Raw genomic sequence first — 215033 nt, 5'->3', positions numbered from 1 at the left:
AGTTCTCCTCCTAACTAGGACAACTCCACAGCACTCCAAAATTAGCCAACTTCCAAGCAGAAGGAAGACCATTCCGTCTGTGTTCAGCGCCCCAGATGAGAGAAATGCAAAAAAGTGAACAAGAGAAAATAATAAGAAGTAAATGCAATTAAAAGTAACGATGCAGATTTAATTAAAGGGCCCTATTCTCCCAACCCTTCATTCTTCAGAGATGCCTCATAAGCAAGAATTCATAGCTTGGGACCTGCACTTTTATACTTTTGTACCAGAAGTTGGGACATTTAGTTTTAGAAACACATGGTTTTTAACCTGGTGGTGTCTCTCCAGCATACAAACTCAAGAAGTTTGGTCTTCTTATTTTCAGCAGTTTATAAATACTTGCCACAGTTGTTATAACAGTCTCACACAGTCCTATTTACTTTAATTATCCCATTTTCATCCCCATTTTCCTGATTTCTTTATTGTGAGCAGGTAAAAATAAATACCTACAGAATGATGAACACCAAACAATATTCAAATAAACAAACCCCCAGATTCTGCAGAGACACAGACACTTTAAACACTCAGAGTATTTCCACAGAAATATATCTCTCCACTGTAAATTCGGCCTGGTTAGTAAAAGTCTAGTCTTTACAGGGACCTAAATATTTAACTCAACAGATGTACATTGCTAAACTTGTCCATTCAAAATTCATGAGTCAGACTCCCCCCCTCCCTGAGCTGCTAAATCACAGGATTTTCTCAAAAGCTATTAAAAATCCATTTCTTTGGAAGTTTCTTATTTGTCCTCTGGCTTTGGAGGCTTTTGGGAGCACTAGGCCACATTTCCAAGCTTCCTTCTCTAAACACAAGTGCTAGAAACATGTCATTCCAGGAGCTGGGGATCAAAGGAGAACACCAAATATTGGAAGACTCACAATAAAAGCTCAAGAGCTGGCAGCGGTCCTGCAAACACTCATGTATGTGAGTCACTTTTACTCACATGAGTAGTCACATCAAAATCAGAGGAATTAGTCTATTATTATTAATTATTGTTATTATTTATGTGTGTGGCAATAGCACGTAGGAGCTGTGATCATGGAGCAGGGCCCCATTGTGCAAGGCACTGACAAATCCAGAGCAAAACCCCGGTTTCTGCCCCAAAGACCTTACAGTGTAAGCATCATCGGACAAGAGGCAACAGGTGGAGACAGACACAGACAGGGAAGCGCACGGGAAGAGCGAGACGCTCCTGCAAGGGGTTCTGTGTGGGTGTGCTGACGCAGAGCTCCCTGCTCCGAATGAGTAAAGTTATTCAAGAGTTTACAGGTTTGCATAGCTTGGGCCTAGGGCCCAAACCCTGCAAGCCCTGTGATGGAGGCAGACACCTCCACCAGTGCGCAGTCCCACAGACTGAATTCATGCAAGGACTGGGGGGCGGTCAGGCGTTCCCCAAGCCCCAGAGTGGAGTGCAGGGGTGCCGGTGAGCTGAGAGGGAACTGGGGGCGAAGGAAAGGGTCTCTGTGGACGGTTTTGCACCACAAATCATGCACACATAACTATAACGTATACTAACTGCCTCAGTAAGATGAGAGAGCTGAGAAAGAAAAGGTAGAGCTGAAGAAAGTAGTTTCTTAACACAGAACTGGGATGCCTGCCTGCTGGAAATTCGGGTGCATGCAAATGTAGGGGAACCCTCACTCTGATCCTGCAGACATCCCCCAAACCCAGCCCAGTCCACGAGGCTGCCCGTGGCTTGCATGCCTGTTCCTTGATGTTTTCTCTGGGATCCAGACCTGCAAAAGTTAGTCCTGTGCATAACTGCCAGCAAAGCGAGCACTGCAGACCACCAAACCAAGACATAGTACAGTTGTAGATGCAACGAGCCAGTGGTTAGTCCTAAACTTGAGTGAAATCCAGACTAAGAACATAAGCAGAAGAAAAGTACCAAAGTTTGAAAGTTTCTAAAATAGAAACTGAACATTATGCCTAGGAAAACCAGCTGGAGAATAAAGAGATACACGCAGCCTAGGTATTCGTGATCTCCACGGAGTTTAGTCGTAGGGAACTAAGGTGAGCAGAAGTCACCAGGCTGCAAAATAAAAAATTTTACAAAACTTGCAGTGCGTCGCTGGGAAGGAGGACGGGCGGTGGGGAGGAACCGCCTGGTGCGGGGACAGGGCAGGAGAGAGGAAGCGGGCGGCGCGGGCTGGGAAATGGGGACACTTTCTCGCCTTTTCCCTTGCCAGGGGAGGGGGATCCGGTCCGGGTTTTGCAGGCGCCCCTCCCTTGCCTGCCTGCCCTGCCTGCCTGGAGATCGAGTCCGCTCCGTGCCCGCTCCCTCCCCGCCGCTCCCCCCTTCCCCTCCCCGGGCGGGCCGGGGCAGACGGCGGGCGGATCCAGGCCGGGTTTTGCGCACCGCTCGCCCTCCTGTTAGAAATAGGAAAATTCAATAATCAAAGCAAAGGGGAGCGCGAGGAGGAAAAATCCGGGATCAGGGCAAGTTTGATGGCGCATGCGCGCTGCAGCCTCCATCCCAAACACACACACATTTCCCTTGACTTGGAAAGTCACCCAAAGCAGCCCCAAGTGCAGGTAAGCCCGTCCGCTCCCGCCCGGCCCCGGCCCCGGCCCCGCCGCCGGCAGCCCTGGCTCGGTGGCGCCGGGGCCGGGGCGCTGCGCGGGCGGGCGGCCGGCGGCGCTGCCCGGCAGGTGGGCACCGCGCTCCGCTCCGCGTCCGGCTCCCGCGGGGCAGCGCCCAGCCTCCGCGGGCACCGGCCGGCAGCGGGGCCGCCGGCGGCCGCCCGGCTCCGCGGCAGGCGGGCAGCGGCGGAGGGTGCCGCGGCGGCGGCGGGAGAAGGGGCGGGGGGGTGGGGGGGGGGTTGCTGGCGGTGGGGCAGCACCGTGCCCGCTCGGCGGCGGAGCCGGGGCCGCGGCGGCGCCCGTGAATTCCAGGACTTTGGCAGGAGCCCGGGCAGGGGACGGGGGAACACGTGTTCCCGCTCCGCGCCCGGCGCAGGTAACCGCAGCCCCACACCGCCCGGGGGGTCCCGGCGCGGCCGGGCGCAGGCACCGGGGTGGGGGGTGGGGGGAACGACGGTGGCAAGAAAGTTGGGCGAGCGGCGGCGGGAGCACTCGGCGGGGAGGGCCGGGTGCCGGTGGGGCGAACCGTGCCGGGGAACTTTCTGCAAAGTGGCCGGGCCGGGGCCGGCAGCGCTTTGCCCGGCGCCCGCAGCGGGACGGCCGCAGCCCCCCGGCGGGGACGGGACGGGGTGGGCAGGGGCCGCGGCGGCTGGGAGCGCGGCGCGGGGCAGCCGGTGCCCGGCCCCCCGGGCGAAGCAGCAGGTTATTTTTACCCGGTGGCATTTGCAGAATGCGCAGCTGATTTGCCATCCGGAGCCAGGAAGTTTCCCCCCCCCCACCCCTCCGCCTCCTTCTCCTTCTCGCCCCCTTTCCCCCTTTCCCCCCGTGAGCGGCGGGGCAGCGGCGGGCGGGGGGCGGCCGCCCGGGGCCGGGGTGGCGGCGGCGGGTGGAGGGGGGGGGGGGCGCGGGCCGGGGCTCCCGGGGGAGCCGCTGCCCGCGTCGGAGGCTCCGGGCACCGGGAACAGGTGTCCGAGCCGTCACTCAGGGCCAAGCCGGCGGGGCGGGGGGTGCCGCGGACGGAGAAGGCGAGGAGCGGTCCCGGGCCGAGAGCCCTAGCGCTGCCGGCCGCGGAGCGGCGGTCCCGGCGGAGCGGCGGCCTGGGGTTGGGGTTGGGGTTGGGGCGGGGGGGGGGAGCAGCCCGGGGCGCAGAGGAGGAGCGGGGCTCGGCGGCGGGCCCGGGCGGCGAGCGAGCTGTCAAGAGGCTCGGGCGGGCGTGGGGCTGGCGCGGCCGCTCGCCTCGGTGCCGGCGCCGGGGCCGCCCGGCTGCGCGGCGGGCAACTTCTTCGGCAAACTTTTAGGGGTGGGTTGCGGCTGGAGGCTGCTCTGAATCACGGCGGTTTTGATCGATCGACCCGAGCCCTCCTGCCCTTTCGGGCTGGAAAGGTGAAACTTTTCAGGAGCTGCACGTCCACCTTCTGTGTGCCCCCTCCTGTCCGCGCCGCACTGCACAGCGGGTCCTCGCAGCCGGCTCCCTGGAAGAGTAGCTGTCTCTCCCAAAACTTCATTGATGAATTTATTTCCTCTATTGATTTGCTGACTCTTAGTGTGGAATAATTTCTTGCGAAGGTTTTGGACTTCTCATTTCCAGAAGTCCTGCCTGCTTCCCACCTCCCCTTTATCTATGTGTCGCTGCCACCTTGTTAACTACCCTAAAGGTGGTTTGGAAGAGTTTATGGGGGAATATTGTTGAACTTCAGTAATCAAGTTTCCAGATCTTATGCCTCCTGTTTAATTTATTAGACTAGTTATTTATTCTGTTGATGATAATCTGTTGCTGGTTTCTATGGAGATGTTAAACTGATCTCTTTCAGAAATCAAACTCCATATGCACTAAAACGTTTAAAGGAGCAGCGTCCCCTTTTGTTTTCAGACTTTGTACCTTTTCAGTGCTTTTATTGGGCTCCTGTATATTTTATATATTAAAGCCTGAAGTTGAAGCTTTGTGCAAGACAGAGCTTATTATGGCTAACAGAAAGTCAGGGCTTTGATCCTTTTTTTGCATCATCATTTAAAACAGATCATTTTTCCCCCCTCATCACACAAGATAGCAGAACCCTTTCAAGATCAAAGAGTCCAGCTAAAAACTATTGTTTAAAAAAAAATAGAAAAAGAGCCAGTTAAATTAGGGGGATGTTTCCTTAATCTGCTTATTTTGTTCTAAAGATTTTTTTTTTTAGCAGAGAAAACAACAACAACAACAGAAACTTGTGGCAACTATATTGTTATTTTTATACCTCCCAAGTCTTTTTAATGTTAAAATAAGTTCAAAGTCAAATATCTCTAAAGATGAAGTGCTTGTTAGGGTGTTTTTATTACTTGACTTCTAAATGTGGAAGGTCAGAATCCAGAAAGCTACCGCATTAGAGAAGGTTTTAATAGTCTTTGTCTCATCTTGATGAGAGAGAAATCTAAAAAACGTTTCCCCCGCAACATTTATAAATTATTTCAAAGAAGTCTCTCTGCATGTAACTCAGTTTTCATTATTTCTTAACTTATCCATTGCATTATTACATGTGATTCAGTGTAATATCACTTTATAAGAAGTAATCGAGGTGAGAGAAGAAAATTTTTTTTATGCTTAAAATTTGAGAACTCAGGGTAAGCTGGTGTGTTGATCAGGCTGACGCACAGTGCACACCAACTGTGGTTTTTTGCTCATCTTCTGGAGAAAAGTTAAAAGGTTTGCAAAGAAAATACTACCAGCACAATGCATGTTTAATACAGCAAAAAAAAAAAAAACCCTGTTGTACTTTCTCTTAGTGTATCTTCAAAATGTTTCCACTCCCTAAAACAGAAATGTTTTTCCTGTCGGTATGCTTCCATACTAATCTTAAAAATAAAAGAATAATCCTAGAGGAAATAGTGCATGTAACCCCTGTAACTCATGTATGTTTGTGTGTGTATGTGCATATACATTTATATTTCACATAGATATATATATACACACACATGTATATGGAAGACAGTTAGGTGATTTATGATCTGTCCATACTAGACTTTATCTTTTTTCCTTGTTAATTTTTCTCCTTTTTTTTTTTTTTTTGTGATTCGTAATGTGGTGGAGCATTTAAATTTTTTTTTTGGTAAATATTCTGTTTATTTGTTTGATTTGAATTGCAAACAGAATTGACTCTGACAAGTAAAAAGAGGAGGGGGGAAAAAAGGAAACACTATGGCTTTAAACTCAGGAGTTTGCATATTCTCCTTGTATCTTTCCCCTTTGCTAATTATTGTGTTGTTTTCAGAGCAAATATGTCATATCCATGGCGACCAGGCAGGTTTATTGTCTTTCAGAAGCAATAGCTCACATAAGTAATTAATGACTTCTTTTTTTTTCCTCTGGCTTAGGTTAAACAGATCATTCAAGGAAAGTCATATCTCTCTCTCCCTCTCTCTCTCTTTTTTTTTTTTTTTTTAGCCCAGTGACATAAGAACATGAGTTAGAACAAGAAAATACTTTAACCAAGAAGTCAACAGCTTATTTTTCCTCATTTCTTTTTAAAAGCTCCAAGTGTCAGCTTTCCACACACATGACGTTGTCATTCTTGCAGTTTCAGAGCGAAGCCTTGGTACAGGGAAAAGCCACTGAAAGCTGGAGTTCAGTTGGTGGTTGTACAGCTGAGCAAAGTGTGTGTGTCTCTGTGTGTATATGTGTGGGGAGGTATTATTCTTGCTTAAGGGTTTTGCTGTGTACTGGGAAAAAACGTTTCCCTCACTATCCCCCCCCCCCCCCCCCATTCTATCTGTATTAAAATCAGTGTTAAAATAAAGGTGTGTTTTTGTATCTTGCAGATTGTAATTCAAACAGTTTCCAGGAAAGAATTAGTAATTCATTTTTATATACAGCGTATATACACACACGCTTGAGCTCCACCCAAAACAATCAAGCTAGCTGGAAAAAAAAAAACTTATTTCCTTTTTCTTTTCAAGCCCAAGCAAACTTGCACAGTGACTTTCAAAAGCTTATTAAAAATAGCCCCCCATTTTTGCAGGGAGTTTGCTGCAGGTATGAATCTTATCCTTTGCCTTTCCAACTCTGTTTCTTCCCATTAAAGCTGAATTTGCTATCTGTCCAAGCCAGGGGCTGGTTATCCACTATGATTTACTGAGGTGGTGATTTTCTCTTCCCCCCCCCCCCCCCCCCCCCCCCCCCCCCAGCACCTTCACCCCTGTTTTGTTTTTACTAATTTCATTTTCAGAAGGATTTATACACAGTCCAGCTATATAAATTCCTTGGGAGATAAAAGCGCCGCACACTTCCATAAACAAAAGCTTTTACTTGCATCCTGTCTTCCTTTTTTTCTTAAAGTAAAAAGGAAAAAACCCTAAAAACAAAACCCCAAGCCATCTGATTGAAGCAGGTATCATAAATGTATGCTGGTAATGATTCTGTATTCCACAATGCTGCTACTTTAACTTTTAAAATCTGTTTCCTTTCTGGTTTGTAACATTAATCAAAGAGCCGCTTCCTTCCAATTTTTCCACAGACTGGGGCTAATTAGAACCACTCGAATCATATTTTGTAAATTCCATGTGGATGTTACTTTAGGTTTCAAGATCGTGAATGCTTCAGGTTCAGTCTGACTAGGCACTCTTAGGGTTATTTTTATTAATGTTTCTGTCTCCCAAACCAATTCACGGTTTCTCTCCGTTTACCCCAAATAGATTTGTGGGTTCACGAATAGGGGTGTGTCAGAAATAGGCATTACAAGTTAGGAAAAAGAAAAGCCGAGAAGGAAGGAGATTTTGCAGTGTAGTTTCCGAAGAGCAACAGAGAACCCCCTAAGTAACGTGAAGCTGAGGATTCAAGAGACTTGATAATTGAGCCCTTAACCTCCTGATGTCTATATCAGAAAAACAGAGTCTAGCTGAAGGAGACAAAGAATAAAGCAAATACTGGGTAGGAGCAAGCTGGGGAGATGACTGAAATATTGAAGTATAGTTCAGGATATGTATAAATCTGTATATTACGTTTCCTTAGGTTCAGGTTTTCCCTCTGGTGAAACGTAGCTGGTTTAAAGGTGGCTTTGGGAGAACCTGATGTTTCTAATGCAGCCGAGAGCCTGGCGTTTCTGTGGCGTGAGCAGATGTAACTTGGAGAGACTTCTCTTGGAATTGGTGTTTATGTTTCCCCGTTTCCTTTTGTTTTTGAAGGACTGACTAGTGATTTTTTTTAAAAATCTTTATGGGAAGTTAAATAGCTAGAAGTTGGGAGTTTTCAGGTTGTGATTATTAGTCTGTGCTAAAGGGATTTGAATTGAACCACTTTGAGCACCCGGCAGGGCGACAGCTTCCATGCTCTGCTACAGTATTTCTCTCCTGTATATTTGTGTACCTAAACAGGGCATCCAAGAATTAGGGGGCAGTGGGCTCACAAGAGGGATCTTAAAGTTAACTTGCTTTTGGTATATAAGACTGCAGCTTCAAAGAAAAGCAAGAGCGCATCGTAAATTTTGCTAAAATTAATCAACCGTTTAAGAGCTCCACATTAACGAGGTTTTCCAGGCAAGCAGCTTTCTTCTCTTCTTCTTCTTCTTCTTTCTCATTCAAAGTCCGAGAGGGTTGGGGTAGAGGGGGGAGAATATGAGTAAGAAGAGTAAAGGGTGGAATTTGAGTAGAAATAATAAAAACAAAAAAGGCTGGATTTGTAGAATATAAATCCTCATGTGTCCTTGATCCATATTGTCAGGGTTTTTTTTTTTGGTCGGATTTGTCCTGTGTGCCTTTGACGGAAAAGGCACGTAGAGAGAGAGAGAGAGAGCGCGCGCGACAGAGGGGGAGAGAGAGAGAGACGTGTCACTGCTTTGGAGCTCATTATCATTCTTAATAAGTCTTAAGGAATAAAGAGGAGCATTGAGTGTAAATGCTGGGTAATCCTAACACTCCTCAAGGTGAGAGGAGTCTCGAGGACACAGAGAAAGAGAGCGAGGAGGAGGGGGCTACTGCGGGGGCAGGAGAGGAGATGTGGATGAAAGTGGTTTCTAAGGGAGTGGGCATGGGTTAGTAGGGCTTGCGGCTCCGGGGCGCTTCGGTTCTGTTCCACAGGCCTGTGCCGGGGAAAGTTGTCTCCAAGTTTGCATCCCAGCGATGGTAAGCAACCCAGCTGGACCTTGGGGCTGAAATATTGGCCTCTAAGGATGGTGTTGTCTGACAGAGTTGGGTTTGAGGAACAAGTCTGCTGTCCGCCCTTCTTTGGCCTGTGCTAAAGGGTCTCGCTCCCCGAGGGGGAACAGTGCCCCGGGGCGGGTACTGGGCTGGGTGCTTTGCCCTGCCTCCGGCTTGGCGCCTGCTCCCTCAGCGCGGGGTGAGACCTCGCTCACTTCTCAACCTGTGCACCCTGTTCTTAGCTCCTTTCCGTTGCAGTCTGGTTGGATGTCACAACTCCTTCTCTTTGCCTGGATTGCCTCAAGCATCTGCCTCCCCGCACCTTTCCTCGCCGGGGAGGCTGCACCGGCGCGCAGCTCGGACACTAGGTGGCTTAAAGTACAGGCAAGGCGGTAAGGCAGAGATCTTCATTCACTCCTTCTGGTGGGCTCCTTTATTCAAACTTCAGGCTGACAGCAAAACATGGAGATGTCTTTGAATCCGTTGTGGATTCAGATATCGCGCGACCTCCTTGGCGGTGTGTTTGCAGTCGCGTTGAAGGGTTGGAGCCTGTGGAGCAGTAAGAAAGAGGACACCGATGAAGTGAATTCAGGGGCTGGGCTGCTTGCTCTGATGACAAAGAGTCAGGAACCTGCCTGCATTGCTGGGTCCTTCCCTCTCCAGGCAGATTTCACCATACCCATTTTAAAGGGTGTGCGTGTTCCTTTTGGAAAAAAACATTTCAGGGTTGGCAGAGCCCTTCTTACTGCGTTGATGTGTCATGGAAGATGCTGAGCCTTCAGCGATGCCCACTGGCCCTTCCTCCTGGTCTCTTATCTCAAGTCCAGTTGCAGGCAGAAGCAACTGCTGTAATTGGGAATTTGCCTAATGCATCCAAAGCCTAAAGAGGGGGGTGGAATAGCACTTGAATTATTATTTTTTTTTTCCCTCCTGCAGTCTGTGTTGTCTCTCCGGTTCAGCCCATAGCTTCTGGCTGAAGCAGAAGCTTTACCTTTTTTTTAAACAACTGCAAGTACCTTGGAGCAGGTGGGAAGGAGTTGTGGATGCTGAGTTTTGATCAGTTGGCAGGAGAAGCCAAATACAATGAGGCGGAAGTCTTGCTAAATGCTGATTTTTCTGGGTCCAGGTGCTTGGCTTCAAGGTTAAGTGTTACACTGGTAATATTATTAGGTATTAAGTTATTAGTAATGGCACTGTGGGACTTGCCTGTACTTGGTAGAGAACCGCTAAGAAACTGTATTAGGACTGAGTTCATCCTGGTTTCTCTGGTAGTGTCCTTCCCACATGCCTCAACCCTGAGCTGGAGGGAGCAGTAGAAAATATGAATGCAGTTTTTGTGCATCGTCTGTCTTTTGAACTCTTTCCTGAGATGACTAATGAGTTGTAGCAAGGAGGCATGGGCTCTTGTACTGAGGGATCTGCCTGCAACCCCCCACTCGCTCTGTCCAATGGCTGTTGATGAGGTGTCAGCTAATACCTTTCACGCGTGATTGAGCTGGTCTAGAATAGGACCCGGAGGTACAAGAGTCTGTACTCCCGGGGCGAGCTCTAGAGCCGTCCAGCTGCGGAGGCCTCGCGTGTAATAAGCGCTGTAGGAAAAGGGTCTGCGTTTGTGGAACTGTCAGTTGTTTGGGGCCTTTGGCTCCTTGCCCGCCATGGCATTTTGGGGTAGTTTTCTCTCCACAAGGTACGTTATTTTTGTTCTGCCATCAGTGACGCTGTTTTGAAACAAATAGGTTGCTTCTAAATTCTGAGCCATAGGGCTTGTCATTTCAACGACAATACAAGAAGTCACCTCCGAGTTGGTCTCTGAGGCTGGTCCTCATCCTTCTCCCTGCAAAGGCAGCAGGCAAGGCTGGTCCCAGTGCTGGCAGGGCAGCACAGTGTCGTGCATACCAGCATCCATCAGACTTGGGAAGGAAGGAGGTAGATGAACTCTACAGATTTTTCAGGGGCTTTTTAGTTTTGGGTACTATCCTTTAAAAGAACAGTGTGAACTGGAAATCTTAGAAAGAGAATCCTTGCATCCCTTTGATGGGGAAGGACTATTTGCAACTGCGAAAGGGGTCTTAGTCATGTACTAAAATGCGTTGTGTAATGTCACTTGAGGAGACTGCAGTAGTCCTTGTGGAACAAGTGTTGAGAGTGTGACCCTAGCACAAGGTTGTCTGGTGAGCTGGGAGAAAAGTTGACTGGCCAGTGTTTCCTGAAAGTATGAAATAGTCTTTCTCTGGTCCTGACTTGGACTTGAAGGTGGTTGACACTTGCTTGTAAGCTAGTTCTTTTCTGTCCTCGTTTTGCTTCTGCTTCCAGTAGGGCTTTTTGTTCCTAAGCAGTATGACTCCCAGCCTTACACCTTTCCCAGTGTGGCTAGGTAGAGCCTTCTAAATAACAAGACATCAACATAGGTGTCAGAAATGCAAACTGAGCTATATGATCGCAGCCTGTGGCTTTGAGGTATCTCCCTCCTGCCCTGCTCAGCCCATCCCCATGCCAGTGAGAGCAAGGGCTGCACAGAGTCATGCTTGTCTGTGTGTTGCATGATGAGGCTGGCAAAACAGCTCTGAGGCTGGCAACCAGCTCCCAGCCTGGCTGCCTCCCCATGGTGGCTGTGTCTGCAGAACATCCTCTCTGTAGGGCTGCTGGTGACGAGCCCCTCCCTCCACCAGTGCCTCGGGCTGGTCCAGCTTTATACCAGGGGAGCAGTGTCCTTTCACACTGGTGAGCCAGCAAAATCTCTCCCAGGGGTTATTGTAACCTCTCAGCAGCGATTTGCAAACAGGCATTCGGAGATAAAGTCTTGGTGCCGAGCTAAGGGCCAGTAGGGCAGATATGAAACGCGGCAGGTTTATGAAAGGGAAGGTGTATGAAATGCAGCCTGCATCTCCCATTTCACTGCACTATGCCAAAACACACAGTTTCTTATTTCAGTCACTGTGATCTTTCAAGGAGGTTAATTTCCATGACGAACTCCGGGCCACGTGCTTGGAGGATTTATCTAATTAGACTGACACTTTTCTTTTTTAAAAAAGAAAATTAAGCTGCACCTTGGAGGACTTAAGTATTTTAAACTGTGGGAGCGGCAGCAGGCGGTGTGATCCCTGCTCACAGAGCAGGGAGAGAGGAAATTTCCCCTTTTTCAGTCTCCTGTTTAAGACTTCACCAAAGGTCCCCATTTACTTAATTTTCTTACATGGTGGCTGGATGCTAAAGAGTGTTTTATCCTGCCTGAGTGAGTTCCTAAAGCCTCAGCTGGCTCTTTAACTCATGTAAACTATTGATGTTCTGGGCTGTTACGTATTCAGGATGGAGTGGAGGGTAAAGGGGAGACCTGTTAATGCTACTTAGCCATGTCCTAGAAAAATTGCATCCTCCCAGGGCAGTGAATGGAGTGCCTGCAACTGTGTAATGACTGAGGTAGGTGTGTGTCCCTCTCATCATGCTTGAGCACCTCATGCTCATGAATGTATCGTCGAAGCTGGTGTGCCTGTCCTTGGCTTGTCTGTGGTCGCACAGAAAAGTGAGTCCCAGGAGAGACCCCAGCCCTTCATCCAGCCTTGTCGCAGTTGGGTTGTGTTTGGGCTTCCTGCTGAAAATGCCGTTTGGAGAAGAGCTGGGACCATGCTGTAATAAAAATAGAGGATTTTAGGTTGAGGCTGTTACGTGCGGGCCAGCTCTATGTCTCCCTCGGACTGGATGGCTTTCATGCTTGCAGGCACAGTGAATGTTGCTGATTTTGTTCCCATCAGAGGGCTCCTGGAGTCCTGCTTTACACTCACTGCCTGCTGCCTGCCCGTTACTTGGCACACTCCTTGTGTTGCTGTTTGTGAATCCAGGTTCAGATCACTTCAGGTCTGATACTGCTCCAGCTGTTCATCCTTGCAAAGAAGATGGAATGAAGGTCTTTGCAGGGCACTGTATTTGCTGCACTAAACTCAGAAAACATTTTCTTCAGCCCAGGCTGGAGCAGAGTAGTGTTTGTGGGGTCTGGTACAAGTGGGGTCGGAAGTGTCCACACGGAAGGGGCCAGCTAACTCTGGTGATAATACATTGAATCCTGTGGAGCTATTCACATTGCAAGACTCTGCACAGAGTGAGAAAAATACGGCATCCTTGTCCAGGGAGATGGTCACTGGGTGTGCTACAGTCCCTACCTGATACGCTGAGGAATCCACAGTGGATTGAACCTAGGGTTTAATTTTAATTTGTCTTTGGTGAGGAAGGGAACAAAAATAGATGTTTCCTTTTCTACACCCCCCCCCCCCACCCCCCCCCCACCCCCCAATACAAAAGAAGAAGAGAAAGAAAAATAATAAAATCTACCAGGCGCTCAAAGGTCTAACCAATAAGAGCCCTGTCGGCTGGGGAACGATCGTTCTGGCTTGGTCAGCCATCCCTAACAAGTTACGGGTTGTATAAACTCCCAGCTTACAGCTGTAAATTTACTCAATTTTGAATACAGCCACAAGCTGGCTCAGCAGGATCTGAAACCGTCTGCTCCAGTAGTCGTGGTATGCTTGAAATTCCCAACTTCTGGGGGCCCCAGCTTTGGACACATGTAACTGTGGAGGGCCAGATCCTGGACCGCACCACCCATAGCCCTACTGCACCCTGAATTGTAAGGGATCCCACTAATATAAGCTGCTGTGTTAATTTATCCTTTCTTAGCTTTTAGCTTCCCTGCCTTGGGTGGATGCCTCTTGATCTCCATAGCAGCAGGTCCACTGCCCCTGTGCCTGTTTCTGTCCCTCACCTCAAGACAGGGAGCTTGGCTGGGGGGAGACTCCCTTGCAGAAAGCTTCCAAAATGCTGCCTGCCGCAGCAGCGCCGTCTCTGCTGGATTGTGTAGCAGGAGGGCAGGATTTAGTCCATAGGCAGTCTGGGGCCCTCTCCTGCAGCATCTGCTCAGTCCTGTGCTGAGGTGGAGTCAGTGGGTGTTAATGCTGGAGTGACTGAGGGCAAAAGCAGAGTTCTGACTTCAGGGTTCATTACTGTGGAAGGGACCGATCTCTCTGAATACCTGTAATGTTGCAATGTTTGGTACTCCTAGAAAGCTGAATGTTTGGCTCGTTGGTGTTGAATCCTGCTGCAAACAGGAGCATGTTATTTGCATTGAAAGGGAATTTAGCCCAAGTATGCAGTTAAATTTTGATCACCTCTTATATGTTCAGAAATTGGACAATTAACAGCAGCTAGGCAGAGGCAGTCTAGGGGAAGCGAGGCATACCTGCCTGATCCTGATCCCTCTTACTGCTCACTACATTTCATCATGTTTCTGATGGGGAAGCATTTTGTCTGAGACAAATGCTTGGAATGAGGCATCAAGTACTGCCATGTTACTCTCATTGACACCTTAGCCTTCAGCAAAACTGATGTGATATTTTCTGGTTGCTGGAATGGACTTGGAAGGTAGAGATGGCTTGAGGGGTGGCAGGTTGAAGACCTCTTCAGTGTGCACCTGGCAGCCGCTGCCCTGGGCTGCTCTTCTGGCTCTCTGAACCAGCTCGCGGCCACCTTCACTGGGGCGGGCGCGCTGTCCGGTTCAGGCTCCTCCAGGTATGAGAATGACAAGGGCAGAGGTTATGGGGATAATACGGCTCCAGACACAGCGAGTCTTCACTCCTAAATTCAACTTCCTACAAATAAATGAAAATGAGTGGATGAAAATGAAAGGTTTGTGAGAGGTTTCCTCTCCCGTCTTCCTCTCCCCTGAGGAGTTGTGCTGGCTCTGGCTCCCAAAGGGTTAAGGTGACTCATGCCCCTCTCACCAGATCTGCTGGCAGGAGCGCTTCATCCCAGCCTCTAATTGGTGGTGTTTGCTCTGCACTTTCTCCCTCTGGTTTTGATGAAAACATTTAACCAGGAGCTTAGTGTGCAGAGGCTCCCAGCTGACAGCCACTGCACTGTCTTTACCAAGTTGTCCTTGCTGTGTAAATTCAGCATCCTGTCTTAGGGGTGGCAGGGGAGGACGAACGTACACAGCATCACAGCCCCTGGCCCCTTGGCTCCACTCCTCCGGCACCTCTTACCTACAGTAATCTTTAGGGTCCAGGCCCATATCTGCTCTAGGCTGCAGGTGCCTTCTTGTCCCTGGACAGCCAGTGGCATTGGAAGCCAGTTCAGAGCCTTGGGACTAGGCTGCAGAGGTGGGAAGAGCAGCCCTGGCAGGTCCTGTAGGGCCTGGTCTTACCTGAGAGCAGAGGGACAGCTTGGTAGGGCTTGGGAGATCTGTTCCCAGGCCATCTGGCTGCCATCCCGGGGGATTCTTCCCCAGAGAACAGGCTCTGACAGGCCCTGTGCCACAGCAGTGAGGTGAAGCTACTGGTTCTGTTACGTGGAGACGACCTACTCATTCCTTCCTATGCCGTTTGGGAGCTTGTGCAGGATTTTCCCAACACAGTCTTTCATTGCAGCTGTTTCAAGTAATAACCTGCTCGTCTATAGGCTCTTCTAATGGGCTTCACCCTAAGAAGTATCAGCTGATTTTAATTTTTGCCATGCAAGTGGCAGAGAAGTTACCATGTCCTTATGGAGACAGTCTTGAGAGCGGGCATGTCCAAGCTCCTCAGTTCCTACATCACAGAACCCTTAGGCAGCACTAGAACTGAAACAGCCCCTGGGGGAGATGCCAGTTTATCTGTGTTGCTGCTGGAAAATGCATTCAAATTTCTGCCCAAACAGGAGATTGTGACATGCAAGAAATTCATCTGAGCCCGTTGGGGCTGCCACTGCTCTGATATTTCTTTACTTTTCTTTCCTTATCTCTGGTGATCTACCCTATGAACAGCAAAACAAATCCAGATGGGAAAATTTATAAACCAGAAAATCTGGATTCCCCGTTCCTGGAAAAGCATGATTCCTTGTTCTCAGCCGCCTCCGTGTGTCATGGGGTCTGCCATGAAAAGATGCCAGAACTGTTGAAAGAGGCCAGGCCTATGTCTGCATTAAAGAAACTTAGCAGCAGTGTAACACCCTGTGTGAGTGTGGGTTCCGAAAGGAGATGTGCTGCACTGGGGAAGCAGGATTTGCCCTGGGAGGGCTGATCCACAAGGACATTTGTCCTCTTTGGATCCATTTGAGGACCTTGTTCCACATCATTCGGCTGAACTGATTATGCCTATTGAGGGACATTTTCTGCCTCTTCCCTGACCCTGAGTATTGATAGTCTGGAACTAAATACACGTGTCTCATTAAAAACAAAAAGAGCTGGGCCAGGCCCCCACTCTGCACAACGTACTGTCTGTTATCAGCCCAGAGAAAGGGGAGCGAACAGGTGTAGGATAACAGTGCAACTGAGAGACCAAAGTGCATCATAAAATAAGCAAACAGCCAGTGCTGCGGCTCCCCCAAATGCACCATTGAGTTGCAGGGTCTACAGTGGGCTTTTGAATGTGCAGCGAGCAAGTGCCCGCTTGGGGCACCATTTAATTTGCATCCAGAAATGCGTTGATGATTATCTGCATCGTGGTGGTGCTGGGAAGCCCCCTGCACATTTGGTTGTGCTCAGGGCTGCAAGAGCAATGTGAGCTCCCTGCCTCGAAGAGCTTACAGTTGGGGGGAAAGGAGGCCTTGTATAGGATTGACCAGCTGTAGGTCTGACTTGTGTCATGAAATCAGAAAAAGTAGGCCTGGATGGAGAACCGAAGAAGGCATCTTAGCCTTCTCTTATCGTAAGTAAGGATCATAACTGTCTTTTCTATGACCTTCACAACCTTTACAGTCTTCAGGGAGGAGCCCATCCAGCCTCTTTTTTGTGACGGTGAAATCTCCTGAGTTTTCTTAGGTGAAGATATTTGTACCAGCATTTGATTTCATTTCTTTACACTTTTTCTTACTGTGAGAATCTTCTATTGCCCCTTGTGCTTTGGGGCTGGCAGAGCTTGCCGTGGTGCTGCTGGCATTTTCATTGCATTTAGCGAAGCAGCAGCTTGGCTTACTTTACCCCATCAGCAGCCAGTGCTTTAGTGTCTTAGCGTGACTCAGCCACTGGAATTATGCTTACCCAACAATACCTTTTGTCCTTTGCCCAAAACTTCTGGCCAAGAAAAAGGGAAAAAGGAGGAGGGAGAAAAGAAATAAAAGATAAAATTCTGCATTTAGTTGTCCTTTCATTGCAGGTGGTGCCAGTTGGTTTTTGCTTTATTTGTACAGGGTGGGGAGAAGAGAAAAAGAAAACAAGGTGGAACGCTAACAAGGCCCAGGAAATGTTTGAGCCTGACAACAAACTTCCTTTGTTCAGGGGAGCAGGGGAAAGAGAAGAGAAAAAAGGGGCAGAAGACCAGCTGAAACCAACCTCAGCCCTATGCTCTTGGGCAGGTTTCTTTTTCCTACTCTTTATTGTTTGGGGTTTTTTGTTTTGCTCAAGTGTCTTGTGATAATTTTGTTTGCACTAGGGCCTTTGTGTGCTGCCTTCTAGAAGGTGGACAGATGAAAGGTTTCCTGGGGACACATTTATTATTTGGATGGGGAGGATTTGTCATTTATTCTAGAGGTATCCTATAGACTGATGCTTTGCATGAACCTTCCCCTCTCACCATCTTGATCTTCCCCTCTGGCCATGAAGATCAAGATGGCAAGAGGGGAAGGATGAAGGACCATGCTTTTCAGGTGGAGAGCAGTTTAGGAGATGGGCATGGAAGTCATGGATTAAAATGCAGAAACCAGGGGGTTTTATTGATGAGGAAAGGAAGAGGACCTTGGAGGCAGCTGTCAGGGATACTGCCCAGGGGACTCCTGAGTGTCACCAGGTTCTAGGACATAGACCTCCCTGTCAGAGGCAAACTCTCTGATCAGCAGGTTCTTTTTGGCCCAAAACCTCTTGCTGAATCACCTGCAATGTTCTTCTTTCAAAAGAAGAATTGGGAGTTGTGGGATAGCTGCCCAAGGGGCACTAGAAATTAGAGGGACCTTGTGCTATGTGGGACAAAATGGATTCTGGTGGGGTTGGGTTTCAGCAGGATCGTTACAGCCAGCTCGTTGGTGCTTACTCTAGGTACGATCAGGGCCATGCAGCACCCTGGGGCTGCCTGGAGCTTGGTTAGAGCAGTTAGAACTGTTTTCCCATCCAAACAGGTGGTGGTGGCTTTCTCTGTCAGGCCCTTGTGTGCAGTCCATGTCTTGTGCATTCAGCACAGCTGGGCTGGGCTTGAGTGACACTCAAGCGATCTGTTTCTCTCAGGATGCTGGCTGGTACCTTCCCAAATTGCCCTTTACTTCTCCTTAGCTCTTGACTCTGTGTGTTGTAGTGGTCCTGTAATGTTGGGATAGTTGGGTAGTGAGCAGGCTGGGTTGAAAGGCTGTTGAGTCTTTTCTTGGCCAGGTTAGAAAGATATTACACAGTGCTTAATTAACCTCTGTTATCTCATCTGGGTATCACAAAGCGTTGTATCAAAATTAGTGAACAAAGTTGTGGATATCACCTGGAAGGCAGGTGCTGGTCATGCTCTCCAAAAAAAGGTTAAATGTTTTGACTTGGCTTGTAAGAGGGGTGTGCAACATTCAGTACATGAAAAGGAAGAAAGAAGAACAGAGAATCAAAGTCACTGCGTGGAGCTGGACCAATGCGACACTTTCCTGTGGTGTCTTACCGAAGGCTTGCCGTTCCTCTGATAATGGCCAAAATCACTGACATGCCTAGTATATTAAAAGAAAGCATCCAAAGATGCTGCCAGTTAAAACTTTTCCCCTGATACTGGGGAAATAGATTCCCTGTATTGCATTTACTGGGATTTGTGTCCTTAGCGTCCTTTCTTTTCAGGGGATGTTCTCTCTGAATTTCATCAGACAGTCCTGGAGCTGCTCTTTTCTGGAATGTAGCGCTAAGCCTGTGGATCTGGGACCCCTGGGTTGCAGGACATGATCCCAGTTAAATAACTCCAGAGCAGAGTCTGAATTCAGTGAGTCCCAGGCGAAAGCTGGAATACTTCCCCTACAAAATAAGCTATTCCAGATTTACACTGGGAGCTGCTGCATTCAGACTTTGGTCTTCAGTCGTTGCCTTAGTTTTTGTGTCTGTAGAATGGAGATAATAAAACTTGCCTGCAACACGGCTTGTAGCTGAGAATTAAGGAACGGTTTCCAGAGCCAGATGGAAGGCAACTACGGAACATGGGCTGTATATTTACTGCTAGTGTATTTGTCTGGAGTTTAGAAATTAAGGCCTGAGTGAGACTAACAGAGGAAGGTGAATGCACTTGCTGTTGAGGCTCTCAGGAGATGCTCTGGGGAAACTTGCCTAGGGGTCTTGAGGGAAGAGGCTGGCACCGGGGTGCTGGCAGCAGGAGCGGTGGTGGCGAGCGAGCGGCTTTCCTGCCGTCCATTCCAAACGCAGGAATGACTGTGGGGAACGATTTCAAAGCCACCACTATGGAGATTAAGGGGATGAGAATGTAAATCTCAAGTAAAAAGGTAATTGAATGTAATAGCAAACACTGCTCGGTCTATGTTAATTTTAGCTCTTCCCCTGGATACAAGGCGCTGTATTAGTGTTTTATTACCATTTTGTTTGCACTAATAAAATAGTAAAATTTATTTCAAGGAAGTTGAAGGATGGTTTTACAATGCAAATTTGAAGAAATTGGACTTTTCATTTACGCCACTGCTATTTTAAACCCTGAAGGGTGTAAATTAGCCTCCTGTGCCTGGGTGAAATCCACTGCTTCCACAAGCAGGGGGAGGATTTGATGTGGGGGAGAAGAGAACAAAACCAAATCATCTGAATATTTCAGAGAGACGGAGATATCTGATGAGGAGAGAGAAAAAACTGACTGCCTGGGCCCATGGAGAGGAAGGCCTGGAGCAGAGTGGGGAGAGCTGTTTGAAAAGCAGGTTTCTGCTGATGAGCTGCTTCAGCTGTTGTGAGTATTGAGAAGGGGCGGAACAGGGCAGCAGATGTGCCAGTGGGCACTGTGCATTGTGCCCTGTGCTGGCTATAAGGTTCTTGCTGGTGAAGGAGGTGCTGGTAATTGGGGCTCAACTGATGATTAAGAGATGCTCTCAATGACAGAGAGTTCCTAGAAGTGTGGAAGCCTTGGGCAGGTTTTGCTTTCTGGCCCAGGGGACTCCCTCTTCCCATGTTGCCTATACTTCTTTCTTTTTCTTGCTTTGCTGTCTCCATCTTCCTGCCGTAGCCCGGCCCATCCGGCAGCCAGGCACAGCCTGCCTCTGATTCACCGCTGAGTCACGGTGCTGCCAGCGAAGGTGCCTCCAGCCTGAGAGGCTGGTTCAGCGACCTCCTCCTTCACTCAGGACTCCTCTTCAGAATAAAATGGAAAGGGATGGGCACATTATCTGGTCCCTTTTACCTTTGTAAAGTTGTTTATAACAGTGCTGTTCTGATCACGCTGTTTTGCCACTGCTTGGCCTTGACATAAATGATGCTGTAAAGGCCAAGCCACACAGAATCGGGTCCAGAGAGCCGTGTTTGGTTCCAAAGGTCCTGTGCTGAGCTGGCTGCATGCCTCTTGGAGGCAGGTGTCTCAGGGTGTAGAAGCAATCCAAAGCTTAGCACCTTTCTTGGACTTTTCTGAGTTTCTGCAACAGGTCTGAAAATCTCACAGGGTAACTTTGAGGGCTTCATTCTCCTTGTGCAAATGGAGGTGTGAAACAGGAGTTGTAACATCACTCTTTTCAAATCCCAGAGGTCCCATTCCTCTGCTGGGGAAGGCTTTGAGTTACTATTTTATAATCGTGTTCACCTTGCACATACCTCGGTCTTCAAGCAATACTAGCATGAAGGCAACCATGCTGAGTTTCTCCTTCTGAAGATTTTTTTTTTGAATCTTGAGTGAAATTGTACCTTCTTTCATTGTCCTGAGATGATCTCGCTCCCCCTCATAGGACGGGTTGCTTTTTTGGAGCAAGTCTATGTATTACATACCTCCCCAACCCACATCGGGTTTATGTACAGTGACTGAGGTACTGATTTGTGTATGAAGTTCCCAGAGAATCCTTTTCCTTCTGCTATCCAGTGGACTAATGGGCACCTGAAACATTGCTTATTCCTAGGCAGTTTCTGTCCACAAGTATTAGTGATTTTGCTGTGAGCCCAGTCACACTGCTGTGGGCTGCTCCTTCTGTGGGATGTAATTGCTAATGTACTCGTTTGGTGTCTGGCCTACTCGTCTAGCTGTTGCCCTGCATTCTTGGCCAAGTGGTACAGAGTGAGCTGGAGAGGAAAAACCAGCTCTGGTGATCTGATTTTACAGAGAGGTAGATCTCCCAGCTCTCCTTTGGATTATGTATATCATCTATTCGTTTTACTCTTAAGAGGCCTTTCAAGACAGAAATCACTGTTTACCCCACATGAAGGCACGATGGAGCCTTGGCTTGTTACTATTTATGGTTCGGATAGCAGCAGATCCACTGGGAAAGTGGAGACCAGGCTTCAGGTCCTGTGATCTTACCGCTGTGCAACGTCTCCTAGTGTTCTGGTATTAAAGAAAGCCTTCAAACTTTTTGAAACCCTCTTGCAGGTTCAACTTCTAGCACAAAGCTACTAGCCCATGTGTGATATCAGGCAACCCACTTAAACTCCCTGCCTTTCTCCTTTGGTGGGTGTAGCAGAGGCTGAGCCAAGACTGAGGGCGTTACCAAAGAAAGCAAAGACTTATTTTTGGCATTGAAATGGTTTCCTATTCCAGGCGAGTCTGGGGAGCAGCGTGGTTGTGTACCCAAGGATTTAAGCAGTACATTAAGCAGAGGGGTTACACTCCGGGTGGATTTCAATCAAAAACTATAATTACATCAAATAGCAAACGGAAATGGAAAAAGAGGATTACTAACTCGACCCTGAACGCTGTTGGCTGCTGAACCTGCTCCATTATTCACACCCCCTCTATTGCCTGAGGTGGGGTGTGTGTATGTGTGTGTAGGCAGTAAGGCCCCCCCTCCTTTTTCCATTTCCTTCATCCATCTGATGAAGTCAGAGTCCCTGTGTTGGTATCAGTGCTTGGAGGAAGGCTGGAATTTGCATGACTTGGATTTGGGACTTTGCAGGGCAGGTTTGATCTCCCTGTACAACTCTTCCTGGCTCCAGGCAGGAAGAGCTGCTCAGTTAAGGCAGTCGTGGGAACCCCCAGGCCCACAAGCTTTCTCTTTTTCTGTTTCGTTATCAGACTAGTGTTTTGGACTCATCACTGTTCATCCTCAAGGAAGCTGGAAAGCTCTGGACTGCAAACAGGAAATGTGTTCTAACCTAGAGAACTAGCTTAGTGTTTAAAACTGGCTGTGTTTGGTCTCTGAAAGAGACTGTTTTGCTTGTACGACTCCTAGCCAGTCCTTCCCAGGTGAAGACTTACCACACACCTGCACCCAGAGTTTGGGGCTCCCAGGTTTGCTCTCTGGTTCAAGGTGGAATGTGGCTTCCTGCAGTACTTTGAGATACTTTGTTGAGTCCAATTTGCCGCTTCTGCCATCTGGCATTGCTGTACCTGTCCCCTGCCTTCTGGTCTCAGTCTGCCTTGTTTCATTTGTCCTGCTCTCCCAGTCCCTCCTCGTGTCTCTCTCCCTTCCTGTCATCAACAGGTTGGGTCTTTACATGCCTGATGCACACCTGAGGTTGGGAGGATGCGTAGTGAGTGCACTGAGATGGCTGGAAGTGTTTACCTGACAGGGAGGATAAGTGGCATCCCCCACTGCATTCCCAAGCCTGCTTTCTCAGATGGTTTTCCAGATGTCTAATCCCAGATTTCATAGCCCATCCCAGCTCCTGTTTGATGGGATCTCTTCTTCTCCCTTTGTGCTAAATGGGTGAGATGGTGTGCTGGAGCTAGGTCTTAATTTAAACTACAGAAGAACACTGCTTGGTGCTTTGCTGTTACGGCAGTCTGCTACACCCTGACCAAATATGTTCCCCTTTTTTACCTGTGGCAGGTTTGAAGCTGGGGGACTCAGTCTGGTGCACAGAAGAGAAACCCCAATACATTCAGTGGTGTGGGGGAGGCAAGAGGTTCCTGCCTGGTCTGGGGAGAAGCACAGGAAAAGGACAATAGTCTTTCTGAGCTCTGGCTAGTGGCAAATCTGTAGAGGGTGAGACTTTGCCATGCTCCAGCCTCTGAATCAAAAACATTTTAAAAGCCAGCATCTGTATAATTTTGCTGTGCTTCATTGTCTTGTGCTAAGGGATGGCATGGAGATGTGGGCAGAGTGGCAGGCTGGAATTCTTCATCCTCTGGTAACTATTATTTTGATTCTTGCTTGGGCTTTCTCATTTGTTTTAAAAACCAGGAGCTACCCTGTAGTCTTCTTGCAGCTCTTCCTTGGGACACTTTTGAGAATGAAAGATCTGACTGCCTTCTCACATAAATTGCTGTTTATTCTAATGACTAAAGAGGGTTACTCATCTTTCTTTCCTATAGGACAAGCCCCTAGATTCTGCCCCAAACTGTAAAGTCGTTACATGGCACTGGCAGTTGTCTGCAGATAGTCACATGAGATTTTAGGGCTTCTCTTTTTTTATTATTTTATAATTTATGAGTGTTCCTGAACTGGTGTCTCTAAGGATAAGCCGGCTCCCTGCACAGGAGGGAGCTTCACTCAGCAGTGAATCTGTCCCTTTGCCTTTGACCAAAGCTGTGTTCCCACCTCCCGCTGACCAGACCGGGCTGTCTTCTCCCGCCTGTTCAGAGGTGGCTGGCTGCATTTCCATGGCACGGACCTTACCTTATCATGAAGCACTACGGAGGAAAGGTGCCTTGTAACTGTGAGATAATATTCTTTTCTTATAGACAGACCTTTGATTTTGTAATACAATACAATGAACTGTTAAAAAAAAAATTCTATCCAAATGTAGGTTTCACTGGACATCATTTAAATACATTAAGGAAACTCAGCTTTAGTTAAAAACTGAAATCCCTTTTAGTGGGGAAGGGCAAGAATAACGTTACCGATTAGACCAAACTTTTTTACACAGACAGGGAAAAAATTCTCAAAGATAAGAATATGACCAAGACACTTTCCCAATTTGTTTTTTTTCCTTGTGCATTTTACTGACTTTAATTTTAAATTTATTTCAGGCTCCCTCTGCAGTATCTAGAGTCCAGATATAATGGTTTAGGGGACTAGTTCAAGAAAATGAAACCTTAAACAAGCTGATTATGTCACTGTCCTAAAGAGCTACAGTGGGAAAAATAAATGGTGACAAACTATATCAAACATTCTAAAATTAATCTTGATTTCAGATTTGGTTTTGTTACATACTGTAGAAAATACAAAAATCCAAACATTAGGAAAAAAATTGTAAGAGATGGAGGAAGGCTGGAGTTGTCCTACTTTGTATGAGCTTGAATTTATTACTTCTTGTTGTGCTAAGTCCTCTTTCTGTAGCTGTGAATGAACTGGAGCCAGTGGAACTGCTCAAGTGTTCGTGTGTGTGTGTGTGTGTGTGTGTCTCTTCTAGGCCAGGGTCTTAGTGGCTTTCATGGTCCAACTGTGACCCCTGTTCTGCTTCCTTTTTGTCTTTCCTAACAATATTTTGGAAATGACAACCTCTTTCTGTTCTCTCGTCCTTGTGTAAACCACAGTTACCTTTCATCGAATGATACGATCTCAGCAGACGCAAAATAAAAGGTTTGATTTTAAAGGGATATCATTTGCAGGTGTGGAAAAATGTAAGCAGAGGGTGAGGTTATAAAAGAGGAGCAGAGTGTCGAGGTTCGGGCACCCATTTTGGAGAGGCGTTTAAGACTTACAACTCTAGCTGAAACCTTCCAAAGCTGTGGGTGCTTAGAAATTTGGAATATCTGGGTCTGTAGTTTTTCTAAGAGAAATATGCATGTGCATGAACATTTCTAGTTGCCATAAGACATATTCTGTTATTCCTGCCTGCACCAGCTCTCACGTTACAATACCGAAGGTCCTGCTGGTTTCAAGGGGCCAGCTCAGAGAATGAGGCCCTGCATCTCTGGGAGGAGGAAGGGTGTTAGACTATAACCCCCTGAGAGCAGAAATGCTGGCAGGAGGCATCTCACCTCGGGGAAGTGATCTTCATGGGTTACTAGTTTTATCAGCAGTACATCCTTTTATACAGAGAGAAGGAAGAGAGGAGAGAAATTCCATCCGGCTCTGCTGATTCAGTGGAGTAAAGAGGTGGAATTCATTAGGAAAAAATTGTTTACGGCACAGCTTTAGTCAGAGGTTCTTCCATTTTAACGTCCTGCTTTTTTATGATAGATTGTTTGAAAGACAAAGCAAGCACTAGGGGCTGCTTGGTGTTTTTGTTTTTATTTTTTCATTAAAGTTTAATTGCATGACTTGTTATGTGATGTAACTTCTGGAAATGCCTGTTGTAGTTGCTTGCAAAATTATTTTTGATTTGTTATGTTTGAATCTTGGGTGCAGGAGTGTTAAACCTCAAAGAGGTATTCAGACATGCATGTAGAGAGAAAACATATATATATATATATAGGATAGGTTTTGATTAATGAAAGAAAAGAACTGAAACTGCTGTGAGAGAAGAATCTCCTTTATTCGAAAGCTCTTCTGCTACATCACTAGGACAGAGACTAAAGGCCTTAAAATTAGTGTAACTATAATTTATATCCACCTTAAGGACACTCTTTGCCTCCTGATCAGTAATGGAGCCTTAAATATAAATGGATCCTCATCTTGCAAACACTCAAATATTTTCTTTACTCACATGAGGTGTCAAAGGAAGGGTTTCTGTAAGGAAAATAGGGTATTTGCATAAGTACTCACAGCATCAAACAACAGAGGATTTGTATTGCATAAACAACAACAATCACATTAAAATCATACTGCTTTAATAGTTTAGAAAAAATACAACAAAAACATTGAAACTGTAATAGATGTTGCTGTCTGTATTGGTATCGATTTCATAATTTGCGTTGCCTTAATCTTGGGTGGGTGAAGATTAAGAACCTCCATGTAGAGGTATGTGTGTGCAATAAACGGGTAACATCTTAAGCAGTTTTTCTTTGCCCGGAGATGATGATTTGAGGGCAGAATGTTTCCCCCATAAAACCTAGGTTTTGGAAAACAGAAGAGAATCTTTATAAACAAAAATCTTGAAAGGAAAACATCCATTAAACAATGAACTGGGGGAGAAAGTGTTTCCTTTAAGCAAGTTTTCCAAACTTTATGTCCGTTGTAAACATGACAGCAGAGACACCTCCAAGTGCACAAGTGAAACCGGCTTTTCTCCCACTGTCCAACACATCAATTCCCAAAGGATCTGGAGCAGAAGTGCTGAAAAAAGGGAGAAGGTAGAAGATGTGTTTGTATTATATAATCTAAAGCCTTTTATGTATAAAACATTTATACCTGTTTAACTTGAGATGCGTGGTAGTTAAACTGATAGCCTCCATGGAAACAATTATTTTGGCTCACACCAAATTAATTAGTAACAAATTTCTACAAAATCCAAAAATAAGAGAGGTAGCTCTGCATTAAACCAGTACTAGTTTGTATCAGGTAACTTCTTATACACATATTTAAAAATCCATGTCTTTGAAATGCTGTTAATCAAGTATGAAAAGTGAAATGTAAGGAAATTCACTCTGTAGAGCATTTGTGAATTAAGGTTAACACATTCATAAAATGATGATAAAAAAATTAGCAATGGTCACCTTCAGCTGTGGTTCCTTTGAAAGAGAGCTGAGCTTCATCAAAGTAAAAAGCAATTCACTTGGAGTTGGGAAAAGCAATCTTACCTACAACTTTCCCAGCAAATGATGGGACTGAACTGCTTTTCCCTAGAAAGAAGTAGGGATTTCTTGCTTCCCATGGGTTTTCTGCTCAACAGTGAGGACTGGTTTTCACAAGAACTCTGTGATGAGCATGTCCCAGGATGTGCTTCTGCACCCAGAATGTATGGTTGCTTCCTGCTACAGGTAAGTACAGGTCTCTGAAAAGACATAACGCTTTTTTTCCTCTAGTTATCATCCCGGAAAAGTTTGTTCCTCTAATTTTATTTTTATCTGGGATTTTTCAGATTTTGTTACTATACATATTTTGTACATATTTTGTGTATTGTCTGTAAATAGTTTGTTCTGGACTGTAAATGACTATCCAGCCCTTACACCAGAGCAGGTAGGTCTAGAACTGGACTCTGAGCAATTTTGTCCACATGGGCATCTGAACTTGTGGGTGTGTGTTTGCCGGGGTGGTACACTCAGACTGCCTTGCTATTTCAGGATGCAGAAAAATGTCTCTGTTCTTGCTGGGCATCTTTCTAGTGAGTCCTTCTCTGAACCAGATAGTAACCTAGGCATGGTCCTGGACTGATCCCCTGCTGAGTAGTTTCCCTGTTGTAGGGTGTCATCTTTAAAAAAAATAAGTAAAATTTAAAAAAAAAAAAGGCAATTAAAAAACACAAAACAAACACCAGTCTTTAAGTGGAAATAGCAGTCTCCCCTTAGACTGAGAAGTTTATTTAGCAAAGAAGGGGATAACCTAGTGGTTAGAGCACAGACAGAAATCTTATCTTCTCCTAGCTCTGACTAAATTGCTGTTTGAGTTTGGTCAGGTTACTTTAACTCCTTGTTTTCCCACCTTCCCTGTGAAGTGAAGAATTCCCCTGTGGCATGTCATGCAGTAAAGCTGCAAGTTTGACTGACTGGGCAGCAAATACATCTGCGTACATGGTGATTTTGCGTCAGAAATCTGAGGATGTCTCTGAGTTCCCATGCACTTGCTCATTTTTTTCAGTGAAATAACTCTGGCTTTTAAAACTAGCAAAAGCAATTAGTTCACTCTGGGGACCAATAGGTGGAAACATGTCATTTTAAAAAATGGATTTGGTTGTGGGGATCTCTGAAGCTTTATATTAGGTTTAGAATATTTCTGCTGCAAGTGATGTCTGTGGACACTGAGTATACTCTGCTCTGAGAAAGCCAGGGCTTGCTCAGCCCCGTGATCCTCGTGCAGTTGGTCTGATGGCATAATAACAGTCTTAAAGTACTGCACATCACTTCAGCATAAGCATATGTATGAAATGGACCTATAATGCATAATTGTAACAAGTAACTAGAATACTGCGTATGCACTTCTAAAATTGGCTGGGTTAATAAAATGTGCTGATTGCTCCCTGAGGATATCAAGGGACTGGATGATATTAGTAAGGGTCACCAGTTCAAATCTGGGGCAAGTTAGCAGTGACTGCAACAGCCATGTTACATCCCTGCGTGCTTTTCCTTAAGTTTCTCTTAGGCAGGTATCTGTATCAGTACAAGACCTACTTTGTTGGCAGCTGGATTAAAAAAGTAGGATGGCTGGATGTGATGCTGACATGGGGCTTCAGAGACCACAGTGCTTTCCCAGTTCTGCTTGGGATTTCAGTCCCCTTCCCAGTATAAGTTTAAAGCACAAAGCTGCTCACCGTGTCCTCTGGATTCACAGTCCTTCTGTCACAGATCTTGCAAATCTGTCACCTTATTTACGTATTGGAAGCAACAATTAATTTGAATATTGTGTTGTATTTTTTAAACAAAGATGGTTGATTTCTAAGTTTCCAAGAGAAAAGAAAGGTGAAAATATTTGGTTATTGGTCTTGCTGACCACTGGTTACAGGGATTCAGGCTGCCAGTCCAGGACAGAGCATTTTCTTCCTTGGGAGGTAGAGTATCACCAATATACCTGCACAATGCTGCTACATCAGTTTTCTAAAGGAAAGGCAACAGTCTCAAGCAGGAAGATAATACGAGATCACCACCTGCACCTCTGGGTGAGCAGAGGCTTCTTGGCTTTCCAGGTTATGCCTCAGGGCTGAGTGCTGTTTAGCAGGGGTCTCGTGAGGGTGTCAGTATGCTCGTGTGTGTAGGAAATTGGTGGTTTCTGGCTGTGCTCTCTGCAACATCCTGCCCCTCCAAGACACATGGGAAGCTGAACAACATGACATGCTGAGCAGGAGGGCAGCTTCTGGTCAGGCGCTTGTATTTTTGCTGCCTTAGCTGCTGTTATAAATTCCTCACTCTGGCCTTTCACTTCTGATATTTTTCCCTTGGCCAAATCAAAGACGGTTTTGTTACCTCCGGCTCCCTGCGGACGTGGCAGCTTCAGGCAATGAAATACGCTCCAGCCTTTAGAGGGAGGACAGGGGACCCGCTGCTGGGAATCCGAGGTGGAGAAGGGTTCCGGGAACAGGACTGAGGCTTTTGCCTTCGTTTCAGCCCTGGCTGCGTTCGTGTGCATGTGCAAAAACAACAAACCTGCTAGTTGTGTGCTGGGAGAATAGATGAAGGTGCTTGAAAGTGCTGTGGGATTTGTAATGCGGAATGAAAAACACACAGCAGCGTGTGGAGGCTGGCACTGAGATGTGGTTGCTCCTCCTTGCCATTACCCACCTGGGGAAGTAAGGTCAGCACAGCTCCTAAATGAATATATAATATAGTAAAATGGATTAATTGGGGAGCAGTTGTAATATTTGTGCCTAAAGGAATAGAGGGAGGTGGGATTGCCTGAGGTTCCCCTTGGACTAGATGTGGGGGAGCACAGTCCTAGTGACTGGATGTAGGTATTTAAGCTAGAAGTGAAAATGTGCTTTAGGCTCCTGGAACTTTTTCCCCCTTGTTTTTCCAGTGGTGCTGAACAAAACTGGGATTGCAGATCCCTCTTTTCAAACTGTTGAAAAGCTCGAATGTACCTGTAGGACTAATACCGAGACCCAGCTGACAGTCCCTGGTGCACAGGAGGGAGAAGAGATGAGCGTTTTGCTGGAGTCTGAGTGGAGCTAATGAGTTTGCTCCTGTGGCTGCTAATGTTCAGTGTTTGGAAATGGAGAATGCTGAGCCCATCCTGATCTCTTGTATGTAACTGCTCGTGTTACTGCTCGTGAACCTGGGAGCTCAAAAATGCTTTTTTGGTCTTTGCTGTCAATGGTAGGAGCCCTGAAAGACTGCAGTGCAGCACGGCAGGTTCTAAAGCCCTCTTCTTCCCCCATGAGTGACTGCCCTTGGGTGCTGTTTGGGAGAAGAGGAGTGTGAAGCTCAGATTGACTGAAAGGCAGTGCCAAGGATTAGGGAATTACTGTGAAAGGTAGAAATAACTTCAGATCCTGCAACGTAATCATTGTATTCCCCCCAGGGTCTGGTTGAGGGCCATAGGATTTGTTTCAGAGCTGAGAAGTTGAGGGATGCTCGGGAGGATCCCTGAGGCTGCTGGGTCAGGGCCCTTCGCACTCTGTAGGAACTTTCCTTTTCCCCACATGTACATCTTCAACTGTGGCTTGAGCAGCTACTGTTTGAAGTCGGAGGGAAGGGCGGGAGTTTCTCCTGGAGGGGCTGCCCCTGTCAGCAGCCTCAAATGGGTGGAGGGGGGAATCTGGCCAGCGAGCAGGCGAACGCACACAGAAATGATGCTGGAAGCCAAGGCTAGTCCTGCTGATGTGGCCCTTTCTCCTGCAGCGGATCATAAAATATGGCTCAAATTTTCATTACGGCCTCTATTGATTATCTTTTGGGACAGATGAATTATAGGGAACATTAAATTAAAAAAAAAGGGAAATATTTGAATGAGTTTGGGAGGTCGATGCCAGAAAGGCTGACGCACCAAGCCTTACCGGCACTTGCCTGCTCCGTGGGCCTGCTGGGCCCTTCCTGTAGTCCCCCTTGGGGGCGTGCCTGTCCAGGGAGCTCCCCTTGTCTCTGTCAGCTGCCCTTGGGGAGCAGCAGGCTCTGCAGTGGCCATGGGCTATGCCTGGGGACAGCCCAGATGTGGAGGCAGTGGCTGGAGCACCTGGGTGCTGTTCACCCAATGTCACATGCTCTGCCTTCGCTGGGAGGTGGCCCTGGGGACTCTCCAGTTAAACAGTACTCGACGGGTGTCTGGCTGGCACCTACCTTGGGATTCTCTAAGAAAAGGGGAAAACGAGGGGCTGTGAATGGGCAAAGGCCAGGTCATTGCATTTGGAGACAAATTCAGATCTGGTGTAAACGTATGTGTGGAAACCAATAGTGAATCATAAAAGTAGAGATGGGCTTTCAAAGGCTTCCCTCCTTTCCTTCACCAAGAGAAACATCGCTGACCTCATCTCTCCTACGTTGAGGGGTCTGCACTCCTCTCTCCAGGGTTCATCGAGTGCAGGAGCTGATTCTTGATGTGGTTTGTGGTCAGGCACCTTTGACTCCAGGTAAGAGAAGTGCCAGGATCGAATCATCCCACTGTTAATGTGGCAGACTGAAGTCAAACCAGGGGAGGAGAGATCTGGCTTCTTGCTGGCTCTGATTTTGAGGATCATCCTGGAACTTTGTTCCTGTGGACTCTCTGTGCCTGGTCAGCTTTTCCAGGCTGTACCGTATGCCACAAGGTGCTGCAGGAGGCGGCCTGGTAAGGTTTTATCCTCTGCGCACTTCTCTGACTGTATTCCCACAGAGTGGGTGAAATCCTGTAACCTGAAGTGTCGTCAGCACGCTTTCAGCAGCTGAAATCGGGAATAATTGATGTTACCTCTTTCAAAAGAGCCGCAGTTCAGAGCACTCTTTCCTTTCCTGGTGGTAGCAGGAGAGACCTGGACCAGACACTCACAGGATCTGGGTGGCTTTAAAATCCCTTCTCTGTGCTTTGTTCCTGGGTTGTTTTCTGTCACTCAGGCCAGCAGCCAGTGCTTCTGAGGAATTCTCTGTTTTCTTTTCTAAGATTGAGAGGAATGCAGCCAGGGTCCCTCTCTAGCCACCCGCCTTCACACACCAGCTCACAAGACAAACATCCCCCTCCAAATACTTGCCTGCATCCCGACCCGGGGTCCTGCATAGCATGGTCCTCGCGCCCCGCTGCTGCAGACTGACCCGGGGAGGCACCCCTTCTGCCCTCACCAATCCCCCCGCCTGCCGTCGCCAGCTTTCCTTCTGCAGGTCAGAACGAACACCCAAGGCATGATCTCTGCTTTTGAGACATTTGCATGTGTTGTGGTGGTGCCTTTTATTCACACATGTGTGAAGATTCCCATTTGCCTGGTCAGGCGGCCATTTGGCAGGGAGTTTTGCCAGCCTGTGTGTGTGCTGCGGGGGCAGAACTGTCTGTGCCTGTGCCATTGCCCACACTGCCGACCCAGAGGAGTACAAGCGCTCTGGGTGTGTGCACTGTTTGTCTGTGTGCAAAACACCTCGTGCATTCACTGGTGTGTTTCTGGGACCTTTCAAATAAAACCAGTGTTACTAACGTGGGAGCATTCACCCTTGCTTATGGGAGATTCAAGTGCCGGTGGTCGGGGCCACCTTTCTGAGTGCTTAATGCACACTTGCATGTACGTGTTTCACTTCTTGCAGATCTCTGCTGATTTCACAAGCCATCCACAAAGCTTTGGCTTCACCTGGGCAAATGCAAAAGGTGGTGGTTTCCATGGCTCCACGGCCTCGCTCGAGCGACACACCCTTTTTGTGTAAGCTGGCTCCCTGGAGTCGATTGTTTTTTGGCAAACAGCTTCATAAACTCCTCCAACAATTAAACTGAAAAGAAAAAAAAAAACACAACAAAACCCATATATTATGGAGTGAGACAGCAAACAGGTTGGAGCAACTCCCCCAGCCAGCTTGGTCCCCACCAGCTCTGGAGCCCCAAGCCCCCGGTGCCGGGCGGGGAGGAGAGAAGCCCCGGCTGCACTTGCTGGACTTCGTTTTGGGAGGTGCCTGGGCTGCTCCAACCCACCAAACTGCAGCGAGCTAACAAACATGAAGGAAAAGGTCATGTTATTCACTTTTATTTTTTCAAAGCTGCAAACATCCCTCTCTCTGGGAGGGGAGGCTGCACAGATGCCAGCTCTGATTAATTTAAATATTTACCAATCCCATTTTTTTTTAATTGTGTATGTTTGCGCTCTGTTTGTGTCCCATAAAATACCTGGTGTTTTGGGCGTACCCCGTTTGCAGGGTGCATGAGATCACACTGAAAAAATGCAGTGAAAAACATTTTCATGCCACGACACATCAAATAGGATTTTGAATTAAGATGAAGATTTTTTCCCCCTTTTTTATCTCTGAAGTTTGGGTGAAAGGGTTTTCTTTCTCTATTTTTTTTAAAATTCTTTTATTTAACTAGGAAGAAAAATTGCCATGGAAATCCTTTAAAAGTTACTTTTGCCTCATCTCACCGTGTCAGACAATGAAGGCAACTGTTTGTGCTGGTCAAAGCACCCATTAGTGTGTATTTCTGTGCTATTATCCCGGTGGTGGTTTGTTCCAGTGGGCAGGCAGTGAGCAGGGGAGAAGTCTTGAGTTTGAAAGCGAGTGCCAGCTCTGAGCTCCTGGGTGAGCGACGGCAGCTCCGCTTCTTTCCCTGCCCGTCACTTGTCTGTCTGTCAGACTTGCTCTGAGGCAAGTGCTGTCTTTGGCTGTCTGTGCATCCCTGGCACGGGGGTCTCATCTTGTTTGGAGCTTTTGGGGTGCTGCTGTAAGACTCACAGGCAGCTTGCCCGCAGTGCTTTTCAGGGAAGGTGGCTGAGTGACCCTTTGATGGGCCTCCTGGCACCCGCCAGCCACAGACTCGTGGGTTTGTGTGCCCCAGAGCCGAGCACAGTACAGGAGCCAGTTTGGGCACAGGCACATCATGGCACATTGTCCTCTGGTATGGGATTTTCTGTATGCTTTTGCCCATAGAGGCTTGCGCTCCTCTGGGAGGGAAGTTTTATTTGTGTGTTCAAGCAATGAAAGTGCTACTGACATTCACCTCACATCCTTTTAATTCTTTTCCATGCCCATTGGGTCATAGCCTGATCCCAGCTACATCTGGGAAAGTACAGAGCTGTTCCTTGGAAACTGAGAGTAGCACTGCTGGGATCAGAATCCAGCCACCTCCGCTCTCTACTGTGTGGCTAGCAAGCCAAGCAGTTTGGCCCAAAGCACAAGTCTTTTGCAGGGGCTTTTTTGTTTTATTGCGCCTATAAAGTACCACAGCTTGAGCCTTCCCGCTGTGAACAGCAGGTCTTGAAGCTCTACGTTGGGAGAGGCTTAGGGGGACAGGGGGCAGATGTGGTAACGCTTCTGTAAGTGGGACTCACGGACAGCTGGACGTTGGCACACGAGCGAGATGTTGGTGCTGAGGCGCCAGGGGCACAGCTGCCTTGTGAAAGGCCTTAAGGCCATCATTGGGGCAGGGTAGGATGTACATACGGGTGTATCTGCTGGAGCAGGGGATTTGCACTGCTAGAATTTCAATCCTCTGTTCCTGCTCTGCTGTGGAGAAAGGAGAAGGGGAAAAATCAGGGTGGGTGTGCAGGGAGGGCAGCAGTTGTCTCATCTGAACCATTAGCCAGAATTTGAAATTGGACCTGTTACTTTTGAGGAATGTAGGGCAGTGGAGGAGAGATGTGTGAATGTGCACGCGGCTCTTGCTTCAGTGTCCTAGGAAAATGCCAGTGCGTAGGATGGCAAGGAGTAGTAATTACCCCACAGCTTCAGCTCCACCACTGCACTCTTTGATCACTTATTACTTTTCTATTCCTTCTGCTTCTTGCTGTAATTGTTACAAAATCTCTCTGCTTTGGGAGGGGTCCAGGACTCCAGGGCCCAATTGCATCTGCCCTGATTCAGAAAGTGGGTCATGCTGCTTGGTCTGGGAAGAAGATACTCATCTTGCTTAGCATGATATTTATTAGGAGATAGGGAAGGGAATGCAACCGCGCTGTTGCCTAGAAAATTGCTCTGGGGGGATAGCGAAGGACTTGTGAGGGCAGAGCACAGAAAGTTCTTGCGCACCCGGTGCCTGCTGAAGCTGTGCCACGTTCCCCGCGCCTGTGTTGCCTGCTTCCCTCACAGTGAGATGTGGTGCGGAGAGATGGCAGGATGATAGCAGAACTGGGGACAAGGACGGGATTTGTAGTGCTCACTCAGCAGCTGCTGGGCAGTGATGGGCTCTTTACCTTCCTTGGAGTAGTGGCTGGTAGGAGCAGCGGGAGGGGAAGACCTGATCTGGTTTGTTCATCGAGATGTGCTGTTTTCACATGAAGATCTAACCTGGTTGGGTTTTGCTTCTGGACAAGTGACCAACTCTGCTCCTGCACCGTCTCCGAATCATGGGAAGCCTGGACTCGGTGTGCTGAAAGTGCCCTGAAAGGCAAGAGCTCCCCTGCTAAGAGCAATTAGAAAACCTGGATCCAAAGCCTAGAGTAATTTACTCTGTGCTGTATCTATCGTTAAACAACAGAGAGAAGGAAACCTGGTAAAAGAAGCAGATGATGATACGCCCAGTGTTGCTCCAGCAGGGTCTCACAGTAGGGCCTCTGCCACAGACCGCCCCACTCGTGGGGGGTAGAAAAGTGCAGCTGATCCTGCCAGTCTGGCTGGGCCTGTGCTGCTGCTTGCTGTGAAATCACCCTCAGGATTATCCAAAGGAAGAACTGGCAACTCCAGTAACTTGGAGGGCCGGATCCTCAACTCGTTTAAATTGGCATGACTTCACTGAAGCCACCGAAACTGCACTGATTTTACACCAGGTGAGGATCTGGTCCAGAATCTTCTGAAAGAAGATGACAAAGAGGGCACGAAACAGAGGTTTGATAGAGCCCACTTCCAAGCATGGGGACTCCTGAGCTGTCCTGAGCGGAGAATAGATCAGCAGGTCATTTCCTTATGTCTTGGAGAGCTTCGAAGGGCTCTGAATTCTTGTGGCTATGGCAAATGCCAAAGCACAGCTCCTTTGGGAGGATGGGGGACCCCCATCTTTGCCTGCACTTTGAAATGCATGTTGGCAGGGTTTGGTGAGAACATCCAGCGTTGCCCCGCCGGTGTTTCCTGCTCATGGCTTTTTCGTGGCAGCGTGGCGAGAGGGGTTGAAGACACAGTGAAGACCCTCACCTTTTGATTTGGCCTGTCGTGTACCCTGCTACGCTTGTTCTCATGGGTGCTCTGAGCCTGGCCAGTCTTTTCCCCTACATTCCACACCACTAGTATCCCTTGTGGCATGTGATGCCGTTGGCTGAGGCGGACCGGCAGCTGTGGCTTTGGCCTTACACCACTGCCACCACAAGTTTTAATTTCTCCCAAGCCTGTGAGATGATGGGAGGAGAGTTTCCACTTCAGGGAAGGCGAGTAGCCAGTGTCCATGTCCCACATGGCTGCTCCATTGGGCAGCGTTAAGCACATGCCTCCAGAAATCGTTGGTTCCTGGTGTGGCTGGCCAATTTTGTTTTTGCAGCTCTGCATCTCATTCTTGGGTGGGGGTATTATGGGATGTATATAAGAAGGTACATCATCACGTGTTGTTAGAAGAGGTTGTTTGCTGTAGCACCAGGCTCTTGGGACCTGCAGGGATGAACAGAATTCCCTCCAGCCCCCGGCATGCACTCACATCCGGGGTGGATCTGGACAGGGTTTTAGCAACTCCCAGTGCAGTAGCTGAGGGCCGGAAGTGAAGAAGGGATAAAATATCCAGCTGAAACTCCTGTAGGATGTAATTACCTGAGCTGGAAGCTGGCCAGGACAGCAGGTATCGTGCATCATCTGCTGGTGGTATCAGAAGCACCCAGCATTGCGGGAGAGGTGGTCAGGACCAAGGAGTGACATTGTTCCTGCGAGAGACAGGACCGCTCCCTCAAGGCTGCCTCTGTGGGCATTCAGCGTAACGGCTTTTGAAGTCACTTGGTGTTTGTTTCCATGGTTGTTCTGTGCACGTACCATGGTGCCTATAAAATACTCTTGGGAAACTACAGCCCATGGATGGATGGCCCTGTCCTGACGCTCATTCAAATGCTTCTACTTTTCCATTTAAAAGAAAAGAGGAAAAAAGCTTAAACAAAAGAAAAAAAACAAGGAAAAAAAAAAAAACAAAGGAAATTGACTTCCCAAAAATTACACTAAGCTAACATTTGAGGCCTGGCACAAATCCATCACAGCCAGGAAACTCAGAATTAACCAGTGCACTCCCATGGCTGCCGGGAGGGGCTGCACTCTGGCAGCACAGGCCAAAGCTTTCGAAGTTGGGGGCTTGGGGATGAAAGTCCTCAGCGTATCTCTGAAGCCCAGCAGAAGGTGTTTTCGTGCACCTCCATGCATGCAAAAAAGCAGCGTTAGGTGCAGGGGCAGCTTTATGCTTTGGGGAGAGGGTTAACACCAGGCTCCCGGTGCTCAGATCTGACTCCCATATCAGCACCTGACCGGGACTTGTTGTACCCAGACTTTCCCGCGAGCTCTGTCTTGGTGGAGCGGGGCAGAGATACAGCAGGTACCCGCAAGCTGCTGCTGAGGAAGCTTGAGAATTTCCACCCTAGCCCAGGTTGCAAGTGAGGACAAAGTTGACTCTTCTTCGTTCCCACTTGCAGATGACGCAGCATAACATAAATCATTGTGATTGACAGCTTCGGTTCAGCTCAGGTTAGAGGGGAAGGGAGGGAGGCGCAGGTCAGGCCGGGGGGCAGTGCTGGGGCTGTGTGAGCAGCCGGCCCCGAGCAGGTCACAGGAAGAGGCTCCGAGCAGAAATCGTGGCTGGTGCAGCAGGTCAGAGGTGGCCTGGGCTGGCAGAGCGGGATGGAGTGAGGCTTGCAAAACACCTGCTGCGTGCTCCTCGCCTTGGGCTGATGCTGTCAGTGCTGTGTGTTTGCGAGGACTTGTTTCACTCATGAGTTTTGAAAAAGAAAGAAGCGGGTGCCTGTACCTACTGCTGCAAAGAGGCTGGCACTGTGCTGAGAGTGGGACAAAGGTCCAGCCGTGCTTCTGCTATCCCCAGCCGTGGTGGTTTGCCAACCTGCTTTTGCTGTGAATTTTCACAGCTTTGGGGTACTGCAGACAGAAGACTTCATGTCAGAGCTTTGATAGTATCTCATTTCAGAGGCTGGGGGAGGTCAGGTTGTGTTAAGGCTGAAAATATTTACAGGTTTTGAAGTTGAAACGCAAACAGGAAAAGCCCTTTAAAAAGTGAGTGTAGTGGATATTCAAAACAGGGATTGCCATGGAAACGCCACAATATTTGCTTAAATTGACACAAAGGTTGCTGGTTGCAGGGTTCTGACTTCTTTGGCTCCATTTTCTTTGGCCCGGCACCTATCACAAATTGATCTCAACAACCCTCTTTTGTTTTGCTTCTTTTATTTTTGTCTGATGGAAATTAAAAAAAACCACCACCAACAAAACTCTCCAGTCTACAAATCCCACCTCACAGAATAGTCTGAAGCTTTTGAGCTTCTGTCAAATGTTGGAGCTGGGACATTTTTTAATTTTCTAAGTAAGGTAAAAGTTCTTGTTCTTTTAATCTGTGTATTTATTCATTTCCTCCAATGCAGGAAATGGAAGGGAATTGCATTAACTGTCTAGGGAGAGTGGGGAGAAGGGTGAAACCTGTTGCAAAGGTAGCAGTGTACATCCAAGGAGCACAGGAAGGGAAGTGGGGGACTTTTGTTGTCCACCTCTTGGACCAAAATTTGAGAGATTCAGTTCTGCCTCAGAGGTACCAAGTGACCTTTGACAAGTCACTTAATTACTGTGTGCCTCACTAAACTAGAAATAATAATTCTTCCTTTGTCTCATCTGGTTATATTTGTAACGTCTTCGGGGCTGAGAAATTACACTTGATGTGGGGGTGTACAAGACTGACGATAGAGCTCTGTTCTACCAGTACTTGTAAGATGAACACAAGTGAACGATTCCCCCACAAAGGAGGGACGGCACCATGATCTCATGTGCGCAGAAGCGCTCAGCCGGCTATGGGGGGAAGCTCTTTGCAGTAAGTGGCTTAGTACTGTAGGCTTCTTCTGCAACTGATTGACCTGGATTTTTTTCTGGGGAAAGTTGGAGTGCGTGGCCGACCGGATGGTCACCAGGGCGGTTCGTACCTTGACTTTGAGTTGCTAGCACCACATGTGGCAGAGAACGAGGTTGGGATGCAGTGTGTTTGGCAGGGACTGAAATGCTTTGCCTTGCTGGACTGTTGTGTGTGACCAAGGGCTGAGGTCTGTGGGTGGCTGTGGCATTTGAGGCAGGCGTCATTGCTTGTGCTTGTGATTCACCTGAGCTCTCGTACTGCTCAGTAGGGAATATTCATTTCCTTTTGAAACTCTTCTCAGGGCAAAGAGACTTCACCAAGTGAAGGGAGGCCATCAAATTCACACTGTCTTCATCTGAGACCACCTCCAAAACAAAGAACCTGACTTCTCTCCTGGCTTTGTACACTGGAATGGACCTTGAAGCCTGTGACTTCTCAATACAAGGTACTGGCTTTTGTTCTGTGATCAAACTGTCTGCTCTGAAGTAGGACTGGAGAGAGTGATTTTGGCTCTCCAGAGCCTCCATTCCAGTTCCTGGGATATCTCTAGCATATAAAGTTTAGAAGAGCTCCTGAAAGTCATTGGTTTGGGTGGTAAGTGCATGGTAGGGAGTTGGTTTCTTTTGGGCTGGCTTACCCCTGACATCACTGCCTGTTTCTGCACAGATGTAGGCACCGAGCTGACACAGCAAAGCGCTGGTTTGAAGAGCTCCCTCTCTTAGCTGCCTCCTTCCTAATGAGCTGGTGTGCAGTATTAACAATTAGCTAAAACAGTATGCCAGAACAGGCTAGCATGGGAGTCCCCTGGGTAAGTATTGTGTGGGACAGTTTCTGATTGACTTGCTTCACAAAAGAAGAGGAGTTTGAGGATGTCTGTGGTCATGGTGGGAAACTCAGAAAGGTTGTGAGGGGGTGGAACTCTGTGTTTCTAAAAGCCATTTTACTTTCTTCACCGCTTGGCTTCTGTCACAGCTTCTCTACAAAGAAAGGTATGGCACAACATGGCCTAGAAGAATGCAGCTGTAGGATAACAACAGTGGGATAATGCATTTCTTCTCGGTGGTTTGGGGATTTGGGAGGTACCTGATGGCACCGCCATACCGCTGCATATAGAAGGGGCTGAGGATCCTTGCTGTGTCTGGGCTTTGTGTGATGTTGTGGCTGCTCTGTAGGGGGCAGAGATTTTCTCAGGAGGTGTCTTCATACTGTGTTGGCACCATTAAATGGTAATGATGCCTGAATGAAGATCAGCAACCTGAAGTGCCTGTGGGGATTGTGTATCACCATGTTCCTCTGTCTTTTGCTGCTGTACCAGAAATGATACCTGGGCAAAGCAGTGTATCCAAAGCTGTTGTGAGTCACAGGTACACCTGAGAGCTGAACTAGAAGGGTCAGGGTGGAGGGACTGTATTGGCTTAGCAAGAGGGAAGATGAGAAAAGTCACAGGGCTGAGATGTTGCTCTTGGGGCTTCAGCTATCCCTGTCCATCCTTGGCTGTGTGTGGCACAGGGGAATTTACTCATGTTCTGAGTGCCCTACCTTAAAGAGCAACAGCCGTGATCCTCTAAGGCTCAGTGGGGCTTAGTGCTTGCCACGTGCTAAGAGCCTACAGACCTGAGTGCTTTCAGTAACCCTGCCAGTAAATACAGTATGCTACAGGATGGGATATGGGTGAACTGTGCCTTCCCACACCTTCCTAGTGCTGAAACTCCTCCAGGGTCTGGCATGCTTTATTTGGAAAGCTTGGTTTTGAACTACCTATGTAGGGAACTCTGGCCTTTATCCCTGTATGAGCTGCTCTGGTGCCTGTGTCCCCTTTTAGAGCAGTGACACACGCCTTCCCAGGCCTCCAGAGGCGAGCGAGCTTCCCAAATTGGAGCTCTGCCCAAGGGAATAGGGTAGTGGAACATGAAGAGCCTTCAGGTTTTACCAAATAAAATACGAATTCTCATGTTTGACTGCAGCAGGTGAATTTTCTGCCAAACATCCTTATGTGCCTCTCCAGAGAGACCCAACATCCAGGGGGAAAAGCTCTGCTGAGACAGCTGCTGCATAGGTTCTGGGTCCATTTTTCCATCAGAGGGAGCTTTTCCTGTGACCCTTCTCACAGGTTTCTGCTGGTGTGGCCCCTGGTTTTGAAAGCTCTGCATGTCCATCTGACATGGACCTGGGATGAGCAGGACCTCTGAGACAAGAAGGCAAGAGAAGGAGACTGATTAAGTACCAAAGTGAACCTTAAGGTTCAGGTTCTTGCAGATCCATAATCCTTTTCGATGTTTGCCTTCTCCTCCTAGTGCCTACTGGGTGCATTGCCTGTACAATGTCCTTCAGGGGCTGTTTTCTGAGGGACAAAAGCTCATTAGAGACAATAGAAATATTTCCCTTGACTCCAGCTGTTTTGTGAGGTTCCCCTAGTTCTACAGGCATCACTTCAGTGCAGGAGATGCGTTTAGCCTTTCAGGCATGTGGCTTTGTGATCGCTCATGCTCTGGACTAGAAATCCCCATGTTCCAGTCTTCAGCCCTGGAGCAAGTTGTATGGCTTCTACTTTCAAAACAAGCTCAGTTTTACTTTGGGCTACAGAGGCTGTTTGCACATTCTCCAGAGCCCATCCCTAGGCTGTGATTGCTTTTTCACTCTGTTTATAAGCACAAGCTGGCTGTTTAGTCCTAGAGCTATAAGGGTTGGAGGGAGTTCTCTTGTTCAGTTGATGAAGGGATGCCTTTTACATGAGGGAAAAAAGCTAAAAAAAATGTGGGAAAAGGATTAGAAATACCTGCTCTGTCTGTGTTTGACTTTGCAAAATATTTCCCCCTTGCTTCAATCCTAAAGTAAACCTAAATTCAGGGGTTAACTTGGGCTGACTGCGTTATTTTTGCTAGGATCCTTGGGATCACCCCATAGGCACAACTGCTGAGGGAGCGAGGTGGGAACCCTGCCTTCTGCAGAACTGCAGCTGGCCCAGCCCAGCCAGCCCTGACGGCTCAGATCCTGAGCTGGGCTGGGGAATATGAAACAGCCTTGCAAAATCATTGTGGAAATTTACCCGCCTGTGTATGAAATCAACTTGCCTGCCTTTGCCAGGAGGAGTTTAACTTGCCCATTAAAATATACATCTATTTATGTATTACTTGTTCTGTGAGAGAAAATTTTCCCAGGCAGTTACAAAACTCAGTCTAGACTGTAACGTGTGGCATCTGGTGGTAACATGCCATATACATATATCTGAATACAGTATCTACTGTATCACCCTGGTTGGGAGTTAATAGCACGTATCTGGATTCTAGCGAGGTCTTTCCGTTTACAGCACGCTCTCACTGAATAAAAGTTTGGCCCGGTTCCTGCCTGCACTGGTCTGAATGGGGCTCTACTCTGCCTGCTTCCATCCAGCTAAAGCAAGGCAGGCATTTCCATACTGCCTGTTCTGACCTGTGGCCCCTTGGTCCACCTAGGCTGGAGGCAACAGTTCTTGGGCAGAGCTCTTCCGGTAGGGCTGAGTTGAGGAGAGGGAAGATGTTAAAAGCCTGTCTGGGATAAGAGCAGGGTTGTCACATCCATCTGCTCAGGCCCTGATGAGCAGCTGATCCATATTGTTAACATATTGCCTGCCATATGGGCTAGCTCAGCTCTCCAGGAACGCTTGGGAGACCTGACCTCTAGTGTGACAAGATGTGAGCATGAAGGACGGGTTGACAACAGCCCTTGGGTCTCAGAGTGTGAAACCGTGTTGCAGCCACTTCCGCTGCCTTCCCCTGCGCTCACTCGTGCACTGTCTCTGCCTGCCTCTCTCCCTCTCTTCTCTCTCTCTGAGGGTTTTTTCCTGCCTCCCCTGTTTTCCGCATCCCTGGTCTGCGCTAGATCAATGACCTTCACTCATAACCAGACTGGACAGTTCTGACTCCCTCCCCCGGGCCTTCGATCAGATGTTTGGTTGGCGGCCGTGGAAAGCTGAATGGGGGGAAGTCAAAGCAGGGGAGAGAGGATCATGTGCTCGTCAGGCCTTATAGCTGTCCTTACCATGTCTGGTGGGGGAATGGGACTGAAGCCTGACCCACTAAGGTCCTTGGCATCTCCTGCTCACTTGGATAGTGGCAGATGCTAATACAGCCTCCTCGTAGTGGGCCGAGTCCAGCAGTGGGACCTAAGCAGGTTGAAAATGCTCAGAGATTCAGGGAAGGGCCCTGATGTGAGTTTGAGGAGGCTCTTGAGAGACACAGAATGATTTAGTTTCAAACTAAAGGTAGGCACAGCCCAAAGCCCTTTCAGAAGCCCTGCTATGCCCAGCAGCTAGTGATTTGGCACCTACAGCTGTCCACGTGAGGGGGAATAGTTGTCTGAGGTGCAAAAACTGAAGAGGTTTTCTGGCAATGAGGAAGTCAGCTGAGCAGGATCCCTCCCAGGTGTTGAAGAAGCCCTGAGTACAGAGTCTGTGGTGCAGTGAGGTGCAGGCACAGAGCTCACGTGTATGGGTATGTGGAGCGGCTTAGCCCTAAAGAAGCCCAGGGCTTATGTGAGGGCCAACAGTTGCCTGGGTGACTGTCACACAGGAGACCAGCCTGCCCCAAAAACTCAGATGGAAAAAGGATGTTCAGACTGGAGGAGACCGGACTGGGCCCAGGCCTTCATGGGTTCAGACTTTGCTTTCCTTGCCTTGCCAGTTGTTCTTCTGACTTGATGGTATTCTCAGTCTCCTAGTGCCATTGCCGATGAAGGTGGCCTTCTCTTTCCTAAGGCTTCTGTCTTCACACTTGAACTTTATGGAGGTTAAATCCTGGCACTATTAAAGCAAGCACGAGTTTTGCCGTAAACCTCAGTGGAGTCAGGATTTCAGCCTTGACTCCTCAGAAGAGGATCAGGATGTTTCCCAATCTTTCTTACCCATCAGCTCTGTCAGACCTGCAGGCATGACTTACTTGTCTTTTAGTCTCCCCAAGTAAGGGCTGCCTTTTCTTAAAATGCGTGTCCTGTGAAAGTCAATATCCTCAAAAAAGCTGTGATTTCACCCTACTGCTCTTCATAAATGTTTTAGACCAGTTGAGGTGTTTTTATCGCTCTCCTTCCCCATATACCTGCAGTTTCAATGAGCATTAGTAGTGTTTATTTGTAGAGAGGAGCCCACTGAGGTATTGCAAAATAAAACACAGTGATGAGTCGTGGTTTATTTACTCAAGCTTCACTGATGTAACAAACCTGATTTTATGCTAATAATGACTCAGAAGCAGAGTTGGGAGGAGAAGCCAGATCTCTTGATTCCTTTAACCATCTGACAGTATTTCTTCCTGTCCTTACTAGATCGAACAGCAGTTCTCTCAGCTGGGATGCAGGCAGCAATTCTGTGGCACCCCGATGAAACAGCTAGCTAAAAGAAAAGATCAATAGTGCTCTGCCAGTTCTCAGGGTTCCACTGAACATTTAGGAATGCATTCAGCTCTGGTAGGCACTGGATGTGGGGCCGTCTGTCTGTCCGTCAGGCAGCTGTTCAGCGGGAGCCGATCAGGACGCTGACCTGCTGGAGTTCCTCAAGGAAAACCGGCTAGAAAGCACTTGGAACAATCAGTGCTAAGTATGCACATGAGTGTTGAAGAGAAATGTATGTTCAAAATGTAGTTCTTAGAAATCTGTTGATAAAAACAAAAAATGTGAAAAATGAACAAATACTGTAAAGTGAATGTGATCCGTTCTCTGATGTCTTCTAATGGGGGCTCATTCCAGAGCTGGTGCTCAGCGCATGGGGCAGTACTGGAGGTGAGGCTTATCTCACTACTTGAGCTGAATATGGAAAGACTGTTTTAGCATATTGCCTCTGACAAATTATGTATTAATGCTGGGGCTTTTTTTTTGTTATTACTGCAGTTATATATTAACCGTTAAGAGCCACAGGTAAGCCATCTGCTGATGTGAAGCAGCAGAGCTGCATTTTCAGCCAACAGAACTACCCTGATTTTTGCCAGGGCAGTTTACGATCTGTCCCAGTGTCTTTCGTGTGATTCTTGCTGAGTTTGTCTTAGCTGTACATTAATAGAACATACAAGAGAAAAGAGGAGAGGACAAACTAAGGTGAGTTTGAAAGTAAAATGAGCAAACAATATTGCTAGCCTTGTCCTTTCAGAAGTCAAAAGGTACTCCCCTCCTCCCCCCAATTATAAGACTTAATAATACCGAGGTTTCTATGTGTTTAGGATGCACACAGATCACATTTCAGGTTGCTGTGCCCCGCTAGTGGGAGAGCAGAGGGATCAGAGGGAGGGATAGCACTATACACACATTGTTGTATGAAACAAAATTCTTATGTAACTTGCAAGATTTCAGGCTTTAAGAAAAGCATGAAGCATTGCAAGGTTGACAAGATTTGGAACATGGGAGCAATTCCTGCTTGATTACCATGTCCCTGAAGTGTGCTGACCTAGAGAACAGCCTACTCAGGAACCTGGTTGCCATCCTCCCTTGTCAGGGCTAGCTACAACAGGAGCTGAAGTCAGTTGCCCCGAAGGCCAGGAATGTTTTGGTAGACTTGTTTGATAGACCCAGGGCCATTTAGCAGTGGAGTAGTGCAGATCCTACCTGAGCTGGTCACATATGGCGTGGGGTAGAGGGGGTTTGTCCTCTCTGCCATCTGACCTTCGAGGAACCTTTGAGGAACTGGACATCCTCGATCCCTGAAGCAGTTGGGGGTTGAAGGTAGAGAGGTGTCCTGGGGATGGAGTGAGGAGAGCTTCTTGACATCTTCTACTGTAGCAGCACAGCGCTGCTGCCTGCTCTGCCTCTTCCCTGAGGCAGCTGGGCTCTGGCTTTCCCTGCAAGAAGCTCCTTCCTTTGCACATGAGACTGCTGTCTCCCTGGCTTTCCCAGCCCAGAGGGAGCTGCTGGACATGAGGGGTGCTTCCCCCGCCTCTCCCTGACTTCCCAGCACTCCTACCCTGGGGGTGCCCAGCCAGGGGGAAGGTGCAGTTACCCTCCCCCAGAAGCGACTGTCCAGGCAGGGCCTGAACAAGGGTCAGGGACCGTTCCAGGTGCGTGTGGAGAGCACTGAGCTCCCAGGCTTTTGGCCCAAACTTTGAAAATCCACACAACGTTCCCCTGACAGAGCTGCCTCTCGCCCCTTTCCTGGCTTCAGAAAGAGGTGAAGGTGCTTCCCAGGACCCCACCAAATCAGTCACCTAGCAACTTCTGGGCTTGCTCTTTGAACCCTGCCACACTAGCTATTCTCCCTTTATCCTGTTCTCTTCTACCCACTTCTTGCTCATTCCTCTGTGCTGCTTTTTACGGGTTTGCCAGAAAGGAGACGAGATTTTTCTTTCCCTTGTTTGCTCCACTCCATTACTCCCATCTGTTCAGCCAGGCCCTTAGTCCCTTTGTTTTTCAGAGTTGCGTGAATTTGGGCTCTCTGCTCTCTGGGACGCTCTTCTGGACAAGGCTGGTGTGGGAAGGAGGTCTGGTTCATAGGCCAGCACAAGGGGTGGGGGAAATGTGCCTCTTCAAATTAATCAGAATTTTCTCCTCCAGAAATGCTAATGGGGGAAAAGCAATTAAAGCAGCCTGTTTTTTATTAAGTAATCTGTGTTAAGAGCTTGTAATGAAGTTTAGTGCCGTTGTGACTCGATATTTCAGCTTCATCGGTTTGAGTCAAAACAATCCAAAGTGGGATGGGAGCGTGGAGGTGAGCTGCTCCCCAGCATTGCTTGTGCTGACTCTCATTCCAGCTCGCTCTTGCAGGCTTGCCACTATAATGCGTATGAGACCACTCACTCTTTATCCTGCCCAGAAAGGCAGCACTGCATAAGAAAGGGGGCTTTAAAATCTGCACGCACAAACTGGATGGTTTCTTCTCATTTAGAGTACCTGTTCTCAAAGTGGGGATGACCGTGGCCCCTTGGAACAGCCCTTGCCTTGTTCCTTGGGGTAGTTGCAAATAACCAAGTTTTCTGCAGGGAGCAGTGAGTGGACAAGGGACGGCAGAGGGGATGTGGCAGTAAGGGGCGGAGAGACCCTCCAGCCAAGTGCTTCATGCCTCTGAACAGGTTCCTAAAGCTTTTCCAACATCTGGAAAAGTTTTATCTGCCACAGGGCAAGGGTGGGGATGGTGCCTGCCATTCCTGTTCTTTGTGCTCCCCTCTGAGCAGCACAGCCCTGTGACCAGGGTGGCAAACTGCTGGGGGTTGCGAGCAGCTGTGGAAGTAGCCTGTCTCCTCCTCCTCTCCTTCCTCCCACCCCAAGAGAAGGCAAGAGAAAAAAGGGACAATGTCCCTTTAAACAACTACATGCCAAGCCTCTGCCGTCCTGTTTTATCTGAAGTCCAACCGCATGTTGTTCCAGGGCCGATCCGCTTTAGCTAATTAATAATCTGACAGGAGCCACCCAAGGGATTAGCTGCTGAGACGAGCTAGACCAAACCCCCAGCAAATGAGCCCCGCACTCCCTGGGGACTCGGAGGTGACTTTGGGGGGCAGGGGGCTGCACCACATGCAGAAGGGTGTTGAGGCCCTGAAGGGGATTTATGGCATCTGGGGGGGTGAAGGGGGAGGCGAGGGGTTACAATTTATGAGATGTAAACTAATAAATCAGTTAGTTGAGGAGGGGAAAGGGGGAGCACCAAATTAAAAGATAACGCCTTAAAGGAGCAGTGTAAATTGATGGCGCTCCTTGTGACAGGGAATACCAGGAGAGTTCCCAGTGCAGACCAGTTGTAGCTTCCTTGGCACTGGCTGCCTGGGAGAGAGGAAGAGGGAGACTGCAGAGCAAAATTAAAAAAGGTGTTGATGGGGATTGAGAGGAAGAGAGATGCATCTTTGCACAGTTTATGCAAACAGATGATGGGTTGGCTTTTGTGGCAGAAGCAGCAACATGAAGGAGGGCACGAGGCCACCTCTTGATCACAGACAGGGGCTCTGGGTGGTTGTAGTACCCCTGGCCTGGGAGGGGTTGGTGGGTAAGGGGGTGCATGGTGGGTAAGGGGGTGCATGGTCATCCTCTGCACTTAGTCCTTCCTTCCCTTTGATTAGTCTTCCAGCCTTGTAGGGAACTCTTTGGTTCCTTACTTGTCAAACGAGATTAGTGGAGTGGATCAACTTGGAGCAAGATAAGTTACTATTAGGAGAGCTGTCTGAAGACAGAGTGTGATATATTTTCTTCTCCAAATTTGCCTCTTCAGTGACTCTTCAGGCTGTGACAGAGTTTGGAGTTTGCTCCTGAGGGAAGTGTTTGGTTTTGTTCTGGAGGCTTGCAGAGGTCTGGAATTTCCTGGTGGTGAAGGTCCATCTCAGATTCTCTTCCGATTTTGGGAGCTGTGTGCCAGCTGGGTAGGGTAGTGGCCTTGGGTGTAGGTTTTCCCCTGCCTCGTCCACTGACCAGTCCCAAAGCTGTTCTGCCTGTTGCCTTTCCATATCAGTCTCTTCTTGTGCCTTGAAACCTCTCCTGGCCTGAAGTTCGTTCTGAGAGCCTGATGCCCAGGCCTCAGCTCTCTCTAGGGGCTTCTCTAATGCAAATGGTAATGCAAGACGGGATTTCCAAAAGCCTTCTTAGGGAGATTTGTAATCCCTGCCCCATGTCGGTGCTAGACACAACCTAATGGAGAGGGACCTGTGCAAGCTCTCTCTGCAGACCCAGAGCAAGCCTCTAAACCCTTGCCAAAGGCCAAGCTTTTGATGTTGTTGCCTGCAAGGGCAGGAGACTCCTTTGTTTTCTCCATCCCCACCAACCTGCAGCAGACCCAGGGCGGCATGGCCCCTTCCCTATGCAGGGCTGGGGAGTGAGGCCATGGCTGTGGAACAGCAGGTGGTCCCAGGAGCCAGGCGAGCTCCTGCTGCCCCACCCGTGGCCTGAAGCAAGCCCGAGCCCCTGCGGCCAGCCCGGCATGAGCCACAAGCAGCTCTGAGGGGGTCACTGGGGAACGCCTCTTTGCTGAAGGGGTCTTGGGCTCATGTGGGAGCTGCCCTGGGGGAGCTTAACGCAGAGCCTGCAGATCACTATTCCAGTGGGGCAACTGCATTAAGCAAACAAAACTCATCTGACTTCTTCTACGTATTTCCATCTAGAGAGCTACCTTGCAGCTTGCAGGGTCCCCAGCACAGACATGTTGGGCTGGGGCTGCTTCCTGTTGTGATCTCAAAAGGCAGGGAGTTAAGAGGGAGCAGTCCCGTGCCTTGCTGGAGCTGAACTGTGATGCTGAGCCACCTTCCTTTCTGGGCAGCTTTGGTGGGCACTAGCTTGGGCCTGGGCTGCCAGAGTGGTCTGGAGCCGCTGGAAACCTCTCTCTGCCCTCCTGCCAGCACTGCACCATCCCATCCCATCCCATCCCATGGCACCCCTCCTCATCCCCTTGTGCTTATGCAGTCTTGTGGTGGGAGTGTGTGGGGAGGCTCTTCCGGAGGCTGGGCTGGCAGTCGCGCCGTCGCAGCCTCTCACACACACAGCCGTGGTTTGGCCTCCCTCCTGCAAAGCTGCCAGTGGCCCACGCTGCCTCCTGACCAACATCATTAGTGCGGGTATTTATATTTCATTAACAACATTAAGCCAAAATGGTATTAAAAGCAACACCAATGATAAATAGCTTATTAATAAACAGGGAACCGGCTGCACCATGCGCAAATTCAATCCCTTCCTAAACGTGTCTCTACCACTAAAACCAGCCATTTAACTCCTGCTATCCTGGAGAAAATTAAAGAATGCTTTGGGGGAGGATGGGAATCAGATAAAAGCAGGGGCTGGGGGGATGCAGTGTCATGCAGTTTGGTTCTTACTAAGGCAGCTGACTGGGGTGGTAAGAAGGTGTATATCTCTCAAAGTGCCACTATATTTCCACTACTGGGTGGGACGCATTTGGTTTTGTGTTTCTAGTGTAATTTTGATTATGTTAAAGCAGCAGTAGTATAGAGAGCATGAAACAAAAAGGCAGAGAGATTCAAGATCCAAGTGAGTTTCTACCTTTGATTTTACCGTCCTCTGCCATGTTTCCCCCACACACTCTCACACACCTCTCCCTGGCTTGTACAGTACCATCCGCAACAGCCACCAGCACAAAATCTGTTGTCTGCACTGAGCCCAGGCTCTGCCAGTGATCTCTGAGGACAGCCAGCCCTGTCCTCATTCCTTCCTGTGTGTTTATTCTAGGGATTAAGAATGTTAAAAATGTGGCTTTTCTTGTAAGCTTGTCAATCAGTTTATTATTTTTATTTTTTGTTTTTGTTTGCCCCCAACTCCTTATTCTCTGAAATGACTTCCCATGCTCCTGCCCCACCCTAAGTACAAAGGCTCTTTTATTGCTCTTCCTGCTCCTTCTTTCAGCACTAAATTAATTGCCTCAGAAACTTGGATGACTTTGGAGTCGGAGGCCCCCCCTCAAACCACCTCTGAGTTTCTCAGAGGAGAGGTTCCCCTCTCCAAACACAGCTCGTGCACTTTCCCAGCGGGGAGGACGTGGTGCAGGGCTTTGCCTTGCTTGATCACGCTCCTGCCACACAGCACAAGCTGCTGCCTCCTTTGCCTCCAAACACACTCCGCTGCTCCCAGGGCATGTGGGTCCCCCTGCTCTCCCACATCCAGTGTATGGGCAGCAGCACGTGCAACCTGCACCCAGCACCCCATGTGCGTTGTCTCCAGAGGCAGCAGCGGCAGGTCCTGGGCATGCTTCTGGCCCCCACTGCCTGCGTAGGCATGCTTTGCATGCAGCTCCCCAAAACTGGGCAGCTCTCCAGTTGGTTATGCTCATCTGTATTGCTGTGCCTGCATGCACCTTGCTGGCTTAGGCTGCAGCGATTGCAGGTTTAAGACAGTAACTTTGTGGTCTCCCTGCTGTGGATGGATTTGCTCATCTTTCAGCTTGCATCATGCAAGGGCTTTACATGAAGAACGAGATCTCTTCCCTAGCCTGATCGTGCCTGAATGTCAGATCTCACTTGTAAACAGTGCAGCATTAAGCATAATTTTCTGCACTGCTGTTCCTAGGCACAGTGGTGGTCCTTAATTTAGGATTTGGGGTGCAATTGGAATCTTTCTGCTTTCTCCTCTCCTAGTTCTTAGGTCTTCCTGTTACAGGCCGGGCACAGATTGGATGGGAGGGGAGCTCAAGAAGATTCCAGAGCTGGCTGGACTCATCTCCATGACCTGTGTCTTGCATGTGATGGAGAGCAACTTCACCAGAAAGGGTGTTTTATCATTTGTTTGCATGCCAGTGTGGGCGGTATCATGGATCGCACGTCTCCTGGTTACCTGAACTGCGAATTGTGTGTCTTGACAGAGTCATGTAAGAGAGGAAACTCATCAGAACCTGCCTGTTCCAGGCCCAGCTGATTCTCACAGCATCTGTCCCTTACTCACATGAGCATTAAGATACTCAGATATTCAGAGCAGGGAGGGGAGGGGGAGAGAAGGGAGAGAAACCAGGCATCAAGATAATCATGATTTCCCCAGAGCCGTGTAGGGAACTCAGAGGCTGATATCCAGCAGCATCTCTTCCGTCTCACTCTTGCCACAGCATTGAGGATAAACAAAAAAACCCTGGTGCTGCTTTACCTTCTCTGGTCCTCAGTCCTCATCCTGGGGCATCCCTTCCTGCAGGGAGCTTGGCAGGAGGGACAATTGGCCGTACTCACACCCTTTCTTCTGGGGGCTTGGAAGAGCTCAGGGAGTGGGAGATGCAGCCTGGGAGTTGGCCGTAGCACTGGATGAATGTTTTGTCTGTAGATGGACAGAGAACACAGAGGGGACCCAGCAGCTTGGGAGCTGCCTAACTGTAGGCAGTAGAGGTTCCTACAGCTGGCAGAAAGAGGGAATGGATCGGACAGCAATACCCTGCAAGCTAGTAACTGTGAGTTGGTGAGGGGAGGGTTTCTGAGGAAATCCTGAAGCCATTCCTGGAAATATTCCTGAGGGAGCTCTGTTAAACTCTCCTGTCCACTGGGAAGACCACCCCTGCCCCGTGACAGCTGGTATCGTATGAGAATGATGCCCAGACTTCTTAGGACTGAAGGTGATAAAAGTGGCTTCCCCCTTAGTCCTTCTCTATTACCGTGCTTCCTTTTCATACTTTTAAAAGAATCTCTGTTACACGTAAATTACTTTTGCCTGCCAGAGCTCAGGCTTTCTCTTCTTTGAATAACCAAACAAGGATGGAAGGTCTTGAGCCCTGCTTTTCACTGTGGAGAAGACTAGCTCCTGTGTAAGAGACTCTTAGGTGGAAGGGAGCATAAGCTTCCCCCATCTGCTAAGGCATATGTTTCATAGGAAGTTCTTACATGCTCCTGGGAGGACCCTCCCTGCCAGTTAGGAAGGAGATTATTGTGGAAGCTGTCTCATATCAGCTCTGTGTCAGAGGGATGGGAGCCGTGTCCTATTTTGTACCCTGACAGTATGGGAACAGGTAAACCTGACCTGGTGTTGTGTGTCAGAAGGGTGGCTTCTCACAGGACATGCAGCCGTGTTGCAGGGGAGGAGATGATGTGTACCTAGCTCCCAAAATACTGCACTTAGCACCTACCCCTAGCAATTCTGCAAACTCCATGAGCTGCCTGTTCCACTGCAGCTCTCTCTATGGAGCGTCTTCCCTCGAAAGGAATTTTAATCAAACTTGACTGAGGAGTGCTGAAAAACATGAGGAAGTAATTAGAAATATGAATTTACAGCCTGCTGGAGTACCTCCCTCTCTTTCTTTCTCTCTCCGTAACGCCTGTGTTCACCCGTGTTTCCTACGGTTACCAGTCTCATTCTTCAAGCCCTCCTCCACTTCACCACCTTTGTCCAAACTCGGTGTGTCAGATTTGTGACCCTCAGTGCTGCCTCAGATAGAAGAGAAAAGGTAGAGCCAGTTCTGGGGAAGACTGTGGCCCTCACTTTCTTCTGCAAGGCAGTAATAAGCCAGCGGGAGGACAGTCCCAGGAGGAAGTTGCAGGTTCCCTGAAGGAAATTGGCTGGAACAGCCTCCCTGATTGTGATTTCCCAGCTAGATAGGCCCCAGGGGAGGGGGTAGGCTGGAGCAGGGTGGAATCAGCCTGGAAATTGGGATGGGCTGGATGCTTCTTCCATAAGGTGTTATTTTCTCATATATGCAGTTCTTGAGGGTCTTTTATTTGTTTTTCATGCATGAAACCGTTAGTCTAGGAAGGCTCTGGGCTTGGATGACTGCAGGATCCATAACTAGCTCCTAGGGATGGTCACATACTCCAGTGCCATTCACAGGTCACATATTCCAGTGCCGTTGGCTCTTGCTCCCTGATTCCAACTTGTGTGTCCTTCTCCTTTTGTCCCATGTGCACACACGGTGAGTTTGTGCATTGCCTGTACACAATGGAGAGCTGTCGGCTGTTCTGCTCAATGCACACCAGAGATTTTAAGCCCTCCACAGAAGGGAGAGTGAGGAGAATTGCGTGGGTGAGACTCCAAACCCAGTCCAGTTGCCTTGGGCAGGAATTAAGGGGCAAGGTGTGAACTGTGTGTGTGGGTAGCAGAAGAGCTAAAACACTCAGGCACTTCTCCTCTTGTCTTTGCTTTCTTCTTGAAGCAGTAGAAGGAATGGCTGGCAAGTTACTGGGCACTTGGGAATGTGACTGTTTAGACAGTTGCCAGCCTGTGTGGGGATTAGAAGGAGCTCTGAATTTGGTGGAATTTAGCAGAACTGGGTAAATTTGTCTGGATGGTCCTTCAGCACATTAAAGAACAAGCTCCTTCTAACCTATAGCTTTTTTCTTTTTTTTTTTTTCTCTTTTTTTTCCTTTTTGAGGGTTAGGCCTTAGGGGCAATTTATTTTCCTTGGCCCTAAAGGGGCCAGAGAGCCAGCTGTCTCAATGCAAATAGGAGAAGGCATTCCCTGCGTCTCCGGCAGGCATCTGGTGTGGGGTTGAACGGAAGGGTCTGAAGTCCCTGGGGTTAGTAGGTGCCTGACTTATATCTGAGTTTCACTGGCTGGGGCTCTCATCTTCTGGACAGTAAAAAGAAACCAACCCCAAATGCTTTTCCCAAATCTGCTATCAAAGAGGCTGCTACCGTGGCCTTACCCTGGGCTGTTCGGTGATGAAGGAGAGAAGGGGGAGTAGCATAAGTACTCCCTCGGGATCCCCTCTTACACTCTCATTTTCCTGTAACCACTTTGGGTTTTTGGCTAATTAAAGACTCTGAGCAGTTTTCAGCCTGTGGGGTTTCTTTTATTTGGTTCCTCAGCAATTAACTTTTTTACTGAACAAAGTTTTGATTGAGCTGGGTAGGATCTGGGGCCCATGTCTTGGTTTAAACATTCAGGTTCTTTCTCTGTAGTCATGTGAATCCATGCCCTTTCCTATCCCATCCGTGGCCCAGCACCACCTTCTCTTCCTCCACTGATAATTCCTCTCAGTGCTGTTGACTGCTTTTGTGCTTTCTTCTCTGCCTTCACTCTCACCAAGCCCCTTCTTCTGAGGAGAAAAAGACAACCCAGGAGCCTTTTTGCCCCATCTTCAGTGGGCCAGGAGCCCTCTTTGTTCCAAGTTGCAGAGGCCTTCCTCTGTGCAGCGGTTTTCTCATGACCTAGTCCCAACAGGCTGGGAAGAACCAGAGCTGCAGGACAAGCCTGTCTGTGAGCAGCCGTGCCCGTTCTGCTCCGGGGTCTCAGGGTGTTTCTGGGTTTAGTTCCCTCCATGCCTGGTGCCTCAGCCCTTTCCTCAGTGCATCCCTCGCTTTCCTCACGTTGAGAAGGGCCCTGGGCTCCTGTCTTCCCCTCGTGGTCCATGGGGCTGTGGCTGCCCAGACGGGAGGTTGGATGTCCACATGCCTGAATCAGCTGGCCCAGGTCCCATCTGCAGCAGGGGCCCCGCAGCGCCTCCGTGTTAGCTGAGAGCCTGTGCTCTGCGCTTAGAGCTGGTGCTTGCCCTCGCCTCTCAGGGACTCCTCTTTGGATGACCAAGGTCATAAACCTCCCCACCCAGCGGGAGGCATTGGCCTCCCCTCCTGAAGGGCCTGAGCCTCTCTCGAGTTCTTTGCCGACTGTCTTGGCACAGCTGAAAGCACCTGACTTGCACCACGCTCTGCACTGGCTCCTCCATCCCCTTCCCCACAGAGTGAAGGGACGGCCTTCTCCCACTCGGCTTGGAAATGCTTTGCCCAGCTGTTTTGGAGTCCTGCAACCCGCTGAGCTCCTGCCAGACATTTGCACGAGGTAACAAGTGTTGGATGTATTTGTTGTTCTGAGGGTTGGGGCGCTTTTTTGTTGTTGTTTTCCCCGAGAGCTGTTTCCTTTGCTGTTGTGTGGCGGTGTAGGCAGCTGTCCCTTTCAATAAGGAGCGTCGGCACCAAAGTGCCGCCCCATCCTCGGGCTGGTTTCACCCTCCCTCGCCCCCCCCCAGCCCATTCCCTGTGGTGAGTGTGCCCACGCCGCTGGGGCGGGCAGGCGCACACGAGCTTTGGCTTGCTGGGCGAGCGCACCTGCAGCGCGGGCACACGCACACGCAGGCGCTGGCGGGGTGTGCCGGCCCCGCCGTGCACGCTCCCCTTGGCACCAGCTGAGCCGTGGGTGTGCGTGCCACCCTGCTTCCCGTCCGTCCACCCGTCCGTCCTCTCCCATCCGTCATGTCTGCGCGCACACATGCTCGTGTGCCTGCACGCTCTGCGCGAGGCACTCTTACCCTCCACATCCAGCAGCAGCTCTTCAGCATGCAGGAATCTGTACAAACTTTTTTTTTTAAAGGGAAAATGACAGCTGTTTGCTCCCCCCCCCCCCCCAAAAAAAAAGGCAAATGAAACACAAATTAAACTCCCAACCTACCCTGTGTGCATACACCAAACTTTCTGTCATCTGTAGAAAATACCCAACCTCATCCCCAAATGCTGCAGGTCTGAGACAGTTGGAGTGCAGGAGGGAGAAAAACCGTGGTTTCCAAGGACTGATTAGATGGCATGCCAAGTGTATTAAATTTTGCAGACATTTTAACAGCAATATGCTAGATAGTTGGGTGTCCCCTGAGGCTGCTGGATTTTTTATATCCTTCACAGAAGGTCAAAGCCCTCTTCTGCCTGCCCCCCTCCCTCTCTCTCTGCTCTCTCTCTCTCTCTCATTCGGTGTCCCTTTCTCTCTCTGTCACCATCCCTCTTTCCCTTTTTCTCTCTCTCTCTTTTTGGTGCACTTTATCCTTCTCTTTTGCTCTGTGCGTATAAAATAAAAGATCAGTCATTTGTGAGTTCCCCGGTGAGTGGAAACTCTCGCATTCCCTGTGGTCTCCTCACACAGAGATGGGTATGCTGGGGCTTTCCCCTCTCTTTTCTGCACTTTGTTTTGGGGAAAATATGTTTTCCTCCCTTCACTCCCCAAACATCAGTGCTCTCCCCCCTTTTTTATTTTTGTAGCAAAAAAAAAAAAAAAGGGCAGGAAAAGAATCCATCTGGCATATGAATAATTGAAATGGCTCAACTCTGTTCCTGTTGCTGTTGTTTGCTCTCAGTTCTTCCTCCCCCGCCCCAACCATAGCATCCCCCCCGGGGTATGGGAGTCAGAGGTAAGGATGTATTGATTCATTTGAGGGAGGAGGTATGGGGGGGTCAGCATGCAGCTTGTACCATTTCTCCAGAGTTTTGTCCTGAGGACAGTGTGTGCTTTGAGGGGCGCAGGGGCTGTGTGAAGGGTGCTCTTCCCGGTGTCCGTGTGAGGCCTCTCCTGTGCGGTGTTCTGGCCCCAGGAGCCATTCCCCAGGCGACTCGCAGCATTTGCCAGCGATACCGCCGGCCTCTCTTGCAGGCTTGGGCTGCCAGAACATGCCCCTCAGTGGTGAGAGGTTTTGCTCTCCCCACAGCATCTTCCTCTCTGCCTGCTCACTCCTGTGCCTCGGAGACTTCCCGTCTGATCCCCACTCTGTGGCAGAGCTGCACAGGATGGGGGCCTGCAGTGCTGGCCCTCCGCGCGGCGTTCTGCCGCTCTCTCCACCTGCCCAGCAGAGCCAGCGTGTTCCCGTTGGTCGGTGCAGGGGATCCCAGCGCTGATCCCTCTCCCACAGCACTAGGACGGAACTGCTGATGGAGTAGTGTATGGCTGTGCTTGCCTCGCACCTTGCTCCCTGTTGGGTGAGCACTGTGAGTGAGCTCACAGGTTAAACTTTTTAGGACACGTGTAGCAGTTTAAAAAAAATACCTCCTTCCTTCTGACTTAGTCCAGGCTCTCCAGTGCGTGCACAGTTTCTCCGGCTTGGCCCCAAAATGCACAACCTCCTGCCTTTTCAGTTTCAAAGTGCCTGAGCCAGCCAAGGTACCCATGCACCTGGCATCCAGAGTGCAGCTTTTGCTGTCTCTTTAAAACCGTTTAGAGTAAAAACAAAGAACTTTAGTGCATTAATTCTGGATGAAGATGGGTCTCCAGATGACAGCCTGATCCATATTCTTCCCCACAAGGCAACTTCCATTTTCCTCCTCCCTATCGCCTCCTGCCCAGTCTCTCCTTCCCCTCCCTGTCCGTCTGTCTGTCGTTTTCCCCACTCTTTAGAAAGGAAAAGCTGACATAAGGTGTTGAACCTTTAAATATATCCATTGAACTCCTTTTTTTCTGTAGTTAGGCTGCCTCTGATGAGTTGTATGTTTTGAAGAAGGTATTTGCTGTGTGTATTTGTGATTATACTTGGCAGGCATTTGGTGTGCGTGGTGTGTTTTTGGGGGATGTTTGTGTATTGTTGGGGAGGAGTTTATATTTAGGCTCTGTTTTTTGTGGTTTGGGTAGGTAATGTATGTATAGGTGAGATGTGTGTGTTTATCAAGCTGTTTGTGTGTGTTTTTATTCTGTCTTGGTGTTTGTGGTGTGGGCATATGCCTGTATAGTGTGTGTGGATGCAGATTTGTGTATGTTTTTCCTTGTGTGAGGCCAGTGTAGGAGTTTGGGCTTGAGTCATAAGGATTTTGTGTGTGTTTTTAGGATACATACTCTGTGTATTACGTGTGAGTTTTGTATGTAGTGTTTGTGATGTTTACTAATTTTATTAATTCTGGTGTTTGGAGGGATGGGCTTTGGTGAGTCTTGAGTGTGTTTGGAGTGTGTTTTTCATGAATCTGCATTTACAAAATTACAAGAACTGCACTGAAGAGATGTTAGAAAAGCGATTGAGGAAGAGAGCCTGCTGGAAAATTCAGAGGTGCAAGCATCTCATTAATAGCATTACTGGAGTGGTAGGTGTTCAAGGCCGGGAAAATTCCTACAAGCTGAGAGAGAATTTCTTCTTCTTTTTTAAAAATCTTTATTTTAAAAATCCAGGAAAAAGGATAAAAACCAAAAATATTTCAGATGGCATTCAAGTTAGGTTCATTTATATATATGTAGATACATAGGTCTTTTTATATAAAGACTCCTACTCATGATATAAAAGTTGCATGTAAAATCTTTGGTAAGCCAGCACTTGGTACAAATAATGAGATATTTATATCTAATAAAACTGGTTTGATGGGGAAATCACTCTCTTCTGTGCAGATTTCCATTTGAAGACAAGTTTCGGTGCCTGTGTTTGTTTTTTCTGACAGCAAAACCTGGGGTTTGGCACCAACAAAACATATTCCTTGTAAATATCTAAATATCTGTTGTCTGCCATAAACATTCAGAGATGTGCCCAATCATGTCAGAGGAGCCTATTTATCCACTTTGTGCTTTCATGTTACTTACAGTACGCTTTGTGGAGAGGAGAAACATGCAGCAAACTGTAAGCAAACAGACAATTACTGTCCCTGGGACAAAGCAGCAGCGTCTGTCGTACAGGCTGTGTATCACAGGGACTAGATGGGGGCTCTCGGGCAGACTGTGCTCAGTGAGCCCCGTGCTGAGGGCAGCTGGAGACCCTGCAACATGCAGGCAAACACCGACGATGGGCAGAGACCGGTGGGCTGGGATGCACGGGGTGCATCCGGTGTCTCTGTGTCCAGCCTCGTGCAAGGCGGACTGTCGGCCGCTTTGCTGTAGCTCCTGGAGGTGATGAGTCCCCGATTAGCTTGTTGCTGTCCAGGTTAGATAAAGAAATGTGTTTTACTGGAGCTGCCAGGTGAGCTGCCACCTTGGCACGGCAGCAGAAGGGGATGGCGAGTGGTTTGGCAGCAGGGTCCCTGTCGGTAGAGCAGCCGCCTGGCTGGCATGGTGAGAGCTGGAGCAGACGGGTTGATTTTCCCCAGTCTCATCCAGGAAGAACTGCGTCATGCAGCCAGTTGCTTGTTCTGTCTATCGATCATTGTTAACACAGTTTTCACTTGAAAGTGCTGTGCTCTGGGCAGTTGGAAGGACGTTCAGCAAGGACCTGAATGGTAGGGGCTCCTGCTCTGTGTGGGGACAGGATTCTCATCCTTGCCCAAGCTGTATAAATCCCTGAGTAACAGTACCATTATCCTGGGGGGGAGGCTTTGATCTTGATTTACTCTAGTGTTGCTGCAGAAAGAGTCTGGCCCACTGCCTTGTGGAGGAGGTAAAATTACCACAGATAAAACCCAGTCAGCAGAGTGGAGTCTGGCTGCTTTTGTTCTCCGAACAGGCCTTGTGGCACTAGTTGTGCAAAGCTGGGGGAAGGGGCCGTGCAGCAGGTACGGCTGGGTGAAGAGCAATTTCCTGCTTCTCAATTAAAATACGTGTATAAATAGGTTTAAAGTTGCTTTGGGTTAAATGGAGGCAACCGTTTAGATTTTGCACTATTTTGAACCTTAGATTTTAAAATAAAATGAAATGACGGTTGTAGGTGAAAAGTTGATAAGTGCAAAAACTTTTCATTTAGAAAAACAGTCAAATTAAATACTTGAAGAAAAATGGTGTTTCTGTAAATGAACAACTATCTAGAATTACTTTGGATTTGTGAAAAGTCTGACCGTTACTTCATTTACATTTTTCATCTCAAAAAGTTTTGGTAAAAAACATGATTCTGCTTGAGTGGAAAGATTTGTATTTAAAATATTTTAAAAAAGATGAGTCATAGTTTATTTTCCTGTAGACTTTCACAGCATTGCTAGCATAATCTAACATTGCATCTGTTGGTTTTTGGAGGTTTTTGTTCATTTAACTAAGCTAGGCATATTTTGAAAAGGCTGGGAAGACTAACACTAGAATTGGAGACTTCTCAGGCACCGGGAGGCCTGGAGATCCCATGGCAGTAGTGTCAGTTTTTAGCGCCATTACAGCCCCACCATGTACCAGGCTTTAATTACAGCTCCCACAGCCCCCGGTCAGGATGTGTCCCTCCCGTCGAGTCAGGATGATGTGTGCATCGCTCCCTAGTGCTTTTCCACACCTGTCCCTCAGAAAAGTGTGTGTAACCCAACACTCAATAACATCTTTATGGATGTGATGGGCTTCGTTCTCCACCGGGTTTATTCTGTTTGAGGTGTGGGGGAGACTATGAGTGAGAACAGGGTAGCTGTACCATCAGTTTTAATAGCTCCTTTTAAAAAATAGAAGAAATTAATTCACAGTCCTCCCAGAAGAAGAACAAGATCTTAGTAATTGGCACCTGGAAATGTCAGTCAGATTTCCCCTCCTTGTCTCTAGCACTTTGATGGTGTGTTTGCTGCTGGATGTGACTTTAACAAAAAGTTAAAAAAATTAAAAAATAAATAAAATAAATTTAAAAAAGCCCTTCCTTCATGCATATGGAGTTTTTGGGGGAAAAAAAAAAAGGTATTTTAATGCTTTCTATTAAATTGGGACTAAAAGTGGTGTCTTAATTTGCATTCATTAGCATATTTGCATATAGATCACTGAAATGGTGGAAGAGGAGAAGAGCCTATAAATGAAAATTCTTTTAAAGGCACAGGCATCCTTTTATTTATTTTCAGTCTCTCTTTCCTTTGCAAACCTCTGCTTGACCACTAGCTGCATGGAGTTTGCTGCGTGGAGCAGGACGCAGATGGGAAGGAAGGCTCTACGGGCAAAGGTGCCTGGGCTTCGTGGTGGACAAGTTCAGGTTTGGGTGCCTGTGGCCAGCTCCAGGCGTCGAGGCCAGGCTGCGGGGAGGAAGCTGCGGTCCCTGCGTGGCAGCGATAGGGCAGGCACCAGCATGCAGGGAGCTACGGGTCTCTGTTGCCAAACCCTCCGCTTTTATCTCCACATCTGCCAGGGGCCTCCTGCCTGAGGAGAGCAGAGTGCCCGCCTGGGGATTTTGGAGGGTGAAGGGTTGGGCCGTGCAGGTCCAGTGGGTTTTTAAAGAGAATGTGTGGTTTCCTTAGTCAGACAGAAAAGATGCGCTCATGATTCAGACCCGTCCCCTGGAAATCTGTCACCTGGGCTTTAATTCTTTGCTCTGCTCTCACGTACTTTCCCATATAGTCTCTCCTGCAAAAAGATCACTTTTCCCATCCTAAAACAGGGGGAAAAGCATTTATAATTTTCCCCAGGCTTTGCACTGATTTGCTTGTAGTCAATTATAATAATAATAGGAACAGTTATTCTTTTTTTAATAAATTTCCCAATTGTATTTCTTTGTGATACAAGGTACCTTACAACTACGTACTTTCACACTGCGGTTCTTGTCTTATGGGATGTGCTGTCTGGCTGTTACAAAAAGTAGTTTGAGTGGTTCCCAAGTGTTTGTTCCAGGCTCCAGGTGTTTGTAAGTTACCCTATAGATGGATCAGCTAATTGGGATAAAGACTGTAGTAAAGATAGATAAATCAATAATGAGAAACATTCCTTCCTATGGAGTTGAAAACTGGGATGGAAAGGGGGACTAGAAACATTCAGTGCGGTTTGGCATGCCCAAGGTGTGTAACAGGTCAGAAATCGAGAGTAGAAGAGCTCTTCCCAAGACAAAGGTACGGTGGGGCAGTTGGATGTTCAAGTCAAATTCCCAAGCATGGAGGAGAAATGAAGGCGCAGAGAAGACACAGCATCACAGAATCACAGAAGACAGTCCACTGGGAGAGAAATGGGAATTCAGGCCACAGTTTACACTGACCCAAGCTGTTCTTAGCAGCTGCAGTTTGATCCTGGCTACAAAGCCCACTTAATAAGATTCTCGGCCATGTCACAGGAGGTAATTCAGCTGGGCAGAAGCATGCCAGGGCGCTGGGCTTGGCTCAGAGGGCTCTGGGCTTGGCTCTGGGGGCAGGAGCTCTCCTCCATGGCGAGAACCCCCCAGGGGACTTGCCACATGTGCTCCCCCTCTTGCCCACTCACAACTATCCCATACAACAGAGTGAAGCCGATGGGATGATGGAGTTAAGCTGGAGTGGAGAAACAGCACGGCCAAAGGACTGAGGGTGTTTGGTCCGTCCTGTTGCCCAGTGCTGGCATTCAAGCCTTGGCTTTGGGTTACCTGTGTTTGGGGAAGGGAAGGAGAAGGCGGAGTGAGAGTAGACAGGAGTGTCTGTGACCCGGGTGGGTCTCTGCTCTGTCCCCACCGCTGCTCCCATCGCCTCTCGCAGCACCCTTGGGCAGACAAAATCCCACTCAGCTGTTGAAAGGAAGGGGGTGCCTGAGAGCGCTCTGAGGTGTCCTTTAGGCTCGAGGCAGTTTTGCTTGTGCTGGGCAGCCCCAGCATCCCAACACTTGCGGCTCGGGAAGCCTATTGACACAAAAAGGGGAGGGCAGGCGGGGAGAGGCTCCCCCCAACGGGCCAGGCGCCTGTTGGCCGCGGGTGCGGTTCCCTGGCCCACGTGGAGGTGAATGGGATCGGTGCGGGGAGGGCTGGGGGACGGGGGAGCCGGCGCTCCACCGCTAATGAAAATCGGAAACCGATTGAACAGCACAAGGTGCCCAGGCAGCAGGTTGTGGAAATGAGGAAGGGAAGGGGGGTGGGTGGGGGGGGCTAATGGAAGCTTCTGCGAAGCGGATGTCGTATTGATTGCTGTGTGTCTATATTTATATATTATCAAGTATATAAACTTCAGCAGATGTATGGCGCATAGATAAATAAAATGCATGCTGAAAAATTAATGAAATGTACATGCAAATCCACCACCATCGATCACACTGGCTGCCAGGACCAGAGGGCTTTTTACTTTTAGGCTTTTTCCTTCCTTTCTTTCATATGCTCTCCCTCCTTCCCCTCAAAAAAAAAAAAAAAAACAAAACCAAACCCCAAATTCCCCCACTTGAGAAATTCCTCAGCCTGGGCTCAGATGAAATGTGGCAGGATTTCATGAGAATCTCAGTGTTTCGTCTGAGTGCTGCCAGTGCTGCCTGCGAGTTGTGTGGGCAGGAGGCAAGGCAGTGCGGCAGCAGGGGTGACTGGCTGGTAACTGGGAGGGTACCTGGGAGGTGGCAGAGTGTTGTGTTACCTTGAGCAGCTGGCCTGTGTGAGGGTAAAGGAGTCTGGGCAGATGCAAGCTAAGTAATTTTGAAGTGGGAGGGAACTGTTATTTTAGGGAAGTCCCCAAAGAGCCTTATGCCTCCCATCGCTCTTCTGGTTGTGGCTGGCAGGAGGGTTGTTACAGGCATAGTTAGTGGGACTGGGATGGGAACACAAACCTGCAGCGTAAGGTTTTGGGCTGAGTAGCCTCTAGGAGGTTTGTTACTGAGTTCTGCAAGAGTGACACAGTGGGAAAGGTTCCTGGATGCTTTTCTTCAGGGACAGTAGATGTCTAAGGAGTTAAACATGGGAATGTCCCTTTGTACTGGGGACTGGAGCGAGTCCTGCAGGGCTGTGGAAGGCCTTGTAGGTGCATGGAGCTGGGAGGGCAACTCACTCGGCTCCTTCTGATGGCAGTCCTGTCTGTCTGTGCTGCAGGTATGCCCCGTCTGCCCTTTGCAGACTTTCTCCTGAGATTTCTCTCACTCTGCTTAGAGAGGCAGGAAGCAGGGGACTGTGTTTGGAGGGTCTGGCTCCTGTGTGTGCTTTCCCAACAGATATGTCCCCTCCTCCCTGGAGCAGACACTTACCATGTCCCCTCTCCTCCCCAGCGCCGTGCTGCAGCTGACAGGGGCTGGTTGGGTGCAGCACCGGGGCCCTGTGCAGAGCTGGATGGTGCCCGTTGTCACCCAGCCTGGAAACAGAAGCCAGGGCCTGTGAGGAGAGTGGCGCCTGGCTTTTTAACATCATCCCCTTCTTGGGACAGGGCTGGTTGGCACCCAGACTGCAAAATTGTTTCACATCCCTGCAGTGGCCTGAATGGTTCAGGCTGTGACCATCTTCTGTGAGCCCCTGGGAAGCCGAGAGGAGACTGGCCTCGGGAGGAGCGACTGGAGCTCCTGCAAGCACCCAGCTCCCAGGGGCTGCTGGGCTGCGCAGGGCAGGCGGGGACCGGGTATTTTTAGCCACTCTTTCTGTAGTTGTTTGTTGTTAGCTGTGTCCCATTGTGAGTGGCAGTGCTCTGCGCTCGCTGAGGGTCACCAAGAGTTTAATAGAGCAACTACACGGCTCCTTGGTGGTGCAGCTGGCGACCTGCTCCCAGCTTTGCTTCAGTCTCTCCCGGTACCCGTCCCACTGCCCCAGAGCTGAGCTGCTGCCTGTGCCAGAGTCCCACGCCGGCAGGGCATGGGGCTGGTATCCGGGCGTGAGTGGGGCTTTGCTCTGCATGTATTGGGCAAGGTGCTGTTTTGAGACGTCTGAACTGCAGCTGGGTGCTTAATGCCCTCCGTTTACCTGCTGTTATTTCCTAGCAGCGTCACATGCTTTCTCTTGCTCCCTTCAGACTCTGATTTCAGCACTTGGTTTGACCTGCTTTTCGGGGCGTGCTCCGAACAGAAACTGCGGGTGAGAGCCCGTCAGAGATCGCCTTCCTCTCCCTGTCCTGTGTCAGGTCGGTCTGTGCCACTCCTCCAGCCAGAGACTCTGCCAAGAATGGATTTCCTCAGTTTGGCAGACCACATTTCATGTTGTTGCTGTGATCCAGGCGAGAAATTAGAGGTTAGGGATGTGTTAGAGCCTGGACAGCTGCCGTGTGACTCCAGAGGTGTAAGATGGCATGTGGTGACCTGCACCAAGGGAGCTGGGCTGGCCTCGAGGCTACTTTCCTGGGCGCAGAGATCACAAGCAGTTCTGGTGTGAGCTGACCCCTCCTTTTGTCCCATGAAGAGGCCAGAGAGGTGCTGAGGGCAGGCAGCCCACACGCTGCTCAGCTCAGCTTCCCCCGGTTCCGAGCTGCGGTGCTGGGGCGGGACGGGGAGCTGCAGTGCCTCGCAGCGTGTGGGCCTGGCTCCTCGCCCCGCTTCCTCCAACAGCCGCGAGGGGAAACTGAGGGAGAGTTCAGATGACAATTAAAAAGCCAAAGAAAACCTCACAGAAGATGAGCAGCAAGGCAGTGAGGTTTTTTCTTTGACACTTTTTCATTCCCCCCCTACTCCGTCTTCCCGGTGTTTCCAGGAGACTCTCTCGTCGGCTCAGAAAGCTGCGTAGGCCCATGGCGGCTCAACCTTTCCCTCTCCCCGAGCCCCGGTCTAATCAACCCCTATAATTTATGCAGAAAATATGATTTATATTTAATTTCACCACACTTGCATTGTTAATTTGAGATGTAATTAACCCGTCGCTATGACAACTAATTTCGTGATGCCGTAAATTACCGCCGTCTTTTCATCAAAATTCAGTTACTTTGGCTCCTGTGTGCAATGTACTGATGCAATTAGGTTGCTAAGGGCAACCCAAAAGTGTTCAATTTCTTTTGTGTATCTGCAGTGGGGTAGAAGCTCTGGTGTGTTATCCCAAAGTCCTGTTTTCTTTGGTAAAGAGCAGGGCAGACGAGTCCATGGAGGAATGTGCGTGAGGGAGACGGAGCGGAAGAGTGTCCTGCGCTGGGGTTTCCCTGCGCGAGCCTCTCCACCTCTCGGTGTGTTTATTTCTCTAATTGTTTTAGAAGAGCCGGGCTCCTGGTCACGCATGACCCTGTTTGTCTTAAGCCAGCACTCTCTGTCTTCTCCCTTCCTTTCTCCCAAGCTTTCCTCCTTGATGGTTTGGGAGAAACTAGGCAATGAGGGAAGGCTTTCACTGCTGCTTTCATCCTAAACACCAGCAGCGCGCCTCAGTCCTTCCCTAAGAGTTTGTGTCCCTCTGAATTTGTGTGTGTGCGCAGAGAGAACTTGTTTATATAGATCTCCCCCCCCTTCTTTATTTAAAACAAAAACCCTCTGTGTTGCTTTTGTCACGTTAATTCCCATTTTGCCAACACCAGGGGCCCAGGCAGACGAGTTACCAAGGAACACAAAATTTTAATTAGTGTATTTTAATCATTCAGGCTTTCCGAGCTAATCCACATACCCTAGAGAATTCCCGAGATGCAGCACTGCTCTGCTTTACCATTTATTGTTGAGTCTATTATAATTACTGTTAGCAGGTGGGGACTGGGAGATGTTTATTATGAGTTTTTCATCTTTAGTATAATTACCGAAAAAAACAAAATAAAAAGATGTCGGTGCATTTTGTTTTCCTAGAGGTTTTTTTTGGAGGGGGGGGGTGTGTATTTTTCCCATTCCTTGCAGGCAGGTGCTCACCAATTAGTGCCTTTTTCTCAGTTTTTATTTATTTTGTTGATCACTGACTCACCTTTACTTTTTCAGGATGGAAGCTATAAACCACTGACTCCTGGATGGAGTGAGTTTTCCTAATTTAAGACAAGAGATTAAGCTGGGACAGAACTAGACATGCTCAGGATCCCAACCGCTGTGGGTGGGTAGAGTGTGCTAAGGAGGGACGTCTCCATTTGGGGCGAGTTTGTTTGTGTTTTGCTGTCTTGCTGCTGTTTCTTAAGTGGTAGAGTTTCATCAGCATGAGTGATAGGAGTCATGAGCAGGTAGAAAAGAGTGCCTGTGTGCAGCTGTGTGTGCACAACTGCCAGTGCTATGTGTGCAAAAGTGTAGGTGTGCCCCTTTGAATGTGTTTCTACCAGGATGCAATCGTGATTGCATGGACATTCAGAACCCTTCAGTGAGTAGAGTGTGGTGAGGTACTAAATCTTTGGTGCACAGGGAGTGTTCAGCGTAGCGAAGGAAGGAGGGTGATTCCCTGAGCTCTGAAGTATGATACTTTCATCAGGTGAGCCTTTTATTCATCCTGGCCACCGCAGAAAAATCTGCTACTGCCTTGTGAAGCCAAACTTTTCTTGGTGATCCTTGTAACAAGATTCTGGCCTCTTCTTCTGCAGCTGTAGCTTGTAGTAGGGTGGGGAATCTGTGCCTGCCCTCCAAGACCAGCTTCTAGGCAGGCAAGTACCTCCTCTGAGTACAAATGCCTGGGAAAGGAGAAAGGGGGGATGCAGAGGCTGCAGGCACTACTGTTCCGCTCTTCTCTGTAATGGCCTGATAAAAGTTGGGAAAGGTGAGGGCATTATTCCCCCATTATATATCATGACATTAGCTAACATTTTAAATTTTATCATCTATTGAGTTCTCCAGGTTTCATCTCATTTTGGAGTTCAAACAAACTCTCATATCCCTAAGCAAAAGCCCTTCAGAGAGGCTGAGCATCAGCTGTGCCCATCTCTGCCTGGTGACTTCTGCCTCGTTCGATGTCTGCTCCTGTATCATTTGAGGAATAAGCTTGGTTTAGACCATCCAAATGCTAATCAGGCACCCTTCACCTCTGTACTACGGGCTCTTTGGGTTGAATATTGGACTGTGATAGCTTAATTGAGAGCTTGGGTGGAGTTTACAGCTGTGCGTGTGTTTAAACCTCTCTTTATCCATATCCAAGTCTGCAATTAGGAATCCCCAAACCAAATTTCCCATGTTCAGGGGCTTCTCTGGGAAAATGCCATGCTGATTCCAGACAGCTGTGCTCAGGGACACCCCAGAGCCGTACCGTGCATTCACTGCCTCTCCCCACCTCGCAGCTGAATCAGAGAAATGAGCCCCTTCTCCACCCTACACTTTAAAGGCTGAGTGCAAACATTTTCTTTTCCTTGATGACGATTTTCAAGTTTTCCTGGAAAATTCCACATCTCTGCATGAGGCCACGGCCCTGGCTGGGGTGAGACCAAGCAGGATTAATTAATAAAGCTCAGTAGCTTACACAGGAACTCTGTAATATAATTATAGCTTCTGTAAGAAAAGGCCCTGGAGTCGGAGAAGTCTGTGAGAATCACATGGGGTTGGGAAGAGGGCCCTTTCAGCCCCGCACACTTCCCCGCGTCCCTGGCCTGTTCTTCCCTTGCTTTCCAGTTCAGGAGGAGTTTCTGCACCCCGAAGTGCCCTAGTGCTCTTTGCTACTGAACCGTCTTCGGTCTGTGCTGCCAGCTTGCACCCCGCAACTGCTGCTGGGGCTCTTCCCATTGAAAGGGGCACCTGCTCCCCGGCTGGAACCTGCTGGCTTTGGGGGCCCTTCTGGCTTCTGGCTTTGGCACAGCCCGGGTCAGGGTCCAGCTGTCGGCAGGGACGTGGGAGGTGTGGGAATCTCCATCTCCTCCTCCTCCTCCTCCTCCTCCTCTTCCGTTTTCTCCCTTCCAGCTCTTTGAGCTGTCTTCCTCCTGCTCCAAAGCAGCTCCAGCTCCCAGGAAAACCCTTTGTGTCCTCTCCTGCACCTTCCTGCATCTTCCCCAGACTCTGCCATCCTGCTCAGCTGGGCAGCACCAGCCCTGGGCGAGACGTAGGAAAGTGCCCGGAGCAAGCTCCATTGAAAGGGCCAGGGCCAGCTGGGGACGGATCCGTCCCCCAGGGAGACAGCACTTTGAGCCCGGGCCGCGGGGGGAGGCTTTTCTTCTGATTCCTCCAAACTTTCCCACCCCAGCCGCGGCTCTACAAAGAGGCCCTGGCCCCGTGCGCGGGGCCTTCCGCACGGAGGGGTCTCGCCAGCTCCTCTTTATTGAGTCTTCAAGCGCTGGCAGGACACTCCATTAAAAAGCCATTCGCTTTTGTGTCCCCAGGCCCCCAGCCGGCTCCCGCTCATGTGACACTGGCCACAGTTGTAAAACAACAACACAAATAGTTGGCAACTACTGAGGGTTTTTTCAAATCAGGGTCGTCATAGCAACTTTCCCCAGTCAATCACTGGTGAGGCGGCCTGCCGAGGGGTGCTCTGAGTGGCAGGGCAGCCCAGCTCCGCAGAGGAGCCCCGATGAGGGAGCTCGCAGGGATCCCTGTCACAGAGACTCACCAGCCTGCTTTCCTCCTCCTACATTAGTGAAATCCAGGTGCCTTCCTGCAGAACGGGAAGGAGAGAAGTCCGGCCCTTGATCCCAGAACTTCCCTGAGCTTGGACCCAGGCTGCAGGGTCCCCGTTCCTGCTGGCAGGGTGCCACAGGGAGAATCCCTCAGCACCTGGCATCATGCCAAAGGGGGGCATCCAAACGCCCCCCCCCCCCCCCTCCCCCCAGCTTGGCACAGTGCCGGAGGGGCATCTGAATCCCCCCCACGCCTGGCACGGTGCCGGGGGGCATCTGAGTCCCTCTGCCCATGGCACTGTGCCCGGTGGATCGGAACGTGGCACATTGTCCTTGCGTGTGGCTCCATGCCAGGTTTGATCAGCAATATCAGCCACTGTTGCGTCTTGCAGGATGTAGGACCAGGAAATGACTTGGCGCTCCTGTAAACTCCTCGGTTTGCAGGAGGGTGCGTGAATCCCACAGGTTCTTGCATGAACGAAGGAGGCGACGCGGCTGGGAAGAGACAGCTCTGCTTAGGAAACGAGCTAGAAGTCACACCTTTGTGGCATGGGGCAAGGGCCAAATTAGGGGAGCAGGATGGCATCCCCCACCATGGTGTGGGGTCCAGCTGCTACTGGGAGCAAAGGGAGCATCTCCTCTCCTCCTCCCATCCCTTGCATTTGCCCCTTTCTCCTGGTGAGTCTGCGGGACCGATCAGGTATGAGTGCCTCTCCTGTCATCAGTTCTGGTCTTTGGAGCACCTCAGCACTGCTGGGCTTTTATGACTCTGATTTATTTGCCTTTTCCTGTAAATCCTGAACATTTCCGAGTCTTGTGAGACACTAGCCTGGTACAGGACTTACCCCAGAGCCCGTAGCCGGGCTGTGCATGCAGCCAGCTCTCTTGGCTGGGCTGCTCCCACCTGTGCAGGTAGCTGCCGTGGCCTGTGCTCCAGAAGACGTTGCTTGTTGTCACTTCTGTCCCATGGCAGGGTTTCTAAGCAGAGCAGACCTCAGGCTGCCGTTGTTGTCTTCACATCTTTCTGCTTGAGGTTCCCTGGCTGCCTCGAGTGACTCCTGGAGGGGAGGAATGTTAAAAATCCGCTCTTGTAGTAAGTTGGCACTGTATCCAGCCACCGTCTGCTCTGTGCCAGAGCTTAGTAAAATGTTGGCGAGGGCTGTGGCTCCGTACTCAGGCCCCCCCTTCCCCTTTTGTCTCGGTTGGTTTGGCAATTGCACGGTGGTAACACAGCTCAGGGTGGCACAGGAGCTTTGCTGCCCATATGCAGCTGGAAAGTGGAAAGGGATTTCCAGGCAGAGCAAATGATAAAGGGAAATGGGATGCGAGGGTCTGTGGCAGCAAGCCAGGGTCATGCCAGGCGTTTTGCAAACCCTGGCACCTTTGCAGTGGCTAGAGAGATGCTGAGGACGCATGTGCCCCAAACAGCTCCAGGGGAAGGTGCCGGGAGCATGTTGCACCACAGGCAGCCGGGGTCCCTTGGCTGCTAATAAAGTCAGGCTCTGCAGAGGGCTCTCAGAGGAAGGCAGGGCTGCTGCCAGGCTTCGGGTGTTGCAAATCCGATTTGTTGGCACTGTGGTTACACGCACGGGAACTGTTGGCCTGGGCAGGGGAGGAATGATGCCTTCTCCTTCACTTTGTTGCTTTGCATCTTCGTCACTCTGTCTCAGTTCTCTCATTCATTTGTTCTTAATTATTTGTTAATTTCCTTCCCTTCTTCCTCAATTTGTTCTCTCAGTTGTTTGCTCTCTCATTTGCTTTTTCTTTCTTTTGCTGCTCGTTTGCTGATGAATTTTCTTCTTTCATTCCTCTCCCTCTTAGTTGTTCTTTTTCTCATTCCTTCTGCCTTTTTCTCTTCTTCCCTCTCCCCTCCCCTGGGCATTTTCAGTATCTGTGGCTTTTTTCTTGTGTTGTTTCTAATCCCAGGTGTGTTGCTTTCCTTCGGAGAAAGGAAACCTCACTCTTCCATACAGAGCTGCGAGGGCTGCTGCCCCTTTCGTGCTGCACTTGGCAGAGGGTCCCTTACCTTTGGGCTTTGGCTTTAAACTTCGAGAGTGGCCCCACTGATGGGGGCTGACATTGAGAAGGGAAGGAGGGAACAGCACTTGCGTCCTGCCCTGAGTTCATGGCCAAGGAGCGGCAGTGGCTGGCTCCCAGCCCCGCTGGCTGGCCCTGCTCCTCGCCCGTGGTGCTAAACAGGACACGGCACTCGGCAGAGGAAGGATGACGAGGTGGCGGGGCCGGGTCTGTGACCTGCACCTGGGCCATGTGTGTGCACCCACGAGTGTGGGGAGGCCTCCCACGTGTGGTGGGTGGGCGCTGGCTGCAGGCGCACCCGCACGTGCCGGTGCACTCGTGGGTGCTGGTGCCAAGGTGCCAGCACCTGCCTCCCGCCCGCCTCCGCTCGTGTTTCCCTTCGCCTGCCTTTGCGCCGAGGCTTTTCTCCCGGACCGTGGAGCTTTCAGACATGGGTTTGCCTCCCCTCGCATCCGCACGCGCCTGTGTGTGCCAGTGCCTGTGCGGAGGTGTGCGCTGCTGGCCTGCGGGCACGGGGTTCCTCTGGGTGTCCGGCTCCCCGGCCTCTGGCAGTACCCCCCCCCCTCCCCGCGTTTGCTGTCCTTGGCACGCATTTCGGTAACGCACATGCCTGTGCACATCTGTGCTCACATGTCGCCGGCGCACACGCTGCTGCCGACATGCACCAGGGCTGCCTCCCCCGTGCATGGGCTGCCATGTGCTTTCCCATGCGCTGCCATGCAGTAAATTACGTCCCCCCTTCACCCCACCGCAGCCCCCCTCCCCAATACCCAGGCCAACTAAAGTGCTGTAACATAGTAGCTGCCTGAACTCCGATTCAAAGGTTAATATCAAAATCTGGAGCGGATTACCTAAAAATTACTTACAACACCATTAAAATTCTGAACTCTTTTTGTTGTGGCTGTAAATTAATTTAAAATGTCAGTTTTTTTGAGAAATCCAATAAGAAATTGAGCCAACGGAGCAATCTGTAAACTGTCTGGCACAGAGGAAAGTGTGTCTTTTCAATCGACAAGAAAAAATATGGGGCTTAACTGGAACCATATGGCAGCGCACTTGAGAGAAATCTGCTGAAGAGGAGGGAGGGGAGGGGGAGCCCATGCAGGCAGGAGCAGCGGGAGAGCTGGCGGCTCGTGTGGGAGAGGAGCTGGGGCCGCCCGGCACAGGGACCGGTGAGGCAGGTGCATGGAGGTGGCCGTGCGGGAGAGGGCAGGCCCCAAGGAAGTGAGAGAGCTCTTTCTGCTCTGCGGAGACCCCCACGGCTTCCCCGTGACAAGGCATCCTGTGCAGAAAGTGGTGGAGGTGTTCCCAAGGTCCCTGCAGGATGCTGGTGTGAAGGGGCATCTTGTCTGGGGATAGGGCTCTGTGGGTTGTGCAGGGGACGCTGACAGGCTGAGCAGTGAGGGCAAGTGGAAACAAGGTGTTAAAGTGGATTTTCTTTGACATCTGCGCCCCTTGCTAGCCCACCAGCATCCTGCCACCCAGCTCCTTCAGCAGCCTCCCAGCACGGCCCCTCTGGCCGGTGTCCTCTTTTCCAGGAGGTGAGGATGGCATGGCCCAGGGGTGGCTTCTTCGCTCTGACCCAAAGGCAAGGTGGGCACTGGGAGACTGGTGGGGAAGGGCTGCGACTCCACATCCCCCGCCCCAGCCCCCTCTCCTTTGGCTCACATCCCCACAGCATTCCTCGTGCTGGTGAGAAACCCTGCTTCCCCTCTGTGTCTCCTGCCTGCCGACATGTGTTACCCATTAGGCCTTAATTTCAGAAGATTTACAACACATTAAGTAATTTGTAGGTTATTTCAACTTTAATCTGCTGAAGTCGAGAAAATCAAAATTAAATTCAAAACACACGGATCTTCAAAGTACTGGGATTGGGGACGGGAGGGGGTTGTTTACCAGCCCTTGCTTGTCTCTTCTCCCATGCCACTGCCTCTGTGTCTCTTGCCCCCTCCTACGATGCTGCCCTTCCTGCCACCTTTGCTGGTAGCAGGGGTGATGAGGGCTGTACAGATGGGATTCAGGGACCTCCTGGTTTTGGTTGAGGGGTGTCAGTGATCATAGGATGATGCCTCTCAGAGGTCCTCAGACTGATTGACCACCTCCATGGTACAAGAGGGAAGGCACTGGGCCTGGCAGTTTCTTCACTCTCTGTGATCTTGTCTGGCATTAACTCGAGTGACAGATGCGCCAATGCTCCTTGGGCTCTGGAGACAGTGATTTTGCCTTTCTGTGCCTCGCTTCCCTGCCTCTGTGTTGAGAAGAGTATCATGCCTTGTAAGACTGGGTGTGCTGAAGCTGGAAGGCATTCCAGATGCTATGGAAAGGGAGGCTGTCAGCCCAAAGGAGCTAAAATAGGGCTGGGGACCTGGGGACAACTGTTACAGACTTTCCTGTTGCTCTTCCACATCTACAGGCCAAGGACATTTGTGCGACTCTGTCCCTCTCAGGAACGTTCCTCTTACTGAAAAGGGACTGCCATGATCCCCTTCGCCTATTCTTCTTCCATCTGCAAGTAAGATCACAGGAATGTTGTCCACATTGTGGATCTGTGGTTGGAGATATCCCCGTGGGGTTTATCTAGCATTGCCATCAGCGTACTGAGCATACCTCCTGCCCATAGCAGGATCTCATCATCGACAGCTTTCAGAACTGGTCTGAAACTGGTCTAATCATTCATTTTAATGATCAGAAAAGCCAGAACCGAGATCTTCCTTAAACTCTTGGGGTAGGATAATGAACTAGTTGAATCACATAACTTGGAGTCTTTTCTGATGAACAGAGGCTGTTAAGGCATTATCTTGGGGCTCAGGAGATCTGAGATTTGTCTCAACTCTCTACTGTGCCAAGTTTTGTGTTGATCTAAAGCAAATCACTTACCCCATTTATGCCTCAGTTCCCTGCCTGTGTAGCTGAGATAACACGCTTGGAGGAGAGTTGTGAGGATGGATGTGATGGGTGTTGAACTCTGTGGTACTGAGAGGCTGGGCCTTGTGTGGCTCCTAGAGTGGAGTCCCCAGGTGGTCTCAGTGCCTCAGTTCCCCATGTGCGTAGGAAAAATAGCTTTTTTCTCTCCCCGGAGTTTGATGAATGGAAAGTGTATGTGTCACAGCTCTGCTATTTCGCACTGATCTCTCCACCCACATCCCAGACGGTTTCCGGGTTCCCAGCCCACCAAATCCCTCAGGCATCTCTTCAGGGGCCCTTTCCTCTTCCAGTTTAGTGCCGCCTTATCCCAGAGCTGGGTGGCGGGGTGCAGCAGACATCCCATTTGGGAGCAATCCAGAACTGCTGAAAGGTTGAGCGTGCTGACTAGTTGGTTTTTGTGCGTCCCTGCATTGCAAGGGTGCTCAACCCAGAGCTGACTCTTGTTGTCTTGACTGTCTGTGAGCCAGATCCCCTGGAAGTCAGCTTTATCAGGAAATGTGTCATTGAATTACACTTAGGGATACAAGCACTTTTGAGGGCGATGTCCCCAGTTCTGCTCCAGCAAGGAATCTGGAGGTGCAGGAAGTCTTCAAGCATGTTACGCTTCATCTACATCTGTAGGTTTTCCTGCTTCAGGCCTGAATACCTGGCTCTGTCCATCTCATATTCTTGCCTGTGCTGGGAAATTTTTATCAGTACCATCACAGATTTGTATTTTCTCTAAGATTACTTCACACGCCTTACACAGCTGCTCTGACCTGTTTAAGGGGGTAGATGTGGATACAGATGTGGAGTACTACTCCTGTATTTTATACAGACCACTGGGCAGCCATCAGAGTAGTAACTTTCAGTCCCTTTTGGCCCGGGTTGGTTTTAAACCAGATGTCAAAGCATGTGTGGTTTAAAACAGAAATTGTTTTTCTAGTCTCTGCAGAGTTCATCTCCTGGGTCTTCTCTTTGCAAGGAAGAAAGAAAAGGATTTGTGTAGAGCAGTTGTTTGCTAACCCTTATGAAAACTCTTGTGCAGAAAAGGTAAAAATTAATTTTGATATGTATTAGCTGGTCAAGCTAACCTCTAGAGACCACCTCAGATTCACACTAATAAGCTAAAACACGTTAAAGCTACAACCTGCCTTATCCACATGAAGTATGTCTGTGTTGAAGTGGATGGCAAAACTCCCAGTGACTTCATTAAGACCCACATTTCACTTCAGTTTTAATGGTGTCAGGAATGTGCCGTCTTTCTTGGTCCAGAGCTGTCCTAAGACCCTGAAAAGTAAATTACATACTTCTGCCCACCACTCACTCAGCTGCGGGTGGTGGTGCGAATCTGTGTTTCTGTTTCGGTAGGGAGTGCTGGACGTGGAGGGGTACAGAGAGATCTCCTCCCAGCACAGGAACGCCATTTAGCAATTAGTCCAGACTACGGGGCTGTGACGTACTCCTGTTACTACCCAGCCCTTCCAGCTTTCTCCCACCTCCTGCCCATGAGTGTATAGGATGATGATACCCCTTGCCTTGCCGGGGCTGATGTGCTGAGTTAATGGAGATTTCCAGAAAATTTAAGGATCCTGTGGTGGAAGGCAGTATAATGGAACATTAGCACACACTCTGGCAGTCATGGTGCCGTTTAGTTCGTGTCTAGTACCCTTGATCCTCTTGTGAAGATCAGTGAAAGTTCAGACTTCATGCAAGGCGAAGGAGCATTATTGCCCTCTTCAAGCAAAGGGGAAATCAAGTCACAGGAAAAGTTAAATGAATAATTTACAGGTGTTCATGAGCCTTTGGCAGAGCAGGGAGTGGTGCTTGAGCACCCGCCTCTCAGTCCTGTGCTCTAACTTCTAGATCAAACGTTCCCAGACTTCTTTCAATGGATGAGAGGCAGCTGAATAGAGAGTTGGCCTGATTGATGCCCTTTCTGTACATAATCACAGAATCTCCCTGTGGCAATTCCAGCAATTGCTTACGTGGGAGGTAATGGCAGGAAAATACTCACAGTAGGATTTGTATGTGCTTTGTGTTTGCCTAAACCTGATCTCCTTGAACTCCCAGAAGTTTGACTAGCCACTTCAATGCCAGCAGAATTGACCCTAGTGCTGGGCATTTTTGCGAATCCATGTCTTCTCAATTGCTTTGAAAGCAGGTAGGTAGCTGGGGGAAGGAGGAGGAACCATCCATATGTGAGTAGTCAGCTCTCTATCAGGTGATTTTCTAGGGCAAGTATCAAGAAAAACACCCAGCAGCTGAGAATCTCTGCTTTTAAACCCTGCTGCCTTTGGGATATGTCATCCCCAGTGTCCTTAGGTATCTTGGACTCTAAAACACATTAATCTTTGGGTCTTCTGCTCACCAAATGGTGCAGGGGAGGGGGCTGTGCACGCTTGGTCTCCAGAGGAAGTGCAGCCTGTGCAGCCCTGGGTGAGCGGTGCAGTTTGGCAGCCTCTCACCTCTCCTGTGGGCTTTTGCCTCACCTCTCCTGCGGGTGTGCTCAGCAGTGGCTTTAAACTGGCTAGCCACAGTGTGGGCAGTACAGGATCTGGTACAGGCTAATTGCCCAGGTCTCAATTCAGCTTCTCTGGAAGGTTTTGCAGCCCTCGCAGAGCTGCCATGACTGCTAAGCCTGTGGTACCCAAGCCAGCTGTTTAAAGCTGCAGCATAGACATGGCCCTGCTGACTTGCTGGGCCCTTTCCCATCTTCTCCCTCTTGCTGTCCTCTGTGCTTTGTGCTCTCTGGTGGATAAAGAGATGGTGCCTGCTGCAAACAGCGCATGCACTTTGTGTATGCAGGGTATGGCTGAGACTGGGATAGGTAATTTGTCCAGTTAAATATCTAAGGGCACATGGGAAAGTTTGGGTGTGCTCTTTCCCAGTCTTGATGGTATTTGGTTCAAGTGTCTTTGGACCAAAACCACTTCCTGGTTGAACTGCTGAATTAGAATGAGTTATTGGAGTGGAGACTCTGATCCAGAAATGCTGAGCTGGGCAGTGGTGGTGAGATCCCAGTTAAGTGCATCTTCTATGGGCACCTCTCCTTGAAAGTACAGAATAGTGTGATGCTTTCTAAGCACAGTTTGTCATAGTGCAAAGAGAGCAAGAGAAGACCAACACTAGTAACTCCTGAGGCTTTTGGGGGATAATGGAATATCTTGCCCAGAAAGCACAGAAGGGGTCCTGAAAAGCTGCTTCCGAGTGACTTTACCGGTTGGGCTGGGAAGGGATGCAAGCTGGAGGGGCTTGGCGTACAGCGAGAAGGAGGCCCCGGCTCATCCGAGCGTGCCAGGCAGGTAGCTGGTTGCCCTGTTTCTCCTTGGTGTCTGCTAGTCTCCGAGTCCTGGTTCACAGCTCCCTGCAAGCCAGGGATGGAGGAGATCCTATGAAAATGATGATATGTGACAATCAGTCACAGCAATTAGTGTTTTGGTTAACAGGCCTTTTTTGTTTTCTCTCACCCAGACAGAATGTCACAAATAAATCCTCGCCTGCATTTGCATATTAATTGGATCGGAGACGTCAAGCATCTTTCATTAAAGAAAATGATCTGCATATTTGGAGACATAAAATAGTTATTTTGATGGGTTTTTTTCATAAGATCAGGGGGTGGGGGAGGAAGGTGATGGGAGCAGTGGAAATTGAGGTAGAGCGAAGGCAGAGAAAGCAGCTTTTGTGGTTAACCCCTTGTGGCCCAGAACTAGCTGGTGCCCAAAGCAAAAATAATAATATAAATAAATAAATGATGGGGCTCGAAGCAGCTTGTAGAGCACTGCATCATTCTCTCTATAGCTTTGTTTTTGGGGGCACGGTGATAGTGGGTAGCCAGAAATGCACTTCCAAAATGTCTTCCTCTGCCAACTCTGTCCGGCCACAGAGCTGGGTTGTTACAGGGCGCTCCTTATCATCTCTCTTTCATGAGAGCACCTTGCCCCTCCTGTTGGCTGCTCCATTTCTGGCCGTGCCAGCATCAGGCCTTTCGAATGGCAGGGCTGCAGGATCCAGGTACCGTGGGTGCTCAGTGCCTGAAGCAAGCAGTAGCTGCCAGAGGAGAACCCTTGTGTGCCTTGGGGGAACACCGTGGCTGCTCAGGCAGCGTGGCTGGTTGGACAGTTTGGCCAGGGAAGGAGATCCTTGTGTTCAGGTCTTGCTCCCCTTGCCTCCAGCTCGGGTGAGTGAGGTGCCAGAGGGCCAGGGGTGGATGTTGGCTCCTCTGTCAGCTGACACAACTGTGACCTGGGTCTCCATCAGCTCTCTCTGTTCTTGCAGAGACAGTCCTGCTTCTCTCTTCAGACAGCCCATGGCAGTTCCTGTGGGGGGACATGGAGCTGAAGGTGTGAGTTGTGGCCGTGGGGGTCTCTGCATGCCTCTGTGTGTGTGCTGGGCTGGGGGTCAATCGAGCTGTGCACAAACCTGCTGCTGTCCTGCTGCCCAGGGCTAAGCAGGGACCTCGGTGGCCTTGTGTCTCTATAGGCGGGGGGGGGTGTATGTGTTTCCAGACAACACTGCTTTTTATCCTGCTGTCCAGGAGTAATGCATCTGTTTAAAACCATGGGACAGCTTGTTCTCTGTGTGTCTGATCTGTGACTGGCCTAGGGAACTGAAGGCTTGAGTTGAGGCACGGAAAAAACTTTCCCAGTGTTCCCAATCCAAATCAGTGGTGGTGTACACGGTAGATAGGAGGGTTCAATCTTTAACTCCTGGATTTTTACTCCTACCCCAGACTTTGAGTAATTTTTTCCTTCATGTTGGCAGCAGTACTGCCCAACAGCCCAGGGCAGGATGTAAGGAACCTGACCCTCCACTTTTGAAACTGTCTGGGGAATTTCTGTAGGCAGCATGCAGTGGCTTGAGATGGATTTTGGCCAGGACACTGAGGTTACCACTGCAATGGGATCCAAGGGTATATTCGCATGAATGTAAATGATCATGTTATGGCAGATTAGCAAGTTACCGCTTGTTAGCTGTGCTGCGGTATGGGACCGCGAGCACGCTCCTTGCCTGTTGCAGATTCCAGGTAAAATGTATTAACTTGAAACCGCTGCAGACGTGGTCTGAGTGACTGAGTTTTCCTTTGCCATCGATGAGTGCCCTTGCCCCACAAGTGACTTGAGTAGAACCTGCTCACACAGAGACCTCCCTCCATTGAGTCTGTCCTCGCCTGCTGCTCTGGTGATGTGAACCAAGACCCTCTCCAAGCTCATTTCACTGAGGTGTCCCCAAAGACTAACCGGCAGGTGTGGCAACAGCTTTGGTTTTGCAGGTTCCGGGTCCCTCTCCCTTCAGAGCTGCCCTCAGGAGTCTCAGCTGAGCATTGCAGAGGAACACAAGCTTGGGATTCCCTGCCCAGTGCTGCGGGTGACAGGAGCTGGCAGCCTCACCGGGCACAGCCACAGAAAGTGGCCTCTGGCCCCAGGGATGCTTGGAGAGGAGCCTGTGGAGGGCTCCCTGCCGCTCGTGAGCCGTGGCTTGGGTGGCATAGCTTTAACTCTTCATGGATTTTCCACTCTCCACAGGAATGCTGCCTGGGGTTGGGTCAGGGAGAAGGTGGTGAGAGCCAGACACGTTTGCAATCGTGGCACATCACCTGTGGCATGCTTTGATTCTTCTTTTAAAAGCTAATCCAAACCAGAAGGATCCCCGAGGACATCTACTGGGGTCAGTTTTGAAGACTTCCCATTCCTATGCTTTAGAAAACAGGAGGTATCGGCTCAGAAAGCCCACCTGCCTTTTGGGCAGAGCACTGAACTCACCATGGGACAGCCTGGCATGAGCAGACCTCTCTGAAGCCTCATTTGCTCAGGGGAGTTTCCCCACATGCCAGATACGATTCAGCCTGGAAGCTGAGAGAGTAAGGGCAAAGCAGAGGCTCTGGTTAGACAAGTACTCCAGTGTTGTCAGTAATGGGAGTATGCAGTGTGGGGGCTGCTGGGGTAGGTTTAAGGAAATCAGCTGGGAATAGATGAGAGATAATTTGCTTTATCAGAGTGCAAGGGAGCAGGTCTCTCTGGGCGTCTGAAATGCCTGCCAGAAGGTGGGGAAGACGGTACAACCCAGAGCATGTGAGTGCTGGTTTGGGGACCCAGCTTCTTTTCTTGGCTCTGCCACGACCCATCTAACCTTAAACAAGCCATTGAGAGATGAAATCATCTCTCTCAGCCTTGATTTCCCTTTGCCTGCTTCTTATATTTTAGCCCAACCGCCTCAGGCCAAGGGCTGTCTCATCCTCAGTATTCACCTGATGCACAAGGGGTCAGACCTCTTGGAGCAGCTGTAATGGAGGGTGTAAGGTTGCCTTCCCTCCGTGCTTGGAATTGCAGCAGAAAAGGCTTTGTTTGGCGCATGATAAAATCCTAAAGGCACTGTCTTCAGCAGAAAGGTTTGGCTCCCAGCTCCAGAGAGCTCTGTCCTAGAGGAAGGGACTGTGTTTCACACCCCTCTACTGCCTCGTTTCACAGAAAAGCCTGCAATTAGCCATGGTTCCTCTCTTCACCCCACACATCAAGGCATGTTGCTGGGTTTTTTTCAGAATCCTGATCCTAGGAAGCCATCAGTATCCAGGGAACTTTATCACACACACTCGAAATAACCCAGAAAGCTGCCAGCCCCATATTAGGGAATGAATCCCTGTCGGAAAGTAAAGTGAATGCAGAATTTATTGACAGGCTACTGTGACTGCAGGCAGTTTGTGACCCAGCCCCCTCCTTTACCTCCACCCCTCCCCATGAACAACAACCCACAAACCCTCTTCAGTCCTACAGCCTTTATATTTAGCATGGCTGGGTCCCTTGTCTCAGCTCCCAGCACTTGCAGTGCGCACAGGAGCCTTCCCAGGGGAATGAAATACAAACTGCGGGCAAGGAGGTCTGCACAGCGTCCTCCCCGTCTGCCCACGGCCAGTCCCCTCCATCCTCTGCAGCAGCTCAGTACAAATGCAAATACTTAATGGAGAAAAAACCAACACAACAAAAACCCAACACCTGTCAGCCTAAAAATTCTTTTCCTGAGCTCGAACTGTGGCAGAGTTTTGCTGTCCTCATTACTCCAGTGCAAGGCAGGACGATTTGGTGGTTAGAGCAGGAGGTGTACAGGAATGAGCTCCTCCTCTGCTCTGCCAAGGACGGTGCTATCTCAGTCAATCATGTTAATCTTCAGTGACTAAGTTTCCCCATTTGTAAATCTCTACCATCACTGCAGCCTCCAAACGCCTTTCATGTATGCTGGTGAGTTTCCTGGAGAGATTCACGGAGCTCCTGGAGCTTCTGTTTGAGTGTAAAATTCTGCTTGAAGTGGGCATTTGGGATACTTGGTTGTGACTTTTAACAAAAGGTTTTGTTTATGAATTTTGTTCTGCTCTTCCTTCTGAGGAGGGATAAGCATTCAGGAATATCTTCTGTGAGGTAGCACGGGCTTAGGCGTGAATTGCTGTAGAGATGCGAAATGTCGCTGTACTATATATGTATTAGGTTCTAGAGAAAAGAAGCAAAGTGTAGGATGTGAGTTAGCACTTGCATTGCACGCGGTAATTTTCCCCTTGCAGTTCTCACGAGAGGCAGGTAACTCTCAGGATTGTGCTGTACCAAAGCACAGAAAGGTTCATTGTCAGAGCATGGCCACCAAGGGATTCTGCATCTAGCGAGAACTAGAGCTGTGATCTGCGTTCCTCCTTTCCTCCTAGCCAGTCTGCCTGTGCTGCTTTTGGGCTCCTTGACCTGGGGACCCTCTGCTAGAGGCCCCTGCTGCGACAGGAAAAAGAACACGGGCACGCAAAGAGAGAGGGAGCATCTTGCTAGAAATTATTTTCACCAAATTTTGACCAAAAATCAGAGACCTCAGAAAGACGCTGTAGAAACTTGTATCCTGGTGGGCAACAGAAGATGCGCTTGGTCTGCAGCCCTTTCATCTCTCTGCTAAGACAGCCAGAGGTGAGTCTGTACCGCTCGAGGGGCTGGCTTCTCTCGGGTGGCTGTCTGCCTCCCAGGAGCTGCACCGAGCCCAGTCCCACCTCTTTGATTCACTTTGCTCCCATCGCAGACAACCATCCGCTGGAGCTGGCCTGTGCTTGGCTCCGAAACATGGGCTGACTCTGTCCTTACTGTTGCTTTACACCGGGAAACTGCAGAGGGCTTTTAAGTTCACTCCTGATTTACCCCATTATGGATGGAGAGGAGGATTGGCCCTTGGCTGGCATTCAGACAGGTGACCTCCGTGGCCCTGCAGATGCTGCCCACACAGCCACGTGCTGGGGCTCTGCATGCTACATACCTGTCCCTGCTTCCCTTGCTGCCTGCCAGGAGGAGGTCCCTAACACCCTGCCTGACACTTGAGATGTGCAGCTTCACTGTCTTTCCACCGATTTAGCCATCCGTATCACCAGGACATGTCAGCACTGTGACAGATAGTTTATTTCTTAAAAACCACTAAAACTAGAGGGGGCAGGGAGGTGTGATGCTCACAGAGAGGCCTGGCCAGCCTCAGCAAGTGAGGGGACAGCTGGGGTTATGGGGAAGAAGGGGAGAGGTCTGAGGGCCAGGTTGGTTGGGGGAAAGCCACATCTCTCTGAGCTGGAGTTTCTATCAGAAGAGGGTTTCGTGGTTTGTGGTGCATTCAGCTCAGCGGACGGGAACTACAAATTGTCTCTTTTCAGTGCCTGCTGTCCTTTAGCAGTCGGCCGGCACCATCAATCACACCCAGACACCATCAGGAAATGATTCCCAATCAATTATAATTGCTCTTCACCTACTTCCTGTATAAATCACTGATGTTTTACTGCAGATGCCAATGAAACAGGGGAGCGAGAGTCTCTCCCTCAACTTTCTGTGTGTGTCTCAGGCCCACCCACTGAGTTCCTTGGGATGGCCCTGCCAGGCTGAGAAACAGCAGGTGATTGGGGTTTAAAAGCATCGGCATGTTTTATTGCTCCTGGAAGCCAGGAGGAGGAGGAGGATGCTGTGTGCTCTCCACATCTCTGGGATCCGTCTGCAGGTGGGGAGAGGAGCTGTGAGGCAGAGCCCACACCTTCAGCATTCAGCTGGTGGCAGAGGTTTTGTGCACAGGTGATGGAAGCAGAGGTCTCATTAACCCTGGATTAGGTCCTAAACCAGCCTTTCCAATGGGATCCTGAGTGGAGTTTACCAGACAGGTGCTCTCACTTTTTTAGTCATTCTTTTTCTCCTTCCTCTTTTCCTTGTTTCTTCTTCTTCATCTCCTGCAGGCTTGATTGTTCGCTTAGCAAGGAGAGGTGCTACTGTTCAGAGCTGGATTTGAAGCAGAGTATGAGACCTAGCTAAAGCAATAGAGACCAAATGCTCTTTGATTTTTATGGTACTGAAACATTATGAGCTCTTCTGTTGAAATCTCAGCAGTGCGTAAGATGGGATGAAACACTTTTGGGACGGGGAGGTCAGAGACTGAAATATCCTTTTGGAGAAGGGCAGAAAGCCAAGCTAGAAAGGATTGCTGCTCGGAGACTGCGGAGGGGGACAAGGAGCAGGGAGAGGAGGGTGAGGACTCTGGGTGCGAGCGAGACTGCCAGGAGGCTGAGGCTGGGCACGAAGTGGGATTGCGTGTGGCGGTGGAGCTGTGCCAGCGCGGATCCCGTTTAGCCTGTGCAGCCGGCGCTGGCTGGGCAGGAGCGGCGAGGAGCGTGCGTGGCCGTGGGTGTGTGGCGACGGGGGAGCCCGGCCAGGCGAGAGCGCGCCGGGGCAGGCGCAGGCGGGCGGCTGCAGCGACTTCCAGGCGGATGATTATTTTATGGAGTCCTCAGAAGTCCAAAGTTATGTGTGTTTGTTAAGCGCCGTAACGCTGAGTTTATTTAATGTGGTTTTAACTGCCGCACGCTTTTATAAATCAAAATAATTAAAAATAATAAATTTGAAGGTTAAACAACAGCCTGCGCTGTGGCAAAGAGGAGAGAGAATGTCTCCGGGCTGTGTTTGCGGGGAGGGAAGCAGGGGTTCCCAACGGCTGCCTGCGCCGCTCTCGCATCGCGTGGGGGACAGGGGCAGATTTCAGGCTGGTGTAGCAGGGGAAAGGCAGTGCCAACGTCCAGACCGTGGCCTGGCCATATCATTTCACACCTTGTCAAGGCCATCATGAGGAAAAGCACATCCAAGGAGCAATGGCAGCCCCAGTTGTGTCTTCATGACAGCTCAAGATCTCTGGTTCTCTTCCCCTTCTGCCAGTTTAAAAGCACCTACAGACACTTGGGTTTGCCACCCTCCTCATAGGATTTTCCGGCTATCGATATTCTTCTTGTTGCAGGGCATTTCTATTGATGCCACATCTCAGCTTGCATTATTTACACAGAGCTATCGAATCTGTCCCAGTATTCAGGACAGGCTGACAGAACCCAGCCTCTCTCTTTAAAGGTTAAACAGGCCAGGTCCCCTTGCAACGGTGGGCTTGGTGCTTGGGAAATGCAGGGCTCTAAACCGCTACCTCCCCCTGCTCCCCCCCTTTTCATTTTAGCTCAGAAAGGTTACCCTGAGGCGCCTGGGACTGGGAAGCAGAGGGTGCTGGAGAGTGTGTGTGTCTCTTTAAATGCTCTTTGTGTCAGCGTGATAAGGAATTTGATGGCTTTATCAGAAATACCAAAGCTTTATTTAGCAGGGTGAGGCGAGCGCCACTCGGCTCCGCACAATCTGCTGATAAATTGGAAAAAAAAAAAAAAAAAAAAGGCGTCGGAGGGAGGAAAGTCTAAACTTTCCCTGATTGCCCAGCTTCCAGGGGACGTGGAGCTGGGCACATTGCCTGCCTGACCACAGCTGCCCTGGATGGTGAGGCCAGGTGTGTATTGGTGTCCTTTCTGGAGACCAGAGCAACTTGGTTACATCCCATTTCATCTTTTGGTGTCCCCACTGTTCACCTAGTCATACCTCTCACATACTCCCTTTTCTTATCTTGTCCCCAGTTTGCTGCATGTCTCATCTTCCCTTTCAACCTCTGCCCATGGTACTCAAGCATTTTTGGCCTACATCTGGCGTATGATACATACCTTTGGATATAAAATTCTTGGTATCCTTTCTCCATCCCTCAGGCTATGGATCTCAACAGGAGATTTGGGGTTGGCTGGTCTATGGGTCTCATCTCCTTTACCTGGAGTCTGCCTGCCAGATCATGTAAGTGGGAGGCACAGGCAGTCAGGTGGGAAGGGGAGGTGTCTCTTGGAGTCATTAGGCACAGTGTGGAGGGGACTTTTGCAAAGCATCCCTTCAGCAGAGATGAGGCCAGCACAGGGCTGGCAGGGAGCTCACAGCTGGAATGGGAAACACTCCCTAGATCAGGTCTGTCCCAGCCTGGATGACTAACCCAGCAGCAGGAGGACAGGCTGACATCGGAGGGGCGTATCCACCCTTGGGTCTTGCTGTCCTCCCAGTGTCCCACTGACCTGTGAGAGGATGTTTGCCAGTGCTAATCCCAGTGCTCCTACTGGCGGTGGGCATACCCTGGAGGGGGAGCAGACTTGGTTGAGGAGCTACTTTGGATGAGCTGCTGCTCTCCCAAAGCAGAGATACATAATCTGATTTTGACTATTGCAGACCACCGTATCGTGGGGATCCCCTGCAGCGAGGGCAAAACCGAGGCAGAGAAATCTTCCCTTCAGACCACTGTTGATGGGTTTAGGGAAGGCAGCACTGAGTGAGGAGGCTGGGATGCGTGACCCCATCCTGCCAGCACTGTATAATGCTTATGCTGCTTTGTGTCTAAATGGGCTAAACCTTCATTTGGTGGTTAAATTGCAAAACTGGGAGTCAAGCCTCACGGTATCCAGCCACAGCTCTTCCGCCAACTCCCCCATGGAAATCTGCTGCCTTCTCCTTGCCTCTGTGAAGGGTCTCCATGCACAGAGCAGAGCAGCACCCAGGTTTGCAGCAGAGCAAGAAGGAACGTACAAGATTTTTAGATTTTCCAAAGGATGCACATTGCCATGGCTCTACCAAGGTCAAAGGAGTTGTGCTGCCTTACTGAAACAAGTCTGGCCCCATGTTTCTGCAGCACTTTGAGATCCGAGTTGGGAGGAGCTAGAGACAGACCCAGTATTCCTCCTGATTTGTGTTTATCATTAACACATGACATCTATTATATATTGTTACCATGTTTTGTTGTTCATCGCGTGCCTGCAGGCAGGCCACACACATTGTGACAGTTCTGGTCCCTTCCTGATCTCGTGCCTCCACACCTTTTCTTTCCATCCTTCTGTTCATTCTTACTCCTCCTCTTTCCTTTCTCTCTTTCTTTTGATTTTTCTTCTCTCCTTGGCTTGCACGCACGCACACACACAAACACATACACATACAAAGCCCTTTCACAGTTGGATCATCTGTTCTTGGCTCTCGCCCACATCTCTTTTTGATGTGGTTTCTAGAGGGTTTGGGCCAAGTCCCCCATTTCTCTCTCTGTCATCAGGAAGCCTGCTGCAGCCTCTGATTCCAGCCGGATCTGGTTAACTCTCTCTTAGGAAACCTTGCCACCTACCAGGGTAAGACTGGTGCTGTAAGCCTGGCCGGAAAGGAGGAAGAGGGCTTGAGCTGCTCTAAGTTACAGCCTGATGTTCTGGACAGTTACTTATGGTTTACACTAATGCCCCTGAGCACAGAACAAGGTCCTGAGTTGATGCAGCAATGGGGCATCTGGAGGCACTGGCTGTGGAGCTGCTCCTTTAGAAGATCGGTTTGCCTTGCTGGGGTTGTGTGGTGCTTCTCCTCTGCAAAGCTGGCAGCAGAGGGGCAGTGCCCTGAGCTCTAGGCAGGGCTGTGGCTCTCAGCTCTCTTTTTGGTGCTTCTCGTGAGGTTGTAAAGCACATTCGATCTTGGTCTTAGCCTGGGGCATCTTCTGGCTTGTTTGAAGCCCTGTCTAGGTCACTGCCGCCCCTCTAGCTACTGTATGGGGGGGCAAGCTGTTCACTTGAGCACCACGTCACAGAGAACCATGGTCCCTGGGAAATGCACCTTTCAGTGCTATAGGCAATTCATCCGTCTGTGCAAGGCAGCATAAAGATGGTGTAATTGTGCATGTGAGAGAGTGGGTAGACCAGTTTAGAAGAGGCTTAACAGCAATTAGGTTTAAATGACCCCTCTTCTCTGGAAGGTTTCAAAGATCCCAGGTCACTTTTGGAGAGAGAGGCTTTCCTGAGTGCTCGTTGTCTGATTTCTCTCTGTGGCAGCAGAGCGGCTGCACCGCAGCTGCCTGCACTCAGAAGTGCGTTGGAGTCCCCTGGGGGCTGCTGTTAATAGTTGTGCTTTCAGCACAGAGCGGGTGGATTGGACAAGAGGACAGAGCAGGGGACACAGCCCTCTCTTCTCAACACCCTTCTTGGGAACTGCCTGCTTAAGCTGCCACTGTGGCTTGACTCAAATCCTGTTAAGTCAGCAGCAAAACTTTCACCAGTTTCAGTCCATGGGCCACTAAAGAGCAAACATTTTCAGGCAGGTCAGTTCCAGGGCCAGGGATGGGTTTAGGGAAGAAATACCTGAGAGACAGTTTGCTTTAATAAAATGGAGAGGGAAGTGAGAGTAGATTGCTTTGGGCATGAGTAATGGGGCATGGAGACCTCGCTGACTCAGCCAGCACTGCGAACTCTGGCCTGGTCACTCAAGCTGTGGCTGCTTGTCCTCTTGTCTGAAGTGAGCCCATCATCTTAGCCTGCTGCCCAGCAGGCTCGTGTCCCCTGCCACAAAGCATCTTTCCATGTGGCACTAACTGGCCCTTGCTGGGCATACCAGCCAGGAGCCAGGGCCGGAGGGGCTGTGGAGCCCAGACCCCTTTGCTTTCTCTTGCAGCTCAGCGGCAAGGAATATGGGACAAGGAATATGGTGGGGACAGTTTGTCCCACGGGTGCCCAGTGCTTCTGTGTGCACGCAGCCCACACACGAACTTTGCATTTACTGCAGCTGGTGATCCTGAACTAAATTTGTTCCTTTCAAAAAGGAAAATTTGAATAGAACAGTCTAAGAGGCCTTGGGCTCCCCCAGTGTGGGCCTTGGGTGCTGGGACAGCACAGCTCCTCCCTGAAGCTGGCTAATAGAAATCAGTCCTGATTAGGATTAGTCCAGCCAGCACTGAGCTGGCAGGCTGATAATCTAATAAAAATTCCCAGGATTGGTTTACTCTGGGGAGGATTTGCGCTGGACGCAGGAGGAGCAGGATTAGCCCAGCTGTGTTAGGGAAGGGAGGGCAGCCGAGGGTGGGCAGGGAAGCTGCTGAGAGGGTGGGGGGAGCAAGACAGACAGCAAGAGTAAGTGGAAGTGACAGGGTCAGACCAGGCCTTTGTCCTACAGCCTGATTAGAGAGTCTGCCCTCAGTTTCTTACACTTTGGGATGTTGTCGGACAAACTGGAGCTTAAATCTGTCAGAGCGCAGTAGAGATTGGAGTTGACGTCCCAGGAACATATTCCTTGCTGTGCAGAAATCCAGCCCTGCTGGGAAAATGTAAAATGCTCATCCCAGCCCCCTCGGAGCTGGAGGAGATGCGAGTTCAACTTCTTCCTTCAGCTATGTTGGGTGATTGAGGCTGAGCAGCAGAGGCGTGTCCAGAAGCAGGTATCTGCCATGAGTGGTCCATGTCCAGTTCCACACTGGTCTCTCCAGCTTCGTCCCCTGATGGAGAGGAAATCCTGGAAGCTGAATGGTTGCTTTCCAGCTGAAATCACAAGGCTTCGCTTGACCTGGTGGCAAAGGCACCCACCATGTGTGAGTGAGAACTCAGCAGGAGATCCCTGTTCCTCCAGAGAATCTCAGGGTGGGCAGAAAAGCTCCTTTGTAGGCAGGGAGAAGGCCTGAGGCTGCAGGCAGTGACTTTTCAGACTGGAGGTGCCAAGGACTTCTTGGGCTGTTGTTATCGAGGAAGATCCTCAGCAGGAGAAGCAGGGCAGGAGGTCTTTTGCAGGCAGTATTAGCCAGACCCCAGCTGTGCAGGCACTGAGGAACATGCTCTGCAGTGTTGCTGGTTTTTTGACAGCTCAGAAAGTGCTCCATGCCCCACCTTGAGTTGCCTGGGGAGCTGCTGGTGTGTCTGGTGCAGTGCACAGGCATGGGAGCTCCTGTCAGCCCTCACCTGGCTGCTCTGCTGGTTAGCAAAGGCACTCAAGGTGCCTTTCTGCTGCAGGGCTCCTCAACCTGTAGCCCCTTGAATGACTGTGGAAAATAGAAGTAACCCTGAAATGTGCTTGCCCATTCCCATAATTTTAAAGCAAGAATATGTGGGGGAAGAAGAGCAAAGACTTGAAGTTTTCACCTAGATGTTGCACAAGATGATCTGTGGATTATTTCAGCCATGTTCTAGTGCATCATCTAAAGGTGTCCTGCCAGTCTGCTCTGGCTTCCTCAGCTGTGTTGTTTAATGCTCCTTGGACAAGGCAGGGGAGAAAAGAGCCCCACAATCTTCTGAACTCATCCTTTTAGCTCTCCCTGTTACTCCCTTCTTCTCCCCTTCAACTCATCTGAACTGCCTCTTCTGTTCCTTGCCTGGGAATTTCATCACAAAATCCCACACTCTTCAAATGCATCTTTTCCCTCTGGGGACACTGCAGTTGGATAAGGATGCCTGCAGAGAGAGACCCTTCAGAGCATTAAGTGGGGAGTCCTGCCTGGAGCAGAACCAGAACAGCCACTCCACAAGGACACAAGGCAGGAGGTGTATAGGATGCAGCCCCCCTCCTGGAGTCTGAACTCCACAGAGAAATGCCCTCAAAGCTCCAGAGGTTGCAGATTGTGTGAGGGGTTTTTTTCCCCCTTCAACAGCTGCAGCTACTGTGGATGAGCTGGAACATTTCCCAGCTGAGTGCGTCTGTCTATGGACCAGCATCCTAAAAGCTCTGGGGTCTGTCAGTTGTTTGGGAAACACCCCCTAACCATCAACCCCCACCCCCAAAAAGAAAGACAGAAAAAGCCTCTAAGATGAAACCAAGATAACTAAATAACGAGAGCACTGTCCTCTCCAGGCTCGGGTAGCTGCATATATGATTGTCAACTTGATGAAATCCCCCCGGATGTAATGAGCTGATTTTCTGCTGTTAATATTGCATCTGCTGATGAAGGATTCGTTAGGATAATGGAACGAAGCTAAAATATAAATGACTCGCTGTCAAGAAGCAGCTTTTGCTTGTGTTCTCCTGACAGTTCCTCGGCCATGGCGAGGGAGTTTTGTGTGCTCCTCACACGTTTGTGAGGTGTGTGTGATTATTTGGTCCTGCATGTACAGGGACATGTGTCTGAGTATGTTCCCTAAGCGCTGACTGCCCTGGTAGCCTGGAAGCCCATGCCATGTGCCCATCCTGCCCTGGTGGCACACTGCTGGGCAGGCGAGGCACTGGCGTTTTCCTCTGTGCCAGTGACTGCTGCTCTTTGCGGGCCAGAGGGGACCAGACGGTGCTGCCGGCAGAGAGCAGCGGCCTGAGAAAGTTGGTCCTTCGCTAGGCTGAGACTGCCAGGAGAGGTGAGGGAAGGTGTGCTGCTGGAAAAGTATCTGTGCTTTTACTCCAGGTCTTTTTTGTATCTGGCATGTCCCTTTCTTCATTTTGTTTTGTTGCCAAAGTTGCTGGATTTTCTTATCTGAACAAGAGAAATCAGTTTAAGCATGTTAGAAAGTGAAACTCAAAAAGCTTTTTGAAATGCAGAGGATTCCTTTCATTGCAAAATGCAAAAAATATTTTGATAAAAGTGGTCTTGTTATTGCTGAGTAGTAATCTTACATCTGTGCACAAAATCTCAAGGTTCCACTGTCTGTTTTGAGAGACGGGGTTGTTTTCCCTTGCAAAAAGTAAAACGGAACCAGCTCCGTCATTGAGGGGATTTCAATTTTAATACGGTTTCGCACACGCGTCCCCAACACTGGTTTGCTCATCCCATTTCAGGGTTGTGTGCACATATCTGAGCGTGTGTTAAATCTTTGTTATCAGATGTGCAGGGAGGAAAACCTAAGAAATGTTTACAAGTATCTTTGGTATCTTAGACTTTCTGTACGTTTCATAACAGCATTAACCAAAACATAACATTGGCAACCCCTCATTTTACCCTGTGCCTAAGGACATTTGGTGTTTTCCCTTAAAGTCCATGTTTCTGGACACAGGAGACCAAATGAGAATCTCAGCTTTCATTATTTGTTTGGGGTTTTTCAGTTTTTAATCACATTTGTCGCTCTTCTGATTACCAAGGAGGAAAAAAAAAGAATGAAAACATGAATTGTAATGGCTCAAAAATGAAATTAAGAAAGGCCTTGTTTTCTATTATTATTTTTCAAATCACATTTTTCAGCCAATAATGTCAAGGATCAGAGCAGTGGTTTGTTTTTTTTTTTTTTTTTTTTTGACTAGCTGGTGCTGACACTCTCAGATGTGCTGTTTTTCCAGAGGTGTGAGGTAGTGGCGTCCCAGTCCCTCCAACCCGCACATCTTTGGTGGATGTTCAGACTCCTCGCCCAGTCCAGCGAAGCCTTGCCTGGCCTGGCTCTACTTTTGGGGAGTTCCTCTCACTGTTGAGACTCTTCTAGCGAGGAACATTGGTGGTTTAATTGAATCATTCTTTACAAAAGACCATGAATATAAATGATGGGGGAGGGGGGAGACACATGAATATGATGCTAGAAATTTTGCATTGAAATATATTTGATGGAAAACAGCTTTCTGATGAAGTGAAATGTAGAGTTATGTGCCTCTGTGTGTGTAAACATATATGTATCACTTCTTCAACCCTTTCTGTAAAAACATTTCTTTGCTCTTCCTCATGGTAAACACTACATGGAAGAAAATTTTCAACTGAAAAATTACGTTCCCCAAGATATTTGGCAGGAAGAACAATGCTTTTGTGACTAACATTCTGTCCGAATTTGAGCTAGTTGTGCAAACTTAAGAAAACAAGTGTGGAAGTGGTCCCTTGTGCTGGACGCAAAGTGTGAGGGACAGTGAAGTCCAGTGCTGGCTGCAGGTCTTCCCTGGCCCTGTCCCACTGGAACCCCTAAAGATGACTCTGCATCAGGGCTCTGACGTGCTAGAAAAGGCAGAGCAGGGACGCTTCCCAGGGGATCAGAGTTACTCCCGTTGGGAAGGTGGTGCAGAAAAGGTAGAAAGCTTTTTGTGTTTCCGTACTTGCTATTGCACAAGCTTTAAAGTCCCGGGCTCACAGAGGAAGCAGCTGGTGAACAATTTGCAATTTCTTTGCTGCCTCTTGGCAATGGTAACGTAGCTTGTCCCAGACAACTGAAAGTCATAAGCTGGGCTCCAAAAATGTGAGATCATCCTAGAGATTTTGAGACAGAGTAGGTAAATGCCGAAGGGTATGACATTTTTGGACTTGCTTTCTGAATCCTTCAGCCTTTCTAGGCTTTTCTCTGCAGAATTAGCCTTGGCTAGGGAGAGGAGGTGGGCAGGGAGGTCTGACCAGCGTCCTTCCCTCTTGGCATCTCTGAGGCTTTTTATACCAGTTGCTTAAAGGCAAAGAGCCAGATCCCAAGCCAGCATAAACCATCACAACTCCATCGGTCTCAGCAGGACCTCCCTGATTCACACCCACTTGGGCTGTCCTCCCAGCGTCAGGGAAACTCTTTTGAGGAATTTGGTTGCAAATTCAAGCACTGCTTGGCTGGGACAGAGCGTCTGTGTTATGGGAGGGACCCCCTTGGCTCTGGGAACTTGTTGGCATTGGGCAGGTTCGACCTACAGCAACCAGCCTGCAGGGAAATCACAGACTCCCTCTCCCCAAATCCTCCACTTCGGTTTTTCCTCCGTTTCCACTCTTGTCCAGGTACCCCAGGGCCTAGCAAGCCCCATCACCTCTTCCCACATACCAGGTCTCTTGTGCCATCACTTGGAGCGTATATGCGTGTTTCTGTGTGTCACACTTATTTTTTTTTTTTAGGTCCCCTGCTTCATCATTATCTTAATCACTGTTGTGTTAAGTTTCATGCTTCCTTTGACCTTTATTTTCGGCCTGGTTATGCTGTTTATCTGCCTCTGACACTTGTCCCCTGGTGCTATTGCCAGGGAAACCCAGCACAGAGGCCTTTCCCTTTTCCCCCACCCCCTTGTCCCTTTCTGTTTAATTTTTTTCTTTCCTCTTTTTTCTTTTTTTGTCTTTTAACATGGTTTTCCTAAAAAGTTTTTTAATCAATCAAATTTGAGGCAGAAAATAGGCTTGGTCACGCCTGGTCCTTGGGTCGTGTGACACTCACTCAGGGTCCTGACAGCTCCTCAAAAGGGGCACCCGGGACGAGGAGGGGGGGCCGGCAGCACGTTTCCCCAGGAAAGAGCCCGTTTCCATGGCACTGCCCCCACCTCTCCGCCATCCGCCAGCCCGACGTGGGCCTGAGGCTCTTCAAAAGGGGCGTTGGGAAGCGTGCGTGTGTGCGGGTCCGGGGAACAAAACGGCGGCGCGGGGGCGGCGGCGGCGGGGGCGTGCTGGCTGCGCTGACAGCTGCCGGGGTTCTCTGCCACCGGAGCTCGTGGGGAGCCAGCGGGAGCGACGGCGATTGAGCCAGGGCCCCAGCCAAATCCGCATAATCAAGGGCTTTTCATAAATGCCCCATTTTTCATCCCCATCTAAGGCATTTGCTCCGAGGGAGCCAGTAGCCCTGATGCGCAGGGACAGCGCTCCTGCGCAGCCCTGGCTCTGCCCTCCTCGCTTGCTCTGCTCCCCCTGCACCCTCCTTCTCTGCCCTCATCTCTGCAGGTTGGCAAGTGCCCACTCCTCTGCCGAACTGCAGCTCATGCCCCTCTGGATGTGGTAGGGCCCTGCTGGGGATGGGACGGCGGAGGGAGCGTGGAGCTGGCCTCGTGGCTGTGTCGATGGTGCCGGCTCCCACCACAGCAGGACCTGGTCTCTGCATGTGCCTCGCCATCCTTGGCACTGTCACTTTTCCCTCGGGTCCCCCCTGCTTCTCTCACCTCCGTCTCTCCCCATCCTGCCCTGGGAGACCACTTGCCCTTCCGCTACCTTCATCCAAGGCTCTGTGCTGGGGATTTTAAAGCCCTTTTCTTCCCCCCTCCCCTTTCTCAAGCTCTGTTCTTTCACTCTGCTCCCTCTTGTCCTTCTTTTCCCAATGCTCTTTCCAGTTCTTCATTTGTGCAGGGTCTTTTTCTCTTTCTCTTTTTTATAATTAATGATTAGTTTTAATTGGTTTGCTTAGGCAGCCTGACAGCAAACTAGCAGGAGCCAGCCCAGGGCTGCTGGATGCCAAGTTTGGGGACTGCTGTGCTTTACAGATGTCTGGGTGGGAGGTGAGCTCCTTGGGGACTCTTTGGAACCCCTTGGCCCCCCACTCTCCTGCTGTGCTGGGTGGTGCCGTGGCTGCACTGCGAGGTGGGGGTCTGGGGCCTTTCCTGGACCTGGGTGCCATCAGTGCTGGGAAGCCGGGACTGGCAGTGGATTGGGACCTGCAGAGCTGCTGTCTCCCATCCCTCTGTCCCCTGCCTCGCTCCAGCACTCCAGAGGTGGCCGATGGGCACTGAGCTACAGGGTTACCTCCAGGATGGCCACTATCCCTTTTCTACTGCCCAGCACTGGTTTTCCTCCTTTTTGCATCACCTTTATTGAGCGGGACTGGGCTCTGCTCAACAGGTTTGAGCAGAGGGGGAAAGGGTGAGAGGCAGGGCAGGATTTCCCCGGGGAGTGCTGTGCCAAGGGGGCGTCCTCAGGAGAAATGAAGTGGGTGGCTCTACCCAGTGCTAAAAGGCAGGTAATGGGGAAGGGGTGGGAAGGGAAGGGGGGCTTTGCTCTTTTCTTCCTTCGCAGTGATTTCCCTTTGCTTTGCTTTTCTTTTCTTTGCCTTTTTTATAGCTCCCATTTTTCTTTTTTATGAGAGAGAAACGGCAGGGTTCTCCCAGGGCTGGGAAGAGCACTCGGTCCCAGGCTGCTCCCAGCCAGATGGAGGGGAAGAGAAGGGGGGCAGTGGGCCCGTAATCCTGGGAGGAGAGTTTTCCTGGTTAAAGAGGATTGGGGATGGAGTCTAGGACATTTGAGCCTGTTGTTTTAGGAAGAAGGAGCAGACCATGACCTCTTTGGGATGCTTGTTACCCTCATTTTCAGCACAAAACTTTGCTGAGAGCACTGGCAGCTGTGTAGCCCTAACAGTCAGTGGATGTAGTTGGTTTGTATTGCGCTACTGGTATTGCCTTGTAATGGCAGCCAAGAAAGGGGGAAACAGGAGATAACACAAGTTTCCCTCTCCTTCAGCCCATGCATTTTTCCCTGAACAGCCTGGGATCAGTAGGAGGTGATAGCTGGAGGTGACTGTGCAGGAGTCTGTCCTGGGAAACTCGGGGTGTCCTTCAGCTGCCCCTTCGCCCTGCCCTGTCAGTCATGCCGGTTCCTCACCTTGGCTCACCAGCTTCTGCCCCTGCTCAGCCCAGGCTTGGGCCAGTCTGGGGACATTTCTGTGCCACTGCCCTGTCCCCTCACTCCTGAGAGAGGGTGTGAGGTACATTGCTCTCAGCATCAGTGCCTGGACAGGGTCCATGGCCCAGAGCCCGGGCTGGGCTCATAGAGGAAAGAGATGGGGTTTGTATCTGCCTTTTGTTCTGAAACATCTACTCAGCAGATGACAAGGCCCAACTGTATCTATAGAGCAGCCACGATATTCCACCCCTTCTGCAAAACCAAGAAGGCTTGCCAGGCTGGTGACAGTAGTGGGTGTTTCTTGTCTCCAGCAATCCTGGACCTTCTCAATTGTCCTTGGTTCAGGTGTTAATGGGTGCTTTTGCCCTTTCTTGTCCAACCCTCCAGCTGAGCGTTAATATCTATGTATGCCATTTTATGGGATCCAGAGCACATGCAGAACTGAAATCAGAGGGATCTGGTGTCTTCTGTCATGGAGGAACAGCCTTTTCGTCAGCCACAGAGGTCCCTGCTGCAGTTGAGATTCATGAAAGATGGAAGCCAGCACAAACACGTCTGCTAGCAGATACGTGTGTTGTTCAGCTGTGAGTGTACTGGCAAACACCGTGCTGCGATACCTTGCTGCAGCCTGGCCCCTTCCCCAAAGACTCGTACGTTTAGAGCTCACTCAGGTGAAAATACTGATAATGCACGTAGAGACTGATGCTGTGCAAGCGTCCCCCGAGGCTCAGAGGCTTTGGTCGCAGTGCTCACTCTGCTGCTCCTGCCCTGTTCAGGACATACTGCTGTGCACGCCCACACAGCTCTAGTGTCACTCCCCAGTCCTGATGTGACCCTCAGGAGAGAGTCCCTCACGTGGCTTTGCCAGTGTTTTGGACCTTAGTTGAGCTTTGGGCTTCTGCAGAGCAAGTCTAGGGATGAGTCTTCCTTTCCTGGGGAGAGAGAGGGATGAGGGAGAAGTGTGGAAAAATACCTCCTAGAAAAGGCATTGAGACCTCCCAGCTCGTTTTTACTTCTGTGTGATCTTGGCTTATTCCCACAGCTGATGTCCATGCAATAGCAGAAGATGCATTTTGAACTGCTGCAAAACTTCCATGTTTTGTGCACTTGGGAAGTCCTCTTTTCCTTTTCCCACACACCCTCTCAAGAGGTGTTTTAAGACCCTTTTCACTTCCTTGTAGGCTGTTTACATTTCACTGCACTTCAGTAAGCCAGAAGGGGCTCAAGGTTTGGCCATACGCTGTACAGCCTCGTGTGCCAGCAAGACTGGGACAGATCCAGCTGAGCCTGGTTGTGACCCAGGCTGTGTCATCTGTTTGCCAGTCCCATGTTGGCCAGTGCCAAGGAATAAGTCATGCTCAGACTTTTTTTGCCAGATGAGGCTTGGGCCAGGCCAGACGTGTGACCGTGTGGCCGTAGCTCCTGCTAGTGAGGCACTTGCAGCTCTCAGCAGAGAGCTCAAGGCCTGGCCACACTGTGGTGGCTGTATTCCCACCCGCAGGGCCGAGCTCAGGGTGCGGGGCACTCGCTTTGTGGCTTACCAAGTTTATTGCTGGTACTAGACTGATGGGGACAGTTTTAAAAATTGGTAGTGTCACTGGAGCATCTGCACTGTACAAAGTTAAAAGAAGGCACAGCTCCTTCCCGTGAGAGTAGCCGTCCCTCTCCCTGGTGTCAGAGCTGTCCCTTCACTTCTCATTTTAGCAATGTGGGTGCCAATATTTGACCTCTCCCTTTGCAGTTTAGGGGACTCTGTTATAATTGTGTAGTTCTTGACAATTGAATAGCAGCTGAGGATCACTGGCTGTTTCTCCATAGAGCTATGGAAGGGAAACTGAGGCATGGAGCTGAAGGTGCCTAAAGACACCCTCAGAGGTCCCGGAGTGACTCACTGAGGGATTATCCCACCTGGGGTCTGTGCCTGCACATCCCACAGGCTGCCAACACAACTCATCATGGCAAATGAAACCGAGGGGAGCGGAAAGCAGTGATGCCTCCGGACCTGTCCTGCCGTGCATTTGGCTTGGCTTGCTGCCCCTCCTCTCCTCTTCCTCCCTTGGCACACCTTGCTGCCAGCACGTGCCCTCAGTCCTGCCTCGGCCGACAGCCCGAGCCGGCTCCTTTAAGGCAGGCACGCCGGGGAATTGTGTGCGGTGCCAGCCTTCGCTGCGAGTGCCTCTCCCGCTTCCCCCTCGGAAAGTTTCCTGCCCAATTGTTATGTGCGATCCGATCTGAAAGTTGCTCTCTAAGCTTCTTGTCACATTTTGACTTAATGAAGTGCAACTGGAGTGGGAATTGGGGTTCATCACGCCAGTCTCACTGCGCTCCCTTGTTGTCAGAAAACAGGGGCGGTTGGGGACCGTAATGCAACGCTGCAAGTCGTTATCATTCCGGTCAGTCTGTTTAACACAAAATTAAACAAAGAACTAATTAGTGCCTCATGAATTAATAAATGCGCAGTTGCCGGGTAGGAAGGGGAGGAAGGAAAAAAGGTTGTTGAAGGAAAGATACTGAAAAAGTAGAATTAGGATGTTGTGTCAAGGGGAAAAAAAAAAATCTGAGTCCACTTTGGTGAAGAGTTTGGATCCATTGGTTTCCTTGGAATAAGCTCCCCTCCTCCTCCCGCGTCCTGCTTGTCTGCTCTGGAGCAGCGATGTACGGGCAGGCACAGGGAAGAGGCAGCCTTTCAGGACTTCAGGGGGGCTTATAGGAAAGATGGGGACAAACTTTTTAGCAGGCCCTGTTGCGATAGGACAAGGGGTAATGGTTTTAAACTAAAAGAGGGTAGATTTAGAGTAGATATAAGGAAGAAATTTTTTATAATGAGGATGGTGAAACACTGGAACAGGTTGTCCAGAGAGGTGGTAGATGCCCCATCCCTGGAAACATTCAAGGTCAGGCTGGATGGGGCTCTGAGCAACCTGATCTAGTTGAAGATGCCCCTGCTCATTGCAGGGGGGTTGGACTAAATGACCTTTAAAGGTCCCTTCCAACCCAAACTGTTCTGTGATTCTATGATTTCTGCATGATGTTCCCTAGAAGCTGGAGCTGGGATCCATGGGCCAGTAGCCAGATATAAATATTTATCTGAATAGCTTTATGCCTGGATATGGGAGCTGAGAGGTGCGGGGTGGAAGCCCTTCCTTGGAAAGGAGGGAGGCTTTGAAAACGGTCATGGCGAGCGAGTCTCCTCTCTTTGTCCGAACGCTTTGGAGCTTTGTGCTTTCTGGTATTGTGTCATGGTTGGGGCCTGTACCCAAAAAGTTCGTCTCCCTCTGACTCGGGAGAAGGAGCCAGCCCTTGGTCTCCTGAAGCAGAGGAGGGGGCTGGAGCAAGTGAAAGGGGAAGCCCCATGGAAAAGGGCAAGGAGTCAGGGACGAGGTGGGGGGGAGGAGGAGGGAGGGTGGCAGTACGGTAAACAGGAAGAGGGGAAGGGTGAGGTGGCACCCATGGCTTCAGAGGCGGCAACACACCAGTCATTTTGCTGGAGAATCCAAGCTTGTCACAGTAACAGTGTGTAATCTCAGATTAACTACGTCCCAGCAACGCTCCCCCTGCCCGTGCTCCATGCCCTGCCCGTGCTGGCCGGCCCTGCTTCCCACACGGAGGCGTGCAGCTCCAGGGAGGCCGGCTGGCGCTCCCGCAGCGGAGCCGGGCATGCGGGCTGTGGCGGACGGCCACCCGGCCAGCCAGCCCTGCAGGTGCCTTGCCGTGCCACGCTGCAAGCGAGCGGGCTCTGCTCTGGCGCATTGTCAGGCAGGGAAGCAGGCAGAGCTGGGGGAGGGAAGAGTCCATCCTTAAGAGGACATGTCAAGTACAATTAGCGTTATCTGTCTAAATATGTACTGGGAACACAGAATACAAGAGGAGGCCTGGCTGGCTTTAATGGAGACATATGCAAGGTCATATTGCCTCATACAATCCCCCAATCTGATTTGGGGATTACACATTCTAAGTAAATTGGCGTTATTCCTCTTGCATCATTGATAAGCTGCGGCCGAAAGAAGGGGAGTAAAAAAAAAAAACAATTAAAAACTCAAACCCAAGAATTGACCGTGCACAGGGGCGAGGGAGTGAAGCCAGGAAGGCAGAGAGAGTTACAGACAGAGAGCTCAGGAAAGAGGGAGAGAACAAAAGGGAGGGAGGGAAAAAAGAGCATGACAGAATGGCAGAGAAAATGATGGAAAGAGCAAGGAAGAAAGGGAGAACAAAGGGAAGGAAAAGGTGCGAGGAGGGATGAGAGAGCCAGAAGAACAGAGGGTGCCAGGGTGGGAGAAGGACCTCAAGTGTGGGAGCTGTTACTCCAGCTGTGCCCTCAGCCTTGTTAGCACCAGGATTTGAGTGGAAAGGGAAGGAGCCAGTCTGGTTATGCATCTTCCTCACCCGAGGGGCTCCCTGCGCTCCGTGTCCATCCATCCATCTGGGATATCTCACCAGCTCCTTCCTGCTCTGGGTCCCAGCCAACACCAGGCATCTATCTTTGGCGCAGCATGCAGGCAGTGGCGGAGTGTGAGTGACGGGAGGAGGCCGCCCGCACGCACGGAGCACCAGGGCCCCAAAACACAGGGGCAAGCCACAGCAGCAGCACAGAGTCCCCAGAGCCAAGTCCATCTCACTTTTGCTCTCCAAGGTCCCTGCAAGGGCCGAGTCGTGGCACACACCGCTGCACCCCGGAGAGGGAGGCATGCTGTGAGCCGGTGCTTGGCGCAGGCGGCTGGGGCTCTCAGATTCAACCACGGACTCGCTGTGTGTGACCTCGGGCCAGTTTGTCATTTCACTGCTGTGTCTCGGGCAGTTGTGATATCTGTTTTGGCAGGGCTGCAAAACAGAGACTGCAGGAATGGGCCAAGCACCCTTGCCGTTGTGCATGAAGCCACCCCGTGCTCCCTGCCACCTTCCGGCTCTGGGAGAGGGAAGTCCCTGGCTGGCTGTGGAGCAGTCCTCCCCCTCCCACGAGCTCTCCTCCCACCCTGCTTGTGCAGGATAACCCCCTCCGGAAGTCTCACGGCACGGCTTTTATGCTCTGTCACATTTTTGGAACATATGGTTTTAAATAATTCAATTTACTTTTCATGTGTTTTACTGTGACTTTTTTTCCCCTGTCCCTTTTCTCTTTCCTCCTCGCTCTCTGCATTCTCCAGGAAGGAAGACGCACAGATGAGTGGATGAGGGGGTTCAGTGCCTTGAGACCCAGTCCTGCACCCCGTCATTTTATGCCCCAGGGGTGTGCAAGGGACACATCAGCATTAGCATGCTGGTGAACCGCTGGGAAAGAGGGGTCAGCAGAGGAGATTGGAAAGGGAAAAATTTGGCGTGGAGCAGAAGGCATCCTTGGATGTGTGGGCAAAGTATGGTGCAGACCAGCACGAGGTCTGTGTGTGGTACCTGGGAAGCAGGATTCAGGCCAGTAATAGCTGCTCTCTCTATGCTGAATTATTCCCAGCCCTTGTTAGGAGTCTCATGCACAGTGGAGTGTGGGAGTGCTGCGTGTCTCGTGGTGTGCATGGCACTGTATGGTGCAGCCAGGAGCAGGAAAGCACTTTGTTCCCCTGCGAAGTCTGAACGCCCCAAGCTGGCCCTGCTTGCAGCTGGGTTCTCACCCATCTTTTGTGAGTGTCTGTGCCTTGGCTCTTGGTCAGGTGTGCCCTGTGTATTAACTGGATTCTTTCTCTTCCCTCCCCAGGATGAAGTGAATTTAGAGCTAAAAACGAGGCAAGAAACCAGGCCTTGAAATCTCCGAAAGGTAGGAGAGACTTCAGACTGCAATGGGTATGTCACTACGCCCTCCTGGGTTCTCTTTTCCTCTGCGTGTCTCTCACACTTTATGGCCTGCTAGCTGTGGCTGTGTCTGCACTAGAACTTCTGGGGTTGGACCATTGTCAGTTATAAAGAGAGATGAAAACAGAAGAAGGTCTAATGCAGACATGGCCTATATGTGTCCTAATCTCGTCTTTGTCTTTGTACGCCAGTTGTTCTGGGCACCTGGTTTTGTCACTGTGGGTTTTCCTCAATATCTTCTCTGCTGCCTCTATCTTTACAGATAAAAAAGTGTGTAAGGGCTTCGGTGAGGAGGGTGCCACTTTATCTTTGTCCAAGTGGGCTGGTGGGAGATGGATAAGGTCCTTTCACTGAATAGGATGCAGTCTCCATCTACTGTGAGGTTTTGCTGAGCTCAGTTCACATAATTTAAGATGGTGATGTGCATGCTCTCCTCCTCCTCTGGCACATTTTTATCTATTCAGACTGCAGCACCGTGCTGGTAGGATGGAAGCAGCTCTGTGTCTCCAGCAGAATCCTGACTTTCCTGGGTTTTCCCTTTACCTCATGGTCTGTGTTACTGCAAAAAACCCCCAACTTCACAGTCTCCTAGAGCTGGATGACCCCTTAGTCCATGCCTGATAAAAGTAAGAGGTCTAGAGCCCAGGGAAATGAAAGGTGATTGCCTCTCTTAAAAGCCTCTTAAAATGAGCTGGGTAAGAGAGTCCCTGTGCCACCTCAGGTGATGGCCGCCGAGAAGTCCCTGCCACACCGAGGCAGTTCCCGCTGGCCTTGTCTCTTCCTCATGGCCCCAGGGGGACCACGGGGCTCCCTTGTGTGTCACCCGAAGAGTTCCCACTCTCTTCCCCGCGTCTCTGCGCTGTACCCTCTGCAGCACCGCCAAGTCTCGCCTCTCCCATTGCTCCTCTCCCTCCCCAGGCGCCAAGGCAGGTCTGAGCCCAGGCCAGGGCAGGAGGGGCAGTGGCGGTGGGGAGGGTGGGCAGCGCTCGGCCCTGTGAGACATCACCTCAGAGGTGCCGGGAGTGCTCGCCGCGGTGTGTCTGTGCTCAGAGCATCCCTGCAGCAGTGGGGACCCCTGAGCCCCAGCGTCAGGGAGCTCATAGGCTGCGTCCGAGCAGTATCAGGGGGGGCCGGGCTGGCTGGGGCGGGAGGGGGCCCCAAGCCGGGCTGGGCAGTGTCAGAGGTGACCGGTGGAAGGCCAGTGTTATGTAAATACCGCTGCTGTAACATGGCAGGCCTGAATGGCCCTATGCGTCCATCCATCATTGCTGGGGAACAGAAGCCTCCCTGGGAGCACGGGGGGCCGGCAGCGCGGGGCATGCAGACACAGGCAGCATGTGCCCTACTCATAAACTGTTTGTTTTCTTTTTGTCTCTCTCGTTTCGGGGCACCCCGCTGAGAGCAACTCTCTGTTTTGTCCTTGCAACCTCTCCCCCAACCTTCCCCCCACCACTTCAGCTCTTCCTTTTCCTCCCTCTTTCCCCCGCCCTTAAAAAAATGGAGGGGGGAAAAAAGAAAAAAAAAAAAAAGAAAGTCCCCAGTTCACATTGCGGCTTCTTTCTCTGACTTCAAAGGCTCCCCATCATTGTTTGGGATCGGCAGGCAGTGGCCCTGAAAACGTGATCACAGCCGGGCACAGTGTAGGTCACCACCGAGCGCCATGCTCCGAGTGCTGAAAGGAACAGGCAGATTCTTCCCTTTTCATGCTTCACAACCCTGGTTACAGCGCTCTGCCTCGCCCGCGTGCTCCTCGCTGCGTGGCTATTCTTGCTCTTTTCTCCTTCTTTTCCTCCCGCCCTCCCTCTCTCTCTTTCTCTCAGGTCCTTCATTTCTCTGTCTGTTTGCTCTCAATCTGCCCTCCTCTGTGCCCAGCATCACACGCTTTTCACACTTTTTTATCTCTTTCTTTCTGTTACTTTTCTTCCTCACTCTCTTCTGCCTGGTATGGCACTGCTGTCCCTTCTCTCTTTCTCTCCCCTCTTCGGTGTTCTGTTATATGAATCACTGTTTTCTTTCTCCCTTTTCCCTCTCCTACAGGTCAGGCTGGAGGTTGATTTCCTCATGCTCCCCGTTCCTGTTCAGTAGCAGCCCTCCTCTGACATTTGCCCGCGTTTTCTGTCTTCTCCTGTGATATCTCACTCACTGTGCCCTAAATTGTGGAGGTTCTGTAATCTCTGGATTAGCCCCAGACAGCCTGCAGTCCTGTTCTCCCCACACAGTGCAAGCCAACTGCTTTCATGTGCAATGGGCTTACTCCCCCAGAGTTCAGCACAGCCTTACGTGAGGAGGCAGCACACGGTGCCTGCCAACAGCATCAGCTTCCAAACTTGTGCTCTGGCTTTGCTGGTTAACCTGCAAGGAGCTAGCAAGTAGAATTAGTGTTGTGGACAAATTTGTGAGGCCAAGCACTGACTTCACATGTATCACAAGGAAACAGAGGAAGCATTTGAATCTTGCAGGTCTCATGTGGAACATGACACTGATGGTAGTGCTGGAGGGCAGAGTTAGGCAGGGATGAGGCAGAGTGAAGCAGGCCCAGCAGTTTGAATGAGCATCCCAGAATACTTTTGCAGTGGATTTCAACCAGGGAGCATCACCTCGTACTGAAACTTGGGTGCGTGTTTGGCTGCATGGTGAGCCGCAGTCAGACAGCAACTCCTTGCCTGCAAAACATCCCCCCCAGCAACACCAAGAGTTTCATTTTGTTTGCAGCAGAACAGCTCAGGACTCTGCAACCCCCAGCACCCAGCTGGGGTTCAGCCGCCCTGTCCTCCGCCCCTGGAAGCGGAGATCACAGTGCTTGTGCCTCTGGTGATTTGTGAGGTTGTTTTAATGCCGAGGAGCCCACCAGGACTTGTCTCTTGCTAAATAGGCATATTAAGGGACATTGCGGCAGGGGTTATAGAGTAATAATTTGTCCTAATGAGCTGGTGTCACGTTCTCCTAGGCCGAGCTGTGCACGAGCAGGAGCCGTGGTAGGAAGGGGCTGCACTCGCTGACCTGTCAGCCCAGGTTAATGAAGTACTGCGCTGCTTGGGGGGTCAGAGAGCAGGAGCTCAGCCAGCCTGCAGCAGCTCAGGGGGGCCAGAGGGGAAGGACAGGGCTCTCCCCTGAGCTGAATGCCCCGGGGAAAGGCCTGTGCCCTGCAGGATGGAGCAGCAGGGTGTACGTTATGACAGTGGGGTCTCAATGCCGTGCTGGCGGGCTGAGTGCTGCTGCATCCTCATCGAACTGTCTCTGCGGGCAGAGGTGAACCTACTGCTGCTGGGCTTTGGCAGGTGTTTGTCCTCTGGCCTTGTGGGACAGCCCAGGTTGGCACACGTGGAAGGAGGCTGGAAGAGTAAGAGAGAAGAGATCTCACCTCTTTGACAGGTGCTCCCAAGACCGGCAGGGCTGAGCCCCCACACAGCCAGACCAAAAGAAAAATTCCTCGCGACACCAGGGGGTAGGTGCAGGCAAGTGGTCGGTGGTGACGACCAGTGTCTAGCTAGGAGGTTTATGGAGAGAAGCCACATGTTCACCCTCACCTTTCTGTGTGCACAGAGCGTATGAACAGCCAGAGGAAGTTCTCTCTGTCCTTCCTGTTCCCTCTTTCTCCTCCTCTTATGCTTCCCCATGGCTTGCTGAGATACGTTGCCTTTCATGACAACTCTGAACCCAAGCAGTTGCTTCCACCCCTTCTGCGTAGCTGGGCAGCAAAGGCACAGGGAGAGTTTTGCCAGGCTCCCAAGTGAACAGTATTAGGGAGCAGACTGGCAGGACATCCTGGGCAGCTGCAGTTTGAGCAGGGCTCCGCACTCCACGGGAGAGGGCAGGAGAAGCCACGAAGGGGGAGTCCTGGCCCACTTGCTGCCCTTGGGATCCATGGCCTGCCTTGCCCCTGTGGATCACACCACTCTGTCTGTGCTGGGGCCAGATAATGCCCTTGGCCACACCACCGCCCTGTGGTTCACAACACAAGCCCTGTATACTGTCTTCCTCCTCCTCCCACTCGTCTTTCTTTGCTCCTTCCCCCCCCGCTTCTCTTTGCTTTTCTCTGTCTCCATCTCTCTTTCCCTTTCATCTACTCAGAAGGCTTTACTCTACTTCCTTGTCACCCTAATTGATTGCATTAACCTTTCAGCGTATTGGATTTCCCCAGCACCGTGCAGAGAGCACTGTGCAATATGCTTATAATCTGGGCTGTAATGGACAGGGAGCAGTCAACGAGCCCCTGCTCCAACAGGTTCTGCTGACAACTTCGTCTCGGGGAGGGGGAGAGGGAGCGCGCTGCTGGGGCCTGCCACGGCTGTCCGGCAGCGTGCGCAGACCCGGCCTCGCCGCTCCCCACTGAGCAGGGTGGCAGTGTTAGCTTGTGAGAACAGTCCTTTGAAGAGGATCCAGCTTGGGAAGCAGGGGGGAGATGTCGTATTTGACCCTATTCCTGTAATTTTAACTTGTGTCTGAGGCCCGCTCTTCCCTGTCTGCTCTGTCTACAGTTTTGTTCCATCTGTTCAATACTAAATTAATGGACACTTTACATTTAAGCACTTGTTGCTAGTGGTAGGATGAGAAGACAGTATCACAGAATTTGCATGCTTTCACGTCGTTCTTGCCTTTGCCTTTTCCTTTACTTTCAGTGTATGAGGATGTGAGGGAGGTGGATGCTTTTCCTGGGGTTTCAAAGATAAAAGCATAGGAGTATTGTGCTCATGAGGAAGACAGCACTGGGGCGCAGAGAGATCCGGAGGCAAAAGCCCTGAATTGTATCCCAGGCTTGGCCTTGGATAAATCCTTTCACTCTCTGGTACCTTATTTCCCTCTCCCTGATGGTGGAGCTGTGATTTTGGTGCCCTGTAATGTGCTGCAGCATCTGCAGGAGGGCTGTGGGGTGACCCAGGGCTGTTATCTCTGTTCACTGGGCAAGGATGGGAAAGTAGCTGCAGACAGGTAGTGAAGCTACACAGCCAAGTGTCACTGCTCACGCTGGCTGCAGGGCAGGAAATAAACCCACAAGATCAGTGGGAAGAGCATGCGAGTCTGTTAAAGGCCTGGCATCCTGCTGGTGGTCAGGGCCAGAGCCGAGAGATGCTTTGGTGTTTATTTATTTCAGAGAACTGCAGTGATGGATCTGCCACAATCTTCTGGTGATTGTGCCCCTGTTAAAGTATCCTAACATTGGCTTCAGTTTAGCAAAATGCTTTGAGCACCAGGGTGAGTTTTGCTTAAGCTTTGCAAAGTCATTTAAGCACATATTTAGAAGTTTCCTTCAATGTGGACTGTAGGATAAGGCCTAGACCCTTGTGAGGCCCTTTTATAGTTCTTTTTAAACAGCATTTAGGACAAGATGAGTCTTCATTTATGGTTATGGCTCACAGTGTGAAAAATAGCAGTAGTGGAAGGGTTTCTGATCACTTCATAGGTCTTTAGCTGAAAAGTTACAGCATCTTGTTAAAATCAGAGTTACTCTGCCCTGGGGATGTTTAGAAACTTTGAAAGTTCCTGGGCACACCAGGAGGAGGGGACAGGACTGTATCTTGAAAGATAAAGGTATATCCCCACTCCTTGTTTTTCCAGGAAGAAAGGAGAAATGACAGGAGACAGAGAAGATTATTCCAGGTGATCATTCCAAAAAGTGGGAGGCTCCTTACAAGCCAGGAGGTAGTTGAGGGAAGGGAGTTTATTTTAGGTTAAATAGAGAAGAAATAGGAGAAGGAAGCAAGGGATGAGAAATTTAAAACAAGCAAGAGAGAAAGAGAGTGAGCAAGAGCAGCACCTCCTAAATGGAAGAGTAAACAGGCACTCGGAGGCATTAACTTAATTGATTGTTCTGCAACAGGCTGAACGCTGTGTTATTCTGTCACCGTGGCAACAACCCAAAAAAATTGTCAGGCTGTTTGGATGAAGTGAAGCGAAACATTCTCTAATTTGCGGTGATCCGGGTGTTTGTTTTCCTTCCGAAGAGGCGGGGGCTCTATTGATCTATTGTTTGCACAGAGCTTTTTTTTAATGGCGATATGGGGAAAGCAGGAGGCTGGGGTGTGCTCCCGGGGCAGGTGAGGCGACTGGGGTGTCTCTGCTGTGTTTCCCCAGATCTGCCTTTGCAGGGTGGTCGTGTGAATCCAGCAGAAACTCCAGCAGTAGGAACTGTCCCAAGGAAGCTTGAGGACAGGGGAGAGTGTTTGGCTGTGATGGGCTTGTGCCAGAGCTACTGCTTCAGTCCTTCCTGTTCTCGCCCCTTTGGGCTCTTGCAGCTCCTGTATTGCAGTCTGTGGTGTTAGGTAAGGACAGCTACAGCTGTCTCGGGGACCAGAGCAGCTCTGTCCCTCCAACTCCCTTCCCAGGTCCATGCTATTCCATTTAACGTGTGCAGACCTGTGCCTGTGCAAACCCTGTGCTTGTGGGAATGTATTGTTGCATGCTCAGTGGAGTCATGTTTGAGTTTTATCCCAGGACCACAGCTGTGGTGAGATAGCGCAGTGCTCACTTTGAGCTCTCTGCTACAGCAGCAAAGAACTGAAATCCCTGGGCCAACGGATGGGGGATTTTGTCCCCTGGGATAGCAGGCCAAGCTGCTCTGAGGGGCTGTGGGGATGGGAGGTGGGGACGGTGGGACAGGTGGGAAGGCTGCGTTGCTGCAGGCATGGCTTGGGCCAGACCCCGGGGGGAACGCGGGTGGGAAGAGGCACCACAAGTAGTGCAGTGGTTTGTGCACCCCGTCAGCTGTGTCTGTCCATGCACAGCCCTGGGGGCCAGGAAGGAGCTCCTGGGGATGCCACTTGCTGTCAGCACATGCTTGATTTCAGAGTGAAATGTCGCTGCAGCACTTGCTTCAGCTGGGAAATGTTCAGTCAGAATGGGGAAGCCCAGGAGACGAGGGAGCAAGCCCACGTGGCCGGGGTGAGCAGCAAGGCCTTGGGCCAAAGACATCATGCTGAGAGAGGGGTGCTGTGGCAGTGGAGGGGAAAGCTGGCAAAAAGGTGCCTTACAGGCCTGCAGCAGGGGGAACAGGCAAAGATGGCTCCGAGCCAGTGGGAGGGTGAGCGGCAGAGGTGGCTCTGGGCCAGCGAAGGAGAGCAGAGAGGGTTTCCTTGTGACAGAGGATCAGTAAGAGGGACAGGCTGCTGACCTTCCTTGTGCATGGCCCAGCATGGAGGTTTCACCCTCTCATTTGGGGTTTTCTGCACTCCCCCAGCCTTCAGGCACCCCAGTGGGGAGCCCCATGTTTTCCATCCAGGCAGATCATCCCCATTACTCCTCAGCAGTGTCCCAGCCCACACACAGCTACTCCAGCTGCTGCACAGGGGCTCTCTAGTTGATCCCTAAGACTTCAGGGGAAGCTGTAGAATATGTTACTGTCAAGTGCTGGAGGGTGTTGCTTTGTGGGGTGTGCAGGGGCAAAAAAACCACAGTATGTCCTTGCGCTCTTCCTGCCTCCCTCCCTGCTCCTTTCTCTGTTGTCTTGGGATTTTTTTCCTCCTCTGTTTGTACCATTTTTGCTTTATCACCCTTTCCTCTTTCTCTCTGTCTCCCTCTCCTCTATTTCACTCTCTCCATCCAGTTTTTAACTCTTCTGCTCTGTTGCTCTTTCTCACAGTGTAGATGTGGGTGGGGTTAAAAGGCTGTGGCTGGTGGGTGAGCGATGTCCCTAGGCACTGACTGTGTCCTGCTCGGGGATCTGTCCCACGTGCTCCTGGGGGGTGTGTGTGGGGGGAAGAGGGCACCGTGGGCAGGTGAGAGAGGAGTGCTTCATGTCTCCCGGGAGAAAGCTGAGCTGCCAGTGAAAGTTTGGCGGTTATTGGCGTCAGGAGAAGCTAAATAACCCTGTAACTGGTATGAAGGTGAATTCACGGTCTAGTGAGCACTGAAAATACGAGAGGGCTCTGAGACAGGCAAAGTGTGGAGAGGGGAATACAACTCGCCCATGGCTCAGGGCAGTGCTGTGTCTCTAGAGCGGAGCGGGGACGTGTGCCGTTGCCATCCCGAGTGTCAGGTGCAGCACACCGCCTTCTGGGGGGCCGGCCGGGACGAGGAGGGTGCTCGGTATTGCAAGTTCGGCGACAAATGAGGCATGCAGACGTTGACACGGCAAGAACGCCCGCAGAGAAAGTCTGTGTACCTCTGGCTGTGGACAGCCACGCCACGCCTGACTGCACAGCCCTGTACACATGGGTGGCACGAGGCTGTGCACATACGTGTGCGCAAACGTGCAGACAGCCGTCCCCACGCAGGATCTCGCAGGTTCGCATCTCGGCATGCCCTTGTGCGTGTAGATGCATCCACAGCTGTGTGAACGTAGAGGTGCAGGCACACACATGCTACAGATACAGTCCTCTGCTGTCTGCAGCAGCTCGCAGTCAAGTCAAATTCCTCTCTGGTGTAAGTACACTCTAGTCAGGCAGCACAGACAGATTTATCCCAGCATATCTTGAACGTCTGTGTGGTTACCTGCTGTGAGCGGGAGAAGAGTTGCAGGAAATCTATTCTCCTTCCAGCTGGGAGAGGCTGATGCCTTGGAGTACCAGGAGATGTGCAGAGAGGAAACCCCCTTCAGCTTTTCACCTGGAGCTGGTAATCTCCTTGCGCTGGATCCCTGGAACGGGGGAATTGCATTTGAAGCTCAGCCAGTGGTGATTTAGTGTTAGACGTTTGCAGAAGAGACTTTGATTAATTCGTAGTAAAATCAAGTAGCACTTGGGTGCCAGCACCACATTCCAGGGTGAGCCGGCGACCGAGGTGCACGCTGGGCGGGCTGCCAAGGTGCCTGAGCAATCCCCGCGGAGGTGGCAGCACCATCCAACCCACAGCCTCTCCCTGCTTGGGCTTCTTAATTATTAATTTATTTTTCTCCCTTCCTTGGCAAAAAAATAGTATTTGGTAACGACCTCAAATTGCAAAATGCTGATGATTTGGAGAATGTGTCACAGAAGCTCCAGGGTGATAAAGGGGAGACGAATCCCAGCCAACAATCCGGCTCAGCCAGTTTGCCTATTTATTAAAGAAAAAGCCCAGATCATTAACTTTTTTGTTGTTGTTCTGTTTGCGGGCAACTCCCTGCTGGCAACTTTCGGGCGCCCAGTAAATTAAACCGAGTATCGGCCTGGTTCGGGGCAGCCTGAGCACCTAGTTAAAGCTGTGAAATGCGTTAGAAACTGGCTTCGTTTATGTTAGTGCATGAATAAACCCTTTAGGGTACCACGCAAAAGTGCTCTCTGGCATAAAAGTGGTGTCGGAAAATCCTCACTCGCTGCCTCGTAGAGGGTCAGGTACTGTAACTGGAGAGCTGAGCTTCACTTCTCCTCCCACTGTTTGTTCACACAGTTAATTGCCCCTCAACACGTTGCTGTGCCATGTTGGTCCCCAGAGAAGCAGGGCTGGAAGAGAGCATCTGTAGGCACAGGCTTTGTTGGTTCCCCATTTGCCTGCTTGGTTTGGTTGTTGAATAAAGAACAGTGCAGGGATGGGCTTGCCTGCCTGGTGCCTCTGTGAACTCAGAGAGTTCCCTGTGCTATCAGGGAAGGGTGATCACGTCCCCCTCCTCTGAAACATCCCACGTGTTCACTGAAGTAGTGCTTCAAGCTAAATCAGTTTGCTGAGGGCTCCAGCTTCCCTTAATTCAGTGTCAGGACCAGGCTTGCATGGCTATTATTCAAGAAGCTTTATCAGAAGCACAAAGCTAGCATCTGCCCTCCTGCTTCCCTCTGGGCATCACCAGCTCTCCTGCCCTGGGTTTGGCACACAGAGACTCGAGGGACTGCCTCACGGAGCCCATTTGCAGGCAAAACTCGTTTCAGCTCCTCGAGAGTCTCGGCTGTTACACTGGAGGCTAGAGGAGCGTGGTGGCTTGTCACTAGTCACTGGCAAAGCAGCGCAGAGGCGCTGAGAACCAGCTAGAACTGAGGGGCTCCTCTGGGAAAAGGGAGCAAAGATGCTGAGATCACTAGGCTCTCCCCTGTCCTCTTTCAACCCAACTGAGTTGTAATTAGGGCCAGTTTTTAGGTTTTAATCTCAGCTGATGTCCGAGCTCTTTCCCTCAGAGGTAGCCACCTTCTTCCCTAGGCCTGGTTCATGTCCCTCCACAATGATTTCTCTGGTGAAGACTGCCCAGACCCGTGCTCACGTGGGTGCTGATGGGAGGAGAAGGGTATTTTTCAAGGTTTCTGCTAGGTTTTTTTCTTCTGAAATACAAGGATGTGCAATTTTTTTAGTTTCAATTTAGCATTGGAGAATTTTATAATTTAGTAATTAAAATCTCTGATAGGCTTTAGAAATTGCAGCTAATTGAATTTAATGGGAAGATGATTTTCAATTTTATTTGATTACCCGGACCCCTGGCATTGGTATTTATGGGAAAAAAATGGGAAATGTGCTGTGTGGGCTAAGATGGCATAATTGAATTAGGGCTAATCGGATTTCTTCGTCATGAATTTCACTATAATTTTCCTATAATTTTCCATTAGATATCTAGTTTACAAATATTCACAAAGAAATGAAGCTCTTTCGGAATGGAGATTGCTGGCTAACAGGATTACAGGGACGATAGCTCGGCACTGCCAGCCCGGGCTCCTTCAGTAATGCAATCGCTGCGTCTGCCTCACACTTACCGCCCGCCGCTGCTCCCCGCACCCCCTCCGGCCCACTGCCAGGGCTCCCGAGGGGCCGCGGCCACGCTTCCTCCGGGGTCCTTGCTGCCTCTTCACGGTGATGTCCATGTGCCACTTCACTGCACACGTATCCTCGTGCATGGGCACACATGTCCCTGCCGGTGCTGCGCCGGCGCGTGTGTGCACGCGGCACCAGCGTGTACCCGGGCTTGCTCAGAGCCACTTGCGTGTGTGTTGGCATATCCCCTGTGTCAGCACTGGCGATGCTCGGGCAGCCTCGTTGCACAAGCAGGGCCAGCCCACACGGATGCACGCGTGCTGCATCATGGGCATCTCTCGGCACGCGCTCATCCCCGTGCCTCACGCACGAGGGGATGCTTTGCCTTCCCTCCCTGTTGGGGGGTGGGGGTGCTGCTGTCACATCCCGGAGGAGGGGTCGCCGTCAGTTCCCACTGTATGCAGTCCAGGGTCTCATCTCTCTGCTCTTGCTGCTCATTTCTTACCTCCTCCATCGTCTCCCCTCACTTCCCTGCTGGCCCTTGTAACAAAGGAGTGTCCGTCCCACCTGCTCCATCGGGGACAGTCCCCAGCATCCCTCTGTACCCCCACGTGGAAGCAGGGCTGACACAGCCTCTGTCTGTGATGGGGCAGGGAGAGCAGAGCAGATAACGTGCCAGGCTCCCTCTGCTTCCCTCCCTTCTGCCTCTTGTTCCTGCCCAAGCCAGGTCGAATCCAGAGTGAATTTATGGAGACCATCCCTACTTCACACATGTCAGAGTTCTGTAAAATCCAGCCTGTCTCTCTGCCTGTCCCACCGCTGTTGCTTGCTGGGCTGCATGTCAAAAGCCTTTCCCTGTCTGCTGGTGTGACCCAGCCCATTTCAGGACACAGTTACCGGGGGAGCGAGTCATTCCTCTGGGGAGTAAGTAGGGTAGCAGCTCCTCTCTACCAAGAGCCACTTGTCATCTCCGTGGCATCAGGCCTTCCACATACGTCCAGAGCAGGACAGTCTCTGCTAAAACGTCCATGACAATCCAGCGCTGTCCTGGGTGTCCAGGTGGGCATCACACCGGTGAGCTGCAGCAGCCGTACGCAGGACCTCCCATGTTTGTACACTTACGTGTGAACATGTGTGTGTGCACATGGCATGTGCTTTTGTTTGCATCCAAGCGTGTCTGTGCAGGAACACAAGCTGGCTTGCAGTTCCTCTAGACAGAAATCACCTTTTTGTTTTGTGCTTGCCCTGTGCTCTGCAGGAATGGGTCTTGCCCAGCCTGGGACCTGCCCTTGGGCAGCGGTTTCCAGATGCCTCCGGAAGCCATCCCAGTGCCTGGTGTGCCGAGCTGGGGCTCAGGGCTTCGTGGGGGCAGCTCTGGGCTGGCTCAGGGTGGCATTTGCTGGTTTTGCAGGCAGAGTGCCTGCTCTTCAGTGCCAGGTACCTTCCCTCTTGGATGCGATGCTCGGGTAGGACTATCCCCTTGCCTCCTTGCCCTGAAATCCCCAGGCTGCACTTTTAATCGCTGTAGTAAATTGTAACTAATTGTTAGTGCATTTAAACCCCTGCCACTCCTTCCCCCTAAGTCTTCTGGGCCCCTGTGGAGCGTGAGGACGCGCAGTGTACGTTCGCTGCCGTATGGCCTGCGCCTGCTACAGTCATTCCCTCTGGGCAGTGGTCAAGAGATGAGCAGCATTTGGCTTCCAGCAGATGCTGGAAGCTGTGGAGTGTCTGGAAGAGCAGCAGCCACATGGTGGGGAGCTGGTGTCAAACTGTTTGAGTTACACCAAGGAATAGTAAATGGCAGAAGCGATCCCAGCAGAGCCCCACCCGGCACACTGAGACTCAGCACAGCCGCTTTGGCAACGCTTTCTGGGCGCCATGTGCCAATAATGTGATTGAAACTGAATTGAGAAGGAAGGAGCGAAAGAGAAGGAAAGGGAAAGAAAGCACGGATTGTCTGCTCCTGCCGCCCAGGCCCCGAGGCCTCCGGGCACCTCCCTTGACGAAACAGAAATCAAACAAAATTACAGAAATAGGGCAAGAGCATTTGCCTAATAGACTCCCCAAGCAGGAGCAGGAGGAGGAGCACAGCGCTGCCAGATCTCCAACCTGCAATCTGAGAGCCAGCGCCCTGAGCCCACATGAATCCAGAGCACGGCCCCAGGCCCTGGGGTCAGCTCCAGCTAAGGAGGGAGAAACTGCCAAGAAAATGGGCTAAGCATAAAAACAAAGGTAGAAGAGACACAAAAAGGGGGATGTCCCACATATCAGCGTGACTCACCCCCTGCTCAGCCCTGGCACACTGTCTGCGGGGAAAGCATTAAACTGTAATAATAATAATAAATTAATCATCCTTCCCCCTCCCATTGCACTTTTCATCTGAGGATCTCTGAGCACCTGGCAAACATTAATTACCAAGAGCTCCCAATGCCCCTGGGAGGGTGGGAAGGGACAAGGAGAGATCTCTTCACCTGCTGCAAAAGGGCAGCCACGGCTGGAGCGGACGGGGCGGCTCTCGCCATGGCACGGTGGCGCAGTTCAGAGCAGCATGAGGGGTGCTGCCTCCCTCGAGTGCTCCCGGGGCCTGGGGGGTCTGGCAGCTGCTTTGTGCCAGGGCACTGTCAGAGGCAGGTTTTCGCAGGAGAGGATCCATACGCTGGAGGGATGGGGGAAGGAGGGGAGATGCTGTTCTAACAGGGGGGCACAGGGGTCCCCAGAGGAGCAGAAAGCTCCACAGCCTCTGAGAGAGGAAAGAACAAACTTTTCTTGGGTAAGAGGCAAAGGAGGGAGTATGGGGAAATAAAACCTGATCCTGTGACTGGAGATCGCTGAGATAGGAAATCAGGCCTTGCCGTTGCGTCAGCTGCAGGGCGTGGACTTCACCTGAAAAAACACCTTGGCAAGTTGTTCCTGCAAGGAGGAGTGGGAGGGACAGTGGGAAGTCTGCGGAGGGGATCCTCCGGGTGTGTTTAGGTTGTGTGTGTGGGTTCATGTGTGTCATGGCGTATGGAGATGTGTGTATTTGAATGTGAGCGAGCACAGAGTATCATTTTCTTTGTCGGAGTGCATATGCATGTAGCGTGTGCGTGCTGGGATGGGAGGGGTGGGGAACATTTGTATACTGATGTGCGAACGTGCTCAGCTCGGTGCATGTAGAAGAACAGGTATGTTTAGAGGGTCTGTGTGGCTGTGTATGTGCAGTGACACATCCGTGTTACGGTGTGTGTTCCCCCTCGTAAGGGGTCGGCGGTACAGCTGGAGCTGCTGGGAACAGCAGTGGAGAGCAGAACTCCCCCTGCTTAAACATCAAGTTCATAGGAGAAGTGCAGATGAAGAAATCTGGGTGACATTAGGTGCAGTAAACTTATGGAACCCATCAGCAACCTCACACCTGGAGGAAAGCATTGGGTCCAAACAGCTATCACAAAGCCAGAGATGAACCAGCACAAACGTTTCTGGCGCTGTCCATCATTTCCTGGGGTAGGATATTCCCTGGCAGGTGCTGTGGCATCTGACTTGGGCATAAGGACCAGGGCGGGCTCTGATGAGGACTGGGGGGGGATGTTGGCCGGGCTGGTGTCTGCGCTGGGGCTGAGTGAAACGCAGAAAGACAAGATTTTAAAGGCAGCACCGGGTGATGGTGCTGGTCAGAGCCCGTGGCATGGTTAGAAACCAGGAGGGGAAGTGGGGGCGATGCTGATAGTGTTTTGCCCATCTCTTAACGCAGCAGCTTGCCTGCAGCAGGTGGGAAGGTGAGTCCCACGCAGGGGCTCGGCTTGGCTGGGCTCCGCTGCCTGGGCAGCACCCCAGGCAGGACACTGCTGTCCCCACCCTGCTTCCTGGCCCGGAGGGTCCCCAGGTGCCTGCGTTTCACTAGACTTTGTTTAGATTTTTTTCCAGGAGAAGCCAGCATACTTGTGGTTTTCAGAAACGACTCCCCCTCTTCCCTTCCTTCTCCCTGCCCTCTGGCCTGCTGCGCTGCCCGTACGTTTCCGCGCGTGCAGCTGCAGCGCTGGCTGAGAGCTGGGTTAGATGACGACTTGCAGTGTTGGGTCGCTGGGCTCTGGACACTCTCCGGGTGCAGCGTGTCCTGGTGTGCCAGAGCCAAACAGACCTGGGCTCCTTCCAGCCCTGTGACTAACCTGTCCGGCCACTTTTGGTGAGTCTCTTCCCTTGCTAGTGCCTCAGTTTCCCCATCTGTGCAGTGGGGTAATGATGCTGGCCTCCTTTGAAAAGCACATTAAGTTCTGCTTATAAAAAGGATTTAAAAGCTGGTGAGTTCATGGGCTGCTCCCCAGCCCTGGTGAGGAGCCCTGCTCTGCCAAAATCCATGGAGCCAAACGTGGTGTCTTCACAAAAACAGCCTACAACCTGCTCAAAATACCTATTTAATCAGGTAAATAATCTGCTCGTTTGTTTTAAAGAAAGAGGCTTATATCTGTGTTTACCCAACACGCCTCTTAGAACCTCCCTCGCATTCTTTGCTACTTAGAAAAATAAAGCAACAAAAAATGAGGAAATTCGCTGCAAAAGAAAAACCACCCCTCCTGTGGGCCAAAGCGCTCCTGCGGCAGAGCAGGGCCGGCTTCCTGCGGGGCGTTGGGCAAGATGCTTTAACGTCCACAGGGTTGTGACACCGGCCCTCTCCCCCCCCCCCCCCCCCCCCCCCCGGGGCCCAGGCGCCCAGCGCTGCCGGGCCGCCACCGGCGACGGGGACCCCACGGCCGAGCGCAGACACGCGTGGGCCGGCCGTGCCCGGAGCAGCCCGCCCTGCCCTTGCCCCAAGGCTGCGGGTCTTGCCGGTCCCCGGGGCACCCACGCCGCTCGCCCCCCCCCCCCCGCCGCCGTTTGCCCCGCGCCGGCGGCTCCTTCCCCGCCTGCTCCGGGGCTCCCGCGGTCACGCGTGGGTCCAGCCCGGCGGCGATGGGAGCGGGGCACCGCGGCCGGACCGAGCCCGGCGGGCAGCCCGCGGCCCTGCGCGCCCCAAGCGCGGGGCTCCCCCGAGTGCGGGGCTCCCCCGCGCTCCCTCCCCCGCCCGAGGTGACCCCGGCCCGGCCCCGCACCTGCCCCCGGCGGCGGCGGGCCCGGCGCGGAGGCGTGTCCACCGGGCCCAGTCCCCGCCCCCCGCGGCGGCCGGTGCCCGCCCCCGGCCCCGCTGCCAAAGTGACTCGGGGAGGACCGGCACGGCAATGACATCAGTGCTTTAAACAACTTGTTATTCGGGAGCAATCAGCTGCAATTAGGTATTAATTAAGTATTATGAAAGTTGATTATTTAAGTGAATTCGGCTTTCGTCTCTCCGACTATGGTAAGTACAGCACAATTGTCCTTTTCCTGCCCCCAGCCCCCCGCCCGCCGCTCGGCCGAGCCCCCGCTCGGTGCGGCAGCCGGTGCCGGCGGAGCGGTGCGGAGCGCTGCCTGCCCCGGCCGCTCCGCCGCGCGTCTCGTCCCCGCCGCCGCGGGGCCGGGCGCTGCGGGCAGTTTCCCCGGGACCCGGTGCCCGGGGGCTGCTGCCGCCGCCGAAACTTTTCCCGTCGCCGAGGCGGGTGCGCGGGTGCGGGGCGGCGCGAAGGGGCTCCCGGGCCGAGCGGGGCGCGGGGGCGGCACCAGGTGCTGCCGGGGGCTCGCAGCCTCTTTCACTTTTCTTTCACTTGTTTTACGGAAGTTGGCTTCCTCTCCTGCCGCCGCCCCGGCCCCGCTCTCCCCCGGCTCCGCGGAGGCGGGCGGCGAGGTGAGCCGGGGGCTCCGCTCCGCCGGGTCCTTCCCGGCAGCGCGGCGGCCCCCGCGGGCCGGGCCGGGCCGGGGCGGCGGGGCGAGGCGCGGGCTGGCCGGGAGAGGATGCGGAGGGGAAGTTTATGGGGGTTTTGAAATGATTCTGCGTTTGTATTTGTTGTAAGTTGTGTGGGTTGTTTTCTCTTTCATTTCTTTCCCCTTCTGAGTTCTGGCGTCTTGTTGGTAAAGGTTGCTTGTCAGGTTCCTGTGCTGTCTAAATGAAAAGGAATTTAATTTATTTGGGACAAGGCAGTGTCGGATGAAGAGGCTGCTTATTACATTTAATGAGTATTTTTTTTTTTTCCAACCTGGGCATATCTGGGATGGGTTTGTTTTTGTCCTTCCATGTGAGGTATATGAGACCTCCCCCACCCCTTCACATCTCACAGGGAGGAGGAACAGTGGCCAGACTGGGGCAATGTTTTGGTTTTGGATTACAGGCCCCGGTGTTGGGGCTGGGTGTGTTTTTGGATGTAGCTTTATGTGGCATGTCCACTGGTTTTTGGTCAGGTATTGGGATGGGGAGCAGGGTCTGGCTGGTGGTGGGCTGGGCCGGTGTGGGGGCTCAGCTGGATTGTGGTGGTGGACAGGGCTCCCTCAGACTGGGGCATGATGGCCGCTGCGGGCTCTCAGGGGCTCAATGTGCTGGTGGGTCTTCCAGCCCTTGGCCAGTCCGGGGCAGGGTCTTGCTTAGATTTCACAAAGCGGGCAAGTTCAGAGTTCAGTAGGAGTCCCTTGCGCCATGTTACCTCCCTCTTTGCGACCCGGTCCCGCCACTTTGGCCCTGTACCTGCTAACACAACCGTACCTGCTTCTCCAAAATGGTGTAAACCATTCTCTTCCGTTTAAAAACTAAATGGCAGCGATGGGCCAGAGAGGCCTGCGCTGGCGATCCGCCACGGTCCGGGTAATTACTGCCAGAGCGTATGTGTACATTTGTGTGGTGTTTTTTTTTTTTAATAAGGAGTAAGATGGCAATAAACGGGTTGATGATTGACTGGGCCTGAACTATGTACTCTGATATTTTGATTGAGGGGATAATTCTGTCGTCGTTTATTTCACTTATTTATTTATTTCTATCATCGCTATCAGGAACCGAGCGGCTCGGGAACTGCTTCCACCCGCGAGCGCGTCGCGCCGGCTCTGGTTGGGTCCAGCCGTGGGCGTGTGGCTGCCCTCCCTTCTAGATCAAGGAGCTGGGAGGCTGCGTGGGCAGCCCAGGAGTTAAGGATGTGGTGAAACTGCAGGAGGGCAAATGCTTTAAAGAGTAATAAACAGTGATTTACCCCCTGATCTCCATCTCCAGGAGGAGCTGTGGCAGCGCCGAGATGGGATCTGCAGGCAGCTGCCCGGGCGTGCGGGCAGGGCCGTGCCCCGGCCGGGGAGGCAGTGCCCCCTGCCGGCTGGAGCGCTGCCCGCTGGCCAATGGGCCCCCGGGCCGCCCCGCCCGGCCCCGTGCCCCCGAAAAGGGACGGCGAAGCCGACACCTTCCCCCCCCCTCCACCTCCCGCCCCCCAAAAGGGACCCTCCTTCTCCTCGGAAGTGTGGTGGGCGCTTGGCCTTCCCGCCGCTGCGCCCAGGGAACGCGTGGGTTTCGGTGCTGTGGTGTGGGAACCTGGGACGCAGTAAGCCATGGAAATGAGGATCTGGGAGATCTGTTTAAGTCAGCATTACGGTCTGTGTGGGTGAACCCGTCTTGTCATGATCTCGGGGCAAAGACCTGCCCCATAATCACCACCTCTAACCCTTATCTACTTGGGCCAGCTTATCTCCCTCAGTCGCTGCCTCTTGAATTCTCTCCAAGCCCTCAGGCTGTGGCTCCCTGGAGGCAGTGCCCGAGGGCTGCTCACACGAGCTGCCAGCTGGCAGAGGCAAGTCCGGAGGGGTTTCTTTCCCAGAGGGACTCAGTATGTGGGGTCTGACAGTCTGCTCTCGCCGAGGGCTTTCTCAGCTCAGACAGTCCCTGCGTGGACCTTCTAGGGCCAGAAGCATTCATAGTGTTAAGGGCTGGAAAGAATTCATGGACTGAGTCCATCTGCCCAGGATCGTGGCAAGATGTTCCCTACATATGACTTTCTGCAACTCTGGTTGTAAATATCTTGAGTGACTGGGCACCTGTCACTTCCTTTGGGAAACTGTTCCCCAGCCTAATTATCCTTGGTATGAGATTACAGGAACTGATCTTGGAATGGGGACCAAGAAAACCTATAGTAAATGGGTGGAGAAACACCTAATTTTCCACTCAAAGGGTCATTTTGTGACTTTGTTTTGTCAAATCACTGTTGTTGTTTGAAACACCCAGTAGGTAGGAACATCTTCTCTGGGCTGTTGCCAACTCTTCTTTTTTTTTTTTTTTTTTTTTTGACAGTACACATTTTTTGGAGAGACATTGGCTCAGTCAAGGTTGGTGTCATTTCTGTGCTGAGCTCCTGGTCTGCGGAAGGTTCACAGGCAGTTTGTTTGGGTGTTCAGGTCACTTTCTAGTAGTGCTATGAGATGCTTGTTGGGTGGAAGGCATCCAAGTGCTTAAGCCTACCTAGTGAAGACTCTTTCTTGGGAGAAAGGTTTACCCAGGCAGGGATTAACCTTCTCATTATGGTATTAAGCCGGGCCCAGGTATTACTTGAAGAGCATGCTTCAAAGCCAGCTGAAGTCCGTAGGAGTGTTTCTACTGGTTTGGCATTATAGAGCGATAACTCACAGAAAGACCAGAAACTTGATCCCTGAGATAATGAACTTCTGCTCCCCTGCCTGCGCCCTGTGTGCTGGGTCCTCTTCCCTCTAGACGAGGTCTGCTGCCAACAGAGTGGGGTCCACTCACGTGTGCGGGTACTGCATCCTTCTGCTGTGAAACAGTGTCCAAGAGGGGGAGAGGCAACACGTACCAGAACCGGCTGTGAGCGATACAGATACCTCAGCTGGAAGGGATCAAAATACGTAGCTTCCATATCATCAGTTTCTCTTTCTGTTTTCCTGGATTATTTATGCTTCCACTCTGAGTCCTCCTTGCCACTGTTGGAAAGGACTATCTGAGCTTGGAATTTATTTCAGGGCTTTTGCCGGTGCAGCCTTGTCTGTCCCGCTTCTCATGCTGCCAGAGCAGTTGGCTGCCCTTACAGCAAGAGCCTCTGTGTCCACTTTGACTCTCCCTCTGATATCAAATCATACCCCTAGGCTGCTGTGTAGCCTACAGTTTAGGTTTCTTTCTGAAAAGTTGGTTAAAATTATCTGAAAAGTAATGAAAAGTCCTGTAGAAGGTGAAGACAACCATTGCCTGTGCTGCCTCTCCCACCTCCACCTGGGCTCCTTCCCTCCCTCCCAGGGTTTGAAGACGCGGCCGTTCCCAGGGTTTGGAGAGCTCAGGTGCCACCCAGGGCTCAGCTCCCAGAAGTGCTGACATCGCAGAGGCCATGCTGGCCGATCCAGCTGGGGTTTGGGAGAACCAATGTCCTCGTCCTCAGCTGCACTTTGCAAAGCAAAGAGGGGGCAGAGGAGGCTTGGCTGGAAGCAGGGGAGGGGCAGAACCTACAGCCAAAAGTCCCACGCGGCATTGTCTCCTCCCCTCCGGTTCAATGCGGACTGGATCAATTTGGACGTCTTCAGCAATAAAAAATGCCGATGTCGTCCTAATTCACCAGGCCCCGAGATGACAGCAAATTTACATTTTTTAATTAAACTAGCAGCCAGTTTTTATGAGAGGGGGCTGGGTTATGCAAATCAAATGGTTGTGTACGAAAGATTAGGAGAGTTTGGGAATAAATTCCACAAATGCTAATAAAAAAAAAAGAGAGAAAATGAGAGGGGGGAGAGAGAGGGACATTGTTCCATTAGCCCCTTTTAGACTGATTTCCCTAGGGAGAAAGCAATGGGGGGTGAGAGATGGAGGCAGCTTTCAGAGACAGGTAAAATTCATTTTGAGGATTGAGAGCCCTTTGGACCAGGACCTTGTTGCTCCCTGCTTCCTCTCCCAGGGAAGATGGAGACAGACATCAGTAGCAAAAGAAAAACTTGCTAGCTTCTAATCCCCGTTCCAGCTTGACCAGTGATTTTACTGGCTGAAACACCAGCCGAGGCTGGGGAGCTGCCCCGGGTGACTGCAGCCTGGTTGAGGATGTAGAGGGGGTGCACAGTGCTTAGCTGCTGGAGGGGCATGGGAGGGTCATGGCTGGGCTGGGTCACCGTGGTCTTGTAGGAGGGTGGACCTGACAGGGTGACAGATCAGCCCCTGGGTGGGTGAAGCCCAGACTCTGGCCACAAGTGAGTACTGAAGGGGATGCACAGAGCTACTGTGGATGGGGACTGTCTCCGGACTGGCAGATGGGACACAGCAGGGCCAGGGGCTGGGATCACTGCCCTGGGGCTTCCCCCTCTCTTCTGTGCAGCTTCTGCTGGTGGGCTCCTGGTCCCTGGCAGGAGCTCGCTGGTTAGGCAGACAGTAATACCAATCGCAAGTGCGGGGCTGGGCTGCCATTCCACATAAGCACAGGCTTCATCTGTGGAGCAGAGTGTGTTTTGGACAGGGATGACGCAGCTCTTCCCTGCCCCAGACTGTAGACCCCCTTGTTGCCCATCCATGGGGCGCTCAGTGACTGAGTCCTGCTGTTAACTTCTCTTCCCAGTGCATTGACCTGGCACCAGCCTCCTCCCCTCTTTCTCAAGAGACTTCCTATCTTTCTTCATGTGGTGTTTCCAGAAAATAAAACATTTTGTCAACCCTTTTTGAGAACAAATAGTCACAGTGAACCAAAAACACGCACTTCACTTGTGTAAAATATGTTCTTGTTTAAATTTCCCAAAGAATTCTCTTCTCATTGTGTTTGGGAGTTAGGTGTGGTGGCCAGGTACCGAAGCAATTGTTTGCTCTGCCATGGAGAAACACAACCAGAGAATTTCTGGAGGCTGGGAAACTGCTTAAAGCTTCCAGTCCTAAGGCAGTTTCATGCTCAGAATAAAAGCTGAACAACCCGTGTAGGTTGGCAAGAGAGAGCAAGGGGTGGAGAGAAGGAGATACAAGGAAAGAGGATGGGAAGAGGAGAGTCACTGGGTGCACTTTATGGCAATCCCCTGGGGATTTGGTGCCTCGCTAGAGCATTTTGTCACCCATTCCTGGTTTTGGGGTGTGAAATGATGATTCACCTACATGCACATGTTTTGCTTTAGAGAGGTGACATTTTAGCAGAGCCTCTTGTGAAATCAGTAAAAACACCAAGCTCCACTGGAGCATTTCTGGAGGTGTTCCCCACACCCAACACCTACGGCCCTGTCACCGTGTCCTGCACATGCACATTTGCCCCAGACACTCGCCCACCTCCACGCTCCCGGACACTCACGTGCCCTGTGTTGGTGTTGTGCTGAACCTCATGTTCCCTGAGTTGCTCTCTCAAAAGCACCTTCCTCTGCACTCTGGTTCTGTGCTCTTGCATCATCGTGGCAATGAGTGGATCTTTCTTAGCAGCAAGAGGAGATCAGGATGGTCTGTGCCCTGCGTGTTAGGTGTCCCTGTGTTCCCACCACTGCTGCAGTGCATCCCCCACCATTCCTGGGGGTGGGGGGGAACGATGGCCCTGGAAGCAGGCTTGGTCTGCAGCCACAAACAGGCGGTTGTACAGGGGATTTTTGTAATGTGAGTTTCTGAGCTGAACTAGGGCCAAGTTCAGCCTAAATCTAACAAAGAGAGCTCCAGAACAGGTCTGTGAGACACGGCAGAGTCTGAGGATTTGGTGTGGGATGAATAACTCCTAATCTATAAAGTGGGCATAATCATACTCCCCTGTGCAGCCCAGAGCCAGGGCTGGGCGCTTCAGTGATGGAGATAAGTGAATGAGGCCTGGCTGCTGTCCATGGATGGGTGCGGGGGTCGGGCAGGAGCGCTCCTCCCTCCAGCTGGGGTGTGGTGGCTGGGGTGTGGGAGAGCTGAGCCTGCTTCCCGGGAGCTCCTGCACCCTCCTGACCCATGGCACCCTCGATGTCCCAGCAGCTGCAGTGCCGCAGGCTGCGAGCGCCCGTGGGTCCAGGGCGGGTTGTCATGGATATGCAAGGGGGGGTCTCTGGGATCTGGGCAGGGAGGTGCAGGGCTCCAGCTGGGCTTTTCTGTTTTAATGGTGCCGTGGTGTCAGCCCCTCTCCCTGGGAGACTGGCTGGGCCAGGGCAGAGCAGAGGAAGAACCAGGAACTTCTAGCTTCCATACATGGGAAACTGTCAAAAGCCAGGTAGCAACACCAGCTTTTGTCTGGTATTTCCAGAAAAACCCGGCGGGACCTGGCATCCCAGGGCATAATTTATTATGGAAAAATAAAATAATAAAGTCCCAATCCCTTTGAGGCCTGAGTCATAGAAGCATCTTCTCATTAAAGCAGCTCCACCTCTCCGCATGGTGTTTGCCAGCACCGTGCCTGTATGCATCCACTCCCTGAGCTGGCTCGCCCAAGGCAGCCCTCCTCGTCCTCGTCCTCGTCCTCCTCCTCCCCCTCCTCCTCCTCCTCCTCCTGCCTGTGTTTCCCCATCACGCTTCTCGTCCAACACCCCTTCCCCTATCTGGAGGAGCACGAGCAGTTCCACATGTCAAGCCAACTTCTCCCCAGGCCTCCATTCTTCAGGCCAGGGGGATGTTTTTTTGGCATGTTTTGTAGACAAATGTCTTCATCTTTTCACCCACCTTCCACCCCCTGTGCTATCACGCTCTCTGGGCATGGCCCTGGCTCCCACATCTCCCTCTCCCTGCCACGTGCTGTGGAGGTGTGTGTGGTATCTTTCCATGGCTTGAAGCTCTCTTCCAAGTGGCCCTCTGCAAGCAGGGAAAGGAGAGGAAGCTGCTCCTGGAGTAATTACCATCTGCATGTCCCGAAGGCAGGCAGCAGATGTTAGCAGAGGAGGACCGGATTGGAAGAGGGTGAGGGAACAGAGGCTGGGGAGAGAGGGTCTGATTTTTCTTCTTGATTGCATGTGAATATTTTTAACAGAAGCTCAGTAGGACAAGAATCACAGTTTTGCGAAGTTGATCCATGCACTTGGAAACTTTCAGAGAAAGCTCCTTTGCTCTCTCTTGCTGTGTTTTCAGTCATTCACTCTTGCTTTTCTCAGCCTTTTTCTGTGCTGCACTACTTAACTTTTCTTGCTAAAGAGCTTTCCTTTATGTCCTTCTTCCTTGCCTTATTCCCATCGACCTGTCACTCTTTGTCATCCTCCTGGACTTTCCATTCTGCCTTTGATTCTGTCTTGGTTTTCCTTTCCTTTTTTTGCCCCCCTCCATCTCCCTTCCATTATCTTACTCTATTTTTCATTTTCCCATTTGTCTGTGGGCTGATATTCAGATGAGCAAACTTCTTCTAGTTAAAGGAGGTCATGAATATTAGGATTTTTCTATCAAACAATGAAATATGGCTCAAATTACTCTAAAGAATAGGGCCCTTTTCATAAACCACCTGCTGTTTTTTTTGAAAGAACACAACCACTCGCCTGTGTGCTTCAAGCAGTTGTCTCTCATCTCCACCTCGCCAAGCTCTGCTGTTCCAATTTCTTCTTCTGAATTTGTTGCTCTTGGTGGAGTAAGTCTGCTCTTCCCAGACTGCCAGCACCCAATGAGTCTGGGTTTGGACAGGTTGGGACAGGACGGTGATTCTGGCAGGATCCTCACTACTTTGAATGATGGTTTCTGATTGTGCTTTTTTGATTGCGGTGTGCTTATTTTGGGGTTTTATTTTTGTTTCCAACAACATTTTGGTCTGAAACTCATTACCTCTCAGCTTGACTGTGAGAGGGATCTCATATTCAGATGTTAGCAACCAGCGGAGAATGGAGAGGCACAGGCACCCCTGCCTTCTCCTTCTCTTGCTGGTGTGGACCAGCCCTCTCCCCCGGTCATGAGGAGGGCTGGGGTGGATGTGTCCTGCTCAGGTCTGGACACCAGCCCGGGGCTGTGGTCATACCTTCCCGGCTTTCACAGTAAGCCCCTGTGTGTGCCGAGGCTGAGCTGAGCTCCCGTTCCAAACTGATCTGTCAGGGCTGATTTTAGTACACCCAGCTCGCCACTGAGGCTGGGAGTTGAATTTGGCTGTTCCCAGTGAGGTGAGGGCCGTGTCTGCAGCACCCCAAGAAAGACGTTAGAATAGATCCATGCTGGAGGTGAGTCCCTGAGCCAGGCAGGTCCCCCTGCGGGGACTGGGGGGGCTTTGGGGAAGCAGCTGTGAGCACAGCAGCTGCAGACACCTTTCTCCTGAGACCTCAGAAAGCCAGGTATGCGCTCCATGACATCCTACCTCGCCTGTGGTCCTGGCTGTGCTTGCCTAGGCAGTGCCCTGCCTTTGCCAGTACCGGTGCAGCTTGGCCGTTAGCCCGTGAGCGGGGATGAGGAGAGCAGTGGAGCTGTGCCCCCTGGGCCTGGAGGAGCGCAGGCAGGAGGGTCTCTACACTCCCCTTGGGAGCTGCCACGAGGCAGGCATGAGCAATGCCAGGGACGGGGACAACAGAGGACATCAACTTGTCTCAGACTTGTGTTTTGTTTTCAGTCCAACCTATTTATATTCATCATAGTTGCTATTTTTTCCCCAGTTACATGGATGTGTCTTGTCCTTGCAGTCTTCCATCTTCCCTGAGCAAACCTTGCTGTTTTCCACGTGTCTGTCCTGGGAGGTGCACAGCATCATCCCTCTTGGGCAGAGACCACTCTTCTCTGAGGAGGCAGCTCTCGGGGGAGCACTCCTTGCAGGAGCCTGGCCCAGCCCTCCCGCCCTCTCCCACTCAGCCTCGCGTTTCCCTGGACAGAAACTGCATACACAGCCTGGGCTGTGTGAACACAGAGTTTGTTTTGCCAGGGTGACCTGTTTAATCATCTCATTTTCTGGTGGCCGTTTATTCCTCGTTTCCACGGTTACAGCCCCATTAAGAGGAGAAGCAATAAGGCAGCGAGTCAAACAGGTAATAAAAACATTAAAGCCATGTGCGCATTGGGAGGGAGGGAGGGTGAGCAGCACTCAGTGAGACGAGACGGGCCGTGCCAGGGAGACAGAAGGGTCGCAGGGAGCCTGTGCACAGCGTGGTAACACCCGGCTCGGTTCTCAACCTCTGCAGGGGCTGACTGCCAGCACAGCATCCTACAGCATCCTGCCCCATGCCCCGGAGCGTGCTGCCACTGGGGACAGCGGCACCCCCGCCAGTGTGCTGCTCTCACCGTCGCTGTGCTGCTAGCGCTGAGTTGCGAGTGGCCCAAAGCACTTGAAATCAGAGTATTTTTGCAACTATATTTTATTTCAGGGCTGTGACTGTCTGGCAAAACTTGTAACTTGCTGTTTGCGTTTAGTCACCCTGCTGCTGGTAGACCCAAATGTTTGCCAGTGTAATAGCTCTACCATGGTACTTGTCAAGGTACGTGCTATTAGTGCTGTCAGCTGCGCTGGTACCCCGCGGAGTGTGGCTCTGCAGAGCCGTGCTTCTGCACAGTTCCTCAAGTACTACTGGTCAAAATACTACACTGATGTATTTACAGCTAGCTACCTAAACCAACACAACCTAGAGTATCACAACAGTGGTTTGAGGCTTTCCTAGGTAGAGTAAGTATCTGTTTATGGAAGGGCATATTTCTGCAACCTCCAGGAGAAGGTCAGGCTCCATGGAAACAGGATAGCTGGGTCTCTGCTCTGCGGCAGGTGGCGGTGGGGTGGGCAGCGGGTGGGAGCTGTTCACCTGGGAGCAGTGGGGGATGCCTTGTGGCCGTAGCTACAAATCCGGGGAGAGCTGTGGAGGGCAGGCAGCATAGCTGGGAATTACCTCGCTCCTGCTAGGGGGAATCCTCAGATTTCTGTTTTTCCATTGTGGGCTCATAAAAGGAAAGGAGCAACATTAAGCAACCTAAAGGAATTCCTCTAGAGTGAGGAGAAGGCAGAGAGCTCTGCTGTCTCAAGAAAAAGAAGAGGATTGCTTTCAGAGCAGCTCACTTTCCTCCAGGCAGTGTTCCTCAGGGGTCTTGGTAGGTGGGAGCCTTTTCTTACTACATGCTTGTTAGCCCAAACCTGACTTTGTGGCCTGTCTCCCTTGGGAAGTTGCCGGCTAGATGTACTCTTAGGTATAAACCCATGACCTGACTACAAAAGCCAGCAGAGTTACTTTCCGTCATCATTTCCCAGTGGCCGTGGAGGCCAAGTGACATTGGATCTCAGATGAAGAGATGTTAGCGAGTGAATTGACATTTTTAATACCTGTCTTTCATGTGAGGGCCAGTAGCTGTCTCAGATGGTCAAATGGAAATTGAAATGATGTCACTAAGAAATAATTTTAAAACTTTCTTGGACACTGCAAGTCTGAGGCTTGGATTTTCAAAGTCATGCTGTGTTGGCCAAATTTTGTATCTTTGGAGTTGGAGGTTTATCAAAATTGCCACATCTCAGAGCAGTGAGGAGGGCTGGGCTCTCTGGAGACCTGCCCTGGGCTGGAGAATATAGACTTTGCAAAGCTGCTCTTCGTTTCAGACAGTCTGTAGGATTCATCTGTGAGCTGACTTGGTAATTAAGTATGAAAATGATTCTCCAGGACCCACTCCCTCTTACCATACTGATGTAAAGGGCTCCATCCATTCCTGAGAGTGGGGAGAGGGGTTTGACCTTCCTTTGTGTGATCTCTGGCTACGCCATGTTGTGCTGTGTATTACCCAGGGTAGGTACAAACCCTGATGCTTTATGCAAGCTGCTTATAAGTAATGGGCTTAGGGAAAACAAGCAAACTGCGTAGCTGAAAACTCCCCTGCTCCGGATGGGTTTGGGCTGCCGGGTCGCTGTTGTAAAGGAGCAGGTGCCCACGTGCTGGAAGGGTTCTGGCCTTTGAATGACGGTGAGTTTCACTGTGGATGAAGAGAAGAGGTTAAACGCAGTAGTCTCCCTCATGTAGGTGGCACAGCCCTAACAGCAGAAGAAAAGTACTCAGAAAAGCAAACAAGAAAAGAGAGCAAGAAGACAATCATGGAAATGCAGGGAAATGGAGTAAACTAACTCCAAGGGTGTTTTACCTGCTAGCTTTCTCTGTTGAAATATTCTACCCTGTTACAGCCCCAGTTTGCCCTGTTGGGATTTTTTTTTATTTATTTCTGACATTGTTTTGGGTTTTATAGTTTCTTTTCTCTGGACTTTATCAGAAAGCATATTTGTGGTGAGCGCCTGTGAAAGGACCTGGCTTGCTGAGTAAATATTCAACGTGGAAATGAGCCGCATGACCTTGAGGGGGGGAGAGGGAGGAAAGCTGAGAGAAATTCATAAAAAGCTGAAAAAGAAAAGAACAAGGAGAAGGGAGGGGAGAGGGAAAAAAGATAAAAGGCCTGACCAGACTGGAAGAAGTCACACAGGAGAGAAATATTGGTCTTCCTTGTTAAAGCTGTGATTGGACATGTAGTATTAGACATCTTAAAGAGGCCCGATTCTCAGTTGTGCTAAGCAGTGACACTTTGAAAAATAGGCCCATTTAAGGTGACTCAAGTTGGGCAACAAAAGTCAGTAGTCACTTTAGATCATCTTGGCCTGTGTTCAGAAGGGTGAATTTTATCCTTGGCGCAAGGCCAGCGGGAGGCCTTTCTGTGTACTGTTCCCGTTCCCAGAATAGGACTTGGGGTGGCTCCTGGACCTCGTGCCGGTCCTTCAGGGCAGGGGCAGAAACCGCTGTCCCCAGTTCTGGGCTGAGCCTCTGCCCGCCCTCCCCACATGGGGGGCAGTGAACACCGGCCGGACTCACGTGTCACAGCCTGGTTCTTCTTGGGTTCGAAAACTGGGTCCGAATTTACTTGTGGAGTTTTGTGGGGGCTCTGGGTGTCTGGGAAAGGTGTTGGACGGAGTAAAAGCCCCTGTCCTCAGTGCAGGGGCAGTAAGGAGCAGCAGTGCAGGTTTCCCCACCACCCACCAGGGTCCACTGATGTGAGATTGAGATGTAGATATTTGCTTTTGGAAACTAGTGAGGCTCTCAGTCAGAAAAGACCATGAAAACACTCTTGTGAAGAAATAAGAAAATTTGGGTAGAAACATGCCACAGTTGCTACCAGAGACCAAGATGTGAAGTCCAAACGCACTCTGGAGTTTGGGTTTCCAGATCTGCCTGGTTTGGGCTCAAAGGTTACTTCAGTCCCACATCTAGTCCTGGATGATCTAAACTGGATTTTAAAATTGTATTGTAGGGACTGGAGTGAGATGAGCACTGAGTTTCTGCAGGTTTGTATTTTCTTCTGTATGGGATGTTCCTCTAGCATGTATCTTGATGACACCAGTGCTGGGAGGCCCCTCGGTCCTGCAGCTGCAGCCGTCAGCTAGCTGCTGCCCGTTTCCGTGAGTCGCAGGAGGGATCCGGGCGTGGAGGGAGCCGGCACCCAGCAGTCACGGGGAGCTGGAGTGGAAACCCTTGTGCTGGTCTGCAGGCAGCCGATGGTTTCTGCTAGATTTTTTTGTTGTTTGAATGCATGAAGAAAAATTTGGCTGCATTTAGGGTCCCCTTACAGCTCATAATACTGTCATTTCTTCAGCTCCCCAAATTCTCTTCATTTTTGAGAGGGAAAGTCTAACTTCACTGGCATCAGCACTTCAAAAACGCTGCACATTGACATAAGCATTTCAGAGTGTGGGGCAAGGACTGTGCCGAAGCTGAGCCCTCATTTGTGTTTAAACAGTGCTGATTACCATTCTTTGGTTAAAACAAAATAGCTGCGCTAATGATCTTTGAATATACATCTTTAAATTTTTCTTCATCTAGGTAGGGGGATGATTTATTTCTTTCCGTAAGCCTGAAAATTGTAGAATTAGATTTTCATTGCTCATATGGGAGAGCCCTACTGTATGGAGGAGAGCTTTTTTTGACTTCTTTCCAGTTGGAGTGTGTGAAATAGTAGGGCAAAGTCTTGTCTAGTGATGACCTCAAAATAATTTCTATAGCAGTGCAGTGTGATGTCAGACAGTATGCAGCTGGGTGGGAAGTGCAGACAGTGGGGGCATGGGTGCCTGACACAGGGGAAAACCAGCATAAATAAAAAATATTAGTCCAAGGCTTTGGGAGGAACTAGAGCAAAGTCACCAGTGCAGATGCCAGGGCAAGGAACTGTAACTGTACATTTAATAGCTTTGGATGTTTGCTTTTATGTGACAGTTGCTGTTCAGGCAAACAGATTGGAGAATTCCAGACTTGCATGGATTTCAGGGATTTTATTTATACGTGTTCGGCACAGAACAGGAGCGGGATGGGAGCACAGGGGTTGTATGCAGCAGGAGGAAGGACCTGGTACCCTGTTCCTCCCTGCCCTCATGCTCACTACCCCGTGCACCTTGATTTACCCACAGTCTTTGTTTGCTGAGCTGAGCTGAGCCTTCTCCTCTCACTCCTGTCTTCTTTCTCTGCCCTGAAGTCATTTGACCCCCAAACTCGCCTCACTCACCTGCTCCCTGCTGCTCTCAACATCGTCCTGCACTCCTGGGAGCATCCTCTGTCCCATTCCTGTGAATGCACATCTTCTGCCTCCGACAGATGATGGTGCCCGTCCCTAACCTGCTCGGCCAGGGACCTCTGCAGGAGCCCTACCCTGTGCTGAAAGCCCCATCTGGGAAGCAAATGGACGTGCCCCGTAGGCCTGCCCTGCCCGGCCTCCCCTGTCTGGCTCAGGGTTCAACTGAAACTCTTCAAAGAGAACTGAAAGGCAGAGGCATGTTTTCGCAGTTTATTCTCCAAAAGGAAAGCCTTGCACGGGGTGAGGGGCAGACTCCTTGCAGCGAAGGTGTTAACAAATAGCAGGTGATTAAACATGACAAGCAGTGACATTTCTGTGTGGGGTTCTCAGTACCAGCAATGCCAAGAATGAAGCTATAAACCCTGACATTTTGTGTTATGCACTGAGGTTTTTAATAGACATCTTTCGTTCCCTCCCCCCTGTTTATTTCTTTTATTCCTTTTTTCTCTTCTGTCCCCTTCTCCCTTTCCCTCTCCTCTCTCTTCCTGACCCTCACCCTGGCTCTGCCCCATCCCAAGTGCCCCCCACCTCTTCTTCCCATACCTCCCTCCCTGCCCTTATCTTTGCTCCCTTGCTTTACCAGACTCACTTGTTTGATGGCCTTCACTTTTTCTTTTGTTCCTCTCTTCCTCCCTATTTTCTTGTTACACTTTTCCAAGCTTTTTTGCTTTTCATGGTGTCATTCCCCCTTCTTTACTCTCCTCTTCCTCCTAACTCTGGTCTCTGCCATATGCACACACGCTTGCAGTCTTTCTCACACATATGCACTCCCACACTTTATTGCACACACACCGCCACTTTCCGCACACTTTTCTGCTCTCCCCCACACGCTCTCACTCTCTCCTGCACCGTCTCTCACATGCGCTCGCACTTGCTCTTTTCTTTCTGTGCTTCCCCTCTTTTGCTCTTTGTCTTTGTTACTCCCTTCTGCTGTCATCCTCCCTCTGTCTGTTCTTTTCCACTCTCTCCCCTTCTCCCTCCCTCTCCTTTCTCTTTTTGGGGCCTGATGTAATACACTAACCATGGGCAGCCAGGCCAGTTGCTTGTCAGGGAGCAGGTGTCCCACCCCTGAGTGATGTTTTTGTTAATAACATTTTTGCCCTGACTCAGAAGCCAGCGTTTTGGAGATCGGTTGTTGGGTTTTTTTTAAGGACAGGAGCTGAGGAGGCTGTGCTTTTGGGAACAGTTGCTGGGTTTGTACTAAAAGGACTGCAACAGTTGTTCTGCTGAGCAAGAAACGTTGGAACAACTGCAGATTCCGCCCCCCCCCCCCCCCCCATCTATCCAAAGGGCATTTGGAGGTGACACCCAATGCACTGTCCCCCTTGCAGCCAGCTCTAATTGGAGCCATCGGGCTGCTGCTGGCTCTTGGCTTTAGGAACGGGGCACTCCTGCCACCGGAGTTGGCCCTACCCGGCAGCCCTCTGTATTAGAAAAAAACTTTCCTCGTCTGCTTCTGCTGCCTTCTCCTGATGGGATTATGGACACAAAATTAGCAAAATGCTGGGGTGACCAGAGCATTCAAACACATAGCTCTCCTCCATATCAGCAGGTCTCCTGTTCTCCAAGGCTTGGTAGTAATGGCCCAGCTACATGATCTGAGCAGAAGAAAGTGGTGTCCAGGCACAGAAAGGTAGAAGGGTTCAGTGGTGGTCATCTGCTCCCCAGTGCATGACCTGCCTGGCTCACTGCATCTTACCAGGCTGTGGTCTCCTTCGGGGAGAGATCGGGGAGCAGTGCGTGATGCTTTCCACTCGGCAGGATGGAAATCGCGTGGGCTGGCCCCTCAGAGCCTGTCTTCTCTGCTGAATCAGCCTGGCTATCAACACCAGGGTCTGAACCTTCCCCAGCTGGCTGGCCCCAGTGACAGTCACACTGCATAAGCCGTTGCGAAGTGCCGCCTGGGGACTGGAGGCCTCTCCAGAGGCTCTTTGAGCTGCACGGCGATTCCTTCTCATCCAGCTGCAGGAGTCTCTGCCTCTCCCCAGCTCCCTGGGGAGGATCTGTAGGGAGCTCCTGGACAATTACCATGCACACACTGTCTGTGCTGTGCATCGGTGGCTTACTGGCCCATCGCTGTAGCCGGCACATCTGTGCCGAGAGCATCCAGGGCAGGCGAGAGCCTCCCATGGGTGGACAGCGAGGACAGGGGCTGGGGCAGCTCCCAAGTGCAGGAGGTCACTGGGGCCCCAGTGTAAAGGGCTCAGCAGGTATTTGAAATGTGTCCAAACTAAACTGCAGCTTCAGTCCCAGTATTTTCTCTTCCTTGACTCTGCAGTTGCTCTAAAAATCAAAATACTTCCCCCTAAAGACCCCGCCTTCCCATGAAAGTGCGTCTCCCTCCCTGTCCGCCCCGGTCTTATTGATCCGACACCACAGACGGTGGCTGTAGCTTGAGTTGCCAAGTAGGGCAGATCGATAGAGACTTGATATGGGATTTTTGGCAGCTGGGACATCCATTTGTCCCTCCTCCCCTCCCACCATCCCTCCAGGAAACTGCCAGTGTCACAGTGAAAGCAGGTGGAGCAAAGCCCCATTCTTACGCTTTCCTCTCACCTTGTCCTTCCCTGTCCTCCGTGCTGCAGCCACCGGGACCAGAGGCCTCTGTGGGAGCGTGTGCGAGGCTGCAGAGAGCCGGAGCCGTCCCCTCCCCTGCGCTGGCTCCACTGGCCCCTCTCTGCTGCTCACCCTTTGCAGTGGCCAAGTTCACTCTTTTGTATAGGGCAATCCCGTGGGTCATGCCAGCGTCCCCGAGAGCAGGATTTGGCCTTTATCGTTTGCACAGCCCTTTTATTTAACAAAGGCTTCTTCCCTGCCTAGATCCAAAGTAACTCCCCGCTGCCCTTCTTCCCTGCTGTCATCAGTGCTGCTGTCATCTTTCTGCAGGTGGGGAAAGCAAGGCACGGTGATGAGAAGTGACTTCCCGAAGGCCAGAGAGGGAGTCAGCCCCGGAGTTGGGGTTAGGGGCCACATTTCTGGATGTCCTTTCCCAGCGCTCAGCCCCTTGGCCGTGGGCCTGGGACACTGCTTCTTTCCCACTCATGAGGCTTCCCAGGGTGCCCAGTCTGTGGGTCCAAAAGCTCTGGGCTCATCTCCCGCATGAACTTGGGGCAGAGGGGAGCAGTGGGGAGGAGAGGGGTGCTGTGCAGGCAGCTTCGCCTGCTCCATCCTGTCAGCAGAGAGTGGTTAGCTCTGCTGTAAGATGTCCTTAACCCTTGCCAACCCTCCTGGCTACCGAACCTCTGACAGGTGCCGAGCGCCGCACACAGTGAAGTTAATGAAATGAGTATTTCGGGGAGGGGGGGGAGGGAGGCTCTGTACGGCACCCTGGGGCCCTGGGTTTATTAATGGTGACCTGCCATTAAAGACTAAAGTGCTAACCTGGTCATATTTAGCAGCTTTCAATGGTATCCCAGTGGCCTCCGCCTGCAATATCAACTCCTGCCTTCCCCCCGCAGCCCCAGGCCGGCAGGAGCTGACTCCAGAGTTTCTCTGCTACGATGAGTCTGGTGGGCAGCACTAAGAAGTCTCTGCGCTGCTGCTGCCAGACAGATTTCCACCCCCTCCTGCTGCTCCAAGCAGCTTCCCCCGCTTACTGCCAGGTCTTGCCAGGGAGTGCTTGGAAAAGAGGACCAAATCGTTGTATCTTCGTGATCTCCTTTACTCAGACAGAGCCTGGGGGTCACTAGGAGAGGGAGACGTGCCAGTACGAAGCTCGCAGGATTTGGCCATGAAGGAGAGGCATACTCAGGCTCTGCAAAGTGCTTCCACAGAGCTATCTGAGAAGGCACTGGCAGATTATCCCTCCGAGGTGGCAGGCTGGGAAACAAGGCAGCAGCTCTGCCAGACCTGATTAAAACAGGACTTGAGGCAACAGCTTCAGGTCAGAGCAGGAGAGCTGCTCTCACTGCTACTGTCCCTCTTGCTCTGGTCCGTGAGGGACTTGGAAAACCCAAGCATGGGGGGATGTCCCCGAGGGGACAACAGCAGTTGGATATTGCAGTGACAGGCACTTTAGAAAGATGCTGGGGGTTGCTGCTGCTGCTGGTCCAGGAAGGGATCAGTGTTAGCAGAAGAAAAAAAAAGCCCCAGAGTCTCCTTGAAGCTAATTTTGCTCTTGATGCCTCCCCAGAAGCAAGATCCTGCTGTGCTCTGTGTGCCAACTGAGATTATTGCCTTCCCTGATCACTTCTTCCTGGATTAAAAACTCAGCACAGAGTATTTTGCCACGTGTTATTCCAGGATACCCACTAGAAGCTCCATGTGGTGCAGACCCTGGCAGAGGAGTGGGGAAATCATGGGGCATCTCCAACTTGGGCTGCTCCTGATGCTCAAGACTGGAGGCGGGAATGTGCCTGCCCCCTCACACCTCTGTTTTGCCTGGGGTGAAGGCATGAAGAGCGAGGCTGTAAGGGATTTTCCTCTCTCCAGCAAGCCCTGTAAGCCACAGATCCCTCGTCCTCACAACCCTGCCCTTCATGTGGGCATGTTTGTCAGCGTGGGCTTCAGGCCATTCTCCAGCAGAGCCAGCGAGGGCAAGAGCCTTGTTCCAGCGGAGAGCTCCAGCCCTCGCAGCCTCCCAACAGGACGAGTGCCGGTTTGGCAGCCAGGCTGGGGGCAATCCTCGCTCTCTCGTTTGGCTCTGTGCCCCAGCTGATCCGGAGCCAGGTTTTGCTGTAATCCCTACATCCTGTTGCAGGTCCTTAATCAGCTGGAGCCAGCCTGGAAAAAAAACAAAAACCCAAACCCCAAACTGTTGTGGTTAAAGCTCCCCACTCCCCGGTGGTGGGGAGGAGTGTGCAGCAGCCTTCCCGGGCACCAGGTGGGAGGCTGGAAGGGCCAGGAAAGATTGCAGCTCCCTTGCTAGGGATGGAAGCAGAGACGAGGGTAAGTGTGTGTTTCTGCTGGGGGTCGCAACGCGACCCACTCATTGCCCTGCAGAGGGGATGGGTCTGGGCTTGAGGCATTGATTCCTCCTGTTCTCCCACCGCCAGCACAGCTAGGGATGCCACCCCTTCAGCCCTCGCTGGGCAGGCTTGAAAACTCTCTGGGTTGTTGTTGAGTTGTTTTTTTTCCCGTTTAATGCATAGAATAACACTGATGGGTCTGAACAGCTCCAGCCAGGCGACGAGGGGAAAGAATAACAAGCTCCTGAATGTCAGGCGAAATTATGGGCCATTGCTATTTAGGGTGAGTCTGGTGGATTTAGGGCCTCTCTGTTCTATTGTCCCAGCTGCTCTGAGCATTGGAGCAGGCGAGACACAAGTCGGGAATTTTATTGCAGAGCATGTGCAGGGGAAGGCCGGTTCTGAGCCTTTCCGGAGTTGAACAGCAGCGGTGGGGGATAGGGGACAGTTTCTGTTGGAAAGTTGGTGAGATGTGATACTGGGAGGAGGTAGGAGGCTGGAAGTCCTGGAGAAGTGGTCATCCAGCAGAGAAGAGAGCCCCTTTGCTTCCTTCTCTTTGTCAGGATTCAGCTCCAGATGTTCATCAAGCTCCCCAAGTCCGTGTAGCGCTGGTCTCCATCCATCCACCGGACCTTGGCTGGCTGGCCGGCTGCCGCTCTCCGCAGGAGCTTCCCTTGGCAGACCCTGCTGGTCTCCTTCTGCGCCATGCGAGCACACGGCTGCTCAGCCCCTCGTCGTCTCGCCCGTCTCTTGTGAAGCATTCAGGGAGGTAGTTTGTATGAAAGACAGTGCATAAATGTGTGCGTTGAATGGGGATTAGGGGTTTCGGTGCCTTCTCTTGGATTGCTTTTGGCTGGCGCTTGTGATGTAACCAGGGCTGGCACCGTGCTCTCACGGCCTGCCAGGTATTGGGGGAAGGGCCCAGACAGACGAACAGCATAAGAGGACACAGAAAGGATGAAGAAGGTGTTATACAGCATGATAGAAGTGAGTCGTCCATGGGAAAGTGAAGTCTGCACGAGTCCTGAACAGGGTGTATCCTAAGCTTCCAGATTTTGGCAAATACATTATGTCCCATGCCAGGGTGGGGAGGAGTCGCAGAGAGTAAGAAAGCCGTTCTTGCCTGGTTGTCTTCAGAGGCGTGAGGCTCGGCAGGGTGAATTCTTTGCTTCTTTGGGGCTCTTTTTATTTGACCGGATTAAAAAGCCTATTTGAGTTTCTTAAACCATTTAATCTAAAATCCCCAGGTAGATGCGCCATTGGATTCAGTTTTAAGCTTATAAACAAAATAGGACTGTGTTTGTCTCTTCTTTATTTTGTTCTAAAGAAGCAAGGGTTTGACCTGTCCTTGTTGAAGTTGGGGGGTAGTTGGGCTTCGTGTGCTTATGAATCTCCTTGAGCTTCCCTAAGGGTGGGAAAGTGTGGAGACCGGGGTGCTGGTGTGACCTTCCTGCAGCTCCAGGTTGGGTGTGCATGTGGCCTGGGTGGGAGGAGGGAGCTGGGGCCAAGCTCCGCTGTCTGGCAGACATGACCGAGTCGGTTCCCAGGGCTCAGTACCTACACGGAGTGCTGAGCATATGCAAAATCCCATTAAGACCATTGCTCTGCAAGTAGTGTGGGGAGATGGGAAAGGAGGAGACCGCAGGAAATTGGAGAAAATGGGAGGAAAGCATACTGCAGTGTGATCTGCTGGAGCGGTCTGGGTAATTCTTTCCAGTTCCCACAGTCCTTTGAGAGGAGCTAGTTCTCCTCCTCTGCTCCCAGCATGCCCAGCTCCTCCCAGGGTTTCCTCCTGTGCCCGTGCTCTCCACCCACTTGGGGTTCTTGTCTCCTTTCCAGCTCTGTATGGCTTTATTGCTGCCACTCCCTGCACTTCTGAGGAGGTTTCATGGACATGAGACTAGTTGGGACTGCTCTCAGGTCAGCCCAAAATGGGACAGTTCATGATTTGTGTTTGCAGGAGAGAAGTGCTAATGATGCCTACAGGAGCTACAGGAATGTCGCAGCTCCGTGGTCCACAGTGTCATGTTTCTGACAGTGACTAGTGCCAGATGCTCTGAAGGAAGGTACCAAACCCCACAGCAGGCAGATGTAAAATGATCTGCCCCTGTGTCCCCTCGATGTCCTTCCCATGTGTCCGGCAGAGACCAGCTCGAGTTAGTGATGCCTGCACGCCCGTGTGGGATGGCGGCGGCAGCGCTCGGTCCAGCCCTGGCAGGAGAGGTGTCCCTTCCAGACCCCATCCCCGGGGCCGGCAGCCGCAGCAGAAAGCCCAGCAGAAAGGAGGCCGTCAGCCATCCCAGCTCCCTCGTGCCACCAGGGAAATGCTCGTTCCAGCGTGGCCATAGGAATACCATGAGGGCAGGCTGTCCTTCTCGCCTCTTGTGGTCTTTGCTGTGAGCAGAGAGGCCTCCCGTGTCCAGGGCTCTCGAGGAGATCCTTTATGAAAGGGGATGGTGGGAACAAGACTGTATCCTTCTCCCCCCCCCCCCGCCCTTTTCCCAAAGAACTGGAGACAGACAGAGGGACAGGCATCTGTCCGATGGCAGCTTGAATAGGAGGGAGCCCTGTTGGCTTTGCCGAGGGAGCCTCTTTCTATATGGAAATGAAGAATTTAGGCTAATGGAGCTCAACCATCTCTAATTTTGCGATGGCAGGAGGATTTTGATTGAAAGTAATTAAGCAAGCTAGCTGTAAAATTAATTAAAGCAAAAGGGGGGGATTTTTTTATTGGATTGGATAGCGATATAGCGGCTGTCAAATGGGGGACGGATGGGGGTGACCTGAATTCTCTGCCCTCCCTCCTCCCACTCGGGACGTTTATGTCACTTTAATCTCCTTACAGCGGCTGGTGTGCATTTGTTTGAAATAATCAAGGAAATATGGTCAGAAATTGTCAGCTTTCAGATCTAATTTACCTGACAGCCCTGCGCGGACCAGTAAGCCTCTGTGTGCGTGTGTGAGAGCGTGTGTGTGTGTGTGGTGTATGCGACTGTGTGGTCATGGAGGACTCCTTGTCTCCCTTCTCCCCCCTTTTTCTTCATTCTGTCTTCTCTTGATTCCTAGCAAAAATATTTCTGACACATCTGGGACCACCCAGCACCTTGCAGGAAAAAGAAATAAGTTTGAGAATTTTCCTGCAGTCCCTTCTCCACCCCCACCTTCCCATCACTGCCTCCTCCCAACCTGCTGCCTCATCCTTGCACCATAACCAGCTTTAGGGTTTAGGCAATATAGGATTAGGGGAGGTGGCTGTAATTCTTTATTCCAGATGGCTGGCAACTGCTAAACCCACTGTCACAAGTACTGGGTTATAAAAATACTTAAATTAGGCCCTTTGTTTCAGCCCATGTCCCTGCCAAGCAGCTCTCCCAGTGTCCTGCCGGTGGGGGACTCTGAGTCAAGACTATAATGATGCTGGGGAGAGGCTTTGCTGGACTTGCACCTGTCTGGATTCCCTTGCTCAGCTCCATCTGCTTCATTTTGCCTTTAGCACTTAAAGAGAGATCCTGCAGTAAGAGCTAGGCACGGCTATACGTGTGTGTTCACTTAGCAGGTGAAGGTCCTCATCCAGGGACACATGAAGGCTGCAGCTCTCATACATCTTACTGGGGGGTGCACACACTCTTGACAGAGATCCAGGTTCCCCCCTCCAGACCTAACCCTGCAAGTATCCGGTGACCTGAGCAAAATGTACTGGAAACTGAGGAGGGAGGACAACTGCTGTAGGGTCAGCGTTTCCTCAGAGCTGCCCTGGTGCCTCACATCTGTCTTGCTAGGTTGGCTCTTAGAGTTATTATTTATTATTTATTATTGTTCATTAAGTGCTGACAGAGTTGGGGCTTTTGTTTGTTTTGTTTGGGTCTCCATTTAGAGGCCTTCACTGAGGCAGACTTCAGTGCCAAGACCTCAGGCGCTTTTACAATTACAGCCCATGATCCTATTGTATTGTTTATGTAATGACTCTCAATCCCGAGGGATTCTGCAGCCTTTCTTAGACCCGAGCACCCAGCACCTGGCAGGGAGAGTGCCTGGCAAGTGCTGGCCCCTGGTGCCAAGGAAAATCTCTGGGCTTTACGTGCTAGGGGATCATTAATACGTAGATGGATCAGGCTGGACCTTGCTGCGAGGATCCACATGCAGGGAGGTTGATTAAGCTGCTTCAGAAGGAGAAGCAGATGATTCATCTATGCCACAGTCTGTGTGGATGTGGGCTGTCTTGGTGGCTCAGACCTGATGCTCTGGCTGTTGGGTGTCCACAGCTCACCAGTCTGTCTCCAATACCATGAGCTGAGTGATTGGTCTTCATGGGCCAGCTTATGTGGCCAGTCCCCTGAGTGTCCCAGAGCACCCCAAGCCATCTCAGCACTGGGACTGTTCAGAAGATGTGTGAAGGGTGCCTCACCAGCTCTGTAACCTGCTGGAAATGGGTAGGACATGGTCTAGTCCATGACCAGCCGCGTGTGGCTATGCTGAGGTGGGTGATGAGCTCATCACCATGATTCCCGGGTTTATTTCCAGCTTTGCCACTGATTTGCTTTGTATCTGTAGCCATGCGAATGCATAGCTTTGTGCCAGTGCTTCCTCATCAGTATAATGGGTATAATTAGGCTTCCCTGATTGAAGATAGCACCAAACGCTTAGTGTGCTGGCAGATTTTTTTCTTTTGTTTAAAAAGCCTTTCCAAAAAAAGGAGGTAAGACCCGATTTTAGAGTGCTGGTTCCCATATTGTATTTCAAATATATGCAGATTAAAATCTCTGACAATATCAAACCCTTTCCTTGTAGGTCTGTTGTGAAGTGTTGGCTTCCCATAAACTTAGCAGAAGCAGAGTTATGTGAAGACTAAGTGCTTCTGAGTGCTCAGTTTCCTCTGTATTCAGCAAAATACAGGGATTGCAGGATGTGGCACTGCTGATCTTCTGTGTTAATTACAAATATAACAGAATGTAATAGCGAGAATACTCTAAATAGTTTCATGGCCTGTTAACCAAGAGAGAGCTTGAGTTCTGGGATGTGGACCAGGCTGCTACTGATAATGGTATCTAAAGTCAGTGGTGTCTGGAAGAAGGGTCATACTGTGCTGGCTGCTCCTATTTCCTTCTGTAGATTGCAAGACCAGATGATTAAGAGTGCATTAGATAATTTTCTAACATAACATTCCCTACAGGCAGTTACTGGCATTGCTGTAGAGGCATCCTGAACGGCGTGTTGGAAAAGGAAGCGCACAGGACAGTCTTTCTGCATTGTGAAAATGTTTGAGACCCCCATGCAAAACTGTGCTCTGTTCTGACTCCAAGTCTCCTCAGACATGGCCGAGGAAAATGCATGTGAGTGCTGACCTGGGGGTTCTGTTTGCACCTACTTATACCTGTTCAACACATCTCCCCTCTCAAGCACTGCCAGTCTCGCTGCATATGAGTCTGGAGACCCTGACTCCAGCACAGCTGGGAGTAGGAAAACATCCTGTAGTTGGGTGAATGGGATGAAAAGTTCAGAATTGGGTGGCGCGTCTTTTTTCCTCAGTTTGATGTGAGTGGCAGAGGAAAGGCATGAGCTCAGTTCTCCTGTCACTGATGTGGTGTCAGCTGGGAAAAATCATTCTTCTGAGCTTAGCAGAGTGACATTAGCATAAGAGCAGTCCGAGAGGGATCGAGCCCAGCGGGTCTGGAAGAGGAGAGCTGAGGCACTGGGCTGAGGGTGTCTGGGATATTTGACATGTTGTTTTTGCTTGCTTGTGCTCAGGACTGGAGATGAGCCGCTCATCCTCAGTCTGTGGGGCAAGAGAGTCCTTCAGAAAGCAGATTGGCAGCTCAGCTCACGTCAGGTCAGAGAAACCTTGGGAATGTGCACAGAGATCTCCAGGAGTGAGACACGGCAGAGACACCCCTTTCCTGGGGAGGCAGTTCAAGCTGTGGAGCTGCTGACTCTCACACAGCATCTTGCTCCAGCACCAGATTTTGGCTGCTGTTCTTGTGCATCCAGCTGGCTTGGGGCAGTGAAGGGAGGAAAAAGCCAGAGCCAGCGGCTTAGCTGATCAGGGGGTTTCAGGCAGAGGTTGCCCTGCCTGACTTGCAGTGGATTCAGGGGCTTTCTGTAGAAACTGTCTCCAAGGGCAAGTCTGAACAAGCCAGTTACTCTTAATTTCCCATGGAGGCAGAAAAGCCACTGAGAAAATAAAAATGTTGCAATAGAAAGTTTGGGGGTAAGAGGGCATAGTGTTGCTGGCCAAACAGCACTGTGTTTGATGATGGATCTGTCATCCCATTTACCTCCCTGGCAGTGGGACCCGAGGACCTCATGAGGATTCAGGACAGGCTTTTGTGGAGACCTCCTGAGCAGTGCAGCAGGGTGCTAAATGGGGTGCAGGGCAGCAAGGGAGGCATGGAAAGGCATGTGTCACGCTTGCAACTCATCTGCTGGAGCCCAGTTAAAATACAGGAGTAAGGGAAAAGGGCGTCAGTATGCCTCCCACTCACCCTCTCCCTTCCCCCTTCCATCTCACATCCTCCCTGGAGCACCATGCAAGTTTATCAATTTACACCAGAATGCAGTAAAATCAGAGGTTGCCAAGATCTTGGTTTCATTAATTCTGAACCCTGATATGCCAGCCTCCTGCTCTGGCGCTCGTTTGCAGGGCTGTCACTGCTAGCGCAGGCTCACCTCACGGCTTATTAAACCAGCACCTTTGAAACCTAGGCTGAATTCATAGAATCATAGAACTGTTTAGGTTGGAAAAGACCTTTAAGAGCATCAAGTCCAACCATTAACCTGGCACTGCCCAGTCCACCACTAAACCATGTCCCTAAGCACCATGTCTTTTAAATACCTCAGGGATGGTGCCTCACCCCCTTCCCTGGGCAGCCTGTTCCAGGGCTTGACAACCCTTTTGGTGAAGAAATTTTTCCTAATATCCAATCTAAACCTCTCCCGGCGCAACTTCAGGCCTTTTCCTCTTGTCCTATCGCTTGTTACTTGGGCAAAGAGACCAACCCCCCACCTCGCTACAGCCTCCTTTCAGGCAGTTGCAGAGAGCAGTAAGGTCTCCCCTCAGCCCCCTTTTCTCCAGACTAAACACCCCCAGTTCCCTCAGCTGCTCCTCATATGACTTGTGCTCTAGAGCCTTCTCCAGCCTCATCTGGATGCGCTCCAGCACCTCAATGACTTTCTCGTGGTGAGGGGCCCAAAGCTGAACCCAGTATTCGAGGTGCAGCCTCACCAGTGCTGAGTACAGGGGGACAATTGCTTCCCTAGTCCTGCTGGCCACACTATTTCTGATACAAGCCAGGATGCTGTTGGCCTTCTTGGCCACCTGGGCACACTGCTGGGTCACACTTCAGATTCATAACATCTGATTCCCCCAAGTCCCTCAGTGCCCCAGTGCCTAGAAAACAGCTTATTAAAAATCACCATTGGTAGTTGCCTGGGAAGTCACATTTTTAATGCTTTCCTTCAGCTCTTGGGAGTTGAGCTCTCTTCTTTCCCAGACCACAGAGTAAGTCATGATCATCTCTGATATTTACTCCAGAGAACTTGAAAATGTTCCTGTAGGGCCAGTCTGCCCTCAGAAAAGACAGTGGATCCCAGTCACAGTTGTCTTTGGGGGGAAGAAGTTCAGTGTGAGACAGGATTAACGGTTCAGAGGCAGTGATGCTGCCCACAGGGAGCCAGCAGGGACCCTCAACCCACCGCTGCGCTTTCAGTGTCCACAAATCCCTCTCCTCGGTGGTGTCAGGAGGTGGCTTCTCCTCCCGGCCCTGGTGGAAGAGCAGATGGAGAGAGCAAAGGCTGGGAAGTGGGTTGCTCAGCAAGCGTGCCTGGGTGTCTCCACAGGGACTCAATGGTGTTTGTTGGTGGGAGGGCAGAAGTAGCAGAGTAGCCAGGATGCCTCATCAATATTTGTGGCTTTTTTCAAGTTGGTGGATATTTGTCAGTAAGTGATAGTGTTGAGCTGCATACCGCTGAGCTGCTGGAAGTAGAATGAGACCTGTTGACTTTGAGGAGCTTGAAATGTGTCTTTGCCCTGTAGGGCCAGTATAGCGGCTGCAGAAACAAGCTGGTTAGTTCACCAGTGAGAAGTAGAAGCCAGAGTCCTCCTTACTAGTGAGGGAACTGAAGGGAGGAATCAACTTCATAGACTGCTCTAAAGCCAAGCCTGTGGCATTTGGAGTACATTTTTATTGTGGAATGAATTTACAGGACCGGTGTGTGACTCTGAGCTGGCAGTTAACCTCCTGGGGGTGTGAGCAGGTACGCTGGGTCTGAGTGTCCTCACTTGGGTGACTTGTACTGGTGCCATACTGGGACTTCTGAGTGCATCTCCAGTGGTTGTTCACAGAGCTGCTGCAGGCTCTGTCAGTGGCAGAGTCTGGGACAATTTTCCTCCTCCTGCACCCCAGCAGGGAAGGGAAGGGAGGCTGTGGGCAGACTGGGAGCAGCTGGTGCTGGCCGGTCTCCATGTGAGTCCTTACAGCAGTGGGGCAGCTCCCCAGCCCGGGTGAGAGCCACGCAGCTCCCTGGCTGGGCCAGCCAGCCCAGGGTGCAAAGTACCAGACTTGGGGGAGGGCTTTGTGGGAGAGGGCTCAAGGCAGCACTCCCTGAGTTCACTCTGCACAGGAGATACACCCTTACGGAGCTGTCTTTTTATTTGCAAACTGAGCAGTTGTACTGGAAGAGATTTAGCAAACATGGGACTGCACAATGCTATGTGTACTGAGTCACACATCAGGGCTAGAGCCAACTAGCACTGTGAGCTACTGAGGCAAACATTTGAGAATAGTTACAATAGGCACCAAAAATATCTTCAAATGAGATCTTTCTGCATTGCTGCATGTTGGGTAACAGGGAGGGCTGACAACCCAAGCTTAAACTCTACCCACATGCTCTAGAGCTCATCCTGGGCAAGGCAGGCAACCGGGATGGAAACAACAGAGGAAGAGTAGTTCTGCTCCTATAAAGGGAGGCCTGATTAAGCCAATTTCACATAGATTGGAAAAGTTCTGCTCTGGTGGGAGAGATGAAGTTGTGGTCCTGCCTAGGGAGTTAGGCTCTGGTATCTGGCCTTGTGGTCCTGGCTCTACTGCGTTTCAGGAGGGAATGACCCCAGAATTACTAATACACTGTTGGTTCTGCAGCTCAGAGCTCCCTGCACCTGCACGGGGCCAGGGCAGGATCAGTCCCTACAAGATGTCTTGTCTTACCTGGTTTTGAAGCTCCCAAGCAAGGGGGGCTGCTCTTGGGGTCTGTTGTAGAAGGTCTCCTGCAAGATATTTCTCAGGGGTGTGCTCTGGGGTTGCTGTTTCTTCTCTGTCCCTCTCAAAGTAAAGGAGCTACTTCCCCAAAGCCCAGGACTGATTTCAGAGACACAGTTCCCCACACTCAGATTCTGGGGGTTTGTCCAGGCCATCTCAGCAGAATCAAGCAGGCAGTGGAGGCTCTCGGTGCTGTCTGGCATGTACTTGCACAGACTGAGTGCAGGGCTGGTAGCGAGCGCTGAATCCAACTCAGCCTCCTGCCAGGTGACCCTTCGGCATCCTCTCCCCCATCGCCCCGTACCCTTCCCTCTCATCCTGCTGCCTGCTGCTCTCTGCACCCTTGTGCTGGGGCTGGGATCGCACCTCTGCCTCGCCACGGCCCCTTCCTGGCTTGGAGCACACCATCTCTCCCACTGGTTTTGCAGCCGCTTTTTCTGCCAGCGCAGGGCACTGAAAAGTGCTGGCACTGCCAAAAACCCTGTGTGCACTACGACTCCCCAAACATCCCTTTATTTTTATTGTTCTGTTAATTACTGTTTAAACTTTAATAAGTCACTTCGTCAGGAGGGGGGACCTGCAGTGAGGTTTCTGTGCAAACACTGGGCCCGGCAGTGACTCTAGTGTAACATAACCCTTTATACAATGTGGGAATGTTTAGACTGTAACAGAAACTTGTTATTTTAATGACAGTTAAAGGGGGAAAAAAAAGAAAGGAGCGAATGAAAAAGGGAAGCAAGTTTGTTGGGGAAATGGCTCATCTCAATCTCTCTGTCTGGCCTCTTTTCTCTTGGCTTTAATGATAGCTGGATAAGGAGGCTTTATGGCTTCTGTTGAAGCAAGTCTTGTTCCCAGAGATGCCCTATACAAGGCAGTATGTGGTCCCCTCTGTTCTGCGGGGTAAGGCTAACGGCAGAGAGATGCTGATGGAAGCAGCATGGCTTGATTTTGCTCAGAGGCAGCAGCAGATGCCTAAAGCCAATTTGAGCTCCGTCTAATTATTCTGACCCACACAAGAGACTTTCCCCTTCTATTCAGAGCTTCTTCCACTGTTTAAGTTTTTAAGTAGCTATGCTGAAACAGATGTTGGCACAGCATAGATAAGAGGGTCCAACATCTCATGGCAAAATGGACCTTGAAGCTAGAAAATGCTGCCCTATTTTGACTGGTCACCACTCAAAAGGAGGAACCATTATGGACAACTGAGAGAGGGAAAAGATGAGAGAACCTGGCTCATATTCTCGGCAGTGGGAGGACAGGGGGTTCACAGGCATTCTCGATTTTGGATTGTGACTATTGATATCTGTATTGCTTTGAGGTAGTGGAGGGTGTCTGTGCAGTGGCTGATGTCCCTGCATCACAGCACTGAAGTCACCTCCAGGTTTGGCTTGGCTATATTTAGCACTTACTATAGACAAGACCATATAGAGCGATATATATGATCTGAAAACCTTCAACTCCTGCTGACCTCTCTGCTGCTGCAGTGAAATCCCCAAAATCTGTACAGTCTGGGTGAGGAATGACGCAAGAGCAGGAGAAGGGAACCTTTTTCCCTGACAGGTTTCCTGTTTCCCCCTCCCCAGGTTGGTCGCTGGTGCCCTGGGCAGCACAGCTTTCCCTGCCAGCCGCGGGGGGAGAGGGGTGTGAAGAGCGTACGGGGATGCGGGCTGGGGAAAAAGAGGTTTGGCAGGAGATGTTGGAGAGGAGGGAGCTGGGATGGTGTTGGGAACTTGAGGAAAGAAGAGGGGAGGGGAAGAGCGTGCCAAGGCTGAGGCTGGCAACTGGGAGGGGAAGGGGGACACAAAGGGCAAAACTTTGGAGGGGAGGTGGGTGTCGGGTGTAAGAAGGATTTCGCTGGAAGCAGAACCTTTCATAGCACCAAGAACCTTCCTCAGGTGCCAGCTCATTGCCAGGAGTCCTGTTCCTCTGTGCAGAGACCCTCTCTCCTCTTTGCTGAGCTTCTGACCAAAACAGGCGCCTGGGGGACTTACACTCTATAAAGCTTTTTGGTGAGGGTGAACGTAGGGTGGGGCGGGAGGGGATGAAATCATGGGCCTCTGGGGACTCTGTTTTCCCAAGTGGGTGAGCGTGCAGGGAGCAGGCCAAAACGGTTCATGCTTTCCTCGCCCGCTGCTGGGGTTGTGATTGTTATTGATTGGGTTTGCTGTTCTCGGCACTTTGTGTTTTTCCAGCTGAGCATTGGCTGCCCCTTGAATTTTATTTTTTTTTAATTTTTTTTTTTTAACCTCTGCTTTAATTCAAATACCCCCAACATTGCACATGGGGCAGGCGTGTGCACAGCCCTGTGGCAGCCAGCACTGCATGGCTGGGGTGAGGTTGGGAGTGTGCAGGGATCTGTGTAAGGTACCAGTAACATGCAAGTCTGCTGTCATAGGATTAAATTCATAGGTCTGTGTTATCTCTGGACGTGTGTCATACAGAAAGGTAAAGAAATCTGCACTTGTAGGAAAACCAGTATCAGGGCTTCGTGTTGAAGCAAATAATGGGAACATGCACAGGGATTTCCCATGCTTGGGCATGTATAGTGTATATCTGGCTCGAGTTGCATAAGCTTCAACCGCAGAGACAGAGGGCTAAGGCTGGAGAAATAGTTTTATTTCATTTCCAACGTGTGGTAGTGACTTTCGGACCCCGCCAAGCCCCTCGTATTGGCCTGCTCGCACTCCAGCCCTGTGCTCCTCCGCAGAGCTGTGCCTGCTCAGGGGGCCAGTGGCAGGAGCCGTCCCTTTAGGAATGGCATTTTCCAGGTTCTTGTGTGAGGCTGAACATGTCCCAGCTGCAAAAATAACTAGCCTACATACCCTGTGGAAACAGGAGCAGCAGCGACACATCTGTCTGGTCTGGGCAGAGCCAGCTTGTAACTAATGCCCCAAAGGGGCATCGAGTGGCCACAAGCTACTTGTCAGTGTGCAGAAACCTGAAATAGAGACCTTTGGGGAGGACTAGCCCGTCAGAGGGGCGAAGCTCTGCAGTGGGCAGAGCAACAGATACCTCTCGGCCTCTTGTAGGACTGGTGGGTTCCAGCAAGACACTAATATTGACTGGCTTCTCTGGACCCGCTGCGGGGCGTGCAGGCTGCTGGCGGGGCCGAGGCAAGGGGCTGAGGCTGGCGCTGCCGGGCACTGGTGTCCCCGAGAGCACCCCAGCCTCTTCCCCCCGGCCCCTGCTCCTGACTCCCCCATGGCCGGTGGGGTCACTTTGGATGGAGAGCGCAAGCTGAGCTCAAGGATAGAGCCCCCTGGACGGAGCCAAGGAGCCGCTGTATAAAAAACGCTGAGGTTTTCCTTTTCTGTACAGCGCGTTTCCCTAAATTGCCTTTGACTGTGTGCATCGCTAATGAAAGTTTATGCCCTTGTTAGAAGGACAGGCAGGTCCGTTCCAGTTAGGGCTGGGTCTATCCTTCTGCCAACTGCCCTCCCCAGCACACACACACACTCTCGCTCGCTCGCTCACTCGCTCTCCCTGGTGAATAAGTGGAGGCTGTTATAAAAAAAAAAAAAAAAAAAAAAAAAAAAAAAAAAAAAAAGAGGAGGGGAAAAAAATTTCCATATTTGTGTAAGTTGCTTTAAAAGCATTTTATCATGTCATAAAAAAAAGGAAAGTACTCTCGGAAATTGATCCTGCACACGAGCCCATTGGACAGAAGGACGTCGGGATGTTAATGGCTATTTTGCTCCAGGGTGGCTTATTAAAAAATTTATACATAAATGCTTAAAATTGCATAAATTATTTAAAAAAAAAACATAGTAAGCAATTTGCAATCCTGATCCACTTTTCCTCTTTTTCTTTCCCTTGTCATCCTTTTCTTCCCTTCTTTCTTACAAAAAAAAATAAAATTCCTTCCCCCTCTTCTCACCCTCATCCCCTCCCTGTCTGAAAATGTGATGCGTCCAAAATTGTACATGTATGTGTGTAAAATGAAAATTATTTTAAATGTGACCTGCCACTGACCAGCGGAGCTAGCTACGAGGGGGAAATAAAAAAAAAAAAAAGAGGGGAGAAGAAAAAAGAAAAGAAAGAAAGAAGTTTGGATATGATGAGTGTTTCTCGCAGGCGTGGAATGTCACCCACATATCCTGGAGATTGTACTGGGGAGGTTTATGATGGTTTCCCATTGATTTGTTTCCCCGACGCAGCTGCCGACCTCTATTGAGGGACAAACATAATCAGCACTGACGCAAATTAGATGGTTATTCGTTTTGAAAATTGACAGAAAAACAATAAAAAAGATGAAATGCTCCCAAATCAATAGATATAATGAAATTCAAATAATCCGAGAGATGAGGTCTCCATGGCAACTGATAATGTGGAAAAGAAAACAATTTAATAAAGGACAGACACACTTTGAAAACAGATTGGGCAAAGGGAAGGCGGGGGGGGCGAGGGAGCAAGGGGGGCCGTGGGTTGGGTGGTGGTGGGAGGGGGCAGCGGGAGGAGGTGGTGGTGGGGAGCCGGAGCCGGCTGCCTCTCCGGTTGGTTAGCAGTGCTGTAGTGAAGGATCACTGTCCATCCCAAGGACGCTTGCCATAATTAAGAGAGGCTTTCGGTCCAGAAAGTGCAGATTCAGGTTTTAATACACAAAATTATTTCAGGAGCACTGAATCGGAAAGTCGTTTGTTATGACCTTCCTGAGAGGCCTGGAGCAGGGCATGTTGGAGGCGCGGCGGCTGAGCCAGCTGAGTTATGGCATATTTGTGTTTTTATAGTGCGGAGGGGAGGGGGGAAGGGGGGAAGAAGGTTAAACAGTATTTACAGCTCAGTTGTTTTCAGAAAGGAAAGAGAAATAGAGTTCATGAAAAGATGCGAGTGGAAGAGAGAGAGAGAGGGAGAGGGAGAGATCCCCTGCCCGGCACACACACTCCGCTGGGACGCCAGCTCCAATGAGACACTCACCGATGCTCTTTTTGCCTTAAGGTGTGAGGTGCAGATGGGCTGGGGGTAAAGAGGGGCTCTTTGGTGGGATGGGGAGTGTGTCTGTCCCTGCTGCCGAGTCTGCAGGGTCCGGCTGGGAGCCCACTGTCTTCTCACTCCAAGCTGCAGAATAAACCGCTCCTGGCATGCGGGCTTGTGCTGAAAGCGTGTGTGTGTGTGTGTGTGTGTGTGAGCGTGAGTGCATGCAGGGTGCTCTGCGCTCACAGGGGTGGCTGCTGGTGTGCGTCTGCATGTGTGGCTGCTGGTGGGCTGGAGATACGTGGGTGCTCACCGCCTGTGCGGGGCTAAGCAGAGCTCGGTGCGTGCGGGTGTGCACCTCTGGGGAGGTGCATATGCTCTGTAGCTGTGTTTTGCGGTGTGCGGCTGTAAGGCTCGTACGGTCACAGGTACATAGGTGCTTGCGTGCATTAGCGTGTGTTCTGTGTGCGTACCGTCTCATGAGCACATGCAGGGGCGTGCGGTTGCGTGTGTTTGTGTGCTGGGTCATGTGTGCCTCTACATGTGATAGTGCACCTGCATGGCCACGTTTTTATACACGTGTGTGTTCCCACTGATGGGTGTTTGCAATCAGTGATAGCGCTAGCGCACGGATGGGCTCACGAGGACAGGAGAGATAAGAAGATGAGCCCTAATGACTAGAAGAAAGAGCAGCAAAAGGCGAGACAGAGCATGAGTGTCAGTGTGAGCACTGGGAAGCGTGGGGTGAGTGCCCACACAGCCCGGCCAGTGGGGTTTCTCTCCCATGCTGCTCTGACAGGAGTGCTGAGTTAACAAGCTCAGGGATGACCCACTGCTTTCACACCAGAGCTCGGCTCTCCTCTGGCCACCCTGCGAGCCTTTTCCACACAAACAGGACGGACAAGCATTTCTCCTAACCATGTTGCACAGTATTTGCAAGTGCCAGGCATCTCGGGGGATTAAAGAGCCCCTCAACTCCCAGTGCTGCCTGTGATGGGTGCCTGCTCTGTGGGACTCCCAACCCCACTTGGGGATTATAGAAACCTCTAAGGGATCTGAGTGCCCGCTTTGCATACCAAGCCCAGAGCATGTTACCTGCTCACATACAGCTCAGGCAGCCGTGGGGGGCTGTGGGGAGGGCGTAACACAAGCTGGAGGGCTAAAATGCTCTAGTTCGTGCTCTGTCATGCAGCTCTTGCTGAGGTCTCATTTACCTTGTGCGGGCTAACACACTGATTTACTTTTCGGGACCTTGAAAGACCACAATAATGAACTTTTCCTGGCCCTGTGTTTCTTAGTGATGCAACAAGCATTCAGGCTCCCAGCTCCCATTTAGCTCCTGACTTCCCACTGCAATTAATTAGGAGTCTGCATTCTTTGTTGGGTCTGAGTTTAATAGTGCTGAAAGGGATTGCAAATTGCTCTTAAACTGCCTACCAACTACAGATAGGGTTTGGAGGGACCCTTTTTTTTAGGAGGTGGCTCACTTAACCCCTGCCCTGGATTAGGGATGACTCTGAGCCCCACCTGAAGCCAGGGAGCTGCTCTCCACTGACTTGGGTCATGGTGGGTGTGGATTCTCTGTAAAGTAACTCCTTAAAGACAGTCACCAAGAGGGACTGATGAAACTTTGAGCAATTCCCTTCCAAATCTCTGTTCTTTAAGAGACCTGTTGTCTCTCCCAGGTCCTTTTTATTTCGCCAGTGTCAGGTACTTGCAGCTAAGTCTGGTTCCCTCTCTACCACCTCGATGTTTCACCACATCCCCTGCCCTGTCTCTTTTGGCATTTACAAAGGGGTCTGTGCAGCGTTTCAAAAAAATTCACGTCTTGATCTCTTCTTCATCCCTTGGGAGCTGGCTCCCACAGGGGCTGGCTGCTCCAGAGGCTTTCCCAGCCCTCTTCACTCTCCACCACCCCTTCCCTCCCTCTCTCTGCATCCACTGTATCCTCCTGGCACAGCACCGGGAACGTGGACGTGTGTCTATGGAGAGGTGAAGTTAGGCACCGTGTTTGCATTTAGTTGCCCTGACAACATGTCTGGCTTCATAGGGAGTTTTCCAAGGGCCACAGCCAGCCTGCAGGGACCTGATGGTGATGAGCTATTACTCTTCACTCTCCCTTTTGCGTCTTTCCACTCGGTTTTCTTCACAACCTGTGGGGAGATTGATGGCGGGATTGTGATGTAGATGTTAGCAGTTCTGCTTGATTTATAGAGTTACTTAGGCTGAGTGAGGCCACTTAGGCTCGTCTGGATAGTAAACCTTTTAACTGGACTAAATAAATAAATAAATAAGTAAGGCAAGGAGAAGAAACTGGATCAGAAAAGCCGATCCTCTTGTCTTTATATTATCTGAAAGAAAGACTCTGAAGACAGAAGGCTCCCAGGGAGCAGCCTCGCTCAGCCTGGGGAGCAGCGAGACCCTGCTCGCTGCATTAGGCTGGAGCTCTGAGAGCAGGTTTTCACGCGACCGAGAGGAGGAAACTGTTGAAATGTCTCATCAAAGATCCTGCATTGACAGATGAACTAGAAAGTTGGCTGCAGGACACAAGGGACTTTTGAGCTTCCAACTGTCCTGAATCAGTGCTTTTCCTCTGCTGTTACTTGAATTGCAGTAGCACCTAAAGTTGCCAACAAGATACCGGGCCCACTAAGCTAGGCAAGAAATCTTTGCCCAGATGGCTGACCCTCTGAAGAGACCCAGCAGGTCAAGGGCAGAAGGGGAGTCTGCGTGATATTATCTGCCCAAAGACAAGGAGAAGGTCAGTAGCAGAGCAGGGAGCAGAACCAGAGTTCCTGACTCCTGTTACTCCCTTTTTTCCCTCTTCTTTCCACTCTGCTTCTTTTGTTAATTCTGGAAGTTCCCTATGTTACTTGTATGCAGAAAGGGGGGCTAATTTCTTGTCCTCTGGAGGTTCAGGGTTCAGGGTATGTGAACGCAGAGCAGGGGAAGGGCAGAGGCAAGGAGCTTTGTCTCAGCACTCGGGGTGAGCAGCAGAGCCTTAGTGGCTCTCGGAGTAAGGAGGCTGGGGGCAGACAAGATCAAAGCACATTTAGGATCATTTTTGAGATCTGCTCAGGAAAAGGTTCAGACGTGCGTTACTAAAGAGCTGTGAAGAAGGATTAGTCCTGTCCTTGCTCGCAGTTGAACCACTTTCCCCACCAGCTGTGCCAAATGCCTGTGAAGAGCTGGTCGAGCGGCAGCAAGGCAGGTCAGCGGCAGGTGAGAAGGCAGTGTCACAGAGGAGACCGGCACGGTGCGAGGGAGCGGGGCCGCTGTGGAGGCTGTTGCAGTTCAGCCGTGCAGGGGAGAAGTGCCCCAAGTGGGGCTGAGCTGGGGCGGGGTGAGGAGGACGGGGTCCACGCAGGCTGTGGCGGTGCAGGTGAGGATGTCTCTGCGGTGGGAGAGGGCCGATGCGGCAGCCGAGCAGGCAGCGCAGTGCTGAGTGTTAGCAGGTGTCCGTCCTGCTCTGCTGCCTGCCAGCCCAGCTCTGCTCTCCGACAGGGACTCTGCGGACTCTGGAGGACTTTGAGTTGCAGCCCATTGCACCATTGCAGCAGGAGCGGCTGTGCCTGGGCTGTGCTAGGGCCAGCTCACTCGTAGTGTGAGGTCTGTGCTGCCTTTCTCTCCCTGGCCAGTGATATATGGCATAAATTAGGCCTCTGAAGGGGGATACTGCATCCTTAAGAAGAAATATGTCCTCATTTTTCTTAAACACCGTTTGCACTGAGTGAAATGTTTAGAAGGGACGCTGAGGGATAACTTTATTTCTTACTAGGGAGTTCAGAGCCGTTCAGTTAAACCCATAAAACACTGGGAGTAGGGAAGCTGACAGCCTGCCCGTGCATTAGAAAAGCCATTACTCATCTAGGGGAAATTCACCCCATGCTGGAGCCTTGCGTTACCAATGGGGTGGTCCAGGGGAGGACACAGGATCATCTCCCTTGGCCATCTAAGGGGTCAGTAGGATGCTCAGAGTGGAGAAGAGTCAGCTAGTAACAATCCAGCACAGTGACAGAGTGCTGATACGGAGATCTCAAAGCACCGAGTACACACGGCTGGGTTCAGCCCGATGGGTGGGTGATCATCCCTGTTCCTCCTCCTCTGCATGGGGAAGCTAAGGCACAAAAAGCTGGGGAGACGGATGGTTACACCATGATTGGAAACCAGGCTGGAAGCCAGCACTCCTGGCTTTTAACTCCCAGCTTAAATCACTAAAACCAAATTCCCTTCCAGAGCAAGGAACAAAGGTCAGGAGCCCTGACCCCCTGCTCTGTTTCTGCCGCAAGGCTGTGGTCCCAGGGTGGAGTCGGGAGTCCTGGCTCCACCCTCACTGCTCCGATGTTCAGCCCTTTCTTCCCAATGGGATTTAGAAAATCCTCTGGAAGACGAAGGCAGGGTCTTGTAGGTGGTAGTAATGGGAATTCCTGTCTGGGATGGTGGTTGGTGGTGTGGTGGGCTGCGTTACAGGTGTGGCTGGGTGGGCTTCTGCTCTGGCACAGGCACCTCGCCGGTGCAGGCTGCCGTCGTTCCCCAGCGGCTGGTTGTCCGAGGGGACATGGCCACAGGCGCCCAGCGTCATGGCAGACAAGGCTTCGGCCACCAAGAGGGTGGTGACTTTCTATTTGATATTTTATTTTGGAGGCTTGACACCAAAAGATTTAATATTTGTTTGAAATGAGAAACAGTTCTCAAATGAATTTGGAGAGCCTGGGAATTAATGTCAGCCCCCCCCTCCCCTCCCTAAACACCCCTCCTCCTCGTCAGCTCAGCCCCCCCCTTTCAATTTCTGAAGCCTGCTGATTTGAATATTTATAAATATCAGTAAATTATTTATTGTAGCAATCTGCTGTGCCATTTCACCAATCGCCGTTAACACTTTAGGGCTCGCTTTTCAGGAGGACGTGACTGGAGAAAGCGGGCACCAGGGGGCTGGGAGCATGCCCAGGGAGGGGGCTCCTGTGCCAGGGCAGAGCCTCGTGGCTGTGATGCCAGGAGATTTTGCCTCTGCATGTGGCACAAGAAGGGTTGGGGGTGTTTGCAGGAGAGGATGGGGACCCTCTGTGCCCAGGGGGGACACTGGGAGAGGACACGGCTGGAAAGGGAGGCTTGTGTTAACGGGGGAGGGCAGCACAGAGGATTGCCGGACAGGATGGGCTGTTTGCTGCAGCACCCTCACAGGCTTTGCCCTGCGCTGTGCAGGGATCTCACTCTGGCTTAGAGCTCAGCACTAACCATCTTTGCTTGTAGTTTCTGTTCCCTCAAGGAGGAAAATTCCTCTCGGTTTCTCCTGTCCCATTCCTTCTCTCTATAATTACACTTGTGCACTGAAAATACACACCATTCAGAGATGATGTGGCTGTTTTCTGTCTGGGGAAAGGGGGGTCTCCCCATGTTCATGAGCTGTTCTCCTATAGAAACCCTGTCAGCAGCAGCAGAGCAGTCAAGTGGCAGGGTGGGAAACAGGAGCAGCCCAGCTGGCCAGCAGCCCCAGTGCCAGGAGCAGCATCTCCAGAGCCCCATCATTTCCCCCTCCTCCCAGGATCTCCTGTCTTTCACTGCCCAGTGCTGGTTTCTGTACACTGCCCCTCACTGTCACCAGAAAATTACAGCTTAACTCTGCAGCTGAGAAGGTCGAGCAAAAGGAAGCAGGACAGGCTTGCTGAAGGGAACTGGTACTGGTCTCTGTCCTCTGGGTCAGGGTTGAACCAGGCTCTGGGAGCTGGGAATAGGGAGAAAAGTGGCCTCTTGTGTGGCTGGAGATGCCAGTGTGGCAGTCAGGAGAAGGTCAAGCAGTGCTGACTGCAGGCAGACTGCACTCTGACAAGTGCTGGCCATGGGGACCAGAGCAGAGTCCTCAGCTTTTCCTCCGCAGTTTAGGGATGGGGTGGGTGGGGAGAGCCCTCACAGCTATGGGAAAGCAGGGAGTGTAGCTGGCAGCGCTTCGGTAAGGACACCCTGGCTGCTCACTTCGTTTCTCCTCCCACGTCTTTGATTCTCCTTCTCCTCCCTGCCCAGCGCTGAGCTGGAGCCTGTCAGGTCTGACTTTCGCACCGAGGGCTTTCCCCGGCTTCATGCAGACGCGCACAGGCGGGATCCATGCTTCCAGGGCAGAGGAGGTTGTTAAAGAGCCTTTGTGAACTCCCCAAGGTCAGCCAGAAGAGACAGCATCCACTAATCCAAGGTCATTTCCTGGGCTAAAAGCAATAAAATGTTTTATTGATAAACTGAAGAGGGGAAAATACACACACTAAATCCACTCTCACACACTGTGGGCCATGCCTGGGCTGTTGCTGCCTTTGCCCTGGCCCTGCCTGGGATAATGCACGAGTCGTTGTGCTGGAGGGGAAATGTTTTCTGAAAGGGGCCGAGTGTTTGTCTGCCTTCCCTGCCTCCTCCTGGCGTGTGGCTGGACATCACTAGGGCATGTTCCCCATGCCCCAGCGGCCTTCTGCTGTGAAGGTTTGGCTCTGTCTTAGGGACTGCAGCTCAAGTGTGAAGAGGCTCTGGCATGTAGCATCCTCATCCCCCACCCCAGTGAGCTGTGCTGCCCTCCCTATTTGGGGCTCCTGGGCAGACTGGAGTCTCTCCAGTCAAGCTTGCACCACAGTGGTTAAAAAAGAAAAGGACTGTGCAGCATGTTGGCCCTCCTTCCCTCCCCCTCCCCGCCCCAAATAATGCCGTTAATAATTAATCGAATGAGAGCTTGCAGCTCCTGGAAAGCTGGCACTGGGACCTCCCTCTTGAACGGAGCTGCTCAGCTGGGCTTAAAACTCTTCAATAGGAATATGAAAGCTCCATCTGTTCGATGTACCCGGCCTTCTGAAGTGACAGCACGCCGTCCCTCCCCAGCCAGCACCCCTCTCCCCACAGCACAGGCCCTCCTGCCCCTCCTCCCCTGCCCTTCCTCAGCCCCTGCCCCATCCAGCGGGGTCCCCCCTGCACCCCCAGCTCTTCCCACACCACTAAGCTCCTGCCACACAGCCAGGGCCCCTTCTCCTCCCCCCATGCCAGCTGGTTCATCCAGCTCCCACATGCCCCTTTTTCACAGCCAGGTCCCTTTCCCTCCTCTACCAGGGTCCCTTTCTCCCCTCTGCCAGGGCACATTTCTTCATTGTCCCCAGGAAAAAGCCAGGCTTTGGCTCTGTTTTCCTTTCCCTGCAAAGCCAGACTTTCTCTTTGCAGCACGGTTTGCCCCTCGCTTGGGCTGCTCTATTTCTGTCCAGGCTGCAAAGCCCTCGGTTCCCACACACGGTGCCCCCCGCAACCCCTCTTCTCCCTGGGGGGAGGCAGAACTAAGCCATGCCCACCTTGGCAGCACCCCACTGTGCAGTTTATGGGTGAGAAAGTGCTGCTTTGGGGACTGCATGGAGGGTTTTGGGGCTGCACGCAGGGTGCTGGCAGCACATGGGGACCAGGGGAAGGAGGGGCGGTGGGGGCAGCAACCTGGGCTTGTTGGCAGCAAGTTCAAGGGGTGAGAAGGCAGCAAAAAGTCTAGGTGAGTTTTGTCCTCCACCTTGCCAGGCCTGGTTGTGGCAAGCCGTACCTTTTCTTCAAAGGGAGGTTTGCTCTCAAGATGCCACGGGGCTGGGTGCAGAGTGGAGGGAGCTGGTGTCTCCTTGCAGGGTGTGGGGAGGGGGCAAGCGGAGTAAACTCCCGGTGGCATTGTTTTCAGAGGAAGTGCTCAGTGTAAATAGAGCATGTGGGAGAGTTTGTACTGGGCAGAGATGAAAAGTCCGTGTGACAGGCTCAGGTTATAAACGGCTTCCTCAGATTGATGTGAAATCAAAACATTTCTATTTAGACGAAGAAAACGAAAGGGGATGTTTACTTAGCCTGGAATCTTTAAACAGTGTGATGGAGACGCAGGGTGATTTGGGGTGGGGAGCTTGGCCTGGGGGGGGGGGAGCCTCTGCCTGGCTTTGGGGGTCTCTCCCTGCCTGGCAATCCCGACCTTGGGCAGATACGAGGGTGCCTCATTCAGCAGCTCAATTCCTCTCCCTCTGCCTCTCCCTCCGCCTGAGTGAATGAAACATGGATGTTCTGGTCCCCTCCAGGCTGATGGCCATCTCCAGCATTTCTTTATAAGAAGGGTTTCCCTTCTACTTTTGAAATTAAGAGGGGAACAGAAGCGTTGATGTAGGTAATGTCCCTCCTGTTCCATAGACATGGAAATAAGGCAATGAAAAGATAAAATGATGTGTCTGGGCTTGTGGAGAGTTGGTTGCAAGGCTGGCAGAAGCAGCTGGGAGTTCTGATTTCCTGCAGCCATACGTGCATAGGTGGGATGGAGATACAGAAGAGCCTTGGTACTACAGGGCAAATCCCATCTCAGGAAGGTCTCTGGGAGGGTTGGTGTTATAGACCAGGGAAGAGGTATGTTTTCAGAATTTGCTTTATTTTTAACTTAAACTTTAGGAAAAGATTCTCAAAATGTTAAAGGCTGGCATTGCTGTGCTCAGAAAAATCCCAAACACAAGGAGAAGGGACAGGACAGATGCAGAAGGGAAGGGCAGGAGGTGGGGGGCAGAAGCTGGGGAGGCGGAGGGGCAAAGCCAGGGTGTGTGAGATGGAAGGAGGCAGGAACAGGAATGGAAGACAAGTTGCAGGCTCCCGGGAGTTGCTGCGTACGCGGCAAGTGCAGCCTCGGGAACGTCTGTTCCTCTCTTCCTTTGAATAAATATTTATATATTCATTTGCTGGCTGGTGCACGCTCTTGGCTGCTCACCTCCAGACCAGAATAATGGGACCTGCCCTCACTGCAGAAAGGGGGAGGGCAGCAGGGATTTGGGCTGCTGCGTGTCTGCCTCCCAGTCATTTCCAGCTGCGAGCGGTGCTGATCTCACCAGTTAGGCAGGGCTGGGTATGGTGAGAACGTGGATGGGGAATCACCAGGCAGCGTTCAGGAGAGCAGCGCTGGTGATTCAGTGCTGACCCAGTGCCCCGGCCCTGGGCAGGCACCGCAGCGCGCGGGAGGCACCGTCCTCACCACCTGCAGCCGTCGAGGCTCCGCTGGCCTTTCGCCCGAGCATACAGGCGTGAGCTGTAGGTGTCCTGGCCAGGCTCCAGTTGGAGCTCACAGCAGCCTCCTGAGATTCCCTCTGTGGTACCAGTTGCGCACAGGATCGGCCTTCACTTTCTGCCCTAAATAGAGTGGGAATGTGATGGGAAGGGAAGGTGCCAGCACACAGAGACTTCTGCAGCTTCATGGGCGTCTGCCTGTGCCCATCTGTATGCGTGAGGACTGTGTGTGTGTGTTGGGGGAATGTGTGAAAGGGAAATGCGTGGGGAAATGTACAGGAATGTATTTTGGGGAGATGGGACTTTTTAACCCCTACGTGTATGACTACGTTTACGGAGCGTGCCAGCGCATACACACAGCTCTTGAACAGCTATAATTTCTAGATGGGGAGGTATGTGTTTGGGGGCAACGTGTGCTTTCCCTTCATGAAAGCATGATTGCACGTAGGTGTTAGTGCTGGGGGGGGGGGGGGGGGGGGGGCGGTGTGCATTTGGAAAGTGGAGGAGTGCATTTTGCCTCCCTTTGTGTGGGGGGCTGATGTATTTGTCGGGGGGTTATTTTTCTTGCAGTCCTTGACAGGGAAGCGTGTCTGAAGCTGTCAGGAGTTTACGCTAAGCAGCCACTCTCTGGCTCTTGGACAGCAGGTCTAAAGTTTCAGTCTGTTTGTATTGGGCTGTCATGTTATGGGATTAGGGGCTGTCACAATGGCTTCTGGATGCATTGTAGGGGGTCTGATTAATCTCACTGTGCTTCTGTGGAGCAGCACCTCTGTGCTGGTGACAGGGAGGTGTGGGCTGAGCTGCCACGAAGGACTCCTGTGCAGTGGAGGAACCCGTTCTCACCATTCGAGGGCTGGAGATGGGTTGTGTTTGCTCTCCATGTGATGGGCCCCTCCTTCACATAAAGCACGACAGAAAGTCCAAGAGCACATTTTGGAGGGAACTCCAGCCACGTCCCCATGGTAACTCCAGTGACGTGTGTGTCCAGCAAGTGTTTTACTGGGTGCTCTTCCAGAGCCCTGGGACACAGAGCGGGGTCTGCCTCAGCACTGCACGCTGGGGGAAGAGCCAGGCTGTGTGCACGTGTCTTGCCTTGGGACCTTTAACCCTTCGTAGACTGGGTGTCTCTCAGAGGTATTATAAATAAAGAGGGAAATGAGACAAAGCAGCTGCTTTAGAATCAGTTTTTTGCTTTTATTTGCGATTGAATCTTGTTAATTGTTGGTGCAATAATTATGCAAGTGCCTCTGATAGGGACCATTTAGTTCAAGATTCTCCGTGACCTTGAAGTTAAGACCTTACCTTCTTCCTTTCTCCCCCCACTTTCTCTTACCCCTCCTTTACTAGCTGTCATATATGAATAAACTACATTAAAATAACAAACCCACACTAATTAGCTGATTGTGCTGGGAAGTGTGAGAGCAGAATTTCCTGTGTGTGCGAGAGCGAGCAGGCAAAAAGGCCTGATCAACTGATACCAACCCAAGGCGATTTTCTCCCCTACGACTGCCAGGGGAGTCTGGTGCTCCAGTGCATGCACATGCCAGGGCTCCTGCCCTCTGTACTGGTTCTTTCTGGTGCATACTGGTTCTCTTCTCTGAGACTATGTGTAAACCCTATCAAGTGAATTAATTCCTCACCGTCCCTAGGGCTAGGCTTGGGAAGCTGTTCTCCCTGCTACAGGTGCTTGCATGCAGTTATGAGCTGGTGTGGTTTTGGCAGCCAACACATCTGGGATGGAGCTGGGGACCTAAAAGCAGGTGGTGCTGCAGTCTGAAGGAGAGAGCAAGTCAGGCTTTTAACAGACTTCATACCCTGCCTGAGTCAGGAGCAAAGGCTGGTCTGTACCGTGTTCACTTGCATGAGATGTTTGGGGGCTGTTGAGCCCAGCATAAATACGTGCTTCTTTCTTGAGGCCAGTGGCATCCTTTGGTACCAGCAGGTTCAGAGCGTGCCTCTCACCAGGCTCTCCTGGCTGGGCTTCCACTCAGAGCTCAGGAAACAGATGGCAGTCCCACCTTTCCGAGGATGACCCTGGACATGCCTGAAGGCCTGTTCGGTTGGGACCAGCCATTTGCTGTTTGGGTTCAAGTTGTCTGATCCCACTAATGCCCTTCCTTGCTTCTTTCCCCTCTCTTTTTCCAGCTGAAAGAACTATATGCACTGACGCAGCCTCAGGAAAACCCACAATGGCTGCCAAGCGCAAAGGCGGCCTGAAGCTAAATGCCATCTGTGCCAAGCTGAGCCGTCAGGTCGTCTTCGACCACGGGGGAGCCGAACAGGCGCGAGCAGACAAGGGGCCGCAGCGGGAGAGCAGCAACAAGGACCTGCCTCAGCCTGGGACCAAGGAGCTGGGGACAGAGTTTTCAGATGGACTCAGCCGTGTGCAGAAGATTGAGGAGGACAAAAGGAGGGAGGTGATTGAGAAGTGGGTGAACGGGGAATACAACGAGGAGCCCTTGCTGGGGCGAGTGGAGGGCAAGGAATGTAAGGGCGCTGAGAGCGCGGAGGTGCCCCCCGAAGGGGTTTACATGGTGCAGCCCAAGGGCTGCAGTGACGAGGAAGATAACGGGGACGAGGCGGATGCTCTGAGGGGCTCGCAAGATGGCAACTTCTTGGATGACAGGGATTCAGACGGGCCGGCCTCAAAGGACGATGCCTACCGGTCCTCCAGTGGCGAGACAGGCTCCAAGCTGGGCGGAGGAACCACCTCAGGTAAGCCCTCTCCTCGCTCCCCCTCCCCACACAGGGCGACTTCACGGTCGTGTTTTCTGTGGGACAGATAAAGCTGTTGCTGTGTGTCCATGCCAGATCCTGTCTGCACCTGGCAGCCAAGGAGGAGGGTGAAAGCCCTAGGTCCCTTGCCTGGCATTTTGCTCTTGGGACTGTGCTGAGTTTGCCTCTGCTTCAGCCTCCCCTTCCCGAGAGGGCTGTTTGTTGGGGTGGATGTGGCTGGATGGCTCTTCCCAGACCGTAGATCCCTTGGTGGGGTAGATCTGCCCCCCGTAGACTACTTCACACCATTCCCATGGAGATAGCAGTGGTGTGTGCTGGTTTCCTAGTCATGTATTTCCACACGAGGGGGAAAGAAAGCAGAGAGTGCCCTTGTGGCAAATCCCAGGTGGGTTCTGCAGCGTATTAACACGCACGCAGGCTGCCCCTTCCCCCGGCCTTCACGTACCCCTGCAAAAGCTCCAGGGGGGGCAGAGGCCGAGGGGGACTCTGGGCAGCCCGAGGCTGAGGGTGGCTCTGGGAAGAGGCATCAGGGAGGGGGTGCACCTGCGGCCTTCCCCTGGGGCCGGGGCCCGGGCCTCCACCCCGCCCGGCCACACCTGGGGAGGCGGGAGCCGGGCCGGGCCCGCCCCAGGCCGGGCGAAGGCTCTGGAAGGAGGGAGCGGCCGCCGCGGCGGGAGGCAGGAGGTAGGCGATGGCGGCTTTTTCCGGGGGAAGGGGCGGGAGGGAACCCCGCGGGGGGAGGCTGAGCCGTGCTGGGGTGGCTGCAAGTCCTGTGGGGGACCCCACCGAGCCACAGCTGCTCGGGCTACCTGTCTTCATCACTTATCTGCCGCTGGCCTACCAGTACCCCTTCCTGGGTGTCAAACAAGAGCCATCCATTGCCTTCCCTTTGTGCTGCTGTGTGTTCCCTCAGCCCGGCCGGGGGGGCTGGGGGGCTACCGCCCGCCGTGGTCTTGCCTCCTTCACAAGGCAGGTGTGGGAGCCCGTCCTCTGGCGCTGCAGCGCACCCTGAGTCTGGGCTCGAGCTGGTGAAGCTGCTGGTTCCAAACCTGTATGTCCCCCACCACTTCAGTTTGATGTTTTCCCCCAGGCTGTGTGTGCATTTCTTGTTTTCAGATAGCTTCTACCTTATTTTTGCGGTTCCTTCAGAAGCTGAATTCAGTAAGAGATGTTGGGGAAAGCCCTAGATGAATTTCTTTCTCGCTTCCTGATACCCAGGTTCCCCCCCGATTGATTTGGGGGGGCGTATGAGTAGTAAGTGTTGGAAAAAGCTTCGGGTAAATTGAATTCTCTCCATTAGGGCAGAGCAGCTCCCTCCCCCGATTTGTCACTCAGCTGGGTTGAATCTGTAATTGAAAGATCTCCCCTTAATCTACTCCACCTGCACGCACCCCTCCCCTGATCTCAGCACTTTGTGAATCCATCAAACTTTCCTCCTTTTGTGTGCGCGCATGTTTTCCTCCTCCTGTTAATAATGCAGCCGAAACTCATCTCCGTCTGTCCGTTCCCCTTCTGGAGAGGCACATTCTCTAGTCTTCACGAGTTCAGTGGCAGCGCACATAATTATGCATATAAGATATAAACAGAGCTGTTTAATTATCCTTCGCCACATCAGTGACAGAGTAATTAACAAACATTGCAAGATCAATGAGGAAAAGTGTGACCTTCAGTTTCCTTTGATAGGAAAGCCCTTGTCGTTTCCAGACACAAGGTGATTGTGCCTGGACTCTGTTTTTAGTTTGTTTTAATTCCCCCCCCCCCCCATTTGCAGATTTTATTTGCTACGAAAACTAAAAGGAGGGGAACTTAAATGTAAAAAATATGTTACCAAACAGGGCAAAATGAAAAGAAACTGAGGTTTCTCTCTGGGGTAGGAGTTTTCAGTAAAATGCCTTTGTAGGGCTGTATTGTCAAAGGATTATGCAAAAATGTATAAGCATTCATGGGGGGCTGAAGACTCATTTATGTTTAAGGCAGGTAATGGCACATGCGGGGTCCAGTTTACATACACAGCCACATGGGATTTGACTTGCAAACAGACGTGCTGCCAGGTCTCCAGCGTCTGTTTCAAGAACCCGGTTGTAATTGTGGTTTGCAATGTTTCCCTGGAAAGCACAAACTGAAACATCTCTTGCTTTGGAAAGGACAAAGTTCTTTTCCTCTTCTTTTTCTGTCAGTGTTCCAGAAAATGGATTTTAAGCTGTTCATCACTGAGTCCTCTCAGACCTGGTGTTACTGGGTGCAAGTTAAGTTTATCCCTGTGAGATCTGGAACTGCCTATACTGAAAAGGAGGGTTTTTTTCCTGTGAGCTGAGGGGTAGCAAGAGGCAGTCAGATCAAAGGAGAGGAATACAGCTCTGCCCTCCCAGTCAATGCGGCTTCGAGGGGGTCATTGCAGGAACCTGGTTTTGAAGGTTCTGAGCACCCATTGCTCGCTCTGAGGACGTAGAGGATACAGAGCTGGCAGTGCTCAGCAGCGTTTAAAATTGAGCCTGTGCTTCTCTGATCAGCTGGAAACTTGGGTAAAAAGCAGGAGCCACGCAGAAAACCGGATCCTATGTCTAGCTGGGCTTTGTTGATCAGTGGGGAAAGTGATCCTAATTAAATGGGGCTGAGAAGGGTTCCTGTTTCCTGGAGTTTCACTTCAGGACTTCAGCTACTGCTCGTGTTTTCCACTAGCACCTCCTGTAGTCTAATGCCAAGTCCCTGCCACCTTTGTCTCCTTCCAGAGTCAGACAGCGAAGCTTGTTGTGCATCATGCAGGAGTTTGCAGAGACTTGGTCCATGCTATTCAATCCTCACGCTTTGAAACAAGCTGGGGAACATGCATGTATGGCATCCCTGCCTCTCTTTCTGAGCCACCCCTTGGAAACAAGGCACTAAGAGTCGGTGCTCAGTCTTCCCTTAGGTGCCGCCCTCTCTGGTACAGCTAGGAAAGATGTTCAGGAGTCACAAAGCTGGTGTCTGTCAGGAGGTGGGTGCCAGAAGCTGATCTGGACATGCAGATACGTTTCTTTATTCATTCACGCACCCTCTCCTGCCCACTGACTGACCCAGACTTCTCTACACACATTTATATATAGCATTTAGATTTCCCAGTACAGTCTCTGACAGAGATCCCTTTCCACAATCTCTCACTGACGCACACATACCCAGGGAGATTTTCCTGTATGGTCTGTGTTCTTTACTCTGCCTGTTGCTTGCATAGTGGGCTAAAGTAGTCACCAGGAGCTTTCCCCTGTACAAGCTTTCAAAGTTCCTTCTTTTCTTAGCCTCTTGGCTAAGTCTGTTAGAGAGGGAATACTGGACCTGTTTTCAGCAAGGGGGGTTTTCTCTTCATAATTTCCTGGGGAGACTCCACTTGGGAGAACAGGCATGATGAGTGCCAGTTTCTTGCTCATTATTCTCTAGCCCCCAAGTCTACATGTTTTCCCTCCCAAGCAGAATAAAGGACAGAGCCCTGGCTGGGATGTCCCATCCCCCAGTATCCAGACCTTGCACTCCATTTGGGCTGTTTTGCTTTTCCTTCCATATATAGTGTGCTGCTGCAGGCTATTTTTAGCCCCTTTTTTGCTAGCTTCGGATCCTTTGTGATACGATAGCTGCTCTGAGACACACAGATCTCTGCTCTTTGGCAATGCCCACAAATGGAGAGCAGCGGCAAGGGGAGAGGGAGCCCTTTTATTATCACATAGAAAAGGAGAGAAAAATGCGGTGCAGGGGAGGGGAAGAAGACCCAGGGACAATGCTTCCTGTGGCTTCCAGGGCTGCACACTTCTCACAGGGTTTTGTTTCCAAACTGCTGTCCTGCTTCACTTTTGTCTGCAAGTGGGTATGAGGAGGGTTTTCTGTCAATTAGGTAGTAATAATTACTTCGTCACTGTTGTTTGAAAGCATATGTGAAATGAGTTGGCTGGGTCTCATACCATCTTTGTGGTGAGACAGATCCCTTCCATAAGGTGCCTCCACTAGAAGAGCCTCCAGCCTTCTGGTTAGGTGCCTGTGCAGATAAGGGAAGGTCGTCTCGGCTTTAGGGGATGTGTTGGTGGGCTCCTGCTGGGATGAGTGAAGGTGTGCTTGCTAGGGTAGTGGCAACTGGCAGGGTTTCATCTCAGATGTGGATGTGGAAAGGACTGAGCAGCACTGGCAAAGCTGCTGATCAGGGAGGGTATTGCTATCATCTGGAACCAAGTTTGAGCAAAGGAAAAGCAGAATGCAAGGTGTTTTGGGGGATGAGGGAATTAAATCCAGGGTAGTGAAACCTGAACTCAAGCTCAGACTTTGCAAAGCACAAAAAAAAGTCTGAAAACTCCCTCTTTCCTGTGGTTTTGGGTTTTGCAACTAATTGTTTGCACCAATTGAAGTCTAGCCACATGGGTACCAAAGATGCTTTCCAAGACCAGGTGTGCAGATGAGAGAAGTTTGAAAAGGAGCTGGTCTCAACAATATTTCATTTTCTCCAGTATTAGAAGAAAATACTAGGTTTTGCTGAATTTCCTCTCTGGATTTCTAATGTCAGTGGGGCTCAAACCGAGCTGGGATTTGTAAAACTGATTTGAGATGTGGGAGTGAAAAAGAGGGTCTCCTCCTTTTTTTCATGTGCTGCAGGTTAGGATAAAGAAGGAAAGGGATTGGCTGGCTTTCAGGGCAGCTGTTAAAGCTAGTAAAAATCACACTTAATTTCCTATCAGATCCTCTCTGTGGTATTCTTTCTCCCCTTGCAGTTTGGCACAGGCTGGCTAGAGTTTCTCTGTGCAGTCCTTGGAAGTCAGGGTGTTGTGAAGGAGGCTAGGGGATTGTTTTACAGGTCCAAAAAGAGAGGAAAAGCAGAACAGGGAAAGCAGATTTAACAGAAACAGAGAACTGTTAGATCCAGTAGGGATTTCATGGGTTTAATCCCTGTTGTTTGGTCATAGAGTTACACTGACGTGGAGGTGGAGAAGAGAGAAAAAGAGGTAAAAAGGAAAACTGCTTTAAAGCAAGATGAAATTCTTTAATATGTGTGTGTGTGAAGGATAAAGTTGATGGCTTTAGTAGGGTGTTGGAGGGGCCACAGGAGAGGGTCAAGTGGGGAAGCACAGATTAAATGATCCTACCTCTGAGGATGGAGTAACACAGCCGTTCCTTGTCATTTCCTTCTGACAAGTCTTGGTTTTGGACACTGTGGGGCATAATTCTGCATTTAACATGCTTTAAGATTAATGCTGACCCATGAAGTTGTGCTACAAAAACCTACAACCAGAGCCAGACACTGCAGGGGCATTGCCACCCATTCTGTAGCTAACAGGGTGTTTATTCTGAAGTCAGGCATCCCAAAATCCCATGCAGGATGCTGGGCCTAAGTGTCCAGAACTGGAAAGTCAGTTTGGGCTAAACCAGATCCCAGCACTTAGCAGGTGTGTCTTTGTCCTTCTGCTTGCAGGCTTCAGGCATGTTCTTTGCATTGCCTTTCTCACGTACCAGGTACACAGGCAGCTAGTGCAGCAGCTCTTCTGTTACATGAACACAGCTATACCGGGCAATATTGAAACAGGGATGTGACCTTCATGGTCTTGCACATTTTAGTGCCCGTTACAGGCAGTCTCTTCCTCCGTGGAAGTCCTGTGGAAACTGATTTGTGGAAGCTGATGGCTATTGAACTTCGACTTTGCTCATTGACTGGGTCTTGTGTGTGCGGAAACACTCTCATGTACGTGCATGGCTGTGTGTCTGGCATCATTGGCTGTCAGATCCCCCAAATCCTAGGGATCCGTTTTCATGCTTTGGATGTGCTGACCTGCTCTGTGGCTATGTCTTGGTGCCTTCCTTTTCCACTCTGTTTCAAGGCAGTGTTGGTTTGAGTGGGAGCCAGTGCCCAGAACCTCCATTCTGCTGCCGGTGTACCTGCCTGTGCTGGCTCCCTGTGAACGAGCGTGCTTGCCCATGAGAGCTAGAGTGAGTGATTGGAAAAGATGACGAGGGAGGTTTGAAGGACTCCTGCACACAGTAAATCTTTACTCTGCAGGAGAAAGCAAGAGGGAGAGGAGGAGGAGCGCTGTGTCAGACTGAAGCCTAAATGAGTCCAAGCTGGCACGTCAGAGCAATCTTTATTTCCTCCTTTACACTGATATTGGGTGACCTCCAGATGTGTGTTCTTCCCCTCCTGGTGGCCTGTGAAACTGCCTGAGGGAGTAGGGGAGGGAGGAAGGGAGGGAGAGACCCAGGGAAGGACAGCTTTTGCTCATTCTTCCTCCCTGTATTCATGCTCAGGTAGACTAACCCCTTCCTGCCCCTTCGCCAACCCACACTCCAGAGAACAGGCTTTCTCCCCCTCTCTGGAGCCCGCGTCAGGACAACAGCTCTTTCTGTCCTCAGTCCAAATCCTGATGGAGAGGAGGCTGTTCCTCTACCTATTTTGCACCTGCGTGGACTTTTCCATTTCCTGGTCTTACTGGAAGCTGCTCATGTCTGCTTAGGAGGCTGCCTGTAGGTTTCCACAGCCTTCACTGAACTGTGGCCCATTTTCACGTGGAGGGTGGTAGCTCTCCAGTCATTGGGATGGAGAAGAAAGGGAGCAAGTTGGGTGAAAGAACTTCTACAAAATTGGCAGGGGAGGGGAGGACTGCAACAGCTATGGGGAACTATCCTGTCTTTGTCTTGCCTTCTCTTCCCCTTCTTCCCCCCTACTCCTCCCTGCCAAGCTTCTCATGCGTATAGCCTTTGCTGCTCTTCCCCCACCTTAATTCATCTTCACCTCTGCTGCTTTCCTTCTCTACTCTGCACTTTTCCATTCTGCCCTCCTCCTGCTCCACCCCATACATTGTCTTGCCCCGTCTCCCTTATCCATTTCACACGGTGCTGTCCTGCCTGCTCTCAGCCCTGCTGTTTACCACCACACATAGCATACCTCATGTTTTTGCCCCCCTTCCACATGCAGACACGCTGCTGTCTATCGTCTGTGCACCTCCTTCCATATACAAACACACACAAGGACAGAACTCTACAAACCTCGGCATATTGGCGTTGGTCTCACTTCCAGTAAAATTACTTTTTCTTCATATTAGGCCAAGGCAAGAGTGCAGAGACATTTATGAAACTTTGTTTAATGTACTGAAAAGCCATCGGCTAGAACATTTAGGAAATTGATTTTCCTGGCATTGATGAACTCTTTTTATTTTACCCCAGTATTAATTACTTTTTTTTTTAAAACAAATTAATTTAAGAGTCGTAAAACCTAACAAGTGAGCCAAACGTCAGTAGATCATGTTCCCCTCTCCCCTTACTCCCCCTCCCTGCTACTAGTGCTGGTATGGGAGGAGAAGGAAAATCAACGCCTTGCATGACGCTCTCACTTTGGTTCTCTGTAGGGGAAGCTTCATCGCTGCGAGATTATGCCGCCACCACCATGAATGAGTTCCTGGGTATGTTCGGCTATGATGATCAGAACATGCGGGATGAGCTGGCCCGCAAGATCAGCTTTGACAAGCTGAACGCTGCTACCTCAGAGGCCACTGCGACTGCTGCCTCTCTCCCTGGCGAAGACGCCATGAGCAAACGAGCCCGCTTCTCCAAGTATGAGGAGTACATCCGCAAACTGAAAGCTGGAGAGCAGCTCTCTTGGCCCATGCACTTGGCCAAATCTGAGGAGCTGGGCTCCAAGCTGGGCAAAGAAACTTCCTCGGTGCTGGCACAGCCCATTCGGGTGCCAGGTCCAGATGCCTCCATGGTGACGGAGACCAAAGCCACCATCCTGCCGCTGCCCTCTCCCAGCAGTTCCCAGATGCAGGGCCTGATGTCACGGGCCTCCAAATATGACTTCTTCATTCAGAAGCTGAAGACGGGTGAGAGCATCAGGCCACAAAATGGCAACACTTACAAGAAGGCCTCCAAGTATGACCTAGAAAACGTCAAGTACTTGCACCTTTTCAAGCCTGGAGAAGGAAGCCCAGATATGGGAGGAGCCATCGCCTTCAAGACAGGCAAGGTAGGCCGGCCTTCCAAGTATGATGTGAGGAACATTCAGAAGCTTACTCCAGTAAAAGCTCCAACACCCAGCCTGGCCCCTGCTCCCCTCGCCAGTACCCCCAGCAGCACTCCTGTGGCTGGGCCAGAGCAGTCCGTCTCATTGCCATTCAACACTCCTGAGTACCTGAAATCAACTTTCTCCAAGACAGACTCCATCACAACTGGAACAGTCTCTACAGTAAAGTAAGTGTCCTCCCACTTTTCTTATCTTTGTAGTAGTGAGGGATCATACCTAAAGTCTGTGTGTGGATCAGTGGGCAGTTCCCGTTTGTGTGGTGATAAATACGGCACTGTTTGTGTGATGTTTCTTTTTGCTCTGTTGGGAGTGTCTGCTCCTCTGTTACACCTTACTTCTCTTTTTATCTTACACTAAGGATGTGGCCTGCCATCAGCAGTCACAGCCATGAATCTGGAGCCCACTAGCTTCTGGGTTCATATGTTAAAATGAAAGGTGAGGGAACGTGGTGCTGTCAGCACTCTAAGGTCAAGGTTGTAACTACTTTACTTTCTCCTCCTTCTGTCTGGTTCCCCAGGCATCCAGCTGTGTCTGTAGGACAACCTGATTCTTGCTTCCATTTAACTCAATGGCAAAACTCTGCTGACTTTCCTGTTAGCAAGATGGGGCTTTTTCTTTGTCCCAGAACTCAGAAGACATTTTGGTGCCTAATTCCCAACAATTTTCATAGGAGTTAGGCATATACATACTTCTGGGGGCCAGGCCTGTGTCTTCTCAATTTGCTTGTTCCTTACACAAATAGAGGTGATTCAATTACCCCTCAGACTGGGCAAACTCATTAGCCCAATTACCACTAATAACCTCCTACATATACATGGCTGGCAATCTCTGCAGTGCTGCCATTGACTGGAGATATCTGAAGACCTTGCCAAACCTTGGATTACTTTTTAATGTGGCTTCCAGAGGTGGTAGCTGTAGCAAAGCTACGTATGTATGTGAGGCTGCAAACAGGGAGGGACTTCTCTGCTTTCTTGTTATGGTTTGGATTTACTTGTTTCTCACTGTGGACCTGGGGCTTTTGTGAGCTATGAATCCCATGGGGTCATTTGTAGTAAGTCTAGGACCTCTGGCCTGCACTTCTGTGGCAAATGCCATCACACACACCCTGGTACTTTGCCCTCTGCTAAGGAGGAAGGCAGTTCTGTGTTTAATATGTGGACCTAGGAGGCCTTGGGCTGAATCCTCACTCGAGTGTTTTTTGCAGTCTCAGGCAAGTCTGCATCTCCCACTTTCTGTGTTTCCCCACCTGGAAGGCAGAGCTCACGATACGTGTCTTCCACGTGAAACAGTCATTTCCCAGCTGCCTGCAGATTTGGGAGCTCTATGGTTAAGGTGTACGGGAAAGAGCAGAGGATTATTAACATCTGCATTTGGCCCCCGCTCAGGATGAACCCTGTGTGTGCTCCAGATGGCAGGCAGGGACTCCTATTACTGAAAAACACTGTGTTGTAAATATTCCTGTAGGCACAGTGCCTTGTTGTGATGGGTGACTTGGCCAGGGCCTCTGTGCCTGAAGAGTCTGCAGAACGCTCAGCTGCCTGGAGTTCAGTGGCCATCCTAGAGCTGTGCTTGGGGGGTTGTGAGCCTCTTCTTATCTGCTTTGGTGTTGCGCTGGGATCCCAGTTTGATTTCCTTTCTCTTGCTCATTTCCTGCCACTTGCAGATGTGGGTTTGCAGCACCCTGGTGATCTCTCCTCTAGCCACAGGGCTTCCTCAACTGGGGCATTGCGGTGGGGCTGCAACAGGAATGGGAGTGACCAGGGCCTTCAACCTGGCAGTTCCCAGCGTCCTGATCACACACTGGAGTACAGAAGGGGCTCCAGTCCCTTCTCCTTCAGGCTGCTTACTAGATACAGGCTTTATGATAAAAGAAAGCAGCCCATTAATTGCGCTGGTGGAGGAAGTGCTACCTGTGGTATCTGGGGCCTGGCTTTCCATTCAGTCCCCACTGGGACCAAGTAGCCTGTCAGGAATTACCCCTTACTCTCATACGTGGGTTTAAACTCTCTAACATCTAATGCTCTTAACCTGCCCTGAACTAATCTACCTATTTCAAGTGAACTCTGTGCGAAAGTATCCTTGTTTAAACCAGGCTACAGGGCTGTCAGGAGTAGGAGTGAAGGTTGGGTGTGGGCAAAACCGAGAAGGAAGACCGTGTATAGCCTGACTGGGATTGTGTTGGTATGCCACTATGTCTTAGGTAGGCTGGAGTCAGGCCCTGCATCTCTTTTTCCTCTTGCTGAACTCACTGAGGATGTAATTTCTGTCTGCTTCCTAGTGATGTTAAGTAACCCAGGCTTATGTGACAGTTGGGTGCAGTTGGGTTGGTTTTCTCATTGATTAAAATACATAAATACCTTTGCTGCCCCATCTATCTATTGGAGTTGGGGTGTCTGTGAAAAATGAGGCAGTTAAAGCCCCATCTAGGGAGCTGTAGCCACGTTGTCAGTACCAGGTAGCAGTCCACCGTGCCTGCTGGCCTGGGAAACATGCAGTAGCTCATGGCGTGGCTGAAGCACAGAGACTCTTCTCCCACAGTTGAGCTTAGGGCAGACCTGTCTCGATGGCCCTTCCACCACTGCACGTAAGGGCAGTGCTGCAAGGTGCTCCAGGAAGGTGTTTCTTTTCATGTAGGCATCACTTGTGTATGGGTATTCAGTTTTTTCTGTGAAAACAGGTTTTCATGGTTGGTCTTCTCAATGTCTGCAACAAACTGAACTGAGTCCTGCAAAGAGGGAACATGCAGGAGGGGTGGTAGTTGGACTCTGTAGTTCCCTAGGAAAAGAAGGTACAAGATTTGAAGGGTAAGGAGGAGGGAGGTTAAACCTATGGGTGTCTTTGCTGGGTACTCTTCCCTGGGCCCTCTCTCCTGATGTGTCAGTGGTGTGTGAGAGAAACAAGGAGCTTGTCTGTGCCCTGTTCCTGCCTGCTAACCAGCTCTGCCCTGTGTGTTTCTCATTAGGAACGGATTACCCACTGACAAACCAGCTGTCAGCGAAGACGTAAATATTTACCAGAAGTATATTGCCAGGTAAGCAAAACTCTTGACTTTCTTTGGGAGAGGTCTGGAAGTATGAGGGTGGAGTGGTGGTGGGAGAGATGAGACCTTGTCCATCTGGATCAAGTGTTTAAACCAGCCATTGGCACTTCCATTTCCCTCTGGCATCAGTACTTGCTCTGTTCCCCTCCTTGAGAGAGCAGTAGCTGTGAGAGGTGTACAAGCATGCCAAGAGCATGCTTGGCTCCCCAGAGCTGTTAGACTTTGTGACAAATAGTGGAAAAATGTTTCACTGCAGAAGCCCGGAGTTTAAATGGGAGCGCTGTCTCTTGATTGTTGTTCTTTCTGTCCAATGATATGCTGTCTCCAGCCTTTTTCCCTTCCCATGTCCAGTGCCTGCAGGAGGCAAGCAGAGAACATCTCACCTCTGAGGATCTAGGCTGGAGGAATTCACAAGTGTCTTGAGTTTAGGCAGGTCTTGGCATCAATGTGAGTTTGTCCTAGAAAATTTTGCAGCTTATTTATATGAGAAACCCTCACTGAGTAAGGTGCAGACTAGGGCATCTTATCACAACTGTGGGCAAGCTTGGGTCAGGAGTGAGCGATGCTGAGAGGGAGCCCAGGGCTGTTGTGGTTTGACAGTGAGTCTCACGAGAGCCAGAGGGACAGAGGAGATTATTGCATAACACCTGCCTGTTTTTTAGCTCACGGTGTAAAGGGTCCATCAGCCTTTGCCCTGGCCTGTTGGATCCTCCATCTGTACTGTGAGAAAGCTCGCTACGAAAGCCCCTTGTATACAGAAAGACACCAGTCGGGGAAGCCAGCAGACACTTCTCTCCAGAGATAAAACTGAAGGCTTTGTTCCCACCAGCACTTGGGCACTTATTAACAAGAGGGGAAGGAAATGATTACTGTGCTTTCCCACCTTACTGCAGTCTACTTGTGGGAGGCAGTCAGCTGCTAGGAAGGTGCAAGGGAAGATCTTGGCACGTCAGCGGGGCAAAAGGGTGGAAACAGTGCTCTCCCTAGCTGGAGAGTGGAACAAGAAGCGATTTCCTTTCTTCCCTTTAGCCCAAATGCCTCATGTAGGAGAAGGGGGCAGAAGACCACCTGGGAAGGGAGGGCAGCTGCACCACCACATGCAGCTCCTCAAGCAGCCATGCCTCTAGTGCGTGTGGCAACTCACTGCCTCCTGGGAGAGTAGAGGAATGAAAGCAGGGGTTTGAGCCCATCTTTGTGTGGGACAGAAGGAGCAGCACCCTTTTATTGCTGAGATTGCAGGAATCGCAGAGGTTGCAGTGAGAGAGGAGATGCCACCCTTTCTCTCCCCAGTTCCCCTCTCAAGCAGAGAACTGTATCAACACTTCACCCACATCCACTCTTCGTAGCGCTCTGCAAGCCCCTTCCCCTGGGTCAGGCAGGTATCTGAGGGAGGCTTGTGAGATAGCTAAGGGACACCACATCCTGCCTAAAAAGCTCCGCAAGCCGCCCGTTGGCAGCACAGCCACTTCCCTTCAATTTACACACAATTTTAAAAACAGTTTAAAGCCTTAAAATCAACGGGGGGGGGGGCGGGGGGAGAGAGACACGACACTCTATGTCTGTACTGCATAATTAGCTTAATGAGTTTGCCAAAGCCACTGCCAAAAGCTGCCCAGGGATAATCCATTCTCTCACACAACAAAACAAAACCTCTTACTTAGCTAGTTTGGGTTGGGTTGTTTTTCCCCCCCTCCATATATTTATAATTAAAAAAAAAAAAAAGACCACAGAAAAAATTATTATTATTATTATTAGTGCCTCAGCAGATGGTGCTTCTGGCAGCACTTGCTTAAATATTTATTTCTGTGTGGGTTTCCTCCCCCCTTGTAATTGGGGTGGGTTTTTTTTTTTTCTTCCTTCTTTCACATCATCGTTACAGGGTAATGAGTCTGTAAACACTCTCTAAGCATGCTGACTTCTTTATTTATTATTTTTATTATTATTTATTTATCTTGGTTTTTCTTTCTAACTCTTGCCAGATGAAGACTAGTTCTTTCTGGCCAAAAAAAAAAAAAAAAAAGTGGACCAATTAAAGTAAGGGAAGGGGGAGGGGGTTGTTCTTGTGAAAATTAATCTATGTGCCTATATGGACAATTTAGGAGTTTGGATTTGCATATCAGTGTGATTAAATGATCTGTGAATTTGCTTGTTTCAGGTGTGTGTGTTTGTGTCCGTGTGCATGGAAATTGTGGGTACGTTCATGTAAATTAAGAGGGTTGTTGATGCACCTTAGAGTATGTGCATGTAAATGTGTGCGTGTGCATGCGTGTAAGTGTGTGGTGTATAAGCTTTCCTGTTATGAAAAAGCTAAACAGATGCTGTGCTTTAAAAATTAATAGCTTTGAACTGTTTCAAGTGTCAGAAGAAACACAGGATAAATATAACCCTTTAGGAGCCTAACCTTACAGACTGAAAGAGCAGAATTTCCCCTTTGTGCTGTGTTTGCCGCTTCCCTCCTTCCCCGAGCACACGGTTTGGTAGAACACTTGCCGCTCCCTTCCTGCGCTGTAGACAGCACACACACACCTTTCCGTGGCACGTGGAAGGGAGGGTAGGAGTTTGAAGTGCTAGAAGGCTTGTTTAGCTGTTGCTTTTAAAAGCTGAGCCCACGAGTTACTCCTGCTAGGACGCTTCAAGTAACTTATCCCATACAGTCAGATCTCTTCGGTGTCTGGCCCTTCTTTTACTGCAGCTGGCATCTCTGGTCATTTTGCATCCTCGCTTTCGATAATATTTTGGGCTGCTTTGCTTCAAAGGTGTCTGTTTGTCAGCAAGGTCTTTATGTTCCTCTTCTCTCTGCCTGGCCTGCGCTCCACAGTTCTCCAGCCCTGCACAGCCCTTTGCTCTCTCTTCCCCATCTCATCAGTGGAATAGGGAGGAAGCTTTCCACAGAGCAGTTTCTTTCCTTTAAAGCTGCTGACATAAAGCCCCAGACTAGCAGGACCAGTTGGTTTGATCTGCTGCCGAGCTGCATGTACCTGGTTGGTGCCATGGTGACTCAGGCTGCTGCCTGTGCCCTGTACTGGCCTCGCAGCTGCCCAGGCATTGAGCAGGAATCGCTTCCTCTGCTTTCAGTTCCACACCTTTGTTTGTGCAGCCAGCCTTGCTGTTTGCCTTGCGGTTTGTTTCTTCTCCGCTGCTGAGGTTTGTTCCAGTTTCTCAATCACCTGTTCTGACGTGATCCTGATTTCCTGCAGTATTTCTTCTCCTTCCCCAGGGAGAGGCATGTCTGCTCCTGGCATCTGTCCCTGTCTCCCTTTGTGAATGCTGAGGCAAAGAAGTCATTTAATTTTTTAGCAATGTCTATCTTTTCTGTCAATTAAGTCCCCTTTCCATCTCCTAGAGGCCCTGCTGTCTCCACAGTTGACCTCCTCTTCCTTACTGTGATTCACAAATGCCTTATTTAGTGCTGCTTTTCATCCCCACTTTTTCTATCCTGTAGCTCAGTGTTACGTCACCTTACGACGATCCATAATCTTCCCTGTTTGTGCACTGTTCCTTGATTTCCCCGGAACACCCTCACTCCTCTCATTTTTCCTTTTTATCCGTTGCCCGCCCTTGTTTCTTTCCCATGCCCTTTATCATATGCACTCCTGCTGTGTTTAGCACTAAGTGACGTGAGGAACCTTTGAGGAACCTTTGAGCAGATGGTACTTTATCTTTGAATGTTTCCCCTCTGAGTCCCCTTCTCTCCACTGCTTTTCCCTTTCAAGCTCTTCAGCTCTTCCAGGGTCCTCTAGAATATACATCAGAGAGCTCATTGCACTGATTAGCCCATTACTGGATCATCCCCTTTTGCCAGTTATTGATGTGTCTATCAGTCAATACGTTCTATGTACTGTCTGTTTGTATGTAGATATTATATGGCATTTCTGCCTTTCTGGGGTTTTTTTCCACCCTGTATGTCAGGAATTTCCAAATTGGCTGTGTGGAATGCTCAGTGGTGGCCTGCAGAAATGGATTGGGTGCCTGTTATTGGCTTGCTTCTTATGTCCTACTCTTTAACTGCACTCAAAGGCAGGCTGAAAACCCTGTTTTGCACTGCACTATTTTTTGTTGTGAGCAAATAGTGTATCCACATCAAAAATAAATGGTTGGCAGGGCTGAAGCGTATGGGAGAAGATGTGCACACAGGGTTGCGATGGTCTGCCTGTAACGCTTCGTTCTGTTCCTGTTGATCCATCTCACCTTTCTATTGATCTGTCCATTTTACTGGAAGTTCCTATGTAATCTTGCCATGATCATCTTCTACCTGTGTGGCTTACCATCTAATCCACTGGTTTGCAATTTTCTCTGTAGTGTGACACCATACTGTGATAAAAAAAAAGTCTTGAGACAAAACTCACACAAACAAATGAATGCCTGAGCTTTTCTGAGGTCCTACTAGATGGGCGTATACCTAACATTTAGAATCCCTATTTGACTGATGTTTGTTGGTCTCCTTCTGGCATGGGAGATTCTGAAACTCACTGCTGCGGTATTTAAATTCACACCTGAGAATTTCAGAATTGTGCGATATTTAATTCAAGGACCCCTCCTTTCTTATTCTTCCCCAGGTAAGCAACTTAGATAATGGAGATGAATTTCAGAGGGAAAGACAGACAGATTAGGGATGTACACGAACTGAATGATCCTGCTCAAGAAACACCTTTAAATAGTGACAAATAGAAAAAGGAAGATGGGAGGGTCACCACCCTTGGAGGGGTTAAAGGGGATGGGGTTTAATGCCATGAACATGTAGAATGAAAGCAGGAATGGGACTTACTTATTTGTACCTTGCTTGCAGGCACTACTGTCAGGACACTGTTTTACTCTCCCTTTTCTTTCTTCTGTCCTCCTCTCATGTTTGCAGGTTCTCTGGCAGTCAGCACTGTGGACATATACACTGTGCATACCAGTACAGAGAACATTACCACTGCCTTGACCCAGAGTGCAACTACCAGGTAAAAGAGTGGTAAAAAGTTATCAGCACAGCTATGTGAATGTAAAGGGGTACAACCTAGGGCAGATGTGTGCCCTCCTGTGCTTTCCTCCCCCATGCATGCACATGCCTCTTCACCTTTCTGCTCTGAAACAGGGCAAGGTATGTTTTCAACTTACTAGAACCCAATTTTGTTTCCATTTAACCCAACCTAACGCCATTTAGCCAAACCCAGACCACTGTAATGAAGAGCAGATTATAGATCAGCTCAAGTCAGTGGGAACTACTCCAGATTTACATCAGACAAACCAAGAGAATAAATTCTGCTGTGTTACAAAATGTGCCTGAAACTAGGGAATGCTGATCTGTTAGTCTGTCTCTTTCCCTCCTGCTGCCCGAGTGACATTGTAGCAGCAGTATCTGCAACAAAACACCCAGTAAGACCAGCAGCAGCCTGGGATTTGTGGGGAAAGCGTGGGGGCAGGAGCATGTGCAATGCTGTAATTACTGGGAGAATTGCCAGGATAGCAACGTCAAGCCAGCCGAGTCACGTGCTGTGTTTGTTTACCCTCTTCCCAGGTCTGTGAGTTTGACACTGCCATTTCTGTGGTCAGGCTGAGGGTGTGTAAGGGGGAATCCCAGAGTTTGCCTCCACTGTGCATCAGGCACAACTTCAGCCCTACCCCAGGAGGCCTTTGGGTCTCAAAGGAATGAGTCTGACCACAGCATAGGAAGTTGATCTGGATCTGCTGAGCTTGGCTGTGGGTTTCTATTGATCAAAGGAGAGTTTGTCTCTGGGATGCATGTAGTGGTCCTCCTAGCCCACCATTTGGTAATTGAGATGAGTCAGTCCCAACTGTGACACAGATATCTCTGCACCAGAAAGAGAGAAAAACAAAGGATGGAAAGACAGAAAAACCTATTATTATGATTGGCCTCATGATTATTTCCTAAGGAGTCTGGAAGCTGCTTGCAAAGGAGCTGTCTGGTCTCGCAGGGAATAAGGATTTAGACTGCTTTTTAAAATGCAAATTATTTTATGGCTGAGATATATTTTAGAATAAGTAACGCTCTGTAATAAGTGGGCACAAATTAACGATGATTGGCAATAGCAATCCTGTATGTACGCCCTGGGAAATCATACCTCCAGCCTCCAAGGGATTCCTGTTGAAATCTATATCTGTATATTCCCGTGCCAATACCAACGAGATTGATCAGGATTGATATTATAGGAGGAAAGAGTGGAAGTGATAATCATTTGTTTCCTATGAGGGAGACTAGAAAAGTTGTTAAACATTAGAATACAGGCCTTTTCAATTACGCCTCAAAATAAATGGATATTGATTTCTTTTAAAAAAATCAGATTTACTTTCCCACCTTCACTGTTAAATATTGATGTCTGTGGGAAATAGAAATGAAAAGCTTCATTTTAAAGGCACTTAGCCTGCTCTGACAGTGGGGTACCCCTTCATTACTTCAAGCAGGTAGAGGATGAAAAGGATATTCTGTCATACAGATTTAGCTCTGAGCTCTACTACCATCTTTTTCTGTGACTGGAAGAAAGTTCCGTGTCCCTGTTTTCCTAATAGAGCCATCCTACCTTGTCAGGGAGGCAGAAGACTTACGGTAGGAAGATACTATAAAAGAGCAGAGTGTTTTTCCCAATTTCTGGTCTGACACGAATGTGGCAGCCAGTATCTTGTTAACCACTACCATGAGTGATTTGGAAGCTTGGATTACTCTCTTGTAGGCTGTTTAGTTCACTGGTTTGCTTTCTAACTATAGCAGTTCTTGAGATAGTAGCAGCTAAAATTATGTTAGAAGAATTGCAGTCTTAAAGCTGCAGGGAGTGTTTTCTGGACATCGCCCCAGTGTCATGTTTACTCTACAACTTTTCATGTGTATATACTTTCCCTTTACCAAGAAGATACATGCACACAATTCCTCTTTAATCTGACTCTCCTGGGGTGATTACTGCTGAGCTTTAAACTCCTGGTACCATAAGTTTATTAACAACAAAACCCACCCTGCCCCCAGGATTACTCACCCACTCCCATCACGTGTGTCTCACTGTCTGTCTCTGTATCTCTCCAGAGATTCACTAGTAAACAGGATGTGATTCGGCATTACAACATGCACAAGAAACGTGATAATTCCCTCCAGCACGGCTTCATGCGCTTCAGCCCCTTGGATGACTGTAGCGTGTACTATCATGGCTGCCACCTGAATGGGAAAAGCACACACTACCACTGCATGCAGGTAACAGCTCGACTGGGGAACAGATGGTAGCACACGAGGCATGTGAAGAGTCTTTGTTTGAGCTGTGTCTCTTTTGGGGTGGACTGAAACGATTCTTGAGTTCAGGCAGCCCAACACTTCCTCGTTAGAAAGCCAAGGGGCTGTCCTGAGGCAAAGGTGACATTCACAGCCTCTCTTGCTCACTTCCGATTCAGGTGCCTCTTTGTAGAGTGTGTGCCCTGTCCTCACTGCACTTGCCCTGCCAAGTGTTGGGAAGGGCGAAGGGAAGCACCATGCTCTGGTTTTAGAAGCCTTGTGCATGCAGTGAGGCAAAGCAGGTCTCAAGGTTTTCTTACAGTCTTGGACTTCACTTGTTCAAACAAGTCCTGTTCTCTGAGATGCAGGGACCTCTCTGCAATGCCACTGCACTGCCTCTACTCAAATCTGATCTGTCACTCCCTTGAAATCAGACACATCTGCCCTTTAACACTGGGTTATTTTTCTGCATAATCAATTTCTAAAGTAACTAAACTTTAATGTCACATGTCTAGACTTAACCCCCCCGATTCTCCATCTCCTTCACCAGTGGTGCTTGTCTGTGGTGTAGGCTGGGAGTTTTGTTTCAAGAGCCAGCCAGGCTTCAACAGCAGCGTAACCAGAGTTGGAGTTGCTGCATAGATGTAACTGTGACGCCTACACTGTTTTTAGACACAGACACACCAGATTGTTTGGGTCTTACCCTGATTGTTCTTCAGATTAGAGGTTTTGATACATACTTGTTTCATTAGAATTGTGGCCTAAACCATTGCCATGAGAATGTGCTGTAGTTACAAACAGAATAATCAGGCAACCCTTGGTGAATGCTTCTCTGTTCTGAAAACTCAGGTCTCACTTCCTGCCCTATCCCAACAGTTTAAGACCCCAGTTAAAGTCACAAGGCCTTAATCACATGCTTAAATGCTTTGCGGGGATAGACTTCAGCATATGTTTAACTTGAAGTCAGGTAAGCTTTCTGAAGTCAATGGGGCTTAAGCACATTCTTAAATGTTAGGCATGCACTCAAGTATTGTCCTGAATAGGGGTTGGTTTAAGCATGTGCTTACAACATCTGATAAATTGGGAACTTCATGTGACTTTCCGTTGAGGACATTTTCTGTTATGCTTCCATAATATTGATTGTTTAGTTTCTTCACTTGACCAGGATGGGATTTGTTTAATTTTTTTTTTTTTTTAGAGTATGAGGAGTGTTTCACAGCTTTAAGTCACTCCGAGTTCAAATAGAGACCCTCGTTTACACAACTATATATGGGTAATTCCATCCTGTGCCCACTGTCTTCCAGGAAAATAATGCCCATGTAAGCAGTGTCTTACAGGAAAGGTGTCTGAATATAAACTCCCAATTAAAGAAAATACTGCTTAAATGGCAGAATTTGTGCCATCCATCTCAGGGTTGTTTTTTTCTTTATGTCCATAATTGGTGTGGATAAAATTCAGTTAGTTGTTTATATAAACTGACATTTTTTTAGGCTTTAGCACCAAGAGCTGCATTGCAAATTATTCCTAAGGAGGTTTTTGTTTAATTCTTTTTTTTAATGCTGTGCAGGGTCTGTCTTTTTTCAAGGTGTCAGTGCAGAGAGAGAGAGGCTCTTTTATATTGGAAATAGCTGGAGATCCTTTTTATTTTTTTTTTTTTCTGAGTATTTGTCATGGGTTTTGTTACTGCCTGTTTGAATCAACCTGGGCTGAACTAAGAGGTGGTGTTTTCGTTCTCTTCACTTCTGAGATGGTGCAGGCATTGGCACACGTTGTGCTAGAGAAGAAAAGAAAAAAAAAAAAAAATCCTCCCTCAGCAGGGCTGAGGACGTTTTCAGATTCCAGTGTTTTTTTACTCAATATGGCAAAGTTGCCCGCTTTACCCAGAGGAAGGCAGGTTTTCAGCATTCCGTCCTCGTCACACCATTCCCATTTGCTGCAAGAGTTCAAAAGTATTGAAGTGGTAGTCTTGAACAGTGACAGGGAAAAAAAGTCACCAGTTTGCTAAGATCAGCTGAACATAGGGTTTATGCTTTGCTAGAATGAAACCCGTATATTACAAGCTCAAAAGATTGGCCTCATGTTGCACCACCCTGCCTTACCTCCCAGAAGGACTAAAGAGGTAAATAACTCATTCCCACTCAGTTTTGTGTTCCCCAAATAGATGAAAGCCCTACTTAGTTCTGTGTTGCTCCAAGATAACAAAAAGTAATGGCATCTGTCAGTGTTGTTTTCTCCTTAAGAGCAGGAACCCTGCTTACTGCCTCCCTAAGCAGGCGTGATTATCTGTAGCTGGTCTTTTATCCTTTTGCATCCTCCCCATATTTTCTTACTGTTTCATGCCCAGAGAGTTGTTTGTTTGGTTTTGGTTTTTTTTCACAACTGCTCTATCAGTCTTCAGATTGGGAATTAAAGTGATGACTTAATACTCCTAGGAGAAGTGCACAAGTGGAACTATTAAATGTATGTGTGCTGCTCGTGTGTTTATTATTGCTGGTAATAACAGTAGGCTGTTAAAACGCTGTGCTGATGACTCCCTGTTTTGGCCTGGGGTAGGTGGGTTGTAACAAGGTCTATACAAGCACCTCTGATGTGATGACCCATGAGAACTTTCACAAGAAGAACACGCAGCTCATCAACGATGGGTTTCAGCGGTTCCGTGCCACGGAGGACTGCGGCACCGTGGAGTGCCAGTTCTACGGGCAGAAAACCACTCACTTTCACTGCAGGTGAGACAGCAGGGAAGGGGAGGAATCCTGCCTCAGAGTTGCATGGTCTGTTTGCCACCTCCTGCCAAGTCATAAATTGAGGAGTATACACAGGGACTTGATTTTCCCTGCTATGTCCTTCTCAGTACTGCTCTTGAGAGAACTTATGCTCCAGGGCAGATGTGATTTCCAGGATCTTGCCACAGATCACTCTCAAGGCAGGAGTGTGATCTGAGGTGATCTGGGGAAAGGGTACCCACTAGAAAATACATCCTAGAATCATTTGGGAAAGAGATCACGGTGCTCTTCGGAGTTTGGCAGAAGTAGGCCATTAACGTACTGCTAATGGCACTTCCATGCTAGAGTTCTCTCCTGCCAGCAGTCAGCCAGCTCATCCCTTTCAGGGCCAGACTCTGCCTTCTGTACACAAATGCTCCTCTATTGATTTCTCGTGCTCTCAGGAAGAGTAGGAAAGCACAGTTTGTACCTTAGCCCCCTTTAGGTGCTCTTTTGGTTGGAACTTTTAGTGATGGGTGCCTCCATCCCCATGTTATTGTGGCTGTTCCTCAGAGTGGACTGAGCTTCCCAGCTCACTCACATGGCAGCATTTTCGCTTGCCTTGGTGTCACAAGTTAATCCGCATAAAGCTCCTCAACCCCTTTGCAGCCAGGGCCATTGTCTCATGCTGGCCCCAATCCTTATCCCAGAGGGAGGCAGGTGACAGCAGTTGGGTTGTGCTCCTAGCCCACACAGCCAACCACCCTCTCCTCCTCGATGCCCTTGCAGGCGACCTGGGTGTACATTCACCTTCAAGAACAAGTGTGACATTGAGAAGCACAAGAGCTACCACATCAAAGATGATGCCTATGCCAAGGACGGCTTCAAGAAGTTTTACAAGTATGAGGAGTGCAAGTATGAGGGTTGTGTCTACAGCAAGGCCACCAACCACTTCCACTGCATAAGGGCAGGCTGTGGCTTCACCTTTACCTCCACCAGCCAGATGACCTCCCATAAACGCAAACATGAGCGCCGGCACATCCGGAGCTCAGGAGTGCTGGGCCTGCCCGCCTCTCTCCTGGGGTCCAAGGATAATGAGCAAGAGGAGTCCAGTAACGATGACCTTATTGACTTCTCTGCTATGAGCTCGAAGAACTCCAGCCTGAGTGCCTCCCCCACCAGTCAACAGTCTTCCGTTTCTCTCATAGTCCCAGCTGCACCCTCCTCTGCTGCTGAGCTTGCTTCCTCACAGGCCAGCAAGTCTGCCAGCAGCATGACACCAGCCACCAAGATCTCTGGCCTGCTCTCCCAGGCTCTTCCCAGCAATATACCCTTGGCCCTGGCACTCTCCAACTCAGCACTTCCTGGAACAGCTGGATCCTTCTTCCCCATCATCCCCAGTCGGGTCTCCACACCGCTTCCCGCCAGCTCAGCTAATCTCATGACTGCTGGTTCTTCTGGCACCAATCCAACATCGTCTGCCCCTACGGATTCCTCATCCCAGGCCATTTCAGGATCTGGTGAGCCAGTGGCTACTTCTTCTCCAGCTCCAGCAGCATCTATAATGGAAAGGATCTCTGCTAGCAAGGGATTAATCTCTCCTATGATGGCCAGGCTGGCAGCAGCTGCACTCAAGCCCTCTGTGGCACTTGAAGCAGGTGAGTTACCCTCATCAGTTGTGCTAGTGGTGGGAGGAAGAGCAGTGCCTGATGACTTGGAGAGGAGTGAATGAAAAGCCACCCAGTTGTCCATGAGACTGGAGGTGGGGAGGAGGTAGTAAAGGAACATAAGTGGGAGAATAAATTTGGTCGTGTCCAGTTAACCCTTGAAGAGGGCAGTCTTGGCATGGTTTCCTGTGGAGCCTGGCTATACCCTCATGGCCAGAAGAGAGGCAGGAAATGCAGCTTTGCCCACAAATGGAGTAGGCACTTGCCAGATCTGAAGGAAGAGTGTGGCCATGTGTATTGCCTAGTTTGCTGTAGGCTGAAAAGAGAGAGGCACTGTATTAAAAATGGAAATGAAGAAAAAGCTTGGCCAATACTTGGCAGGCCATACAGCAGCCTAAGGCCTCTTCTGCAGACTGTATCAAGTTTTGGCTGGGTGGTGTTGATCCTGTAGCTCATTGCCAATTGTTTTTCTGATCTGGGGGGCTGGTTCTGTGCTGCAGCTTTGTTGTCCCAGCTCTGCATTTGGAGATAGTGTTGGTATGGTCCACAAACCGGACCTTTCTCCTGTTCAGTTCTTGCAAGCTGTGCTCCTCTGTCCCTGCAGCTCCCTGAGCTGCGAGGAGCAGCAGCACCGTGAGAGAAGGGTAGAAGATGGGTCTGAGAAGTCCCCTGGGGCAGCCCGGAGCTCTTCCTGCCACCACCTAGACCTGGGGCAGGTCATTGCCTGTGCTCAGCCCTGCCCGCAGGGACGTGGGGCTCCCTCGAGAGCGCAGGGTACTTCCACAATCTCCTGCTGAACGCGGGCAGCTCGTAGTGGGCAGCGTGGAGTTGTGGAGGGGAGGCCCTGCCCGGCAGCACCCCGTGGCGTTGGGCAGCCCCACAGCCTCCTTCCCCGGGGCGTGGAAAGGCCAGAGCAGGCTGCTGGCCCCTGGGGGGGACGCGTGCTGCCCATGTTCCCTTCTACCCAGGAGCAAACGAGGGAGTAGGACGAAGTGATCTGATTAAAGAGGGAGGGGAACTTTCACATACTTTTAAAATTATTATTTGAAAAATTGTTTCCTAAAGCAGAGAAAGGTCATTGAGGGAACTATTTTCCTTTATTTTTTAATAAAATGCCACTTGCTGTCTGAGAAGCAGCTCGCTGTCAGCTGTACTGCCGGAGGGTAAATTAATATTTTAGTCACTTGGGGATTGTGGAAAAAAGCTCTGCAGACATGTTCCTGTCAGCAACTTTTTTCCCCTCCTTTTTTCTTTGCTGTTCTTCTTAATTTTTTTCTTTAATTTGTTCTCCCACTTTCCCCCTTTCCTCTTTTTTCTCTTCCTTTAATTTGAATTTTTCTCTCGCGGGCTCAGCACTAAACCTCCTCCCAAACAAGAAGAATTTCCCCTTTTTGTGGGGACAACGTGGTGGCGGTGGCGAGAGGTCGCGCAGTTTGAACCGGGCCCGTTGGCTGTCACCTTCGATAGCCCCGGCAGGGCAGATGCTCCTGCTGGGCACGCGCAGTGGCGGGCCACCGCTGTCGCTACGGCAACGCTGGGATTGGGGACGAGGAAGGGGGCTTGACTAGCAGTCGAAAGCTGCCACATTGCCTCAGCATTAACAGAGTCTTTAATAAACGCTTAAGAGGCAGCCCCGCAAATTAGTTATGACAGTTTGTGCAGAGAATCAGGTCTCCCCCACGCTCCTTCCGCCCTTCTCCTTTAAAGGGCCCATAGCCTGGACAACTTTGACATAATTTTGCAATAATTATCACTTGAAGAATTTCCACGCTGGAGTGGACGTCAGAACCCATCATGTCAGCTTGGCAATAAACGCTGACCAGCAATCCCAGCACTTCCCTCCCCCCACACTTTTCCTTTGCTTTTTCCATTTATGCACTGGTACTAGTGATTTAACGTACTTATTTGCCGTTGTAACCTCATTTTAGACCTACACTTTTCATTTAATTTTTGCATTTGATTTTGGTGTCTTTCTCAAGCAGGGAATGGACAACCAGCAGCTCCTGGACGGTTCAATCCAGTTCAGGTGAAGCAGGAACCTGTGGAGGCCATGGGATCGTCATCTGCCACCAGTCAGGACTCCTTGCAGGAGCACAGCTTGGACCTGAGCGTCAAGGATCACGGGTGAGAGAAGTGCACAGGCAGGCACACTTAGCTCTTTCAGCAGCAAGCTCTGAGAAGTTTCTGTACCTGTAATGAGAGGACAGAATATGTTGATGAAAGGCAATTTCACAGTGGCTGAGTTAGACGCCCCCAAACTGGAGGCAGGGAGGTTCTCTCTACTCCCCCTCAAGTGTGTGTCCTCCAGATAGTTTTTTGGGCTCACAAGTACCTAATGACTCTTTGACAAGAGCTTCACCTCTTGTGCTCCCCTCTGAGAAATAAGCCACTGGCAAAGCTCCTTCTTTGACTTAGATATTCCTGCTGTTGTCATCAAGAGCTGGTTGAAGGCTGCTCCAGTGCCACACTTCAGCACGCTTCTAGCAGGAGCATTTGCACTGATGTAGTAGGGCACTGAATCAGGGCTAAGAGAGGCACTTCCAGAGAAATTGGACACACAAACCAGCTGGGTGTCAGGCTAGCTCTGGTCTGGGTCTGGCATGTGCTAATTTATAGTTATGGTGATGACTCTTTGCACTTGCACAGATGGGAATGCACCTATCTCAAAGCATGTGTCCCACTTGTCCAGCATCTGTACTGAGAATAGGAGTGTTTGGGGGTTGTCCTGCATGGAAAAACTGCAGAGGAGCTGATACTGGGGCTAAGTTTTGACCTTTGTATACATTCCTTTCCATACTTTAAACAAGGCTCAGGTTGGGACCCCAGCACTTGCAGTCAACTACAGGCATTACCGATGCATGTGAAACACCAAGGCTGCCTTTCAGCCCGCCTGGCTGCAGCCATGAGGATTGCTGCCTTCTCTGCTGCCGAGGGCGCCCGTGGCCCTGGCAGTACGAGTCTCCCAGCAGCATCCCCTCTGTTTTTTCTGAAAGTTCTAACGGGATGGGGTGGGTTGTGAGTCAGCTAATAAAAAAGTGTGATGGTGTGGACACTGGAGGAAGAGGTCTGGACTGTTTAATAGCTGACAGAACTAAACTCTGCAGACTTGGGACCCTCTTTGTCTCCATCTTGGCTATCACAAGTGAAAGAGTTTGGCCTGCCCAAGGGAGGGTGGGCATCATTCTCTTCCTCCGGATGTAGCAGGTGAGGAGTGAGGCAGCTTGAAGGGAGAAGGATTAATCTCAGTGCTCACAGTCCCTGTGCACATCTTAACTAAACCCTGTTGGTTTGTGTGTTCCAGTAATGAATCAAATGGCCACACAGTCTCGGCAAATTCATCTCTTTTATCCTCGCTTATGAATAAGGTAAGAGCCATCCATCAAACGCCTTTCATTCCCCCCACCAAGAGAAATTAAAGCTGCGATGGCGGGGAGGGGGGGAAGAGATGCGTTTGTTTTTTAATGTTTTGCCTCTAATAAGATGAGTTTGTACCATTTAAATTTTGAGACCATTTTTCATCGGGTATAATTTCAGAGCCACTGCTTACGAATTAATTTAATGAACTGGCTGAAGAAATATATTGCAGCCTCTGACACCTTTTTTTTTTTTTTCATCCTTTCTAGACAGAGGAGGGCTCCGAAAGATTTTTTTTTTTTTTTTTTCCATTTTTATTTCCAGAACCTGGCAACTTCTCTCTCTCTCTCTTTTTATAGTTACTCATTTTGTTTATTTACTTAAAAACATTTTCTTTCATTGGGGGAGGGGGAGGACAATCATTTGTTTTTATGAAAGAGAAGAAAAAAATTAGAAGTTTTGAGCTAAAATCATCAATTTCTGTCTATCTGGTGTGAGTAATGGTGTCCAACAGAGCCCCCTTTACCATGTTCTAGAATATTTATTTTAGATAATGCACAGTTTCTTTTTCCTTACTTTTTCTTTAAATTATACATCATCTCAAATATATATTTCCCTTTCACATGATAAATTCTACTGTACCAAGATTAATTTTGCTGTTGTATACAACTGCAGTAGAGATCAGGGCAGCCTTTGAGCCATGCTTTAATATTCTACAGTGTGATAGGTTTTACGGGCATAACTATTGCCATCCCCTTGGCTCTGGGCGTTACATGCATCAAGGCCATATAACCCTCAAGAGAGGGCAAAGTGACTTTGCCTAGTAATCTCTTGCCTCCTTTCTCATTTCATCACTCTTTTCTCTGTGTTGTTTAATTTCTGCCTCTATCCTTATGCCACTTTTCTTCTCCACTGGCTTTCCGTTACACTGGGTTTTTGATGTTCCCTTTTAAACTGAATTTCTTATTTGTTCTTGTGTATTGTCCCTTTAGTGATTCCAAATATGCAGCTCTTTCTCTAGTGAGTAAATCTGTTTAGTAAGTCTGCTGTCTGGGGTCCTGAGTCGTTCTGAATGCCCCAGCTCAGGGAAATTCTGTTTCAATAGATACTTCACTTGAAAATATCCAGGAGAATATGAGATTTAAGCATATGCATGTGCAGCCCTGCGTAAGATTCTTTACATTGTGCAAAATACGTGTAGCACAGGTATAAAATATGAGTTCTTCAGGTTGTTCCTTTTTTAAAGAAGGAGTGGGATTAACCAATGACATAAACTAGCAAAGAATAGAGCCCACTGATTTGAAGGAGCCTATTCCATGACTAAGGATAGCTGAATCAAGCTCAGTGTGCTCAGGAACACATCAACGCCTGCTTCTTTCTCTTGCTGCACACAATTTCTGTTCATGGAGGAATCCTTCATTATTAGTCTAGGAAAAAGAGCCCTTTACAGAAACTGAATGTCCAGCAAACACCAATGGAAAGAGACGACCTGAATTTCTGGCTCCAGCCATAAAGAGCTGCAGTCTCCACATAGCAGCAGGGGCTTTACCTTCAGGGGGCATTAAGAAAGCCTCAAATAGCCAGGGTTCCTGTAGCCTACTGCAGTTTATTTAGGGGGCTGTCAGGCTTAATTAACTGATATTTATAAAGGGCTACAAGATCCTCAAGTGGGTGGAGTTTATAATGCAAGTATTGGGCCCAATCCTGCATTTTATTCATGCTGTGAAATTTCACTATTGTTACTGGAGGTAACTGAGAACACAACAAAGCAAGAAAGGGTCTGGGAAATTGTCCATTTATTCTGAAAGAAAATTTGTTCTCTAAGCACTCTTGAGTAAGTTCTTTTTTCTATCCTGCACATCATACACCTGGACCTCTAAACCTTCTCTGTGTAGAATCTATTTGAAGCCTTTCAGACAAGGCAAATCCTAAGTCCAAGTCCTGCTTTGTGGAGAGTACATCCATTTAGCACAGAAAGTGACATCATTTCTTTATTTACGTTAGGAAGAATTTTCTGGGAACTTAAGCGGAGCCGGAATTTTTCCCCAGTTGAATCAGATTTCCCCTCTCCCACCCCCAAACATACCTGATAGTCACTTCAAAGAAGGAGACATCCTTGTGACTGGGATATGGTGATTCTAAACAAACTAGAGCTTACCAGTTCTATCACTAGGTCTGTACTAAGAGACCAGCATTTTGTAGGAGCTATACGGGGCTATTAAGGTTTAAGCCTGTGCACCTTTTCCATACTCAAATAGGGCATGTCTCTCTTCACCTCAGTTTCCCCATGTATAAAATAGACAAAGATGCTTCATTACTTTATACAAAAGCCATGAATATTAGATGGGCACCTGAGTACTTTGTGATAGTTGGGTGGAGGTTGCAGAAGAGTGAGGTGTTGTTAAGTTTTGCCAGTGCAGTTGAGGCAGCCTGCGCAGACTTCTTGTCTTCTCTCTTGATCTTTGAAGACACGGCCTTCCGTGGGACAGTCCTGAGGACAGACTGGCAGTGCCCAGGGCTGTGTGCTGGGCTTGATGCAGTGTCTATGTTCTTGTTCCAGATGTCCAAGACCAGTGCCAGCCTTGGCAACCTGCTCAACATTAAGGCAGAAGGAGATGGCAGCCAGGCTGGGGCTGGAGAGCCAACACAGTACTTGGGCAAGGCAGTGAAGGCACTTGTCCAGGAGAAGCTCTCTGAGCCGTGGAAGATGTACCTGCGCCGGTAAGGAGAGCATGGAACTGGGAATAGAGGAAAGGGAAAATGATTTCCTTTGCAAAGGGTCTGGCTCATTAGTTCACACTTGAATTCAGCGTTCTCTTGAATTTAAAGGCCTAATTCTGTGATATGCTGATCACCTTCTAGTCCCGGCTAGCCGCAGTAGGTGTTAATGTCCTGTAAGAAATATCTGTTCACGTAGAATTATTTTGCAAAGGGATCTTGAGAACCAACTACAAGCACAGATCTTCACATAGTCCTGTTAGCCTAGACTGCATCTGAGGCTCCTCTTTATGTCCCCGGTCTGCAAGTCCGGGGACACGCTGCAGCTTGCTCTTAGCATTGAACTTCTGTAGTTACTACGCACAGATCACAGAAGCCTTAAAATGCTTGCTGTGGCACTTCCTCTGATCACAGGAGTAGGCCACTGAAACAAGGAGTATAAGGGGTATGGGAACGGGGATGGTTTCTGCTGTTTTTGTTGTAGACAAGAAGGCTCGAAAGGAAAATGGAACAGATACAAAACTCACCCACACACAGACACATGCACATACATGCCCGGACAGACACATGCTTTGAGCATACACAGATACACCCAGGCAGACACATACAGGTTTGTGCTCTGACACAAGATAGTTGCCTACAAATGCCTGTGGACACTTTGTAAATCACAGACTTTAATGGAGAAGACTAGAAAGTCTTCTAGTCCATCTGCCCCTGGCCAGTGCGAGATCCTTCCCTGTAGTCCATTTGCATTTTGTCCAGCCTAGTTGTAATTATGCCAAGCAGTGTGGCTATTTTCTTGTCTGTGGGAGCATTATTCTACCACCTAATACGTTTCACTGTCATGATTTTTTTCATGGTATGCTGCCTGAATTTCCCTTTTTGTAATTTTGTTGCAGTTCTCCTGCTTATATCCCCTTGAACCACAGCAGATAATTCCTCTCCGCAGTCGGAGTTCACTCCTTTCAGATAGTCACAGACTTTTAGCATACCATTTAACCAAGCTTATTTACTTCCTTTAGTCTGGCTTTGTAAATTAGTCCCTTCAGCCTGCTGATTGTGTTGCTGTTGTCGTTCTTGCTGCTCCCTGAATGGGTGCAGAACTGGGCTGCCATTCCTGTATCACCACACAAGCTTTCTGTCCCCACACATGCAGCTCACAATTGTGCTACCTTGTTTGCATCTATACTGCATAATGTATATGTATCGTGTTTACCATCCACTGTTACACAGCATTGCTTTTAATGTTGCTCTCATGAGTCCCTTAGGTATAAAAATACAGCCCCCACCCCCCAGATATATTAGATGTATGTTTCCAAATACAACTCTCACTTTCTGAACCTTCTCCCTTGTCTTCCAAGGCCTCTCTGTGTTATTTTTCTCCTCTTGCACTGGTGTTGCCAACCTCCTCCCAGTTTAGTATCTTCTGTGAATTTCATTAACACGCTGTTTACTCCTTCTCCTAGATTACTAATGAAGATGTTAAATAAGCTCAGACCTAACCAAAGTCATCCTTGCGGCATTCACAAGATACCTCCTCCCAGCTCAATATGTTGCTGTTTGTCATTAGCCTTTGTTTACGGTCCTTCAGCCAGTTTTCAATCCATGAGGTGGCATTCACATCCAGGCCAATTTGAATTAATTCTAAGTCTATACGAGACTGTATCAAAATGCTTTACTAAAATCCAAATATATTGCATCCCTTCATCCACTAATTTTGTAATTCTATCAAAAAAAGCAATTAAATTTGTCTGGCAAGATTTATTCTTTATAATCCTGATGCTGTTTATTGCTCATGGTTCCTTTATCCTCTAGATGTTTAATGATTTTCTCCTCCCTCTTAATATTTGTTCCATTACTTTAGTGGAAGGAGAAGTTAAGACTAGAGGTATGATAATTGCCAAAGATCACTTGCCTTTTTTTGCCCTGAAAGAATCAGTACCTAGATTATTTTTTTCTTTTTTTTTTTTTTCCAATTTCCCAGTACCTCCCTCTTCTCTATGGCTTAACAAATAGCAAATACTAATGCAGTCAGTTTGTGAGTTAATTTCCATTGCACTTCAGGACATACATCATCCAGACTGGCTGATCTGTGCATATGTATATTTTCCAACCAGTCCCTTTATCTGCTCTTGTAGAAGGTCTTCATTTTATCCCTAATTGTCTGCTTTGTCTTAAGTTTTCCTATCCAAAGCAAATTTTATAAGGCAGCCATTTTTGACTCATCACCTCCCATTTTTATTGGACCTTCGTTCTAAGTACAATACCTCGTGTCCCTGCTACAACCACCCCTTTAGTTGCTGTAACGTGGTTTCTTATCTCTTACCACACCTTTACTTTCCTTCATGTTCTCCCTGCAAGCCTTGACTGCATGCATTCTATATCCACTGACCTTCCTTCTCCAATACAAGTTTTTTTTCTTTTTCCTTTACCCTCAAATTGTTCAGAGGTCCCTCCTGGGACCACACAGGCTGCTGTTTGTTTCTCGCTTTCCTGCTCATCAGAGCAATTGTACTTTGTTGTATCTTAATTATGCAAGATTCCCCTGTTAAGTTTCGAATCCTTCCTGCCAGTGTTTTTTACTTGATTTCTAGATTCCCTGTGATTCTGGAGTTTCCTGAAATCACATGTATTTGTGCTACTCTTATTAAGTCCAGAGAATCTCAGCAGTGGATGAGCAGTGAAATCATGCTTAGTTGTTTTTGCTCTCTTGACCGTTTCCTCCAAGATGACAAGAGGCATATCTTAGACAACAGCTTTTGCTCTGGTTTTTGCATTGCAGAGTTGTTTCTTCTGTACTTCAGGGATTGTACTCTTCAGTATTTATGCATATATTAGGCTGTAACAGCTGTATAGGCAATACTTTGTCTCTCCCATCTATGTGACACCCTATTGTTTCAGGGCGGGGGAAAGGCAGATTCTGGATCCAGAACCACTGTTGTTTCTTCCCTTTTGCTACTCCCAGTAAGCTGAAAAAGAAGAACCTGTAATGTTTCAGCAGTGTCCTCTTGGTCTGGGTTGCTTTTATTTACTAACCTTTGATCGTTCCTCAGAGCCTTGGCTTTTGTACATAGATGCTCAAGAACACTAATGAATTTTATCTTCTGTTTCAGAGTAGTTCTGTATTTTGCTCCCACTAAAAGTGAATGGGAGTTTCTCGGTCAAGTTCAATTGGAGAGAAATTAGGTTCTTGTTCTGCATGTTCAGATCTATATAACAGGCAACAATGCCAGCAGTGCTATTTGTGCAGCAGGGACAGTGATGTTAGAAAACGGAATGGTAGTAGAGTTGAAAAACAAAGAAAATATGTCTGTTCCAACACCGCTTCCCTTCTGGGGCCTTCCATAAGATGCCTGCTTGTCTGCTTTGGCCAGGTTTGGTACCAAGGATTTCTGTGATGCGCAGTGCGACTTTCTCCATAAAGTGCATTTCCATTGTGTCGTGGAGGAATGCGGTGCCCTCTTCAGCACCCTGGATGGAGCCATCAAGCATGCCAAGTAAGTAGGAGAGTCTTGGGAAACCTGAGAAAACTCTACAACACGCATGCTGCAGGACAAGAGGGATCTTGCTGAGTAACTCTATTCAGGAGCAGGAACGTGGGCAGTCCTGAGAGCAGCAGTTTGGGCAGCCACGTGCTTCCTGTGTAACTGCTCAGCTAAAATTTTTGCAGAACTCTAGGTCCTCTTTAACTTTTGTTTCACAATAAATGCACTCAACTTGTGAAAAAGTGTTGGCAGGGCTGTGAACTGGACATTGGTGGTTTTCCATAGCCTACTTGACAGACAGTGTGTTCAAGGAGACCCATATTTCTCACAGCACACAAGTACACCATACAAAGAAATAAGAAAATATGGGAGAGGATCCTGCAAACCCAACCATTGTCACTGGAAACAGACTTTTTGTGGAGTGGACAGCTCCCCATCACTGCAGTGTAGAAAGCATTTTATTGTTCTTCGTCTTGTTATGCCAAGTCTCTGTTAACAAGTTTTCCCTAGCCCTTAGTTTATATGGTTTTGTTTAAGAGGTTTGCATCATTGGGATAAGGATCTTGAAATGAAGCAGTCAAACTGTCCAGCCCAACAGCAACTTTTTTCTCACCTTGTTGGGTTCTTATATTGTAAACCCTTTGTCATTTCACATCATCTGGAAAGAAGCAGACAGCCCAGGGTTTGGTAGCCAGAACTGATAATATGGCCTGTATTACAGAGGCTGTACAGCGTGCTCAGAACTCTAAATGACTGTTGGGTGAAGAATGAATTTAAGATACACTCCCACTGTTACAGTGAGGGGACTAGCAAAGGAAGGGTGCGATACTGGAAATTTTCCCCGTTGCACATTTCTACAGAGCATAATCTGCAGTTCCAAGTATTTTCTAAAGGCAACGTAAGGTTTGCCCAAGTAAAGAATGAATAAGGCCTTCAGCAGCTGGCCGCATGACTGATTCTGAAGGGGTTTAAAGGGAAGGAGATGTTGCAGATTTTAAGACGGAAAGATCTGTTAGCACGGGTGGTCTCTGGCGTTGCGTAGTTCCCTGAGGTTCACTACAACCCGGCCACGGGAGGCTGCCCTCATCGGCACATTGATCTTACCGACTGCAGCGATTCTCACATCCCCCTGATTTCAAACACTTTTTTGTACCTTTCTGTCTCCACCCCTCTTAATGAATTCCCTTCTCTTCACAGTCAGTCTAGGAGGCCCCTAAATCTTTCCACAAAGTTTGCAGAACACCTTTTAGGATTTAACCTCAGCTAATTTGTTTGCAGACTCCTGCCATGTTCTTGTTCATGTTTAATCACGTTCTATGCAGTGGTCAAGCACTTATGTCTGAATTACGCCGTCTGTTGCAGTTTTCACTTCCGAACTGAGGGTGGAACTGTGAAAAGTAACTCTGAGTCTCCCTTTTCAACCACTACGGAGAATAAGGCTTCACTGGCCCCTTCATCACCATCTGCTGCTTCTGTCACCATGGCAAGTGCTCCTGCCCTCGACGTGCCCACTCCAAGTCCAGCTACTGTGCCCTCTGCCCCCACACTGCTAGCTTGGAAGCAACTGGCTTCAACTATACCCCAGATGCCTCAGATCCCAGCATCAGTGCCTAACCTGGCAACTTCACCCTTGGCAACGACTTCCCTGGAGAACGCCAAGCCTCAGGTCAAACCTGGATTTCTCCAGTTCCAGGAGAAGTAAGTTACAGAGGCTGCCTGCCTCCTTATGTCCTCTCCAGCTGTAGTACTACATCTCTCTTCACCCACTGAGAGACCTTCTGTCTAGAAAGAACTCTGGGCTTTATCTCACAGAAAATTTACTTCTATAAAGTCTAGAAAATACTTTCAATTATCCCAGGAAAAAACAGGATTTTCAAGTACATCTGGGAGCACTTTTAGGTATGAGTGTTTAGAGGAGAAATAAACTTGCTGACATATCACTGACGCCTTTTTTATACCTCATGAGAGGTGTACAGAAATACATGCATCTTTGCAGTATTTTTGACCCAGAAGGCTACAGAGGTAGCATAGCATCTTTAAAGTTTTTAGCATGACGCCTGATTAGGCACCTCCACATCTTGCTGCAAGTCTGAGCCTTACCATGAGTTTCTGTAGTTGGGCAAAAATCAGTGGGCAACTGAGTGCTCAGTCCTGCACAGGTGAGGTGTTACTGCAGCAGAGTACACAGCACTAAGAGTAGATGTTTACAGATTGCTGAAAAGGAAGCTTGCTGGATTTCTCTTGGATTTGTCCTCAGGAAGCTCTGTGGCCTTTTCCTAGGAATGCCCTCTGTAACTCAGTGTAATACAGCTTAATCTTTTTTTTTTCAGTGAAGAAGACTGGGGGTCAGATAGGGGGAGGGGGCACAAGTGCTTGGACTCTGCCTTACCATGGGTGTCAGCAGCTCAAGGAACAGGGAGCAATACTCTCTCACTTCAGATTTATCAAAGTTTTGCTCTCCTGGCTGAACTTCTGTACGAGTGTAATGAGTCCCCTTAAATTCAGTGCCTCTGGTGTGCCTCTGGTTTTGTAGTGTTAGTTTACAAAGTAATTCACAAGAAAGGTGTCTGGCAGGAGGTAACATACCTTGCTGAACTTCTTTTAAAACACAGTGCTGCTGTGATATTGGTGGCACAGAAGTTCTGTGGTTTACAGGAGGACACGGGAGTCCAGGATCAGGTTAGGCATTACAGCTTAGTTATTCAGGCTGGTGGAGTATCAGTCTCTGGGTATATTGACAGTCATGTTTCTGCTTTCAAAGAAGTGTATTAATTCTGTTTCACGTATCTGAGTAGGTATCATTGGGTACAGTGCTTGGGATCCAAGAGATCAGTGTTCAGCTACCTCCCATCTGACCTGTTTGTGCAGCCAGAAATCCATGGAATGGGTTGGGGGAGTAAGGTACCAAAACCATTTAGCTGATTAAATAGGCCACTGCTGATTTTGTCTAATCAGGGGAAGCCCTGGCATCTTGCAGTGTGCATGCCCAAGAATTTCATTTCAGTTACACAAAATTGAGATGGGAGAAACTATCTGAATCCATTGAGGTAAGTACAGACAGAAAGAGGGAAACAGCATCTATCCAGATCTTGTGAGAGGTTTAAATTGGAAACGTGGCCCTCAAAGACTACAGAACCCACCATGCCTTGCTGTATTTTAATAATCTTAATCAAGAAAGTGCACTAGCTTGGTGGAATTGCAGTAGTGTTGCCAGCATCAATTTTACTAAAGAGGAGGGTGGCTATGGGAAATCTGTAGGCCACGTTTGGAACAGAGGCTTCAGCTGAGCTCCCCTTGAATTAAATTTTGGCAAAGGAACAAATGTGTGAAATGAGTGAAGGTGATGATTGGGCTTTGGATGTATTCCAGTGATCCCTGCCTGGCAACGGACTGCAAGTACGCCAACAAATTCCACTTCCACTGTCTCTTTGGGAACTGCAAGTATGTGTGCAAAACCTCTGGCAAAGCAGAATCCCACTGCCTGGACCACATCAACCCCAACAATAATTTGGTGAATGTGCGAGACCAGTTTGCTTACTATTCGCTGCAGTGTCTCTGTCCGAACCAGGTAAGAGCAATTCAAAAGGAGTGTTCTAGCCAGAGGATGTGTGCAGGAGAAGAATGAGAAAGAGCAAGTAGACTACCCAGTAGGAAGTGAGGCTGAGTGGTTCATTCCTGGTCCAAGTACAGAACCATAGAAGGGTCTCAATTACGTGGTCTACCAAAAGGTCCGGTTTCCATCAAGTTAAAAATGTGTTTCTTTGACTTGGTGAAGTAGATAAGGCAGCTAGAATGATCTAAAGAGACACAAGATGAAATAAAACAAAAATGTATGATGAATACCAGGGAAAGCCACAAGTTAGATTTGGGATATTTCAATGTAGAATAGTGCAATACAAAATACATGACAGGGAACAAGATTGCACTGCAGCTTGTGGAAGATAAAATGGATGTGCTCTAGAGTATCAGCTCAGGCCCCTCTCTCGTGTCGCAGAGGGACAGCATGAGTAGTAGGCAGACGAGAGTGCATTTGTTTTAGATGTGCTTAAAGCAACCTGCCTGTTTGCTTCTCTCTAGCACTGTGAATTCAGGATGCGAGGGCATTACCACTGTCTTCGTCCTGGCTGCTACTTTGTGACTAACATCACCACCAAGCTGCCCTGGCATGTGAAAAAACATGAGAAGGCAGAGAGAAGGGCAGCCAATGGCTTCAAGTATTTTACCAAGCGAGAAGAGTGTGGCAGACTAGGTGAGTTTTCTTCTCATTCCCCCCCGTCACCTTTCCCATGTGGTCTGTCCCACGTCTGGGCTAAGAATGCCATGAGTTAAAGCCAGTGAGTTATGCTTAAAATGTATTTGGTCATTAAATCACTAAACAAGAAATGGAACAAAATAGGAATCAGATCCTGATCTGCCTGAGCTGAAGCATGTTTTCCCAAAGAGAGACCCAAGTTAAATGGCTAGAAAATGTAATACAGAGGATTTTATATATATATATTTGTCTGGAGATACAGCTTCCTCTTTGTTTTTCCTTTTTATCTAATTGTCAAGACCTTTGGTTTTTTCTGTACTTTGTAGTCTTTTGGGCCTACTGCTTGTGTTGGGTGGAGTTTAAGGTTGCTCTTAGAAGTAAAAAAAAAAAGCATAGGGGCAATGCCTGTTCTGGTGAGTGCCTTCTGTGAAAGTCTTCCTGTACCGAAGTTGCTGCTTTGCCTGATCCCAGCCAGCTTCAAATGAAACGGGTTTTTGCACCGTTGCCAGCGCGGCATATGGAAAGCCAAAGGGCACATAACCGGAGATAGAGGTATGGAGAGGAGCGTTGAATAAACTGCTCCCTTCTCCCCCAAAACCATTCTCCACAGCCACTTGTGAGCAGGGGGGAATACAGCGCTGTTTGTGCCTGCCTCCCACCAGAGCACGGCCCAAGGGAACACCTGAGATGTGGCACAGCCTCAGACTGTGGCTTGCCCACTTGCCAAAACTATTAGCAGCGCTGCAGCAGTTATTAAATCTAAGTGCCTCTAGTGTAAAGCTGGTAAAACAAACGCCCAACAAAAAGTAGAATGCATTCCCAGGGAGGTCTCTAGAGCTGAAATCCATGGCTCTGAACTGGGAGGAATCCCTAAAGACAGCTCCAGCAGAGCTCTGTCCTGAACTGCCTGGATTCTTTTAACCCTCCGAGTTGCATTTTGCCGTAACAGTATCCCAGGCCCAGTCTTCCCTATGGTTGGAACAAAGGCTGGAACAAAACAGGGTTCAGAATAACATTTCCGGGTGCTGTTCTCTCACACTGCAGGGAGACAGCCACAATAACCAGAAGCAAACTTTTCTTTTCAGGTTTTCTTTTCTTTTCTTTTCATGTCCAGAATTTATACCCAAATGGTAGCTTGTTTGTGGTAACCAGGGTAATGAGTCTCAACACGCCACAGCCAGTACTTACCTAGGTCTCATTTACACATGTCAGTAGATTCAGCAGTTGCTGTTATTTACTCAACTTTAGGTGTTTCAGGTGATAGCAGGGGCTAGACAAAGCAGGACAATGATATATGACACCAGCCTACACGGATGCCCTAGCAACAGGCGAGCCTTCACCTGCCCTTTGCTGATACCGTTCAGTCCCGCCAGCACTGTTTGTTCTCCCTCCCAAAGAACAGCACAGCGTGGTGGGGAGGGCAGATGAGGTGGGGCTGTGGGCGAGTGCAATACCTAAACAAACACAAACTTGGCGTGCACATAAAACGCTATCTGGGAGCTAAAGATGGGCTGGGTGATTCAGGCAGCGAGGCATCTACAGGCTGTGCCTGTGTCAGCAGTGTTTATTTTGGGGAGCGATGGGGTACATGCATCCAGCAGTATGTACGTATGCCTATAGGTTGGGCTTGCTGTGCAGTAAACATATGTTTAGGCAGCACTCTGCGTTTGCCTGGGTAGATACAGGCAGCATGACGGGATGGTGTAGCTGGATGTGTTTGTGTAGGTGTATACGGTTATACCAACATGTAAATGCACGTCTGCTGCTCTGTACGTGCTTTTTATGTTGCGTAGGTATCTATAGCAGGTGCAGAAAGCACTGGTCTGCTTTAAGGGCTGTGAATGTTTCTGAACAAACACATACAATAGATTATTTTTTTTATATGTGTGCTTGTGCATGTGTAAATATATACATGTGTGTATGCATGGGGAGAGGGAGAGAGAGATGAAAAATACGTATGTACATAAATAAAGGTGGATGGGTGTAGACAGATGAGTAAAACTGAGCCTGTCTGTACCTCTGTGTATATAAGGGTATGGCCAAGGGATGATGGAGAACAGACAGAACCTGATTATTGATATAGCTGTGTTTTAACTATAACAAAGCATTACTTATCAGCTATAGAATGTAGCTGTTTAAAATTGTCCATTAAGGAGAGACACAAACTCCCAGCATGCATGGCACTATCCACGAGGAGCAAAATGTGTCAAGTGCTGTATGCCAGAACCCATATAAATTGCTTGTTGGTTAGTAGCTGCCCCTATTACACAACAAATTTGGAGTGGCAATAAACACTTCCTGGCTCATTTCTATCTGACCAGAGAGCATACACTGTCCAGAGCTAGAGCTTTTAAGAGACTGCTTTTTTGAGAGCACAGTTAAAGGAAAAAAGAGAAAAAGAACTTTTCATTTCTAACCTAATTATGAGCATGTATTTTTGATTATAATTTCTATGATACAGTTAAATGTCTTCATTTTGTTGGAAAAGGAAAAGGCACTAGCTAGGACTGGAGAGCATTAGGCTACTAGATGTAATGGCAATGTTCCTTTCTTTATAACAAAACAAAGAGGGATGGGACTGGTCTGCAGCTCAGGCTCACTTCTTACATCTGTGTACACTGTAATCCTCTCTTGCAGTTGCTCAGCAGGCAAAAGCTCATGTTTTTTCTCATTCAGGACTGATCCTGAAGAACCTGTGACTATTGATAATCTTCAATCCACCAGAAATCCATGTAGCAGCAGCCTTGTCCCGTCTCCAGATCATCTTCCCTACAGTCCCCTTCCCTCTTGGTACCTTTCATGTGCTACATACAATGGTTTTGTGTCTGTAGGTTGCAAATACAACCAGGTGAACAGCCACTTCCACTGCATTCGAGAGGGCTGCCAGTTCTCCTTCCTGCTCAAGCACCAAATGACATCCCACGCCAGAAAGCACATGAGAAGGATGCTGGGGAAGAACTTTGATCGTGTTCCTACTCAGGTGACTCACTGGTTATTTAAGTTGTAGATTCACATGTAGTGTTGGTCCCTTTGGTTGCTTGCTGCAGAACTGCTTTAGTGCCAAGACACTTGGACCCAGACTCTTAAGGATGTAAGTCTGCACTGGGGGATGCAACCGGGATGTGCAAATTCACCCAAGGTAGCTTTACCTGGTTGGACTTCTACCATATGAAGGAAAACGATGAAGCATAGACATCAAGGCATTACTGAGTGTAAACAGCTTTTCGTTGTGAATTACGGAGAAAAAAATGTACGGAGGATAACACTAAAAATACTCATATTTACAACTTGCACTCCCTCCCTGCTCTCTCATACACCAGTTGACTTATTAAAATTAAAGTGCTTAGGATGTGGAAGAATTGAACGTGCTGGTTAAAGCAAACATTTCCTGTTGCCCATAAAGAATTATTTGCTGCTTCCACCTAGGATGGGAGAAATACTTGAAATTTCTCTTCCCTTATTGATTTGGAGTTAGTTTGGGGAACTTGTCCTCTCTCAGGAAGTAGCAGAGCAATACACTTGCTTCTTTTCTAACATGTAACTGAGAGCAACTGGCAGATTAGGTTTGTCTATTCCATGAATAAATTCAAGAGTTTCAACTGCAGCGCTGAGCTGCTGCTCAGAATGGCAGCAGTCCTGCAACCTCCTGCTGCTTCTTATTCCTTAGTTGCTTTAACTTCCATTGACTTGGGAGATGAAACAAGTTAGCTTTATTTAAACGCCTGTGACAGATCTGACCCTAAGGACATCTTCTGGTACATGAAAAAAAAAAAGGGGCCACCTGTAAAAGGAAGATGTGAACCCCCTTTCATTGCACAACATGGGAATTAAAGGTCCCTGTTAGTTATTAAGTACTGTCGATAAGTTAATTGTTCAAGTCTACTGCTGTTGGATTTAATGAGTTCACAGGTGCCAAGGAACTGGTGTGGTACCTTTTGTTCTTAACGTGAAAAGCTTAGGTAAAACAATCAAACTTAGGAGAGATTTAACAACTAGATTTGTCTTCACTACTCTTCTAGTACATGATGAGTCTAGCCCTAAGAACTGTAGTGCATGCTGGGCAGAAGAAGCTAGTTTTGACCTCCATCTCCTTTCACTGGCAATCCTGTGTCACTTCAGCAGTGGAGAAGTAGTAATCATGGCCTGAGAATCCTGGGAGCATACAGCGCTGTCTTACTCTACTGCTGTGCTTAGCCCAGGGAGCAGTCCAGCAAACAACAAAGCAGGGATGAAACCACTGATCAGGGCACGTGGCAAAGCCAGAGAGAGCGCTGTACTGCCACTGCCTTTCTGCATTTAAATGTCCTACCTCCATTTTTTCCCATGCTTCGGTGCTCAGTGGGCGGGCAGTGGTGTGTCTTGGTACCTACCCGTGTAAGTACCCAGAGAGGACCACGCCGTGCCAGGCCACAGCAGCTGCACATGAACACAGCACACACACACATCCCTGGTGTCAGCCTGCATTCCCCTGTTGCAGTGTCTCAACATGCAGGCGCTAGGACAGTCATGTCAGTAGTTGTATTTCCAGTCTCTAAATGCAACAGGACCTACACGGTAAGGTAGTAACGCCAAGATTAACACCTCCTGTTTTTGAATGCATCAGAATCCACACACCAGGAAAGCGGTGCCAAGATTAACACTCCCAGCCTCTGAGCGCATCACAATTCACATACCAGGATGCATGTGCCAAGTCTAATGCTCTGAGCTCCCAGTGAAGGAAGATTCACGCTCGTAGCCATAGTACCATGGGTTCCACTCACGAGCATGTTCCAGCTATCCCTCATGAACTGTGGCAGAGAGAAATAAACGTGCAGACAGATGGTTTTGGTCTTGGCATCTTGCTTTTGGTGTGAAAGTCCCCGTCCTGTTTTCTTGCTGCAGGTTATTGGCCACACTCCAAGAAATGAAAATCTCCCCCAGGTTGGCAGCATGGCACCCAGCCCAGCCTCATCAGGAACCCCAGCTTCCTTTCAGGGACCCCCAAGCATGATGGACACTGAAACAGATGAGTACATGGATTACACTGGCTGTAGCCCTGGGGGTATCTCCTCCGAATCTTCCAACATGGACCGCAGCTGCTCCAGCACTCCAGTGGGCAACGAAAGTACATCAGCAGGTAAGAGAGAAGGGGGTGGGGGGGGTGAAATGGATCATCAGTTGCCTGCTCTCTTGGGAGATAAACTCATGAAGAGAGGCCAAGGAACAATTGCACCTTAAAATATGCACTGTACCAGCTTCACGATAGTGCCTCGTACTAACCCAGCTCCCTCTATCATTTGTGAGAAGAAATCCATCAAAATGTGTGCTTCAAGCATCCATGAACTAACAGCGTATCTTTTTTCTCCCCTGAAGAGAGGTTGTTTTCCTGTGTCTTGGAGTTGGATCTGGTTTACTAACTGATTTAAAAAAAAAGTTGTGGGCCTCTTCTGAACTTGGCATTTCCCCCAATACTGTTTGTATTTCATTATGCAGCATCTGAAGTCAGGCACTTTCCTACACTGTTGAGGTACAGAAAGACTGTACAATAGCAAATATTAAATACACAGGGGAAAAAACCTACCACATCTTCAGAAAGCAACACATAAAAGCAGCTCTCTGAGCTCCCTTCCTCATGCAGAAGCTCTTGTTCTGTTTTGTGCTGTGTTGCACAGAGCAGACCTCCATCATCCCCTCTTTTTGGAAGTAAGTTTCTGCCATTGTTTCCCGTTTGCCAGGATAACGTGTAGCCATCTCCCGCTGCCCTGTGTTACAGGGTTATCTTTTCAGTAGTCAGATATCTTTTATGAATTCTGTTATCATCTAGTGGTGATCCAGGGATCTCTTAGCTGTCGTTCCCAGGGTTAAGTGTTACATTCTACACAGGCTGCCTCACTGAGTTTGCTTTAATTTCGTACACATTTTCCTACCTTTCCGTCCCACAGCAGTTAGATGAAGGTTATCATATAGCACATCTAACCCTATGTTGTACGAACACTGCTGGGTCATGACAGTGGTTGTCCCATGACATTAAAGCTCCTCCGAAGAGTTCTGGTGGGACAGTGGTCCCTGGCACTCTCTCCTCTGTCAGCACGCTGCCCGGCCCGCCTCACGCTTCCTAGGGAACAGCCCCCACTGCTGCCTGGGCCGCGAGCAACCCCACTGCCCCGAGCGTGCGACCGCCTCACAGCTATTAGTTGGTATGAGCTGGTGCCACATAGATGAACAAGGACCAGACAAGCAGGACTTTCTGCATGAAAGCCTGTAGCTCTTCCCCCGCGCCACTAAAGCCACCTTACCTTCTGCAGGGACAACCCTCCTCTTCCTGATGCTGTCAGTTCCTCACCTTCTGTTTCTTCTCTGTTACAGTTCTGTTTCATACATTTGTGAATGTATTTTCCATTTTCATCATATTGCTTCTGCTCTTGGGTTCTCATTTCAGTTCTTTTGTTTTTTGTTTTGTTTTGTTTTTTGTTTTGGTTTTGTTGTTTTGTTTTGTTTTTTTTTTTCCTTTTTTTCTGCTTTTTTTTCTCTCCACATTCTCCAGGCTGCCTGGTTCCTTCTACTGCTACTGCTGCTGCCGATGATGCTACCCACAATGCACCACAACCTCAACCACCATCTCTGCCTCCATCTTTCTCACAAGCCCTGCTTAGGTCTCCCCTTCCCACCCTCCCCTATCTTTTCTCTCCATCTTGTCTCTCATACTCTCTGCTCAGTGCCACTCTTGGATCCAGCAGAGGCATTGTCATGCCTGCCGCCAGCACCACTGGGTTTTCGCCCATCATTGCCACTCCAACTCCAGTAAAAAGTGACGTTCCCTTAGTTCAGGATGCAGCAGGTAACACTTCTTTGCTTTCTCTCTGTGTCCTGTGCCCATCTCCTTCCCCACTCACCCTGCCCACATTTTTTTCTCTGTACCTCTGGGTCAGTAAAAAAGCATACATCACTCTGTGTCTTATTTAACTTTATCCAAGGGCCCCTCCATGCCTACTCCTTTTGTCTGCTGACACAGTAACCACAGCTAAGAAGGGTAACCAGAACCACAGCAGATCACTGAGAGACATTTGGGTACCAGAGAGCAATTTCCACCAATTCCAAACTATGAGAAAAACCTAACAAAATCCATAGTTAAAATGCACTTTCAGCCTCTTGATAACAGCAGGGTGGCCACAAAGCAAACTTTTGCTCATGTAGCGTTAATGGGACTTGGAATTCTTGTTTAGATCTTCCAGGCCACCCAACTCACACATCTCTGCAGGTAAATGTCTGACAGGGTCCTCAGTTCCTGTACTTTTATTGATCTTGTAAGCTTCACTGCTTCCTATTCATATACGAAGCCATAAAATTCAGGGCTGCTTTCCCCAGCACAAGTAACAGAGTACAGTACAGTCAGTGTCACTACGATGACATCATCAGACAGCTCAGGCTGTTTCTCACACTCACTGTTATTTATATCTGCTCTTAACAGCTGCAGAAAATACATCTAGATTTTTAGTTTTAAGCTGCCATGTTTCCCATGTGTGACTAAGATCAGAGATGTCTCAGGCTGGGGATTCTCATTCCAGCTGGGAATGTTTTTTAGGGTGTGTCTCAGTTTTGGCTTCTTTTCCCAACTCCCAGCTCTTTTCTAGTTAATTAAGGGCATATTTGTGCTTAAAGTTCACACTTAAGAGGATTCTGGCAGCCTACAAATGTCCCAGTCATTCTTCCTGCCAGTTTTAGTAATGCACAAATCCAAGGTAAATGGTTGGGAGTATGGCTGGAGGACCAACTCCACTTGGAAGTTCACAGGTTTTTCTCATGGGACTTGGCAGGAGAAAGATCCTTGCCCTGTCCAGAGGAGTGTGTTCCAATGGACAACATTCACAAGAAACTGTATTTTTGCTGCTTTTTTTTTTTTTTTTGAAAAACTGATTTGCATGCAACCTGAAATATCTTAACCTTGTGCTGTGCTTTCCTCTAATTATATATTTTTAAGTTTCTTTTCTTTTTACCTTTCTATAGTTTTGTGAATGTTTACATTATTAGTAGTTGAAAAGACAAGCCGTACGCCAGGCACTTACCATTGAGATTTACTTGGGATTACATCTGTTGAGGCTTGTAATCTTCAGTTGGGTGCTAGGGACTGAACGTTGTCTAGTGGCTAAAGGAGGAGAGTCTACCAGGTTATCATCTCTCTTTTTCATGCCCTTGCTCTGAAACTTTGCCTGTATGAGAAAACAGAATTGGTTTAACTAAAGTTCTAAGCACATCTCTTTGAACTGTTGTAAAAGCTGGGCAGATAACATTGAGTTTAAAACAGGTAAAATTTAAGTTCTACTTATTTCCCAGATTTCCTATCCAGAGTCTTACCCCCAAGATGGCTTATCCCATATTCCTGTCTGAAGGCAGACAAGCTGAGCATTCATACTAATGACAAAAGAAAGACTTGATATTTGGCTGTAATTTTTTTAAAAGAAGGAGCTGATCTGGATAGCAGCAATTTGTCCAGGCAATGATGCTCTTGCACTAGTCGCCTGGAAGCGAAGAACTACATTTTACAATACCAGATGTTTAGAGGGGGAGCAGAGAGTTAATTGGTCACAGATTCTATAGCTAAGAGCTTGCTAATTTAAAATCTACAGTGACAGAAAGTTATTCTTTCACTGGTAGCAGGTTAAATTAGCCTTAATGTGCAGTTTCCACCAGCTCCGTGTCACTAAGACGGTCTCACCATGGATGCCCCAAGCTGGCGTCCTTATTTGCAGTCTGAGCAAAAGTGCCACGTAACGAATGGGCGTGGAAAAATCTTTTGTTCTTTGCTTATCCTGCAACCTGTACAGCCTGGCCATGGGAACTGTGCAGGAGATTGGGTTGCTGCTGCCATTTCCATTGACTTGTATTTTTCAATAAGGGCCAGTTTAACTTTTGGAGGCTTCCTTCAAGGATCACCACTTTCTCTTAAAGGGATGTCATTGGAAGGGCCAGATATGGCAAAAATAGCATTAATCACTTTTAATACCTGCTTATCAGCCAGACAAAAAACCCAATTCTACAGCAGTCAAACAGATGACTCTTTCTTCAGTCTCCTAAACAAGGATGCAGGCTGCTCTGGAGTCTCAGGCCCCAGGCACTGCATGTCACAAATCATGCCTCTTTTTAAGAGGTTGGCAGTTTTAACATGAAGGGGGGGGGGGAAGTATGTTTTTGTTGCAAGCTATAATTTCCAATTACACTCACAATTCTGCACCTGGTGAGAAATTCTTGCCTCCAACCTTGTCTGTGCTGCATGTTGATACTGGAGATTGTGGTTTGATTCTGGAAGTAGCAAGCAGAGAAGAAAAAAAAAGTTAATAGATATAATGAGGTCGAGTCCTTGATGTCAGCTTGATCCTAGGGGACGTGAGCACTAGCCAGTTATGCTGGCCCTGTGAATGAAAGTGGAAGATAGATGAGGGCTCTTTATTTACTAGGGGCATCATGTGATTTTTGAGACCCAAGGGAAAACTGTAGAACTGGTATTTTCTCTCAGAGTCCACTGGCTAGTGATGATGAGAATTAGCCCCATTGAACATCTGTCCATCTGTCTTTCTAAGTGCACTCATCGTAATATGTAGGCTCATTACAGTGAGGGATGTTGCAGTCTCCTGGCCAAAGTCCATCCTATTTCTATAAATTCCCCCCCTTGCAGTTTTAATCACGCATGGGATCTTCCTTCACTTCCTGCCTGTCCTTGGCAGTCGCAGTGTATTACAAGAGCCTGGACAGGGGAAAACAGTATACACGTACCAGTTTTCAGCGTGCTTAAACTCTTTTACCACTTCAGCCCCAGTGAACTTCAGTAATACGCCTCAGTCCTTAGACTGGAACAGGCCAGCGCCTCTGTATTAAAGTCTGATTTGAGGAAAATAGGACTAGAGATTAACTAAGCAGCAGGAGAAACTGTGAGAGTAGCAAAACAGAGAAGCAACAGTCAGCATTTGGACAATATCAAGTATACCAGGGCAGCAATTGGAGGCAAGGTGGGATATGCTGAAAATTGAGGAAGCGATGTCCAGCAAGTATCAGCCAGCCCAACGATCCAGAGTTTGGGCTTACTTAGAGCTTGAGGGATGAGCTGCTGGGTGGGAACAGTTGCAGCGTTGTGTCTTGGCAAATGCAGAGCTTGCCAGGGTGCTTAGGAGATGAAGAGAGACCTGGCTGTCAGCAACACCGCTCTCCGCTTTTTCTCCTCAGGGAATACCATCACTATGCCAACTGCCTCGGGGGCCAAAAAGCGTTTCTGGATTATTGAGGACATGTCCCCGTTTGGCAAGCGCCGCAAGACCGCATCCTCACGCAAGATGCTGGATGAAGGGATGATGCTGGAGGGATTTCGGCGCTATGACCTCTACGAGGACTGCAAGGACTCCAGCTGCCAATTCTCTCTCAAGGTTACCCACTACCACTGCACGCGGGAGAATTGCGGCTACAAGTTCTGTGGCCGTACCCACATGTACAAGCACGCCCAGCATCACGATCGTGTTGACAACCTGGTTTTGGATGATTTCAAACGCTTCAAGTCTTCGCTGAGTTGCAACTTCCCAGACTGTCAGTTCTCTGGCAATAGCACACACTTCCACTGTCTGCGCTGTGGCTTCCGCTGCACCGACAGCACTAAGGTGACAGCCCACCGTAAGCACCACGGCAAGCAGGATGTCATCAGCGCCGCTGGCTTCTGCCAGTTCAGCTCGAGCGTGGACTGCGAGGTGCCTGACTGCAAGTACAAACTCAAGTGCTCCCACTTCCATTGCACCTACCCTGGCTGCAAACACACAGTGGTGGGCATGTCACAGATGGACTCGCACAAGCGCAAACACGAGAAGCAGGAGCGAGGGGAGCTTCCTGCCATCTCGCCTGGCCCCGAGGGCCTTGCCCACTCCACTCTTGAGTATGACATCCAGAACTCTTCCATCAACCTGGACAGCTCCCTCAACCTCAGCACTGACAACAACAGCTCCCTCTTCTTCCTGCAGAATGCGGCTGGTGTGGGCCTCAATGATTCCCTGGACCTCAGCAAGAAGCCATCGGAAGTCACTGAGGGTCCGTCGCCGAGCAGAGCTGGGACCGCGCCTCAGGAGAGGGGGGTGGTGGCATCCGGCTCTGGGGAGGTGGAGGACGAGGATGACTCTTCCCAAGAGGATGAAGAGGATGACGAGGAGGAGATGAATGAAGAAGAGGAGGATGATGAAGAGGAGGAGGATGATGACGACGATGAGGAGGATGATGAGGAGGAAGACTTGAACACAGATTCTGAAGAATCGCTGCCTGACCCTGAGGGCCTGGCCACTAAAGAAGATGGAGAACCAGAGGAGGCTGCTTCTTCCACAGACCACGGTGATGCTTCCAGGCCCCAGGGCGAGCCAGCCCCAACTCCAGCCCCAACTCCTGCTCCAGCTCCAGCTGCTGCCCCAGCCTCTACTGTTGCTCCAGCAGCTTCTCCTTAATCTTAGAGACAACAGCGGCAGTGGTTTGGTTTTGCTCTTACACAGAATTACTAAGAGGACCCCATATGAGGCAAGAACAAAGATTGGGATGGCAAGTGAAAAACAAACTCCGTGCCACACACACGAGAGAGAGAGGAAGGAAGGAAACCCATGCTCCTCCACAGGCCCCATAAGAGAGACAGGTTCGCAGCAGGACTGGTGCTGCATCACTTCATTCTGCAGATCACAGAACATGGGGGCAGGATGCAGCAAAAAATACCCTTTTATACGGACATGAACCTTGAGGGTACCGGCTGCTTTTCCTTGCTCCCTGCATGGTGCGTGGGGCCTGTGCCCATCTGGGGACCCTTTGTTATGGGTGGGGCTCTATCCCCCCATTTTTCTTTCTGGGTTTTATTTTTCCATGTTTTCAGTTGTACGATATTAATAATAATCTCCACTTCTTGGAGGGGGGGTGGGTGGGAACAACAGGTAATGAATTTTAGAAATATATATTTGTGTGTGTGTCTCTCTATATATAATGTACACACACACACACATATATAAAATTCAAGGAATTGGTGTCACAAAGACAACTAGCTCAGCTTTTGCCAGTGGGAAGGAGGGGGTGAGGGGTGCGCGCTCTCTCTCGCTCTCTCTCTCTCCACCCCTCCCCCCTTCTTTCTCCAGCATTAAATGAATGGCATCAGACAGCAAGGGTGGGAGTGGGTATTTATTGTCACTTAAATGAGGACGCATTAATGAATGAGCAGGGGTGGGAATGGGACACTCCTCTGTTCTTCCAGATCCTTTTTACTATTAATGATAATAATTTTGAATGCTATTTATATTGTAAAACTTTCTCAGTCTACACTTTCTCTGTAGGACACCTCTCCTCATCCCTGCTGTTCTGCCTGTAGGGATTTAGCTGAAGTAACTCGGGAAGAACACAGCGGGCAGTTAAAGGGTCTGTCACACTGGAGGACTGGGGTTAATCTCCCATCCAGTTCCATCTCATCCCAACCCCCAGGTGCTTCCTCTCTGTTGAGGGCGAGGCGTTTTTGTGGTGCTTCAGTATCCCCATCTCAGGAGGTTGTGAGCTGACGCTCTGTCCCACGGTGCAGCACAAGGAGCACCGTGCTCGCAGAAGAGCGTCCTAGCCACTAAAGCAGCCTTGAAAATACTACTTGCTCTCTGACCCAGGTATGTCCCCAGTCCCCAAGCCCTCGTCCCCAGCTTTTCACTGGGGAGGGGCAAGTCTGTCTGTCTGCATGGACCGATACGGATCTCTGGTGGCTTCTGGGAGAGGGTGAAGGCACCGCTGCAGAGGGAGGAGAAGGCAGGCAAGCACCCGGGATCCCACTGGGGGCTGCCCTGCTCAGACTGGGGGGTCTCTTTTGCTCAGCGCTGGGGCAGGGCGGGGGGACAACACTGTTCTGCAGCACATGTGTAGTTGTTGGCCCAGTCGTGGCTACAAAACATGAGGCTGCCGCAGCACAAAGAACTCAAAGTCGGGGGGAGATGCTAGCTGAGGCCAGGATGTAGTCCAGCTAAGAATTAATGCATTTCTGGGTCCATGCTGATAAATTCTGACAAGTAGGGCTAATAGCTTGGGCACTGCATAAGCAAATGCAACTCTACTGTGTTGAGACCTGCCACCTCCAGCAGCTTGGGCTTTCCCCTGGTTACAAGCTCTTCCCTGCTCTCTTTTCCTGGCCCAGTCTGGGAACACACACTACAGGATACTGTCCCGGACCCGGCCAGGTGAGACAGTAGCTGTTTGACCCCAAATCCCCGCCTGAGGCTCGGAGAGAGGGCTTGTCTGCATACACCTGGGCTCCACAAGGACTAGCCGTATGAATTAATTCTGACAATAGTTATTTCAGTGCCAGTCTGTAAGTATACCAGCCTAGCAAAAGGTTCCTTGTGTCTGAAGTTTGTCCCTTTTTTAAAAGAAAACCTAATGAATTTTTTCTAACACCATGCAGGCACCCCCTCCCCTCCCCCAACTCCATGAGCACTTCAGCTCCAAGGGATCCCCATAATTTGTTTTCACCCTGAACAGATAAAGGCCTCAAGAAGTTTAGGTTGCTTTTTTTCTTTTTTTTAATTATTTCCCTAAGGAACTGGTGCAGATCAGGTCTGATTTATAAACAAGCAGCTCAGCTGTGTAAATGTGGGGACAGAATGTTCAGATAATGTTTCAAAAGGAAAGGCAAAAAAAAAAAAAGTTGTACAGTATTTTTCCTGTAAAGGTTATTACTATATATAGAACAAAAGAGAAACCACCAATGCCAGGGGGATGAGGGGGGGGTCACCTGCCTTCTGGATAGCCCTTAGATACGGTTAATTGTGTGCAATTTTTTTTTCTCTTTTTTTTTTTTTTTTTTTTTTTTTCTCCCTTCAATGTAGTGTTTGTTTGTAGGGGGTGGCAGGGGAGGGGGGCCTTAATGCTACGGTTTGAGGCTGACTTCACACTCCTAGCACTGACCGGAGCTGCACGATTCCGAATTCTAACTTGAATTTTGTAGAGATGAAACAAATGAAAACAAAACAAATGAAATATTGTTATTACTAGTTTGTAGTTTATTTAATTCTTTGGAGTTCTTTTCCTCTATCAGCTATTTGTGTGGCTTTTATTTTTATAGGGGTTTTTTTTTGTTTGTTTGTTTTTGTTTTGTTTGGTATATCCCCTGCCCTCAACTGTGTGTTTTCTAGCACAACCCAATTCTTGAATATAATGAAGCTCACGTTCCTGGGGCAGAGTGAGGGAATGAGGCCCTGGAATTTCTAGAAATGGGATGGGGCAAAACGATTTTACTTTAACGGCATTTGCTGCAGGTTCTGTACTTGTACATTTTTCCCATATTCAACTACTTAGATAGTGTGGTGATGGGCTCCAAGAGGAATCCTTGGATGTAACACAAGCCACATCTTGCAAAACAGATGTGTTCATTTTGTACCACTGAAATCAGCATGATGTATATTGGTGACTTCTGTGGGAGCAGGATCGAGCCTACTGCCTTCAACCCAAGACCCCGCCAGGCTTCTCGAAGCCGCCTGTGAGCGCCGCTGGCGCTGCGGGCGCGGGGGATCCCTGGTTGCAGGGGCGAGGCACGGGGCTCGCTGGGGCCGCTTGATTCCGTTCACAACAGATGGGCTGTTTCCCTGCTGCTGGGAGCTGGGAATCTGCACTGTGACAGTGTTTTTACCTCTCCCCTTTCATATCTCACCAGACTCCACTGACTGAATCACTGCACAACAGTGGGAGAAAGCAGAAGTGTGTGGAGAAAAGGGGTAAAAGATCTACCAGTAGCTGGGCTCAGGCCGGGCTGGCGCTGGATGTTAACGCATCATCCCGGGAGGCAGCTTTAGGCAGGTGCGGCCAGTGCAGCTGCACCAGGATCCGCGCTGGAACGGGGCCCTGTTTCACACGTCCTTCTGCGTGGCTGAGTGTGCCAGAAGGGCCTGTGTTTATCTATGCACACCATTTTCTCCCCCAAGGCACCCTACTTCTCCCTAACATCTCAGCCTTTCTCCCAGACTTTTATCAACTCTTCTCCGGGAGCTGGCACAGGGAACGAGATTTCTTTCCCACCAGGCTACTGCTAAATGCGGCACCCGAGCAGTGCCTGACCCCCGCAGAAGGTCAGATAACCCTCACAGGACGTGGCCACCCCAGGCTGGCCCTACCCCCAGAGCGCGTCTCACTCAACCTTCTCCAAGTCTTGTTTCTGTAAATCTCTTACTATGTCTCTATTCGCAACAACAACAACAAAAAGTCAAGAAAGTTAAACCCGTCTTTTTATTCTGCCATGTTAAGGCTTTAATTCAGCAAAACTCTTAAGCAGATGCTTTCTGAACGGGCACAGGTTTAAGCCCGTGCTTAAGTGCTTTTCTGAACAAAGGTCTCAACAGCACAAAAAGATCCCTATTACAGCGAGGTGGTTTTTTCACTTCAAGCTACCATATCAATAGGACTGTTAATACAATACTGTTGAAATATGTGCTTAAAAGGATGACCAGAGAAAGCGAGGGAGATCCAACTAACTGTATGAGGAGGGGGAAAGAGGAGAGAGGAAATGGAACTATTCTGTCCAAAACAAGATAAAAACCAAACAAAATAAACCTTGAGATGGACCCTCCTGATTCTGCTACCATTCACTGCTGAAGAGCAAAAAAATGAAATAAAATAAAAACTATTGACTAGATCGTTCATTCTAGCCACAAACTCAACTGGATTAAAGTCTGCGTGGAAGGAATTTTGTAAAGAAAAAAAAAATTAAAAAAAATTTTCCAATGTAGCAAAAAAAAAAAAAACCAACTTTAAAAAACAAAAATGAAAAAAAAAAGACAAAGAGGGAGGATTCTAGCCTTTTGTAATATCCATATTGCACACTAGGACTATAAGCCATTGCTAGCTCATTTTGAATTTTAAATGTGTAATTTTTTTTGTTTTGTTGTTGTTTATTTTTCTTTCCGTGGGGGAGGGGGGGAAATAAATGCTTGAACCACCAATGCTCTTTTTAATGTTTTATAAATATGTATGTGTATATATATAAATATAAAAATAATATGTATGCACATATATATGTGTGTGTGTATATATCTATATGTATATACATATATATAGATATATAGATATATATATAGGTTTTGAGACAAAAATGCAGAAAGTGAAAAAAAAACACCCTAAACAGGATGGTGTGCTCTGATTTACTTGAATCTGGTCTCTTCAGCACCTGCGTTATTAAGAACTGAATATTTTTCCACTTGAATTTAGTGCTATTAGAAATTTAATATATGTGTTTTATTTATTTGATTTTTTTTTTTTTGCATGACTGATGCAAGGTTTGACATTTTCACTCAATAAAAACTGGAAAAAAAACCCCAAAGTTTTAAGTGATCAAGTTGTCTTCTTGATTGAGGAGGTGGTTTATTTTTTTTAAGAGCTGACAAGTCTTGGAGCAGTTTGGGTCTTTTAAAGCCCTGCAGTCCTAGTCATGGCCCTGCACCCATTAGCAGCCCCTGTTTTAGCACTAGTACTGAGGTGATAAGTGCAGTAAGAGCAGAGTTCTCTTGACATGGCCTGGCCCCCAGCTCTTTAAGGAGCCCTCTAGTTTGATGTGAAGTGCTCATCGGGGCCCCTCACAGCAGTGACACTTCCATCTCCACAATCTGCTAAACTGGGACCTGGGATTAGAGATGGGACTGCTCACCTTTTGACTTTCCCCTCCCTACGTTGGCCTGCAAACTCAGGGTGGTGGACTGGGACCCACGGTGGAACGGCGCTTGCTGTAACCCATGTGAAACCTTACCGTGACATTCAAAGGCCACTAAATCAATAGATTTAGTCACCCTAACAAAAGGGAGATGAGGAGCATGAATGAAACATCCTGTCTGCATAGAACAGGTGGGGGGGCTAATAAATCTACTAATCTCCACTAACACGCAGCGTTGAAGCCATATACTTTCAAGAAGGCATAAAGCTGTGTGCCAGGCATCAGAGATCTGAGAGACAGCGTTCCTTACCTGGCCACGCCACAGCTGCTTCCTGCTGCAGAAACTCCTGTACCCCACGCGCTTGTGAAGTATGGCACCCGCCATCTGGGGGGAGAAAGGCTTTCAGGCAAGGGGGTGTCCTGACAGCCCCAGTGCGCCGCAACACTGCCAGGAGCGCTGACTGCAAAGGAACAATAGATTAGATAAAACCACTGCGTGCTCAACACAGCCTGTCCCCACCAGCCTCCTGTCCAGGACTCATCCCAGGCCTGGGCACTTCCACACTGGAGGCAGGGCTAGAACAGGCTTTTGTCACTGGCATCCCTGCTCTGAACGGGCCAGATGGGGACAGGTAGCGGATGCCATTTTACAAGGAAGTAAGCAAGTTATTTTGGGGGGGGGGGGGGGGGGGGGGGGGGGGCAGAAAAAGTGTGTTCACAGCACTTCATGTGCTCTAAAGCAATTGCCCTCGCGGTATCTGCCACGTCCCGACATGCCCCTCAGTACTCACCCCTCGGTGGAAGACCACGGCAAGCACACACCCCAACAGCCCTTGGGGAGCTGTGTTCGTGTATCAAGATGTAACTCTGCATAAGAGCTGCCTCCGTGTTGACACTCCCCTGCCCCCCCGCCCCCGAGTTGTTCTTCCACTGGTGAGGCACGACCGCACACAGAGCAGCACACGTCCTG

At 49.9% G+C, this 215033-nt stretch overlaps 1 protein-coding gene across 11 annotated transcripts; it reads left to right on the top strand.

Moving 5' to 3' along the window:
- The first annotated feature begins 2411 nt into the window (after positions 1–2411).
- CASZ1 (castor zinc finger 1) lies at positions 2412–209296 on the top strand. 11 transcript variants are annotated; one of them, XM_074892922.1, is made up of 21 exons: positions 2412–2574; positions 38669–38812; positions 100253–100312; positions 160395–160964; positions 168332–169172; positions 171968–172036; positions 176898–176988; positions 179061–179225; positions 181794–181966; positions 182732–183600; positions 185589–185733; positions 186911–186974; positions 189524–189684; positions 193056–193178; positions 194529–194864; positions 196536–196734; positions 197244–197415; positions 200250–200398; positions 202300–202534; positions 203942–204235; positions 207613–209296. In XM_074892922.1, the coding sequence occupies exons 4-21, from the start codon at positions 160439–160441 to the stop codon at positions 208860–208862; spliced, it is 5862 nt and encodes a 1953-aa protein (XP_074749023.1). In that variant the 5' UTR covers positions 2412–2574; positions 38669–38812; positions 100253–100312; positions 160395–160438; the 3' UTR covers positions 208863–209296. The 11 variants fall into 11 exon arrangements, with proteins under 11 accessions (XP_074749023.1, XP_074749019.1, XP_074749020.1 ...); XM_074892918.1 differs by having other exon boundaries at positions 100253–100338; XM_074892919.1 differs by lacking the exon at positions 2412–2574 and adding an exon at positions 2609–2691 and having other exon boundaries at positions 100253–100338.
- Positions 209297–215033: the final 5737 nt, after the last annotated feature.

The sequence above is a fragment of the Strix uralensis genome, chromosome 23 (assembly GCF_047716275.1).
Source record: "Strix uralensis isolate ZFMK-TIS-50842 chromosome 23, bStrUra1, whole genome shotgun sequence".
Lineage (NCBI taxonomy): Eukaryota > Metazoa > Chordata > Aves > Strigiformes > Strigidae > Strix > Strix uralensis.
The sequence above is the reverse complement of the archived record's forward strand: the minus strand, read 5'-3'. Positions and strand labels throughout refer to the sequence as shown.

Coding starts and splice junctions, on each gene's coding strand:
- CASZ1 (XM_074892916.1), top strand. CDS start 116,188: ATGAAAGTTGATTATTTAAGTGAATTCGGCTTTCGTCTCTCCGACTAT. Junction 196,735..197,243: donor AGTGTCTCTGTCCGAACCAG/GTAAGAGCAATT, acceptor GCTTCTCTCTAG/CACTGTGAATTCAGGATGCG. Junction 202,535..203,941: donor CAACGAAAGTACATCAGCAG/GTAAGAGAGAAG, acceptor CACATTCTCCAG/GCTGCCTGGTTCCTTCTACT.